This window comes from Talpa europaea (assembly GCF_964194135.1).
Source record: "Talpa europaea genome assembly, chromosome: 11".
Lineage (NCBI taxonomy): Eukaryota > Metazoa > Chordata > Mammalia > Eulipotyphla > Talpidae > Talpa > Talpa europaea.
The window spans coordinates 44178489-44409851 of NC_140078.1; the positions used below are offsets into that span (position 1 = coordinate 44178489).

Sequence of the window (231363 nt, forward strand, 5' to 3'; positions counted from 1 at the left end):
ATTTATGCATGCAAGAACTGGGGTGTAGACCAGAGGTGCGGGGGGTGGGGGGGTGGGAGTGGGGGTGGGGAGAGGGGTCAGAGGATTCACCAGAGACAGACTGGGGAGTAGAACAGGAAGATATACTGAAATATACTGCTGAGGGGAACAGTGGGTAAGGCAGGAGAGGTCTGCTGCACCATGTGGATTGCTCCCTAGCTGGTGGGGATTGAACTCATGCTGCTATGGCTGGTATGATAGCTTGTTTGCGCTGTCTTTAACCCCTGCACCACTGGGGAGGCCCCCTCCAGTGGTTTCTTTTGTGTGTGGCGGGTAGAGTCTAAGTTTTTCTGCATATAAGAATCATATCTTCTATAAGCAAAAATAACTTTAGTTCTTCCTATTTAATTGGATACTTTTTATTTCTTTTACTTGTATGATTACTCTGGCTAATACTTCTAAAGCCACATAGAAGTAATGACAGCAGGCATCGTTTTCTTGTTTTTTTATCTTAGAGGAAAAGTTTCACTCCTTCACTATTATGTTAGCTGTGGGTTTTTATATATGGAAACTTTCTTTGTGACCTAACAAATGATCTATACTGTAAGGTATTCGATGTGCTCTTGAAAAGAATGTGTTTTTGGCTATAGTTCATTGTAGTGTTCTCCATAATCTGTGACGTCCAGTTGATCTGGAGTGCTGTTCAAGTTCCCTGTTTCCTTATTGATATTCTATGTAGTTCTTCTATTCATTATTGAAAGTGGAATATTATAGACTACAACTTTTATTGCACAATTGTCTAGCCTTTCAATTCTGTTAATGTTTGCTGTATCTTTTTGGAGCTCTGGTATTTTATGTACATGTGTTTGTAATTATAATATCTTATTGTTGTATTCACCCTTAATATATAATTCCCTTCTTTACCTTTTGTAAGAGTTTTGACCTAAAGTCTATTTTGACTAATGTCACTATAGATACCCTAGTTTTATTTATTAACATTAGCACAGAATATCATTAGATTTTCACTTTTAACCTGACTCTGTTTTTAGATCTAAAGCGAGCTGACTTATTTTTCTCCTTCATTTCACCAATCTCTGTCTTTTGATTGGAAAGCTTAATCTGTCTTCATTTAAAATAAATACATCCATATGATCCAGCAATTCCACTCCTAGGTATTTACCCAAATGACACAGAAACATTAATTCCAAAGGGCACCTTCCCCCCTCTGTTTATAGCAGCACTATTTACAATAGCTAAGCTATGGAAACAGCCCAAATGCCCCAAAATAGGCGACTGGATCAAGAAGATGTGGTACATCAACACAATGGAATATTACTCAGCAATCAAAAAAGAGAAACACATGCAGTTTGCAGCAACATGGATGGAGCTAGAAGGGATCATGCTCAGCGAAATGTCAGAAAGAAAAAAGAAAAATACTGGATGGTCTCACTCATAGCAGGGATTTAGAAAACCTGAACCTAAATAAGGGACCAGGAAAAAGACTAATTAATACAAAGTAAAAATCAAAATCAACAAGCAACTATAAACCAGAGACACACTACGTGGGGGTGGGGGGGCAGAGGAAGCATTAGGGTCAAAATATGGGGGGTGGGTTGCAATTGTATGGGGAATATAACCAAAATGAAAATGAATACATTGTGCAAAAATGAAAAAAGATGTAAGAATTATATAAAATAAAATATTAAAAAAATAAAATAAGTACAGATCTTTCTTGACTTATGATGGGGTTAATTCCTGATAAGCCCATTGTAAATTGAAGATCTGTAAGTTGGAAATACATATAAAACACCTAACATCACTTCTTGGCCTTTTGGTTAAATCAAGTGTAAAACACCTAACTTACAGACATAACTTGGCCTAGCCTATCTTAAACCTGCTCTGAACACTTATATTAGGCAAAACTTTTAATAAAGTGCTGATAATCTCATGTTATTTATTGAATACTACACTGAAGGTAAAAAACAGAGTTCCCTAGTTTAAAATTCCAGTCATGGTTTCTATTGAAAGTGTATTGTTTTTGCATCATTTTTAAATGATGTAAAGATATTTTAAAGTATCAGAAACTGGAGACTGGACTAATAAAGAGGGATTTCTTCCATTTTATGTTTTTAGTTATGTCACACAGCTTCTCTTTAACCTTTGTTTCTTTAGAATCTTCTCGTTGTAAGTGCCATTATGTCTTAAGAAAAACCACTAGATTGAAGATTCACAGACTAAACTATACCTGGATGACTCTTTTACAAAACCTGAATTGTTAATGACCTCTTGCTATTGTGGTCTTGCCTTTGCTATGGTGTTGCATTTGGACAAAAATTTGACTGGTTGGTGGTAAAGTACATACTCTCCCCTAGCACCTAGTTTAACAGAGTAATATGTGATCTGCAGGGCAATGCTCGGAAGGGAGGTAGAAAGTCTTCTGTGGGTGAGGAAATGGGAGCTTGTTCAGGGACAAGTAGAAATTAGGGGGAGAAATACAAGAGTACTGACAGGAAGGACCTTATTCCAGCATGTGGTTCTTTGCACTCAGGGTTTACAACTGTGAAAGGAAAATGTAAGTACAATGATTTGCACTACCTGGCAAAGGTAGCTGTCCAACTGACATTTAATTCTGTTCCCTTGGGGATTTTTTTTTAGGAAAATTCTATGTCCTTGATAGCCCTAGAATTGTTGGATTCAGAATGGCCTGGAAGCTGTGAAGTTTGGAAACGTAGGTGATGTTCTTTTGTCATACATTATAATAAATATCAACCTACCTTTGTCGATCTGGTGGTCACTTTAAAATTTTGCATGTTGCAGCATAGTCCTTGGGATTTGAGTGGTCTTTTGGAGGCAAGGAACTTATCTTGTGCCATAATTCTCACAGTATTATCTCTTCTTTATTATCAAGATGATTGAAATTCAGGGTGTGACTGTGGCACAGGGGCCCCTTGAAATTGCCTGTATCCCCCTCACAGACTGATTTTGTCTCTCTCATGTCAGTGTTAGGTTTAGGGCTACCTAAATGTGTGCCATTCAAGCTTGTTTGATTTGTTAAAGTGTTCTCGGGGTCAGTTTTGGCTTCCCAGAGGGGAGAGCTATCTGTTCAGGATACTAGTTGCACTTGCCTTGCAACCCACTGACTCCTTCTGTATAGAAATAACAAGTCTTATTAAAGTCTGTGCCCTATTTAGAAAAGAAAATCTCAGGTTCTCAGATCAGAAATAGATCTTTTCTCCTATTAAATATGTGTTGAAGCTCAGGATTGTAATCCTGCAGCAGTGAGAGAGAGAGGGATTGCTGCAAGCCTAGGGGAGGCTCTGTGTCCCCAACTCTGTGCTTGGCACAGCATGTGTAAACAGAAGGCAACAGACATCTAGGATTAACAGTACTTGACATGGTCTAGGGGGGCTGGGGGAAAATCTATCTAACCTCATGCCCTGATATGCACTGCTGAGTTCGGGCCTGTGGGTCTCTTGGGGAGGGCAGGTAGGCTGTCCTTTCTGCAGAATGTTTCCTTAGGCTCTCCCTTGGGGCTTTGGGGGACATGAACTAGAAGTCTGCTGGAAACAGGAAATACTGATGATGTGACATTTTCTTTCTGAGCTGTTTGGTGGCTTATTTAGGAGGCAGGGAAAGACATTCTAAGTGACTGAGATCCCGCTATCTTGCCAAAATTAGCCCATGATAAGCCTTTGGGGTGTAGAAGTTATCTGCTCTTTAAAGGGGATGATCCCCAGATCCCTTACTCAGAGCTGCACTTGGAATGTAATCCCTTCCTCCTTGGCTCGGTCCGGTGCCCTTTATTTATGTGACCCTGTCTTTGGTGAAAGTTCTGAGTTTCATTATCATTTTTAAGAAATTGTTGTCTAAATGAAGAAGTCTCACAGGGTGTTGCTCTGTATGGACAAGCCTTTCTGTGTAGAGCAGGGTGGCCAGCTGCTCAGCAGCCCAGGGGTAGTCCTGGGTGTCCCAGATGCAGGTGCTGGCTTCCAAAACAAGTCCACTTGGGAAAGGAAGGTAGAAAGCCCAGAGCACCCTCATTCTGCTGTGAATCTTGGGAAGTGGGAGTGGGGCAGCGGTTGAGGATGGGTTGTGGAAAAAACACTTTGCAGTCTAAGTCTGGAAGTGCAGCGCCTGGGTATTTATGTGTCTTATCCATGGGGTTTGCTGTGCGTGTCTATGTGACCTGGCCAATGCCAGCTGCCTGTGCTTATATGGAGAAGTTTCTGTCCTCAGGAACTAAAAGCAATTAGGGAACTAAAGGCTCTGTCACAGAGTAACTAGGCATGTCATTTTAAGTGCCACATAGAGCATTTTGGAACCTAAGAGTTTTCTGCAGAGACCAGGGAGATTGGAAAGGTAGTACTTCTAATCTGACACGTGAGAGGGGAGTGAGCAAAAACAGGAGGCTGCCGGAGAGGTGGCCGCAGTGCTCCTCATTCTCTACCTTGCAGGGCAGCTCTGACTGTGCTTCTTTGCCAGAAATCCCAGGGCCCCTGTTGCTTCCAGAAGGTGTGAGGACCTCAGTGTATGCTGGGTCTAGCCAACCAGGGCTGATGGTGCAGAAGGACAGACTAGTGTGGGTGGATCCTCTAAGTGGTTATCCCACAATTCTGTTCAGCACAATTCTCACACTATGTACTGGATTTAATGTCAGGTCCCACAACTTTAAAGGACCCAAGATGGTGGAAATACTGCCCCACTTCAGATGCCAGACATACTTCTGACGGATGGCATAAATTGAAGGTTCTTAAAAGCCCTTTCTCTGGTTTGATAATTTGCTAGAATTCAGAAAGCACTTTAATTATGTTTGCCAACTTATTATAAAAAATACAACCAGGGGGCCTCCCCGATGGCGCAGCGGTTGAGCGCTGGATTGCGAAGCTGCCCACAGCCTCTGCAGCGCCAGTTTGATCCCCGGCTGCTCCCCGGCCACCAGAGGAGGGTCCCACATGGCACGCAGACCTCTCCTGCTGCCCGCTGCTCCCCTCAGCAGTGTACTTCGGTCCTTCTGCCTGTTCTGCTCCCCGCTCTGGCTCTGGTGAATTCTCTCACCCTCCCGCGCTTCTGACTATACCCAGTGCTTGTATAAATAAATAAATAAAGCTTAAAAAAAAAAAAAAGAAAAAAAAAAAAAGAATGCAACCAGGAACAGCCAGAAGGAAGAGATGCATAAAACAAGGTATGGGGCCTTTTTCATCCTTGTAGGACCCCAAAGCATTTATCAACCTGGAAGCTCTCTGAACCCTGTCCTTTCTGGGTTTTTATGGGGTTTCATTATGTAGGCATAGTTGATTAATTCATTGATCACTGGTAATTGATTCAGTTTTCAGCTCTTCTCCCCACCCTGGAGCTTAGGGCGTGGGGCTGTAAGTTCTATTCCAAAGCCCAAACATATGTCATGCTCTCTTACCAAGGGCCCAGTTACCTGTGATTTCATTACCATACAAAAGACTACTCGGGACCTTACAAGGGTTTTAGGAGCTGTGTGTCAAAAACCTGTGACAAAAAACAAATGTTTTTTATGTTACTGCATAAGTGAAGCACCAAGCACATCCATGGTGAGTTACTGTGAACCAGCAAGCAAAGATGGGGGAGGTGTAAGGAACACAGGTAACTCAGGCTCTTTTTCACCTCTGATTGCCACCTGTGGCTTTGTTTTCCTCCCAGGTTTCCTTACCCACACATGATGATTTGTTACTGCAAAAAGTTTAAGAGCATGAGCATGGGTCATGTGTCCCTGTAATTATGGACACCAGAGCTGAGAGACAGGAGATCACTAAGTCAGAGGCTCAGTTGCTACCTGCCTGCCTCCCTGCCTGCTGGTCTACCTGTGTATCAGGTCCCCTGCTTCAGCATTAAAGGCATGTCAGAAATACCTAAGGCTCCAAGATTCTTTTTCTGTTTGCCTGAATCAACCATGAACCTGCCTGGCCTGGGATGGTTGCACAACAGGAGAACATGGGAAGTGAGGAATATGCGCTCTGTATTTGCAAAGAGAAGCTGTTTCAGACACAAAAGCAGGCAAATTTTGGTCAAAATGAAAGATGGATTTCTTCTCAGGTCTCAGAGTGAGCATTGCTTCCCTGTGTGGTGTGATGGCAGTGACGTTTGCTGTGCATTCGCCATCCCAGGTGTGGAAGGCAATAGAATTCTAATAAGATTGTGACTGTGGTAATAGCTTAGTTGCACGGAGGAGGAGAAGTAAAATAATGAAATGCTGTTAGGCTCTTGATGGTTGAACTGAATTAGCTTTGCAATGAAATATCAACCTCATATCCAAGATACCATTCCAATGAGGAACAGTGAATATTTAGAGGTGCACTCACCTAGCATAGAGTGAGCTTCTGAGTGACTTGCTTGGGACACTAGTTGCCCCACTGACCCCTGGCGTGGCTTTCTGCTCATCTGACTAACTTGCTTTGGTTTCTAGTCCTATAGGCAAGCTTGCGCCAGATGGGTGGAGGAACAACTTTTTGGTCAGAGATGTGTGAATAGCTAGGATTCCTAAAGAAGCTGGCAGTTCTTTAGAGTTGCCCCTCTTTTATCCCCCCATGGTTATTAACAGCTGAGGACAACATCTAGCTATCTGAGGACAAGTTCATAGAATGTTTCAACATGTGAATGCAGTACTTGCAGAATTGATAAAAGATGATTGGTCCTGCTGCCACAAGCTGTTTCTCTTTCTGTATTCTCATTATAGCGTCCTGACCAAGATTTGTCCATATTCTGGGCCTCTTGCAGCATTGTGCTGAAAAACAAACAAAACAGGTTAGGAACGATATAGAGAACAGAGTGAACACCCAGTAAATATTGAGTGAATCAATGAAAGGCTGGCTGAATATGTAAAGAAGGGATTATGAAGGAAGGTGAAACAAGTCACTCAACTGTCTGATTCCTGAGTTCATGAGAGCATTAGAATTGTTCCCATCTTCAAAGCAGAAGCCTTTTCTAGTGCATAGAACAAATATTCTCCTCCTTCAGAGTAATCAATTCTGAATTGAGACTCTTTTGGGGATTGCAAGAGTGTAAGTGCAGATCTTTCCATATTTACACAACTTACTAGATCCAGGTAAAACTAGAATTGACTGCATTCTCTGGTATTTAGCTTCCCACATTGGCTTTTTCAGATTATTTGTAACACTGGAGGTTGTTTATGTGGCTTAGTTTAAAGGGCAATAGCTAATGCTGAGCTGGTATGAGGGTGGCAGAGCTGAGAGTATTTGTGATGTGACTGCTAGGTCTGCATTTTTTTTTTTTTTTTAGCATATAAGAACTGGAGTAGAGGCCAGAGGTGTCGGGGGTGAGAGGATTCACCATAGACAGAGTGGGGAACAGAACAGGCAGATCGACTGAAATACACTGCTGTGGGGAGCAGTGGGCAAGCCAGCAGTGGGCAAGTCAGTAGCAGTGGCTGAGTCTTAACCCCTTGCACCACCAGGGAGGCCCTAGGTCTGCATTTTTGGAAAACAGAACACTTTCCCCAGAACACTTGACGGTTCTTACTTTGAATCCTAGTATACGAAATTGGTAAGTGCCTGACAACCTCCCTGCATAATTAAGGCACCAGACCTTCAAAGAGTACACGGGTTTCTGTGTTCACTCAGTTGGCTTGCCCAAGTCCAGGAAGGTAGAAGGAGCGAATGCTGGCCACATCCAGGCTCCTGTAGGACAAGGACTGAGATGGGATTAGGAAAGGACCTACCAGGCCATCCTCAGTTCCCAGGTCCTTCCAATTCTTTTAATTTTCTTTTTTTTTAATAAATTTTATTTTTATATTCCCCATACAATTGCAACCCCCTTATTTTGATCCCAATCCCTCCCCTCCCCGCCCCCCAAAAAGTGTCTCTGGTTCATAGTTTTTTGTTGATTTTGATTTTCACTTTCTTATTCATTTTCCTGGTCCCTTACTTAAGTTTTCTAGATTCCTGGAATGAGTGAGACCATCCGGTATTTTTCTTTTTCTTTCTGGCTTATTTCGCTGAGCATGATCCCTTCCAGCGCCATCCATGTTGCTGCAAATTGCATGTGTTTATCTTTTTTGAATGCTGAGTAATATTCCATGGTATATATGTACCACATCTTCTTGATCCAGTCATCTATTTTTGGGCATTTGGGTTGTTTCCAAAGCTTAGCTATTGTAAACAGTGCTGCTATCAACATAGGGGTGCAGGTGCTCTTTGGAATTGATGTTTCTGTGTCCTTTGGGTAAATACCTAGGAGTGGAATTGCTGGATCATATGGAAGCTCTATGTTTAGTAGGTCCAGAAATCTCCACACAGCTCTCCATAGTGGTTGGACCAGTTTGTACTCCCACAAGCAGTGCAGGAGAGTTCCTTTTTCTCCACATCCTTGCCAGCATTTGTTGTTGCTAGTTTTTTTAATATGTGCCATTCTCACTGGTGTAAGATGGTATCTCACGGTAGTTTTGATTTGCATTTCCCTGATTACAAGTGATGTTGAACATTTTTTCATATGCCTGTTGGCCATTTGCATTTCCTCTTCAGAGAATTCTTTTAATTTTCAACTGTCTGATGGATCAAATACCGGAGTTTATTTGCTGCAGTTATAATGTGTATCTCCCTGACAAAGTCCAACATTTCATGTGTATGTTTTGTGAATTGTTTGCTTCTGCTCTCGCTCTGTTTTTATATTAGGCTGCTTATTCTAAGGTACTTATTAATTGCAGATTTTTGTGTGGCATTGCTCTTTTTTTTTCTCCTGAGGCTTTTTGTTTGACATTTTATTCTGTGTAGATGGTTTTCCTCGTGACTTCCAGGGTTAGAATCATAGGAAGAAAACCTTTATCCAGACTTTGTGACATTATTTTTCAATGTTTTCTCATGGCATGTTTTGTAAATATTAAGTCATTAATCTCCAGGGATGAAGATTTACTCTATCTTAGTAAGCTTAGATATCTTGGATATAAATTTTCATTCTTCTGTTATTCTTCTCTATCCGTCTTCTTATTATATTCCTACTGACTCCTTTGTTTCACTTGCTTGCAGATCATCAGTGAGTCCCTGGGAGGCTGGGCATCCTCTGGGATATATCTTACTGCTCTCACCCAATAACTGGGGAGCATGACATTCTGGCAACATGGAAGCTTCCTGCCAGAAAGTGATGTTTCTTCGTTTCTGTCTTCTTTCAGGTTCCTCACCGAAAGATTTTCCTTTCTACCCAAAGACCTTGTATGTATTGCTTAAGGAGACTATATGTGTTGCTTCTGTGAATAAGCCCACTTAACATTAGACTTACTGTCTTTCTTGGTGCTAATGTGAAGAGAGGCTGACACTTGTGGGTTACTCTGGGATCATGACCCAGTTAAATGCTGATGTCAGTTCTAACAATTTTCAGTTGGTGGTATTGCATTTCATCCCTAAATTTTTATTTGTTCTACTCAGCATACTTCATTTCTGTTCTCCACTGTTTTGCCTAGAGTATTTGTGGTTAATATTATAATCTGAACTTCCTGACTCTGATTTAATAAAGAAGGTATTGGTGCATCTTCACTCTGTGTATCACTTGCCTGCTGGAAGATGCCTTTTTTCTTCTTCTTTTTTTTTTTTATAGAAGCCTGGGTGTGCCCAGCATTTTCTGAGAGAAGCCTTTTATCAGGTTTAGTGGGCTCCTTTTTTTTTTAACTCATCACAAGAATCTTTACTGGCAAGCAGGGGGATTTACCCCCCTTGCTCTCCTTTATGTTTTGAATTTTAGGCTTTTGGCTATTTTTTTTTTCTCTGAAAGAAAATAATAAAACATGCTTCAAGCAATGTGATGGAACAAATGAAAATGAAGAGAAGCCTTCCAAATAAATGCAGAGGTTTTCCATTCTTTTTTCTTATTGAACAAAGGACATTTTATCAACAAAATAAAAAAAAGTAGGTACGGTGGATTCAAATATCAATTTGTTTCTTCTTATTAATGGCTGTGTGACAATGGCAGGACTTGTTCTTTCCCAGTCTTGGCTTCTTCATTTAGAAAATGGGTAATAATTCACTCTTAAAGGATTGATTATATTTATTCTTAATTAAGAGCCATTAATTTTTACATGCCTTGTTATTGACTTGAACACATTTACTCCCTGCATTTAATTATCAAACATCCCTTCCTGAAAGGTTATAGGACATTTGTTAAGATGTCTGAAATATGAAAGGAAGTTCCTAGTTGGTCATTGTGTCATTGCCCTCACTGTAGTCATCAGCGTTGTCACCTTCATCCTGAGTGGCATCACCTGGAGACAGTTAGGCATGAAGCCCTGGGATTCAAGTCCTGCGAGTCCTGTGTGCCAGGCCGAGGAGGCTTCATGATCCATATGTGCTTTCAGATTAGGATTATTTGTGTAGCACATGGAGCTACAATGAAATTACTGATATTCCTGTTTGTAAACTTAGCTGTTTCTGATGTACATAGCATCAACACCACACCTTTTTTAAGTAATCTAGCTTTATATTTTACTATGTGATGAGTAATTCTCCCTTAATTCTCTTTATGATTGATAGTCTGTCATTTATTTTGTCAGTTTTAGTGATTTTGAGTTGGTGCCGAATTGCATTTACAAAATTAATTTTAATTTTCCAATTAATCACTTTTCAGAAACTCAAAATCTTTGTAATGTTTAATCTTCTTAGGAACTTTGCCTGTTATCATCCATCCAGGTCTTTTATATCTCTACTGTGTGGTGACAGTCTATAGTTTATATGGACCTGTTCTCAAGAAAGAATGAAAGGATGTGTATATGTGTATCTGCTGTGGTGAACGGGGTGTTTTCCGTCTGGTTTCTAGTTAGTTCCTGTGTCTGTGTTCATTCTGTCCCTCATTGCTCTGATGCCTTCGGATCAATTTCACGTGTTCGCCCTCTTTCCATTGGGCTGTCCCCTCCTCTCCTTGAATTTCCAGTCTGTTTAGACCTTGACATGCTTTCTTTGGAAAACCCATCTCTGTGCATGTGTGCCTCTTGGAAGCCCTAGGGTAAGGAATGCCAGGATCATGATTCATTTGTACCTTGAAATTGAGAAACAGGTGGGTTCTGGGCCTTTTAAAAGTCTTGGTTAAGTTTCGTCTCTTTCTTTATGGCAACCAGTTGGAAAGCTCTTTCTGGGACTTGAGTGTCCTGTCCTGGGCACAGCACCATCTCTGTCAATCCCCAGATAAGGGGCCAAGTGACCTTTCTGAACTTGGGTCAGAACGTCACTGTTGAACTGTTGTTGCATGGCTTTTTACTGTTGTGGTTTGAGGGTATGATGTTGGCATCCAGGTGGGAATGTTCCTGGGTTTTGCCTTCTTCTGCCCATTTCCTCACCTTTCATCATCTCTACCAGAAAAATAACTATGGCATAGTGGATTCTGTCTGGGGGTGTGTCTGATCAAAGTGATGTGAAGTGTGATTTTAGCTCTAATTGTCACAGATTCTGGCAAGGCATTCTGAAATTTTCTAATTGCTTTTTAAATTTAACAGTAGTTAATTTGCACGTCATGCACATATTTCTCAATTTGTCGTCATATGTGCTGTCATCCTCTGAAAAAATAGTGAATTCTGGTATCAATACAATATTGGATTTCTTTTTTTATTAAAAATATTCAGTACTGAGAGATCAACATGATGGCGGGGAAACGCTGTGATAAGTCCTCTCATTAAGAAAAAGTTAATAGGGAGGAAAAGTGGCAGGTCCCTGCGAGAACTGGGACATGGAAGATAAATGGGGCGACTCTGGCAAACTGCCCAAAGAGGAAAGTTGCCATAAAAGAGGAAGAGAAGAGAGGAAAGCTCAGAACCCTGCTACCCTCCCCCACCCACAAAGTCAGCACACTCAGACCAACAGAAAGAAAAACCAACAACAACAAAAACGAGAACAAACTACAGATCAAGCGGGACTGTGAGTTGAAAGGAACTACTGCACGCACCACATCCCGCGAATGGGAACTGTGGAGAACCCTGCGGAATCGCCACAGAGGTGAGCGAAAGGCTATGGGTGCCATTAGGGGAAAATAAGGACTCCTTGGCGAGACCTACAAATAGCCCAAGGCCAGACAGTAAGCTTGTGCGGAAAAGCAGTGCTCACTCGAAAAGCATACATGGATCGCAGCTGCCCAGGTCCCTGCGCCTGCGACCTAGATTTTTGTGGAGACGAGGGAGCCATCACTGAGGTGAATGTCCCTCACTGAGTAATCAGAAACCAGGCACACGGCATGGGAGTGGGGTGCAAAAGGCGCCATTTCTGCGGACATTGAACTGAACTACTGTCCACTTCCTGTATCTGAGGGTTTTGGAACTGAGTCCTGGGGCACACAATTTGGGGCATGGGATCCCCACGACAGTGGGGCACAGAGCAGACACAGCACCTCCATGCTGTTGAGGCGCTCCACACAACTCCCACTCTGTTCCCTGGCTAGCCACAGAAAAAAAAAAAAAACAACACAGTTCTAGAAGGACACTAGGAAAGAACTCTGGCGCTACCTAGCAACCAGAACAAAATCACAGACATCCTGATAGTTGGAAACCTGTCATCCCCAAAACACCCTCAGGCTCTGAGAGAGAGTGGGCCATGCAAAGGGGGGTAAGAGGGGAAATAAGGCATGGAGCAAGACCCCATTCTGGAACTGAGCCAGGCACAGGATCTGGGGTGTGGGATGCGCCATAGCAGCAGGCACTGCACAGGGTGACAGCCAGTATTTTGGAGCTGAAAGCCCTGAAACTGAGACCTAGAGCACAGAATTCAGGGCACAGGATCCATATAGCTGCAGGCATAGCACCAGATGAATACGGGGCAGACACAGCACCCAGCTTGAATAAGAGGCCCAGTGTGGAGGTGCTCCCCTTCCCCCACTCCCCCATTTCTCAGAGAACCACTGGGAAAAAGCACAGGTTAGCAAGTATGGGTCTCTTGCACCGCCTAGTGAACAGAACAGATTCACCATATAGCTGATTCCCTGTTGGAACCCAGTAAATACAGAGGGAGGGAACTGTAAGGGACAGTGCCCAGCAACACAGCATCAACACCCTGGTGGAGTTTTGGCATAACAGTGCTGGACTCGGTCTGGTAAACAGTTTTTGACACCTCTAAAGGAGCACTCTGAAGAGATGCCCGCCAACAGGAGTGGCACAACATCCCAACACATAGAACTAATTAGAAAGCAACCAACAGGGAGAAGAAAAAATAAAAATAATGAAGCAAGCCCTCAGGAGGACACACCATAAAAAGAAATACAGTTACCAGAGCTCAACAATGACATGGAAGAACTTCTCAGCCTATCAGATAGAGAATTAATGATCATCATGATTAAAAAGCAGAAAGAAAATGAAAAGAAAAAAATTATTTGAGACAATCACTGAAATAAAGAACAAATTGAGACCCTAAGAAAGGAAAGAAAAGAAACTCAGGAGATTAAAAGATTACTAGAGGAGATAAAGAACTCTGGGAAAAGCAATGAAAACAGAATCGATGAAATGGAAGAACGGATCAGTACTATTGAAGATAGAAATAAAAAGAGCCGAAAGAGAAAAGGAGAAAGATGTGCAAATGAAGAAGCATGAGGATACTATTAAACAATTATCAGACTCCATGAAGAGAGGAAATATAAGAGTTATAGGCATTCTGGGAGGTGAGGAGAGAGACAAAAGAACTGAGAAATTATTCGAGGAGATAATTGAAGAAAACTTCCCATGCATGAAAAAGGAGACAAATATAGACATACAAGAAGCGAGAAGAACTCTGCAGCAAGACACATAATAGTAAAGCTTGCAAGAGTCCAAGAGAAGGAAAAAATGATGAAACTGGCAAGGGGGAAGAAACAGATAACTTAGAAGGGAAAACAAATCAGGTTAACTTCTGACTTCTCCTAAGAAACATTACAGGCAAGAAGAGAATGGAGTAACATATTCAGCAAACTTCAACACAGCAAATGCCAACCAAGAATACTTTACTCTGCAAAGCTCTCCTTCCTCAATGAAGAAAAAATATGGACCTTCTCAGACAAACAAACTCCAGAAATTCATCACAACTAAACCCCTGCTCCAAAAAATTCTGCAAAAAGTCCTAAAGCCAAAACCAACAGAGGAATAAACAAGAACAACAGAATAAAGCAAGCAAGGAATAAAATCACCAAAAAAGCAAACAAAATGGCAAATACAGATGCCAGCATATCGATATTAACTCTAAGTGTAAATGGATTAAACTCATCAATAAAAAGACACAGAGTAGCAGGCTGGATTAAAAAACAAAATCCAACCTTCTGCTGTCTCCAGGAAACACATTTAACCACAAAAGATAAACATAAACTGAAAGTAAAAGGTTGGAAAACAATCCTACAAGCAAATGGAGAGAAAAGAAGGCAGGAACAGCCATATTTATATCAAATAAAATAGACTTCAAATTAAAAAAGGTAAAAAGAGACATGGACGGACACTACATGATGATCAAGGGGACAATACATCAGGAAGATATAGCACTCATCAATATATACGCACCAAATGAAGGGGCACCAAAATATATTAGACAATTATTATCAGCTCTGAAAACAGATATTAAAGAAAATATATAGTGGGAGACTTCAACACCCCACTCTCACCAATGGACAGATCAACGAGACAAAAAATAAAGACACTAGAGCCCTAAATAAAGACATAGAACTCATGGACTTAACAGATATCTATAGGACACTGCACCCCCAAAAATCCTAGTACACATTTTTCTCAAGTGCACATGGATCATTCTCTAGAATCGATCACATACGGGGCCACTAGGCTAACATCAACAGATACATGAAGATCAAAATCATTTCAGCTATCTCCTCCGATCATCAAATGAGAAATAAATCATGAAAAGAAAACAAGGAACCCTCCCACTTCATGGAGATTGAAATCCACACTACTGGAAGACCATTGGACTAATGAGGAGATCAAAGAAGAAATTAAAAAATACTTTGAGTTGAACGACAAGGAAGACACCACTTTCCAGAATGTATGGGATGCAGTAAAAGCAGTAATAAGAGGAAAATATATAGCAATACAGGCTCACATCAAGAAACAGGAAAGAACTCAAAGAAACAACCTATTGCACATCTCAAAGAGCTAGAAAAAGAAAACAAAAACCCCTAAAGCCAGTAGAAGGAAGGACATAATAAAAATCAAAGCAGAAATTAATGAAGTAGAAATTTAAAAAAAAATCCAAAAGATCAATGAAACCAAAAGTTGGTTCCTTGAAAAAATAAACAAAATAGACAAACCTTTAGCCAGGCTCACAAAGAAAAAAATGGGAGAAAACACATATAAATAGGATCATAAATGAAAGGAGAAATCATAACAGATTCAGTGGAAATCAAAAGAATAATCAGAGATTACTATGAACACTTATATGCAAACAAATTCAACAACCTAGAAGAGATGGACAAATTCCTAGACCGATACAATCATCCAAAGCTGGACAAAGAAGAAATAGAACAACTAAACAGACCAATTACAAGCAGCGAAATTGAGTGAGTAATCAAAGCACTCCCCTAAAACAAAAGTCCAGGCCCAGATGGCATCACAAATGAATTCTGCCAAACGTCCAGCAGTGAATTAGTGCCTATCCTACACAAACTCTTTGAAAAGATTGAAAAAGAAGGACTACTACCAAGTACATTCTACAAAAGCCAACATTACACTAATACCAAAACCCAACAAAGACAGCACAAAAAAAGAAAATTACAGGCCAATCTCCCTAATGAACACTGATGCAAAAATCCTCAACAAAATACTTGCCAACAGACTCCAACAATGCATAAAAGGGATAGTACACCACGATCAAATGGGATTCATCCCAGGGGCACAAGGATGATTCAACGTACGAAAATCGATCAGTGTAATCAACAAAAAGAAAAATAAAAACCAATCAATAGATGCTGAGAAAGCATTTGACAAAGTCGAACATCCATTTATGATGAAGGCCCTTGAAATTCTTGGGAGAGAAGGAACATACCTTAACATGATAAAAGCCATATACGACAAGCCCACTGCCAACATTATTCTCAATGGCAAAAAGCTGAAGGCCTTTCCTTTAAGACCAGGAACAAGACAAGGATGTCCTCTCTCACCACTGCTCTTCAATATAATACTGGAGAGGGGGCGGAGCAACATGGCGGCTAGGAGACGCTGCGAGTAAGATCTCCCATTAAAAAAAGTTAATAGGGAGGAAAAGCGGCAGGTCCCAGTGAGAACTGGGACACGGAAGATAAACGGGTGACTCCAGCAAACTACCCGAAGAAGAAAGTGGCCATAAAAGAGGACTAGAAGGGAGGGAAGCGCAGAACCCTGCTCCCCTCCCCCGCCCACAGGGGCGGCACTCTCCGACCAGCAGAGAGGAGGAAAACAACAAACTAAAACGACCAACAAGAACAAACGACGCAGCAAGCGGGACTGTGAGTGGAAAGGAACTATTGCAGCCACCATACCCCGTGAACAGGAGCTGTGGAGAACCCTGCAGGATCCACCACGGCGGTGAGCGAACGGCTCCGGGCGCCATTAGAGAAGAACAAAGACCCCGGGAGACGCGCACACAGCCCGGGCTGCCGGTAAGCTTGCGCGGAAAAGCTGCGCGCTTGGCGCGCTTGAAAAGCAAGTGCAGACCGGGATCGCGGCTGCCCAGGTCCCCGCGCCTGCGACCTAGGCTTGCGGGGAGACGCGCGGAGGTCCTCACTGAGGTGAAGGTCGCTCCCTGAGTAAGCAGGAACCAGGTGCCCAGGCACGGGAGCGGTGCAAAAGGCTCCATTCCCGCGCCACTGAACTGGGCTACAGCCCGCGTCCTGGAACTGAGGGCTTTGAACTGAGACCCGGGGCACGAAAATTCGGAGCGTGGATTCTCCACGACGGTGGGGCACAAGGCAGACACAACACCCTAAAGCTGTTGAGGTGTAACCTACCATTCCCACTCTGTTCCCTGTCCCACGGGGTGGGGGGAGGCGAAAAACAGCCCCCCAAGGACAATAGGAGAGATCTCTGGCGCCACCTAGCGACCAGGAAAAAAAAGTCACTAATACCCCATAGAACAGGAAATTTCTTAAGACTGCTTGAAAAGGGCAGAAGGCTTCTGGAGGACCCAGTGGCCAGCCGGGAAGTTAGCCCACGCCAGGCCCCTTCCGACCAGCAGCCTGAGCCCACAGAGGGAGCAGGCACCCACTTCCGGGGCAGACCGGGTGCGCAGAAGAGTGTGCCTGAAACCGGAGGCGCAGGGACTGCATCCCGCTTCGCCATTTTAGAACAGGGACATTTCTTCAGTAAAAACTGCCTAAAACCAGCAGAAAGCTCCCCCAGAAGACAGAGATGGCTCCTGGAAGAGCCAGAGGGGAGCGGAGAAGTCCACCCAAGATGCCAATCAGTCCGAGCAACACAGTGTCCCAACGCATACGACAAATTAGAAAACAGACAGTAGGGAGTAGAAGAACCAAACGCAACCTAACAACTCCTCAGGAAAGAAGCACACCACAAAAAGAAAACCACTCCCCAGATTGCAACGACAGCAACTTGGAAGAACTTCTGAGCCTTCTAGAAAGAGAATTTAAAATTGCCATGATTAAAAGAGTGATAGTTCAGAAGAAGGAAATTGAGTCCCTAAAGAGGGAAGTAAAAGAAATGCAGGAGATCAAAGAATTAATGGAGGAACTAAAGAACTCTGGGAAAAGCAATGAAAGCAGAATAGATGAAATGGAAGAACGAATAAGTACTCTTGAAGACACAGAAATAAAAAGAACCAAAACAGAAAAGGAAAGAGAAGTACGAATGAAAAAGAATGAAGAAAGACTTCGGGAACTATCTGCCTCCATGAGGAAAGGAAATACAAGAGTTATAGGCATTCCAGAAGGAGAGGAGAGAGATGTAGGAACAGAGAAAATATTCATGGATATAATTGAAGAGAACTTCCCAAGTGCGAAGAAGGAGCTGAAAATTGATATACAAGAAGCAAGAAGAACACCAAACTTCCACGACGAAAGAATAAAAACAGCAAGACACATAATAGTAAAGCTCCCAAGAATCCAGGACAAGGAAAAAATAATGAAGCTGACAAGAGGGAAGAAACAGATAACATTCAAAGGAAAACCAATCAGGCTGACATCAGACTTCTCTGAAGAAACACTACGGGCAAGGAGAGAGTGGAGGGACATAGTCAACAGACTCCAAGAAAACAGATGCCAACCAAGAATACTCTATCCCGCAAAGCTCTCTTTCCTCCATGAAGAAAGAATATGGACCTTCCCAGACAAAGAGAAACTCCGGAATTTCATTAAGACTAAACCCCCACTCCAAAAATACTACAAGGAATCCTAAAGCCAGAACCTCAGAGGGACGAATAACAACGAAAGAAGACCAAAAAAAAAAAAAAAGTTATTAAAAGAATAAATAAATAAAATCAAAGGAAAGACAAACATAATGGCAAATATAGATGCTAACATATCAATATTAACTCTAAATGTAAATGGACTAAACTCTTCAATAAAAAGACACAGAGTTGCAGCCTGGATTAAGAAACAAAACCCAACCTTTTGCTGTCTCCAGGCAACACATTTAGCTACAAAAGATAAAAATTGGCTCAAAGTCAAAGGATAGAAAACAATCCTACAAGCAAATGGGCCAAAAAAGAAAGCAGGAACAGCTATACTTATATCAGATAAAACAGACTTCAAACTCAAAAAAATAAAAAGAGACCCCAATGGTCACAACATTATGATCAAGGGGACAATACTTCAAGAAGAAATAACACTCATTAACATATACTCACCAAACGAAAGAGCACCAAAATATATCAGACAACTGTTGTCCTCTCTGAAAACAGACATCAGAGAAAACACATACGTAGTGGGAGACTTCAACACACCACTATCAACAATGGGTAGATCAACAAGACAAAAAATAAGTAAAGAAACTAAAGCTCTAAATAAGGACCTAGAGCATTTGGGCTTAACAGACATCTATAGAACACTAAACCCCCCAAAAAAAACGGAGTACACATTTTTCTCAAGCGCACACGGATCATTCTCCAGGATCGATCACATACTGGGGCACAAGACAAACATCAACAGATACACCAAGATTGAAATCATACCAACCATCTTTTCTGACCACGAAGGCATCAAACTAGAAATAAATCATAAAAAGAAGGCAAGGAACTATCCTACCTCATGGAGATTAAAAGCCACACTACTGGAAGACCACTGGACTAACGAGGAGATCAAAGAAGAAATTAAAAAATTCTTTGAATTGAATGACAAGGAGGACACCAATATCCTAAATGTATGGGATGCAGCAAAAGCAGTAATAAGAGGAAAATATATAGCAATAGAAGCTCACATCAAAAAACAAGAAAGAACTCAAAGAAACAACCTAATCTCGAAGCTCAAAGATCTAGAAAAAGAAGAACAAAAAAACCCCAAAACCAATAGAAGAAAAGAAATAATAAAAACCAAAGCAGAAATAAATGAAAGTGAAACTAAAAAAACAATCCAAAAGATCAATGAAACCAAGAGCTGGTTCTTTGAAAAAATCAATAAAATAGACAAACCCCTAGCCAGGTTCACAAAGGAAAAATGGGAGAAAGCACAAATAAACAGGATCATCAATGAAAGAGGAGAAATCACAATGGACACAGCAGAAATGAAAAGAATAATCAGTATCTATTATGAACAGTTATATGGAAACAAATTTAACAATCTAGAGGAGATGGACAAATTCCTACAACTCTAAAATCACCCAAAGCTAGATAAAGAAGAAATAGAACACCTAAACAGACCAATTACAAGCAGCGAAATTGAAATGGTAATCAAAAACCTCCCCAAAAACAAAAGCCCAGGACCTGATGGATTTACAAATGAATTCTACCAAACATTCAGAGACGAATTAGTGCCTATCCTTCACAAACTCTTCCAAAAAATTGAGAAGGAAGGGACAATACCAAACACGTTCTATGAAGCCAATATTACACTAATACCAAAACCGAATAAGGAAAACACAAAAAAGGAAAACTATAGGCCAATCTCCCTAATGAACACTGATGCAAAAATCCTCAATAAAATTTTAGCTATCAGAATCCAACAATGTATCCATAAGATAATTCACCACGACCAAGTTGGATTCATTCCAGGGGCACAAGGATGGTTTAACATCCGAAAATCAATCAACGTTATACAACACATCAACAAAAATATAAAAACCATATGATAATAGATGCTGAGAAAGCTTTCGACAAAGTGCAACACCCATTCATGATAAAAGCCCTTGAAATTCTTGGGATACAAGGAACATACCTCAACATCATAAAGGCCATCTATGACAAGCCAACAGCCAGTATCATTCTCAATGGTGAAAAGCTGAAAGCAATTCCATTAAGATCTGGAACAAGACAAGGATGTCCACTCTCACCACTGCTTTTCAATATAATACTGGAAGTCCTAGCCAGAGCAATAAGACAAGAGAAAGACATCCAAGGAATCCAAATAGGAAAAGAAGAAGTCAAACTATCACTATTTGCAGATGATATGATAATATACATAGAGAACCCCAAAAACTCCACAGAAAAACTAATTCAACTCATCAATCAGTTCAGTAAAGTGGCAGGATACAAAATCAACACGCAAAAGTCAGTAGCCTTCCTATACACAAACAATAAATCTGAAGAAGAAGAAATCAAAAAAACCATCCCTTTTATTATCGAAACAAAAAAAATCAAATATTTGGGAATAAATCTAACAAAAGAGGTAAAGGACCTATACAAAGAAAACTATAAAACACTGTTAAAAGAAATAGAAGAAGACACAAAGAAATGGAGAGACATCCCCTGCTCATGGATTGGAAGAATAAACATTATTAAAATGGCCATCCTACCAAAAGCAATCTACAGATTCAGTGCTATTCCAATAAAAATCTCAATGGCATTCTTCAAAGAAATAGAACAATTATTGATGAAATTCATATGGAATCACCAAAAACCCTGAATATCCAAAGCTCTACTGAAAAAAAAAGAAGGAAATGGAGGCATCACACACCCAGAGTTCAAACTATACTACAAAGCCATAATCATCAAAACTGCATGGTATTGGAACAAGAACAGACATACAGACCAATGGAATCGAATAGAAAATCCAGAAATAAACCCACAGATTTATGGTCAACTAATCTTTGACAAAGGAGCAAAGACTATTCATTAGAGCAAAGAAAGTTTGTTCAATAAATGGTGCTGGGAAAACTGGGTCGCTACATGCAAAAGAATGAAGCTTGACCACTACCTCACACCATACACAAAAATCAACTCAAAATGGATTAAAGAACTAGACATAAGACCTGAAACCATAAAATACATAGAAGGAAATATAGGCGAAACACTACGTGATCTGCACATCAAAGACATCTTTACAGACACATCACCCAAAGCAGTGATAGTGAAGACAAAGATAAACAGCTGGGACTACATCAAATTAAAGAGCTTCTGCACAGCAAAAGAGACAATAACAAAAACAAAGAGAAACCCTACCAACTGGGAGACCATTTTTGCACCCAACACTAATGATCAAGGACTGGTCACAAAAATCTGCAAAGAGCTGATGAGACTCAGCAACAACAAAGAAAATAATCCAGTCAAAAAATGGGCAGAAGAGCTTAAAAGAAACTTCTCTGAAGAGGAAATGCAAATGGCCAACAGGCATATGAAAAAATGTTCAACATCACTTGTCATCAGGGAAATGCAAATCAAAACTACTATGAGATACCATCTCACACCAGTGAGAATGGCACATATTAAAAAAACTAGCAACAACAAATGTTGGTGAGGGTGTGGAGAAAAAGGAACTCTTCTGCACTGTTGGTGGGAGTGAAAACTGGTCCAACCACTATGGAGAGCTGTGTGGAGATTTCTGGACCTACTAAACATAGAGCTTCCATATGATCCAGCAATTCCACTCCTAGGTATTTATGCAAAGGACACAAAAACATCAATTCCAAAGAGCACCTGCACCCCTATGTTTATAGCAGCACTGTTTACAATAGCTAAGCTTTGGAAACAACCCAAATGCCAAAAAATAGATGACTGGATCAAGAAGATGTGTTACATATATACCATGGAATATTACTCAGCATTCAAAAAAGATAAACACATGCAATTTGCAGCAACATGGATGTCGCTGGAAGGGATCATGCTCAGCGAAATAAGCCAAAAAGAAAAAGAAAAATACCGGATGGTCTCACTCATAGCAGGAATCTAGAGAACTTAAATAAGGGACCAGGAAAATGAATATAAGAAAGTGAAAATCAAAATCAACAGAAAACTATGAACCAGAGACACATTTTGGGTGGTGGGGGGCGGGAGGGGAAGGATTGGGGTCAGAATGGGGCGTTTGCAATTGTATGGGGGAATATAAAAATAAAATTTATTATTTAAAAAAAAAATATATATATATAATACTGGAGGTCCTAGCCAGGGCAATAAAATAAGAGAAAGACATCCAAGGAATCCAAATAGGGAAAGAAGAAGTAAGACTATCATTATTTGCAGACGATATGGTAATATACATAGAGAACCCTAAAAACTCCACAGAAAAACTACTCAAAATAATCAACCAGTTCAGTGAAGTGTGTTGATACAAAATCAACACACAAAAATCAGTAGAATACAAAAAAATCAGCAGGATACAAAATCAATACACAAAAATCAGTAGAAATCAAGAAAACCATCCCTTTATAATTGAAACAAAAAAAAAAATCAAATACTTTGGAATAAACCTAACAAAAGTGGTGAGAAGACGTATACAAAGAAAATTATAAAACACTTTTAAAAGAAATTGAAGCAGATATAAAGAAATGGAAAGACATCCCCTGCTCATGGATTGGAAGAATTAACATTATTAAAATGGCCATCCTCCCAAAAGCTATATACAGATTCATTACTATTCCAATAAAAATCTCAGTGACATTCTTCAAAGAAAAAGAACAAATACTGAACCACAAATACTGGAACCACAAAAAACCATGAATAGCCAAAGCCCTACTGATGAAAACAAAGGAGAAAGGAGGTATCACACTTCCAAACTTCAAGCTATCCTACAAAGCCATAATAATTAAAAGAGTTTGATATTGGAACAAAACAGACACACAGACTAATGAAATCAAATAGAGAGCCCAGAAATAAAGCCACATTTAGATGGACAACTAATCTTCAACAAAGGAGCAATGAATATGCAATGGAACACGGACAGTTTGTTCGATAAATGGTGCTGGGAAAACTGGACCTCCACATGCAAAAAAATGAAACTGGACCACTGACTTTCACCGTGCACCAAAATAAACTCAAAATGGATAAAAGAACTGGACATAAGACCTGAAACCATAAAATATATAGAAGAAAATACAGGTAAAACACTTCAAGACATATATCTCAGAAACATCTTTAAAGACTCATCACCCAAAGCAGTGATAGTGAAGGCAACGATAAACACCTGGGATTACATCAAACTGAAAAGCTTCTGTACAGCCAAAGAGACATTAACCAAAACAGAGAGACGCCCCCCTGATTGGGAAGAAATTTTTGCACTCCATCCAGCTGATAAGGGACTGATCACAAGATATACAAAGAACTCAGAAGGCTCAACAAAAACAAGATAAACAATCCAGTCAAGAAATGGGCAGAACTTAAAAGATGTTTCTCCAAAGAGGAAATGCAAATGGCCAACAGGCATATGAAAAAATGTTTAACATCCTTTATAATCAGGGAAATGCAAATCAAAAACACACTGAGATACCACCTTACACCAATAAGAATGGCACATATCAAAAAAACAGGCAATAACAAATGTTGGTGAGGATGTGGTGAAAAACTCTCCCATATTGCTGGTGGGAGCGCAAACTGGTCTAATCACTATGGAAAGCTATCTGGAGGTTCCTCAGTCTAATAAAAATGAAACTACCATATGACCTGGCAAGTCCACTCCTAGGGATCTATGCAAAGGACACAAAAACATTGATTCAAAAGAACACCTCTACCCCTATGTTTGTTACAGCACTATTTACAATAGGTAAAACCTGGAAACAACCCAAATGCCCAAAATAGAACACTGGCTCAAGAAGATGTGGTATATGTACACAATGGAATATTATTGAGCAATCAAGAAGGATAACCTCATGCCATTCGCAGCAACGTGGATGGAGCTAGAAGGAATTATGCTCAGTGAAATAAGCCAGAAGGAAAAAGAAAAATATCAGATGGTTTCACTTATAACAGGAATATAAGGGAACCAAATAAGACATCAGTGTGAAAAGCTATAATAACAGTACAAAACACAACAAAGGAAAACCAGATAATTATAAATCAGAGACATACTACAGGGGAGGAGGAGGGAGAGGGATCATAGGGAGGGAGGAAAGAGAACAGGGGACTGTGGTGATGGCGCACCGGTGCCTTGGGGAAGGAAATTCTATGGGAACTAAACCTGAGGGGGTGAGGGGAAGCAAATATTGTTTAAAAATGATCAATGATGTAAAAAGAAAATAACATTAAAAATGAAGAAAAAACAATAAACAAACAAACAAATAAATATTCAGTACCCCTTTGAGAAGGTCCAAGCTTCTTTTAGAAGTTTCTTTCCAGAGCTGTCTGGCTAGACAGACTGAATGTCATTATAATGAAAGTTGGGTCTTGCTGAGTGTATAAATAGTCACTGCTATTACTCTAAATATTTAGTGTGAGAAAGAAAGACAGAAGGAAAACTTTGTTAGTCAGGAATTTTTGGAAAATATCAGAGATACTAATCAGAGGCCCTTTGTTTCTGAAATATTTTGAAAATAATTGAAGATACTGTATATTTTTTGCCCAGGTTCATACATTTCTTAAGATTGCAAGTTCATGTCATGTCTGACAACAAAGCTACAGGAAGAGCGCCACTGATGGATGGTAGTGCTGGGAGGGCTCCACTTATTCAGTGGGTGCCTGTAGGTGGGTGCCATGTTGTTATGGGACTGGCACATGGAGCCAGTTGGTCTGTGTTTCAGTGTGTGGGTTGCACTGGCTGTGGGTTCTAGATGGGTCATTGTAAACAACTAGATGTTTATTCTCAGCACCCATTCCCAAGTCAACAGATTGCTGACTGAGGCTATTGAGGAGATACTGCATCTGAATAACTTTCCACTTTATCAAATTATCTTTCTTTTATTGACTAGAAATTCAGTATTTTTTTAAAAGATTTATTTATGCGTACAAGAGCTATGGTATAGGCCAGAGGTGTGGAGGCTGAGCGGATTCACCAGAGACAGAGTGGGAAACAGAACAGTCAGATTGACCGAAGTACACTACTGAGGGGAACAGCAGATGAGGCAGGAGAGGTCTGTTGCACCATGTGGGTTGTTCCCTGGCCGGCTGGAAATCAAACTTGTGCTGCTGAGGCTGTGGATTGCTTCATAGGTTGTGTATTAACCCCTTGCTCCACCAGGGAGGCCCCTCAGTATGTTTTCTAAAACAGTAGACAAAATGGTTTATAGTGATTAAATTGTCATTTTTTTTTCTAATTCTAGGTCGGTTTATTGTGCCCATTATAAAAAGCAAACCTCCCAAGAGTGTGTTGTAAATTTGAAGTCATGTGCATGAAAGGTGCATTTGGAAGCAGTCCTGACACATTTGAGTCAGAATCTAGCAGGTTAGGTTCTCTGGAAGAGAGGTGAAACCTCACAGAATAAAAGGACTAAAGTGATCTGTGTGTATATGCTATTATTATGATGACCCCAAGTCTGTTTCCTATCTACTGGCTCATTGTCATTTCAAAGACCCTCATACTTGTTTGGCTATTCACCTTTTTTTTTTTTAAACTTGCGGTCAACTTAGTTCTTAGAATTCAGAGCTGTTCCACTCAACATAATCAGTATGATACTTTTCAGACACAATCTTCTTGAGAGGGTAGAAGCAGGTACCCTTAATAAATGCACCTATAAATGCATGTACAGGTATGGTTAGATTGGCCAGTCAAATATGTTAACCTCTAACAAAAACAATCACTTATTCTGACAACAAATAGGGTTTATTTGGAAACAAAACAACAGGAGGGAGGGCAGATTGGAGAGTGTGTTCATGGTGATACCTGTGTGCACTTCCCTAGGTCCTAGACTGACAACCCTCTCAATAACCCTGGGACCTCCTCCCTGCTCAGTTCTGCTGCAGGGGATAATGTTAATAGTGTCATGTCTTACGGGAGAAGCAAAGAGCTTGCTGATTTAAGCCTATGTGGACACTCTCAACCTCACTTAAATAGGGTTCTGAATATTAATGTTTATATATGTCACGTAACTCCCCTTTTGACACTGAAAAGATAAGCAAGTCCTCTAAACAGTCGAAGGTTTTACATTTTGGAGATGGTTAATGTATTTGGCATCTGGTAGAATTGTTGGGTCTGTCATAGTTAATGACAGCTAGTATGTTTTCACAGTTACTATATGTTGGGCCCTAAAACTTCAATGCATCAGCTCTTTAATACTCATCAAAGCCCTTGAGGGAGATACTGTTTTCATAGCCATATGGAGCAGGGGAATCTGAGGCTCATTGAGTTCAGGGACTGCCCAGACAGTGTACGGTCAGCAGGGTGGTGTCAGGAGATAGCCAGTTCCTTGCCAGTGGGTATAGCCAGACCTTCTGCAATGGTTTTCTGAGTTTAAGGTTTATGACCGCTTCCATGTCAGATAAGAGATTTTATTTCACTGATGAATCATCAAGAAAAGTTTGTGTATGAGAACTTCATTGAAGGATCTGTTCTCTGTGCAAGAATACCCTTGGGGCAGGTAGCTGAACACGCAGGCCATCAACAGTGATTCAGACCCTCAGGGATTAAACCCTTGCTCTGTGACATTCTCCATAAGAAGTCTCTGTAAGTGTTTCATGCAGATACGTAAGGGTTCTGTGGCATCACCATGAGATATGTTAAAATTCTCAGGGAGGTGGATGTTCTACTCCTGTACCTCAAAGGAGTTAGGGCCAGGAAACACAGGGAGTTTACTAAAAAGTTAACTTAGCAGAATAAGACTTTGTCTTGGTCTCCACTTTCAACTCTATTTAGCCTTGAACCTTCCATAAAAAGTGAGTCGGATAACCAAATCAAAGGAAATAACCAGGATTCAAACTCCAGGCCAGCCTGCCTCTGTCCACCTCCTGTGGAGCACACTTGCTCCATGTTCTGTGCCCAGGGGAACAGTGCCTCTGACCATAGGCTGGTACTTGGTGTGAAATGGAGGAAGCTGTGGACTTTGTGTATCAAAGCATACATTATTGGTAATCTTGGCTTTGCCAGAGGGAAGGTCTGAGCTTTCGTGCCCCTTAGCTGCCTTGGGCCACTTGCTTTCATGATGGAGGAGACTTACAGGCCGTGAACTGGGAACCCAGGTGACTTCTCTTTGCTCCTCTGTTCTCTGTGAACGTTTGTCCTTGCAGTCAGTTGACCTCACAACTAGAAAACTAGACTTTTTATCTTTTCTTTAAAAACTTCTAAATTACCTCCTTGCAAAAGATTTTTGTATGTCTGTTTTAAAATTTTTAGTACTGGCTGTAGAGCATAGTTTGTATACGTTCAGTGAGTTTAGTGATGGCTTCTTCAATTTTTCAGCTTGGGAGTTGGGCACTGAGAATGCTGAGCTGGAGTGGGGACCTGCAGCCCCTTGATCAGCGACCTGTTTTCATCTTGGTTCTCTTGGTCAAACCATCTGGCTGCCTGAGCAAGCCCCTTGCAGGTAAGGTCTGTTGGGTTTTCACCAGTAAGTAGTGCCTTCTCAGGCAGAAGACTCATCTGTTAAGTACTGATTAAGGTAAGATTAATACATGCTTGACATTGCAAACAGAGGCATAACAATAGAGCCTTTATGCCTGTGTTTGTGCATGGAATCCCACCTGCTCTGGAGTCCACATTCCTTCCTCATTCTTTACTCATTGACTTGAGGTATGTGGGGACAAAGACTGAGGCTGGCCTTAATCTGGGTTCTGCATACCACTCTACATGTGGACTGTCCCCCTTTGTTTTCTGTAAATTGTGTTGTGGTGACATTGCCGGCCTCCTGAGTTACTCTGAGAATAGCATAGTGAGCCTCAAAAGTTGGCAGCTATTATTTTGGGAGATGGGCCAAAACAGAGTTGGTGTGGTGGGTCTTGACTTGGGCTTTGCTTTCTAATGTGTGTGTCAGTCTCTTCATGGTAGCACTGAGATTGGGGTGCAAATAGGTAACAAAGGTCCAGGGCAGGTGTTGTTGCTTCCTCCATTTAGCGTTTCATCTAAAGTGAACCTGGCTAGAGATGGACCTTCTCTCATTCTAGTTGACCCTTAGTGTGGGACTCTTACCAGGCTATCTGGAGACATAAGGCCCACATGTTGTTCCAGTACATGTGCCTTCAGGAGCCATTGCCCCTAGGGAGGGTGATGGGTCCTGGAGAGTGTTTAGGTCCCTTTGGCTATATACCAAAGCAGCACAGAATGGGCGACTAGAATAGCAAACATGGATTTCCTCATAGTTCTAGAGAACAGAAGCCTGAGATCAAGGTGTCAGCAGGGATGTTACTTCTGAGGCTTCTCTCCATGGTGTCTGGTTGGCCTTCCTTTTCCTGTGTCCTCAGATAATTCTGTGTGTCTGTGTTCCCATCTTCTCTTCTTAAAATGACACCAGTTGTATGGATTAGGGCCTGCCCTAATACCTCATTGTAACTTCCTATCTCTTTAAATACCATCTCTCCAAGTACTCATGTTCTGAGGTCCTGGGGGTTAGGACTTTAGCATGGAAATATTTGAATTTACCTCTAGTAGAACAGGCACCCAGGCTAACGGGTCGAATGGACTCAAGGTTTGGAATACCCCATCTTTATATCTTTATAATGTAGGTACTGGGCTCTCCCATCTTGCTGCCTCCTTTTCTGTCTTTCTTTTCTTTCTCCTTGCATTATCTTTCACTCTCATAGCTTTTCTTTAACCGTCTAAAAGTACAGCAGATAGATTCTCATCTTTGTTTTAAGTAAGTTCGTTTAGCACATGTTTCCCAGGAGTCAGCCTTATTTAGATGCTGAATAACAGTTTAGATATCCTGTTTTAAATTCAAATAGTGTACATGTGGAAGTTTGGGGGCTTCTTTGTAGATAGTTAATATTAAAGTTGTTTTTTTTTTTTTTTTTCTCTTGGAGTCTGTTGCCCTTTCTAGAGAGATTGTTCTCACTCAGAATTAGGAGTACCTGCAGCTTCTCCTACTGTTGCTCTAGTCCTGCTCAGCAAAGCTCACTTCCCCTGAACAGTAGCCACCTCAGCCTGTCATCACCCTCCTGGGGCACAGACCCTGCAGTCAGGACAGATTGTTTTTTTGGCACACAGGGCACTTTATACTCTTTCTCACAGCTGAGATGAAGGAAGGTAAGAAAATGTTGACTTTTCACAGAAACTGAGAAAAGTCTCATAAGAGAAGGAGTAATAGTGAAAATAAATTCTTTTCTTTTTATAATTTTATTTTTTAAGATTTATTTGTGCATGCAAGAGCTGGGTACAGGCCAGAGATGCGGGGTGGGCGACATGAGAGGATTCACCAGAGACAGAGTGGGGAACAGAACAAGCAGACTGACTGAAATACACAGGAGAGGTCTGCCTCGCCATGTGGGTTGCTCGCTGGCCGGCCGGGGATCAAACTCATGCTGCAGAGGCTGTGTATTGCTCCATAGTGTGGTACTTAACCCCTTGTGCCATCAGGGAGGCCCAAAACTAAACTCTTCATGGCTGATTATAGCCCACCCCTTCAGTGTTTGAGACCAGAGCACAAGTGCCTGGTCATAAGGTGCTTTATCTTGCCTCTACTTTTTTGCTTAGTGTGGACAGTATCGTGTCAAAAACATCAGATAGGTGTGCGTGCTGGAGGAAGATGCCCAGCATGCAGGTCTGGGCTCCTGTGAATACCTTTCCCTGTCAGTCCCAGTGTGCATCCTCCCCGAGGCTATGCTGACATCATTGGGCACTGGTGGGGCTTTTGGCATCTTTGATAAGCCCCTGTTTGAAAGAGAATAAGTTTGACCCAAAGTTGGATTCTGCGAACTCAAATATGTTATATAATGTATTGATTGAAACCCTTAGTGGCTTAGTCTTACATTCCTTTTGTTTTACTCACTGCAAGTTCCTAGCAGGCACTTATTATAGGGGTTGACTTGGGATAGAGCATTGCAACTCCAACCTTGTACCCACTGCAGCAGCCCCTCTATGTGCTCAGCCCTTGGTGGTACACTTTTCACCTGTCGCCACAAGAGACCTGCTTGCTTCCAAGTTGTGTGGTCTGGTTGGACTTTTATTTTCAGCAGGAGGGCGCCTCTTGTTGACCTGCTTACCCTTGAGATACAATCAGTTGTTACCCTTACAGTTTTTTTTTTTTTAACTTAGCCAGAAAGAGCTTTGCTAAGGGTGGAACCCACATCTCTGCTCAATTGCATTTGACTAGCTGTTCTTTTCCAGTTACAGAAGTTGAAATCCATGTATCTCAGGTTCTAAGAATGGTATGAGTTCTACCTTCCTTTCTCCCAGGTTGGAACACTACAATTGTGCATGCAACCATTTCAATCCTCAAGGTCAGCTTGCCAGGGACAGGCTTTTAAGACATTTTTATATGCTTTGGTGCTATATCTTCTTTTCTTCCTCAGCATCCTCTCTTTAGTTTATATAACAGGACACTCCACTGATTCTTCTATTTAATCCCTCCCCTTCTGCTTACTTCCCTCCGTCATTTCCTCCTATTCACTGTGTCTCTGCTGTCTACTCAATACTAAATGCATCCTCACATTCTTTTGGTAGACTTTCTGCATTCTCCTGTAGAGTGCCATATTGCTTTACTTTTGCCACATTTTGGGAACTTAACCCAGCATGCCCCGTTATGGTGATGTCACATGTACTTCTCTTTCTCACCATTTTGTCCCTGAGTTGCTGGTGAGATTCCTTACATATGGCAGGATCTCAATAAATGTCTGATTGCATTTTTCACTATGTTTGGTCTTAGCACATTATGCATTAATGTGAAGAATCTGAAAAGCACTCATCTAAGGTAGAACAAAAAAAAAAAAAATTCACCCTTCTGTGAGTCACTTAGAGATGCAAGTCTTAAGCCCTCATTGTTTCAAGATTTTAGATGAGGGCCTCCCTGGTAGCCTAGGTTAAGTCTCAGCGCTTACCACTTTTACAGCCTGAGTTCCATCCCCACCAGGGAGCTAACCTACATGGCACAGCAGACCTCTCCTGTCTCGTTCACTGCTCTCCTCAGCAAATGTATTTCAGTAGATCTGCCTGTTTTGCTCCCCTCTCTCTCCAGTGAAATCTCTCAACCACTGCACCTCTGGCCTACACCCTGGTTCTTCTATGCAAAATAAATAAAACAAATTTTAAAATAAAGGAGTAATTCTTAAAAAGAGTTTTGATGATTCTCAAAGCATGATTCTGCGCTATGATTCTGCGCTAGCCTTCTTGCCAGATAATTTTGACCCAAGTCGATAATGATTCAAGTTGTGAGTGCCCTTTTTGACATAACAGGTGATTTTTTTCTAGACGTCTTTGGTTTATGTTATGGGACTGAATCCTGCTTAATCTTCTTAGCAGATCATTTCCATGTGAGATGCAGCCAAGGGTTCATATGGGAATGGAGTGCCTTGTTGCAGTCAGTTTGGGTACAAGTTCAGCTTCTCCCTGATCCCAAAGTGCTCTGTAGGCAAATGTAGTTAGTTGAGTCTCCCTGGTTGCATAGAAGTTAAATCTCAGTGCGGTCACTGCTAAGGCCAGAGTTCATTCCCTAGCCAGGGAGCTAACCCACATTGCAAAGCAGACCTCTCCTGTCTCACCTGCTGTTCTCCTCAGCAGTGCATTTTAGTTGATCTGCCTGTTTTGCATCTCAGTCTGTATCTGGTGAATCCTCTCACCCCCCACATCTCTGGCTTACACCCTAGTTCTTCTATATATAATAAATCTTCAAAAAAAATGTAGTTCGCATGTTATTTAAGATAAGTTGTAAGAATCTAATCAGCAGCCTCAGCTCAGGCACAGCCTTGCTGTGATGATGCCCCTAGTGTCACGGAATGTGGTGATGATGTGATGATCACAGCCTTGCTGTGATGATGCCCCTAGTGTCACAGATGGTGGGGCAGGCTGCAGGGAAGTAGAAACAATGTAGAAAGAGCATGCTGTATGGAAAGAGGGGGTACAGAGATCAGATGATAAAAATACAAGTGGCAAAGACAAAAGCTACTGTGTATTGTATTCAAATGTCTGCAGTGCAGTTGTGATTCTTGTTGTCAGTGGTTTGACTCATTTAATCTTCACATCAGCTCTCTAAATAGATATAATCTCTACTTACATCAAATATGAGTACACCAAGGCACAAAGAAGTTAGGATACAGCTTATCCTCATTATATGCTGATCCCATATTTTGAAAATATCTACTTTCAAAAAATTTATTTGTAATTCCCAAATCAATACCTGTGACATTTTTTGTGGTCCTTTATGGACATGAATTGAATGGTAGAAAATTTGAGTTTATGATGAGTATGTTCCTAGATGAGGCTGAATAAGGTGATGCTCTTCCTTTTTGTTTCAGCTCTTGAAATGTAAATACGTGTCCTTTTTGCTGTCTGTTTGGGCCATTGTTTTTCACATTTTCATGCTTTTTGTAGGTGATTTTGCTGTTTGAATAGCCCCAAAGCATATACAAGAAGGCTTACTATGTCTTACAGAGAAACTGCATGTGTTAGGTAAGCTTCGCTGGGACATGACTTACAGTGCTGTTAACCTGGATTTCAATGTTAATGAATCAACAACCAATATTAAGTAAGAGTTTTTAAACAGAAACATGTAAAATACATAATTTATATTTTTAGATTAAAAAACTATTTTTTAATGAAGTATCATTGTTTTGCATCCTTGTTACTTTTATTTATTTATTTATTTTGACAGCACGGAATTTTTCCTATGGGTGTGGACACTATATGTCTCTCACCTCAGAACGTACCCATAGCCCTCCACCATAGTCCCTTGTGTTCTCCCCCGCCCCTCCTGGTTGTTACTCTTCCCCATTTACTCCTTACCCTTCCTGGATGCCTCAGATCTATGGTCAGCTTTCCAGGGTTGGTTGTAAAATTTATTGTTTTCTGACCTTGGTTTGGTTTCTCTATATTACTCATGTAAGTGACAACATCTGGTATTTACCTTTCCCCTTCTGGCTTATTTTGCTTAGCATAGTTCTTTCCAGCTCCATCCGTGTTGCTACAAATAGCATGAGTTTATCTTTTTAATTTTGAGTAGTACTTCATTGTGTATATATACCACGTGTTCTTGATCCACTCATCTGTTGGGGGACACTGAAGTTTTCATAGATTGACAATTGTGAATAGTGCTGCAGTAAACATTGGGATGTAGGTTTCCTTTAAAATTTTTGTGTTCTGGGCCGGCTGAACACTGGTCTGCAAAGCTGCCTGCAGCCTCTGCAGCACAGGTTCAATCCCCAGAGAGGGTCCCACATGGCACTATGGACCACTCCTGCCGCGCCTGCTGCTCCCCTCAGCAGTGTATTTCTTCGTCAGCCTGCCTCTTCTGTTCCCCGCTCCGGCTCTTGTGAATTCTCTCACCCTCTCGTGCTTCTGACTGTACCCAGTGCTTGTATAAATAAATAAATAAATCTTTAAAAAAAATTTTTTTGTGTGTTCTTTGAGTGGATACCTAGAATTGTTGGGTTATGTGACAGATTCAGTCTTAGTCTTTAGAGGAACCACCAAATTGCCTTCCATATTGGCTAGACCAGTCCATTCCCTCCAACAGTATAACAGGACTCCTGTTTCTTCACACCCTCACCAGCAATTAGTGTTTTTGTTTTTGAATTCACACCATTCTCACTGGTGTGAAGTAGCATCTCCTTGTGGTTTTGTTTTGCATTTCCCTGATGATTAGTGATGCTGGACATTTTTTCATATGTCTGTTGGTCATTTGCATGTCTTTGGAGAGGTGACAATTTAGCTGCTCTGTCAATTTTTTGATTGGGTTGTTTTGTTTTTGTTGAGTTGTATGAGCTCTTTGTGACTTTTTGATAACAGTCTTGTCAGATATATGATGTATAAATATTTTCTGGAATTCAATAGGGCATCTCTGTTTCGGTTACTCCTGCTTTTGCTGTACAGAAATGTTTTAGTTAGATAGTCCCAGTTGTTTATATTCTTCTTTGTTGTGTTTGATCCAAGGAACAATCTGCGAAAAAAAAAAATTAAAGATTTATTTATTTATACAAGCACTGGGTATAGTCAGAAGCACGGGAGGGTGAGAGAATTCACCAGAGCCAGAGCGGGGAACAGAATAGGCAGGCTGATGAAGAAATACACTGCTGAGGGGAGCAGTGGGCACGGCAGGAGAGGTCTGTCACGCCATGTGGGACCCTCGCCAGCAGCCAGGTATCGAACCGGCGCTGCAGAGGCTTTGGGCAGCTTTACAGCCCAGTGTTCAGCCTCTGCGCCACCAGGAGAGGCCCTGCGAAGACATTTTTAAAGTTATCCTGTGGAGTATTTTGCTTATTTTTTTTTTTTTTGGTGTATTTTATAGTTTCAGGTCTTACATCCAATTTTTTTTTATCCATTTTGTGTATGGTATGAAACAATGCTCTACTTTCATTCTTTTGCATATGACAGTCCAGTTTTCTCAATACCACTCATTGAAGAGGCTTTCCTTGTTGTAGATTAGTTGTCCATAAATGTGGTGTGGCTTTATTTCTGAACTCACAATTCTATTCGATTGGTCTCTGTTTTTGTTCCAATAACATGCTGTTTTAATTGCTATGACTTTATAGTGTGGTTTCAAGTCTGGAAGTGTAATACCACCATTTCCCCCCTTTTTTAGTCAGGAGAGCTTTGGCTAATAGGGATCACAAAATGTCTGTGCAAATTTCAGTAATATTTTTCTATTTCTTTGAAGAATGCCATTGAGATTTTTATTGGAATTGCACTGAATCTGTAAATTGCTTTGGGTTGGATGGCCGTTTTGACAATGTTTGGTCTTCCAGTTCATGAGCAGGGAGTATCTTGCTATTCTTTGCATCTTATATTTCTTTTAACCATGTCTTATATTGGGTTATGTCAGTAAAGTCTGTATTTTTTCTATGTTTTTTAATGTAAAAATGCATCATGACTTTTCTGATAACTCAGTAGTTTTCTTTGTATAGGATAGGTCCTTCATCTCCTTTGTTATGTTTATTCCTAGCTATTAAATGTTTTTAGTGTGATTGCAAATGGGGTGAAATTCTTAATTTCTTCCTCTTCTAACTTATAGTTTGTGTATAGGAAGGCAATTGATTTTTGTTTACTTTGTATCCTGTCACTTTGCTGACCTGTTTTATTGTTTTAATGACTTTCTGTCAAGCCTTTAGGGTTCTTTATGTATATTATCATATCGTCTACAAATAGTAGTTTTCTTTCCCATTTTGGATTTCTTTTATAGCTTTCTTTTGCCTAATTGCTCTACCTTGGACTCTTAATACTGTGTTGAATAGTAGTGGTGAGATCGGACATCCTAACCTTGTACTGGATCTTAGTGGGAAGACTTTTAGTTTTAGCCAATGAGAATAATACCAGCCCAAAAAAACACAGAAAATACTGACTGATGAAAGTAATAGGAAGTTCAGAGGAACCTACGTCTGTATTTCCTTTAGGGCCAGAGGTCCAGTTTCTACTAATTCAGAGTTTAAGGTACATTTCGAGAACATAGCAACCACAATGAGAATCTACTGTGCTTGCTCTCAGTCATTCCAAATCTCTTGATATCTCTTCTTGTTTTTTTAAAAAGCAGTTTAACTGGTGTGATTAAGATACTATTCAAAATGTACAATTTGGTAAGTTTTGACATATTTATATATCTATGAAATCTTTGTCATGATCAAAATAATGAGGTATCCACCCAAAAGTTTCCTCACGCCTCTTTGCTGGCCTTCTGTCTTACCTTCTCACAATCTGGTTTGTCTCACTGTAGTCTGCATTTTCTAGGGTGTTTTATGCAGCAAGATGATTGTTATTGTCTCACTTCTTTCCTGGCAATATTAATTTTGGGATGCATATGTGCTCAAGTTAGTAGCCAGTGTACTCCTTTTTATGACTGAAAAGGATTCTTTTGTATGGATAGTCACAGTGGGCCTACCCATCTCCCAGTGGGATATATGGGTTATTTCCCAGTCTTTGCTATTTCCTCATGGCCGCTGTAGATTGCTTTCTTTATTGCATCTGTACTTGTTTTCAGACTTGTGGGAATGTGGCATCTTTCCTTCTCTCCTTCTGGATTCCATCCTCTCACTGAGGTCTTAGGCATCTGGCTTGGGGCATGGGTGTGGATCTACCATTCATCTCTCTTCTGATTAGAAGAGAACGGGGTTTAGGATTGGCAGTAAGGCAGTGTCCAAGGCAAGTAGAGGCAGCAGGTGAGACATGGTGACAAACAGTCTAGTCAGTACTGTGTACCTGTGATTTAGCACCTAGGTAATTCTTGGTGAGTATGAGCTGTCATGTTAGGGGCCAAATTGTTGTAGATATCCTGAGTATGTCCTTATATTACTGATGTTTTAAGGGGTAAAGAGAACCCCCTTAAAACAGCGGACTAGCCTTTCTTTTCAGGTAGTCCAGATTGTGGTTAGGAGGGAGCCATTTTCAGGTCAGCAGGGAATTATCTTGGGACCCTGGAGATGTGTGCTGGCTGAATCTGGTGCCTGGAGGGTGATTTGTCATCCATGTGTCTGCTGTCTTTGCCCTGCTGGTAGAGTGGCTAGCACCATTGGATTGGGACTTAGGTGACTTTGTGATGTTAAAATATATGTCTTGTGGCATTGACAGTGGGCATAGCTTGACTTCACAGATGTTCAGGAATAGGTATGGGAAAACTCATCCTATTGATTTAATGAAATAATAATTAGTTGCATATTTCTTTTTGCTGTGGGCTAGTCAGGATTACAGAAAGCATACTCTAGCACTGCTACATGTCTTGCCCTAATAATGACTTGCTGGCTAACATGTTTGTAACAGTAGAAGTATCTATTAAATTGGATTGTACTGAGATGGAGGCTTTAAAGAAGGATGAGAGTGGAAATCTTCATGTGTGCACCTGTTGGGAGAAGACAACAGAAGATACAGTGGGGAACTTTCCTTTTTTTTTTTTTTTTAATCTTTGATCTTTATCCAATGTTGGTGGCTCATTCAACTTTTTCTTTCTTTCTTTTTTTTCTCTTAAAGATTTATTTATTCATGCATACAAGAACCGGGGTATAAGGCAGATGTGCGGGATGGTGAGAGGATTCGCCAGAGATGAGTGGGAAACAACAGGCAGACTGATTGAAATACACTGCTGACGGGAGCAGCGGGTGAGACAGGGGCGGTCTGCCGTGCCATGTGTGTATCACGCCGGCTGGCCTGGATAGAACCCGCCCTACAGGGACTGCAGACAGCTTCACAGCGCTGCGCTCAACCCCTGCGCCATCAGGGGAGGCCCTCATTCAACTTTTCTAATAAATTTTATATATGAATGGTAAAAGCAGCATCTGCTACGATGGTTGTTATGACCTTCTTTGAAACTTTGCTAAGGTCTTTCTGTTTTTGTATGTCCCAAGGGAATTTAGCAACTTTAGTCTCAAGGTTTGAAAGGGATTTTGTTTTACAGTGCTTTCATGTGGAGTGCTGCTGTCCTGGCCTCTGTGGATTTTTGCATATGTAGGGTCAGACATTCCAGCTGCCTTCAAGGAATAAATTTTCCTTTTTACTTTTTGAGAATGGGGTAGCCTGGAAATAATATTACTGAGGTAGTAGCAGAATCAACAGGCTGTTACAATTCACCTTAGGTTGAAAGGATGGTTAATATTTTTAGTTACAGCTTCAAATAAGGGGAGATGGAGGAATGTAATAACATGTGATGTGATGTGTGATAAAAAGTAGACACTGATTGAACTCCAGTTAAAACATTTCATGCTTTCAGATATAACAGGGCTGTATGTAGGCCTGAAGACAGGATGGTGGAGTAAAGTGGGTGATATTTCAAAGGTACCTCTTTTTTTTTTTTTTTTTTTAACTGTCAAGGATTATTTTGATGAATTACTTCATGGACAATCAAGTAGATGTCAGAGAGCCTGGAGTGTGCATGGCGGATATGGATGACTTCATTAGTAGATAAATAATACTCTCTTAATTATTGCAATTTTTAGAACCACTTGGGGAAAATGTTGCTTTGTAAATGACAGATTTTGCAAATTGGCAAACATTAGAAGAAAATCTAGTGGTTATTTATAGTGACTCTGAAAATGTAGGACTAGTATGGCCAGAATAGATAAATTTTTTCCAACAAATCAATTAAAAGAACCATTTTTATAATTATTTACTAACTATAATAAAATGGAAATTTCTTACAAAATAAGATTAATTTGTAAACATCCAGAACTTTGGATTGGTGTAATATTTAGCATCATTTATAATGTAGATTCTTCAACCTTTTTTAGATGAGAAAAGAGCAAGTCATTTTAAATATGCATTTTAATTTAGTACATCTTCCAAAAGAAGGAATTTGAAAGAAATGCCCCTGGTAGCTTTTCTTTTTTTGTTGGTGAGCATTTCCCTGCTCATGAAACCAGAATTGTTTTACCTCCATGTCCATGTCTGTGCAGTAAAGAAGGACATTCTTATGTTTTACTCCAGCCAGCCTCTATTCCCAGGAACCTGGTCCTGAGGCCTTGGTCCCAGCTGTGACGTTAGTTGGCGTTGCTGAGAGCCTGGTGCTTTCTTGTGTGTATCACTGTCTCCTGTCCTGTTAATGGGGAGGAAGAAGATGCTTATGGATGATCAATGAGGAGCCTGGCCTGTCACGAATGTCCCACCAAAGGCTCCTTCCTTATCTTTGGTACCCTGAGAATATTCTCTCACCTCCCAGCTGTGTCCTGGATGTGACCACAGAGTATTTTGTGTTCTCTTCTCTCTGGTTTTGTTACTCTCCAAACCCCTCTAATTTTTACCACTTTCCCAAATTTAACTTGAACTTCATGAAGTCCTCCCTGATTGCTGCAGCCCTTGTGATGTTTATCTACACAACTCTCAGCCCAGTGAGGTAATTCACAGTTGGTTATACTACTTTGGATGCTTCAGATCTATGGTCATCTTTCAAGGGTTGATTTTATGTTTGGCTTTGTCTGAGCCTTTGTTTGGTTTCACTATATTCTACATATAAATGACACCGTCTGGTATTTCTCTTTCTCCTTCTGCTTATTTTGCATAACATAATCCCTTCTTGCTCCAACCATGTTACAGCAAATGGCATGAGTTTATCTTTTTTGATTGCTGAGTGGTATTACATTATGTATATAAATATTGTGTATGTATATATATATAGATAGCATTATGTATATATACTGTATATATATTTTATACTGTATACACACACATGCACACACACCATATCATCTTCATCCCCTCATCATTTGGGGGGGTACTTAAGTTGTTTCCATAGATTATCTACTATAATTCTATAATAAACATAGAGTGCAGGTTTCCTCCAAATAAGAGTTTTTTTCTTTGGTTAGAGTCCTACAAGTGGAATTGCTGGGTCATATAGCAGATCCATATTTAGTCTTTTGAGGAACCTCCACTGTGTTTTCTACAGGGGTGGACCAGGCTGCATTCTCAACAACAGTGTAAAAGGGAGTTCCTTTTTCTCCACACCTGAGCAGTAGTTGGTGTTTTTTTTGTGTTTTTTTTTTTTTAAATATGGGCCATTGCCACTAAGCGTTGGGTGATATTGTGATTTTTTTTTTTTAAAGATTTATTTATTTATACATGCACTGGGTACAGTCAGAAGCGCGGGAGGGTGAGAGAATTCACCAGAGCCAGAGCAGGGAGCAGAGCAGGCAGAGGGACCGAAGTACACTGCTGAGGGGAGCAGCCGGCGGCAGGAGAGGTCTGCGCGCCATGTGGGACCCTCCTCCGGTGGCCGGGGAGCAGCTGGGGATCGAACCGGCGCTGCAGAGGCTGCGGGCAGCTTCGCAACCCAGTGCTCAACCGCTGCGCCACCGGGGAGGCCCGATATTGTGATTTTGATGTCCATTTCCTGATGCTAAGTAAATACGAAATCTTTGCATGTGCCTATTGGTTATTTGCATATTTTCTTTGGAGAAGTGCCTGTTTAGCTTTGCTGTCTGTTTTTTGATTGGGTTGCTTGTTTTGTTTTTGTTGAGTTGTTTGTGCTCTTTGTAGATCTTTAGTATCAGTTCCTTGTAGATGTATGGTGTGCAGATATTTTCTCCAATTTGGTAGGTGTCTCTTTATTTTGGTTATTGTCTGTCACTGTTCAGAAGTTTGTTACTTTGATACAGTCCCAGTTGTTTACATTCTCTTTTGTTTTCCTTACTGCTTGGAAGAAATCTGAGAAGATATTTCTGAAGTTTTATGTCATAGAGTGTTTTGCCTATATTTTTTTCTGTGTATTTTATAGTTTCAGGTTTTTTGGGTTTTTTTTTAAAGATTTATTTATTTATGCAAGAACCAGGGTACAAGCCAGATGTGTGGGAGGGTGAGAGGATTCACCAGAGACAGAGCAGGGAACAGAACAGGCACACTGAAGAAATACACTGCTGAGGGGAGCAGCAGGTGAGACAGGACAGGTCTGCTGCACCATGTGGGTTTCTCCACGCTGCAGAGGCTGTGGACAGCTTCACAGTGCGACGCTCAACCACCTGCGCCACCAGGGAGGCCCTGGTTTCAGGTTTTACATGCAATTTTTTAATTCATTTTGAGTTGAGTTTTGTTAAGATGTGAGAAAATCATCTAGTTTCATTCTTTTGCATGTGGTAGTCCAATTTTTGCAACACCATTTATTGAAGAGACTTTTCCTGTTCTGGTGTATATTCTTTACTTCTTCATCATAGATTAGCTCTCCATAAATGTGTGGTTTAATTTCTAAACTTCATTTTGATTCCATTGGTCTGTGTGTCTGTTTCTATTCCAATACCATGCTATTTTAATTACTATGGCTTTAGAATGTTGTTTCCAGTCTGGAAATGTAATGCCACCATTTACTCCCCTTTTTTTCTAGGGTTTTGTGGTTCCAGTGAATTTTAGTGGCATTTGTTCCATTTATTTGAAAAATGCCATTGAGATTTTTATTGGGATTATATTGAATTTGTAAATTTCTTAGGATAGGATGGTCATTTTGACAAAGCTGATTCTAGCAATCTATAATCAGGGTAAAAAAAAAAGACATATTTTTGTCTTTCTTTTAACAATGTCTTGTAGTTTTCCTTGTATAGATCCTTCACCTCCTTTTTATGTTTATTCTTAGCTATTTAACCTTTTGGTGTGCTTGTATTGGGTTGTCAGAAAAGTCATGATGTATTTTTTTCTATAATGCAAAAATGCACCAAGACTTTTCCGTCAATCCAGTAAATGGGATGGTGGTGTTAGTTTCTTCCTCTTCTTGGTCATTGTTTACATCTAGGAAGGCAACTGACTATTGTGTATTGATTTTGTATCCTACCACTTTTCTGAACGGTTTTAATGACTTCTGTCACATCTAGGGTTCTCAAGGTATATTATCATATCATCTGCAAATTATGATGGTTTTACTTTTTCACAGTTAGCATTCCTCTTGCTGCTTTCTTTTGTTCTACCTAAGACTTCTAATACTATGTTGAATAGTAGTGGTCAGAGTGGACATCCTTGTCTTGTGCTGGATCTTAGTGGTGAGGCTTTCAGTTTTTCACAATTGAAAATAGTGCTAGCTGTATGTTTATCGTGCGGTTTTTATTAAATGAAGATATGTTCCATTTATCCCCAGTGTTTCAAGTGTTTTCATCATAAATGGATGCTTAATTTTCAGATGCTTTTTAGACATCTATTGTTATGGTAATATGGTTTTACCTTACTTTTTGTTGGTATGGTAAATTATATTATTTGATTTTCAGACCTTGAACCATCCTGTGTCCCTCTTTTAAATCCCAATTGGTCATGGTGTATAATCCTTATAATGTACTTTTGATTTGGTTGCTAAGATTTTATTGAGAATTTTTTTTAAAGATTTGTTTTATTTATTTTATATAAGAATTGGGGTACAGGCCAGATGCGCGGGAGGGTGAAAGGATTCACCAGAGACAGAGCAGGGAACAGAACAGGCAGACTGACGAAATACACTGCTGAGGGGAGCAGCGGGCGTGACAGGAGAGGTCTGCCGCGCCATGAGGGACCCTCGCCGGCTGGCCGGGATTGAACTGGCGTTGCAGAGGCTGCGGACAGCTTCACAGCGCAGCGCTTAACCGCCTATGCCACTAGGGGAAGCCCTATTGAGAATTTTTTTAATCTGTATGCATTAGGGAAATTGTAGTTTTCTTTTTGTGTGTTGTCTTTGTTTGGTTTAGTATTTGCGTAATGTTAGCCTCATAAAATGTGTTTGAAGTATTCCTCTCAATTTTTTGCCAGAGATTGAGCAGGGTAGGTATTTGTACATCAGTGAAAAGTTTGGTAGGACTCACTTGTGAAGCCATCTGGTCCTGGGTTTTTATTTTTGTGGAGAGTTTTGGTTACTGTTTCAGTTTCCTTGCTTATGCCTACTTTTATCAGTTTTTTTCTATTTTCCCCCTATTGAGCTTTGTATTAATGTATAATTCCAAGAATTGTCCATCTCTTCTATGTTGAATTTCCTTGCATATAAATGTTCATAGTAATCTGTTATTATCCTCTAAATTGTCTGTTGTAACTTCTTCTCTTTCATTATTAAACCTATTCATTTGAGTTACCTTCCTTTTTTTCCTAGTGAGCCTTGCTAAAGTTTTGTCTGTTTTGCTTGTTTTCATGGACTTTTGGACTGTCATTTTGATTTCCGTTTTACTTATTTGTGCCTCTAATTTTTATTTCCTTTTACTGGATTTTGGGGCTTTTTCTTTTAATTTTTCTAGAGATGAGAGAGAGGGTTGTTTATTTGGGCTCTTTGTCTCTTGATATAAAGATGTCTTTTGTAGTGTTGCGTACTTCTCTCTTCAACTGCGTTTGCTGTGTTCCATACATTCTGGAAGACTGTGTCCTCATCATCATTTTTTTGATGTATTTTTTGGTTTCTTCTTTGACTTCGTCATTGACCCATGGTCTTTACTTAGTGTGTGTTCAGTCTCCGTGTATTAGAGGTTTCCCTGCTTCCATTTTCTAGTTGATTTATAATTCAGTATCTTTATGGTACTAGATGATACTGATAGGATTTCAGTCTTCATGAATTTGTTGATATTTTTTTTTTGACCCAATATGTGGCCTATTCTGGAGAAAGTCCTACCTGCAATTGAGAAAGAATGTATATTCAGTTTTCTGGGGGATGCAGGATCCTATAGATGTCTGTTAGGTCCATATGGTATAATTCTTTGTTTAAAGCTATTATGCCCCTGTTCATTTTTGTCTCATTGTTTTGTCAGTATATGAGGTTAGGTGTTGAACTCTTCTAGAAAGACTTCAAATGTAGTTTTTCCCCAATGTTTGTTTTCTTAATTCATAGTAGTTGCCTGTATATTTACCTATTTGATAAATACATGTTGATAAGTATCATGTCCTCCTGTGATGTATTGTTTGCTTAATCATTATGTAGTGCCCATTCCTTTCTCTTGTTACCTTTTTAAACTGAAAGTCTAATTTGTCTTATGTAAGTATGGCTGTCCCTGCCTTTCTCTAGGTCCCATTTACTTGTAGAATTGTTTTTGAGCCCTTTATCTTGAGCCTATGTTTATCTTTGGAGCTCACATGTGTTTCTTGGAGACAGCAGAAGGTTGGATTCTCTTTCCTAACCCAATCAGATACTCTGTGTCTTTTGGTAATTTTAATTCATTAATATATAAAGTTATTGTTGATATGAGTGTGGTGTTGCATTTATTTTTCTTTTTGTCTGTCTTCCCCTACCCATTATTCTTGTATTGTCTTTCCCCATGGTGTCAGATTGTTCATGAAGCAGTTCTTCTTTTTTTTAATTTTTTACTTCATTTCTCTTCTTCCATCTTCTTTGTAAATTCATAACTTGTACTAATTCCCTCTTCCATTTAGTTTATTCTACTTCTATAGATTCCTGTAGGATTTTCTATCTCCTCTTTTAATCTTTTCTATATCCTGCAGCTCCTTTTATTCTTTCTTTAAAGTATCCTTTATTATCTTCTGTTCTTTGATTTTGTTTCTCAGGACATTTGTTTTTCTGAATTTTCTTGTCTATTCTTGATCTACTTTTCTATGTTTTCTCTGAGTTCTTTGAATTTCTTTATGATGGCAAGCTTGAAATCTGTGTTTGATAGATGAATAGATGTTCCATATCTTTGTGATTGCGTTCTGGAGTTCTCCTTAGTACTCTGGTGGCCATTTGTTGTATTATTCCTTCTTCCCTTTGCTTTCAGTACCTCACTGCTTTATGTTTGGCCTCTGCTAATTTATGTCTCCACCTCTCCCACAGTGGGCCTGGGTGCTCACCAGAGTGCAGCTGGGGTTTACTTCTATATGATTGGCCCTATACAGCACAGACTAGGGCCTGCACCAGTGCTTGAGCAGCTGGTGGGTGGGACTGAGTTTGTGGGGAGCTTTCCCCCAGGGGGTTAGCTGAGGGTTGCTTCTGTCTTTCTGGTTTTCTTTGGTTGAAAAGAAGTCCCTCACCAGTGATCTAGTTTTATTATGTTTTTTATATATAAATATACACACACATACACATATATATATAATTTTATATATATATAAAATTGCTTTACTTTTAATTGTTTATTGGAAGGACTATGGAGTGTTTATATTCTTTAAAATGTTTAAGCCAATGGCTATTTTATAGAGTATCTTTAATTTTTCTAGTTTTGAACTATCTTCCCAACAATTTCAGAATTATGTTTGTAAGACAACTCTGAATGTTATGTTCTTCATTGCTGTTAAATTCACTTATTCCCACAAGAAGACAGTTCTGGTGTGTTGGTGGTATAGTTTATAATGTTGAGTAACATGTAGTAGTTTTTTCTTTCTTGTTTTACTCTTCCACATTTTTTTTTTTTTTGTATGTGCAGAGTTGTCTTTTGGAATGTACCCAAAGGCATTCATCATTTTTAATAACTCATAAAACTGAAATATTAAGGATTATCACAAGTAATAATAGCAATAGTGAAACCAAACTTGAACAAGCTGAAAAAATATATAAGTGAAAATAAATTCTTTTGAAAATGACCCCAATTTTAGATCTGTATGTAGTTAATCCACACTTTAAATTCAAAGTTATAATGAATTTTCTTCTTGCCACTTTTCCCATATTTTCTAGCCACATCAGGATGGGATGCCCAGATCTGGAGAACTCCTGATTCTGCCCTTTGCTTTGGTTCTTAGGCCTGCAGACTGGAACATATCTATGGTTTCCCCTGTCCCTGAGGTCTTGTGTTTGCCACATCACCCTGGGCAACATTTAAGAGTCTGTATCATCATCTATGAAATTGGGACTGTCACCCTCACAGGATTTAGAGTTATTTAGGACTCAGTGCAGAGACATGATTTGTCTGTACACTCTCAGTTTTGTGGACGGGTACCCTTCTTATTCCTGCAGGTGTAGAGATGGAAGGGGCTGCTCGTGACATGATTCCCTGTAGGCCTGAAGGCGAGTGTTGTTTTTCTTGCTAATGAATTTATGATGGAGGACATTTATGATGGAGGACATGAGGCCATTTTCCTGGTCCGCCCTGGCTGTTCTCAGTGACTCTTCTTGCTGTTTTTTTTTTTTTTTTTTTTTTTAGCTTCATCCAGTGAAGTTAGAGGCAAGTTACATTCACTCAGTCTCTCAACCTGTTCTATGAAGATGGTAATAGATGGTAATAGAACAGCCCTGGCTGTTCTCAGTGACTCTTCTTGCTGGTTTTTTGTTTTTTTTTTTTTTTTTTTTTTTAACTTCATCCAGTGAAGTTAGAGGCAAGTTACATTCACTCAGCCTCTCAACCTGTTCTATGAAGATGGTAATAGTTGTCTTATAAGGACTGATGAGAAGATTCAGTCCCTCACACAGATGAATCAGTTGGCTGGAGCTTTGCCACTATGAGGTGGGGTTCTACTTAGTGAGCTGCTCCTCTCACCCCCACCAGACTTTCAGCATCACTGAGGTAGATTTAGAATCATGTGTTATTTTGAAAATCTTTTGTTTACTCTCAGGAGGCCACCAAACTGTTTAGGTGTAAGACACTTTTGATACTTGGCGGACACATCCCTAACAAAATACTGAGAATATAAAATTAAAGCTCACTTTCATACCTATGGTCAAATATAGACCTTCATACCTAAAACATTGCAGTTGGAAACAAGGTCATTCTTGGCTGCAGTTTTAGTTAAAATGTTTGACCGGCTTTCTCCCCTTCCCAACCATGCCTAGTGGAGAAAGACTGAAATTGGTAATTTAAAAAGGATTCTTTTTATTTCCACAGGAAAACATAATAAATTTTAAAATGGCAGAGTACATGCTATGTACAGTTTCCAGTTGGGAATCTGGCCCTTAGAATTCAATTATGACATTGCTTAGTAACTTATTTTTTTTTCCTTATTTTTCTTTTTTTAATACTTTATTTTATATAATTCTTACATAATTTTTCATTTTTGCACAATGTATGCATTTTCATTTTGGTTAGATTCCCCATACAATTGCACCCCCCCCCTATTTTGACCCTAATCCTTCCTCTCCCCGGCCTCCCCCCCCCCCCGCCCCCATAGTGTGTCTCTGGTTTATAGTTGCTTGTTGACTTTGATTTTCACTTTGTATTAATTAGTCTTTTTCCTGGTCCCTTATTTAGGTTTTCAAATTCCTTCTATGAGTGAGACCATCCGGTATTTTTCTTTTTCTTTCTGACTTATTTTGCTGAGCATCTAGCTCCATCCATTTTGCTGCAAACTGCATGTGTGGAGATTTCTGGACCTACTAAACATAGAGCTTCCATATGATCCAGCAATTCCACTTCTAGGTATTTACCCAAAGGACACAGAAACATCAATTCCAAAGAGCACCTGCACCCCTGTGTTTATAGCAGCACTGTTTACAATAGCTAAGCTTTGGAAACAACCCAAATGCCCAAAAACAGATGACTGGATCAAGAAGATGTGGTACATATACACAATGGAATATTACTCAGCAATCAAAAAAGATAAACACATGCAGCTCAGTAACTTATTATTAATATATATTATTTTACTTCAAAAGACTTCGGAGTAGAGGGTTTCCCCTTACCAGCTCCCAGAAAGTGAGTTGTAATTCTTCCAAATCTTACTGCAATTTTCTTCCAAGTTTTTCCCCTGGTAAAGATTTTTTGTAAAGGAGTAGTAATTGTTAAGAGAGATGAGAGCAATGCTTTTCAGCTTTGGAAATAACTGAGGTGCTGAGGAGCTTCAGACAATCTACCCCACCCAGCATGTTCATTGGTCTGGGCCTCCTGGAGTTTAAAAAAAAAGTATCCCATAAGTTTATTGTATGGGAGATGGGTCAGTGTGGAATCTCACTTTTCAGTGCACAGTAGGACTGCCAGAGGAATGGGAAACAAGTTGCAAGGTCCCACTGAAGTTTCTGGTATAAGTAGGTCCGAGTCTGGGACTGTACAATTTGCATTTTTACAAGTGTCCATGTAATACCTGATCCATCCAAGGACTATTAATTGAAAACCATGTGAAGGTGGGTTTGTGGACTTCTGGATTGAGTCACTTTCTTCATGTTTGCACATTACTAGCCCTTGCACCTTGACCACCAGACTTCTTTTTCCTCTTGTAAGCATGGTTATGATGATAATGTATACTGTGTGAGAGTGTGTATGTATGTGCTTGTACACATGCAGATACATAAAGCCACTTAGACCAGCGCCTGGTCTAAACAAGTACTTGGAGGGCCTCCCCAGTGGCACAGCGGGTTGAGTGCAGTGCTGTGGAGCTGTCCACAGCCTCTGCAGCACCAGTTCGATTCTAGGCTGGCCAGGGTGAAACCCACATGGTGTGGCAGACCTCTCCTGCTTTGCCTGCTGCTCCCCTCAGCAGTGTTTTCCATCCATCTGCCTGTTGTGCTCTCCGCTCTGTCTCTGGTGAATTCTCTCACCCTCCTGTGCCTGTGGCCTGCACCCCAGTTCTTATATAAATAAATAAATCTTTAAAAAAAAAGTTTAAAAAAATAAATGAACAAGTACTTGGGATCATTCCTTTTCCTTTTGTACATTTAAATACAAAAAGCATCCAAGTCCATGGGTTTCTTTTTCTCTGTGTGGGTGGAAAGTGGATGGATTTTATTCACAATGCAAGGGTCATGGCATTAGTTTCCTCCTGTTATTTGTCTCGTTTCACTTGACCTGTCTTGACATTTGATGGTGTTCATTGTCCTAATTTTCCATATATTATTGTATTAATAACCTCCTTAGAAACATTATTTAGGCCAGAATGTTTTTAATTTTTAGGCAATTGACTTTTTTTGTTTTTTACTTTAAGTGCATATACACTAACTTCTTGTTGTGCTGCTCAGGCGGTGGCACCGAGCCCATGGACATACGAGCTGTGTCATCATTGAACTTGGAATCTGGTCTGTGTCCTCATGACATTCTGGAAGGGGCCTGGCATACGTGCCTCTTTAGCTCCAGAGATCTTAATGTTTTACCCAAATTCAGTGATATTTTTTGTGGTTTAGTATTTTTAAAATAATAATTTCATAAGTCCTTCTAAATATTTACAAATGCCAGCTTTTATAAATGCATGAATTCTGTCTCATCATGCATAGCATTTTGCATTTTTTTTTTTAATCCTAACTGGATTCCTTCCTTTGCCCTAAGTGAGGAAGCCAAGTGTTTAAAAATAGTTTTTCTCAATTTCTCCTCGGAGGTCTTAGAGTTTTTGTTTTTAATTAATCCTTTGGTTCAAGTGTGAAGTCTGTTTTTATAATTTAAGATTCCTTTATATTTCTGCTTTGTTATTTGAAGGCTGGAGAAGGATAGAGACCTAATGTCTTATTTATGATAAATTATACCTTTTTAATATATTAATGTTTTTCATATTTGGCTTAGTGCTTCTTTGCTTTAAATTATGCTTTACAGTCATTGTCACCACCAGTCTTTGTATTTTGTTGTTATTTATCAGCCTGTTCTGCTTCCCACTTATAGGTCTGTTTGTTAAACTTTTCTGTTTCAATTTGCTTTGGGTAGTTCTTCTCAACATTGGAATATTTTTGAATATTATTTTGAAATGAAGGGAGTTGGATGGTTGACATCTATTGTTATATGTCATCTATCTTTTGAATAAATTGTTTTGAATGCTTCTCCTTTATTTTCTACTTTCCTTTTTATGTTTAAAGTATTATTGACTTTTCTCCTTTTATAATGATTTAGGATGCAAATGTTCTGTTTTCAATTTTGTAAGTGATTATCTTACAATATCATGGACATTGCTTAATTGTATTTTTATTAATGAAGAGCAGAATCTTTTATGAATGTACGTCCTTTAAGAAAATTCTACAGTGATTTAGAACTTTACACTTCTCTTGTAGACTTTAATCTATTGTTTATTTCCTTTAAATCACTTTTTATTATTTTTTTTCAGTTTTATTAAAATATAATTGACCAAAAACACTATTAATTTTAAGGTATATAGCATAATGATTTGACTTACATATATTATGAAATGATTGCCACAATGCTTGATTTATAAACTCCATGGTTTTACAATTCAAAATGAAAAAGACATATGAAATCAATACAGCAGGTTGAACTTGTCAACATTGTCATATGAAATCAATACAGCTGAACTTGTTGACATTGTCAATTATATCAACAATTATATTCTGTAGTCTTGCTAGTCTGTAAATCCTTTTAAAGTCCCTAATATGTGGCAGTAAACAAGAGAGAATTTTGAACTAGAAAGGATTTTTAGTAACTTTCTAAAAAGTAAAATAAGATTAATGACAGGTAACAACTGTAACCATGAAGGGCAATAGAAAGCACTATGCATACGGAATGAGCCAGGAGATGCAGGTGTGTTGCCTGTCACCTGAGTGTTCTGTTAGGGTGTCAGTGTTTGGGGGCCAGAGAAGAAAGCATGAAACACATTCTGGAGAGTTCAAAGTAAATATCCAAAGGAGGTGGTTTGCTCCTACTTTCCCCAACAGTATTCCATGCACATTAGGATTCATGGTTTAAAAAAATAGAGAATGTCTGTTTTGTGCAGTATGTTACTTAGGGCTATGACATGTAGGCATTGTGTTTTCCTGAGAGTAAGTCAGAGGTGGAGATAGCATGTGAGTGCAGTTATTTGCCAGGGAAAGTCCAGAGTGGACAGCTGATCCTATGCCAGGAAGGAGAGGAGTGCAGGCTGGGGGAGAACTGGGGATAGAAATGGTCAGACTAGTGGTGAGTGATCTTCATGCATTGGGGGTGCTGGTGTGCTGAGGAGAGTGTAGAGCATGGAGGCCAGATGCTGACCAGAAACCCAGACCTGGTCGTGCTTTCAAGTGGTTGGATGAAACTCATTGTTTTGCTTTGAAATCAAGTCAGAAGGTCACAAAAAGTATGTTTTAATAAGGAAAATAGAACAGAAGAAGACATATCAGAGCATGTTACACAGATTTTGGTATGCAGTGCACACACTACCAATTGTTTTTAGCCAGGCAAGGCATAGGATGGATGCCAGCACATACACGTGTGCTAGCTAGCATCACATCTGAGTTTCCTACTATGCAAAGTCAGTTTACCAACATCTTGTGGAGGGGTGATGGTGTGCCATTTGAGTTCCCCATATACTTAACCTGTAGGTGGTTTGTGATGTAGCAGGTGTGAGTGTGTATTCTACTCTGCCATAGTCCCAACTTTTAGTTAGGAACGTCTAGTGTATACTTTTCAGAAAAAAGTGTTGTTTGGGTACAGCATTTTTCAGGTTTTGATAATTGTATCATCTTAATGTAACTAGTACAAATTTCCCTTAAAATGAAAAAAAAAAAATAAACACACCATGAAAATAACAAAAGCATGTTCACAGCTGCTGGTTCACAAATGTAGATACTAACACTTGTTAAGAAAAATGTTGACTTTAGAATCAGCAAACTTTTGACTTTGCCTGAATTTTTTTTTTGGAGCTCTAGTTTAATAAAGAAGTTCTAGCTTTATGGTAAAGATTATTTAAATACTTAATCACAACTTGAAAACTGAATTAAAACAGATAGGCTTTTGGGCCTCCCCTGGTGGCACAACGGTTGCGCCCTGGGCTGCGAAGCTGTCCATAGCCTCTGCAGCGCTGGTTTGATCCCCGGCTGCCGGGGAGGGTCCCATGTGGTGAGACAGACCTCTCCTGTCGTGCCTGATGCTCCCCTCAGCAGTATATTTCATCAGTCTGCCTGTTCTGTTCCCTGCTCTGGCTCTGGTGAATTCTCTTACCCTCCCGCACTTCTGACTGTACCCAGTGCTTGTATAAATAAATCTTAAAAAAAAAAAAAAAAAAAAAAGATAGGTTTCAATAACTTATTTGAAATGGCGTTTTTGCAGAGGTTGGTTTACAATTCAAAATGAAAAAGACATATGAAATCAATACAGCAAGTTGAACTTGTCAATAAATCCCTTTAAACAAAGAAGGAAAAAATATCAACAGTTATTGGCATAATTTTCTAGTCATTGTACAACTATTAATGAGAAAACTTTTTATCATTATAGATACAAAGCTACAAATCTATCCAGTTTATGAAGCCATTCCTCAGTATCTGTATGCAGCATGTTATTTTTGATAATCAACTCATGATTTAAAAACAAAACATTAAGGTGGTACAATATGAAATCTATACCATTGTAGAGCATTTAAAAGTGAGGTTTTTGTTTGGGAGTTAATGCATGTTTGGGAGTTAGAGATGTTACGTGTCCTGGTCCCCCTGTTAGCGCAAATGATGACTTTTTTTACTCTTTGTCAGGCATAGGTATTTGTCAGGTATGGGTGCAGGCTTGTTATGTTTTTTCTGTACCTCTCCCCACTCCCAGACCACTGGATAAAGGGCTTTGTGTTTGTGGGGGGGTGATGCAAGATAAATCACAATGACTAAGCTGTAAGCATATTACAAGTAATGGAAGAAGTATGACCAAAACCCATGATATTATTTAAAGAAAAAATTGTTTGAATGTACAAAAACAATATTTGAAGTCTCTGTTTTATATATCTCTGAGCTTTAATATCCTCAATAATTCTGCTGAATCTCATGGCTATATTAATAAAGAAATCAGTGGAAGTTGTTAATTTTAGTAAAGGAAGCTCACTGACTCACTGAATAGCCAACATTTCCTTTCTTTTAAAACCAGGATTAAAATATACAAAACATGAAATTTTAAAACCACTTTTTAATGATTTATTTTTATTTATGTATACAAGAACTGGGGTGTAGGCCAGAGGTATGGGGGGGGTGAGAGGATTCACCAGAGACAGTGGGGAGCAGAACAGGCAGACTGACTGAAATACACTGCTGAGGGGAGCAGCGGGTGAGACAGGAGAGGTCTGCTGCACCATGTGTGTTAGCTCCCTGACTGGGGATCAAACTCATGCTGCAGTGGTAATAACTTGATAGCGCTGAGACTTTAAAAACCCTGTGCTACCAGGAAGACCCCTACTTTTTTTATCCATTTTGAATGCACAGTTGAGTGGAATTAAGTATAGCCACAAAGTTATATAACTGTTACCACTATTTCCAGAAGTTTTTCATCATCCTAGACAGGCCCTAGTAGCCTCTATTTTACGTTTTGTCTATGAATTTGTTCATACTTAGTTTATCTTGTGTAAGCTCGATCATGTAGCATTTGCACTTGTGACTTATTTATGCATGTCTTTAAAGTTCATGCATGTTACAGCATATGTGAAAATTTCAATTCTTTTCAAGACTGAATAATATACCATTATTCCCAAATATAGGGAAACAGATTCCATATATGGGAATACATATTTGAGCTGTATATCCCAAACTGTATATACACTGTACCTTACTTATCCATTCATTTGTTGATGGATGCTTGGTTTGTTTCTGTCTTTTGGCTTTGTAAAATCACTGTGAACACAGTGAACAAGTATTTGTTTGAATCCCTTCTTTTGATTCCTATGGGTATATGCTTATAAAGGGAATTGCTGAAATCTATGTTAATTTTAAGTTTAATGTTTTGAGGAATTGTACTGTTTTCGATAGCAACTGTACTATTTTACATTCTCACCAGCAATGTATAAGGGTTTCAATTTCTCCACATCCATATCAACATTTGTTACTTTCTGTGGTATTTTGTGGTCTGGCTTGCATTTCCCTGTGGCTGTTGACTATCTTTTCAAGTGCATATTGGCCATTTGTTTATCTTCTTAGGCGAAATGTCTAGCCAAGCCCTTTATCGTGATCAATTAATCATGTATGTGAGGATTTGTTTATGAGCCCTTTATGCTATTAGTCAATATGTTTGTCTTCATGTCAATATTACACTGTCTTTATTACCATAGCTTTGTAGTAAGTTGTGAAGTCAGGAAATGGAGTGTTTCAGCTTTGTTCAATCCTTCCAGGATTATTTTTTGCTAATTGGATTCCCATGAGAAGCAATATGTATTTTAAAAAGGTTTTAGCAATTTCTGCAAAAAGTGCCAGTGGGATTTTGGTAGAGGTTGCATTGAATCTGTATTGCTTTATAAAGCGTTATCATCCTAAAAATATTAAATATTAGAATCCATTAACAAGCATGTTTTTCATTATAATCTCTTTGTATTTTATAGCAAGATTTTGTAGTTTTCAGTGCAAAATTCTTTTGCTTCTTTGAATAAAATTATTCCTAATTATTTTATTGTCCTTAATGCTATTTTCTTAATTCCCTTTTCAGATATTTTATTAGTAGTATATAGAAACACAACTGATTTTATCTTCAACTTTGCAGAATTTATTAACTTTATTAATTGGTTGTGTTTGTGTGTAGGTCTTTCTGTAGATTATATTATCTGTGAATAAATACTTTTAATTCTTCAACTTGACTGCTTTTTCTTTTCTTGACTAATTGTTCTCATTAAAACTTCCAAAATGATGTTGAGTAGGAGTGGTGAAAGTGTACATTTTTGTCTTGCTTCTGTTCTTAGAGAAAATAATCTATCTTTGTCAAATATGATTTAATCTTTGGGTCTGATATATTTTATTAGAGACCAGAGTTAATCTAGTCCTTTTCCACTATCTGACCAAAGTTTATGTCCCAAAGGAACTTACTTAACAGGGATTATGGGATATACATTTTTCTGGTTGTGAGGCACTCTCATTTATGAAATAATTTTAGAAATTACATTTAGGTAAAAAATTAATAAATGATAATTTCATCATTCTTAAGACACATTAAGCTTGAAACTTCAGGGGGAAATGTTATATACCTATGTTGAACACTTCTAAGAGTTACAGAGAGCACATGGGAGGAGCAGCATGTGGTAGGTGAATGAGGGAAATGACAACAGGAGAAGGGGGTATGGGGCTTGGGGCACTAGTGGTGTGGGTACATAGGGGCCCTGCTGCAGGAAGGGGCAACAGGAGGACAGTGAACCTCCATAGGCCCTCAGGAATATGGGTGAAGGGAGAAAAGCAGAATCCCCAGGAAATTGATCCTGTAGTTGGGGTAGAAGTTGGAAGGAGTATTGGAGGTGATGCAGATACATGATAGTTTTGGGGGAGGAGGTATGGGAGGCATAATAGTGTGGTCGCAAATGGTTTGGGGCAGAGTAGTCCACATTCTTCTGTGAAACCAGCTATATGTGTATGTATAAAGATATTTATTTGAAGACAATGGCTCATGTGATGGTGAGGTTGGCAAGACTGAATCGACGGGGTAGCCAGCAGACTGGAAACTGAAACAGTTTTCTGTGGCCCTGAGGCTAAGACTTTGCTTCTCCAGGAAAACCTAATCTTTGCTCTTCAAGCCTTCCATGAGTGGATGTGGAGTGAAATTGCCTTTAGTTTAAGTAAGTAAGGTCTGCAGATGTTAACCACTTTTACAAGATTTCTTCAGGCAACACCCAGGTTGGTGTTTAATTACGTGGCAGCATACTACAGTATGGACAAGTATGAGACTTTAAGAAGGTTGACTTTCGGGCCAGAGAGATTGGAAGACCTAGGGTCTGTTGCCCTTGTGGGAGGCTTGAGGGGGGTTACCAGCCATAGCTTGTGTCAGTATAGAGTCTGGTAAGTGGAGGCATGGAGCACTCTCTGCCACTGTATTAGCACTTCCATTTTTTATCACTTGTTCTTTTTAGCCAGTCACCTCTCTGGGTTGTTATTTTATTTCTATGCTGATAATTTAAAAGATTTTAGAGAAACACTTAACGTAGATAACATATTTGGTTGGTTGTCAGTGTTACAGATTTAGGACTCATCTGTTCCTTTTAACTATAATGATCACTCAAGAGTATTTTGGTATTTTGGATCTGTAGTAGTTTTCTACTACAAACAAAACACCACAAACCTAGTGGCTTATACAACAATTTTTTTTTTTTTTCTCACAGTTCTGAGCAGAATTCTGTTCAAGGTGCTGGTTCCCTTAGATGCCTCTCTCCTCTCCTTGTGCCCTCACGTGGTCGTCCTATGTGTATCTTACAACTTTCACTGAATATAGCCACATTATGAGGTTCTGGGTGCTAGAACTTCAAATATGAATTTTGGGGCAAGATACTTTCACTCAAACTGGAACTTACCTAGATTTTCTTCTATTTTGGTGGAATTAATCTCTCTAATTTTATGCTCTACCTGAATCAGTTTTCTTCTGGGAGGCTTCTGAAAGTCTTTTTATTTCTCAGTTCTAAAAGAAAACAGAATATGCCTAATATAGGATATCCCAACTCTGCTAAAGATGTCTGAAAGGTGAGGAGACTTGCCTGCTTCTTGACAAGTCCTGCTCTTTTTCAGGTCAGAAAAATGGTATTCCCTGCAGAGTTGACCTTTGCTCTTGCATCCTGGTTCCATTCTGGCTCCTGGGTTTTTGTCTCACTATGATATTTAGCTCATTTTCTCCATGGATTTTTCTCCCAGGGAGTTAGCGCTCTCCCTCTCTCCCTGTCTCCCTGTCTCCCTCTCTCTTTCTCTCTCTCTCTTTCTGTTTCTTTCTCTCTCTCTCTCTCTCTCTCTCTCTCACACACACACACAGACACACACACACACAAGGACTAGGATACCGGAAGGGGGAAGGGGTGAGAGGATTCACCAGAGAGAGAGAGTGGGGAACAGAACTGGTGGATAGACTGAAATGCACTGCGAGGGGAGCAGCAGGCAAGTCAGGAGAGGTCTGCCTTGCCATGTGGGTGCTGCTCCCTGGCTGGGGATCGAACTCATGCTACAGTGGCTGTGTGATAGCTTCATAGGTTGCGTCTTAACCCTTGCACCACCAGGGAAACCCAGTTTTCTGTTGTATTGGTTCTGATTTGACTGCCTTTAGTGCTTATTTTGTCTTGATCCATTTCTTGCCTGTATTGTTTCTTCCATTCTCCTTTTCTCCTGGTTTGTCTTTTTTTTTTTTTCCATTAAGAGAAGTAAACCACTTTCTAAACTTTTGTCATATTTTCCTCACAGTGAAACTGCTTTGGAGAAATAAGCTGGCCATTCCCCTGAGTATTAAAATGGGTTGAGTTTCTAAGCTCCTTTTCCCTGCTCATTGTGGCTGATTCTGTTAAGTGTCACTGCAGTTGTCCCTCTGAAGCTCAGTCTGGGGAACAGCTGTGTTTTGGGACACCAGGATGGATACCAGTCTGTCCCGGTCGTGGAAAGTGGCAGATTGCCCCTGTCTATGGAGGGGTTGCCCTCTGGATCTTGTTTGTTTTCTCCCCGCTGTTAACGCGATGATGCCAAGGACACCAGCTCCTTTGAAACCTACCCTTCTGGGATCTGGATGTGGAAGGCCCAGAGACAGGTGCCTTAGACCTTTTGGCACTTCCTAGAAGTCAGGGTTGGGCCCAGGGCATAGGGAGAGCCACTGTGAATGCAGTTTATTTGGTTGAAGTGAGAGTAAGGAGAAACATTTACAATTCAGTTTGGCACTTGGAAGGATAGGTATAAGACCAGCTTGTATGAGGAACTCAATCATGCTGGTGTCGTGGTGCTTGTGGGACACTCTGAGGAGGCTTCCTGGAGAAGATCATCCCTGAGCTAATAGTAAGGGTAGATGGTGATGGAACTGGAACAAAACCTAAGGTGCAGAGCTGAGAAAGCCTCACCTAGCCAGGAGTTATGAATTGTTTAGGGTTGGAATTAGCCAGAGCAGAGCCATGACATCTCTGAGATTGATAATGACACAGAATGTGAGCTGCTGTTGCTACAGTTCCTGAAATATTTTTATGTCTGTTGATTTCCAAATGAGAAAAATGATATTGAGGGCTTTGACATTATTACTGTTTCCTCTCCCTTTGTAATCTACCCACCTTGTTCCAAAGTAGTACTCTTAGTAGACACATCTGACCTTATGGGAGAAAAACTTTAATTTTTGTTGATTGAGAAGGAAACATGTATCTTAAAGAAGTTTGCCTCATAGATGGTCTCTTGTCTATGAGTACTTTGGCATAGCATGTGTGGATGTGCACTCTGAGTCCCCTGCCACCTCTCCACCACCATCCCGGTGCTCTGCATCAGCAGGGGGAACTTTGTCAGAGTCAGTTTTAAAACTTGGGGATGTCTTTGAGGACATCAGGTATGTGTTTTGTGCCTCAGTAGACTTAAAAAAGGGAAAAGATAGGACCTCTGCTTTCTGCTTATTAGGAGCTCATTGTAAGAGCTCTATATGCACTTCAGTGTAGCTAATATGAGTGTAGCTCATATGGGGGTGAGAAAGTGCAAATCAAAAGGCCATTTCTGTGAATGTACTTGAGAGTTGTAGTTATAAAGCTGTGGCATTTCAGGAAGAGCATTGAAGTCAGTACATCATAGTTGGTGCCCTCTGAGAACTGTGGTTTGTCTTGACTCTGGCCAGAAGACCAGCATTATATAGGTGTTACTGGGGTGTGGAGATGGGGGACATACATATACCCCTTCAGTATTTCTTTGGAATTGGGTTAACTCCGTATTTACCAAAGTATCATGAAGTCTTCAGGGTGTTAGGAAATGTTATGAGAAAAGAATCAAGTGATTTATGAGCAGATGGGAGTGAAATTCTGGGGGTTGATGTCACCCTCACCTTCTGAGTGCTTCTGCCCTACAGACCCTGGGATCATGTAGGTGACCTCTCAAGGTTTTGTAGTTGGTGTCACTGCTTGCATTAGAAAACAAGCTGGTACCTTGAACAGACAGCCTGACCAAACCTGCAGGTGGTGTCCCAGGGTTACCCATTCACACATGTCACCCTTGAATAAGTTGTCAGTAGTGAGTTTTTCTCTGACTTGGCTTCTCACAGTCTGTCTTTGTTGCAGGTGCTGTGGTGCAGTAAATGTAATTTGAAGACCAGAAGGAACCGATGGCTTTAGCTGGTGGCCCAGATTCCTTTTTGCACCATCTGTACTACCAGGTATGGGTGAGCATGGGCATCTGATTCTGAATGGTGTTGGTTGAGGGCTATTGCACAACTGTAATTAATAACTATGAACTGTTCAGTTACTAGCAAGTTACCAAGGAAATGCCTGAAGTAGGACTACTGACAAGTCCTACGGTAGAAAAGAACTTGGCATATCCTGCAAGGTCTTTGTTTGTGTTCTCTTTGACTGTGGCATCCTTTTCTAAAAGAGTTTCATGTATTATAGACTTGCCTGCTTATACCTGGGATGCAATGATCGGAATGAAATGGCCACTGTGTTCTAACACTCAGGAAGGCAAATTAGAGTGATGGTTAATGCCGAGATGTTCAAGCTTACATGCACTTACAGAGCAAGGCAATAGGGGAGAAAGCATATTTTAGCAGGTGGTTTCCTGACTGAGTGGTGGCTTGACCTTTATAGATGGGGCTCTGTCCTCAGATTGAGGGTGTTTAGCCCCATCCACCCTTCATTTAAGGTCCTTGCACCATCTGTCTCGTGGCCGCTGTCCTTCCAGCAGGAGTCCTGAATTTTGAAGTCCTTTCATGTGCTCTACTCTTGATCCAGTTTTTGCTCTTCCCTCTTGAACTTGTTTTATTTCCTCAATCTATTAAGTCTCTTGTTAACTATGGTGATGAGAACTTGCCAGTGACCCATGGCTTTAGAGAGACATCTTTTTCATTGTTTTGATATTAAAGTAAAGCAAACCTTTGAAGAAAGGTTGAAGATTAGGAATATCATTCATTGCAATCATTTAATTAGAGAAAAAAACCAACGTGCTTTTAAAGCCAGAAAAGAGGGCTAAATCCGTTGCAAAATCATGTTTGCTGGTTACTCTTGGGTCTGTTTACTGATGAGCTCTTCTCAGGACACTGCCCTTTGCTCATGTATGGTTGTTTTCTTGTTCTCAAAGAGGTGTGTCTACACGCTGTCTGAGTAAAGCTCCTGGTTGCATTCACAGTCATGGGTTCACTGCTCGTGTAGCCACTTAGCTTTTCTCGACCCGGCGTGCACCCTGATCCCCATCTGCTGCCTTTATTTGGTACCGTTATTCGCAAGAGAGTAAGGGTCAGGGACCTACAAGGAAAACCTGCCAGCAGCACACCTCTGAGTGTTCCTTTAGTAGTGTCATCTCTAGCTGGTTACAGAAAAGATCTTAAGGGCCAAATATAATGTAGGGAGAGTGACAACACAGAAGCTCTCTTCATTTCCTGTTGCTTCCGACTAACATGTTCTGTTTCCTGCTAGTCTATATGGAAATGATAAAGGCAGCTTCTTACTCTGTGGATTTGATGGCTCTGTTGCCCAAAGCTTTCTTCAGGAGGCAGGAGGTGGTGGGCAGATAGTCCCAGCCATACTGTCAACTTTGAGATCCTGTGCAGTCATGCTACTCTGACTTTCATAGACTCTGTCCTATAGTAAAAATCCAGCAGCCAGACCTGGCAGCATGTAGCCCCTCTTCCTGGAAAACTGGACCACAGTTCCAGAATTTCTCAGAAAATGGGATGCTTTACAGTGAGTTCCAGTCTTGAGTGATCTGCAAGTATAGCTATTAGAACAATCTCCCAAGTTTTTATAGATAAAAGTATCTTCTTAAGATCTTTCCCATACAAATAATTTTCTGCTTTTAGCTATTCACTAATAACTGTGATTTGGGTTAGATTTGGAGTTCAATGAGTCATCAACATGTAGGATTTTCTTATGTACACAGAAATACCAAAATTATTGTGTACATTTAATTATCCATTTACTGCTTTAGTGACAGAGATAGCAGATGGACATGATGGAGGGTGTGGTGGAGCTGGTAGAGTAGTTGATGAACCTTCTTCACCTTAGACTTAAATTGTTCCTTGAAAATGTGATATTGTCAGAATTCTGTAGTCTCAGGAGAATCACATAACTTTGCTGTACCTCACCTTCCCTGTTGGTAAAGACAAGACAAAGGATTAGATGATGTCAGGATTTTGTGGGATTGGAGGAAATGCGTGGAAATTACCCAGTAGGACCCAGCCACCTCTTGACTGCCCTAACCAGGGTTGTTATCTATGTTCCTTGGATAGTGATTGAGTACCAGTGGGGTTCCAGATACAGTGTCAGTGCTCAGGAGGAACCTTTATATGAGGCAGGCAAGTTCCAGGGTCCCATAGTTCCTAGTGGAGGAACTAGACATGGGACAACTGACAAATACGATCATTGTGAATAATGATTAAAGATTCTGAAGCAAATAAAATAGAACTGAGAGTGAGAAATCCAAAAAGCCTGAATTTAGAAGGGAGATGCAGCCCAGGCCTCAATGGCAGGCTGAGCTCTGGTCTTCAGCAGGGAGCTGCTGGGTAGCCCAGAGGGCACCTGCATACCCTCAGACCAGCCTGCACCTCAGGGAAGTAGCAGTAAACTCTCCACCTGGAGCAGTCAGTTCACTCTCCTGCCTCCCTGGCTGCCCTTCTTAGCAGCAGCCTGTTCTTCTTTGTCCAGCTCTTCAGGATCTCTGTAGCAGTAGTGAAGGTTCCAGAAGTGAAGTGACTAGCAACAGGTCTGGACCCAGTGGGAGCAGCAAACTTTAGCACCATTTGATGACCAGTGCTCCTGGCGGATAAGGCACTGACATCAGCCAGGCTTTCGGCTGGCAACAATGGGGAGAGCTGCCAGCAGAAGCTTCTCTGAGGTTCTCATCAATTTTTTGATGTAGATGCCATCGCTTTTCCTTTTGAAGATCAGTGTTGCATTTTGTTGTCAAAGTTGGTGCCACTTGAATGGTTTCCTGCAATAAGGAATTTGAAGACATCCTATTCGTTCATTTATAGTACATCAGGGTCTCTGGTCATTGTGAAAGCTTCCCTTTGGTCATTGTGAAAGCTTCCCTTTAAGTTACTATGGGAACCAAAATGACATTGTATGGAACTCTCTCTGGGAAAGACCACCCTCCATTTCTGGAATAGTTTCGTACCTTTTGACCCAAACCCAGGATACTGCAAATTGCTTCTTTTTGCTCCATTGTACTTCTGTATTCCTGAACATCAGAACCTGACCTTTCAGCACAGGGGATAGAAAACAGTAGCCCTCCTGCCTGCTCTTTAAATAAAGTTTTACTGGCACATGGCCACTTTCATTCCTTTACATCACATCTATGGCTGCTATCAGGCTACATCAGCAGAGTTGGGTAGTGTATTTACAGATAAGTTTGCCAACTGCTTTAAAGTTCCCATTGCTCAAATGAACCTTTTTGCTCAGCAGGTACCAAAAGTGGGCCTCCTATATTAGCATGTCTCCTCCTCATTGTCTGGTCAATGGATGTAAGACTTAACAACCCTTGGATGAAACTCTTGTTGCCCATGACATACATCCCTGCAGAATGGCTCCTTGTCTTCACCCTCCACTTGGACTTTGTGTTTGGTGCTCAGACATCTGGATACCCTACATCTTGGACTCTGGAGTTGCTGAAGGGCAACCTTACCCCTTATAGTCTTTATGTGGAATTAATACCTGGAAATGAATGCCATTTCCAATGTCTCTCACTATTTGTTTTTGTTTTTTTTTTGTTGTTGTTTGTTTGTTTGTTTAAGCCAAGGAGTGATTCTGTACTCTTCAATCTTTAATCTTACACACCTATACTTTGGCAAAGGGAAACTTTCATTGAACTACCTTTTGGGAAGATACAAAGCTCATTTGATGCATCCCTTATTTTTATTTTATGAAACCATTCCAGATGTTAAAACATTTACCCAGCATGGCTTTGCAAATCATTGAGATTATGATTCTGAATTTAATAATTAATATTTAATTGAACAGATACCGCAAACAATTTACAAATGTAGTGACAATATACTATTCAACTGTATGACTATACACACTTCCCTTAAGTCCTCTGCATTATTTCTTTTATTTACAACGTCATAGTGAGGATCTTGTCACATAAAAGACCCTCAGTGAATGGAGCCTATATTTTGATATTGCAACATGAGCTGCTCTCTGATTTTTTTTCCCAAAGTGTATAACATTTGTTTTTTAAAAGTAGAATTTTTAAGTGATTGTTGTGATACCTGTATAAATTTGAGGCTATAATCTTTTCAAGTCTTTGAAATAAGTGCAGTATGTTCACTTAAAAATAGATGTCATTTGTTCTGGGAAAACATTTTCTTACCTGGCAAATTTCCGTTATCTGATTGGTTTTACTTATTGGAATCATAGATAGCTAACGACATTTTATTAAGTAGCATGTTCTTTTACACTTTGTAATTTATAGAATCAAGTGAACACTAAATGTCAGGAGTGATATGTCTAATTTGCGCATCATCTTAACTGTTTCATGAATGATAGGCAGGCTGGATGTTGGGATACAAGGTGAACAAGGTACCAACACTCTTTATAGAGATTCCTAGCCCTTGGGGATAGACAGATAGTGCAACACTAGCTGCATCCCCAACTACTGTGTGTTTTGGGGGAACAGCGGGGCCACTATCTTTTCCCATTGGAGCTGTCAAACTTTGATACTCTACAGCCCTGAGCTCCTGACTCAATGTTTGGGGATGGATGGAGAGGAGAGATGATGGGTGGGCAGAATTCAGTATTTTTGTGTGTATTTACCTTAGATTCTCTCATTTAATCCTTTACAGACTCTGAGGTAGAATCTTCATGATACTTATTTTATAGATGAGAAAACAAAGACACTTACTATGTGCTAGTTGTCATGTCAATGATTTTCCATATAATCCTTCACCAATTCTATGATCTCATAGCACAGCGCTTCCATCAATCATTTTGACCTTTCTGTGGGGGAGGAGAGTTCTTCATGTACTCTTCTGTGTACTGTGTTGCCTCAGGCAGAGCGTTATTACCAGTCTATGATAGAGAAACTGAGAAAACATATTCAGAAATTTCATACAATTTCAATGTTGAGTTTAATAATTTTTAAAATATTAGCATACTTTATCTTTTTTATTTCTTTTTTTTTTAGGAATTTATTATGTTTTATAAGCTGTCCATACTTCACTGATTGGTGACTATATATAGAGTATAGACTTCCCCTTCCCCACAAATGGGAGGACAAGCACTGATCTCAGGCTCTGAGGATGTCATGGCCTTGTGCACCGATGTTCTGCTTGGCATCCTGGTTTGGGCATAGAGTACATTGATGTTTCATGAGGTAACATTAGTCTTCCTGAATTCATTGTTTCCAGTCCTTGGATTGAAGGAGGACACCTCTTTCTTCATCCCGATTGGGGCTCACTCTTTCTAGGAGTCCACTGTGACTTGTGTTTTTGTGCTCTTGAGTCTTTGGCTGGCTGCCAAGGGGCTGATGGTTGGGGCTTCACTAGGAGTGAGGGGGTATGCTTCCTGTGACTGTCAGTGGTCCACCTCCCCCTTCATACGTTGAACTTTTGAGACTCATTCACCCCCACAAGAGTGTGCTGTTGTGAGAGACCCATGGAGAGAGGCAGTGAGGAGCCTGGACCTCAGTCAGACCCAGCGCCAGGCCACACTGACAGTCACAGGAGCAGCATCCTCATCTGAATGAAGCCCCAGCTTCAGCAGCTAGTCAGACACTCAAAGAGCATAAGAGTGCAAGTCATGGTGGACTCCTAGAGGACTCCCAGCCCCTTGAATATTTTTTTGCATTTATTTTATTTTTATTTTATTTTTTAATATTTTTAATTAATTTTTCTTATTTTTTACATCATTGTTCATTTTTAAACAATATTTGCTTCCCCCCATCCCTTCAGGTGTAGTCCCCATAGAGTTTATTTCCCCAGTGCACCTGTGCACCATCACCTCAGTCCCCTGTGCTCCTCTCTCCCTCCCTCTGATCCCTCTCCCTCCTCCTCCCCTGCAGTATGTCTCTGATTTATAATTGTCTGTTTTTGCTTTGTTGTGTTTTGTACTCTTGTTATTTAGCCCCTTTAATTTTTAATTAAAAAAATCAACTATATTTGCAAATATCTGGACTAAACCTTTGGAATCCAAGTGGCAGGAGCACCATGGGAGACCAGCATGTGGTACCTGAAATAGTGCCTTCCCCACAACTGTTGGTTCACCAGGTTCCTGGCAGGCTGACCAAGGACCATGCTTATTAAAGGTTTATTCAACTTTTCCAGACTTCACCTGAAACCCAGCTTAGTTTTTAAATGGAACCAAACTACATTAGAACTTTTTATTTTATTCTTTGAGCATTGAGAATACGATTGGCGTTTTCTTAGCGGTTGTCATTATGGGCTTACAGAAGCACTAAGGTGCAGCCAAGGATGGAATGGAATGTCCCAGCAATAGGAAAAAAAAAATATTCATAACGTCACTGAGCAGGAAGATGCGGGCGGGGCAGAGTGTTTGCCTGTGGGGCCTGTCATCTTATGATGAGCTGGGAAGGTCCACCTTTTCCTGTGGATCCAGAGAGGAAATTCGAGGCCTTTGTTACCCAGGAAGTCACTGTTTCCCTGTAATCTTTGACTCCCTTCAAAGAGGAAAGAACAATTTATTATTGTTAAAAAGTTAAATATTTTGGGCACAGCAGACCTCTCCTGTCTCGCCCACTGCCCCTCAGCAGTGTATTTCAGTTAATCTGCCAGTTCTGTTCCCCACTTTGTCTCTGGTGAATCCTCTCACACCTCTCACACCCCCACACCTCTGGCCTATACCCCAGTTCTTGTGTGCATGAATAAATTCTTTAAAAAACGAAAGTTAAATATTTTGCCCTATTGGTCTCTTCAGAATTTCTCTAAATGGGAAGTAAATTTTATATAAATGCCATCTTTTTTCAAGCCCTGTGGAGTTACCTGTTTTGTTTAAATTGGTTTTAGGGCCTAATGTTTGGTATTTGCAAGGTACTTGGATGTCTTTGGAACCCTCGCAAGAATAAGCACAAGAATGTCTAGTTGCTGGGCCGCCCCTGGTGGTGCAGCGGTTGAGCGCTGGGTTGCGAGGCTGCCCGCAGCCTCTGCAGCGCCGGTTCGATCCCCGGCCACTGGCGAGGGTCCCACACGCAAAAAAATAAATAGATAAAAAATAAAAAAGAATGTCTAGTTGGTGCAATACAAGCATAGGTGGTGAGGGGTCTAGAAAACAGCTGGATCGTGGGAGCCCCCTTACCTGAGGAAGGGACCTGGGGAGTCGGTACTGTCTGCCTGCGGATACCCTAGGCTTCTAAGACTTTAGATGTGGCCGCGACACCACAGTACTCCATGAAAAACACAAGGCTGGCTGTGTTTATGTGGGGCGTAAGTAATGTGGGGGCATGCAGGGGAGTGGTGGTGCCCTGCCCTCACCCCTCTGTCTCCCTCACCCCTGTCATTCCACTCTGTCTCTCCAGCTTCCACCACCCTAAATTACCCTTTCCAGAGTCTTTGTCATAGAACGTTAAATCTGCCGCTCCTATGTGGCTGCCATTAGCCTGTGTGCTCTGTGTGGACAGGATTGTGCTTTTTTTTTACTGTGAATTCATAGTGTGTGAAAGTCTTAAGTATGAATCATTTTGTCTGGCAGCTGGCACCACTGGACTGCTCTGTGTGTGCCTGTCAGGTTCCTTGCCCTTGTATTGCCCGAAGCACTAGCAGGAACAGGGCTGGATCACTTTGGACCTTTAGGAACCTGGCTGTGCTCTCTTTAACTGTCCCTGGCCTTTCACTGACACTGGCAGGAAGACTGGAGCTTCCCTTTTGACACACCAGTCCCTGGCCTCTCCTGAGCCAGTAGGATGCAGGTGGGGAGGGGTGGAGGTTCCCCTTTTGCAGGGTTGGGGAGGGCAGGGCCAGGGCCAGGGCCAGTCTTTGATCCTGCCTGTTTGGCAGGCTCTCCTCCCAAGGCTTATGCTGGACATAAGCCCCCTGCCCTCTCTCCCTCTATCTGTCTTGCCTTCCTGTCTCCACCCCTTTGTTCATGCTGTTTCTTCCCACTGTGGCCCACACGCTTCCAGAGCAGTTTTGTATCCCTCCTTCTTACCTGATCAAGCTGCTCTCGCTTTGCTAGCCTCTTCTTGTGCACCAGTCTGCCTGTCCTCCTCCACACGCCCCTGCTGCTTTTTGAGGGCACAGGAAAACTGTCTACTGGGAGCCTCCGCAGTGGGTCAGGGTTGGCCCAACACATGTGAGGGAGAGCTTGCCTTGGGTCAGAGCCCTGTGTGTGCCTCACAGTGGCTAGAGAATGGGCCCATGAAGGCAGTGTGGTCAGACAAAAAGACTGCAGGATGGGGGGCAGCACAAGAAAAGTGGTATGGTGGGGGTGATGGAGTTCTTTTGTGAGATAGTGAATTGGGGCCTGGGTTCCTGCTAAGCTGCTCAGTATGGGGGCACCTGTCTTTGGATGTCACCCCAATTTCTCACCAACCCTGTACCCAGCCCTCATTATTGCTGGTCCTGTGCTTGCATCTGCCTCATAGCCCCGGGAAGCATCTGCTGGCTTGCACCTCTAGGTGTTTCCCATGTCAATTGTATTACTTACATGGTTGTGGAGTCTTTCAGCCTAGGAACCCCTGCTTGGTCTGGCCCTGTCTCCCTCTCACCTCCTTACAACCTTCCAGCTGCAGGCTGTTGGGTCCTCTCCAGCCATGCTGCACTTGTCCATGTGGCCCTCCTTTAGGAGAGTACACTTAACTCCAGACATCTCCCCAGTCTCAGGCTCACGTCCCTCCGCAGGACAGGTTACTGGACTGTTCAGGGAGGCTCACCTATGCTGTGCCCCTTGCAGATCCAAATTATACCCACTGTTTTGCAGTCGTGAAATATGCCCCCCATGCCCTCATGCTACCCTAGCTCTTTCGCAGGTGAAGGATGGGCTTGCTTACACCACTGGATTTGGGCTTTGGTAGTTTCTGACTGCTATGTGGAGAGCTTTCCTTTCTCCAGTTTCCCCAGAGGTGTCTTTCTCAGTCTAGGGAGCATAAATGTGTGCTTGTCTTCCCATGGCCTGGGCGGCAGAGGTGACTTTGTGTGTGACAGTGATTTCCAGGCACTCTGTGACTAGGGGAGTCTCAGTCTATTCCCTGATAGAGTTGGGGTTAGTTCACTCCTGGGAACTGTGACCATGCCGTAGTGTTTGCATGTGGCAATGTGTGCATGTGGTGTGGATGTTAAGGAGTTGCTGAACTTTTCAGTGAACTTTTCCTTTCCTTCCTGTGGGAGATGACCTAGTATGACCATGCACTTTGCTGGATTTGGGTGCTGTAGCACTTCCATGTTCCCTCAACTTGAAGGATGAACTGTTGCTGTAGGGGTCCTACTGCGTGCATTTCAAACAAGCAGCAAATTGCTGTGACTTTTTACTTATTTTTTTTCTTACATTGCTGTAGTCCCCATAGTTCTCCCACCAGCATATCATCTGTGAACCATCACCATATTCTCTTTTGTTTTTTTCTTTAAGTGGTGTATTTTGGGAAAGAGAGAACTTAAAATTATTCATTTGATTAAAGCATATAGAAGGATTTAATCATTATCTTTCCACTCAATTTAATTTGCTATTAGTGTTTGGTCTTTAAAATAGTAACTATCTTTAAATTATGTTTTTATATTCCTGTACTATAGTTAGCTTATACCGCATCTTATATCCATGTGGTGCACATGGATCCATTTATTGCTGTTGGTTCTCTTTTTCTTGGCGGGCGAGTGATGCCTTCATACCTAACCTCCCTGTGCAAGGCACCAATTGCCCTCTGACCTCTGCACCTCATTTGGCAATTGTTGTAAACAGGTCTTGCCAGTATTAACCTCAAAAGAGCAGTATTCCTATGTTTCTTGATCATATCTTCATGTAATAAATACCTCCTTGACAGATTCCCCAGAACAACTTTCAACTTCATTGGGAATTTCCTACCATTGATATTTAAGGAAAAAATAAATATTTAACACTTGGTTAGCTTTTCCTTTTACTGAGTTTTCTGTCACTTTGCTTACGTTGGTTAGTGCTTTTTGAAAAAAAAATAGAAAGGCCAACATTTCTTTTTTCTGAAGTTGGATTTCCCCTCTCTGCCCACACTGTCCTTGGGTTCTCATGTGCTTGCTGTGATGTACGAAGTTCCGTGAAGGTTTTTAGCACTGCCTAGCCTCTGGGAGGGGCAAAGGGACAGAGAAAGATGTCTCCATCGGATTTTTCCAGATGCTTCAGGAACCTGCTTATGATAATATGACTGGTATTTCATCATGTAATAAAAAAAATATAAAAGGAGCATAAGTTCATAGGAAAAAGACTTTTCATAATTGATGGAAAATTACAAAGTGTGGTAGAATTGTAAGATGCCAGTCCCACATTTATTTCAGAGGGACAAGGGCATCCACTATAATTGTTAAGGTTGGTCTCAGTTAAAAGGTATTGATGCTGCCGTGGTGCCCTGCCCCCACCAGTACTGCTCTCAGAAACCTATCCATCTGTCCCTTCCACTGGCCAGTCTTTAGTTGGGACCCCGTTTCAGTGAGGTCTTCCCTTGAGTTTTATTTAAACTATAGCTTCTTCCTCTACTTACCCTGCTATGTGCATTCCCTTTATTGTTCTATGGCACCACTCTCTGAAATTATAAATAAGTAAATTGCATAGTATATTTCTTGTTTACATTCTGTTTCCTCCAGATAAAACAAACTCTTCAAGGGCAGGATCTTTGCATTAAGCACTGTTATGCTCCCTGTATAATTGGTGCTCAGTAAATATTTGTTGAATGGGTCTCTTTGAAGTTCATCTCTATTTCTTTGTTCTTTAGGAGGCCAAGGGTGGGATAGTCATCTATGAAGCTCTGTGATTGACTACCCTTTAAATGCATCACCCTGTAGGTCCTTAGTGAGCTTAAATACATTGATAACTCATTTCAGATTCCTCATTGGTTCATAAAGTTTTCTTATACCTGCGAGCTGTGGAAAGCACATTCTGCCCTCATGGATTTCCTTAGATGGTTTTGGGCATGAGTTTGGTGTGTTTTGGGATCTCAGTGAACTGGGGGTTGATGTGTTAATGAAACCTGGTTAGAGCAAGAATTTTGGACACAGCCTATTGTGTCCTTGGGCCTGTCCTCTGTTTCTCCTTGTGTGGAATGTGATTTGGGCACAATGTTCCTGTCTCATCTGTTCAGACTCGATGGTTTAGGGCAAGATGTGGGCAGCCTGTGTGGCCATAAGACAGTGTGGATAAATTGGAGGAGATTTAGAAGACCGTGCCAGCTAGACTTGGTGGCCAGCTAAAATGTGGGAAGAGTTTGAGAATGACTCTTCTTTCTTGCTTGGGTTAAAGTGTGCTACAGAAGTGTTTCTGGATACCAGTGCTAGCATTTCAAAATATGGAAACTTAAAGTTGAATTCATTTTCCTATTACCCAAATTAGCCTTGCCACACCCCTGTGTGAGTGCACCATCCTCCTGATCACCCAGATTTCCAGCCTCAGAGCAAGCTTGGCTTTCCCCATTTCCCTGATCATTTATGGCAGTGTTACCCACTCTTCCCTGCACCTCATGAATACTACTACCAGTGCCTCTGAGTTCTCACCTGGGAAGCCCCATCCTGGTCCATCCATTCTTAATCAGAAGGGCTATACCTTTGTGCAGAATGAGGCTCAAGCCTCAGCACTTCCTGTACTTCCTAGACATCTGGATTCCTAGAGTAATACAGGAGCCTGTGCTTGGGTGATCACCGCTGGGCCTGCTTTGTTCTCCATAGCTCTATTTTGAGCAGTTTGGAATAGGGTCTTGTGATGACTGTGCTATGATCTTGATAGTACTCTGCACAGTTCCCAGGATTAAGTGCTCTGGCAAGGATTGCAGACTTATCTATTTGATAGTCACAATTTAAATAGATCTGTTAGCCCATGAACTATACTTTCAGGGACTGTCACCTTGAGTCGGGGTGTGAACAAGTGGTTTTCATCAAACACCTGGCAGACATGCTGTGGACATATGGTGCACAGGGAGACTCTCTCGAGACTTGCTGATAGTGAACAAGGTTCATCACCAGTGTGTGATGTCCTCCCCTTCTTCCATTACACCAGATTGTAACAAAGGGGGGCATCTCTCCTAGGGGACTAAGAAGGAACTGGCATGCTTGTGCCCACTTTTTTTCCTACTTCATTTAAGTCTTTCCAGCAAAAATCCTTGAAATAAATGTTATTGTCCACATTTACCTGTGAGGAAAGGGAGACTCATTTTGGGTGGTCTCTGTTGCTGTGTCTTCACAAGGAGCTTTATAAATCTGGCCTTCCCAGGCTACCTACCACAAAGCAGAGGGCACAAGCGGGGCCTGAGTGTCCCCAGAGAGCTGGCACTGGAATGGAGAGAGAAGAGGGAAGGGGTGAGGTGTGTGATTTGCTGCTAATCTAGTCCAGAGCATTTTTATCACTATAAAGTTGAAGCTGCCCATTTTATGTCTTCCATTTCTTTTCAGGGACACAACTTTATATTCTTGAACAGGCAGAGTATGTGTCCTAGTTGTTTTTGAACACATCTATCTTTTAATTTTTTCGTCTTTGACACTTTTAGTCTGTTTCTCATCATTATGGATCTTCTTTTCATGACAGGTAGTTTCTGATTGGATGCCAAACATTGTGAATTTTACATATTTCAGTGATGACTTTTTTCACTCTGGGTTTTTTTGTTTTTGTTTTTGTTTTGGTATTCCTTTAAATATTTTGAGGATTTGTTGTGGGAACATGTCAGCTTCTTTTGGTCTTTTTGAAGCTTACTTTTAAGCTTCATTAGCTGAACCTGGAATTACTTTCGATGTAGGCCTAGTGTGCACTGGCTGTGGAGGCAGTGTGCCTGTGTGGACGGGATTCAGTGTCCCACACATAGGGAGGTTTCCATTCCAGCTGAAGGGAGCTTAGGCTCTTCCCTGCCTTGTGTAAGCTTTGCAGATTGTTCATTCTGCTTCCTTCTGAGTGTTCTTTCCTAGCCTTGATCATTTTCTTACACACCTGCACTAGGCAGTACTCAAGGCACTCTCTGTGGTCTCCAGAATCATCCTCCTGTCCAGCTTTCTCTGCCCAGCTTCCTTGTGCTCTGAACCAATAGAAGGACCACCAAGCTCTGCATGGGGTCCTCTTCCTCACACTGCAGACAGGACACTCTCCAGGCCATAAAGACCACTGGCAGGGCTTGCTTCTCTTGTTCCCTGTCTGTCCTTTGCTTCCTGTCATCCCATGTATGAAAACTGTTTCAAATTTTAATTTATTTAAGGAGAGAGGGTATATCCTGCTCTTAATATTCCTTCTTAGCTGGAAGCACAAAGTCCCCTATAATTTTGTTTTAGTTATGCTTCTAGGAATAGATTAGCCTCAGAGCATTTTTATGTAGTCTACTGAATCAGCTTTGGAGTAAAAATGAAAATAAAGATCACACTGTCCAAGGCCTCATTTTATTTTTTTTTATTTTTTTTAAGTTTTATTTTTTATTTAAAAATTTACTTATTCTTTATTTTTTATATTAATTTTTTATTTTTTACATCATTGTTCATTTTTTTATAATAAATTTTATTGTTATATTCCCCATACAATTGCAGCCCCCCCCATTCTGACCCCAATCCCTCCCCTCCCGCCCCCGCCCCCCTAAAAGTGTCTCTGGTTCATAGTTTTTTGTTGATTTTGATTTTCACTTTCTTATAGTTATTCATTTTCCTGGTCCCTTATTTAAGTTTTCTAGATTCCTGCTATGAGTGAGACCATCCGGTATTTTTCTTTTTCTTTTTGGCTTATTTCGCTGAGCATGATCCCTTCCAGCGCCATCCATGTTGCTGCAAATTGCATGTGTTTATCTTTTTTGAATGCTGAGTAATATTCCATGGTGTCTATGTACCACATCTTCTTGATCCAGTCATCTATTTTTGGGCATTTGGGTTGTTTCCAAAGCTTAGCTATTGTAAACAGTGCTGCTATAAACATAGGGGTGCAGGTGTTCTTTGGAATTGATGTTTCTGTGTCACCAAGGCCTCATTTTATAGACGAGGAAATAAAGCAGAGAGAGTGAAATTATTTGCTGAGAACCATAGAGTTTGTCACACAGGCAGTTTATAAATATTTGACTGGCATAATAAGGTTTTTCAAATGTGAAGGACAACATAAGCAATTTCGTGTGACCCATGCCAAGGTTTGGACTTAGGAGTCCTCCCTTGGTGGATAGTGATCAGGTCTTATCTTACAGGGACAAGTACTTCTCGAGCAGGGGCTTACTTGTTTTATGCTGTCATCTGTGCTGTTCATTTACTGTTTCATCTTGGCCACTTGGTTTTCACACATTTCCATGGTTGGTGCACTTTAAGGGGGCATTACTGTGACCTTCAGCATGCTTCTGGAACCTTCTCTCTCCCTTTCCTTGCTCTGCCTCACACTTGCCTGCCCTCTAAAGGACTATCACTCTGGTCTAGGGACTGTTGTCCTTGCGCCCAGGCAACTTGCAGCAAAGGCATAGACTGGCATTTGGGCCAGACCTGGCTTACCTCACCTGCCTCCAGATTCTTGGTCAAGGGCTGCCATTCACCCCTGGCCTTCTGCCCTCTGCCTGCCTGAGGAATGTAGAAATGAGGAAGTGCCCCACTGAGGATCACAACATGTTAAACCCTGGGGCCTTTTCCTGGGTACAGGTCAGTGAGAACCCTTCTAGAATCTGAAACTATCATTGAGAAAGTTCACAGAAGAAATGACTCTCCTCATTCTGCTAACTGGGGAGAGAGGGGTGTGTCCTGTGCCCACTATGTGCCAGTGCTATGTCTCAACTGATCCTACAACAGCTTATGGCTAGTGCCCTGGGTTGCATGTAAATGTTGTAGGGATAGTGGTGCCAGGGAAGAAAGGGATGCTTCCAACTGGAGAAGTCGGAATCCCTGACAGTAGTGGATTCATGTGTCTGTTAGTGAGGTCTTGGGTTTGTGAGCCCATTTCAGATAAGGGTGATGCAGCTGGGGAAGCATGAAGGGATTATCCCTTAACTAGTACCCCAGAATGTCAAACCTGATCTCCCAGCTTCAGAGCTGTGCTTGGTTAGCACACCAAACTCCCTTTTTGTCTATTTGTGCTTTTTTACCCTGTCCTTTTCATTTGAGGTCTGCATGTAAATGATCTCCTTTGTCACCAGTTCAGCCCATTGGTGGCAGTTTCACTTGATCCTTTGGGCTCCCAGAACTACAGCACTGGTGAAGGGCCTGGAATAGGAATAGAAATTTCAGGGAGAGAAACCTGTCCCCACTCTCCTTTTTCCCAGACCTTGGAGATAAAGTTGGCCAGGCTTCACTGGGGCCAAAATCAGAACACATTTTATTCTACTTGGAAGTTTGTCGATTATTTGCAAATTATTCTCATGCCTTGTATTCTAATTAATTCTCTGAGAGCATTTTGAAGATGGTGATTGTCAGTGTTATTCACATAGAGGTTCTGGGTCATTTGTAACTAAGTCACTGTAAAGCTTTAAGTTATAAGGTGCTGTGTTTCTTTCTGACTGTTCTAGCAAATTAATGTTATTCATACATTTGAATGTTTTGGTCTCTAATTCATTTTCCTTTTCACAAGTGAGGGAGGGGAGGGTCCCAGAGCACAAACTGAGTGGGTAGTGGAAAATGTGTCCTTATGGACATAAGCAGGATCTTTTTTTTTTTTAATTTATTTTATTTTATTTTTTATTTTTTAAAGATTTATTTACTTATTTAAGCACTGGGTACAGTCAGAAGCGCGGGAGGGTGAGAGAATTCACCAGAGCCAGAGCGGGGAGCAGAGCAGGCAGAAGGACCGAAGTACACTGCTGAGGGGAGCAGTGGGCGGCAGGAGAGGTCTGCACGCCATGTGGGACCCTCCTCTGGTGGCCGGGGAGCAGCCGGGGATTGAACCGGTGCTGCGGAGGCTGCAGGCAGCTTCGCAACCCAGAGCTCAACCGCTGCGCCAACGGGGAGGCCCTTGGATCTTATGTCCTGCTTTATACTGCTTCTGCTGCTGCTGTGCTTGCTTTGTGTCATCTTTTAAATGGCCCACCTTAAATAGTGATGTCTTCCTCCAAGGGTGAATGCAAAGAGAAGCTGATGAATGAGAACCACAGGGCTTGTCATCTACCTGGTGCAAATGTGCTTAATATACCTGGAGGCCATCATTGTTCACATCATGTATCAGGTTGTGTTTGCTCTTCTGTTTTGTTACAGTGAGTATTTGGGCAGCTGTGTGGGGTTAAGTGACTGGTCGTGAGAAAAGTGAGAAGCCTTTGAATCACTGGATTCTTCTAGGGGAAGAAAGAGAAGAGATACTTGGCACTCAGACACCGCTTATGTGGGCACATGGCCTTATGGGTTGGTGAGAACTCGTAACCCCAGGTGTGGGTTCTCTTCTGAGGAAGCTTGAGAAAATCTCAGTGTTCTTTGCTTCCTGCATCTTGACCATTCTCTAGAGTTAAGAAGATTCCATAGGATGGGCAAAATATCTATATTGTTTAAGAGGGCTTTTGGCTTTGATGGAGACCACTAGTTGTGCTTAAAATCAGTAAGTTAATAACTTTGGAAAACCTTCAGCTTTATATGAACAAGAATGGACAGTAAAGTTAGTGGAACAAGAAACACTCATGTCATTGCTGAATCAAGTGTGACATTATATTTCTTATTACTTAGAATTTAATTGACTTGAAATGGTTCCTTTTCTGAGCCACAAAAATTACATCAGTGGGAATTCCTCACCATTTATTAGAGTTCCTAAGATACAGACCTGTTATAAACTTGTGCAAATGATAAATTATTGGTGTTTCCCAACCTCTGACCTCCATACCCACATCTCTGAGTAATAGCTGCCCCTTTCTTGTAGCAAAACTGGGTCTCTGTTATTATTTACACCTAGTTCTGAATTTTAGTCAGATAATGATTTTGCTAACGTTATTTCTGTTTTAAGTTATAGCTATAATGAAAGACCTAGACATAGAAGACCTGATTATTTCCTTTGATCTCTGGTAAGGAGTTGGGTAAGATTTTCTAGATCAGACAGAGTCGGGGAGGCAGAATGCCTGACTGGTATGGATTGAGGAGTTCATAGAGCCATTCCTCATAAAGTTAGGAGACTAACGTCATGCAGAGTTGGCACAAGCAGAGTTTCATGAGAGGCAAGGAGAGTAAGTATAAGCCATCTTCTTGCCACCACCCTTTTCTTGCCTATAGTCCTTGGGTTCCCAAGCACAGACAACTGTGACTGCAGGGATGTTGTGAAGATGGGTAACAAGTTGTTCATAACTTCTTGGGGAAGTTAGGAATTTTAATTTTTGTTTTCTGTAACTAGATTTAAAAATTACAGTGTAAATATTTATTTTACCAAGATTCTAGTAGAGGACGAAGGCCTTGTGGGGTTTGTCTGCCAAGAGTTTTCCACTTTACCAACAGGTGAGTGCAGGTTGAAAAGGCCACTTTTGGAATTTATGCCTCTGAACTCATTGTGAGTTCATTTTGTTCTGTTATTTGCTATTAATTTCCTCATAAACATCCAGTGAGTAAATCCACAAACAAAGGTTCCTCTTGGTGTACAATATGGGATCCCAGCTGCTTTGGAGCACCCTTCTTGGGTGAGCATTCCTGCACCTGCATGCTAGTCTCAGAAACCGTGCTAGCAACTGCTGCTTATGAGTAGAATCACTTCAGAAAAGTAAAACTAGAAGGAAATAAGAAAATATATTCACTAAATCTTCATGTTATACTCACAGTAGTTTGCTCTATTAGAGGTCATCCCAGGTGACCCATTTTTGTATCCTCATGATAATGTTGGTGATGGACAAAATGGAGATGGAGTCATGGAGTGGTTGGGGGAAGTGATGGTGATGGAGAAAGAGATGGAAGAATTAGAAAAAGTGAGGTAGTGGAGGTGATGGTGGAGGAGTTGGATAGAGGAGGCGTTGATGAAGAAGGTAACTTGGTAGAAGGGAGTAGATGATACCAGGAGATCATGATGTAGGAGTTAGGATGATGATATAGGAGATGGAGGTGATGTTGGAGTAGGTGGTAATAGTACAGGAGATTGAGGAAGCAGAGGTGGATGTGGTACAGGAGGAGAAGGTGATGGTATAGAAGGTGGAGGAAGTCATAGATGAAGTGGAGGTAATTCAGGAGGAGGAGGTGACGATAGAGGTGGCAGCAAAAGCAGAAGTAGTGGTGGTAGCAGTAAAGGCACAGTCAATTTTTACTGAGCAATGCTTAACGTAATGACATTCTGTGAGAGACTTCACACTGGGAGATTTAGTGTCTTCCCCAAGATCACTTAGCTATTTACTCATTAAAAAATTCCAGAGCTGGTGCTGGTAACCATTAGGCTGAGCTGCCTTATTGATGTGGGAATACCAAGTCAAAAGAAAGAAGCAAAATTTACTTGGCAAAAGCATTTTGTTTTGGAAAAACCATTCATTTGTCAAGATTGACAGAGACTGGGCATCAGTTTTTTTGTAGGGTGCTTGGTTGGAAACATTCTAAATTTGATTGTGATGGATGTACAGATCTGTAATTATGCTAACTTTTTGGATTGTACACTTCTCAACAGATGAAAATTTGTGTTAATTAGCTGGCATCTCAATAAAACTGCTAGAAAATTTAAAGATAGCCAACTTCCCCTCCCTTTAGAAAACTGAAATGGATGCTTACATTCCTCTGAGTCCCAGGACAGGTAAATAAATTGAAAGTGAGGAATCATCTGCTAGTTAATAATAGAGGCACTAATCATGTTAATAATCATGTTAATAATAGAGGCACTTGGAGGTATTTATGTAGAAGTAAGTATCCAAGTGTTGAGTACAGTGTGTCCTTTTAGATCAATATTGCTGATACAGTAAGATTTTAGTGAAAACTTGATGGTTTTCTATACAGTGGTATTGTCTCTGCCAAACTTAGCACCTTAATGTTTTGGAGAAAAGTATTTTGGTTTCTGATGAGAGGAAGTCTGGGTACTTACATGTTGGAGTCAGCAAATTACATTAATACAACATAAATAAAAGTGGAGCCCTCATTCTTAGATATGGAGGCTGGCATGGGGTGATTTTCCTTTCTTCTCAGGATCTTGGAAGCAGGTGAATCTAAGTTTGTGATTTGTTTTTAGTGTCAGCTTGCTAAAAAAGTCTTTTGCTTCTTTGGTTCTTATGTAGATATAAAGAATTATATTTAAAGAGGCCAGACTCTTTTGGGCAAAAAAGACTCTAGCTCTTTTATCATGAATGTTATTTATGTAAGGGACAATTTGTAGAACTTACATTAACAAAATGTGGGGTGTTGATACTGTAGCTTTGCCAGGTCCTTGATGTTTTGGTGACTTGCATTGGCTAGTAGAGTGACAGATTCTCTGCTGCCTACAGCACAGTGCTGGTTAAAGACTGATCTCCTTGTCAGATCACACATGATATTTATCTATGGTGAGGAACTGTTCTCTTTGTCCCCTTCCTTTGTTTTTGTCATCCGTCAGAATGGGGGTAATGATGACACCTATTAAAGAATTGAAATAAGGGGCCTCCCCTGGTGGCGCAGGCTGTTGAGCTCCACGCTGTGAAGCTCTCCACAGCCTCTGCAGTGCTGGTTCCATCCTGGTTGGCCGGTGAGGGTCCCACATGGCACGGCAGACCTCTCCTGTCATACCCACTGCTCCCCTCAGCAGTGTATTTCGTCAGTCTGCCTGTTCTGTTCCCTGCTCTGTCTCTGGTGAGTCCTCTCACCCTCCCACACATCTGGCCTGTACCCTGGTTCTTGTATAAATTAAAAAAAAAAAAAAAAGAATTGAAATAAGAATTCACCTAATTGTCACCATGCCTAGACTGCAGATATTGCAGTAGAAACCCTACCATATCTGCATTAATACAAGGGAGCCATTATATGTTTCCTCCTTGGGGAGGATAAATGTGAAATCATTATAGCACTTGATTGTCTATGTTTAAAAGTCTAGAGTAAGATCTATATGTAGGTGACAGAAGTAGGTATTGGGCAAATGAGGGAATTTATGAGATCGTAGGATGATATATCCCCCATTTGGAATAGCAGATAGTGTAAAACAGGAGATAATAGGGTAGTTCGTTCTTCACTAAAGTGGCAATTTTATGGGTGTGCATTTCGATTTATTTTATAACTGTATTTTATGTGACAGTTATGTGTCTGGTAAAGTGTGTTTGTGTTTCACATTTTGATCTTCAGAAGCCTTGCCTGTTGTATCTGAGATGGGGCTACAGTGGTTTCCCCAGTGCACCAGGCAGGGTGGGGCACAGATGGAAGCTCCCTGGAGGGAATGGCCTTGAAGAAGACCCTGGGGCTCCTGGGAGCAGGAGGGAAGTGTTGTCTTTTCCCAGCAAGCCCTCCTGGCCTTGTTTTAACTGCACCCTCAGGTGGGCATCCTTGTTACCTCCACATTTGCTCACACACTGTTGTTTGTGATTTATTTGTTTGGGTAGTTCTGCATAAGGATAGAATATTTTCATCTGTCAAAGTCATTTTGAAAACCCTTGTCCAGTTATTTCTGTTAATGACCTTTGTCTGTCTTTTTTTTTTTTAAAAAGATTTATTTATTTATGCACACAAGAGATGGGGACAGGCCATAGATGTGGGGGGTGAGAGGATCCACCAGAGACAGAGTGGAGAACAGAACAGGCAGACTGACTGAAATACACTGCTGAGGGGAGCAGCGGGTGAGACAGGAGAGGTCTGCCTTGCCATGTGGGTTTCTCCCTGGCCGGCCGGGGATCGAACTCATGCTGCAGAGTCTGTGAATTGCTTCATAGTGCGGTGCTTAACCCCTTGCACCACCAGGGAGGCCCGACCTTTGTCTGTCTTAGCAGAGTTATTTTTTATTTTATTTTTTAGTGTAGAAGAATTGGAGTGTAGACCAGAGGTACAGGGGGTGAGAGGATTCACCAGAGACAGAGTGGGGAGTAGGAAAGGTGGATTGACTGAAATACACTGCTGAGGGGAGCAGAGGGCGAGACATGAGAGGTCTGCTGTACCATATGTGGGTTAGCTCCCTGACAGGGGATCAAACTCATGCTTTAGTAGTGAGAGTGCTGAGACTTAACCACTAGGCCACTGGGGAGGCCCTCAGCAGACTTATTAAAGGTACTTTCTGTGCCTTTATTCCTATCTCTTACACTGACTTATATTTAGTACTGGTGTTAGTTCTGCTGCTCACAGAACACTTAGCAGCTTCAGTCACTGGATAAGCCTTTTGTTTATATCATATTGATTTAATCCTTACAATTTACCTATAAAGCCACCATTCTACCACAAGGAAGTGCAAAAATGCAGAAAGTTGCCTAAAGCCATAGGACTAACCAGCAAGTAGAAAACTAGGAAGGGCCCAGAGAGTGCTGTCCAGCCCATGCTCTACTGCTGCCTGGCAGATGCTGTGCTGTGGTTCCTCTGGCTGCTGCCCATGCATGCCTTGTTTCATTTGGGGGATAAGGTAACTGCTCAGACTGCCATAATCCTCTTGCGTATCTCCCTGTGTGGCAGCAGCTTAGGTCAGAATTTATTAGATGCGGGCCTCCCTGGTGGTGCAAGGGGTTAAGTCTCAGCACCATGAAGCTATCACCAGCCACTGCAGCATGAGTTTGATCCCCAGCCAGGGAGCTACCTTCATGGTGCGGCAGACCTCACCTGCCTCGCCTGCTGCTCCCTCGGCAGTGTATTTCAGTCAGTCTGCCTGTTCTGTTCCCCACTCTGTCTCTGGTGAATCCTCTCACCACCACCCCCCCACACTTCTGGCCTGTACCCCAGCTCTTGTACGCATAAGTAAATAAATCTTTAAAAAAAATAATTTATTAGATGCTTTACTTGTCATAGAATGCAAGTACCCCTCACATCTGTGGGAATCACCTGTTGTCTTGTTTTGTACCCAAGCCACATTGGGATGCTTTTCTCTGGCTGTTGGGAGTTTTTTCTGTGCCACTGAAATGCAGCTTGTTTTGCTCTGGGCCACATCAGGTTGGTGGTACACAGTGGTGACACATCCCGTGGCATTTCTTCCTCTTTGGAGCCTTCATCCTCACCCCTCCCTGAGATGCAGAGGCCTCCTGTTCCAAATCCTGGTGAGGCTGCTGGATGGGATGGAGAGAATGATTCTGGGAGGACCTGTGTTGAGGGGAGAAGAGACTTAATGTGGCACAGCTGGGCAAGGGGGTGGTGAGAGGTCTTTTTTTCAATGAAACTGTCAGAGAAAGGCCCCAGAATGCTACTTTGGGACTAGCCTTGAGGACGAGTGGGTCCTCATGAACATTGAAGATAGTGGTGTCAGGACAAAATGGCAGAGTCAGGAGGGGAGCACACAGGCTGTGAGAAGTCTATTTGGAGTAGAGGAAGAACAGTTGGGAAGGTAACCACTGAAACATTCCTACACCAAGGCCCTCAGACCATGCCCCGCCCCTACAGTTGATTTGGCCTGGGAATCTGTGCTTCTGTCAGATCCTCGAGGTGAGTCTGACCGCATGGGGGCTCTGCTGTCCTCACAGGCAGGCCTCAGGCCATAATGCTACATGCACGAAGTTGAGGTGCCAGCCAGTCACCTTCTATGTGTCAATTTTAACACTTTGGTTCTTTGTCAGCAGAACAAGGACAGGAAAGCCACTCCATGGGCAGGGGACTCAGCTGTTTGTAGCAGATGCCCTTCTGCGGCCTAAGGAAGTTTCCTGGAGGACTCAAGGGGACTAAAAACCACCTGGGTTGGTGCCTTAGCCTGGGGCCAGCAAGAAGCATGAAGGACAAGACTGGAAGAGGGGAACATTTAAGGCAACCCCTGAAATGTGGCTCAGAGAAGAAATTTCTATAGGAACAACACTGCCTAGCTAGAGAATCAGCCCTCAGTTTCCCCTCTCCTATCTTTGCCACATCACTGGGCCCCCACCAATTCAGAGGTCTTTGGCAAGCTGAGTGAGCTCTTTAGCACAGGGTCACTTTATGGGTGGTGGAAAGAGGTGTTTTTGCCCCTGAGCCACTGGGTACCTGCTTCTGACTTTGGAATGTATTTGTACAGCCACATGGGTTTGGAAAGGTCCAGCACTAAATAGTGAAGTGACCACAGTTTTAATTGAAGGGCATCAGGGCTTCCCTTTTCCAGGTTCTGCCATTCCCAGAACAGTAAGGGCTATGGTTCAAGAGGCATTGCTGCTGGTAGCACCTTCAGGGAGGCTCACCCCACAGAGGAGGTGGTGGGCTTGGATCGTGCTGGCCCAGAGCCATAGTGCCCTGCTTGTCCTGTCCCTAAAGGGACTCTTCACCAACCTGGAAAAGGAAACCCGTCCAGGCAAACAAAATGAGCTTTGAGAGGAAATCAAGGCAGCAGTGAGGAAACTTTTACTCCCCCAAGTTTTACTGCCCTGAACCTGCAGAGTGCCATTTTTTGCCTATGAAGAGTGGTTGCACATTTGCATCTGACCTCCTAGCACTGTCTGGAATATTTTCTATACCATGGTAGTTAGCTTTTCCCAGCCACCTTGGTATTTTGCCTTTTATTTTACAAACACCATCATTTTTTCCTATTATTACATCTTTCTTGGGTTATTAATAGAATAGAATTTCTGTCTGAAGCTTCTATCTGTTGAGTTTTTGGATAAGCCCTATGCAATATTTGGGACACATACAAAAAGAAAATAATGTTTTATCTGTTATATTTTTACCGGACATCTTGTACTTTTTTATTTATTAAATCTAGTGACAATATTTAGATGAGGTTGCCTTAAATTAGATTTGAAAGTTACTTGTCTTCTGAATAGTATGTTATGGGTCTGCTTTGCTTCTCACTAGTGTACATGGTGTGGATGATGGAACTTAGACTTTTGAGTGTGCACAGAAAACACCCAGTAGTCACCTGCAGGGCCATCCGCAGAGTGCAGGACTATATGGGGCCTGGGTGACTGGAGGCTGGTCCCTCGACCTTTTAAAATATGTGGGGTAACAGCTTCTTTATTTGTACTCCAGATTTGTGTGATCTGATTTCAATCAGATGACCCACTACCAAGATTCATGCCACAGATTTCTTGGATCGGTAGGAGAAGTTGATATCAACCCTTGTTGTTAACCTTTTGTTAATCATCCACTACTAATATTTTGTTAGAAACGTGTATATTCAGGGCCTCTCTGGTGGCGCAGGTGGTTGAGCGCCGCACTGTGAAGCTGTCCGCAGCCTGTGCAGCGCGGGCTCAATCTCCGCCGGCCGGGGAGAATCCCACATGGTGAGGCAGACCTCTCCTGTCTTGTCCGCTGCTCCCCTCAGCAGTGTATTTCAGTAGATCTGCCTGTTCTGCTCCCCACTCTTGTCTCTGGTGAATTCTCTCACCCTCCCGTGCCACTGCCCTGTACCCCGGTTCTTGTATAAATAAAAAAAATAAAAATAAAAATAAAATCTTTAAAAAAAAAAGTTCTGTTTTGTTTTCCCACATCTAATGTACCTTTCAAAGTCTTGTTTCATCCCAGAAAGATGTTGTAGCCTTAATCATAACATTACTGCTTTTAACTTTTGCCTGAAAAGTTTGTCCTAAGCCTGATGTTTAACAAATGCCACTGGGCTCCTTTATACTTTGTGGAGGGAGCCAGTTTCCAAGTGATCAGTAACAACTATCATGTTGCTGAGGGCTTGGGTACCTGTAGTAGTTACAGAAAATGCGTATATTCAGTGGAATGCTAATTATTTACAGTCCTTCCTCCCCTGGAGCAGTTGAAAATAATTCTTTTTGAATTGCTGTTTGAGAAAAACAATTTAAGTCAAAAAAACCAGGAATAACTTTTCTTCTAACTTCCTTGCCAAGCAAGTTGTACCTTTTCATGATTAAGTTGCCTTTTAGAGAATATTTTAAACAGCTGTCATTTAAAACTTAAAAAAAGTACATAAAGTGAAGGGCAATCAAGAATTGAAGGAGAAAGGGGATGACAGGGACAGTGGGTAGGGACGTATGAAAGCTTCTGACCAGAGCCTCTCTGTCCCTGCCTCTCAGGACCAGGTGGAGCAGACCTCGCCCCATAGTGCACGTGAGCTGGCAGGACCTGGCTTCCCAGCACAGTCTGACCGGTTGACAAATCACCAAGGTAAGGAATGACAAAAAATACAGTGATAGGTTCTACCTTTCCTCCCAGCTATGACGCTGCAGTGTGCCAGGACTTTGTAGTCTTAGAAGCTCTGCATACTGATATAATAAGATTCTAAATTTGGCTCTTTTTTGTTTGTTTGTTTTCAAGGAAAATAAATTCTAAGAAAAGAAAAAAAAATACCTGGCTATGATAATTTCATCTATTTTCTTTAAGTTAACCAATATCAGCGAGCAGTATTTCAAAATTCATTTCCTATCAGCTGTCTCAGGAGTCTACTTAAAAACAACTTGACCTCACTATTGAGGGCTCTCTCTTAGACAAAGCCTCCTGATTTGGCGCTTTTATTCTTGCACTTAAGCAAATTTAGATGTATCTGCACTCAGAAATCCTCTGTCTTTCTATAATTCCTTTTATTCTTTCTAGTTATGGGAAGTATAAGGAATTCACAGAAGCAAGGATTATTATATTAGTTCTAATAAATGCAGCTTTTATGTAGGATGAGGACCTTAGCCAGGAGCTAGACTGACTATAAGAATAGGAGACATGCACATGGCTAGCTGTTGGAATTATTAGAGTTTAAGTACAAGAAATTGTAGGCTCTAGAGATTATAGGAATTGGATAATCAGATTTTTTTAAATTGCTTAATGAGAAAAAGGATGAAAATCAACAAAAATGAAAGCAAGGAGCTGACCAGGATGTCAGAGAGAAAATTTCTCAAGATTAGAATATTTGTAAAAGCAGGCAGGATTTTCTTTTTGTTTCTTTCTCTCTTTGTAGTCAGGATTTTCTGGGTCAGGCATAAATTTAGGGTTATCTTACAGAAAATTTTTAAATCAGATGATATAGTGACAGAGGATCAACTTGTTAATATTAGCTTTGAAACTTAGGAAAACTTCAGCTCACTACATTTTATTGCTTATAAATAGTCTCCTTTAAACTAAAATAATTTAGGTTTTTGGTATCACTGTTCACATAAAAATCCATGTTAATACTGCACTGAAAAGTTAGAAAAAATATTACACTAAAAGGCCTTTTTAAAGCATGTCTTATCCTGTGTCTTTAGGTTGTATATTCGGTGTTTTATAGACATCAAACCCATAATATCAATAAAATGACGGGTAGTGTCGTTAGGGGAAATTTGTGATACAGAAGATAGAAGAGGCTTAATGTGGAAGAAAACATTCTCTTTTCTGGTGAGGAGTTCATAGCAAGCAGTTGAAGTGAGTGTTAGAACACTGAAGGAATGAATAAAATACCCTTCCACACTGAACTCAACTTCCCAGATCAGTCATACTTTCAGGTCCACCCATTATATTGACTGTCTTCCGCTCCAGCCCTCAGTAATTCCACACACATAGCAGTAAAGCAGGAACACCATGAGGACTCAGCCTGGTGCAGACACGGGACAAAACAGTGAGCAGTGCTGACCCTTTGTCCACCAGGCTACAGACCTAATGTTCCCAGAGGACTGGCAACTCAGGTCCCAGGCAATAGTAAGGACCATGCTTACTACCTTTGACCTAATAGGTGGGGCTCTCTTGCTCCTGAAAGACCCCAGAAAGCAGGGAGTGTGAGCTCATGGCCAAACAGTGCCTGTCAGTGTAGCCACGGCTAACTCAGACCAACGAGGCCACCCAGGCTCAGCCTCTTAGCCTTCCATAAAGGTACTAGCCCCCACCACACAGGGAGGGGGTAAGGGGAGATGGTGGAAAGGAGAAACAAAGTACAGCCCACCCAAACAAATCTGCCTATAAATCAGCATTCCCAGACACATTAAGCAATTTCCTAAGAAATGAGCTACAAAAATCAACAGATTGCCATTTAGATCACATGCAGTAAAAAAGGGAAAAAAAAAAGCCTGACAAAAGCTTTGAAATGAGTGTAATGCTCAGGGAGATGAATGGTCAAAAAAATGTCTGTAATAGAGGGCAAGGGACTATGAAACAGTGGAGGAAGTGAAGTGGTGGCAACAGGTGGGTATGAAAAAGAGTCTATTAGAAATTGTGGAAATGAAATATATAGTTACTGGCATTTTAAAAATGCTGGATTCAGTTTGAAGAGAATTAAGGACTGGACACCCCTGGCCCTAGCACAAAGACATGGGAGAACGCAGACATGCTGTTAGATACATTCTTACATAATCATGAAGAAAGGAACATGGAAGGAATGGCAGGGATAGTTTTGAAGAGATTCTAGCTGAGATTACGCAGTACTAAAGAAAGACAGTCCCCAAGCTTTATCCAAAAAACTAAAAAGAAGGATGACAATTAGTCCACATCAAAAAGCATTAGCCTATTTAATAAAATGGAGGACAGTGAAAATGTGAAGGGATGAAACAGATTTCCTAACATAGAAACAATCACTGGACTAGGAGCCGACTTGGGCACAGTGAATGGCAGAAGGTAATGCCAGATGTTTTCAAAGTGCTGAGGAAACATAACTATCCATCCAGAACTTTATACCAACATGTCACTAGTGAAATCAAAGTAAAACTTTCAGAGTTTGAGAAAATGTGTTACCAGCTATCCTTACCAAAGGAATTATTGAAAATTATACTTTAGAAAGAAGAAATGTGAATGTGGAGGAAAACATTGAGTTTAAGAGGCAATAGTGTGTAGAGAAATGGATGCAGTGTCTAAAAGTTTAATTCTCTATGAATTGATAACGTAAGGTTAATGTAAAACTTATTATAATAATACATTGGGAATTTGTGTGTGTGCGTGTGTGTGTGTGTGTGTGTGTGTGTGTGTGTGTTTCGAGAGTAGGGTCATTCAGTGAGTGATTAAATCATAAGATGTAGTGCACATCTTCCTATCCCTTTCCCTGGCCCCCAGTTAGGAGAAATAAAATAGAGGATAACTTAGGACCATATTATATTTAATTAGGTATTTAAAATGTTAAGAACAACTGTAATATTGACTGTAGTTATTAAAGGAATATGTATATAATCCATAGCTTCTAAACTAGCAGAAAAAGATATAAATAAATGTATATTTAATTTAAAAAATCAAGAAGGGAGAAAAATTAAGCTGTAAAGAAAAAAAGAATGTAGAATAGAAAATATCAAATCAGATAGTAGAATATCTTTAACAGTATTAAAAGATTAGAATTAATAGGAATACAAAGAATCCTGAACCCAGCAGAGTAGACTCTTGATTGTTTTTTACAATCTGAGTAACTTCTAAAAAGCTGCTCATATATGGGAAGGTCCACTAATTTAAGCACTCTATTTCATGTAAGCCACTTTATTTGGCCTGGTATGATTAAATCAGAAGTCAATAGAAATTCTAAACATGTAAACATATGTGTGAGAACGTAACAATCCTCATTTCACTCATTAGTTAAAGAGGAAAACACAGTTATTTGGAACTGGATGAAAAATGAATATATTCTGGTTAAAGGTTGTATTATTTTTTCTATATGGTTTTCAAGATTTAAGTTTCTAAGTTTTAAAAGGAATAAAAATTGAAATTACAAAAATGAAAATTGAGTAAGAAATGTGAAAGAAAGTAATTATAAAGACTAAGATAATTATTTTTATGATAAAAAATAGACATAAGCAAAATCAAAAGACAGTCTTTTTTTCTTAAGATTTATTTATCCAAGAGCCGGGGTACAGGTCAGATACGTGGGAGGGTGAGAAGATTCACCAGAGACAGAGCGGGGAACAGAACAGGCAGACTGACGAAATACACTGCTGAGGGGAGCAGTGGGCGAGATAGGAGAGGTCTCCTCGCCAGGTGGGTTGCTTCGAGGCCGGCAGGGATCGAACCGACACTGCAGAGGCTGCGGACAACTTCACAGCGCTGTGCTCAACTGCCTGCACCACCAGGGAGGCCCAAGAGCTAGTCTTACATAAAATGTTTCGTTACTGTAAACCTCTATCAAGGATACTCAGGAGAGAAAAGATATACTGGAAAACCACACATACATGTTAAAGCATTAAAAGCAAAACAGGAAAGCTGTGACTCTCTACTAGTAAATGTGAAAATATGAGAAAATAGATAAATTTATGCCAAAATGTAAAAACAAAAAATTACAACACCAAATGCTGGTGAGGATGTGGAGCAACTGAAACCCTCATTCACTGCTGGTAAGGATGCAAAATGGTACAATCATGTTAGAAAACTTTTGGAAGTTTTTTCTAAAACTAAACATTCTGACCATATGATTCACCCTTGCTCTTTTTCTCAGACAAATTGAAACCTTATGTCTGCACAAAAACCTGCCAACAGATCTTAACACAGCTTTATTCACAATTGCATAACTTGGAAACAACCAAAATGTCCTTTATTAGGGAAATGGATAAACTGGGGGATATCCAGACAATGGAATAATATTCAAACCTAAGAAGAAATGGGCTATCAAGCCATGAAATACATATTGTTAGTTGAAGGAAACTAATCTAAAGAAACTACATACCCTGTAAGTCCAAGTGTGGCATTTTGGGACAATAAAGTATGGGGACGGTAGAATAGATCAGTTGTTGTCAGTGTGGTGCTAGGGAAAGATGAATAGGTAGAGCACAGAGGGTGTTTAGAATCGTAAAAAATATTGTAAGTATTTGTGCAAACCCATAGAAAGTACAACACCAAGATCAAACCCTAAAAGAACTGGATGTTGGGTGATTGTGATGTATTAATAAAGGTTCATCCTTTGTAAAAAAGCGCACCACATTGGCAAGTAATTTGATAATGGGAAAAGCCATGCAGATGTTGGGGGAAGAGCATATGGGAAGTCTCTGTACCTTCCCCTCAATTTTGTTATAAACCTAAAACTACTCTAAAAATAAAATCTTATATAAAGCCGGACCCAGTTGAAAAACAAATTACCTAGAGATTGCCTAAGAATACCTGCCCGAACTACCCATGCCTGAGTGCAAGCTACTCATTGGCCCCAGCAGTCCCAGGACACCCACCTAGAAGACCCATACCCCAGGCCAACCTACAAACAAAAAATGGAGGGAAAGAAAAATACAAATGGTTGAGCTAGTCCTTCAGGGAACAGTATACCACAGAAGGAAAATCACTCTCCGGAACCTAATAACACTGGCATGGAAGATTTTTGTTCTCGTTGGATGAAGAATTCAAAATTGCCATAATTAAGAAAGTCAGAGAGGGCCTTCCCTGGTGGCGCAGCAGTTGAGCGCTGGGCTGCAAGGCTGCCCACAGCCTCTGCAGCACCGGTTCCATCCCCAGCTGCTGGGTGAGGGTCCCACATGGTGCGCAGACCTCTCCTGCCGCCTGCTGCTTCCCTTAGCAGTGTGTTCTGCCACTCTGCCTATTCTACTCCCCGCTCTGGCTCTGGTGAATTCTTTCACCCTCCCGGCTTCTGACTGTACCCAGTGCTCGTATAAATGGATAGATGGATCTTTAAAAAAAAAAAAGAGAGAATCTGAACAACACAAGCAAAACTCACAAAAACTGATCAGAGATACACAAGAAGATAGAGAAAAGGAAAGGAATGCTATAAAATCCATAATCAACAAATAGAAAATCAAGATTGAAGCTTTAAATAAGAAAAAAAGAGAACTGTAAGATATAAAAAGATCAATGGAGGAGGTAAATTCTATAGAAAGCCATGGAAAAAGAATAAACAATATGGAAGAACAAACCAGTAATTTTGAGGACATGGGTATGAAAAGAATCAGGAAAGAAAAAGAGATTAAGATAAAGGAAAATGAATGGAGAAACACTTTGAGAATTATCTAACACCATGAGGAAAGGATATATGAAAGTCACAGAAATCCCAGAAGAGGGAGAGAAAGGAGTGAGAAAGCTATTCAATGAAATAATTGAAGAACACTTCCCAAACTTGGAAAAGAAAATGAAAATAGACACACAGGAAGCTAAAAGGATACCAACCTATCTTTTTTTTAAAAAAAATATTTATTTATTTATGCATGTAAGAACTGGGGTATAGGCCAGGGGGTGTGGTGGGCGAGAGGATTCACCAGAGACAGAGTGGGGAATAGAACAGGTAGATTGACTGAAATACACTGCTGACGGGAGCAGCGGGCGAGTTAGGAGAGGTCTGCTGCTCCATGTTGGTTGCTCCCTGGCTGGGGATCGAACTTGTGCTGCAGAGGCTGTGAATGACTTCATAGGTTGCATCTTAACCCCTTGTGCCACTAGGGAGGCCCCCACCAACATATCTTAAGACACATAGTAGTAAAGCTCCCAAGAGTCCAATACAAAGAAAAAATAATGAAGCTGACAAGGGAGAAGAAACAGATAACCTATAAATGAAAACCTATTAGGCTAACATCAGACTTCTGTGAAGAAACACCATGGACAAGAAGAGAATGGAGTGACATAATTAAAAAAAAATAAAGACAAGGCTTCCCTGGTTTCGCAGGGGTTAAAGACAGTGCTATCAAGCTATTGGCAGCCACTGCAGCACGGGTCTGATTCCTGGCTAGCCAGATTGCTAACCAACATGGCATAGCAGACCTCCCCTGTCTTGCCCGCTGTTCCCCTCAGCAGTGTATTTCAGTAGATCTGCCTGTTTTGCTCCCCACTCTCTCTGGTGAATCCTTTCACCCCCACACCTCTGACCTGTATCCCAGTTCTTATATGCATAAATAAATAAATCTTAAAAAAAAATAAAGACAGAAAATGCCAGCCAAGAATATTTCATCCTGTAAAGCTTCCTTTCTATATGAAGAAAGATAAGAACTTTGGAAATTCACTGCAACTAAACCCCCATTCCCAAGTAATGTTACAAGGAGCCTTAGAATCTAATCCAATAAAGGTATGAAAATGAGGATCTGAACAAGAAATTAAATAGAACCACAAAACAGTGAACACAGTGACAGTAGTGTCAATGCTAAGACTCACCAATAAAAAGGCACAGAGCAGCATGTTGACTTAGAAAACAGAATCCAACCTGCTGCTACCTCCAGGAAAACAATCTAAGTTCCAGAGATAAACAGAGATTGAAAGTAAATGGTTGGAAAACAATTTTACAAGGAAATGGCACCCAAAAGATGCCAGGGGCAGCCATACTTATATCAGGTAAAAATAGACATCCAGCTAAAAAAGGTGATAAGAGACATGGATGGACGCTATATAATGATCAAGGGGACAGTACACCAGGAAGACATAACATTCATCAGTGTATACTCATCAAATGAGGAGCACCAAAATACCTTAGACAATTAGGGTTTTCTCCGAAAATAGACATTAGAGAAAATATGTATGTAGTAGACTTCAACACCCTGCTCTCACCAATGGGCTGATCAACAAGGCAGCATATAAATAAGGATACAAAGGCCCTAAACAATACCTAGAACACATTGGCCTAACAGGCCTTTATAGAAAACTGCACCCCCCGAAATAACTGAATATATATTTTCCCCAAATACACACAGACTAGTCTCCATTATTGACCATATTCTGGGTGACAAGACAAATTGTAACAAATACATGAAGAGGAAAGTATACCAAGTATCTTTTCTGATTATAAAGATATCAAAATAGAAATTAACCACAAAAAGAAAGCAAGGAGATCCACCATTTTATGGAGATGAAAAAGACACTACTGAAAAACCACTGGCTTAATAGGGAAAACAAAGAAGAAATAAAAAATTACCTTAAGACAAATGGTAATGAATCCTTCCAGAACATATGGGACACAGCAATAGCAGTATTAAGAGGATAGTATATAGCAATATAGGCACATATCAGGAAACAAGAAAGAATTCAAAGAAACAACCTAATCTCCCATCTGAAGGAATTAGAAAAAGAACAACAACAAAAACCCAAAGCTAGTATAAGCAAGGAAATAAAAAATTTATAGCAGAAATAAATGAAATAGAAATTTAAAAGTCCGAAAGATCAGTGAAACCAGAATCTGGTTCGTCAAACAAACAAAATAGACATACCTCTAGCAAGGTTCTCAAAAAGGGAGAAAACTCAAATAGAATCGTAAATGAAAGAGCAAAAATTATAACAGACACAGCAGAAATCCAGAGAATAGAGATTGCTATGAACATTTATGTACAAACAGGTTCAACAATCTAGATTAGATGGACAAATTCTTAGAATTATAAAATAACCCAAGGCTGAATAAGGAAGAATGGAAAACTTGAACAAACCAATAATAGCAGTGAATTGAAACAGTAATCAAAGCCCTCTCTTGCCACACCCCTGCCAAATGCTCAGAACAGATAGTTTCACAAGTAAGTCCTCCTGAAGGTTCAAAGTTGAACAATGCCTGTCCTGCCAAAACTCTTTCAAAAAATTGAGAAAGATGAAATACTACTAGATAGATACTTTATGAAGCCAATATTACACTAATACCAAAGCCAAAGACAGTATACAAAAAGAAAACTACAGACCATTCTCCATAATGAACATGGAGGCCAAAATCCTCAATAAAATCTTACTGAGGTCCATAATGCATCAACAGGTTAATACACCCTGACCAAGTGGGATTTATTTCAGGAACACAAGGATGATTCTACATCTGAAAATCATCTGAAAATCAATTAATGCAATTCAATACATAAAGAGAAAAATAAAAGCCATATGATCATATCAACAGATGCTGAGAAAGTATTTGATAAAGTCCAACATCCATTTATGATGAAGGCCCTTGAAAAATGTAGAATGAAAGGAACATAACATTCTCAATTATTAAAAACTGAAGGTTTCACATTAAGATCTGAAACTAGATATGGATGGCCACTCTCACCAATGCGTTTCAATATAATACTGGAAGTCCTAGCTAGAACAATTCGGCAAGGATTCCAAACTGGGAAAGAAGAAGTAAAGCTGTCATCATTTACAGATGACAAGATTATATATGTACAGAGAACCCTTAAAAATTCATGTAAAAAAATAAAATAGTAAACAAGTTCAGTAATGTAGCAGGTTACAATATCAATACACAACAGTTACTAGCTTTCCTGTGTGCAAACAGTCAGCCTTAAGAGGAAAAAATTAAGAAAACCATTCCATTTACAGTCATGCCCCAAAATATCAAATACCTGGGAATAAACTTAACAAAGGAGGTGACAGACTTATATAAGGAAAATCATTAAACATTGTTAAAAGAAATAGAAGACACAAAGGAATGAAAAGACATTTACTGCTCATGTATTGGAAGAATCAACATTGTCCAAGTGGCCATAATACCCAAAGCAATTTACAGATTCAGTATAATTCCAATAAAAGTCTTAATGACATTCTTCAAAGAAATTGAACAAATATTGCTGAAATTCATAGGGAATCATAAAATAACCCTGAATAACCAAAGCTTTTCGGACTAAGAAGGGAAAGAACAAAGGTATTATAATTCCAGACTTAAAACTATACTACAAATCCATAATAATAAAGGTAGCATGGTCCTGGAACTAAAACAGACGTAGTAGAGAACAATGGAATTGAATTGAAAGCCAAGAAATAAAACCACACAATTACAGTCATCTAATCTATGACAATGGTGTCAATAATATACACTGGAACAAGGATAGTCTTCAATAAATGGTGCTGGGAAAATTGGACTGCAACATGCAAATGAATGAAAGGATTATGCTAGAAGGAAAATGATAAATATTGGATGATTTCACTTAACATGCTATATTTTGAGTAACCAAAGGGTCAGGAAAAAATGCAAAACCTGAAAGGTGACCATAGCTCTGAGGCATAAGCAGGGGAGGGGTTTGCAGAGTGATCAAAACAGGCAAGGGAAGAGCACAAGGGACTGTAGTAATGGATCATTGGTCTGTGGTGGTGAGAGAACTATGAGGATTATTATTAGAAACAAAGAAAACCAAGAATATTTCTTCTATGCAATGTGAATTTAATATATCATATGATATAATGAAGTATATAGCTCTGTGAATAGTAAAGATAACACTCAAAAGTTTTAGGTAGAGAATTCTAAGGAAATGAAGGATAGTTGGGAAAAAAACAGAGAATCAATTAAAATTGACTCAGAGAAATATAAAACCTCAAGAAATAACTAAAAATAATGGAGTCTGTAATGATTACTATCTCTTCAGAAATGCTCAAGGAATTTTGCAGTGGACGTTATGAAATCTTAAGGAGCAAATCTCTCTTTTTATGTAAATTTCTGGAGAATTAGGCAGGGGACAAAAACCCTCCCACTCATTTTGTAATGTTTGTGTAGCTTTGAAAAAAATCAGAATCATAGTCCTATTTCACATTTTTAATATAGGATCAAAAGGTATGTGCAAAATATTAATAAAATTTAGTTTATCTTAAACATTTAAAAAAAAAATCTTATGACCAAGCTGATTTATATAATAATGCAAGGATGCTTAATCATTAGACTAGGAACACATAAAACATACTAGGAGGTTAAAGTGAGAAAGTAATCATCTTACCAGAATAAAAAGAATAATACAATTCTCCACTCATAATACAAAACAAACTTTACCAATATAATTCTTACTAAATCTGTACTGAAAATCTGCTTGCCTAAAGAGTATTTATTTAAAATGTACATTATCCATCAGACACAATGAGGAAATATTAGTCCTGTCATGGAGATCAAAATCACACAAGAGGGCCTCCCTGGTGGTGCAAGGGTTTGAAGCACAGCACTATGAAGCTATCTGCAGCCACTGTAGCACCAGTTCTATCCCCGCCCAGGGAGCTCCCACAGGGTGCAGCAGACCTCTCTTGTCTCGCCCATTGCTCCCCTCAGCAGTGTATTTCAGTCATTCCGCCTGTTCTGTTTTCCACGCTGTCTGGTAAATCCTCTCACCCCCCACAACTCTGGCCTGTACCCCAGTTCTTGTATGCATAAATAAATCTTTAAAAAAAATCACACAAGAGTGTTATCACTGTGTGATAAAACAAGCACACAGAAAGAGGAATAAAAACATTGAATAAGTGAAATCTATGACTATTAGCAATTGATCTGATTGTCCAGGTAGAAATTCTATACAAATATATAGATTTTTTAAAAAATTAATAGATTTCTCTATACTGGTGGATATAATGTGAGATTAACATATAAAATTTAATATTGTCCTTGTACAATAGGAAACAGAAAATGTAATGCAAACAGAAACTCCACTTAAAAATATAATGAAAATTTGAAGATATCTAGAGGTTAAATTTAGCTCGATTACCTGGCATATAAGAGTTTGCTACAGAACATAAGAAGACCTAAAAAAGTGAAGAGCTGTCCCATGATCATGAATCAGAGCCTTAAATAGCGAAGATAGCACATCTTACCAAATGTATCATTCAATTGAATGTAGGTACACCCATATGTCTAAGTGTTTGGTGTGACTTGGCAGATGGTTCCTAATTTCAATGCAGATGAGCAAAATCCAGGAACTGAAGAACAAGACAAGTGGAGAAGTGGTTTGCTTTACCAAATAGCAGGCATTCTTATGAGGAGCCCCAATTAGAAAAAGCATTTTATTGCTTCAAAGATGGAAAGAAAAATACGAAAGGACTTGCGAGGCATCCCAAAGGAGAGCCAGGTGTTTTTAGAGCTAGATATTGTATCAAGTCCCAGCAGATTGCTGAGGACATTGAGGCCCAAGATTGTTCCTTTGGCGGGGCCTCCCTGCTGGTGCAGGGGTTAAAGTCTCAGCACTATCAAGCTATCCCCAGCCACTGCGACAAGAGTGGTCAGCTCTCCGGCCAGGGAGCTGACCCATATACGCAGCAGCCCTCTCCTGTCTTGCCTGCTGCTCCCCTCAGCATTGTATTTCAGTAGGTCCACCTGTTCTGCTCCCCACTCTGTCTCTGGTGACTTCTCTCCCCCCACCCACTGCACCTCTGGCCTACACCCCAGTTCTTTACACATGAATAAATAAAATAAATCTTAAAAAAAATTATTCCTGTGGGGCTGGGGGCAGAGAGATGGGATCCCTGCTGCATGCTGTACACAGTCACCAATTTCAGGACAACTAAATCACTAACAGTAGAAAACAAAGGTTCTCTTTTTAAATTTATTTAATAAAAATTAATGAATAGTGAGAATCTTTATGACTCTAGGTTAAGAAAGAATATCCTAAGGAAGATAATCACGACCATAAAGGAAATACAACATTTGAGTAATAAAAATACCAATTTTTGCATAAACATGATATAGCATTTAAAACTCTAAAAAACATACTTCAACTTAATAAAAATAATATGCAATTTGCTATATATTATTAGTATCATCTTTTTTTTTAATCATGGAAATAATAGACATAATCAAGTAGATAAACTGCAAAAGTATGAATTGGCAGTTAACCAAACAGGAAAGCTTATGTTTGTATATGACTCTGGACCATGCTCATTTCACTTGAAAAGTGTGTTGGCCAGTGAAACTGGAAATGAAAGGGCTGATGCTGTAAGGTCTGTGATAAGGAACAGAAAGATACAGATCCCTCCTTCTAGTATGTCTAGCTTTCCTTTGGCTTCCTCACAGTCCAGTGCGTCAGTGGTGAGCAAGGTTGGGTTGAAACTGTTGGGCCAGTGCAGTACAAAGGCCTCTGCCACCCTTCCAGGCCAGAGTCTGTGCAATCTGCAGAAATCTGTGACTCAACAAGTGGGCCTTCCCTTACCATCTTTGTGTTGACATGACCTGTTGACACTTGGATTCTTAACAAGGTGCCCTGGTACCCATTATAGAATTTGGCAGAGGTATAATGCTGTTCTTTCTTGCTTCCTTAATTTTACAGGTATTATCAGTTGCTCTGTTTTTATGCCTTAGGTATGCATGGTGTGTTTTATTTAGTCTTCCTGGTTCTTTTCAAGGAATCTGATATTTAGGATAAAAGATTAGGTGTGGGCCTCCCGGTGTGGCGCAGCGGTTGAGCGCTGGGTTGCGAAGCTGCCCGCAGCCTCTGCAGCGCCAGTTCGATCCCCGGCTGCTCCCCGGCCACCAGCGAGGGTCCCACATGGCGCGCAGACCTCTCCTGCCGCCCGCTGCTCCCCTCAGCAGTGTACTTCGGTCCTTCTGCCTGCTCTGCTCCCCACTCTGGCTCTGGTGAATTCTCTCACCCTCCGCGCTTCTGACTACCCAGTGCATGTATAAACAAAATAAATAAACAAATAAATAAATAAAACGTGCCTCTATAAAAAAATAAATAAATAAAAGAGTAGGTGTGACTTTCCTTGACCTGTTAAGTCTTTCTGGCAAAGAGGATTTATTGCTCTCATTTTTATCAACTGGTTCCTTATGTAAGCAGCTTATTTTTTTTTTTTTTTTAAGAATGGTTGCTATAAGTGCCTCACACATTTCACTAGCAGCACACTGCAGGAAGGGTGCATTTGGCTTTCAGAGTGGGTTGTTTTATAATAGCTGGGATTACTTTTGACAGTTTCTTAAAAATATTTTTTATTGTGGTAAGAGACACATAATGTAAAATTCACCATTTTAGCTAATTTATTTATTTGTTTGTTTGTTTGTTTATTTATTTATAAATGATTATTTATGCATACAAGAGCTGGGGTACAGGCCAGAGGTGTGGGAGGTAAGAGGATTCACCAGAGATAGAGTGGGGAGCATAACAGGCGGATCTACTGAAATACACTGCTGAGGGGAGCAGTGGGTGAATCAGGAGAGGTCTGCTGCACCATGTGAGTTGCTCCTTGGTTTAGGTGTACAATTCAGTAACATTTACTACATTCTAATTATTACCATTATCTGGTATTAAAAAAAATGTTTACTACACCAAATAGGAAGTCTTTCCCCACTGAGTGATAGTTCTCACAGCTCCTGGTAGCTTCTAATTCACCTCTGTCTCTGTGAATTCGCCTATTCTAGGAACATTGCATAAGTGGACTCATACAGTATCTGTTCTTTTTTTTTTTTGGTCTGGCTTATTTCACCATTAGTATGTTTTCAAGATCCATCTTGGTTGTATGTATCAGAATTTCATTCCTTTTATGACTGAATAATACTGCATTGTATGTACGTACCACATTTTGTTTATCATTTCATCCATCACTGGACACAGGTTGCTTCCACCTTTTGCTTATGGTGAATAGTGCTGCAGTTAACACTGGTGTACAATTATGGGTGGGTAATTCTTTTGGCTGTATGACTAGGAGTAGAATTGCTTCATTAATGGTAATACTATATTTAGCTTTTTCTTGACAATGTTTTTGAGGTGGGAGTTTTTTGAGAATTTTGAGATTGAGAAATTATGCTGGTTCCCATTTTAAACTAGTTGTTTCTGATGATTTATATTGCTTACCTCTGAAGCCAGCCAGCCTCTCACCAGAGGGCAGTTGAGCAAAGATGTCCCGAGGAACTGAAAGAAGTTTCATGTATTGAAGTCACCAGGGTCCTCTGTACTTTCTTGTCCCATGCAGAGATGAGCCTGTCTGAATACCATTGTGGAGCCTCCTGGCATGTACTCAGCACTCGGCCCACCCTCCCTGGAGCTGAAACCAAGGGACCTACTGGCTCAAACACCCAGCTGATACCCAGTTCTTGACATTTGAATGAATCAAATGATGTCTTCTGGGCCCTGACTTTCAAACCTGCCCTAACTCTTTTTCCAGCTTTAGTTTCTTCCCTTAATTTTCATTAAGCCAAAAGTCTTGGTTGTCAGCCTGAATTATTAATGTGTGGAAACATATTTGGTTTGATGGGATACTGTCCAGTAACAGTGTGAAAGAATGTGAAGTGGAACTATTTCAGTATCTCATCGGATAGTCTGTTGGCCAAAAGAAAAGACCAAAATTAGAAAAGAATGTGAGTTACTAGAGAAGATGAAAAGGATCAAGACAGATTGTTTTGTTGTGGTTCTTCCCCCTGCAGGGGGCCATTACAAATGTCACTAGAGGTTGGGGGCAGCCCAAGTTTGGGTGACTCTTTTGTCTCTCAGCAGTTATTTGAATGTATCTATCTTATATAATAGTGATGGTAGTGATAACTTGAAGCCCTGTTCTGAGACCTGCATGTATCATATTTGCTTATTTAGTCATCAGAGTTACGGATAGGGAAACTGAACCACAGAGGTTTGGTAATTTGCCCAGAAGTCATAGAAAGATCACACAGCAGTGAGACTGGAATCAAAGCCAAGTCTGTCCAGCCTCACAATTTGGGATAATTTAGGGGAAACAGTTAACACATGGCTATACATATACTGTACTTCTGTACTGTATTCCTGCCACCCCATCTTCCTGAGATAGTTTTTCTTGAGGGTGGGAAGTATATCTTGAAGGTTCTGCCATGGTGCCCTGTCCATAGTTGTATTCAATAGATAATTGTTTAACAAATTCCTAAAGTCAGGTGCTATAACTTTTTGTGGTTCCAAAAAGGTTCGGAGTTCCTGCTTATCCCCTCCATTTGGGAGGTTATGATGATTCCAGTTGAGCAGAGATGAAAGTCAGCTAATGATGCCTTCCCTTCCTGTGGTGCCATTTACTAGGTGATACACACTTTTGGGTAGAGGATGATAAACAGGAGGATAGTGTGGCTCCTACTGTTTGTTGGTTATGGACCAAGTTTGCATCATCATTCTCCATGCAAATGTATTCAACATTTACCCATCACACACACACTTTTCTATTTTCTTAGTATCATTTTCTCATAGTGAAATTATTCCAAAAAAATATTCTTTTCTAAAGTTTTCCACAGCAGGGCCTCCCTGCTGGCACAGGGGTTAAAGACAGCTCTATCAAGCTGTCCCCAGCCACTCCCAGCCACTGCAGCCAGAGTTCAATCCCTGGCTGGCCAGAGAGCAGCCCTCATGGCCAGTAGGCCTCTCATGTCTCTCCCGCTGCTTCCCTCAGCAGTGCATTTCAGTAAATCTGCCTGTTCTGCTCCCCTTTCTCTCTGGTGAATACTCTCACCCACTTCCCCCTGCACACACCTCTGGCTTTCACCCCAGTCCTTGTATGCATAAATAAATCTTAAAAAAAAATAAATAAATAAAGCTCTCCACAACATTCTGAATAGTAAGGAATATAATAAGGAACCAACATTCTGGTTAGTTGTTGATCAAAGTTGCCTATAATATTGATTTGTTTTACCCTCCCTTCTATGCCTAAATACCTATTATTAGGGTTGAGATGCAGAAAACCTAGGAAAAAAATAATCTGTAATCCTTTTCCCACAAAATAATATCCACTTTTTTACTGCCTTATAAAGTATACTCTTGTCACAGCTAAGAATGGCATTTGCCTGTGTCATTAGCCATCTTCTGCAGCCTCAGATTACATGATAATATCATAGTCCCTTAGAAAACTATGTTATGATTTCTTTATCCTTTATTTCCTTCATATTTAGGCGACTTCCCTCTTGGAAAAATAGGTTCTTAATGTATTAAATACTTGTGGTTCGTTTTTAACCTAAGGAATTCATCTAACTGTCCTTTGGGTGGCTGCGATTATTATCCCATGATCATAAGAAGAAAATGAGGTACAGAGTTATCTAGGTCGCCCATATCACAGCCCAGATGAGTAGCAGTGCTGGCGTTGAGCTTAATCGGTGAGATCTAGGGCTGTGCTTTCACCATGTGCTGCTGTGCCTCTGGATTGGTTTTCATTTTTGTAGGAGTTCACTCAGATTTTCCCTTTTTGTGACACCTCAAAATGGCAGTGGCCTCAGACAGATTTTGGCCATGGGGACCGAAATTTTCTTGTCTTGAAAGCAACCAAGTAGGTGGGCGCCTGCATTCGCCTTGCCTGTGTGGGCATGGTTTCTTTCCATTATGCTTATTCATTCTTTCCACTTGGAATTCATTTGTGTTCATGAAAATGGAAACAAAATAGGATTTACACTGCCCACTTTCTCTTTGTCTCCCCCATGTTAGGTGAGCTCAGACCTTGCTTTACTGTGTCTTGTTTGAGACAGGGCTGAAACACCCTTGTTCTTCTTTGTAATGTTTCAAGTTGCAGCCTTTCTGGCCCTTCACTCTCCTGGCCTGTGACAGCCCTCATGTCATTCTTGCCTGATTCTTTTCAGTGACTAATTGGACTCCAATTATGTCTCACATTTTCTGGGAATGCCAGAATGCTCACTGTTCAGTAGAGGGCTTTTCCCTATAGTCCTCTTTTGGTGTTTGCTTTTCATCATCTCTATGCTCTATAGTTTTCCCGTTTCTTTCATTCATACTCTCATTTGTTCATTCATTCATTCAACAAATCTCTGATGCTTGTCTCACCCACACTAGGCATGGGACTCAGGCACAGGGAACACTGCAGTGTACAGTGAGTTTTGTCTAATTTATTGGTCATATGACCCATGAATCTTTCTGTTCAAGGAAGTACAAGTAAATCACTTTTAGGAGTTTCAGGGTACAACTGAGGTGTAATTTTTTCATTATTAAGATCAGTGAAGAGAGAATATTTTTTAGATTTCCTTTAGGTTGAAAATAAGAATATCCTGTCACCTAAAATCTATTATTTTTACCTAAATTAAATTTATTTTACCTTTTAAGTCACACTTAACCTAACCTTCCAGGGGTGAGTATTGTTTGGAATAAGTTTTTTCTTATGTATTATATATGAAATATATAATACATAAGAATTATATAGTATATAATATATAGTATAGTGTATATATATATATAGTGTAGTGTGTGTGTATATATGTACACACTTTATTATTTATATAATTTAAAAATTCTGTGCCCAAAGGATGATCTCAAGTTAGAAATTTTCAGTAAAGAAAATCTTAAGGACAGCACATACTGCTGCTTCAGAAATAATTTACCAAGGCAAGGATACAAGTATCAACCTTGCTAACATGGCTGATATTATAGACCCCACTGAGAATTAATTCTGACTCCAAGTAGCTTCTCAGAAATCTTAGTTCTTTACCTGTAGGTGGATACTAGGCAAGTTTCTAGTCAGTCCTCTCCACTGCTCTCAGAGGGGCAGGCATCTCCATGCAGCTAAGCAATTGGAACATCAGCCCTAGAGTGGTTCCTGCTGTCCTCTGGGACATGCCAGAGACCAAAACTGCTGTACTCTGAGTCTGGTTCTGTCCACAAAAGACTTTGGTCCTAGTCCTGTCCCTTTCAAATGCAGAGTTCAGGGACAGAGATGGGGCGTAGACTGATGGCTATCCCTTTTGTGGGTGTACTTTAAATGTACTGCAGAAGGATCTCAGTGGGCTTGTGACTCACTTCTTACCCAATGGCATTTTAGCAGAGGGAATATCTCCTGTTAAAGCACTGGGCCTGATGAATCTTAGTACTGTGGAAAGCAAGCAGGGTTTCTGGCTCATGGCAAAATCATTTTGGTTTGTTTTCAATTTGCATTTTTTTTTTATTGAGGTAACATTGGTTTATGACAGTGTGTATAGTTTAGAGATAGAGGCTCACACCTCTTCAGATATATGTTACCACACCATACACACCACCAAAGTACTCTACCATAGTACTTTGGAACTCCTTACCCTTTTGTTCTACACCCCCCAAACTCCCACTCTGGTAGTCTCGGTTCTAAAGTCAGATTTATAGGGTTGGTTTGGTTTAGTTTTGACTATTCCTGTTTTGCTTCTTTATATTCCCTCTAAAAGTGAAATCATCAGGTATTTGTCTTTCACCTTCTGACTTATTTAACTTACTATTATCCCTTCCATTTCCATCCATGTTGTAAAAATATTTCACTTTTTTCATAGCTGAGAAGTATTCTATTGTGTATACATACCACATCTTAATCTTCTCATCTGTCCTTGACACTTAGGTTTTTCCATACCTTGGCTATTTTAAATAATGCTGCACTAAACAGGAGTGCATATACCCCTTCAAATTAGTGTTTTTGCATTTTCCAGATAGTTACCAAGGAGTGGAATTTCTGAATAATATGATAGGTCTGTTTTTAATATTTTGCTTGGCTAATATCCAAGATCTATAAAGAATTCACACAACTTGACAATAGGAAAATAACCTAATCAAAACATGGGCAGAAGATCTAAAAAGATACTTCCCCAAAGAAGACATAATAGCACATGAAAAAATGTGCATCATCACTTATCATCAGTTAAATACAAATCAAAACCATAATGAGATATAACCTCGTACCCATGAGAGTGGCCCATATCAAAAATACCAGAGATAACCAGTGCTGGTGAGGATGTGGAGGATGCGGAACCCGTGTATTCTTTGGAATGGCAAAGTAGTTTCTCCTATCTTGGAGAATATGGTATGAGTCTAAATAACACTGGCTTTCTGTGATGACTGATTTACTCCTCACTGTGTATCCAGATCAGGCAGTGGGTTCTGATCTCAAGGTAGGTCTCTGTTTTGACACGTCCAGGCATGGGACTTGCTCCCTACAGGGACCTGGTTCCATTCCTGGCCGACTTTCCTTGGCTGAGAGCACTTAGTGTAATAGATCCCTCTTGGTGTCCTCAGTACATTCACTGCTGCTTGTGGTCCACACTGGAACAATGTCCAGTCTCTGTGTTCAGCTTGTTCATGGCTCACAGGTCTCTCAGGCTGGCCAACTGAGTCCCCCAAGATCCCTTCTATTGTTCCACCTGTTGCACTTTCTGGCTATTCTCACTGTGGTGAGAATCAAATGTGTTCTCTTAAAATAGTCTGGGAAAAAAACTCTATTCCTCATATATTTTGTGTTCTTCTATTGCTACAGGATGATGTTCCAACTGCTGCTAGTGGGCTCTGGGTCTCCTGTGCAAGGCCTCTACGTTTAATTTCTTCTACATTCTACATGCACATATCACTTGAGCTCTAGCTGCAGACTATTTGCTTATTTGGAATGTGCTAGTTAATTATGTCCTCATCCTCCTCCCCAGTGTTGCCCTCTAACCTGTCTGTTAAATAAATTATTTCTCTTGGATCTTCTGCAGCTTTTCATTCTAAATATTCACCATACTTCACTTTGTTTCACAGTATGTGACATAACTGCTCGTCTTCCTATTTTTTTTTTCTAGTTTCCTTGAGACTAGAGATTATGTTTTCTCTTTTTAGACTCCTGGAAAAATGAATATTGGATTAGAGACCAAGCTGGGAAGACAAGGCTTCTCTGATAGCTGTGTGATGTTGGGCTGTATTTTTACCTCTCTCTAATCTGTGACCTGTGCATGACAGCATTGAGCTTGTTAATGGGTGTGGTGGAAGGATTGTGTGAGGTAACCCTTCATGAATGTTTGTGGTCATGAGCTGTGCTGGTATGACTCCCCTTGCCGCCATGCTTTTCCCTTTCCAAATTTCTCTCTCTGAGCAATACACAGGGTACTGGACATAGCACAAGGGAAATTTGTTAAATGAAATCCTGAAGCTGAACGAGGCTTTATTGAGCACTCAGTCTCAGTTCTCCTTGGAGACTTGAACAGTGAGTGTATGGCTTATAAACATGCCCTTTCTTTCACCTTTTCAGGGTAGTGCCAGGCACCCAACAAGCTAGTGTTTCCTGTTCTACTGGGGACTCTGTGGCCAGGTTGGTGTTAAAAGGAGGATTATTTTACATCAGCTGTGAAGCTGTTCTTACCTAGAAGGACAGATTTTTTTTTTTTTTTCCCCATAGAAGCCAGGATGGAGTGAAAGAATAAGTATGAAGAAGAAGTGTCTTCATGGAGCATGTGAATGGCACTGCCTGTCTGTGGCTGAGTGGAGAAGTAAATGGTTGGGCTTTATGGGGGAGAGTGGCCATTGGGGGTGGATTTCTGATAGTGGAGATGCTCCATGGGGAGAGCATGGTGGTATCTGTACATTTTGGATATAGACAGATATGGATCATTCTGTTCTGTAGCTTCAGGTAGGCCTGATGTGCTCTCCCATGCTTACAGGTCTAGCCTGCTAGGTAATGCTTCCTGCAGAGAGGTGCAGATGCTTAGGCAGTCCTTTCCAACACTCACCATCCATTTGTGGACTAGACAGTCTGACATTTAATTCACCTGATAGCCATGTTTAACCTGCCTAGTGCACCTTTTTTCTAAGGTAAGAAAGGATTGGGGATCCAACAAACTCCAGAGAATTTGGAAATTCTGCCTGGCTGTCTGATTTTCAGGAATCTTCTACATCTTGTTTATGGAAGCTGGTGTCTCCCTTTCTAAAGTTTATTCAACTAAAATTTACTGAGCATCTACTGCGTGTCGGGTGTGAGACTAGGTGATGAGATTGTAAAAGAATTTGAAGATTATTTAGTGACAAAGAATTATATGCAAATAGTAAATTAAAATAATTAAAGTTTAGTGAGAAAAAAAAGAATATTAAAATTAAAATGAAGAAGGAAGTAGCATTGTCCAACTTAGGAGATGGCTATACTTGAATTTGACTTTCTATTTTATATCTTGGTGACTGAGTATGCCTCACTTTCTTTATCTGAAATCTATAGGAATGCCTACTTGACTGGTTGTACAAGAGTGGAAACATCTTGAGCTATGAGATATGCCTGGCAGGGGATCTGATACTTCGTAGTGCCCAGGAAAGGGCCACTGTTGGTAATAAATGCAATGTTAAAGAGAGAGAGAAAGCATCAAAACTGCATCCTCCCCACTCTCTTGCATATGCTTGTGTGCTTTTCCACTGTGCTTTCTCTGCCAGAACATGTATACATCAAAATCCAGTTATAAAGAAGTATGTTGTGGTGCCTCTTTTCCAGGGCATTATTCAGAAGGCACTATTTACACATATGCTGTTATTTCTCTTAATTGAAAAATAAGAACAAGAGTCATACACACTTAATTAGAAACTCCATTCATTCCCTGACCCAACTCCAGAGATTTGGATTCAGGATGAATTGAGGTGAGTACCTTGAGCCTGTCTCACAAACAAAAGACTCCAAGGTTACCTGTTATTCAGACAGATTGAGAGATAGACCCAGCATACCCTGGCCCCTCATGCACTGTCCCTAACTCTTTCCTGTCAAACCTCATTTCCCTTCACATCCTGAAAAGCCAACTCCTCTCACCTGGGCATCTCAGTTCTGGGAGATGTGCCATTTCTTGGTACTTTCTCCTGGAGTAACTTTTCATATCCTGATGTGTTAGAAATCTGGGCTCTTCTTAGAGTTGAGTGTCCACTACTTGACTGTGTTGCCTGTAAATAGAGATCTTATTTTAAATTTCTGTTTTTCCAGCAAGTAGTGAGCGTAGCCCTTCTAGGAGAGTTTCTGGCCTCTGGAATACTCTGCCAGGATTCTTTTAGTCTGAGGACACAGATAGTGCCCTACATTGTCTTTCACTCCCATGACTCTACATGTTGGGAGCCCCCTTTGACTTGAGGTGCTGCCTCCCAGTGAGGAGCCCACACACTTTTTATTTTAAAGATTCATTTGTTTATGCATACAAACTGGGGTACAGGCCAGCGATGTGGGGGGTGAGAGATTCACCAGAAGAGACAGAGTGGGGAGCAGAACAGGTGCATTGACTGAAATACACTGAGGGGAGCAGTGGGCGAGACAAGAGAGATCTGCTGTGCCATGTGGGCCACGTCCCTGGCCAGGGATTGAACTTGTGCTGCAGTGGCCGCGGATAGCTTCTTAATGCTGTCTCTTAACCCCTTGCGCCACCAGGGAGGCTGGCCCCACACACATTCTTCCTTAAGGGATGTCTGTACCCTAATCCTCCCCAGGAATTGCCGCTAAACTGGAGCAGGTTCTGGTTTTTTTGTAGAGGGAATTCTTTTTCCAGAGGCAGTAAAGGAAGTTTCATGTCCTTCCCTGATACTTTATATTTAGCCCAAAACTTGTTGCCTAAGACTTCTTATGTTTAGGTGACAGGGAATCTTCCTGTTTTGTTAACAACTGTATTTCCAGTACCTGTCACGTCAGATGTGCAGTTGGACTTAGTAAATATTGAATGAAGAAAACATTGTCTACATGATTGGATTTTAAATATATGGCATTAAATTCACAGATACATGAAGTGTTAATGTTGAATGGTATCATAAAGACACTAGTAGATAATTTATCTTTAAAAAATTGCCTATTTGAGAGCACAGTGCTTGTGAGTGACAGATTTTGGACTGTAATCTGGATTTTTCCTTCTTCCAATTTCAGTTTTCTTTTTTTTTTTTTTTTTTCACTGTATGGTTGGTCTTTTGTTCATATTTTTTTATTTATTTATTTGTTTATTTATTTATTTATTTATTTATTTATGCAAGCACTGGGTACAGTCAGAAGCGCGGGAGGGTGAGAGAATCCACCAGAGCCAGAGCGGGGAGCAGAGCAGGCAGAAGGACCGAAGTACACTGCTGAGGGGAGCAGCGGGCGGCAGGAGAGGTCTGCGCGCCATGTGGGACCCTCCTCCAGTGGCCGGGGAGCAGCCAGGGATTGAACCGGTGCTACAGAGGCTGTGGGCAGCTTCGCAACCCAGAGCTCAACCACTGCGCCACCGGGGAGGCCCCCAATTTCAGTTTTCTTGAACTCCTATCTTTAGTGTCGAAGGAAAATAAGAAGGTTCCAAAATGACAGGTTATTTACATAGTTTCTGGCACACAGACCCTTGCCTGATTTATGATGTAATAGAAGAATTAGGATTGAGGGCCTCCCTGGTGGTGCAGGTGGTTGATGCAGAGCTGTGAGGCATCCATGGCTTTTGCGGCATGAGTTCCAGCCCCCACTGGCTTGGGAGCAAACCACATGGCCCAGCATATCTTTCCTGTGTCGCCCGCTGCTCCCCTCAGCAGGGTGTTTTGGTACATCTGCCTGTTCTGCTTCCCACTCTCTCTGGTGAATCTTCACACAACCCGTGACTCTGGCCTGTACTCTACTTAAAAACACACACACACACACACACAATTAGGAATTGAAATGTGAAAGTTGATAGGAAACAAATTATACTGATCAGAAGATTTGAGGGCCTCCCTGGTGGCGCAGTGTGTTGAGCGCAGCGCTGTGAAGCTGTCTGCAGCCTCTGAAGCACAGGTTCGATTCCTGGCTGGCCAGGGAGAAATCCACATGGTGCAGCAAACCTCTCCTGTCTCTCCCACTGCTTCCTTCAGTGGGCCTGTTCTGCTCCTTGCTCTGTCTCTGGTGAATGTTTTTAGCCTCCCATGCTTCTGGTCTGTACCCCAGTTCTTGTATAAAAATAAATAAATCTTGGGCCTCCCCGGTGGCGCAGCGGTTGAGCGCTGGGTTGCGAAGCTGCCTGCAGCCTTTGCAGTGCTGGTTCGATCCCCGGCTGCTCCCCGGCCACCGGAGGAGGGTCCCACATGGCGTGCAGACCTCTCCTGCCGCCCGCTGCTCCCCTCAGCAGTGTACTTCGGTCCTTCTGCCTGTTCTGCTCCCCGCTCTGGCTCTGGTGAATTCTCTCACCCTCCCGCGCTTCTGACTGTACCCAGTGCTTGTATAAATAAATAAAATAAAAATGTTTAAATAAATAAATAAATAAATAAATCTTAAAAAAAAATTTGAGAAAGACACAATTCACAATTTAACTTTTTGTCCTTATTGAGAGTTAATTTGTTGGTATGTATCTCTCCTTTCCGTCTGGTTGACTTCATGTAATGTGTAGCTTATTAAGTTCTTGGTCTTACCTAGCAGACTGTAACTTTGGTAGTGGGAAATCCCTTTCCTGAGCCTTTATGGCTTACAGTGCAGAATAGAAATGGTCTTGAAAGAACAGAAAGAAAGTTAAGTGATATCCAGGTGCTTCTTTGCAACGGTATAGCAGATAAAATCCAGAAATATGGAAAACACACACCTCTATTTTAGATGATGTTCACTGATACCAGGTTTTGAATTTCAGTGAGTGGAATCACTGAATAAAATGAGTATCTTTCCTTATTTTACCCGTTTTTGATAGAATTACTCTGCAGTTCTGAAGTACAGAACAAATAAATTAGTCTTACTGAAATCAAAGTCCAGCATGATTAACCATTTTCTCACTTTGTTTTGCTGGGTGTCTGTGTGGTAGAGGTAGCACTGGCTGCTGCCACGATTTCTGCACTTAATTCTGAGCTCTGCCCTGCACTTTGTGACATGCCTTCCCTCTGAGGGCCACAGACTTCCTGCTTGTCACACACCCTGGTACTAAGAATGAGAAATTTGTTAGCACAGGGACACAGCCCAGCCACCCTCTCTAAGAGGAGGCCTGAGAGTGATTATAGTTAGCATCTGGGCTACCTCTAGCCATGGCCAGTCTGCAGTGGAAAATGGGGGGCATGCCAGAGGCAGCGACTATCTCCATAGGTTTTGTTCACTGAACCTCTGTTGACTTGGTGGTTGTAGTTTGCTTACTTATATCCAAACAACTCTACATACTAAAAATTAGATATGTGTGATTGGAATACATGAAAATAAAAGCTTATTGGCATGCACAGTGGATGTTGAGTTATATTTGCACAATGTTTGAACTTCTTAGAGACAAAAAATAGCTTGTCAAATGAACACAGTCTAGGGTTAAAACCATTGCAGGTTGGTCCTTTAATTCTTGTCACAAATGTGCAAGAATGTTGGCAAGGCCAAAGTTACTGTAAAGAAAACTCTTTCTATTCTCATTGAATACTTCTGTATTCCAGATGGGTGTGTGTGTGGGGGGGAGGGGCAGGTAGGGGATGGGGGATGGAGACTTCTTCCCATTCCAAGAAGTTTTAAAACACTAGTTGGGTGCTCTACAATTTAGTCAATTCTGACCTGACTGATTTGATCATCTGCATGGCAGTCCACAAAACTCAGGAACTGCTTTAACTCAGGTATAACCAAATGGAAGGATATACATAGGACAAAGTATGGAGGCTTCTTGCCCTTTCCAGATGTGCCATTCACTAAGCACCTATAGGTGTTTACCAACCCTGAAGCTCTTCAAACCTGAACTTTAGGGTTTTTTGTATAAGAATTTCATTACATTAGCATGATTGATTAAATGACCTTCTGTCCTTCTCCCCTCCCAGGAGATTGGGAGACTAATTAGAGGGTAGGACTGATTGTTACAGCTCTCTAATCACCTGTTGTTGCCTTGGTAACCATAACCAGCCCCCCCCCCACCTCTGATTTTCTGGGGGCTTTCCAAAAGTCATTTCATTCACATAAACTGTTTGATTGAAAGGGGCTCTCATGAATAACAAAAAAAAAAAAAAAAACCTTTTTCACTGTTGTATTAGCTCTGGAGCTATTTCAGAAACAACAACAAAAAAAACCACCAAATGTTAGACCCCCTTACTTGTACTATATAGGAAATTACAAGAATTTTTAGAGCTCTGTGCAAGGAACTGTAGAGGAAAACCAAAATCTATTTCTTACTCTGTCACAAATACCATCAATTTTTTTTTTTCTCTGAGGCACTGAATCTGTTATTATTTAATAATTTATCACCCTCTGGAGTTACAGCATTGGAAAGAAGTCTGTTCTACTCTGCCTTATAGCCATTGTGCTTAAGAGTGTACCTTATCAACATAGGAAGGTAAACATTGTGGTTACAGATGCTTATTCTGTTTGTGAACAAAGGACAGTAATGATTTATTTTGAATACCCAGTACAAATAACATTTAACATGTCAAAGTATTGAGTTATTTAGTAAAGCAAATTCAGTAACATATTTAATATCCAATTAGAGAAGACGCTAGGTGGTGCTATAGACTAAGCAGGCTGTAGTTAGGAAGTAAGGTGGGTCTGGAGGTTTAATCTACCCAGTTAATTTTCCCTTACTGTTTGCCTCCAGTAGTGTGGGTACTGTTCTTGGCTCAGTTTATAGAAGACAGAAATTCACGCAGAATGATTTATGACCTAAGCAAGAATTTGTTTGATTGAGTTTATATATATTTTAGAAATAAAGTAGCCTTAGTTTGTTCATGGCACTTAGACGAGATGCACATGTGAGTTTGAGATCAGATTAACTACTCAAATATTTGGGATGCCCATGTTTGGGCTGGGTTATTTAAGGAAGGAAATTAACTATTAATAGCTTGATATACAACCATGTTGTTTGACCTATATTTGTGAGATAAATATATCTTTATAAATCTGTGTGAAATGAAATTTTATGTATGAAATAATTTCCCCTTCCTCTGCCAGAAGTGCAGTCTCATGGGAAATATTTTAGCATGAAGTTAGCATTGATTAAATACTTAATCTTAGCGTGAACTTCCAGAAACATCTGTTTTGTTAATGCATTGTTTATTTGATTCTCCCACTGGAGACCCAGCAGAAAGGCTTTCCCAAGTGCATAGTTACTATCACCGTGAATTCATGCAGTCATCTCAGGCATAAAGAAGGCACCAAATCCTCTGCGGGGACTAATTCACAAAATGTGTTTGTAAGAACTGAATGACAGCTTAAGTTATATTTTAGCTCAGTGATATTTTTAAAAACCTGAGTATAGAATATGGAGAAGTGTTGTTTTTTTTGTTTTGTTTTGTTTTGTTTTTTTTAGAATTAACCTCAAAATAGTTATTTGGAGTACAGTAATAAGCCATTACTGTCCTTTGTTCACAAACAAAATAGTTAATAAGATACAATTATTAGTCCTCATTAGAATTTGACAAAGTTTAAAAGCAGATAACCCTAAGCGATTTTACTACCTAAATAGATAACTACTAATTGACCCTATAGGAAATTTTGAAGTTTATTCTAGACTAGGATATTTAGATTCTTTGAACGGTTTTGATTTTGCTCTAAGGACTAGGGAAAATGAACAGGTTTGAAATATGCTGATTCAGTGGTTGGACTAAATTCATGAACATTAAAACCTGCTAAGTGAATATTATTACATTGACCTGGCTTTGTTTAACAAATTCACTATTAAGTGCATTAAGGGGAAAATAGTTTTATAACTAACCCACCACAGAGGAGAGTTGAAGCATTTTGAGGACAGGCCCTGAATTTATGTTTTGGCATTCACTTTATTTTGTATTTACTTTGAATAATATGAGAATCCATTTGTGTTTCCAAAAGCACAGCAGCCTGAATATCCAGGGGTGACCTAGGAATGGACTGGTTGGCAGGACAAAAAGAGTAAAAGGATTGGAGACCCATGACTACCCTCCGTAGGTGGACACAGCCAGGGATAGTGGAAATGAAAATCCACTCAAGGGACTCAAGACATTGTTTTTGGTTGGAAAATATCTATGAATATTTGATCTCTAAGGCAGGAGAAAAGTCATAACAGCAGTGACATTTGGAATAGTTCTGCTAGGTTTTCTCCTGTTTTTATTTATCTTTATTAATTTATTTTTTTTTTAAAGATTTATATATTTATTTATTTATTTATTTATTTATACAAGCACTGGGTACAGTCAGAAGCGTGGGAGGGTGAGAGAATTCACCAGAGCCAGAGCGGGGAGCAGAGCAGGCAGAAGGACCGAAGTACACTGCTGAGGGGAGCAGCGGGCGGCAGGAGAGGTCTGCGTGCCATGTGGGACCCTCCTCCAGTGGCGGGGAGCAGCCGGGGATTGAACCGGCACTGCAGAGGCTGCGGGCAGCTTCGCAACCCAGCGCTCAACCGCTGCGCCACCGGGGAGGCCCTATTAATTTATTTTTTAATTGAGGTAACGTTAGGATCCTGTCCATCAGATATTGCCACGTAGAGTACCCACGACCAGATCACCCATAGTCCACTTCCACAGTCCTCTGTGCTTCCTTTCCTCTTTGTTCTTACCCTCCCCCACTTATTAGTCCTTTTGAATACCTCAGTTTTGTAGTCAGCTTTCAATGGTTACTTTTTAAGTTTCTTTCTCTGATTCTTAGTTTGGTTTCTCTCTGTTCTACATATTGACACCACATGGTAAATATCTTTCTCCTGACTTATTTCACTTAGCATAATCCCTTCCAACTCCATTCATGTTGCTGCAAATGGCATGAGTTTATCTTATTTGATTGCTGACTAATATTCCATTGTGTGTATATACCACATCTTCTTAATGCCCTCATTTATTTTTTGAGAATTCCATTGTTTTCCATATATTTTCTAACTGTGAATAATGCTACTGTGAATATAGGGATACAGTTTTCCTTTTAATTTAGTGTTTTTGTATTTGGGGGGGTAGATACCTAGGAGTGGAGCTGCTGGGTTATATGGCAGATACATTCTTAGTCTTCTGAGCAATTTCCACATTGCTTCCTGTGGAGGTTGAACCAATCTACATTACCACCAACTGTGGAAGAGAGTTCCTTTTTCTCCACACCCTCACAGCACTTGGTTCTAGTCTGTTGTGGGCCATTCTCACAGGTGTGAGGTGGTCTCTCATCATGGTTTTGATTTGCATTTCTCCGATAAGTGATGATAAACATTTTTTTCATGTGCTTATATAACAACTTTATGTCTTCTTTGAAGAAGTAATTGTTTACTTCCTCTGCCCATTTTTTGACTGGGTTATTTGTTTTCTTTTTGTTAAGTTGTATGAGCTCTTGTAAATCTTGTATATCAGTCCCTTGTCAGATATATAGTATGTAAATATTATCTCCCATTCCATAGGGTGTCTCTTTGTTTGAGTTATGTTCTTTTTCATTGTGCAGAGCTTTTTAGTTTGATGTAGTCCCAGTTGTTAATATTCACTTTTGTTTTCCTTGCTGCTGGGAAAGTGTTTCTGAAGTTTATGCCATGGAGTGTTGCCTATGTTCTATGTATTTTATGATTTCAGGCTTTACATCCATGGCTTTTATCTATTTTGAGTTGATTTTCATGTGTAGCATGAAATAGTGGTCTAGTTTCATTCTTTTGCATGTGACAGCTCAATTTTCCCAGCACAATTTATTGAGGAGCCTCTCCTTATTTCAGTGTACATTCTTCATTCATTTGTAGTTGATTAGTTGTCCATAAATGTGTGGGTTTTTTTTCTGGGTTTTCAATTCTGTTCCATTGGTCTGTGTGTCCATTTTGGTTCCAGTGCCATACTGTTTTAATTATCATGGCTTTATAGTATAGTTTGAAGTCTGGAAATGTAATGCCATTTCTCCCCTCTTTTTGTTTAGTATTTCTTTGACTGTTTGGGGTCTTTCAGGGTTCCATATGATCTTCAGTAAGACTTGACACATTTCTTTGAAGAATGCCATTGAAAAATTTATTGGGATTATACTGGGAAGGATGGCCATATTGACAATGTTGACTCTTCCAATCCATGAGCAGGGAATATTTATCTGTTTCATTGTGTCTTCTACTATTTCCTTTAATAATGGCTAATAGTTTTTCTTGTATAGGTCTTTCACCTCCTTTGTTAGGGTTACTCCTAGGTATTTAATTTTTTTTTTATGTGATTGTAAATGGAGCTATTTTCTTACTTTCTCCATCTTCTAGTTCATTGTTTGCATACAGAAAGACAACTGATTATTTTGTGTTGATTTTGTAACTTGCCACTTTGGTGAACAGGTTTATTGTTTTAATTAGGTTTTTTCATGGCATTTTTAGGGTTCTTTCTTTATATACAATCATATCATCTGCAAACAATGATAGCTTTACTTCTTTCTCAATTTTGTTCATTTTATATCTTACCTGATTTCTCCAACTAAGAGTTCCAGTATTATGTTGAATAGTAGTGGTGAGGGTGGACATCTTTGTCTTGTGCCAGATCTTAGTAGAAAGACTTTCAGATTTTCACCATTGAAAATGAAACTATTAGTGCATTTGTTATATATGGCTTTTATTTATTTTGAGGTATGTTACAATTATTCCCATTTTTTCAAATATTTTCATCATAAATGGATTTAGATCTTATCAAATGCTTTCTCCGCATTTGACAATGTGATCATGTGGTTTTTCTCTTTCTTTTTGTTGATGTAGTGAATTAAGTTGATTGTTTTTTTGGCTGTTTAACAATCCTTGTGTCCCTGGTATAAATCCCACTTGGTTACAGTACGTGATCCTTTTAATGCATTGTTGGATTTGTTTGCTAAGATTTACTGAGGCTTTTTTCATCTATGTTCATTAGGGAAGTTGATCTATAGTTTTCTTTTCATACTGTATTTGTTTGGTTGGAATTAGAGTAATGTTGACTCCATAAAATGAGTTTGGATTCTCCTGTTTTAAAACAGTTAAGAATCATCACTGCTCTGTGAAATGCCATTGAAATGTCAAGTATCCCTCATCCATTTGCCCAGGGCATCCAGGCCCTGTGGTGTATGACTGAAGGCCAAGTCAGTAAGGTAACTATAATGAACTTGCTGTTTTAGACTTTAATGATTCTGAAATGGCCGATTAAGATATAAAATATTGAATCTTTAATAGGTTGAGTTAAGGTGGATATGTACTAATTATTATTTTTTGACTTGTTTATTTTACAGAGTTTAAATTAAACATCTATTACAGATCAGTTAAATGAGTATATATGAGTGGTATTTATGATAGATACATTCTGGAGCTCTTATGAAACCCCAGATTTGTCAACACCAGTATAATTTATGCCTTTTCTATATGACAAACCCACAGTGAGCATCATTCTCAATAGTGAAAAACTGAAAGACTTTCCACTAAGATCTGGTGCAAGAAAGGGATGTCTACTCTCACCACTACGATTCAACATAATACTGAAAGTCCTAGCTATGACATTGGGGCAAGAGAAGGACATAATGATGAATATCATGTGGTATTAAATATACAACTGAAGTCTCTTCTTTAGCAGTTTGCTCTTTTGGGTCAGTTTTTAATCCTAGCTAAGTTTTGTGTCCTTAGTGTACAGATGAGGGCTTCCATTAGACCACCCAGCCATACATAGCTGTCCAGGGACAAGGGAACAACAGGCATGCAGGTACCTACTCCTCTGAGAGGTGTTGGTTTTCTGTCAAGCCTCTCTTCCCCACTTCCCCACTCAGCCCCTTGACCCCAAAACCCTGAGCAAGATTTCTGCATGCTGACTTTGGTATTCTCCCTTGTGATGTATTAATTATTCACTACATGGTAATTATTCATCATTGATTCAGCACTTTTACCCTTTTATATGTGGCCTCAGGGTTAATATTTGACTACTGATAACCTGAGCTATAGCAGTATATTTTTTCCCTTCTTTCTCACAAGCCCTAGAAACACGGGACTTTCTTGTTAATTTCCCCAAGTCAGGGTTCTGGGCCTTTCTCCACTTGCCTCTCATCTAACCCAGCTCTTTCACAGCCTGTCACTCCTCAGTTGGCTTTAGCTTATGGTCTCTCTTCTCGGTTCCAGTAGTGACTGTGCATGGCCGAGGAGGCCATGGTGTTTCCTTCCTGTATCTCAGCAGTTCCTGTCTGTTTCCCCTCTTTTCCCTCTGTCAGTCTGTCATCAGGACCTGGGTTTGATCTCTCTGAAGACTACTGCATGCATTCTCACTTACTAGGACTTGCTCTTGCTCCTTCTTCCAGCACTCTTTTAGAGGGTAAAAGAGCCAGAGACCTGAGGCCTTTCTGCTTCTGATTAAATCTCCCCAGAACTTTACCCAACCCTACCCACTAGACAACTTCCCCTGTACTAATCCTTTCTGCTCCACACCTCTGCCCCTTTCTCAGCAGAGTTTTATTTGTCTGATCTTCCTATGCTTTCACCTTATAAGGAGAAAGAAGCTGAAACAAAGGGAGAGAGAAGAGACAAGGAAGGCAAGGTTTATGGAAAGACCTGTGTGCCTGGTGAAGTCAAATCAGTAGCTATAAACTTGTTTTCAAATTTAAGGTTTGCAACTTAGTACTAATGTGATACTGGGCAAGTTTCTTAATTCCTCTAGGTCTAGTTGCTCAGCTATCAAACCCGGTTAATAGGCACTATTTATATTGTTCTATAAGAAAGGGATAAAATATAGGTAATAAGTAGCACTTTCCTGAGTGTTTACTATGTACCAGATACTGTTAGAGAGCAGCCAATAAGTAGCACTTTCCTGAGTGTTTACTATGTACCAGATACTGTTAGAGAGCAGCCGATAACTTACTCCTCATAGCACCCTCGCTCTGGTACCCTTGCTGTTAATAACCATGTGTTAGCGGTAGAAACCAGGAAACAAATTCTAAGCCCTTTGTCTCAGACCCAGAACCAATAGGTGTGGGGGGCATGAGGGGACATCAACAAGTTCTCCAGTGTCTTCTCTGTGTTCCCTTCCTCCTGGCTGGGAATCCAAGAGCTTATAGCCTTGGGAAGGTGAGGGGAGTGCTGTCTAGGGCCCTCAGCCCTAGGTGTCAGTTGGGATGTTATGGAAACAAATGAGACTATGAATTATGTGACTTACGAAGTACTGTATTAGTATTAGTATGCAGTACTGTGAGCCTTAGCTATTTGTGCCAGGTTTTTCAAAAGTCTTAAAACACAGAAAGGACTGTATTATGTGCACATACTGGGCTACATATACAAGGTACTGACTCTAACTTAAGCACAATTATTATAGGGCTGTAGGAATGCTTTACAGAACTCCCTAACAGGAGGGAAGCCAGAACCAAGCCATGCATCAGTACCTAGAGGCTGGGCCACAGCCCATGTTTCAACTCTGCCTCCTTCCTAACGCCACTCCCACATCTCTGAGTGTACTAGATTACATCCGTTCTCATGGATCAGTCAGGTTTTTCCAGAGAAACAGAACCTGTGTGTGTGTGTGTGTGTGTGTGTGTGTGTGATTTATTATTGGCTCACATAATCATGGACACTGGCAAGTCCAAAATCTGCAGGGTAGGCCAACAGGAAGAGCTGCAGTTCAAATCTGAAAACTTGAATTCCTTCTTCTTCATCAAGGAAGACCTACCAGTAATAGCTAAGGCCCACTCAGATTGTAGAAGGTAATCCGCATTACTCCGTGTCCACTGATTTAAATGTTAGTCTCTTCTAAAAACGTGTTCACAGAACCATCTAGAACTGTGTTTCACCAAATATTTCGGTACTATATCCCAGCCAAGTTAACACATAAAGTTGTTCTATATTCTCACGTGTAATATCTCTTTCTGGCATGCTCTGGCATTCTTTGGCACTCTGCCATTGTTACTGCTTTCTACAGCTGACTCAGGTCTTCTTCTGTGAAGAACCAAGAGGCTTCTTCCTCTGATTCTCAGGCTAGTCAAGAACGGGAGCATGGCACCTAGAGCCCCACAAGTATGTGTCTGATCAGTATCTACATGAGTCTGTCTCCAAGGCTTCAGCCACTGTAGAACCTTCGTGGTGACCTTTGTAGACTGGGGCGGGTGTCAGTGTTGGGTTCTGTTTTGCTCCTGTCTCTTTCTTTCACTTCTGGAAGTTCTTAGAAGAAGGGAGTCCTCATTGAACATATTAGGGCTCTGTCTACCTGTGACTTGGCTGCTAAGGCCAAGGCAGTGACCATATTTTTCCCCATGGCTATGTGGCCCACTGTGAAGTCATGTAAGCTGAGCATATGGTCCAGAAGGTATCTCCTGTAAGGACAGGGGAGTGCACTTGGACTGTAATTATTGAATTGTGCCTGCAATATCATACAGCACATATGGCTTCTTATAGAAATTTGTATCATCTCAGTTTTGCTCCTGAACTCTCATATGGGTCAAAATGTTGGGAGTTTGGGAAACTGATCACTAAGATACCCATGCCCATTGGCTGCAAACTCTTGCTGCTGCTAAAGTGTTTTTTTTTTTTTTTTTTCATTTCTGCCTTTCAATACCCAGAGGATGACGTGGACCTGGAGGCCCTGGTGAATGACATGAATGCGTCCTTGGAGAGTTTGTACTCTGCCTGTGGCATGCAGTCGGAGACAGCACCGCGCCTTCAGAATGGCCCGCATACCCGCAGCCAGCCTCCCTCCGGAGACAGGCCCCTCCAACCGCAGGTGTCCCCTCGGCAGAAGGTGCAGCGTTCCCAGCCCATGCACATCCTCGCTGTCAGGTGCGACCTGGAGCCTCCAAGCACAGGAGGAGACTGTTGTAGGGATGGGCTGGGTCAGCTAGGTCAGTGGTGGTGAGGTCTAGTGCTAGCCACTTGAGTGAAGAGGCAGACATGTTCCCTGTCTCTGGCCAGAGGCAGCACTGGGTTGAAATTGTACCTGGTTTAGTTCAGATAGTGTTAATTATGCACTTGTTCCATGACAGGCTATGCCATGCGGAAGGATATATGAGGAAACTATCAAAGGAGAATGTTTGGGAAAGAAAGAATGGTACGACAGTAAATTTAGGGCTCCAAGGTCTTGCTGCCCAGAGACTGTGAACTGTGGCCTTCTCTGGGGCTTAGCAGATATTTGGTCACCTTCCCAAGGAAACTAAGCAGAAGAGATCCAATCTCTTTGGACACGGAGGCTGGAGAGAAAGACTTGCTGTGAAGTAAAGGAGAGTTTCTTGTAGGTGCCACACTCTGAATTGGGTGGGAAAGGATATTTTTGGGGAAGAAGAATTGATACCTGTTGTGATAGTGGCAGGATTGCCTTCCTTTTTATAAGTGAATGAAATTTCATTGTATATTAGAATATACACATTTTCTTTATCCATTCATCCATCAGTGGACAACACACCTAGACAGGGAAGACATTATGCTGAGTAATTAAGCCATACATAGAAGGGCAAATACTATATGATTTCACTTAGACAAGGAATCTAAAACAGACAGATTCACAGAAGCCAAGAGTAGAATATGGTGGTTGCCAGGGGCTGGGGAAGGTGTTAGTCAGTGGTCCAAAGTTTCAGTTATGCAAAATGAAAGAGTCCTAGAGGTAACTGTACAGCATAGAGACTAGTTAACAATAATGTATTATATACTTAATAGCTGTAGGAGGCTAGATCTTATGATAAGTGTTCTTATCATAAAAAAAAAAGTAAGGAGGAAAGGAAAAGGAGGATAGGAAAAAATGATTGGAGGTAGTGAGATTTAAATAGGCAGGTAAGGAGTTTGGATTTAGATTTTGACAAATAATTCTGGCATCCTGGAGTCAAGACAATAGGATGGAGTCTGACAAGGCAGGCAGGCATGGCTGATTTGGAAGCTGTTTGAGGAACCAGCCTGGAGACCAGTGTCCTGGCCTGAGATAGGAGAGAGAGGGTGGGTTTGTTAGCACCTGAATTTAGAAGGGGAGAGGAGACAGTGTTGAGGTGCCTCTCTGACTCTGCCTTAAGAGCCTTGGAGGTATGTGAGGGGTGGGTGGTAAAGAGGTCAGGGAGGCAGGGGTTGTGAGTAAGAACTTTTTTTGTGAAATCGGGTTGAGGATGTGGCAGCTGCAGAGATCCTCCTCGGATCCAATACTGGGGTCCATATTGGCTCTGACAGGTTTTCAGGTGAGGGTGGAGGGGAAAGGACAGGTGGGGAAAAAGATGCCTCCCTGGTTTTCTGTTGCTAGTGTGTATTACCGTGCTCTGTGTCTGGATCTTTGTAAGCTTAGGGTTAGAGCTGCTGCTTTCTTAGCAGTGCATCTTCTGGGAGTCTTTTTTTTTTTTTTTTTTTTTTTGCGGGTGGGGAGTAGGCATCTACTCTGCTTCTGGAAATTTCTATGAGGCTTCTTCTATCCTGACATCCTAGTCTTCTGCAGCCCCCCTTTCCCCCAAAGTATCCTGCTGTCTGCAGGTGGTGTGCAGCAGCCTGGGTGCCCATGGGCAGGTGCTTGTCAGCTTTCAACCTCTTGTCACATCCATCATCCCCATGTCTGTTCCATTTTGTTCTCTGGAACATCTCTCCTATGTTCTTAACTCTTGACATGCTCAGTCTAGTGGGGTACACAATTTTCTCCTGTGAGCTTTTCTATGTCTATTGATTGCTTATCCTGGTGACTCCAGGGAGGCCTTGGGAAGACTGCCACTTGAGAGTGACCCAGGCTGGGCCAGGTCAAAGGATCACAGTGCTGGAAGACTGGCTCCTTGCCAGTTAGTGGATAAGGAACCTTTGGCCTAGAGTTTAGGTTGAAGTTGGCCTTATGTCAGGGGGCAGCCCCTACAAAATCCCACAGAATGGATGGGCAGTCCTGCTCCACAGGCAAGGAGACTCTGTGCAGGAGATCAGACCCTTGTTCCTCAGACCCAGCTCCCCTTACTGATGTCCTCTCGTAGAGATAGTAATGTTGTACCTTCAGGTACATCTAAAAAAGGTGGGGTGACCAATATAGGATAGCCAAAGAGCTATTCCGTGAGTCTATCTACTGGGCTTTTTCTGTGTATGCTGAGTACTTAAATGCTCTGTGCACGTCCTGTGTGTAAGTTTGTCCAGTCAAATATTAGCTTGTGTAATAGTCTCTGCAGTCCTCCAAGGTGGTGGGGTGTGGTGACCATCAATTCCCAGGCTGAGGGCCTCTAGAGCTTAAATATAGCTAGAGCTATAAAATGCTAAGGACTACAATCACTATGGAAAGCTGTGCAGAGGTTCCTCAAACTACTAAAAATGGAGCTACCATATGACTCAGCAATTCCACTCCTAGGAATCTCCCCAAAGGAAGCAAAAACATTAATTCAGAAGGATCTCTGCACTCCTATGTTCAACACTATTTACAATAGTTAAGATATGGAAACACCCCAAATGCTCAAAAATGGATGACTGAATCAAGAAGATGTGGTATATATACACAAAGGAATACTACTCAGCAATCAAAAAAGATAAACTAATGCCATTCACAGCAATTTGGATGGGGCTAGAAGGGATTATGCTCAGTGAAATAAGCCAGAAGGAAAAAGAAAATTATCATGTGGTTTCACTTATAGGAGGAATATAGGGGAACCAAATAAGGGATCAGGAAAAAAAAAAGCAATAAAAATAAAAATAGCAGGCAGTTATAAATCAGAGACATTCTGCAGGGGAGGGGGGGAGATGGATCAAAACAGGGGTGAGAAGAGCACAAGGGACTATGGTCTTGGGTCATGGTTGAATTGGTGGGAATTTTATGGGGAATACACCTGAAAGGAGAAAATATATAAGCATACATTGTACAAAATGAACAATGATGTACTGTATCTATATCTATACCTACATACATACCGATATATATAGATAAAAATAACAATAAAAAATAAAATGCTGAGCATTGGGGCCCACAGAGCAGGGTCTACACAGGGAGAACTCCCTGGAGAGTTCAGATGAAGGCAGGTAGGAGCTGAAGCTGGATTAGGGAGAGAAGACTTTTATGAGGCCACAGTTGAGCACTCAGATCTTGAAGAAGGAGGAGCATATTCTATTTTAATCTGCACAGATGCATGATGATAATTCAGTAAATCTTTTTAAAAGATTTATTTTATTTATGCATATAAGAACTGGGGTGTTAGCCAGAGGTATAGCAGGTGAGAGGACTCACCAGAGACAGAGTGGAAAGCAGAACTGATAAATGTACGGAAATACACTGCTAAGGGGACCAGCAGGCGAGGCAGGAGAGGTCTGCTGTGCCATGTGGGCTGCTCCCTGGCTGGTGATCAAAGCAGTAGCTTTATAGTGCTTTCTTTAACCCCTGCACCACCAGAGAGGCCTCAGTGGTGTTTAATACAGAACCAAGCTGTACTAATATTGCATATAAATTATACATCCATATCTAGCTTCATGTGTCTGACCAGAATTTTTGTAAGCAGTTTTAGGTTCATAGCAAAATTGAGAGAAAGATTTTCCTATGTCTCCTGCCCTCACATATGTGCATTCTCCCCCATTATTGATCTCCCCCACTAGAGGGTGCATTTGTTATAACTGATGAGCATACAATAACATGTATTACCCAGAACCTATAGTTTCCATTAGGATTCACTCTTGGTGTTAAATATTCTATGGATTTGGACAAATGTATAATGACATTTATCCATCATTATAATATCTTTTTTTAAAAAAAAATTATTTATTTATTTATACAAGCACTGGGTATAGTCAGAAGCGCGGGAAGGTGAGAAAATTCACCAGAGCCAGAGCCGGGAGCAGAGCAGGCAGAAGGACTGAAGTACACTGCTGAGGGGAGCAGCAGGCACTACAGGAGAGGTCTGCAGTGCCATGTGGGACCCTCCTCCGGTGGCCAGGGAGCAGCCGGGGATTGAACCGGCGCTGCCGAGGCTGCGGGCAGCTTCGCAACCCAGCACTCAACCACTGCGCCACCAGGGGAGGCCCATCATTATAATATCTTATAGTATTGTCACTGCCCTAGATAACAGCAGGACTTTTTGAAAAGGCTCTGAACAACCTATTTATTAGAGAGGACTTTATGAACAACTAGAAAAATCTTAGGGACATCTGCACCTTGGAAGTGAAAGTAGAATAAAACTTCCTTCTCTGGGTTAGTAAGGGGTTAGAGGTTCTGGAGGAGTCCATTGGCAGTGGGCACGGCTGTACTCTTTGTGCTCTGTAACACAAAGGAGTGCCTTCCTCAGTGGGACACTGCTGGGCAGAAACTCTTATGCAAACAGTGGGATTTTTTAGTAGTGAAAATACACTTTCTGTAGTGCTGTCAGCCTGCCTTTCAGAGCATTGTCCTTTGTCTGTACCCATCAGTGTCCTCAAATGGAAAGAGGGGTTCCTCTTAGGAAAGCCCTGAATGTGTAAACAAGAGGTCACCAGCAAATCCCCAAAAGAGAAAACACACGGCACTTTGAATTATTTTTTCCCTTGACTTTCAACTTGAATTGTGTGCTGTTTGCACAGTTGAATCTGTTTCATCATCCTGTGTCTATTTTGCTTAGCTGTATGGCAGGTGAGTTGGTATTCTTGGGAGGAGGAAGGCAATAACCATAGGGAGATGCCAGTGAGGAGGGCAAGGTTGCAGATTCAGAAATGGCTCCCAGTGGTGTGAGCAGGGAGCTGCAGGGTGTCTCTGAGATGACAACACAAATGCTTTGCTTCAGTGAGGATAGACACACAAAGCATTTATTTCCAATAATAGGGTATCAGCAGCTTTTTGCATAAATAAACATTCATTCCACGAAGCAGATGAGTCTTGAGTGGATTCTCTTCCAGTGTTTCCATGTGGTTGGAGAGGTGTTCATTTCATGGTTATTGGAAAATAGTGGTTCTCAGGAAAATGTTTTTACCCACAAAAGTTCTTCACCTATCAGGTGTTCATTGAACAAAACAGTGAAGTATTTGGAGAAAATGGTGAGCACGTGTCCATTATTTGTGATGTTAGTGCTTACCCTGTGCTTCTTGCCTCCAGATGTTTCATGAAGGAGGGATTCTAGACCCTTCTTTAAAAGTTCTCATTATGGTAAAATACATGACATAACATTTACCATCTCAACTATTTTTCAGTATACAGTTCCCTTGGTCACATATTTTCATGTTGTCATGCAATCAGTCTAGAACATTTTCATGCAAAATCTGAAAATTTATATATCTGAAACTCTGAACCCATTAAAAATAACTTCCCATCCCACCTCCCCCAGCCCCTATCATCCACCATTCTGTTTTCTGTCTCTGTGAAAGCTACTTCGTATAAGTGGAACCATAATACCATTTGTCCTTTTGTGACTGACTTGTTGCATTTAGCATAATGTCCTCAATGTTCATCCATGCTATAGCATGTGTCAAAATTCCCTTTCTTGATAAAAGTGAGTAATACTCCAGTGTATGGCTCGACCACCTTTTGCTTATCCATTCATACTGATGAACACCTGGGTTGCTTCCAACTTGTGACTATCTGGATAGTCCTGCTGTGAACACCGTATACAAGTCTCTACTGAGTCTTTCTCACAGTTTTGTTGGGCATATTCCCAGAAGTGGGCTTGCTGGGTTGTATGGAAGGTGGCAGCTTTTAACAAGGGCTGTCTCTTTCCTCCCAGGTGCCTGCAAGAAGAAGACCAGCAGTTTAGAACCTCATCTCTACCAGCCATCCCCAACCCCTTCCCTGAGCTCTGCGGCACAGGGAGCCCCCATGTGCTCACACACGGCTCCCTACCTCCCAGCCAGGCCGCTGTGAAGCAGGTGAGTGCCCCTGTTTCAGTGCCAGACTTCTTGACTATGGGTTCAGGATAGATAAGATGGTGCAGTACTTTGGGAAGAAGGGAGGATCGTTGTGGGATCTTTGTCTTACATCTTTTCCTTTCACTAGTATTCTTATTGCCTTATGAGTCTTTTTAGTTTATTGGCCAAAATTCTACTAAGTCAGGAATGTATATACTTTAAAAGGAGACTCATAAAAATGATAGGAAACAAAAAATTGAGCTTAAAGATGAATTTTATTAATTATCTGAAAAAAAATTTACCACTTCATCATCTTCATTACCCAATGCGGTATTGTGATTTACAAAAAAATATATTTTGAGTGTTCCAGACTCCTAGCTCCTAAAATCCTTGGGATTTACTAAGTATTGAGAGTGATAAAAAGTCTCCTTTGTTTTGTTAATGTGGTGAGTTTTTGAAAGCTGCTGTGCTGTCTCAGAGAAGGGAAAAGATGGAGGAAGTTGAATCAATCACCAGCAACTAATGATTCGATCAATCATGGCTACATAATGGGATGTTCATAAAAACCTAACAAGGTTGGAGTACAGAGAGCTTTCAGTTGCTGAACACATGGAGATTTAGGGAGAGTAGTGACCTGGAGAGGGCATGGAACCTTTATGCCTTTTCTCCTTATCTCTCCCTATGTCTCTCTTCCATCTGTTATTCCTGAGTTATACTTTTTATAATAAATATTCTAGTAAGTAAAATGTCTCCAAATTCTGTGACCCATTCCAGGAAAATAATGGGAACCTCTGATTTATAGCCACTTGGTCAGAAGCACAGGTGACACCCTGGACTTGCACTTGGCATTTGAAGCTAGTCTAAGGGCATGGGGAGGCAGTTTTCCCAGCCTGACCTCTTAACCTGGTGGTCTGATATGATCTCCAGGTAGGTAGTGTCAGAATAATTGAGTTCAGTGATTGGCCACCCTGCCAGTATCCAAGAATTGCTTGGCAGATGTGGCAGAAGCCTCTTGCTCATATTTAAATTGGTCCCAGAATTTGTTTTACTCATAACTGTGCATAATGAAGTCTTGAACCTGGGCTGTCTCGGACGCCTGAACCTGAGTACCATGTGGAAGAGTGTCCATATTATCTTCCTGACTTTGAATATGATCTGCTAAAGAAGAAGACTGTTCACTTTACCCATTAAAGTAGTTCCTACTTTAAAGTAGGACTTTGTGGTGCATGCATATAGCCTTTGTCCCAAGGGAGGAAACTGAGGCACTTGCCCAAGGTCAAATAGTAATCCGTTTGTTTGAAAAGCACTAGCTCTGGCCAGCTGGTTGTAAGGGGCTGCACCAGGGTGGGTTGTATGACTTCAGAGGGAGACCCAGTGACACCCTCGTGTGTGTGTGTATGTTGGGAGTGGTAGTGTAATTATTATAATAAAAATGGTGACAGCAGCACCTAACATTCACTGAGTTATCTCTGTGTACCAGGTACAAGTCTAAGTGGTTTATTTATTTATTTATATGTTCACTTATTCTTCAAAGCAGTGCTAAGTATTAGGTATAAATGTTAGCTCTTTTGCACTTGAGAAACTGAGACCCAGCTGGGTGTGTAGCTGGGTATCACCAGTATGAGTGATAGGACTGTCTGTAACCATTGTGAGCGGTGGGGCTGAGTGTGACCAGCCTGAGTAATAGAATTGAGGTAGGACCTGAACGCAGGATCCAGAAACTAATTTTAACTTCTTAAAGCTTCCTGGGACCTTGACGTTCTTTCTGTTAAACAGTGTGTTCAGTTTCTCTGCTTTTTTCTGCTAGAATCACTCTTTTCCTTCTTCCTTTACACTTTCTACCTTTACCGTCTTAAAAAAAGTGGATATGTCCACCGCTGCCCCCACCCCACCCCAGGCCAAGCAAGGTCTGCACTGCTAGGAAAGAGACATTCTTCTCTGCAGCTCACCAGCTCCTGAACCCTTTCACTCCAGTTTCCCATTTCTAGAATAGACTGTGTTGTCCACCATTGAAACTTAGAAGGTGTGGTAAGTGTTCCCTGTCTGGGAGCCAGCACTGACTGGGCTGCGACACTTTGTCACATGCCTAAAGTACATCTGGGATGTCTGTGTCCCTGGTGACCTTCTGCTTCACAAAAGTGTCCAGACAAGCCATCTGTGGATTGGTCACTGAGCTGTTTACAAAATTATCCATCCTAAAATAAGACTGCAAAAGTCTTATCTAGTTCTTGTAGTACTTGGCAAGAACACAGGCCTCCGCCCCCATCAACAGTCCTGCTCTCTAAGCTGAATCAGGAAACCCAGGGATTCTGCCTGATGTTTTCCTTGGGATTCAGATATGTTCTCCATGAGAACATTGAATATAGTGTCTGAGTTTCTGTCACCAGAATTCCTCCTGCCAATGGGCTTGGCTGGAGCAGGAAGGACACTTCGTACTTAGCACTACCTGTGCAAAGATGGTGTTCTTTGCTGCCTTTACCTGATTAAGGGACACCTTATTCTCATGGGTTCTGATTTTTGATTTCGTGGGACATGCGGGTTGTTAGTGCTGCAGGTAATGATCTGGAGAATTCAGGGTGCCTGCCTAGTCTCTCAAGTGGGAGCCTCTACTCATAGGCAGAGGGGTCCAGGGGCCTCCTTTATTACTTATCTGAGGAGAGAGAAATTTGATACACTTTTTCCTTTCATAAGAAGTCAGAGGAGGGCCTCCCTTGGTGACGCAGGCAGTTGAGCACAGTGCTGTGAAGCTATCCACAGCCTCTGCAGCGCCAGTTCAGTCCCGGCCAGCCAGCGAGGGTTCCACATGCATGGCACACCTCTCCTGTCATGCCTGCTGCTCCCCTCAGCAGTGTATTTCGTCAGTCTGCCTGTTCTGTTCCCCACTCTGTCTCTGGTGAATCCTCTCACCCTCCCTCATATCTGGTCTGTACAATGGTTCTTGTATAAATAAATTAATTAATTTAAAAAAAAAGTTAGAGGAAACCTTGGGATCAGTGTCCAATCGGAAATTCCCAGGTGGTTATAAAAGTAGGTGACATGCTGGCAACGTGTTGGCCACCTCAGTCATTGGGAAGAACATGACCAACATGGGAAAAAAGAGTGTGTGGTACCTCTCTGGAAGGAAATGGGACAGTAAGGCCATAAGAAGCCTCATTCTTATGAGACGGGAGAAAGAAGTACAAGAGATTTAAATAGCCATGCAAAAGGGAACAAACATGCTTACACAAACCAGTGCTAAAACATTCTGAAACCTCTCTCAGCTCAGTTCAGAGCCTCTCTTCTATCTCTCTCTGGTTTCGTGTTTCCTGTGCCCCCTTGGAGACCATTCTCTGCAACTGGAGTGGTCCTCCGAGAGCAGCCATCATCCAGCTCGGTGCAATGCTGCCTCCTGCGATGCCACCACCTGTGGAACAACCCTGTGGCTGCAGCAGACCCAAGGCTGACCCCCCAGCACAGTTAGGAGGGCCCTGGTAGTGGGATTAGTGACAGGAGAAGAACCAACTGAGCTGGGGGCTTTGCACCGAATGAGGGCACAGTGAGAAGGGGACCGGTTTTGAGCAGGGAAGGGGCCTCTGTGGTACCTGAAGCTGCTGCCACTCTCATTCTCCAGCCTCCAGAGATGTGAGAAGTAAGTGTCTGAACCACCAGCCTGTGGTACTGTGCTATGATTGTCTGAGCCCCTTCAAATAGGGGAGGAGCTGAATTTTATGTCGGCATCCTGAGTCTCCAGTGTAAACTGAGTGAAGGGAGGCAGTCCTCTCAACTAGGGATCACCACATGGAGGAGGAGCCACCGACAACCCAGTTCTTCCACCTGACTGACCTTTGCCCACCTTGGACTTAACCACTTCAGGCCTCCCAGGTTCTGCATCTTCCCACTTGTGTGGGGTCCTGCTCCCACCCCTGGCCCACAGGAAAACTACCCCACCCTCCACCCCATGGTTGATTCTGGCAGCTCTGTCCCGCATGGACATTGCTGGAAGTGTCACACTCATCCAGAGCCCTCGAACCCAGCACAATTCCAAACCCTAATGACTGCCCCCCCACCTTACTTAAGAAGAGTGCTTTCTTGTGGGCTACTGGATGAGGGCAGACCTTGACTTCCAGAGTCTCAGGAAGAAGCCACAAGTGTTTGGGGACAGATAACTGTTCAGGCTTTCCCAAAGGCTTTCTTGAGACCCAAGCACTCCACCCTGCCATCTGCTGTCTTTTTTTTTTTTTTTAAGAGTTATTCATTTACACAAGAACCGGGGTACAGGCCATATGTGCAGGAGGGTGAGAGGATTCACCAGAGACAGAGCAGGGAACAGAACAGGCAGACTGACGAAATACACTGCTGAGGGGAGAGGGGAGACAGGAGAGGTCGCGACGGGAGAGGTCCTCTGCACCATGTGGGACCCTCGCAGGTAGGCCCAGATCAAACTGGCACTGCAGAGGCTGCGGATAGCTTCACAGCGCTGCACTCAGCGGCCTGCGCCACCAGGGGAGGCCCTCCATCTGCTGTCTTAACTGAGACTCAGCTTTGCAGATGTCAGTCAGGAAGCATCCCTGCTTGATGGAGGAGGAGGGGATGGGAGGGAGGTTGTGGGTATTGGTGCTCTAGTAGCCAAGTAGAAGGGGTGGGCTGCTACTACTACCACTAACCTGCTAAACGTAAGTTCTTTTTTGCCAGGTCTTGGGATGGAAGCAGTGTTTGTACTTTTACAAGCTGAACTCTATCTCTCTTTCCATTTTCTGAAACCACCATGAAAGCAGATTTGGACTTGTTGGCACAGGGCCTGGGTTCAGGATGACACATGACTGCAGACTTGTGCCAGATGGACCTGTTGCTGACTTGCTCTCCCAACACCTGGCATGGAGTTGACATGGATTACGGGAACTGAGATCCAAAAAGGGTTGCACAACTAGGAACATCAGCCCAAATCTAGAAAGGGTTACATTAAATAAGATTTAAAAATGGCATTTTGCACATACACTTGGAAAAGCATTGGGGGGAAGGGCAGACTGTCAGCACTGAGAAAAGGGCTGTACTGACTACAAGTTCTGCTGGTCTTAGTGTGACCTTTCCAGAAAAGTGGGTTTGATTTCTCTGCTTTTCAGCTGCTTTGTCATGTTCTGTGTCAGATTTCTGTCCCTCTGAGCAGGACTCTGAACTCATCTCCAGTGGAGATGAAGAAAGAATCCTTTCTTCAGGTAGTGAGGGCTAAGGAAACAATGGAAAGTGGCTGAAGATTATTTGGAACACATGGACTTAGCAGCACACATGGGTAAGGGGCATCTCCTCTCTGGGTGCAGACCTGAAGCAATGACCAGATAGTGCAGGTTTATCTGGGCCCCTTGTGGAGGGTAGTCTGTCCCCGTGCCCCAGGCCCTGTCGCTGAAGCACCTCAACTTGCTCTTTATCCTAGTGCCTCTGTTCTTTCCAGCTGAGCTGGATGTAGTGTTGCATCAGCCCCAGGACAGACCTGCCCCTTCCCTTCCCTCCTTTCCCTTTCATCCTCTCCTTCAGAACCACATAACCAGTAGTCCTTCAAAGAAACTTTTTATTGTAAATGGACAGATTTAATAAGTCAGGAGTGAATATGGATTGGAGGGAGATTTGTGAAGTGATAAAGGTTTGGACTGCATTCCTTTGAGAGTCTGACTTGTTTGTCCATAGGAGAGTCCCCCCAAAGCAACAGAATTAACTTCTGTACTCCCAGATGGGCAAGGAAAAGACTGCCAATGAATGGCATAATCCAGGACTGGTGGTCACTTGCAGGTCTTGGAGATTCCATCATGAAGGTCCTGAGTTTTTTTAACCATCTCTTTCATGGTGGTTACTGCATATTAAATTTTCACAGCATTTCTGTACCACAAGGAAGAGACACTGAGGTCCAGCCCAGAGGCGGAGGCAGGTTATGGCCTGGGTGAGTGCAGCCTCATGCTATCTCTACTGCTGCCCCAGCAGTGCTCAGTGTTGACACCCACTGTGCCTCTAGGAGGTATCTTGACTGCTGCCCATGTGGGCTGAAGCCCCTTGTAAATGCAGCACAGTGTACAACTCTCTGCTGAGAAGGATGCTTTTGTAGAAGTGATAGAAGCTCAGGATACATTTTTGCATCCTCAGTCTAGAGCAAGGCAGAAGGGATAGGACACTCTTCCCCTTATTCCTTTCTTCGGTGCCTACTTCCTCAAGCAAGGCCCTCTGAAAGAAGGTTGCTCACTTCTTCCAAAGAAAGTCTGGTGCTCTCAAGTCTAGCTCCAATGGAAGAAGCTGCTGCTTCTTCGTAGTGTGCCAGCCTGAGGGTGGGGGTATTCAGTGTGCCGAACCAAGGGCTCTCAATGTACCCACTGGGAGGACTGCAGTGCCAGCCACAGGGGACTGCTGCTGTGTTCCTGGGACAACCTGGGACTCACTCTCAAACTGAAGAGCCAACACCACAGCCACTGGAAGAACTGCCCAGTAACAGGGAAACCATAGGGCTGAGCCACATTGGGTACCTCTTATGCAAAGGGGATTCTGTGCTTCACATGCTACATCAGGATACATTTGGCTGCAAGGAACAAAAGACTCGATAAGCTTCCATTGTAAGGAAATTTACTTATATAGTTGAAAGTCTAGAGTAGTGACTCACCTCCATCATGGAACTTGCATCCTTAGCCATTGTGGCCACTGGGCCAGATATACTGCTCACCTGATGCAGCCATCCTATACATGGCCCGTGGGCAAGAAGCCTTTAGCAGTAGAGAGAGAAACTGAGGCAATGTGCAGTGTGTGCTGGCTCCGCAGGACAGTGTAAGTAGTGTCACATGCATGACACCAGAAACAGTCACATTTGGAGGAAGAACCATGAGCAGGCCAAGAAAGCAGACTGTAAAAGTGAAAGTGTGGGGTGCTGAGAGAGGGATGGAGAGTGGGAGAGGTGGTGGTGAGGAAGCGACTTGCGGGGAGAGATGGTTGGGAGAGGTAGGGGGGTAAGAGCCATGGAGAGGAGCACTAGTTCTTGATAAAGTACAGAGGTACTAAGAGACATGCCTTTATTTATGGGTTTAAGGGCGAGCTTTAAAGCCTTAGTGGATTATTTGGGGTGGCTTTGTCATCCACTAAAGATTTTCATGTCACCATATAATAACTTGTTACAACAAGTTTTTCCATTTGTTATTCAAACACAATTAGTCACATACTTTACCCCATTACTAATAGTGCATAAATATCATCTTAGTTCTAATCAGCTTTTCTTCTTTGCTTAATTTTAAAAATTAATTTTCTGGAACTGAAATAATTGCCTTGCATAAGGTTTTGCATACACATTTATTAATGATCAAATTGGGTCTCCTGAGGCTTTAACTCATGAAATGACTGCAGAAACATTAGGCCATCTCTGGCAGTTTACTTCACAGTGGATGCTGTACCAAGTAGCGTGGTCTCTGTACCCAGCATGACTGGGTTGGCCCTCATGTTAACACTAGAGCCTCAGTCATGTCTTGGTGTCAGCCTCCACCCGTTTTGCACCTTCAGCAAGTGATAAGATCATCTTAGCTCTTCTAAAATGTGCCCACGTCATCTTTTCTATGTCTTCAGAGAACATATTAAAACCCAATCCTCAGGAAACTTCACCAGGGACACCTCGAGCACTGTGTGGTGGACTGTAGCCCCCTGCCTGCATCCTGAACACTTAGGGCTGTGACAGGATGGGAACCATGGAGAGCTGTTCAGCTTCCCAGTGGGTGAGGGAGGATGCTGCTCTTTGTTGAAAGTCACTTGTGGATTTACACATTAACTCATCCCCAAATTTCATAAGAAAATTCTCCATGTTCAGCATCCCTTAAACAGAAATCTCTCTCTTTTCTTCCTTCTGCTACCTGTATTCTCATGAGTGATGGGTGGACAGCTGCTCCTTTTCACCACCCTGAAAGGCTCCAGTTAAAGATGGAACCAGAGTTAGCGGCTGTGGGAATGGCACAGTCAGTCCGTGAGCACTGGTGCTATGGCTCCTTCCAGGAGTTCTCTGTCCCAGTCTTTGTCACCCTTTTCTCTGCCATCCCTCTGGGTAGCAATATCTGTGCACATGCCTTCTCCACAGCCTGGGGACTCTCATCCACACAATGGAGATGGCCATGTGGCCTCTACCATGCCAGCCATCTGCAATGCCAACTCAGACTTCTGTCTCCAGGAGTTGCCTGTCTCCATAGTCCAGACTGACCCACTTCTTCCCATTCAGTCCCTGCCCCCTGTCTTTGTTCCTTCTTTTTTAGAATTAGGTGGGGAGGGTCACTCTAATGGCTCCTTCTACTTTGGCAACCCAATAGTTGGTCAGTCATGTGGCTTCCCTGGAAATTTTTCTAGAGAAGATACATAAATTATCTCTTTTGGTTTTTAAAATTATAGTACTATGTAAATGGAATATTTACTTAACATCTCTTGAGGAAGTTAAATCAAAAAACACAGAGGTGCTTCTTGGTGGACTCTGAGGGAAAGGCCCCTGGTGTGGGCAAACCCTAGTTTCTGCAACCCAAATCTCAACTCCACCCATTACACCTGGAGGCTGGTGTTACTACAAATGGTCTTGGGAGCAGTTGTAACAAGTCACATCCAAGCATGAGATTTAAACCTAGGGCCCTAGCATCAAGTCCATTTTCTTTTCAATATGTCACAGTAGTGCTCAAAAAAAAATAAATCTTGATGAACCAAAATGGACTTTCACATAGTATTTTATTACTTAAGCAGGGGACATGTGAATTCAACCAAGACAAGAAAGCAAAACTTAAGAACTACACAAGTCTCGTTGCTGTTTGTCATTTCTGCCATTGTGCCTTTGGCCAAGGACATCCTGTGACCTGGCTGGACTTGGCCCACCCCAGTGGTCCTAGGTGAGGCACTGTACTGGCAGGTGGGGAGAGAGGTGTATGCGTAAATGTAATACTGCATAGCAATACGCTCAGCCTTGGAAATTTGTACAGGAACCTAGATGAGTATAGTACACAAGTGTGTGTGCAGGTATCCAGGCCTGCTGTGGCTGCCCTGGCTGCATCCTTGCATGTCAGTCTACATCTGGATAACATGGCTGCTCTACAGTGTTCTCACTGGGCACCCCCTCAGCCCTACTGGCTCTGAGCTGTGGATAGTGGCTGCTTTTATCAACTGTCTGCACCTTCACTTTTTGCCATACCTTTTAGAACGTCAGCTCTCTAAGCTGTGAGAAGAAACTTGCAGGTACAGGAAATTTAGGGACATTTTCATCCCTGTCACCTTGGAGATTCACACTTTATACTGGTTTTTGGAGAATCTGGAAAATCCACCCAGAAAAGGAATTAGAGTTAGCCTGGTGCTTCTCCAGTATTTTGGATCACACAACATTTTCTGTATATGTTCCCTGGAACCCACTTTGAGAAAGGGCACTAAATGGTTCTAGACTTTAAAGATGGACACTACTAGCCCTTTTCTAGATTTCTCTGGTAATGGTGCTGATGCTGAGGTATCTCAGAGTCCTCTGAGGATTGAGCCTGAAAGCATACCCCTGTGCCATGCCGTGACTCCTGTCTTCATGCTCTGTGTCCGCTCCTAAACCAGAGCTGCAGTGGCTATAGGCAGTGTGGCCCACAGCAGGCCCCTTGATTACTACATTAGAGAAAGGAAGTCATTTCAGGATCCCAACCATTAGTGTTTCCCTGGATTATAAATACATCTTTGAATACAAATTATCTAATTTTGGAAGATGCAAAACTGATCCTTTCTTACAACATCAAGTATTTTTTGCTATCTATAGCCACGAGGAGTGGGTGTGGTGTAAAACCTGAAAGGGGAGATCCTTTATCTCTAAAGTACAAATACCAATGTAGAAATGTTACCTCAATTAAAAAAAAAGAAAGGGAAAAGCAAGTACTTGCATCATTTACACCTCTCAGAAAGACTCACTGTACTTTTACCAGAAATCTAAGTGGGTGTCCTGCCCATGTATGGGTTGGATCACATGGGCATACGGATAGCTTCATAGGTTGCATCTTAACCCCTTGTGCCACCACAGAAACCCCAGAAATGGTATTTTAAACTGGACAATTAAGAACCAACTGGGCAGTATTAGTTAGATAATTGTATGATCGACCCCTCCTGCTAAGCAAAAATGTCCTTGATATAACCAATCTGCTTTTTTGTTTAGTATAACTTGTTCCTTCTCTCTTTTGTATAGTTCTCTGGTATGCCTTTCTGTCTGTTGAATTGCTCCACGCAAATAAATTTTTGCTCAAATAAAGCCTTAAAATTTTTAATTTGCCTCAGTTTGCCTTTTAATGCCAGGGAAGGGAGATGGGAACAGCACTGATACAAGAGGAAGCAGGAAGCAGCAACACTTTATTATCAAATTTGGGATTTTGGGAATAGTTCAAAATACCTAAGTGGAGTGGAATTACCACAACTGTGTTACAGCTCTCATGTCCTAAAGGTACTGTTAAGGTTAGTGTTAGTAGCTTTTGCTTTACAACACAACAAACCCTTAGAGGCTTCTGGACTGCATTCTGATGGTTACAAACTCAAGTAGCACTTGAGCTGAGTGCTCCAGAAGGGTTGAGGGAATTGTGCTTATATAGGAAAAGGAGGGTGGTGTTTATACAAATGAGGTTGCATAACAAATGAGGTTGTTAGTTAGCTGTGAGTGAAGGAATTTCAGTGTTGGACTTGGCTGGTCAGTTCAGTTTAACTTTCTGAACATGGGGGACAAGGATAAAAGGGAGGCCTGGGGATACCTGGGACCACCAGGTTTTTTCAGCTCTGATTTTCTAGCTCTGATGGTTACCCAGGCTGGGGTTGGCTCCATGTTTGTTTTTCTTATTTTGCTTGTCATAGGGTGACCATTGTATTTCACACCAGTAGTAATTTAGTAATTTTAAAAGAAAAACCCATCTATTTTCCTTTGCTCATAATTTATCTTCTCCCACTGTATTTTATATGGTTTCAGTCAAGTAAATATAATTTTGTGTATGTTTTTATTTAATATGCCATGAGTATTTTTTGTGCTTCTGACATAAAAAGAACACTTTAATAGTGTATAGTGATATTGGGGAGTATTTGTGCCAAGCTTAGGTATTGTGCTGTGGCTATACATTTGCATAGATTTCTAGTTACCTGCGCTGCAGATAATGATTCCTTGAGTGACTACAATGTAATTTTTGTCACATTTTGAATTCTTTCTCTCAGGGTACATCACAGGAGGCAAAGACTAGATTCTTTGACTAGGAATCTAGTCAAAGATTGTGTAGCTTTACAACTCCAGATACATGTTGCAAGCGATGATTTGTGATGACCTGTTTGATTACCATGCTCAGGAATACCTGTCAGGGTTTCTGAGCCCTGACTGCACACCAGAGTCATCCTCCACACCAGGCAGTTGCCCCATCCTCTAGTGAGGGGGTGGCTGGAGGCCCCTGGTGGTCGCACAGTATTGCCCTTCTGGGGTGACTCCAGGTGGTTATATGATTCCCTGAATGGTGATATGGTCCTGCCCTGCCTTAGTGGGTTGAACTCACACAGCTACTTGAATCTTTAGAATCCCACAGCCACCTTAGCAACTCTTCTGCTATTCCATGGTGGTTTGTGGGTGCATAGTGATGGCCTAACAAGGTTAGCCTGCAAGGTTACCTTGCAGTCACCACAAAACAGAAATAGGTATTCAATTCTGTCTGCACATAATTTTCCCATGCTCCATGTACAGTTTAGCCATGTCTGTGGTATATCAGGTAGATCTCTATGTAAACAGAGAATAAAACATGACTTAGAGGATGAACTCAAGTTTACTTACCCTGGCTGGCCAGTTCTGCCCCTGCTCAGGCCACTCCAAACAGGTTTGGACTTAGGGCTCAGTATCCTTCTGAAGCCCCTCTATTTTTCAGCTCCCCCCACATACGTATTGTCTCCAGTCTGGGAAGAATACTCAGGAGTAGGTATCAGAGTGAGGAGTGGCTAGCAGGGTCCTGAGACCATGTGTCCAAATCCCATACTTCTAAGCATAAGGATTTACCCTTGATATCCCTATACTGTATCCCACAGACGCAACTCTCGCCCAGGTCACAGTAGGGCAAGAAGATACTGGCCTTGCTTTGCTCCCTCCCATGGACCGATTCACCATTACATTTAGGTAGATCCATATGTGGACACTGGGTGCTGGTACTAGGGCCAGCCAAGCAATAAGGCAGTATTCTTGGAAGCCCATGACCTAGACAGATACTGTCTGGTCCTCAGGGACACCGAATCCCCACTGGTTCTGTAGCTTGGAAATTGTAGTATGCAGGGAAAGCTCTCAGCCAGCATGCTATCAGAGGAACTGAAAGATGAAGAACAAAGAATATTTCAGAATAGGGAGCATGGACAGTTTGGGTAGAGCACTGGCTACCCAGGGATAACTCAGAGAAGAAGGAGGGGTTTACTGTCTGGTAGGAATTTGATCTCAGGGACAGAGGAGACTATACAAAACAGTGTAGTAGAGGACTGCAAAATAGATTTGTGTTTTTATTTAGTTGTTAGTAAGAGCACGATCTTTTTTTTCCATGGCTTATAATCATTGCAATCATTGTCCCCAGAGGTCTGATGGAAGACCTTTCACCTTGGCCTCCAATTCCTGTGACATGGCCCTACCAAATTATTTTCTTTCTTCCTAGCACAAGATTTCTTGGCAGTCAGCATTACTGATATTTGGGACTGCATATTTCTCTCGTCAGACTGCCCTGTGCATTGTAGGATGTCTAATAGCGTCTCTGGTCTCCACCTACTAGATGCCAGAAGTAAACCCACATTTGTACCATCTGTGACAACCAGATACATTTCAGATGTTGCCAAATGCTCCTTGGTGGGCAAGATCCATCCCTCCTTGAGAGGCATGAAGGACTGTTCATTTTTTGATCAAGAGACTTGTCAGTTCAGTTCTTCAAATAACTAGGTATAGATATATGCTCAAGGAATGCAAGGAATATTTTTCTCTATGGTGATATAGAATTTACATATGGGAGTGATGAACCCCCATGTAATGAACCCCCATTTGCCTTTCCTCTAGCCCCCACAGCAATCTGCCGTAACCTGGCTGGCCTGGCCACACCCATCCATTTCTCCCTTACATATTGTTTTGACACCAATCCCAGCCATCACTTTGCTTATCTGTAAAATATTTTAGTATTTTTTATAAAGAATTGTGCATTTCTTTTATGAGAATCATAATACCATTATTACACCCAGTTTCTTAATATCTTAAAAAAATATCCAGGGCAACGCTAATAGGAATTGCATTTAAGCGGCAGGTTTGCAGCCCTAGCACAGTAAGTTGACTTCGGGAATTTGTTCCCACTGAAGGCTCTGAGTTCTGAAGAAAGACCAGCCCATGTGCAGTGCTGACTACACCCTCTTTTCATGCTGCAGGGTTTCCTGCCCAAACAAACAGCAGTACTCGAAATGGAATCCAAGTTATCTAGTAGCCTGGAGACCATCTGATCAACTAGCCTCTGCTCTGGGTCCAGAGCTCACTATAGCCCTCACCCCATCCAGCAGTGGATGAGAACAGATGAAATGTGAGCTCTTCCCTTTCTCCAAACCACCATTGCTTTTCTTATTCTGACCTCAGTTCTTTGAATACAAAATGCTGGTAACCGGGTTTTCATCTATTTAAACCTGAAACCATTTAAAACACCATAGAAGTTGTCTGGCAGAAGTTAGGTTGACTCTCCCTGTCCATGCACTTATCCATGCACTTTCTCTTGTGGGTGTCCTGATATTGGAGCTCATACTGAGTGTAAGAGTTTAGGCATATAGTGCACCCAAGGAGAAGACAAATAAGATAAGTCTGTCAGGTTCGATCATTTGTTGGGTGTTTGCATGACCTGAGCGTCCTCTCATTTTGACATAGAAGACATCAGCAGTACCAGGAGTTGCATATGCAGCGCAGTGGTGAGTGGGAATTTGAATCCAGGATAACTGGTTCTAATGTCTGTGCTTTGCCTTTGACCTAGAATGTCTCTTTATAATTGATGCCTTTAGACAATTTTGGGGGTAGGGAGTGGGCTGTGGAGGGTGGGGAGACTTGGCTAGCCATGGAATGGGGACCGCACAGAGGATATGCTTGATATGTGTCTGTTAAATGGGAAAGCCAAGGATTCAGAGATGGTGTATGGACTTGCCACAGTTCCATGAAGGTCCTTAACAAATTTCCTTTTAAGGAACAGTATTCCACCAAAAATCATGGTCAGTCATCTCCATACTTGAAGTGCTTCCATTCCTGGAGATGAGTTTTAATAGAACTTAATGTCTGGCAATTAATCCTAAGACAATAAATACCCTCCACACACACACACAATTATATACAATGATGTTCCAAGCAACTCTGTTAATAAGAATGAAAAACTTTCTAGAAACCACCTGAGTGGAAAACACTGGGATACATTGTGTTCAATACAACTATTCTCTGGCAGGCATTGAAGCATTAAAGAAATGCAGTGCTCCCAGAGATATTTCTGATGTAACCTGAAGCTACACTTACCAGTTACAAAACTGGGTGCTATATGACCCCAATTTGTGTTTACTTGTATATATTTCCAAAAATATACTCTAGAATTTAGTAGTAAATCTGGAATTATCGATCATCATTTTTTCTTTGTCCCTTATTGTATTTTCCAAATATGTCATCATGAAAAATTATCTTTATAATAAAAAATGTAAGTGTGCATGTGTGTGTGGTCATGTATGCATTCATATGTGTACATATGTATACATGTGTGCATATGTATGTGTGAGGGATTCTCCTTTATATTTTCCTACCCCCTCCCAACCTGGAACACATCCTGGGGGTCGCTATTCATGTGCTTACATCCAGGAAAAGAACAAGTTTCCCCAAATCAACTCCATCTGAATAAAGTTCCTTTCTTTTTTGTTCTGAGTTAACCACCTTTCACAGCTTTCATAAATGTGAACTTGTTATGCTGTGGGTAGGTGGGCAGAATAATCTGATCACACTTTTGGAGCATGCTTGGCAGAGATCTCTATTCGCTCTGTATGTTCCCAACAGCCCAGTCCATTATACTTTGGCCTGGAAACTAGATGTGTATGACTGAAGGAAGGTTTGAAGAGTCACCGGTCAAGTATCCCTGCATTTTGAAAGAAGCTGTGGTTTCCAAAGTAGCAGTGCCAGTTCCTCTAACCCAGATTCATTCACTCAGAAGATGGACAGGTGAGCAGGGCAGGTCCAAGGATGATGAACACACTGATGTGCTTTCCAGGAGAGGAGAGGCCAACAAACATTGCTATGACAGCGGCAGTGGGCCTACTGTTGATTGGCAGGAACTTGCAGGAATGCATGTGTGAACTAGCTGGTGTCACCCCTGTGTCACATATGAGGAAATCGAAGTCCAGAAACCTCTAGTGTCTCCACTCAGCTCCACAGGGTCAGGATCTCTACTCCAGTGCACCCAAGGCAATCTTCTTTAAATAGTTTTTATTTTATGTAAAATGATATACCTTTATAAAAATCACCTGTTCCAAAACAAACTATATATCTCTCCATTCTAGAAAATAAAAAAAAAAATGCAAAAGTGCATCAGAAGTAATTTTTCTAGATGAGTCTGTCTGGTATTAGGCAGGCATAAAGGTAGCTGTAGGTGACTCTACTGGAATCTCATCACCTCCTCTTCAGGCAGTGAGAGCCATTCAATGTGGAGAGTCCTCAGAGGGACTCTAAAGCAACAATGCAACAATTTTGTGAGTAATTTTTAGAATTTAAATTCCTTTAGAAATACTTTTAATATTAAATACTAATATTAAATATTAAATACTTTTAATTCACCTTGAAATCAATAGATTATAAGGCAGACTTTTTTTTCAGTCAGTGTAAATGAACAGGTGATTATATATGTTCTCAGTGTGGGGAAGAGAACCATATATCAGGTGTAGCCACAGAGCAGGTGTAGCATGCCTTTACCTCTCCTGCAACTCTAGGAGGTGACTCTCCCCCAGCCTGTGCCTGGGCACAGCCTCTCTTCTGCCCTCCCTTCCCTCTCTCTCAGCTTACCCTTTCTGGTAAGATCACCCCCTGGATGCCCTTGGACTACAAAGTGGATTCTCCATACAGTGATTGCCTCTATATTTACAAGAGGCCGTGGAAGTTACTGAAGTGCAGTTTAGCAGTTTGAAAAATGCATTCAAACTGGATCTAAGAGAATTTCTTGGTAAGAGATGAGTTGGACAAAGATGAAAGACTAAGACAGGGCTGATTCTGTCTGCATCCTCTAGGTTTTTCTGTAGAGTTTTGGGGTTCCTCTTCTGCTCTGCTCAGTCCCTGCACGCAGGACTGGATGTTCACCCGGGGACACTCCTCTGCACATGGCTCTGAGGACAAAGCTGCTAGTGTCCCACTCTATTTTTACAAGGTGATCAGCCAAAGCCAAGAGATGTGAATTCAGAAGGAGATTCTGAGCCAGTTGTCAGTCAGTCAGCAAGTTGTGTCTTCCACCCCCACCCCGCCCAGCCAATGAAACCAAAGTGGGAAGGACAGCATGGAGATGTCAACTACTGTTTACCTGTAGGAGCTCCAAAACAAGCCAGGCTACAGAGTGCCATTTGGGGTTAGTGGAGATGATGGATCCTCGATCCTGACTGTTCCTAAACTCCTTCCTTCAAGTTTGCTTCCTATTCTATAAGGTGAATGTATAAGTGACATAAGAGCCTTAGGAATGCTGGAACACATTCTACTATACTTCAGGGCTTTTAGAACCCTCTGCAGTGCTGAGCCTATCAGAGGAGGGTAGTCTGGCAAAGCATTCCTGCCTGACTGACTCTGAAAAGGAAGAATTTCCTATTATTGACATGATTATGTCCTCTTTAACATCACTTTTTTTTTTTTTTTTTTTTTTTTTTTTGTGGGACCCTCACAGGTGGCTGGGGATCCAACAGGCTCTGCAGAGGCTGCAGGCAGTCTCGCAACCCAGCGCTCAACCACTGCACCACCAGAGGAGGCCCAACATCACTATTTTCAAAAGCAATTAGCTTCTTAAGTATCTTTAGCTGTGGAGAAAAGAAAATGCAGGAGTGGACTTTTCTGACTGCATCATTCTGCTGCATCTTATCAGTCAGGAGATTTGCTTTTTCAGAATTGCAGACCTGAGCAGAAAGCTGCCTTCAGGTTCCTGGGCTTGCCCTCCTGTGGTGTCTGCAAGCCTTCAGCTGGGGCCTGCTTCATCTGGGCTCAGTGTTCTATACAAACACATCCTGTGACAGCACAGCTTTCCAGTAGAGAGTTCATTCATTTTGGGAGTCTGTGGGTTTGGAGTGCAGGGGTCATTGCATTCACTCTGGAAAAGGTTTCACCAGAGCTCCCGTTTCAGCGACACGTGGCAAGTTTCCCAGGCAAGTTTCTCCACGAGTCAGAGACATTAATTATATTAAAAGGACAGGTTTAATTAGGAAAGGAAAAAAAACAGTTAAAGACACTTGCATAGACACAAGCGGGCAGGAAGAGCTGCCCCAGAAGGGACAGGTTTGCTGAGAAAGGTCTGCATGGTTGTAGGCGGGTGGCCTTGACAGGTCACGGGCAGGCAAGAGGGCTGCTGCCTTGCAGAGGGAGAGAGTTGGTGAAAAGTGGTACCTGCATAGTCATAGGTGAGCAGAGGGAGTGCTGCCCTGAGCCAGTGCAGAGACTGCACTGATACAGTTTTCTGTTTGGAAGGCCTTACTCATTGTGAGCTGTCAGTTGGTTGCTAATTTTGGATAACTATGTAGAATTTGAAAGGGACCAGAGATTCCACAATGGGTTCAATCTCTACATCTTTACCTTTGGGGTCTGTTGGGCTCAATCTCCATATCTTTAGACCATGCCTCCAGACTTGGGATACTAGTGCCAACCACCTCAGGATACTAGTTTCCAATACTGTGCTGATGGTTATGTTAATCCCTTCTGCATGGGTGAGCCGGGTTTCTGGTCTCCTGGCACCTCCTTTAGTTTTTTTTTTTTTTTTTTTAAGATTTATTTATACAAGAACTGGGGTACAGTCAGAGGCGCTGGAGGGTGAGAGGATTTACCAGAGACAGAGTGGGGAGCAGAACAGGCAGACGGACTGAAGACACTGCTGAGGAGACCAGTGGGTGAGACAGGAGAGGTCTGCTGTGCCATGTGGGATTCTCCCTGGCTGGCTGAGAATTAAACCCATGCTGCAGAGGCTGTGGACAGCTTCACGGTGCTGTGCTCAACCCACCGGGGAGGCCCTATATATTCTCTATACATGTTAAATATATCCTGGGAAATAAGTGCCCCAGGTAGAGACCTCCTCCCAACTAAGTGAGTTATTGACTGTCTCAAGAGTACTTCTGCACCCTGCCCTATGCAAGATGCTTAGGTGTCTAGCTAGAGAACTGCTGGTCCCTCCTTACCTCTATCCACCCCCTGGGCTCTGGACTGCTACACCAAAGGTTGACTGTTAACACTGCCCAGGTAGTGACTAAAGGGCAGTTGACATGGTCTAGAAATGCTTTAAGAACTCCTGGCAGTCACTGCTGGTTCATTATCATTCTCCTTTGTGCCTTACTTAGTGTTCGTTACAAGTACTCTCATGTGTGGCTCTAGACTTGTACCCCATTTGAGTTTGCTGGTATGTGCAATGACTTTCTTAATTTTCTGTTAGGGTTTGTTTTGTTTGTGGTCAGCAGACCCTAGTGAGTGTGAGGTGGCAACTGGAGAGTGCTGTCTGGGTGTAGGATTTGATGTCCTTTCACTAGCTTGAGCCTCCCTTTGTGTCTGTTCCTGCCCCAGGGCTGTAGCAGTGCCCACTCTCACACCCCCACCCCCACCTTGCAAGGCCTGCCAGACTGGCTCTGGGAATCTGAAAGCTTGGACATGGCCTTATGACAAAGCACATCATAGCTTTTAATACCCAAACTATATATAGATCTTTGAGGGGATGACCATGAAGCAACAGAAAGGTGAATGAGTTTAAAGAAAAATATGGTAGGACTGAAAATATTTAAAAACTGGTGGCACAGATGATTTGGGGCAGGAAAAGAGACTTATGGACTTGGCAAGATATGAAATGCATTTGAACATGATTTAAGTTTCTTAGAGAAGATAATTGTAAAATTATAATAGCAGATAAACTCATTTAGAATCTTTAGGAAAGCAGGAAAGTTAGGAACACACTGATTTGGGTAGTTGAAAGTATAAAACAATGGTGGGTGAGGAATTAGCATATGTATAAGGAATTGTATGAATTCCTTGTTTTTTTAAAAATTTATTTTTATGTTAATGCATTTGTTTAAAAAGTATTTTCCTGTAGATCAGAGACCCTGTTTTTGTTTAAATTTTATATACTTAGCCCTGTCAGCTATATTAGAATATTTTCTTGGTTTTGTAGTAGTGTTTACATTCATTAAGTGAAATATACCCTCTGGAAAAGAGATGGGGGAATTTCTTTTTTAAAAAATGTGAGTTGAATACAGGTCCTTAGTGTCTTACCAGTCCCTGAGTTGGGGAGTTCTCTGGGTTCAGGGGAACTGTGCCTGAGAGGGCTGTAGGTAAGTATCCTGACCCTGCTCCCAGCCACTTCCTTGTCACACCTCCCTCAGGGAGAATATATCCAGCAAAGTATGTTTTTGGTCAGGCCTGAGCAAAGAGACCAAGACCTAGGAATCAGGTCCTGAGTGTCAGGACCAGTGACATTCACGGCCATGGACACTCCAGCTCCAGAGTCGCCACCGAGGGCTTCAGCTGCGGGGACAGAGATTTCTAAGAGACTTGGCAGCCAGGCAGAATTCAAAGGACACGTACTCAGGCTGCGAGTCCTGAGTGAGACTTCACTGCCACGGGAAAACTTCAGCTGGGGTTTTTCTGATGTGTTGGTCTGCGAGCCATGGTGTTGTTTTGTCATCATTGCTACCTTGAGCAGGTGCTCTCACTGAAGTGGAGAGCAAGTGGGGGAGAAGGGGGTGATTGCATCAGGCCCAGGGAGGGACCTGATTGGTGGCCAGCTTCACTACCTAGAGGACCTGGGAGGCAGCTCACAGCTCTTTCAGACTGCCTGGAGACTGCCTGCCTGCCAGGGCCCTGTCCACACGGGCTGCCAGCCGTGGGTCAGTACGCAAGGGGGTTTGCCAGGAACGTGGGGGAGAGGCCAAGGATAAACCCCCTTTTAAGAGGCACTCTGTATTTAAAATGCCCTCATGTTCTTCTGATTGCTTTTTCCATGCTGTTGAGGTAAGATTTTTAAAAAGCATCTGTGTTTCCCTAAATATTTTATCCCTGTCTATTTTGTGACTGCAACAGAGTTACAGATTTATAATCTCCATTTCTACGCCACTGTCCCTTTGCTGGGAGCTGCTCATTTTTTATGGTTTTGAACAGTACTAGGAATATGCAACTTGCTTGTCATTTTGGAGAGCCCAAAGAATTTATGATGATGTTCTCATTCTCCCCTTCTTCCTGTTAATTTAAATTTTAGAATACTCACATGAATTTTTCTAAACTTCTTAAGCCTACATGCATATGAAGTAGGTGGGTGGGTAGGATAAGCAAGGCAGTGGGTGCCAGCACTGAACCCTGTACCCCTGGAATAAAAGAGCAGGTGAGTCATAAAAGGATCTATCTTTTGTTTTGTTTTTGCACTTGGTTCGTTTATAAAATGTCCAGTCCAAAAGTGGACTAATAGTAGTGTTTCAATGAATTATGTTGCTTCTGAAGATAGGCTGTTGAGAAGCAGCGTGTGCATTCTGGTCTGTCCCTGTGCTGTTCCCTGAGGTGTCCTGGCATTTTGAGACTATCACCATTGCCATCCTGCATCTCTGCCCAATGGAGAGGGGGTATCAGCAGTCATCCTATGTGCCTGCTGCTGCAGTTACTGCTGCTTGGAGGGACAGTTATACATGTATTGGAGCACTGCTGTTTTAACTTTTTCTGTTTCATTCTTTTTTTACTTCTTAAAAACCCCAGAGTCTGTCATCTGTAAGTATCCCCTTTATGTGTTGCAGGATGTTAAAGTCTTCAGTGAAGATGGGACAAGCAAAGTTGTGGAAATCCTAGCAGACATGACAGCCAGGGACCTGTGCCAGTTGCTTGTGTATAGAAGTCACTGTGTGGATGACAACAGCTGGACACTGGTGGAGCACCACCCGCACCTGGGACTAGGTAGGAGACCCAGCTGGGGGTGGTTGGCATGAAATCAGATGAAGCCCACTGCTGCCAAGTACCAAATGTGTGATCTGTGTTTCCCCTGCCACAGTCACTGTGCTGAGCAGGCACTCTCCGTACTGTCTTCCACTTGTCTGCCTCCTCTTGTTCCTCTGAAGCATCACTTTCCTCCCTCCCAGCCCTCTCCCGACATTTGGAATCTTGCTCTTGGATGGTAAAGCATACCATCCCAAGGGCTCAGACACAGTGAGAATATTCTCCCTGTGACTTGGCTGGAAAACCTGGCTGTGAGGGGCGTGTTACCCCCTTGGTCAGGGAGGGGAGCCTGGCAGTGCCTGGGGGAGAGCCTGCCACTTGCAGATTCTGGCCTCACTCTGGAGGGGCAGCTCATCCGGCTGACAGCAGTGAGGGAGCCTGGTGACAGGCTGCATGAGAGCCAGGGAGGCCCCTGGGGATGGAAGTGTACCGTAAAGCGGCTTCATCTAAGTTTGAATCTTATGTTGTGTCACAATGTACTTGATATGCATTAAGTTGGATTATGCTTTATATAAAATCAAATTAAAAGGGAAGCAATGGGCTTCCCCAGGGGTGCAGCGGGTTGAGCACAGCACTCTGAAGCTGTCCACAGCCTCTACAGAACAGGTTCGAGTCCCGACCTGCCAGGGAGATACCCACATGGCGCGGAGAAACCTCTCCTGTTTCACCCGCTGCTCCTCTCAGCAATGCTTTCAGTCAGTCTGCCTGTTCTCTCCCCTCTCTGTCTCTGGTGAATCCTCTCACCCTCCCATGCCTCTGGCCTGTTCCCCAGTTCTTGCATAAATAAATCTTTAAAAAATAAAAATAAATAAAAACAATAAAAGAGAAGCAACAAAGGAGCAAGTAAAATGACAAAAGACAAAAACCATTTGGGTCAAATTTTGGATCCTGTTTGATAATACATTGAAACATAACTAGATTTTCAGATACATGAAAAGGCCTTAGAAAGTTCTTTCTCACTTTTCTTCTCCTCACTCCCACCTCCCTCAACTTTCTGGTTGGCAGCTAGTGAGCACAGTGTCCTAATAACTGGGTTTTTGTCGAGGCTCTTGTAGGATTTTAGAACCACAAAGTCCTGCTATCCTATGAGGTCAATGTCCAGGCAAACTTTCCACTGCTTTGAGCTTCTTGCTCTCCCTGTGTCTTCCCCATGTATTCCTTTGTGATCCTAGCCTGTCATTGAATTTTTTTTTAATCAGTTAAGTTGCTGTTTAGATGGAAATACTGTTCCTTCGATTTTTTTCACTAGCATTTGGTTTTGAGATGCCCCCTGGTGGGGAAACTGAAAGTACAGCCCCGTTGTTCCCATGCCACCAAGAAGGCAGTGTGGGAACGCCTCTCAGGGAAGCCCTGGGTGCTGGGGCACTAGTGCCCTGGAACAGAATGTGAGCACATCAGACTCCTGTGGAATTCTTTGGATTGAGTGATGTTCCAAGGTGTGTTCCTGGGTCCTGGCACACACAGACAGCCATCCCCTATTCTCTGGGTCACTACCCCATCTCCTTTTAGAAAGCCTTTTTCTCTCATGTCATATGTTGGGGAAGCTTCTGGGCCTTCTGGTGGGTGGGGCTCGTGGCTTGGGTGAAAGGTAGAATGTACTTACAGTTCCATCCCTAAGGCAGAGTTACCCCAACTCCTAATAACTGAGGACATAAATGAACCAATCCAGACAGCATTCTTAGTCTATTCAGAGCCCCAGAAATTGAGAATTTCTAAGCATAGTTGTTATACTGAACTTTGCAGCTAAAATATTAGGTTCTTAACAACATGAAACCTATCCATACACAGGAATGAGTAATGATTTGGAAAAGATGGGGCTGTTCGTAAGAGCCATTATGAGGTGGTTTCCTTGCCACCAGGGGAAGACCATGCAGTATGTGAGTGTCCACAATCTCTAACAACTCTCTGGGTGTCAGTTCCCCAGAGTGTACAGAAACAGTGGCAGCCCACTGGCATTCTGCAGGCCACCTTGCTGTTGGTGGGAATTTTCCTGCCCTCTCTCTGAACTGTGCTTGTTGCCAAAGCCAGGTCAAATGACCCTTCTTAATGCCCCATGTCAGCTCCTGAGTTCATATGCCAGCAGTTGGTGCCAAGCTCTTGTAGGCCAAGCCCTTAGTGATCAATGGCCAGTGAGCATGTTTATGTTCTGTGATTTCTAGGTTTCCTGCTCCAGAGAGTATTCTGTGATCTGCTTCTGTGTTAGTGAGTCCCCAGAGTCCTGTCTGTTGGGGATTTTCAGCCTTAGTGTTTGGCGTAGAACCCTCAGATAACGGGAACATGATCCCTGACCAAAGCCACCCACTAACTGCCACGTCCATCTATTGGGAAAGGACTGGGTGGTCATTTTTTGAGGCATTGCCATTTGTCTGCCCCAAGCTCATGATCTGTGTATCTCTGAACAACTTCCCACATAGCAGCCAGAACAACTTCCCACATAGCAGATATAGAGATGGTAAAAAGCCAGTCTGCAGCTGTATCTTGAAAACACTCTGGTTTTTTAAGGGAAATTCAAAAAATAGGAAATGAGTCTGGCTTCAAGATAGATGAGGGAGAAGAGAATGGAATTGATTCACACAGCCCAGTGAAAAGAAATCACAGATGGGCTGGATCCTAAGAATTTCTAGGATTTGAGGAATTCTGTGCCCATATGAATTGGGAAACACCTGAGGAAAAAGCACAAACTCTTGCTTGTGTTGTTTAAGGCTTTGAATTTGTTCCTGGCCAGGTGATAAATTCGGCAGCATTGCCCATTGAATAATTGGCTGGACATGGTTGGGCACTGAGAGCTGGATGCACAGACAAGTCCAAGAGGAACACCTGTGGTCTGCAGCCCTTGGTTGCCAGAGGGGCCTCCTAGGCTAGTTATCTCCCACCTCTCCCTGTCTGTTACATCTGAAAGGTGTCAACATACTATCTTTGCCCCACTGGAATCTATAAATAGAATAAAGCCACCTATTTTGAGTATCCAGGTGTCAAAGTTAAGTTCCCTAAGGGCATTTTATCTTGCGATGATCTTGTTCACAGTTTCTCACAGTCCAGAAGGCCCTGGGCAGCCAGCTCAGCATTCCATGCTCGGTAAGCAGTGCTGGGTGATGAACGGCTGCTGTGGGCAGGACCCACCAGGTAGGATGTCACTGCCCCTCCCACCAGTCTGTGCCACATGGCTTGCTGCTAAGGAGGCATGTGTTTGGTGCATATATTAAGCACAGAAATAAGAGTTGCTATTTTGAGTTGTATGATTTTAAGTATTTTCTACATGGAGTGTGGTGGTTGTATATATGCTGAACTTTAAAGAATTTCAAAAATGTGAAAAATACAAATACCCTTCAAGGAATGTCTGCCTCTTCCATTTGTATAGAAAGTCTTTTGAAAGACCTGTAGTGAAATCTTGCATTCCAATTTTATGTGAGGCCATTGGAACCATACAATGTTTATAGGTAGTAATGTGATTGTTTAATACCATCAACCAGAGTCATTTCAAAATATGTCATTTGCATCATAGAGCACTGGAACAAAGAGTTTTGAACTAATGTTATCTGGGTGCCATTTTGGCAGCTGTGATAACTGGTGCAGGCTGGGACCACACACAGCTCCCAATCTCTGTAAAGGGCCATCGGTTCATCCACACAATCTTCTGGATGCATAGCTGGCCACTGTTTTCTATCTCTACAAATGTGGAAAAGGGACTTGATGTAGCAGCCCTTGTTATCTGCGCCTGTAGGTGTCCTGGATCTCCCTAGTGTCACCAGAGCGAGCAGAGACATGCTCCTGTCAGAGTGCACGGCTTCCTTGTCCCTCTGCCCATGGGCCTGACAGCTGCAGACACTCCATATCTGTTTACACTGTTGAGTGCATCTTCCCGGGATCTCACCAAGGGCTCAGAGAACAAGAAGAGGTCATGGGAGGGGTGTCTAGGTATAGTAGGTCACTGGCCCTTGAGAGCATGTGGTTCCCTCAGCCTTCTTAGTCTCTCCTCAGGACTCTTTAGACACAAAATACTTCTTGGTTTAGAGCTAGACTCTACCTTGTCCTCACTGAGCTAGCTGCCACTTTTCTTTTTTAATGTCTTCTTTTACCTAGGAAATTTTTTTAATTCTACAAACTCTCAGCAGGTTATTGAGTTGTTGGTTTCACCCCTATATTACAGGAATATTTTCTCTGAATAAAAATCTCGAAAATCACTGATTTGTTCTTCATCTGAAAAATCCATTTCAAATGAATGGTATTGAGCTACCCTGCTTTTTTTTAAAAGCAAACTATACCACTTTAAGCACAAGCTCAGGCTGTGTGTGGTTTTCTTTCTTGCTGTGAAAAAAAAAAACGGTGTTTTGGTCTATTTGTTGCTAGTAAATAACCCACCACCAGGGACAAGTGGGTCTGTGGGTAGTACTGGCAGTGTTAGGGCTGAATGTGAACTTTCTGGTAGTCATGGGGAGAAAATTCCTTTCTTTGGCAAATTTAACTTTAAATATATTTTTGCCAGCATATCCTTTTTGATAATGTCCAAGCTGGATGTGCTCTGTGTGCCATGTGGCCCAGGATCGCACAGGAATGGTATCCTTTGCAGGCAGAAATTCTTCCTTATTCTTGGATGACTTTGACTCTGAAACACATTCACACTACACTTGATCTCTTCCTTCAGTGCAGTCCTTTTCTAGGATTTCTACTGCGGGCACATGAAAGCAGTGCTTAGAACAGCACACTGCATTCCCTCTTTTCTGTCAATTTTGTAGCATCTGATTCTCTACCATTTTGGCATCGGTTCATCCATTGAAGTCAGGGTGGGTCTGTTCACATTGTTGATTCCATTATTTCATATGGTTAGTTCCCTCTTGCCCCCCTCAACTCTCAGTCACAATAGTCTTTGAGGAGACATGTGGGAGGAAGTATAACGCCCTAGGATTAAAACAGTACCGAGAACAAGTCTAGTTCTTACTGCTCCTGGTGGAGCCAGAGCCTTCACTGGGTGAGAAAAGTGCCTGTCCAAGGCCATGCCGACACACTGGGAGTGGTGAGCACTGCATTTCCTCCCTGCCCTAACAGTCTCATCTAGTCAGTGAGAATACTATGAGATCCAGTTAAGTGTGCGCTTCAGCCTTAAAGATGAGTGTGGTTGGACAGACTGATTGTGTAGCATGTCCCATCCCATATTCTGCCCCTTAACACCATTTCAAGCAGCTGAGTTCCATGAAAACAGAAGCATCATGCCCTCTGCTGCCATTCTTCTCTGCATGCTACCCATTAGGTCCTCCTTGCTCAGTGCCCTCCCTCTGCTCTTTGTGTGGGTGTTTTCCCAGTTGGTGTAGTCTGCGCTCTTCCTGAAAGGTGGAATACTTCATGTAAAGGCAAGGTCATTTGCTCAGAGGCTTTATTGATTCTCTTTAAGTTTTTTTTGATAGAAAATTGAAAAGAAGTACATGAAAGTAAGGATTGGCCCTCATACTTCTTATCTCTTTAAGTGTTGGGCAGTTTATATTTTGTTTACTTCCTTACCTCCTCTCTCTTCACAGTGTGTAAAGAACAGAAAGTTGAGCCAGGTTTTGTAACTGAATGTATAGCTACCTTGAAAGATTCTCCTATTTGTTCTCACACATGATACATTTCTACAGAAAGGTGCTTGGAAGACCATGAATTAGTGACACAGGTGGAAAGTACCATGGCAAGTGAAAGTAAATTCTTATTCCGGAAGAATTATGCAAAATACGAGTTTTTCAAAAATCCTATGGTGAGTCTTATCTCTGTGGGTTTGGGGTGTAGAGCTCTTGAAATCTTGAAGTTTATTCTTGGGCTTGACAGTAGCAAATTAAGAAGTAACAGATTTCAGGGGTAGCAGATAGGTATGAGAATATGAGTTATTCTCTAACATAGCAACCCTTGCTAAAATCTCATTCTCTGATGTGTAACTAAATGCCTGTGTATTGCTAGCTTCTTCTGTAGTGAGAAAAAGATTCGACCCTAAGTGACGAGAGGAGAAGCCAGATTTTTTTTTAATTATTTTGAAAGTTCTTGATTAAACTGGAGCAAATTGGTCAACTACTCAACTGAACAAAAATTATAAGTAGCAGATATCATATTATGATTATTTGTGGAAGAATAAGAAGGGTTAGGAGCTTGTATATCAGCACAGGGAACCTTATACCTGTGCTTCTGTTCCTAATCATGAAACAGCTGTGGTGACATGGAGATGACCCAATGCCAGCTTCTGGCTCTGATAATTTAGCTGCCTATTTATTTGACAGTAAGAAATTTGATTATAGTACTGGGTAATACAACAGAAAAAAGCTATTTCACATCACTGTGCTCACCTTTTAATTTCAGGGACTTTTTATCTCCAGCCATGCACACATGTCACATCTGTGGGGCCATCTTTGCCTTGGTGTGCACTGTGTTACATGGATTCACATTTAATATAACAAATACACCACTCCTGAACTAAGCATTTCAGGAACATAATATAACATTTTGGAATGGGTGTCTTCACTGCGTAATAGAGGAATAAAAAGGACCACCATTTTAATACAAATGTATATAATCAAACCTTAGGAACTTTTTTGGTAGTGGTACACACTATAAACATGCTTTTCCTTACTTTGAAGCTAACCTTAAACATTTATTTCTCTGTTTCCTTAGAATTTCTTTCCAGAACAGATGGTGACATGGTGCCAGCAGTCCAATGGCAGTCAAACCCAGCTTTTACAGGTACTGGTCAAAAATCAACTTCTGTGAAAGTATCTGGATAGATATGTTGCAATGGTTGTTCTTTTAATCACATATTAGCCTTGGTTTCTAATGGGGCTAAGAATAACCAGAAGTAAGTGCTTACTTGGGCTATCAGTATGCAGTCAGGCTCTTTCAAGATGAAACCAGAGCTTACAAGCAGGACAAACACACCCTGACTTTGGAGCAGTTGTAGCACTGTCATCTGGGCATGGAGGGCATAGTGGAGGAGTTGTTCTATGAAGTTCCCAGCCCATGTCAGGCTTGGGTCCACTGCTGCTGGAAAATCCCTATGGAAATAATGAGTCCAGTTCATAGTAGAAAACAGGGTTGCCATAACATCTTTTTAGAAGAACCTTATTGTGTATTAAAAACCAGGAAATTTGTCTTAGTGAACCACCTTCCTAAAGTATATTCCAAGCCCCCTTTCTATAGAGAGTCAGGAATGTTCCACCTCTGAAAACCTGACTATTTACAACATCTTAAGTGAGAGAATAAGTATTTACCACTTGATGACACCAAGTAGGAAAAAAACTACTAAGTTTAATTCCTACAAGATTCTACCCTTAGCCCTTCTGATCTGCGGATCACGAAGTTTGTTTCTCCCTCCCAAAAGATGGGTGCATGCTGCCATGCTCTTCCCAAGCCTCCGAGCTATAGCATCTATCTGTTCTGGCAAGAGTTCTGGCGAGAGTTATTAACATTTAGTTATTGTGGCTGTGCACAGTGACATTGAAATGGCTAATTGCTTTTTAATTGCCTGCTTGGGGTTGGATGTGAGCACAGTGGGGTGTGCAGGGACTTCTGGGCCTCCAGAAAGCTGGTCAAGTACATCAGAGCTCTGCCCCACTGGTCCATCCACCCCCAGGGAAGGCTGTCCCCTTCTAGACTAGTGGAGATGACCCGTCAACATCACCGCCCTGGCCTCATGCCCGACCTAACTCTTGGCCTCTTTTCCATCGGAAGATGTGCCTGTGGGAGACATGAGCTGGGACGGTGACCAGCTCCAGGGCATCCAAGAGACACCATGTGCTCAGACACTGTTGCACCCCTTCCAGTTGGAGGGCGCATGGGCGATGTGACAGCTGACTGCTTGCTCAGTCCTCAAATCTTCTTGAGTTGCTCCTGGCACTTCCTGTTGTCCTGATTCTGATGACCAGACTAGTTTATTATATGTGAAAATGGAGTAAAGGGCAGGATCCTTAAAAATACTGTCTCTGTATTCATGACTGTGTTTCTTGGTAGTGTTAGAAAGGTCCATTTGTGTGTTTTTTAATATTTAAATACTAATACTAAATACTAATTATGTTCTATGCAGGGATATTTCAGACTGTTAAAAGGGAACAAACCAATTGAAAATGCTCAGCTTGACAAAAGAATATTTTACTAATTCAGAAAATATCAAAATATTAGCAATGCTAAATTATCTGCCTAAATTATTTTATGTTATCATTATCTGACTTAAAACTTGATCTTCAACAGAATTTTCTAAACTCCAGTAGTTGTCCTGAAATTCAAGGGGTTTTGCATGTGAAAGAGCTAGGAAGGAAATCATGGAAAAAGCTGTACGTGTGTTTGCGGAGATCCGGCCTTTATTGTTCCACAAAGGGAGCTTCAAAGGTGAGTTTCAAAGCTCATCACTGCCAGTCACATAGGCTGTGAGTGTTCGGAGTGAGTTGGGCTTCATTTTAAAATGTATCTTAGGTTCCTCCATGCTCATGATAACTTATTAAGTGAATCAAATAACAACAAAACTCGGAGTGACTGGTCTGCTGGCCTATCTCAGAAACCAGGTGTTCACACAAATCTGGCAACCCCCAGGCCGTACCCCTTTGTGCCTTGGACTGTATCCCTCCTGTACCCCCAGACTGCATCTCTCCTGCTCCTTCAGACTGTATCCCTCCCGCACTTCTCCAGCTATATCCTCCAGCTTCCCCAAATTGACCATTTTGTGCCCCTACTGGGCTTAGGAGCAGAGCCTCCTGGCTGCTGATGTCACTGAAAAGATGCTTAGTTTCCCTAATTTAGTGACTGGGATCCAGGCTTTTCATAAGGGTGCTTGACAGTTTATTGTATTCCTAATGCCAGTCTAATATATGTTATTATAGTCATTTTATGGAATAAGTTACAGTTTAGTATTTAACCCCAGTGGAAAGAAGTGTGACTGATGAAAACAGCTGCCGCCTCTAAGGAGAGTGAGGATTGCCTCCGGGTCTCCTTTGGTGGCTTTGCACATTCTTACCTAATCTTTTCTTGTACTGTCCTCAGTAGGGGTCAGGCTTACCCTGCTTTTGTCTCACCTTTACCTTCTAACCCTGAGGGCCTCTTCTGCTCTTGCCAGGAGAGTAGGGGAAAGCAGGGGTGACTCAGGTGAGGGTGCTGAGCATTGGGGCTGACCTAGTGATGCTCTAGGGATTGAGCAGCTGCTGAAGACGTGGGCAGCCAGCTCTTCTACTCTGTAGGTAGATGTCTTCTATCCAGAACAGACCAGGATGGGCAGTTCCCAGCTTAATTTGTGATTTTATTCACTGTCCTTATAGATGCTAAGTCAAGGGACTTTTTGTAGCCTAAAGTAGGAATCAGAACAGGGTAAATATTGAGGACTCCTGGTTTTCATTTGAATATTTATTTGGTTCGGGGGCTTTGATTTGACAAGCGTATCAAATACATTCTAACAGTTCTATGTCTTAGAAATGGGAGGTGGGATTTTGACAGGGGCTGGATAGATGTGGCCTTTTTCTATACACTGATTGTGTTGAACTGTCAGAGGGTACACTTACAGCATGCACGGCTGTCCCTGTAACCAGGACATGAAGACGTTTGCTTTTTGCTGTGTGTGAGTTCTCCCTAGTAAATCCTGCCACCCCGCCACAGGAGCCCCGGCACCTGCAGCTGCTTGCCGATCTGGAGGACAGCAACATCTTTTCCCTGATTGCTGGCAAGAAGCAGTACAGTGCCCCCACTGACTTCGGCTTCTGCATAAAGGTACTCCACTCCAGTCTGTCCTGAGGTGTCAACTATTAGTACTCGCTGGAAACTTTGGAATTGGAACAGTGACTTCCTTGATTATTGTTCTTGATTGTTGCTTTTGTGTTTTTTTTTAAACAGTTTGCCAGAGGATTTTTTTTCATTCATGTTATCTTTCATTCAGATTATTTTTTTCATTTAAATTATTTCTTGTGTGCTTATGATGTGTCGACTTGATGCATTTGAGTAGCTCAGGAGCCCAGGGAAAGCAGAGCAGACGCAGGACAGTGCCTACCAATGGGCTCACAACTTAGTGACCCCCAGTCTGAGCTTTCTGTGTGGCTTTCCAGTCACTGGCAGAGTCAAGAGGAATGGCCACAGCCCTGCCACCCTCTGCTTGTATGTGTGAGGCACATGCTCATACAGGCTGACTCATGCACACACAGGCACACACCTGTGTGAATATAAAAATACACTTAGCTACATGCATATACACATGCATGCATTCACACATGCATACACCTACATAAATAGAAACATGCACAGGCCTACATATATACACAGCCATGCACACATGCACGCATGCACAAATCCTTCCATGTGGCCCTATGGGCAGGGCTCTCCCTTCTCTCCTGATGAGGCTGTCTGATACTGTTCCTCATAATAGTTGATAATATTAACTAATCACTCTCAGACTTGAGCTTCTCTCCTAAGAGTTTTAACAGATGCTCACAGGGTGGGAATGGAGCCAGCCTTGGTCTCCGATAGCCTATGAGTACCTCTCAGAGGTACTTGCCCTATTCAGAGAGGATGGAAAGCAGGCACACATTCCATCTTAATACCCACCTTATATCTAACTCAGTGATGTTTCTTTGGGTAGCTAGTTATAGGAGCTCACTGCAAACCTTCTTAAGGTCTAAGGTCCTGCAAAACCATGGTGGGACTGCAACTTCAGGAGAGGCTGGAGGCGGGAGCCAGGGTCATCGAGGCCAGGTAGCCAGCAGCGCTCCCGGCCCTTGACCCACAATGGCTGTGCCCTTCTTTCTCAGGGCCAGTGGGCTTTGCTTCTCCCATAGTCTTGATTCACAAAAGACAGTCACTCATGTCCTTGATCCCCTCCAGATTTCTGAGGTGTCTGTCTCTTGTATCTGGGTTTGAGATACCCCTGGAGACCCAACTGTATAAGCCTGCACCAGTTCTTCCCCTCCACCAAACATTAAACCCAACTTCTAGGGTATGAGCTATGTCTTCGCCCTGCCTACTAGTTCTGGCATCCCCCCTTTTCTGGGATTATGTTGGTCTTACTGTGGGAGATTCCAGTCAGAGCCACTCAGATAACTCCATAGCCTGGAACCTCCAGGGCTTTTCTCCTGCTAACCTCTTTGAACTGCCTCCACCATCTTCTGGAAATCTTTTCCTCTGTAACTGCAGAGGAACCCAGATTTCCTTCCACAGCCTTGTGCCTTCCACCTTGCTTACATGGTTGTGTCCTCAGAGACCCCCCTAGTCAGAGGACAGCTGTTCAGCCACATAGCAAGTATCACATCATCAGAGCCTGTCTGTGCCAGGTAGATGGTGACAAACTGGTGCCAGAGTGTGGCACTTACATGCATCACCCTGGTGTCTGATCCTCTGGTGTGTGTAAGCTGCAGCCTACCTTAACCTGAGGCATACCTCTGATCTGCTCTGTGACACTAACTTGGCCTTCTCTTAACTCCTTCAGCCAAACAAAGTAAGGAGCGAAACTAAAGAGATGCGAATGCTCTGTGCAGAGGATGAGCAAGGCCGGATGTGCTGGGTGATGGCATTCAGACTCCTCAAGGTACCATGCGCCCTTCCATGTGCTCAGTGCCTCTAGTAAGGAATGCCCATCACTCACTTTCCTTAACAGCCATCTCTTAATCAAGTCACTCACATGTCTTCTCAAATGAGGTCTCAGGAGCCCCTCCTACAGTAAGTCCTTCACACTGGAAGTGACAGAGCCACTTCCAACCTCAACACTGCTGACATTTGGGACTGGCATAAGCTGGTCTGTACATCACAGAGAAGGAACCGGCACCTCTGTGGTCTCCCCAGTAGATGCCCAACCAATGTGGCATCCAGAATTATCCAGAGACATGACCGATGTTCCCTGGGGGTGGAGTGGGGATTACCCCTGGTTGGGAACCACTCACAGGGTTAGAGGAACAAGAAAGAGATGTTGATACCAGGGAGGTGGGGAGGGCAAACAGTTCATCAGTTCATCAGTTCATGATGAGCATTGTACCCCCACTTCCTAAAAAACCTGGGGCATGGGCCTCCCTAGTGGCGCAGCGGTTGAGCGCTGGGTTGCGAGGCTGCCTGCGGCCTCTGCGGCGCCGGTTCGATCCCCGGCTGCTCCCCTGCCACCAGAGGAGGGTCCCACATGGCGCGCAGACCTCTCCTGCCGCCCGCTGCTCCCCTCAGGAGTGTACTTCGGTCCTTCTGCCTGCTCTGCTCCCCGCTCTGGCTCTGGTGAATTCTCTCACCCTCCCGCACTTCTGACTGTACCCAGTGCTTGTATAAATAAATGAATGAACCTTTGAAAAAAAAAAAAACCTGGGTCATGAGGGAAACATGAACTATTGATTTCACAGTTCACAGTAGTGTCCCAAGGTGAGGGGGAGGGGGCGGGCGGGATATATAGAGTCTCCTCCAGTAAGTTCTAAACAAAAATGTATTAAATGGAACCTTGTATGGATAATGCCCTTGACAGTGATTTCAGAGAAATTGCCAAAGTGATTTTATGAAGCTCTTTAGTGAAACCTGAGAGTATAATTTGATTTCCTACAAAATGTCGTTTGCTTTCAATCGTGCCCTTGTGTATAAAGTCCATGTGAGTTGTAAGTTCTAAGACAAAGACAGTCTTGGCTAAAGTTAGGGAGTTGGGAGGAGAAACTTGTTTGGTCAGCTGTGGCTGACATGTCACTGGTACAGGATTCTCTGTGAATATCCTCACCTTCATTAAAGCTTTCAACTGGTCAGAGACTAAAGGTGAGGCCATGTAAATGAAGGAACAAGCAGTAGGAGGCTGAACTCAGCACTTTCCCTTTCCCTCAGAGATATCACAGAACATTAGTTCCAAGGACAGGCATCCTATAGTCCTGTGTCTTAGAACCTTATTTTATTTCTGCGACTGATAAAACAAAAAAGGATTAAAATTAAGATTTTATGATTTAGTATCAGAGAAAAAAATGTTAGTACTGGACTATGATATGTATATCATAGACTACTTTACAAACAAGTTTTAAATCTAAATGTCCATCAATAGGGGGCTGGTTAAATAAATTACAGGGTATCAGGAATATCATAATTGTTAAGCTATTAACAATTAAAAACCAAGTGCAGCACATTTATATAGAATGTATGTTACAGTTATTGTGGAGGGGGATTGAAATACATACATTTGCTGGCATGTGTGTCTGCATTCTCTAGGACTGCAGGAGAAAACAGGTCCCTTATAGGGAAAGTAGATACAGTTGTGCAAATGGAGTATCAGTAGGAGGAAAACCTTTAAAGTTTTATATGTATGTGTGAATTTTTTCATCTGTTAGTATATAATCTCTTTTGGAAATAGCAAAAAGGGAATGAAAAAGGAAAAGTAGTCATATGCTAAATGAAGCTATAAATCTGATTACTTTAGGCAATACACAATAAAATCCTGAGACTGGGGCCCTGTTAAAGGCTGGCCGAAAACCATAGTGGGGCTTGGGGCCAGGGAGTCTGCAGCATCCCCTCGCAGGGCCCAGTTCTTGGATATCAGGGGCTTGCTCACCTGTTAGGTCAAGAAACCTTGGTGGCATCTTTTCATGATTGACTTGAGATCTTGTCTATAATGAGGAGAGGCCCCCACAGCTTTAGCCTGCAGACATCTTTGCCCCCAAAGTAGATCAGATGTGAGAACCCTCATGTAGAGGTAGGAGGGTACATGTAGGATTCCATGTCTCTTATCTGGCATCAGCCTGGAGAACCCAGAACCCTGAAACATAAAACATCATTTCCCATTATGTCTATCCAGCTATAATTTCTGTATAGTAGATAATATTAAAATAACTATTTGCATTGTATTCAAATTGCAGCGTTTGAATTCGAGAGGAGGGTTTGATATTGAATTAACCAAGGCCCTCCTCTGCCTTTAAGTGCCAACACAGTACAGTTTCTTTAAAAAAAAATAAAATCTTGGGCATCCCCTGGTGGCACAGGCAGTTGAGCATCGTGCTGTGAAGCTGTCTGCAGCCTCTGCAGTGTGGTTTCAATCCCGGCCTGCCGAAGAGGGTCCCACATGGCGCGGCAGACCTCTCCTGTCTCGCCCTCTGCTCCCCTCAGCAGTGTATTCCGTCATCTGCCTGTTCTGTTCCCGACTCTGTCTCTGGTGAATCCTCTTACCCTCCCACACATCTGGCCTGTACATCGGTTCTTGTACAAATAAATAAATAAATAAATAAATAAATCTTTTTAAAAATGAAATAAAATCTTAATTTGACCCTATGTAAGAGAAACATAGCTTGGATGTACCCAACATCATAGATATGCTCTCAGAGAATAGAGCCTACAGAAAAATATCTGCTGCTTTCCTCACTCCTCCCAATCACATTATTTGTTAAGTAATTTTGTAGATACCTTGGGGGTTATTTCAGTTATGTCATCTCCTTGCCATATCCCTCCATCTTTTAAAATTTTCTGAAACTGATCTAAAAATTCTTTTCAAAATGAAAGGTATTTCATCAATGCAGGAGTCCATAATTTGCTTTTTTTTTTTTAAGATTTATTTATTTATGCATAGAAGACCTGGGGTATAGGCCAGAGGTGAAAGGGGTGACAGGATTCATCAGAGACAGCATGGGGAATAGAACAGGTGGATCTACTGAAATACACTAAGGAGGGGAGCATCGGGCAAGACAGGAGAGGTCTGCTGTGCCATGTGGGCCAGCTCCCTAGCTGCAGCAGTGATAGTGTGATAGCTCTGAGACTTAACCACTATAACACCAGAGAGGCCCTGCTTTGGTTTTAAATACCTGACATTGAAAAGGCAATTAAAATAGATGTTCAGGAAAACTGGCTCTCCAAGGAGAAACTAGGGCCTCCTCTGAACAAACCCAGTAGAGTATGGAAAAGCACATCTGGAATTAGGATGAGGTTCACACCACCCAGGAAAACAGCACACTATATGAGGAATAGAGGACTTAGTCATGGAGGACTAAGAAGGACAATGGGGGTGTTCGTTGCCTGATTGCCTGATGTCACTCTCTCTGCCTCAATAAGTCTTCATGAGAACCAAGGACACACACAAAGGAAAGGGGACTGGAACATCAAGAGTCTGTGTTCCTGAGCGGGAAGCTTCTTAGAAGTCCCTGGCGCGACTTGCAGAGTGGCTCAGATGTGTGGCAGCCCTGGCCATGGAATGGTGCATAATGCCTGTGTGCCCACAGCCACAGCCATAGCCTTTATTCGTGCCATAAGCACAGACTATGTTCTCTTCTACATTGGTAGGTGGGATAGGCAGAAAATAAAGTAGATCAAGAGTAAAAATCAGGACCTCCCTGGTGACTCAAGGGGTCAAGCACAGCACTATGAAGCTATTTGCAACCACTGCAGCATGAGTTTGAGCCTCAGCCAGGGAGCTACCCACATGGTGCAGCAGACCAGTGTGTTTCAATCTGCCTGTTCTGCTCCCAACTCTGTCTCTGGTGAATCCTCTCACCCCCACACCTCTGACCTGTATCCCAGTTCTTGTATGCATAAATAAATAAATCTTAAAATAAAAAATCTGTATCTTTCTGTGCATAAATCAGAGTACTCAGCTACTTCTAAATGAACTTCTACAAATGATTTAAAAAAAGATCGAGGCACATAAAATTCAGTCATTTTAAAATTGAAAAAGTGAAGATAGGCTATGCATTTCTGTATACCAGAAATGAATTTAAAATCAAGATGAAATAAATATTCTTTGCAAAAACAGAGAAACCTTAAAATTGACTAAAAATCTAGAGGAAGAAATTTAACTATAATTGTTTAAAAAATAGCCTTTCTAAGCCCTGTACTGGGTAGACTGTAACAGAATCTGGAAAAAGCACTGTATGCTAAGGTTCTAGTCACCTTCAACAAGTTTCTAACACTGAGCTGTGGCCTCTTATGTGGGATATTAACCTTCACCATGCAGATAATTGGTGTTACCTTTCCACTAATACCCATACACTATTGCTACTTACTTGTGTGTCTCTTACAAGATTGTAACTCCATTAAATTTATAAGATTATAGCTCCATTAAATTAGAAAGCTGAGCCCAACAATGTGAATCATTCTTTGAGTGACCTTTTGTGCTGTCTTTAGACAAAGAAGTAAACTTACTTTTTTTTAGATCTTTTTTTTTTTAAAGATTTATTTATTGTACAGTCAGAAGCGCAGGAGGGTGAGAGAATTCACCAGAGCCGGAGCGGGGAGCAGAGCAGGCAGAAGGACCGAAGTACACTGCTGAGGGGAGCAGCAGGCGGCAGGAGAGGTCTGCGCGCCATGTGGGACCCTCCTGCGGTGGTCGGGGAGCAGCCGGAGATCGAACCGGCGCCGCAGAGGCTGTGGGCAGCTTCGCAACCCAGCGCTCAACCACTGTGCCACCGGGGAGGCTCTTTTTTTAGATTTTTATTTATGTTTTGTATAGAAGAACTGCAGGGTGCAGGCCAGAGGTGCCGGGCAGGAGAGGGGGGGCGGTGGGTGAGAGGATACACCAGAGACAGATAGGGGAGTAGAATAGTCATATGTGACATACACTGCTAAGGGGAGCAGCGGGTGAGACAGGAGAGGTCTGTTGAACCATGTGGGTTAGCTCCCTAGCCAGGGATAGAACTCAGGCCGCTGCTGTGGGCCTTCACTGTAGACTTAACCCCTAGGACACCAGGGAGCTCCCAAGGAAATAAACTTTATATTCCATCTCACTGAAGAACATGAAACTTAAATGTTAAGTTAAATGTTCAGTTAAGGGGCCTCCCTGGTGGCGCAGGGGGTTAAGCACCACGCTATGAAGCAATCCGCAGCCTCTGCAGCATGAGTTCAATCCCCGGCTGGCCAGGGAGCAACCCACATGGCACAGCAGACCTTTCCTGTCTTGCCTGCTGCTCCCCGCTCTGTCTGTGGTGAATCCTCTCACCCCCCACACCTCTGACCTGTACCCCAGCTCTTTTATACATAAATAAATCTTTAAAAAAATAAACAAATGTTCAGTTAAAATCTAAGATAAAGGAAATGGCATTGTGTTATTTATGTCATTATGCTGTTTACTCTGTTACCATGTGAAGGGGATGTTTCTTAACTTGAACATTGACTTTGCACAGCATAGAACAGCTACTATACTTACTGTGGAGACATTTCTTCAATCCCTTTGCAAATAGAAGCAAAAAAGCAATTGTCACCTTTTTTCATTTCTTTTTTTTCTGGGAATGTCACACTCAATTAGCAGAGAATAAGAAATGAGTTACATTTTACAAAAGAAGGAGAAAGAGTTCTTTGGTTTTATTTGTTCCTCTCAAGACAGATGAAAATATAAAAGGACTATAAACTTTTCTTTAAAAACCATTTAATAAAATAAGAAAGGTTAATGATTTCTGTCATACCTGGTATGCAGAAGGTTAATATATATTTTTTCTTTGATCTATGAGTTTCTTTGAAATGTGTTTTTAAATTTCCAAACATATGAAAACATATTTTTGTTAATGTCATCTGGTTCAGTTACACTGTGGCAAGAACTGTGGTTTCTAAGTCACTCATTCTTTGGAATTTTTGAGAATTACTTCATATGTCCATATGTGCTAATTTTTTTTTTTTTAATATTGCATGTATGCTTGACAAGAATAGCCATTTTCTTGTTGGTTGCCGATTTCCATTAAAGTCCAATAAATCAGTGTATTTTTTCCTCACTTGACGATCCCATTCCGCACCCCCCCCCCATTTTCTAAAAGAAAAGAGAGAGAAGAAAATAAGCACACACCACCATCCATTACACTGCCTTCACCCTTGCTCCCACCCTCAGCCCCTATGCCTCTGGTAGCATCAGTGCTATAGTCAGTGTCCACTGCTTTATTTTTATTTTGCTTTGTTTGTTCATCTGCTTAGTTTCCTTTTTTTGTACATACAGGTGAGATAATCCAATATTTATATTTCTCTTTCTGGCATATTTCACTCAACACCCTTGAGTTCCTTCCGCTTTGCTCCATATGGCAAACTCATCTTTTATTTATAGTTGAAGAATATTCCTTTGTGTATATATAGCACATCTTCTTATTCCAGTCATCTCTCAGTGGGCACTCAGGTTGTTTCCTATTTTAACTATTAGGAATAATGTTGCAGTGAACATCATGGTGCATATAACTCTTTGAATAATGATTTCACAATATTCATATAGATACCCAGAAGTAGAATTGCTGAACTCTATTTTCAGTTTTTTTAGGAATATCTATACTGTTTTCTGAAATGGTTACACCAGTTTACATTCCCACTAATACTGTACAAGAGTTGCTTTTTTTTACACAGGGCTAGAGACTCCAAGGTGGACTAGAGAGGCTAGAATCAACTCTCCCTTAAAAAAAAACAACTAAAAAAAATTGCTCATAGGATGATTCAGGTTCTTCAACTCTGCTATATAATCCCAGAACCATCCCAAAGAGTTTAAGAACTAAGGTTTGTCACCACTGAGAGGAAAGAACAGCAGGAAGCAAAAGGGAATGTGTCTGGTCTGGCAGTCTAATTCCTAAGCCACAACATTGTGAAATTCCTGGAGGACATTTGTTGACACATGAATGCGTGGAGTTCCACCCTGCAGACTCAGACCTAGGAAATTTGGAAACCATGATTGGGATGGCATGGGCATCAAAAGCTCCCTTCCCTCCCCTCTCATGGAAGAGATCAAAGAGAAGCCAGGCTGAGCCAAGACTCAGCAGAAAGAAGAATTTTAGAATGAACTCAGGAAAGATTGTACCTAAGTCCCAGCCCCACAGAAGCAGCAACTAAGGCAAGACCATTGCAGCTCATGGCAGCAGCAGACCTTGTGGGTGGTGATAGTATTAAATCAGCACATATGTACCTACTACACACAGCACTACCTTGGGGGCAAGTGAAAATTAATCCTAGAGTGTGAGCTTGGTCACCTCAACTCTGCTGTTGCCACCTGGGAAGAGCCCTACCCTCAGAAGAGAGGAACAGGGAGGCAAGGTATGAAGTAAGGATCACCAAAGCACAGAATAGAGCTTGCTGTGGAGCGAAAGAAGATATAGAGGTGACTAATGTCACCCCTCAAACAGACCCCCCTCCTGCAGCCACTTTACCCCAAGGTAACTAAGAAGGGAATAAACAAAGCTAAATCTCTAGTGTCCCAGCATTACTTACACATGCACGAATAGTTATAATAAGATAATATACATATCTAGGAAGCAAAGAACAACTGAACATAAGGTAGAAAAGCAAAATGAGAGGGACAGAAGTCTGTGAACAAATATAAAGGAGACAGAAATAGAGAAACTTTCTGATGACTTCAATAATATTAAAAGTGTTAAATGAGATATTGGAAGGTCCTCCAAAGGCAGGTGATAGGCAGGCACAAGATCTCAGAGGGGAGGGACTCCCCGGTGGCGCAGCGGTTGAGCGTTGGGTTGCGAAGCTGCCCACGGCCTCTGCGGCGCAGGTTCGATCCCCGGCTGCTCCCCGGCCGCCAGAGGAGGGTCCCACATGGCGCGCAGACCTCTCCTGCCGCCTGCTGCTCCCCTCAGCAGTGTACTTCGGTCCTTCTGCCTGCTCTGCTCCCCACTCTGGCTCTGGTGAATTCTCTCACCCTCCCACGCTTCTGACTGTACCCAGTGCATGTATAAACACAACAATCAAACAAACAAACAAACTAAATAAATAAATAAATAAAAACAAAAAAGATCTCAGAAAGGAAACCCAAGAACAAGGAGAATTCTTCACCAAGGAGATTGAATTTATAAAGATAACAAAAAAGAGATTCCAAATGAAATGTTAACAAATTTAGAAACTGCTTTAAATAGAATTAAACTGGCAGAAGAAAGAATTTCATTTATAGAAGATTCATACACATTTTGAAGAAGAGAGTCAAGACAAAGGGATAATAAAGAAACTATGAGAAATACTAGACACTGTTAGAAGCAGAACCCTAAGAGTGATAGGGATCCCAGAAAGGGAAGGAAAAGAGACAGAAGCAGAAATCTTACTCAAAAAATTGAGAACTTCCTAAACCTACAAATTGAGTTAAATATGGATGTCCAGGAAGCAGAGAACACTAATTTCATTTTTTTTAAGATTTATTTATTTATGCATACAAGAGCTGGGGTAAAGGCCAGAGATGGGGGTTGGGGGGGTGGGAGAGAGGATCCATCATAGACAGAGTGGGGAACAGAACAGGCACATTGACCGAAATACACTGCTGAGGGGAGCAGCGGGCGAGACAGGAGAGGTCTGCCTTGCCATGTGGGTTTCTCCCTGGGCGGCCGGGGATTGAACTTGTGCTGCAGAGGCTTCGGATTGCTTCATGGTGTGGTTCTTAACCCCTTGCGCCACCAGGGAGGCCCAAGAGAACACTAAAATTTTTAAATACAAAAAAGGACGCATTATTGTCAAACTATCAAAAATCAAAGATAATGAAAAAAAATTGCAGCAAGCAAGAAAAAAAATAAATTATAAGGGCCCCCAAATCAAATTTACCCACATTTCAGCCCAGACATTGTCCAGGCAAGAAAAGAATGAAAGAAAATATTCACAATCCTAAAAGATAACCGGCCAAGAATTTTGTATCTGCCGAATTATCATTTAAGTATGATGGTGTAGTGAAGATTTTCTCAGACAAAGAGAAGCTAATAGATTTTGCCACCACCAGATCCACTCTTTAAGTAATACTAAAAGGAGTTCTAAGGAAAAGAAAAACTGAAACACAAACTCCTGCGCAAAGTGGCAATAATAATACAACACTGGACTCGTGAAGAAGAATCCTATGAGTCAATAGCAAAACATTAAGGGGGAGGAAGAAATGGGAAGAACTTGTGTGGTTAAATGTCGGAGAACAGACACCAGCTCATAAAAGACCTAAAACATACAAATTTAAGTGCACTAACCAAAAACACAGAATAGACATCCACAGTTAAAGAACCAAAAAAATTGATACAAATACTAAGGAAGCCATACAGAAAGAGCAGAGATAAATGGGAAAAGAAACAATAAAAAAATGAACAAAAATCAAAAGCAAAATGATAATAAACAGTTCATATCAATAATCAAACAGAATGTGAATGGTTGGAATTCACTAGTAAAAAGATACAGGCTAACAGTGTGGGTGAAAAAATTCTAACCATCAATACTTTGTCTACAAGAGACCCATTTTAAAACTGAAAGACTAAAAGAAACAAAAAATAATGGGCTGCATATCTGCTCATAATTCAGAGTAAATCAGGAAATGCTATTCTTACATCCAACAAGCTAGACTTTCAACTAAAAAAGGTAACCGGGAATAAAGGTGGACACTGTATAATGTTCTAAGGAACAATTTACCAGGAAGATATAACAGCTATTAATATTTATGTTCCCATAGTGACAAGTACCTAATTATATAAAGCAACTAGTAACAGTTCTGAAACAATACATAAACTAAAACACAATCATTGTTGAAGACTTCAACACACCAGATCAAAACCATTTGAACAAGACAAAAAGACAAAATGCATATGATCATCTCAACAGATGCTGAAAAAGCATTTGACAAGATACAACATCATTTATGATAAAAACTCTCCAAAAAAATGGGACCCACATAAATATTATGAAATGTCTATAGGATAGTCCCACAGCCAACATCATATTCAGTGATAAAATGTTGAAAATATTACCACTAAGATCAAGAACAAGAAAGGGATGCCCACTATCACCACTGTTACTTAACATACTTCTAGAAGTCCTAGCTGAAGCAATTAGGAAAGAAAAAGACATAAAAGGAATCCCACCCCTAGAAATAGTAAATGAATACAATAAAGGGGTAGGATACAAAATCAGTACACAAAAATCAGTGGCATTTCTATATGGAAACTATGTATCAGAAGAAAGGGAAATAAGGAATATAGTTCCATTTACAATCGTGCCAAAAAGAATGAAATCTCTGGGAATAAACTTAATGAAAGAGATGAAGGACCTATGCTATGAAAAGTATAAAACTCTGTTAAAGGAAATAAAAGAAGAAATGGAAAAAGGTCCTTTACACATGAGTTACAAGAATTAACATCATTGAAATGGCCATATTACCCAAAGCATTTTACAGACTTAATACCTATCAGAATACCAATGACATTTTTAAGGAAACACAATTATTAAATTTATATGGAACCACAAAAGGCCCTGAATAGCTCAAAGTCTTGAGAAAAAAGAAAAAAAAAATGGAGGTATCATACTTTGTGACTTCAAATTATATTACACAGCAACAGTAATCAAAACTGTATAGTACTGGTCCTCCCCGGTGGCAAAGGGGGTTGAGCACAGTGCTGTGAAGCTGTCCACAGCCTCTGCAGCATGGGTTCAATTCCCGACCGGCCAGGGAGATAGCCACATGGCACAGCAGACCTCTCCTGTCTCACCCACTGCTCCCCTCAGCAGTGTTTTAGGTCCGTCTGCCTGTTCTGCTCCCTGCTCTGTCTCTGGTGAATTCTCTTACTCTCCCGCACCTCTGGCCTGTACCCCAGTTCTTGTATAAATAAAATAAATATTAAAAAGTAAAACAGTATAGTACTGGGAAAAAAAAATAGAAATTCAGACCAATGGAATAGATTAGGAATCCCAGACATAAATCCATATAAATATGGACAGTCTTTGACAAAGTAGCCTTGGTCATACAATGGAGAAGAGTTAGCCTTTTTAACAAATAGTACTAGGGGCCTCCCCGGTGGCGCAGCGGTTGAGCGCTGGGTTGTGAAGCTGCCCACAGCCTCTGCAGCGCCAGTTCGATCCCCAGCTGCTCCCCGGCCTCCAGAGGAGGGTCCCACATGGCGCACAGACCTCTCCTGCCGCCCGCTGCTCCCCTCAGCAGTGTACTTTGGTCCTTCTGCCTGCTCTGCTCCCCGCTCTGGCTCTGGTGAATTCTCTCACCCTCCCGCACTTCTGACTGTACCCAGTGCTTGTATAAATAATAAATAAATAAATCTAAAAAAAAAAAAAAAACAAATAGTACTGGGAAAAATGGATAGCCACTTGCAAAAAAATAAAGCAAGACCCATGGTGAACATCATACACAGAAATTCAAAGTGGTTTAAAGATTTGGACATAAGAACAGAATCTATAAAGTTCTTGAAATAAAATATAGGGGACAAAAACATAGGACATATACCACAAAGATATATTTGGGAATACAACCCCGACAGCAAGGGAAACAAAAGCAAAAATAAACAAATGGGACTACATCAAACTTAAAAGCTGTTGTACTGCAAAAGAAACTATCACAAAAACAAAAAGGCAACCAGGAGAAATATTTGCATACCACACATGTGACAAGGGGTTAATCTCCAACATTTACAAAGTCCTTACACAATTCAGCAACAAAGAAACTACTCACCCAATTAAAAAAAAAAAAAATGGGAAAAGGACCTCAGTAGACAGAGAAGACTTTCAGATGACCTACAAACGTGAAAAAATGGTAAACCTCACTTATTACAAAGGAAATGGAAATTAAAACCACATTGATAGACCACTTCACCCCTGTGGGAATGTCCCCTGTGAAAAAGAGGCTAATCAGCAAATGTTGGTGAGGTTGTGGTGAAAAAGTAGCTCTCATCCGCTGTTGGTGAGAATGCAGGCTGGTCCAGCCACTGTGGGAAAGGGTATGGAGATTTCTGAAGAAAATAAAATTGGAAATTCCATATAATCCCGAAATACCTGTATTAGGTATTTATCCAAATAATATGAAAACTAATTATTGAAACTAGAATGTAGCAGAGGTGTGAAAGATCTACTAATGTTAAGCTGTCAGCTCTTTCCACGATATAATGTGATGTCTTCATTTTGAGTGTCATTTGAAAACATATTTTCAAATTGCTTCCAAATTTGGTGAAATATAACCATAGTACAATACTCTGAGTTAGAGTAAAAATTTGATTGACCTTATACATTGGAGCAGAAAATGCATTCAGTAAAAAAATTTCATTTTTCTCTACATTCTTACCAACATTTTTTATTGTTCTTTTCGATGTAAGCCATTCTCACAGGTGTGATGCCTTGTTGTGGTTTTGATTTGCATTTATCCAATAATAATTGATGATAAACATTTTTTTCTTATGCCTATTGGTCATCTGTATGTCCTCTCTCAAAAAATATCTATTCAGCTATCTATAGAATCAGAATATCCATTTTTTAAACTGGGTTTATTGCTGTTGAGTTGCCTGAGTTTGGATACCTTGGATATTAACTATTGGGTGTATGATGTGCAAATATCTTCTCCCATTCATGAAATTCTTATTAGGTAAGAATTTAGATAAGTATTTCTGATCTTTCTTTTTTTTTTAAGATTTATTTATTTATTTATACAAGCACTGGGTACAGTCAGAAGTGCAGGAGGGTGAAAGAAATCACCAGATCCAGAGCTGGGAGCAGAACAGGCAGACTGAATGAAGTACACTGCTGAGGGGAGCAGCGGTCGCGGTAGGAGAGGTCTCTGCACCATGTGGGCCCCTTGATGGCTGCTGGGGATTGAACTGGTGCTGCAGAGGCAGCAGGCAGCTTTGCAGCCCAGCGCTCAACTGCTGCGCCACTGGGGAGGCCCAGTATTTCTGACCTTAATAAGAAAAACCTTAAGTTTTTCTCTGTTGAGTATGACATTAGCTGTGGGTTTGTAGAATATGGTCTTTATTATCTTGAGTTACGTTCCTTCTATTTCTGTTTTATTAAGAGTTCTTATTATAAATAGGCACTGATCTTGTCAAATGCTTTCTCTGTATCTGTTGATATGGTCATACATTTTTGTTCTTCCATTTGTTGATAAGGTGTTATAGCACATTAATTGTTTTGCATATATTGAACCATACCTGCATCCCTGGAATAAATCCCTTTTATCATATTTTGATGTTTTCGTTTTAGAAATAAGCATTTCCTTTAGCCACTAGAACTTAAATTAAGGTTACATCACATAAAGGAGAATGGGTGGGGAGATATAGTCCCCTGCATAACTTTTTTTTCTGCTCTCCCTGATCTTTTTTTTTTTTTTTTTGTCCTTTTCCATATGAGGAGTATAGTTGCAGTATTGAAAGAGTACCAGAATTTGCAGAATTTGCAGTGCTTATTGCCAGAGTAAACAAAGCATAAGCCACTGAACTGGGTAGGCAGTCACTCTGGTGGATAGGAAGAGCACTGGTTTTGAAATGGGCTATGTACATTCAAATCCTGAGTCCTAACTTTACTATGACCTTGAGGATATTACTCGACTTTTCTATTTAGTTTTGCTATTTGTAAAAGCTGCATATAAAGTATATATTTCATAACGGATTATATCAAATCTTAACATAAAGCACTTAGAATATAACTGGGCCCATAGAAACATTCAGTAAGGTTCATTGTTATCCTTGATTTTATTATTACATCTGTTAGTGCTCTGATATTCTCCTGCTCACTCAATACCCCCAAAACCATTTTAGCTGTTACCATCTACGAAGAAACAATCCTAGAAAGACAGTGTTGGGTGCTATGTTGGGTCTTTGTAGTTTAGTTCATGGAGGCTTCTAGCAGAGTGTTGGCCATTCTCTACTTAGCAACATCCTTCACTGTCATGGTTGTGCCATGTTCTGAGTCTTTGGGGTCTCAGAGAGCCTGGTCACTGACTCTGCTTTCCCTTTCAGTATGGAATGCTCCTTTACCAGAACTACAGAATCCCTCAGCAGCGGAAAGCCCTGCTCTCTCACTTCTCAACTCCAGTGGTAAGTGAAGCTATGAGCTTCAAAAGTTAAATTCCTTTTTAGCTGCTGCATCAGCACATACTGTGGATGTCCCATTTCAAACAAGATCACCATGAGGAGCGCCGTAGAGAGCACGTACATTTCAGAGAAGTCAGTGACATACCATTTCCATGAAGGATTTTGCCGTCTCTCCAGTGTGACTGCTGGCAGAAAATTCTCCTGCCTTCTATCTCCCCATGCATCCTTCATGGTGGTTAGGTAGATGGCTCCATTTATGTGCTCAGAAGCCACCAACAATAACTGTCAGTTCTACTGCAAAGCTGCCTTCCCCACCTTTGACTTTTGTATCTTTCAACTATGGGATCCATGGGTACTTTATGCTAGAGTACTTCACTGGTGAGAATTTAGAGATTATAATGACTCTTCTTGTCTTCTCATGATACATTTTACTTCCCAAAGGTATAGAAACACTTCCTCCTCTCAAAAATAAGATCTTAAAGATCCTTTACTGTTCTTTCCTACAACTTGTCATGCTAACCACAGAATCTCAATATTTCCCTGAACTGAGCTACTAAGAGAAGGAACAGGCTGCTGGTGAGAACTGGACTCACCTTAACAATCCTGTTTCTGATGTTTTGCTCAGGTTAGGTACCATGTGAAGTATTACAGGATTTATATCCTCTTGGTCCTGGTGGCCTCAGCCCTATGAATATTACAAGAGGATTGAAAGTTTCTTGTTCTCCTTAAGTGAAAGCCATTTTTAACTGAAGGGCTCTTCAGGCACTGAATTTCCAATTGAACCTTAGAGAGTTGGGAGGTGTGGGGAGGGGCAGTCTAGTCCCCTTTCCAGGCCATCTTTATAATTGTTTCATGCAGGATTCCCCTTTGTGCTGCTGTGTCTTATTCCCCTGTATTTAAAAAACATGTGCCCTTTTCTTTTCAGCGCAGTGTCTCGGAGAACTCCCTTGTGGCAATGGATTTTTCTGGGCAAACAGGACGAGTGATTGAGAATCCAGCTGAAGCTCAGAGCGCAGCCCTGGAGGAAGGACATGCCTGGAGGGTAAGCCATGCCCTGGTCACACAGGAACAGGCATCCTCCCAGGTAGCATCCATAACCCTCAGATAAATGGCTGTGTCTTTTAGGGTGACATCTGAACTCTCGACTAGAGGAAGCAGTTGGCATCGTAGGTTCCTCCTAGTTCCTAGTACCCCTGAGCTCTGTGGGGGGAAGCAGGAGGGGCCTACTCTGACCTCTTGGCTCTCACACAGAACTGTTCCTGCTGATGAGCGGGCTGTGGCCATCTGTGAAGCCTATGGCATCCTGCCTGATGAGGCCAAGTCAGAGGCATTCACATCATGGCTCAACCATGGATGAGCTTGTGGCCTTGAACTCTCTATCTCTGACTCTCAATGGAGAGAGTCTTAATCTCCCAATGGATGAATATCACTCAAATTTCCAGTTGTTCTGAGATTTAGAGACAGTGTACCAAACAAGAACCCACAGCTGTAAATTGGAAATGTGTTCCCTGTGTTTCAGGTTTAGAATGACCCACCTGAATTCATTGAAAATCTCATGTTCTTCTTGGATTTATCAGATATTTCATTGTCTATCTTCTATGTGAGGAGCAAGAGCCTCCTCTTCAGTCATGGGGATCATTCAAAATGCACATTTGTTTTTAACCCTTTTAACCCTTATGAGTTTATATGACCCATAAGTTTTTTGACATGTGTGGTCAGAGGCTAAGGTGACTTTTGTCCCCAAGGTCAGGGCCCTATCGTAGGAAGTCTCCCATCCCGGCCTCCCACCCAAAACTATGTGTATGTTGACTTGTAGGTTGTGTCATTCTGTCTGTAGTGCTAACGCTGGGATTTCTTTTGCAGAAGCGAAGCACACGGATGAATATCCTAGGTAGCCAAAGTCCCCTCTACCCTTCAACCCTAAGTACAGGTAAATATGCATGTTAGCCACATATCTTTGTACATATGGAACATAAAAATGGTGTCCAGTCCTCACTGAGCTTCACAAAGTTGGTGGGCCCAGAGTGTACCATGAGAGGTACAGCTGTGGGAGTTAGGACCCCATGCTGATGACAAGTTATCTGTGATTTGGGGGAGCTGCTCTGCAACAGGGACCAAGATGCCACCCTCCTTCTCTTTCCTGCAGTGATTCACAAGACGCAGCACTGGTTCCACGGCAGGATCTCCAGGGAGGAGTCTCACCGGATCATTAAGCAGCAGGGGCTGGTAGACGGGTAAGAAGCACACCAGAAAAGCTGTTGTCTGCTAACGCTTTTTTGTGCTAGGCTTTATCTGTTTCATTTCTTGGTGCTTCTAGTGTGGGAGATTGTCCTTATAAACCCCATCTGAAAGAAGAGGAAATCTCAGAGGTGCCGATTTGTACAGGCTGGCATAGCTAGCAAGCATTCCACCTCTGTCCACACTATAATCATCCTCTGCCTCTTTGACAAGATTCAAACTGCTGAGGAACACAAGACAAGCTAGTTATTTTCAATTAATAAGATAGTGGGGAAAATGGAAACCAATACATATTTTTGCTCATAGCTTTTGATTTATGCATCATATCACTTGGCTTTTGCTACAAATAACCCCAAACTTTAGTGGGTTAAAATAACAAAGCTGTATCATTTCTCGCTTGGAATTGCTTGAGTGGCTCTTCTTACTTGCACCATCTCAGTAACACTGACTAGGAGCACTTCCCTCATAAGTCTGGTGACCTTGGCCTTGGTGAAAGGGTAACTGGGCATGTTTCCAGAAGGCTAGCCTGATGTAGTCATTTTAGGACATCGTGGAGTCCCTGGAGCAGGAGAGGTCAGTCCCAGGGCTGAAGCACATCTACAGTCTCTCTTGCATTACATTTACTAAGTTCCCATTGACCAAAGCAGATGCCACTGACATAGCTCAGCTCAGCATCACTGCGGGAGGGAAGGGGCGGCGCAGGGTGCATATGTTGGACAGGCTGGATGGATTGGTGTAGCTACTGCAGCCTCATGGCCCTCAGCTTGAGTCCTCTCATCTCCAGGCTCCCCACAGGGGTACCCTCTGGTTTTCCTCCCTGATGGACTCAGTCAAATGTCCTGAACATGGGACTGGTCCATTTCCTTGTCTGAGTGGCCCCACACTGGATCTGCTGAAAAACAGCTCCTTGGAAGCTGCTAAACTAAAACTCTGTTCTGTTTTATTATGGAAATTTTTCAAATTTACATCAGAGAAGTATAATGAACCCCCTTTTACTCATTACCCAACTTCAGCAATTTTCTAATCTTTTTTCTATTTCCCACATTTTCACCCCTTCCTCCTCCTTTCCCTCTCCTTCCCTGCTTTTATTTCTTTCCCTTCCTCCCTCACTCCCTCCCTCCTTCCTTCTTTTTTCCATTTGTTTCCTGCCTTCTGGACTATTTTAAGAATTTTTTTTTTAAATATTTATTTATTTATACAAGCACTGGGTACAGTCAGAAGCGCAGGAGGGTGAGAGAATTCACCAGAGCCAGAGCGGGGAACAGAACAGGCAGACTGATGAAACACACTGCTGAGGGGAGCAACGGGCACAGCAGGAGAGGTCTGCGTGCCATGTGGGACCCTCACCTGTGGCCGGGTATTGAACTGGCGCTGCAGAGGCTGTGGGCAGCTTCGCAGCCCAGCACTCAACCACTGCACCACCAGGGGAGGCCCACCTTCTGGACTATTTTGAAGGAAATATCAGACTTCCTAAATTTTTAACTGTAAATATAAGGACTCTTCAACAGACATCCTTTTTGAATCAGAATCTTGATAGGGGATGAGAATTTGCGTATTTATCTACCAATCAGAATTAGAGAACTAGCTAATTAAACTATTATGTTCTTAATTCCAGAAACTGCATATTTTCCTTCTTTTGTATTCACGTCATTTTCAGTCAGAATTTTAGGCAGACAGTTTTATTGAGGAATAAATTCCAAATTGTAGGGCTGTTAATGGAACAATTACCCACACAACTAGAATATCATTATTATACTTAACAAAATAAGAATTCCTTAATATCATCTAAAATCTAATCCATGTTCCAGTTCCCAATTGCTGCAAAAACAAACAAGCAACAAAAAAACAAGTCCTTTAAATTTTGTTAGTTTTAATCAGAATCCATAAGTTGCCTTGGGTTGATAAACCTCATAAGTCTTTCTGAATATAATAGTCTCCCCAGCTAGTCCATTTTTCTTTTCTCTTTTCTTATCTTTTGTTTGTTGAAGAAATAGGTCATTTACTTATCGCCAATCTGTGGTTGCTTTTCATCTCTGTCTCCATTATTTCCTGTAATAGAAACCCGATTAGATTCAGGTTCATTTGTGGAGGTGGGATGGTGGGGCGGGGGGAGGGTCTTCAACAATATTACTGCCTTGCTTCCAGAGTTAAGTGCATGAGGTCTAATTGTGACCTGCTTTGTGATCTGCAGATTGGGAAGCCCTTTGCATGTGGTTGGCCCAGCCTCCCTAACAGAGTTTCCATCCCCACCCATGGACTGGTTGGGCAGCTTTGCTAAATGGACTCACATTCTGTATTTCACTAGGGGTTACAGAAATATTTTCTAATTCTATTATTCTGCCATCATTTAGCTAAAATTCTGTCCCTTCTCATTCGATTTCCTATAAAGGTGCTAAATGCTTGATATTTCCAACACTAATAGTGTTTAATTCCAGTTGTGACAAGATGCATCAGCTCAGTGACATAGTCTCTTGAGAGCTCTTGTTCTCCCTAGTAGAATGTGTAGCTTGTACATCATCTGTAAGTCTTTTCCATCAGCAATGCCTGGACATGTACTTTTTTAAACTGAAAAATAAATTGTGTTCACTAAAATTGAAGATTACAGGGATTTTACTTTTTAAATTTTATTGTATCTCTTTTAATCTGAAAATCTAATGACCTCATCTTAATTATTTTACATCACTAAATACTCATTTGCTTTATCCCACATACATCTTGAAATTACTAATATTTCTTCAGTAAGACTACTGAGTTCACATTCCTCGCAGTCCTCTTAATCCTTAAGGTACATCTCGGACACATCAGGTTAAAATAATTGTTTTCTGTGGTTCTACTACCAAACTACTATATAACCATGTTCAATTGTTTCAGTTTTTTTTTTTTATTTTTGTGAAGAGATTTAATTTATTGTCTCTTTGGGTTAATGCTGCTTTTTAAATTTTGTAAAACATTTCATAGTTCCAAAGTAAAAACTATGAAGCAAAGCACTTTGTTGACTGTACTTTGCCCCAAAGTGAGTTAACCATTTTATCAGTGTTTGTTTATACTATCAGTGTTTCTCTTTTAAAATACAAGCCAAGTATATTTGTTTTCCTGTTCTATCCCTACTTAAAGGGGGTTATATATTGGGTCACAACTTTGGGAGTTTCCTGATGAAAACCGGAACTATCCCCTGTAGTATCAAGGTAAAACTAAAGAAAGAGGCAGGCCACTCTAGGCCATTGGTAGGTGGCAGGTTTAATAAGCAAGAAAATTTATACAGAGGCTTATCTTGCATGGGCACACGACAAACAGATCCAGTCAGAATCTTAAGAATGTATATGGTGGCCTTAACAAGGCTTAGTCATGTGCACCATCCATATGGTCTCAACACCACATTAGTGTTTCAAGGTTGTGTCCTAGGGGCACCTTCTGAAAGCTGGCAAGGCAAGCAGAATTCTCAACCCGAGGACAGTGAAGCAGGGAGCTGTTTGAATGCCTGTGTCCAGCTGGTGGGTCAGCTGGCGATCATGTCCTCTCAGTGACCCACTCCCGCTGCTGCTGTCCCGAGGGCTGCTCCACAGGAGGGTGTGGTTGCCTCCTCTCCTGTCCACTGCATCCAGGCACCATTATTGTAAGTTTTTGCCCATGTATCTTTGCTGGTATATCCTTAGAAATGGTATTGTCAAGTAGAAGGGCAAAGGCTTATCTAATGTTGTAAGATAATATAATATTGACTATTTCCCCTTGTTAGGGCACTCACTACATAATGACCCCAGAAATGTGTGACTTGGCTCTTGTTTTGCCATGTTCCAGGTGACAATTCTACTACTACCTCTTCAAGCTGAGAGGGAAATTGTAATTTACATTCCTATGAAGGGGGCTGAGCCTTTCCATGTCTAAGGACCACTTATATTTCTTTTTGCAACTCTCAGACGTTTTGCCTAATGTTCTGTTGTGGGTTTTTTTTTTTTTTTTTTTTTTTTAAGATTTACTTATTTTTATACAAAAGCTGGGGTACAGGCCAGAGGTGTGGAGGGTGGGAGGATTCACCAGAGACAGAGTGGGGAACAGAACAGGCAGACTGATGAAACACACTGCTGAGGGGAGCAGCGGGCACAACAGGCGAGGTCTGCGGCACCATGTGGGATTCTCCCTGGCTGGGATTGAACCCGCACTGCCAAGGCTGCGGACAGCTTCACAGCACTGTGTTCAACCCGCTGCGCCACCCGGGAGGCTCTGTTCTCTTTGTTTAATTTTTTAAAGATTTATTTGTGCATACAAGAGCTGGAGTACAAGCCAAAGGTATGGGGGGGTGAGAGGATTCACCAGAGACAGAGTGGGGAGCAGAATAGGCAGAATGGCCAAAGTACACTGCTGAGGGGAGCAGCGGGCGAGTCAAGAGAGATCTGCTGCACCATGTGGGTTGCTCCCTGGCCAGCTGGGGATCGAACTTGTGCTGCAGAGGCTGCTGATAGCTTCATAGGTTGCATCTTAACTGGTTGCACCACCAGGGAGGCCCTGTTCTGTTATTTTAAGTTGTAAACATTTTCCCAGTTTTCCATGGCTTACAGTTTTTTTGGCTTATACAAAATTTTGTAATATGAAATTCATATTGTCATGTGTATTTTCATTTGTGTCCCATATCCTTTGGGATTTTTGATTCATAGTCATTTAAGTTTTCCCCACTCTTAAATTGTAAAGGTCCTTATTTGTGTTACCTCTGTAACTTGTATTGTTTCTTCCTCTCTTCCTTTTTTTTCCTTTTCTGTTTGTTTGCTCAATTTTGTTTTTTTAGAACTCGGTTACATATTTGGTGTACTATGTAAAAATGGATCTCATTTTCATTTTATTTTTCCCAGTGTGGCTATGTAATTGTTCTCCCCACATCTTTGACATGCTACCTTTGTCATAGAGTAGCCACTTTTTCACTTTAGGAAGGCCTCCTTTCCCAACTCTAAGAAAGTATATTTCCTCTCTATAAAGTTTCCGGCAAGTCAGACATTTAAAATTCCTTTCAATGACACTGTTTGTGTTTAGGGGTTTGTGTGTATTTTCCAGGGCTTCATTATCCTTTCAAGTCTTGAGCCTTACCAGAAGGAAATCCTAGAATCTTTCAGTAGTGTCACAACCCCACGTTGCCTGGTTCTAAAGAAGCCAGACTGGCTCACCCTCCAGGTGACATCCCACTGCCTGAAAAACCAGGGTTGCAGCAGAGGTGTCACTCAGTGCCTTGGCCGCTGCTGTTTCTCCCAGGACCCAGAGCAGTGAGGATGTCAATGCCTCCCTGAGGAGCCACCTGTCAGCATGGGAGGGCTATGGGGAATGGAGTATGTGTGAAAGTTTCCCTGGTGATTGATTCTGTGAGAAGGTCCAATCCATTTGTTTTGAGGGGGGCTCTCCTTTGATGGGGGCTGTGAATGTGGATGAACACAGTATGTTTACTGAATTGTGTATGATTCCTTTTTTAAGACCATATTTGTCTTTCAGCTTGTGCTAGAGTAGAACCCCAGGTGACACAGTTCCCATCTTTTCAGACTTGGTGAGGATGTGAGGGTTTCCACCTTACACAACCCAGCCCTCCTGATGCTGTCCACCTTGTTTACAGCAGGAGCTTCTTTCTGGGGTCTTACTTGTCTCTAATGTTGTAATTTTCAATCCTGATGTTAGACTGCCAGGGCTATGGCAAAAACAAAAATAAAGATGATGAGACCAATTCAGGTGTCACCATAATGATGCCATATCTTCTACTAATTCCTGTATTTAGGCAGGAAATGTGTTAGAAAACAAGGAAAATTAGATAATCAATTTGTAATCTTTATCGATCCCTACAGAGGAAATGAAGGGAAGCCAATTTAGAGGGAAACAACAAAAAGAAAACAACTTTGAAAGACAATGTGAGAATGACAGATGGCATAAAACAGTACAGGATTCCTGGAACTGTGCTCTCAGGTTATATTTGGAGGGGTCCCTCTGTCAGAGAGTCAGCAACCTGGAGTAAGTAGGGACGTATTTTTGAAGTCCCCAGTATCTAGGCTGCCCACAGTGCAGGTCACCTTGTACGCATGTGTGTGTGTCTGTGTGTGTGTCTGCAAGTGTGTGCAGAGATATATGTGTACATGCACTCACAACCATCTTGTCCTGTTAGGGATTCCTGCCAGTTTCCTTTCCCTCTTGCTCCCCACAGCCCACTCTAGAACCTGGAGAAGAATCATCTCAAGGGGCAAATACAGCTCTGTCATCCCCCTTTGCTAAAAAATCCCCTGTGGTTTGTTTGTGGCTCCATCTCCAGCCCCTGCTATACTTACACTCAGAGATCTGGTCCCAGCAGCCCTCTGACATTCCTTCCTGACCTCTGTGCCTTTCGTGAGTTGTGTCTGGGCCTCTGTCCACGTCCATTAACCTTCCACTGGTAGGCAGGAAAGTCAGAACTTGAGTTCTCTGAAAGTTTCTCTTCTCCTGGACAGAGAGAAGGGTGCTGTTCTGGCACTAACACGACATCACCAAATGAGCCCTAACAGTGCTCCTGAGCATGGAGGAAGCATCTACAGACAGCCCTGACTTACAGTGGTTCAACTTAAAATTTTTCAACTTTACAGTGGTGCAGAAGCAATACACATTCCATAGAAATGGTTTTCCTGGTTTTGAATTTTGATCTTTTCCGTGCTAATGACATGCAGTGCTGTCCTCTTTTGTGATGCTGGACAACAGCACCGAGCTGCAGGGGCATGAGGGGAAAGCACCTGTACTGTACAGTGGGCTGTGTTGCCAGCTTTTTTTTTGGATATTGTTTTGTGTTTCAGTCTCTTGTCATGTCTACAAAATGCCTATTTGTCTGCGATAATAAACACTTTCATATAAAAAGGGCTTGGGTTAGATGACTTGCTCTACAATGGGTGATGTAAGTGTTCTGAGTGTGCTGAAGCTATGATTAGGTTAGGTGTGTTAAATGTTTTTTTGACTTAAGATATTTTTGACTTGTGATGGTTTTAAGTAACCCCAACTTCCTCATAAGTTGAGGAAGATCTGTGCAGATATACTCAAAGTGAAACCATTAGCCCCATCTTTCCTGCTATACCCAGGGCTTCTCCATTGAGTCTGTTGGCTGTGTGACCTTGGGGCATTTACTTCTCTGTGCCCACTTCCCCACTGTAAGACAGGTGGATAGCAAAGGTCATTGTGAGGCACCTCAACTCAGACTGGGTAGTTATTCTGATTGCTGTCAGTCTTGGGCATAGGCTCTTTGCTCTTTCATGAGTCAACTTGTGAACCTCTGAGCACCGCCCCTGCACTTGACTTCAGTCCTTAATGAGGGTGAGTACTTACCTGGCCTGCTGCTCTCCTTTCTGTGTTATGTTCTTGGTTTATCAGCCTGTACGGGACACTCAGGCTCCATGGGCCTCATTTCTTTCTCAGAACCAGAATCTCTGCAATGTGCTGGTTGTGTGTGTTGTCATCTTGTGCTATGGTGGATTGCCTGCTGTGGTCTGTCGGCCACTCCCCCACCCCGTCTCCTAGACAGGTAAATGGCCAAGCCAAGGCTGAGAAAGCAAATCGCCCCCACTCATGACTCTAATTAAGTGCCAAATCCAGGGATCTTGCTACTCCTAAGCCATACCCTTTTCATCTCATATGCCTCTCCATATTAGAAGGCATTTCAGGTAGACACCCTTTAGGCATTACCCAAACCTCTGGGGTAACCTTTGGATTCCCCAAGGCCATAGCCATACTCCCAAACTGAGAGGCAGATGTAGCAATGTCACTGGTCCTATTACCTGCAGTTTCCTCTCTGCAGAATGAAACAGCAGGGAGATAAATAAGGTAACAGGTAACATGAGAAAGAGACACTCACAACTTTTCCCTCTAGGAAAAGGAGTTCTGCCAACTCCTGGGGTTTTACTGGTAATTATAGCTTATTTGCAATGAAACAACATTGCTGAGAAAAAGATTTTTGAGGCGAATGAGGAACCTGATGAAGAAGCTCTGCTCAGGAGACAGGCAGGACCGCCTCACCTGTCTCTCTGCATTGACAACACATCCCGTGCAGCTGTGGTTCCTCACCCTGCAAGTCCTCACTGGTGGCTATCTTCCTAGTGTACCCTGAAGAAGCTGCATCCTTGAAATGCTGTCATAAAGGGGTCATGTATGATTGGCAGACTTTACTAGAGCCCTTTGGAGAGCCAGTATGATTATTCATGTTGCAAAGGCTCTGAGAAGTCCTCCAGTAAAAAATCACCATGATTATTCACATTATAATGACTCTTAGAAAACCTGAGCAAAATTAAACTTCTTTACCTTCCTAACACAGTATTTTCCAACGTTATTTTGTTGCTTTTTATATTAACATTGTAATTTAGAAATTGGTGATTTAGCTGGTTACTATAATTTGGTTCCTAACCCCTTTTAATTATGTTTCCTCTCAGGCCATTTTTCCTTTATGACTTGAATCAGGAACTGAGATTTTTTTCTCTTCCATTCTGGTGTACACCTGTCTGTCTTATCAGCTAAATCAGTAAAAAAAATGGTGTAAGAATAATATAATGAACTCCTGAATACATTTATCTCCTTTCTTTCTCCCTTCCTTCCTCCCTCCTTCTCCCTCTCCCACTTAGCCATTTGGGAATAAGTTGTGACATGATACCCTTTAACCCTAATTATTTTAGCTTAAAATTTCTAACAAGGACTTTTCTTACATAACCACAGCACTGTTATAAAAGTTAGGAAATTAAGATGAATGCATTTCCATCATCTAATATATACATTTATTCAGTTTTTACCAATGGTCTTAATTCCATCCTTTATTCAAAAGAAAAAAATCTTTTTTTTTTTTTTTTATAAATTTTATTGTTATATTCCCCATACAATTGCAGCCCCCCCCATTCTGACCCCAATCCCTCCCCTCCCGCCCCCGCCCCCCTAAAAGTGTCTCTGGTTCATAGTTTTTTGTTGATTTTGATTTTCACTTTCTTATAGTTATTCATTTTCCTGGTCCCTTATTTAAGTTTTCTAGATTCCTGCTATGAGTGAGACCATCCGGTATTTTAAAAGAAAAAATCTTTAATCCTATGTAGTCTCTATGCCAGCGTGTTTCTGTAGTCTTCCTGTCTCTCAACAACACTTATTTTCAGTAGAGGCCAGGCACTGTGGAGTGTGCCTTGTTTGGGCAAGTCTTTTTACTCGTGCTTCAGTTGAGGTTATGAGCTTTTTTTTTTTTTTTTTAAGATTTATTTATTTATGCATACAAGAACTGGGGTACAGGCAAGAAGTGCAGGGGATGAGAGGATTCACCAGAGACTGAGTGGGAATATAACGGGCAGACTGAAATACACTGCTAAGGGGAGCAGCAGGCGAGTCAGGAGAGGTCTGCTGTGCCATGTGGGTAACTCCCTGGATGGCCAGGGATCGAACTAGTGCTGCAGAGGCTGCGGACAGCTTTACAGTGAAGTGGTAACCTCTTTCACCACCAGGAAGGCCCCTCAGGTTATGGGTTTTTGACAGTAGCACCCAGAAGTGATGTTGAGAGGTCACATCTTCTCTGGAAGTATTGAATACCTGGTAAAGGAGGTCTATAACAGGTTTCTCTATTATAGTGTTACTATTTTTCCCATAGTAATAAATATTAGGCAGAAAGTTCTAAGATGATGAAAATATTGTTTCTCATCCAACTTTCATCTGCTGATCTATTGGCATCCTTTGAAGATCTTACAAATGGGAATCTGTGGCGATTGCCAAATGGTGATTTTCTAATTCATCTTTTTTTTCTCCATTAATTTAGCTGGAATTCTACCCTAAGAGCATCTTCTCTTCCTTATTAATTTATCTCATTTTTCTTCCATAACACCAATATAGACTTAAAGCATTCCCATTTTGGCTGAACTGCCTTCAGGGTCATCATTCTTTGAATCAGCCAAATCCCTACAGAGGCTTGACTGTTCTCAGTGGAAATGATGTTCACTAACCATAGTCTGGGTACAAGGGGAAGCTGCCACCACAGGTCACACTGAATCATCTGTCTTTAATCCTGTCTTAGCAGACGGAGCAGGGGTGTGTGTGTATGTATGTGCAAATATATATATATATTAAATCTGGATTTTAAAACTAATAATCAGTTGATTATTTTCCATTCTTCAGACTTTTTCTCCTCCGTGATAGTCAGAGTAATCCAAAGGCATTTGTCCTCACACTCTGTCATCATCAGAAGATTAAAAACTTCCAGATTTTACCTGTAAGTATTGACAGACTCATATGTTTGTTTTCTCTTGTTTCAGTCATTAATACAATTTTCAGGTTACAAATTAGCAAGGCTGACAGTTCCAAGTTCACAGGTGAGATACCTTGAGCCTTTATTTTTTTATTTTTTTAAAGATTTATTTATTTGTTTGTTTGTTTGTTTGTTTGTGCAAGCACTGGATATAGTCAGAAGCGCGGGAGGGTGAGAGAATTCACCAGAGTCAGAGCAGGGAGCAGAGCAGGCAGAAGGACCAAAGTACACTGCTGAGAAGAGCAGCGGGCGGCAGGAGAGGTCTGCACGCCATGTGGGACTCTCCTCCGGTTGCGAGGGAGCAGCCGGGCATCGAACCGGTGCTGCAGCGGCTGCGGGCAGCTTCGCAACCCAGCGCTCAACCTTGAGGCCCCCTTGAGCCTTTATTGAGGGGATTGTTCTTTTAAAACTGAGAACAATGTTTCCCTAGAAATAATATTGAAAATGGTAGTATTTTGTTGAGCCCTACCCACTCACCTGTCTGACTCATAGTTGCAAGTGACATGGCACCTGGTGGGAAAAAACAAGGTTCAGTAAAGGGTCAATACTGCGGGTTGTGAGCCCAGGAGCTGGTGGCCAGGAGTGCAGGTAGTACACAAAGGCAGATGTACAGAGTCCACTGTTGCAACTTTATTCCTGGCTGTTATGAAGAGGCTTTTTTTTTTTTTTTTAAAGATTTATTTATTTATTTTTATACAAGAACCGGGGTACAGGCCAGATGCAGGGAGGGTGAGAGGATTCACCAGAGACAGAGCGGGGAACAGAACAGGCAGACTGATGAAATACACTGCTGAGGGAAGCAGCAGGCGAGACAGGAGAGGTCTGCTTCACCATGTGGGCACCACCGCAGCCGGTAGGGATTGAACGTGCACTGCAGAGGCTGTGGACAGCCTCACAGTGTGGCGCTCAACTGCTTGCGCCACCAGGGAGGCCCTAAAAAGGCATTTTTACAAAGTACTATTATATTATCAAATGTAATTAACTCTCTCTTTAATGTACTGTAGCTCACATCCTAGTACATGATTTGGATATAGTGTGGGAGATGGTTGTCTGTCCCTCCAAGAGTTTACAGTTTTGTTGGGAATAAGATATACAAAATTAATATCAAATGTTTTATATTCCTTTAACCTCCAATTCCATAGATCAGTAATAACTTTCATGAACTATTTCCTGACAAACCTTAACCCAGGAAGTATTGCCAGATATTTTCCTCACTGAGATTCATTCTGTCCATTTACAAAATGAAGCTCTGTGTGTTTTGATGTAACCTGATGTCATCTGTTTCATGTGATTGAACCTTTTTTGAATGTATAAGAGCCCATCTCAGGAATGGTGCAGCAACAACAGATGGAGATGGTGGAGGGCAGTCTTGCTCAATTGGGGTGAAGCAGGCTGCTAAGCACTGTGTGTTAGGCAGCAGCTTCCTGCTGTGTCCCATGGCCCTCACCAGCAGCTCTAAGGGCTTACTGTGGACTGCACCAGACAACATAGCCTGATATGAAGTCAGGATTCCCAGAGTCCATAAAACATAGTATGTAAACTAGAAATTGTTATTCAAGGAAAAGTCCTTCATTCACAACCCTTTTTGTTTTCTGCATTGCCTGTTGACACCACTGTTACCATTCTCTTACCCTAATGAAAAAGCATTTTATGGTAGGTAGAGTATGTAATCCCATTCTCCCCAAATCATCCCCAGTCCTAGGAGTACCCTAGAGACTATAACTTGAGACTTAAAAAAAAATTGCAGCTACAGTGCCTGAAAACTGGCCATGGTAGGTGCCGTAGCTCCAAAAGTTTTTAGAATTAAGAAGAAATTTTACGTTTATTAGTTAAAAATGGTTTAAAACTACTTTCTCTGGTGAACAGCACAATATGAGTTTCCTGTTCTAATCTGTATTGCAGTCATTGAACTTAAAATTCATTGAGTTAAAATAGCTGATAGGAATACATTTCTTTCTGGAGATGATGTGGAATATTTTCATTTTAATACACATAGGTACCAATTATTCCAGAACCTGGGATAATTGCTTTACCTACATTATCTAATACTTTAAGTAATCCAATCCAGCATTTGATTCATAATGGAGCAGAGTACACCTTGGGACCTGAAGAGGAGGTTGCCCACAATCCTACAACTAGTACCCAGGGCTGTATCCCCTTCCAATTTTTTTTTTAAAGATTTATTAATTTATTTATTTATACAAGCACGGGGTACAGTCAGAAGTACGGGAGTGTGAGAGAATTCACCAGAGCCAGAGCGGGGAACATAACAGGCACACTGATGAAATACACTGCTGGGGAGAGCAGCGGGCGCGGCAGGAGAGGTCTGTCACGGCATGTGGGATCCTTTCCCAGCAGCCGGCGATAGAACTGGCACTGCAGAGGCTGCGGGGCAGCTTCTCAGCCCAGCACTCAACCGCTGTGCCACCGGGGAGGCCCTGTATACTCTTTCTTGGGGTGTGCTGTGTGCATAGATACTCATAGTGCCTCTGGTCACCCTCAGCCTCACCAACTGGGTGAGCTATGAGGTGAGCTCTTTCCCAAAGCACCTTAGCAGTAAGGGGACCAGCTATGCCAGGCAGACCACAGTAATTTGGCAGTGCCCAGCACAAACACACCATTCCCCATCTTTTACCTTGCCCCAGCCCCATGTCTTCTGTCTCACATTGCTGACTTTCCATGTCTCTCTTAGGAACCAATTCATTGTTAGCAGGCAGAGCTAATATTGACCATGTACCCTGTTTTACCCCCTGAGATATGACCTCTAACTTGGCAAATGTTCTTGTGTCTCTCTAGTGTGAGGATGATGGGCAGATATTCTTCAGCCTTGATGATGGGAACACCAAATTCTCTGACCTGATACAGCTTGTTGACTTTTACCAGCTAAACAAAGGAATCCTGCCTTGCAAACTCAAGCACCACTGCATCCGAGTGGCCTTATGATCTCAAATTTACTCTTGAATAAAGACTAGAGGAAGTTGACACTGGAATGAAGTAGAGGTCTGTGCATTGGTTAAGAACATACATCTTTTCTGCACTTTGGGATTTGGAGGAGCAAGATGGGTTCAGTTGGTGCCAATCGTTCAAGATTGACTAGTTTGTTGGACTTGACGATTTGCTACTGCAGCTCCAGGAGGATCGCTCCTTCCGCACTAGCCGAATCAGAGAGGGCATGACAGAGCAAGTGCAAATTTGAGAATAAACTGGAATGACCGTCTTGACTGGGCCACATAGGAACAAGAACAGGAGAGAAAGCATTGGAAATGAACTCTTGCCCTGGAATAATCTTGACAATTAAAACTGATATGTTTACTTTTTTGTATTGATTACTTTTTTGCACTCCTTTGTTTTCAAAATTGTATTCAGCCTACATTTGGGGGTGGGGGTGTGGCTTTTCAGTGCATAGAAAACATAAAGACAGTTGGATTGGGCAGCTTCAGGGTCCCCATATATTTCCAGATTATGGTCTCCACCTTCTGAAGGTTACCAGAGGTGGATTCAGTTCCCAAATAACAAAGCACCCCCAGTCCTTCCCAGTATACTTGAAGAGTTTCTTTTAAAATAAAAGGTGTCACCTGTGGTAGGCATTTGGCATGTCTTGTGGACTCATCGGGCTACCACAGTCTGTCGATCACTTTTCTATGCACAAATGTCCTGTACTCTTGGTGTTAGTATGTCTAGTCTTCCACAGTTCAGGAGACTTGATTTCTTTGGAAAACTCACTGTCCTGTAACATGGCAGGGCTGAGTTACCTCACTCCAACTTAATGCAGGCCAGCCTTCTTGAGACACACCTGGTGCCTGCTTTCTGCCAACAGTTATGCCACATTGCCCACCGGGGGTACTTTTAGCCTAGTTCTGGAATGATCACTGCCTTACCCCCTGCAGTAGTGTGAGTCCATTTGTGGCTGTTTTCCCTTAGGGGACTAAAGAATCTAAAAAGAAAATGGTACCTGGTTGGTTGGCTTCTTTTCATGTCCCCCACGTTTCTATGGTGATAAAGATAGAAATATTGAAAAGGGCACATCTGTAGCCCTGTATTAAAAGGTCTTTGCTTGATAACCTCTGTCCTGCTGAAAACCTCCATTAGCCAGTAGATGAGACAGCTAGAGGCTCCTCCTCTGTTGGCTTATGATCATAAGTACCTCACAGCAGTGTGGACATTGAAAAGTTTTATCAACACATCACTGCTTCCCACTCCAGGAATTGAGTCAGATGGGAACTTGAGTTGTTGCCCCAATCCCTTCCTGTCCCTTATCTGAGTTATCAGGTGTGAGAGGGGCCTTGTCTTTACCTATGATCTCTGCAAAGCAGAAAGGACTCCCTTGACAAACAGCAGACTGCTGTGGTAAGAAATTATTTCCTTTCCTGAGATCACAGTTGTCACATTTGGCCCTCACAGAGGTGTGTTAACCACTGGATTGTCTAAATTCCCATGGACTGTAGTGCTCCCCAAGGAACATACACGTAGTTTAGGAGAGTCATAACAGGCTTCAGTCACGTATCTGCTGTAAGTCTATGGTATAGCAACACTGTATTTTAGTTTACAGACCACACTAGCTTTCCATGAAATGTCTACTTTTACAAATGAAGAATTTTTTATAAAATGTGTTTTTAACCATAAATGCTCATTCATTCTTCCTTTCATAGCCAGTTAATCTTTGAAACCATTGACCATTAAGTCATTCTCAAGTTCAAGCCTGGCATTGTGCTTCACTGAACTTCACTTTAGGGACTGACACTTTAGTAGACACAGCTATACCTTTTTTCTCTTCACTGGTTGGAAGCAAAACCTTAAAAAAAAAAAAAAAAAAAAAAAAAAAAAAAAAAACCCTGAATTTTTTTTTCTGTTTACACAGACCAGTCTCCAAAAAGTGAGATGAGACTCTTGTGTCCTCTCTGACAGCTAGTATTGCAGTATTTCATATTTATAAATATGCTTTTTATTTAAAAAGAGAAAAGCTTAACTCTGACTCACAGTTTTTTTATGTAGCTGGTTCAATATAGTCTTTTGTACCTTCCAGCTGAAGTGAATTGTTGGAGCGTATAAACTTCCCACAGCCCCCACAGCCATGCTTATGCAGGGCTGCGGGGCATTCTACCCCAAAACAGCCAGTCCCTCCCGGGTGCAGGCATCAGCCCAGCCAACCAGGGGCTGAAGGACATTGGGCTTTTATTTTTGTATTTAAATGACATGAATGTAAATGGGACAGCTCAGGGTCGTTTTGGAGCCTGTTGACTTTTTATCTCTGCCTGTGATTTTCTTTTCTAAGTAAAACCTCCACATAGCAGTCTGGTTAAGTTGAGAAGGAAAATGCCAAAATCTTTGGGTATTAGAGTTTAATAGGTGAGCTCTGTTACCTTAGGTGTTAGAATTCCAGAACTTTTTTTTTTTCATTTGCTAAATCTTGAACAAATATGTGCCTCAGTCCAGATGTTTTGTCTTCTCTTTTCTGCACTTAACACCTGGCAGTTTGAGCAGGCAGCGCTCAACCAGGGGCGAGGCTGATAATGTCAGTGCAGCTGCAGTGCCCATGTAAATGTTTGCAGGGAATGCAGGGAGGTGTTAATGTCAGAGACAAAACCTTTATTCCATGTGCTTTGCTTTATTGTGTACATATCTCTTTGACTCGTGTACTTAATTGTAAACTTTCAAGTATTTTTGTACAAATAAGGGAATGATGTTCTGTTTCTTGTAATTAGAAATAAACATGAGTACAGTTTTCTTCATTTTCTAGTGCTTATACTGTCTGTTTATATATTTTAAAATACTCTGGTAAAAACCATTAAAAACCTTTGGAAGTGATTTGGAATATTAGCAATGTGCTTCTTTCCACTGGTTATAAACTAAAAAGGAGCTGCTGTGTGATGCCTGAACTTGCTGGCTCCGCCGTTTCTCATTCCAGTGGCTTATGCTGGACAGCCAACTGTGTCGTTGGGACTGGGGCAGCCTCAGCCATCCTCTTCTCCCTGCACCTCCAGCACCAGAATCACAAGCCTCAGTGTTTCAAATGGTCAGATCATCATTCAGGGTAACATCTCAAGAAAGTTATAAAAGTTCTCATTTGGAAATCCAGTGCATTTTTTTCCATTGCGCTGGTACAATTAAAGTGACAAATGAGGAGAGTGTTATAGTCAAACGAAATTGGAAGGAAACTTAAGAAAATAGATGTCCAGTGTCTGTTTCCCAGAACTACACCTGGGAATCCTGATGTACCATTTGCCTACTTGGGCCTGCCTCACCTCCAGCTCCATCCCGGGCAGAGAGTATGAGTATATTGTCACAAGTCAGCTTTGCAGACCAACAGAAGTACGCCTCTGGTATTTTGTTTCCTGTCACTTATTTTCAGATTCTGAAACCTTGGTTTCTGGTAGTTCATTTCTCTGAGGCAGGCCACCCTTCAATGAAGAACAGTAATAAGAATTGACAATGGTCTCATCCTCACGGATGGTATTCATGTACAGTGTTCATGGTGGTGCTGGAGTGTAGTCAGGGCTGTGAGTGCCCATGTCATAGCTGAGGAGAATCAGCTGTCTGGAAAGGGGGGGGGGGGGATGGAGGGGAAATGGCCACAGGCTGCTCTGGGGCATTGACAGGAGCAAAAGGAGACTGGAGCATGTGAGGGTTTTGGTGGCACGTATACCATGACAAGGCAGGACCTACTGCTTCCATCATTCTAGAGCCCGGGGTAGGGAATGAACCAAGGGATCAGGGTCTAAAATGTACTTGGATTCCAACAGCCCTCCTCCCCCAAGAAGATGACACAGTCACATAGACAAACTGTTGGCCCTAAAAGAAAGCACAGTGCAACTTTAAATTTGACCTCGCTGCCTAGATCACATTTTTAATTTGTTTAAAAGCATATTTCAAGTGATTCGTTTAAATCGCAAGGCTACATTTTCACTATGATGATTACACTAGCTTGTTAAATGTAAAAAGTAAAATATGTTAACAACTTTGGTTTTAGAATTAAGAGTAAACTCTGGTGGCACAGCAGGTTGAATGCAGTGCTGTGAAGCTGTCCACAGCCTCTGCAGTGCCAGTTGGATTCCCAGCCGGCCAGGGAGACACCCACATGGCACAGCAGACCTCTCCTGTCTCGCCCACTGCTCCCCTCAGCAGTGTATTTCAGTCAGTCTGCCTGTTCTGTTCCCCGCTCTGTCTCTGGTGAATCCTCTTACCCTCCTGCACCTCTGGCCTGTACCCCAGTCCTTGTATAAAAATAAGTCTTTTTTAAAAAATGAGCAGGGCCTCCCCTGGTGGTGCAGTGGTTGAGCACTGGGCTGTGAAGCTGCCCGCAGCCTCTGCAGTGCCGGTTCGATCCCCGGCTGTCAGCTAGGGTCCCACATGGCGCTCAGACCTCTCCTGCTGCGCCCACTGTTCCCCTCAGCAGTGTACTTTGTCAGTCTGCCTGTTCTGTTCCCCGCTCTGGCTCTGGTGAATTCTCCCACCCTCCCGCGCTTCTGACTGTACCCAGTGCTTGTATAAATCAATCAATCAATCAATCAATCAATCAATCAATCTTAAAAAAAATAAAAAATGAGCAAAGGATTTAAAAAAAAAAGTAAACTAATAGCACCTTCTCAGTTATACGTTAATAAAAATGGAAGGAAACATTAAAATCCATCTTTGGCAAAGTTAGGCTCCATCAGTCACCTCCATTAGTCATAGTACATGTGATAGACAATTTTTCACTGAGGCAGGAAGACCAAGCCTGGGCAGGAAAATGCTGACAGAAGACAACTGTCACTGTAGATCTCAGCAAGTCCAGCAGAGGGCACTCCAAGACACACAGCACTCCCAAAAGGGGGGAGGGAAGGGAGCAGGGGGAGTCAATGATCCTTACAGGGAACAGTGAGAATTGTCACAGGGTTGATGAGGGATTGGTGTCATTCATTTTCCCCTCAGATTTGCTGTGCACTTTCCCTCTGTAGATATAGAAAAGTCTTAACTGATGTCTGGAAATATTTCTTAAATTCTAAATATATTTTTCCATGATTGCAGGTCTGTTTTTTTAAAGACAGAAATTGTGTGTGTTTGATCCCTTTGATACGTGTTTCATAACCTTTACTTTGTGCCCTTCCAACTCTCATTTCCACTGGACTCTACGTCACCATTCAACCCTGTCCTCCAGGTCACTGAAGGTATTTCAGTAGGATTAGTTCTCTGTGCTACATCCAATATGGACTTCAGTCCTAGAAAATTTTCATTTTTCTCTTCCTTTTATCTTCACATCCATGTGGTTTTCCTTGCATATACTGCACATAAGGAGCTCTTGCATTTCTTCTTTGAGATATTGTGAAACAATTGCTTATTTTTTTTAAGTTCATGGTATTACGTTTGGTTGCAATTTTAATCTATTCCATGGCAATATTTTTCTAGTGAGTGCTCTTTACTGCCATTTACTTTTTCCTAATATCTCCCATTTTATATGGGGGATCTTTATAGAAGATTGGTGCTGTTTCTTTGAAGGAGAGGGATTCTTCTTGTGTAGTCATTTATAGTAAGTTTGTGTGGGGAAGAAGACATGTGCTGTGTGATGCTAGCTGGACAAAATTAATTTGTGAATTCCAAGACTGACAACTAAGCTATAAAGATTGAGTGTGTAACGCCTCTCCCTGCTTGTGACCACACCTACCTGCACATTCATTCTTATGTACCTTCCAGACATATCTCCCAAACTGATATCATATTACTATCCAATTCAACAAGGTTTTTTCCCTTGGTTGTTCTGTTGAAAATTCTCACAGTGTCATTTTGGATAAATGACATCTCCACATAGGTGACACCTCTGCCTCATCCCACAGGTAAGACATAGTAACTTCATGTTTGCTAAGACAAAATGCCACTATCCACCATCTTTGTTTTGCTTTGATCCACTTTGCTAGGTAATTATCACTGAAGGGCAGTGATTTTGCATCATATACATATAAAACCCAGCTGTGCTTAGCTACCTTCTCCACAGCATTCCTAAAAGATGCTTCCCAGTTTGATACCAACCTACTGAAAAAGCAAATTTCCTTGAGTGAGCCCAAAAGGAAATATATTTTCCTATTTAGATATAGAAACTTTATATATTCCCAAATTTGTCACTATTACTCCTGGCTTGAGTGTAGCTCAGAATCTAAACACAGTGTGTTTTCACATCAACCCCTAAATGTAAGTAGACTTCATTATTTTCCTGAAGAAAGGACCACCTCTTTTCCTAGTAAGAAAGAGCTGTGCAGGAATTTCTTGGGAGGCACTTCTATCATTGAAAACAGGGATCATTTTGATACTTTTACAGAATTCAAAACCAACCTCGACAAAGAACGCTAGTATTTCTGAGTTAAATGGGCCATCATGATGAGAACACATGTAATTTGATGGAGGGGGGTTGCAATTACTTTATTTCTTGTTTTGTGCAAAAAGCAAAATGGTACTAATATTTTGTGTTTGTACTATTTCAAATTTATGTAAAATACAATTGCACTGAATTTTGCTTTCTGAGAGGATTAATGTATTTTCTAGAGTCATTCTGAATATAGGTGGTTTTCTACTTCACTGTTGACTCTGTAGCTGAGTTCTGACTCCACAGGCTGTGTATCAAGTTGCTTTCTCTTCCCCATGATGCAGTATTTTTGGCCTTATCTCCAGGGGTTCTAATACAGTAGCTTGGGTGGGAATAGAAATGTGCCTTTGTACCAGCCCCCACATGATTAAGTGCAGCTCCCACCTGGAAAGAGAATTCTAGAGGCTGTCCAGATAATTCAGCTTGTGCTTTTTGCCTAGTCTTAGCAGCATGACACAGTGAAACATGTAACACACCTGTCAAAGGGTGCATTTGGGTCACAGCAACGGATTTCCTCATCCATTCATCAGCCACCTGTAGGACTTTGAAACTATACCTCTCCGGGCCCTTCTCCAGGCCAAAGGATTTAAAAATATCTGACCTGACACTATAAGTATTTGCTCCCCATGCAGGACTCATGGACAAGGTGGTCTCTACTGACCTTAAGCTCCCATCATTTATAGTGAATGCATAAGCTGCATTTTCATCTACTCCCACCCCCCAAGCCATCAGGGACATTTAGCTTCTAAATGTACTGGTATTGGGGGGTTGAGGTAGGAAGTGCTGAGGATTAAATTCAAAAATGCTCAAAGAAGCCCCTGAGTGCAAACCAAGGAACACAGAGATGGCACAACCAGGAAGGGGGGCTAACAGCCCTGGTAGGACTCAAGTAGCCTCCATCCTCTTGTAGCCTGCTGGCAGGCTCAATGTAGTCCCTCCGTGTGGTGATAGAAATGGTCTAGAGATGGAAACAGTGCAATCCCTGCTATGTCACTGTCCCTCCCCTGTCCCTGGCACACAAGCCAGCTCACCACTCCCTGAAGGAAAAGAATCTCTCAATTACGCTTGTTGAGGGGAACACAGAATGTTACGTACAGCCAGACTTGAATGCCATTCCCCTGATTCTCTGCCTGGGGTCCTTTCCAATTCCTCTCCATACACTTTTCTTTGCAGCTGGGATCTGCACTGAGCTTCTTACAGAGAGGCCTTCACTACATTATACTTCACCTATGACCTGGTATCTAGGCAAAGACAGATCTTCCCACAAAATCTATGTGCTTTCAACTCTCCCTCTTGCCAATATGAATACCCCTGCATGAGACCCTCTTCTACTGCTATCCACAAACTCTCATTTGCAAAACGGGACCACTAACACCAATTCTATCTCCCCAGGGGAGGCGCAAACAAGATAATACATGTGCAATTGCACTGAAACACATTAGCTTAATTATAATTAGTTTAAAAGTAGATGAGGGCCTCCCTAGTGGCGCAGGTGGTTGAGTGCCACACGGTGAAGCTGTCTGCAGCCTCTGCAGCGTAGGTTCTATCGCGGCCAGCCAGTGAGAATCCCACATGGCAAAGCAGACCTCTCCTGTTTCGCCCGCTACTCCCCTCAGAAGTGTATTTTGTCAGTCTGCCTGTTCTGTTCCCTGCACCATCTCTGGTGAATCTTCTCACCCTCCTGCACAACTGGCCTGTACCCTAGTTCTTGTATGAAAATAAATAAATAAATCTTTAAAAAAATCAAAGTTACTAAATAAATAAAAGTAGATGAGCTGATCACTTTGTCTTTAGTTGGGTATCAAAGCTGACTGAAGAAAGCCTGGGCCAGCAGCACCCACATTGGAGCCCTGCACTGCCTTCAGGACCCAAAGCACCCCAGACAGTCCCCTCACCCAGCCCCTGGCTAAGTCCTGTCACTCTGTGGTTAGAAATAATACAGGAAATGGAAGCAAGAAGTTCGCAGAAGAAAAACTGCAAATAACTAAGGAACACATGAATATCATTTTTTAATTGAAAAATTAAATGTAAGGGTAGTCGATTGCCTTGCCTTCTCTGGCTCTTGGCAGTCATTTTTTATTCCCCACATTTAGATTTTACAAATCTTGATCTATTATATTTCTCTAGAAAGCGTGTCCTTGGTGGCTTTTGAAGCCTATGTTATATTATGACTTGGTATACATATACACAAACAGAACTAAAAACAAAAGTTTCAAAAAAAACCAATATTTATTAGGTACAATGCCTCTCTGTTCTTTTTACTCTGCTCTGTTCTATTTCATTTTTCAAAATGGTCAAGAGAGCCTCCCTGGTGGCCTAGTGGTTAAGTCTCAGTGCTATCACTGCTATGGCCTGAGCCTGATTCCCAGGTAGGGAGCAAACCGACATGGCACAGCAGACCTCTCCTGTCTCGCCCACTGCTCCCCTCAGTCAATCTGCCTGATCTGCTTCCCATTCTGTCTCTGGTGAATTCTCTCACCCCCACCCACACCTTTGGCCAACATGCTAGTTCTTCTAGGTCATGAGACCTCCAAAACTTATTTCATGCCCAACAAAAACCCTGAACTAGAAAATGAAGATGGAGGACTGACTCCACCAGGACATTGTAGTACTGACGAAAGAATGAATGAATAGATCAATGCAACAGAAAGTCCAAAAATAAACCCACACAAATATAATCAGTTGATCTTTGAGAAAGGTGCGAAGCCTGCACAAAGGAAAAAAAGATAGCCTTTTCAGCAAATAGTGCTGGAACAACTAGACATCCCCTTGATAAAACATGAATCTAATCATAGACCTTCCACCCTTCATAAAAATTAACTCAAAGTGTCAATACCTAAATGTGAAAACTGAAACTTCTCAAAGGTACCATAGGAGAAATTCCAATGAATATAGTGTTTGATAATGACTAAGCTGCAACAACAAAGGTAGCTCCAAGTGAGAAAAAGCTATTAAACTGGACTCTACTGAAATGGAAAAAACTTTCTGCTCCACAAAAAGGCACAGAATCAATATTCTCACCAGCTTCTATATAATTTAAAAAATAAAGTTATTCTTGAATAAAACATGTGAAAGTAGCAGGGATTTTTTTTAAGATTATTTATTTATTTATTTATTTATTTATTTATAAGAGAACTGGGGTACAGGCCAGATGCACAGGAGGGTGAGGAGATTCACCAGAGACAGAGTGGGGAACAGAACAGGCAGACTGACGAAATACACTGCTGAGGGGAGCAGTGGGTGAGACAGGAGAGGTCTGCTGTGCCATGTGGGAATCTCGCCGGCTGGCCGGGATCAAACCCGCGCTGCAGAGGCTGCAGACAGCTTCACAGTGCAGCATTCAACCACCTGCGCCACCAGGGAGGCCCAAGTAGCAGGGATTTTTTAAAGAAAAGTTATAAGGGAACTCTTGCCCTTCCCAATATCCAAATGCTCTATAAAGTTTAAGTACTGCAATACTGGCCTGGAATGCGAATTATGTAAGATGGCCAGAAAGACCCCTCTAATTTGCATGGTCCTTGATGGTTGGCCTTCTTTGGGGCCTGGAATACACCATGCTCTCCGTATTCTGAGGGCCTGCACAGATGCTATTACCAGTAGGCTGCCATAACATGGCTATCTCCTTGCTAGGGACAATGACTACTTTAGTCTCACCTGTAAGACTCCATGAAGTGAGACGATACATGGGGCACTTTAGTATATGTCACTGTAGGGACAACTGGCCAGTGCTTCCTCGCTTCCCTCTCTCCTCCAAAGATTCTTGGAAAGGTTTACTTAGGGATTTCTCAATGTCATCCTGCTTTCATCTCCTGTATTCCTGGTTTGCCACTCTTATTCCCAGGGCAGGACACGAGAGAATTCTTCCTTGCATCCAGCCAGAAAAATGCATCTTGGTCACAAACATTCTGTCCTCCCTGTCTAGTGCCCAGTCCTTTGTGGAGCTACCTAGAACTCATCCACATGCCACTCTGCTCTTCCAAGTTCATGCCACCTTCTGAGTTCCATGCTAGGAGCAATTGCAGATACCAGAAGGACCAGCTTCCAGCCTCCTGCAGACTTCCTGCACCCATTCTCAGAACCATGTTTTAAATCATGCTTTAAACTCATATTGACTTTGGTTTTTCTAGAAAGTTGTGAAAAACCTATCCACAGTATTGTTCCATGAATCATTTCAACAGTTTGACAATCATGTTAATAGAACAGAAAGTGCAGGCTGTTTGGGAAGCAGGGCTGAAATTTGTTGAAAGTGATGGCTGATTGGGGAAATTTGGAATTCTGGTGACTGGGTAATAGAGAGGTGAAGTTGCCAAGGTGTGTGATAAAATAAGCAGATTCCCAGAAAGAGATTTCTGGGAACTACAGACATGAGTTGCTCCGACAGGCTTCTCAAGATTTACTTAATCTTTATCACCATCAGAAATTAATGTTTAACCTGCATACAATCATGAAAATGCAGAGATCAGGGAGCATGTGAATCTGAGTGGCAGTCAGAGAGAGTTGCCTGAGTATTAAGGTTCCAGCCACTGAGCCACAATTCCCTCAATCCCAGAGCTGGAGAGACTCCTGAAGGAGAGCAGACCTGTGAGGAATTAGAATTTCCAGCAAGTAAGTCTCCAGTTTTATATTTAATCATATTATTGTTGTTGGAATGGCAATACTTGTACCTTGACACTCTGGCCTCACATACTGAAGGTCTGCACAAAGGTTAACTCACTTTGGGAATGGAGATTACTTATTCTTTGCTCAATGCTTTCTCTTCTGCTGCAACTAGCAGGTTCAGTGCTGGGGTCTGACACTGGGTATTCACATGCCCACGGTCACCTCCCTGTGTGCTGAGGATGATTTTATGACTGCAGCTTAATAGCAAAGGCAGGATGGACATGAACTTGGCTTCTCTCTACCACTTACTACCAGTGCAGTGCACCTGGAACACTTCATTAGCCTGGGCTTCAGTTTCTTCATGTTAAATGGAGATTTCAGTAACACTGACCTTGTTAGGTTACAGAAGGGTGAAATAATATAATGTGTGGAAAATATCAGAACATGGGAGATGATTAATAGATAGTGCTCTCCTTGCCTTTATAATATTAATCTGAACTCTGTGAAGGGTTTTTTTTCTTTGACATATGATGTAGTCTGGTTAGAGGTGAATTAAGAGTCTATCATGTCTTGTGATTGGAAGGAATGAGAAATCTTCCTTGCCAACTTGTCATGCTGGTTATAATCCCACCAGAAGACTAATAAATTTTATTTTTATATTCCCCATACAATTGCAACCCCCCCCCCATTTTGACCCCAATCCCTCCCCTCCCACCCCCAACCTCCCAAAAAGTGTCTCTGGTTCATAGTTTTTTGTTGATTTTGATTTTCACTTTCTTATATTCATTTTCCTGGTCCCTTATTTAAATTTTCTAGATTCCTGCTATGAGTGAGACCATCCGGTATTTTTCTTTTTCTTTTTGGCTTATTTCGCTGAGCATGATCCATTCCAGCACCATCCATGTTGCTGCAAATTGCATGTGTTTATCTTTTCTGAATGCTGAGTAATATTCCATGGTGTATATGTACCACATCTTCTTGATCCAGTCATCTATTTTTGGACATTTGGGCTGTTTCCAAAGCTTAGCTATTGTAAATAGTGCTGCTATAAACATAGGGGTGCAGGTAATTCTCTGGAATTGATGTTTCTGTGTCCTTTGGGTAAATACCTAGGAGTGGAATTGCTGGATCATATGGAAGCTCTATGTTTAGTGGGTCCAGAAATCTCCACACAGCTCTCCATAGTGGTTGGACCAGTTTGCACTCCCACCAACAGTGCAGGAGAGTTCCTTTTTCTCCACACCCTCGCCAACATTTGTTGTTGCTAGTTTTTTTAATATGTGCCATTCTCACTGGTGTAAGATGGTATCTCATGGTAGTTTTGATTTGCATTTCCCTGATTACAAGTGATGTTGAACATTTTTTCATATGCCTGTTGGCCATTTGCATTTCCTCTTCAGAGAAGTTTCTTTTTAGCTCTTCTGCCCATTTTTTGACTGGATTATTTTCTTTGTTGTTGTTGAGTCTCATCAGCTCTTTGCATATTTTTGTGATCAGTCCTTTATCATTAGTGTTGTGTGCAAAAATGTTCTCCCAGTCGGTGGGGTTTCTCTTTGTTTTGGTTATTGTCTCTTTTGCTGTGCAGAAGCTCTTTAATTTGATGTAGTCCCAGCTGTTTATCTTTGCCTTCACTATCACTGCTTTGGGTGATGTGTCTGTAAAGATGGAAGACATCATTCTTAAGAAGACATCATTGCTTCTCCATCAGTGTCGAAGACCAGTTTTCGGCAAAATGTCAGGTCAGTTGTCCCTGAAAGGATGAGACAGTCTAGGCCAAACCTTAGGACTGAAGGGGAGAGGGGTGAGGCAGACACAAACACTCTTATATTGGTGAAAGCATCTCCTGCTGAGGGTCTCAGTGGGTCTTTATTTATACATTAAGGCAAGCGGTGGGATTACATCATGGTATGCATAGAAGCAAAACAAAAACAATCAGTACATTCCTTTCCCATACACATTTTGAGGCCTATGTGTTTTTGAGAAAAGAAACGACCTTAAAAATTAATATAATAAAAAGGAACTCTTCTGCACTGTTGGTGGGAGTGCAAACTGGTCCAACCACTGTGGAGAGCTGTGTGGAGATTTCTGGACCTACTAAACATAGAGCTTCCATATGATCCAGCAATTCCACTCCTAGGGATTTACCCAAAGGACACAGAAACATCAATTCCAAAGAGCACCTGCACCCCTATGTTTATGGCAGCACTGTTTACAATAGCTAAGCTTTGGAAACAACCCAAATGCCCAAAAATAGATGACTGGATCAAGAAGATGTGGTACATATATATACCATGGAATATTACTCAGCATTCAAAAAAGATAAACACATGCAATTTGCAGCAACATGGATGGCGCTGGAAGGGATCATGCTCAGCGAAATAAGCCAAAAAGAAAAAGAAAAATACCGGATGGTCTCACTCATAGCAGGAATCTAGAAAACTTAAATAAGGGACCAGGAAAATGAATAACTATAAGAAAGTGAAAATCAAAATCAACAAAAAACTATGAACCAGAGACACTTTTAGGGGGGCAGGGGCAGGAGGGGAGGGATTGGGGTCAGAATGGGGATGCTGCAATTGTATGGGGAATATAAAAATAAAATTTATTAATTAAAAAAAAAGAAGATTAGAACAGAACGTTTTTCTGCCCTGTGATTTTATGCAAAAATAGGAAAAAATGGTTTAAAAGTAGATTTAGTTTGCAAACTTTTGCTATGCTGTTAAAAGTTTGGGATCAAGGTTTAGAAAATTTGTGTTTTACATCAGTTGAACCATTTTAAGATTTTTTTTCCTGTGATTTTTACATATCTGCTGTCTTGTTTTGGCTAATGCCTCCAGATGTTTTTTTTTTTTTTTTTTTTGGCTTGAACTGATGAACTATTTTTCCTGGAGTAGAGGACTTTTGCTTTCCACAATGGACAAATACCTGGAGAGACTGGTTTTCTTTCACACTGGAACCTGAAAAAAATGTTCATCTGAGACTGCATCCCAACCTCCATATATTCGATCTTCATCACCATGGAAATGGTGGCAAAAAGTGAAAGGGGGGAATTGTTAGGGGGAAAAGGATGTCCCAAAGCTAATTCCATACAGGCTTTGTGGACTCCACCCCCACCCCAGGTCAAAGCCAAAGACACTGGGAACTCCAAATCCCATCACCACCAAAGGGAAGATGGCTGGGACCTGAGGGTGGGGTTAAGCAGCCAGGTGGATATAAAAGGCAGACACGTGGGCTTTGGAGGATCCCCCATTTTTGGCTCTCCGCCAGCTCGCAGCCGTCTGGCCAGCTCTGAGAGTGACTTTGGGTTTCCAGGTCGTCGGATCGGGTAGGACGCATTAAAGACTTTATTTCCCTATTTTCTCCCTGAGTTGTACATTTTCCTTATTTCTTTTTCTCTTGTAAATAAACCTTTTATTAACCCTTTTGTGTGTGTCTGTAGTAGAGTATTCATAAGTCCCTTTAAAGCGCGCGGGTGAGGGCCCACAGCCAGGAACCCGTTTAATATCAGGGTTGCTCTATAACAGCTTGGCGTGTTGCACATGTTTTTTGATGGAGGTTTTTACTCTGGCCATTCTATCTGACATTTTGTTATTAATTAATAACTGTTGATTTGATCGTTGTTAATGAAAAAAAAAGTTAATAGATAATTAAAATTTTGACTCATTATTTCAGCCTAAACAACTACCTAGGTCAGCTAACAGTCCTTGGTACCGCCCTATCGCCAAGGCTACAATATCAGGAGACTCCTCTATCTATATGGCCTGCAGCTAGAAACCAGTAATCAGTTATTAGAACTTTTTTTTTTACCTAGAGACTCCCAGCGTAATCAACTTTATGATTCATTACAAGGCTTCTTTACGGAACTTCCATATGAGGAATATTATTATGACCAGCTCTGAGTTACTTATCGGACATGGCCTTGCACAATAATTATTTCCCATTGTCAAGTGGGCCAAATTATTCAGTGTTTAATTTTTAAGCAAGTAATTTTCCATGCCAAGCATTTACAATATTCTTATACGTATAATTTATTGTCCAATGTATTTACTGAGAAGTTCTTTCTTATTATTGCTCCAAGAACAAAATACAAAGGGATGTTCAATCTTCAGCCCCACGATGTGAAGCACAAGGAATCTTCAGCCCCATGGTGTGAGGCTCTTTAAAAGTCTTCAGCCCCACGATGTGAGGCCCTTTTTCTTCAGCCCCACGGTGTGAGGCTCTTTAAACTTCGGCCCCACAGTTGAGGCCCTTTTCTTAGCTGCTTGCCAGTGTCTTACCTGGCTGGGGCCACAAGGCCCCCTGCAGCACATCAGACCTGTGCTAAAATAGTAACTTCTGAGTATCTAGTGTATGTTAGGATTCACATTTAAGACCTCTAATCACATTCCATTTCTCAAGTGAGAAAACCAAGATGGAAGAGATAAGGAGGTTGGAGTGAGACTTCGCAGCTAGTGACAATGAGCACTTAATATTTTCTTTCTGCAGTCTGCCACTTTCTGCCCTGCCATTCTGGCATTGCATTCTTAAAGCACTTAATGCTGCATATGCAATACTAGGCATCTGACGCTCAGGGTATAGGGTCTGGAGGGACATAACATGAAGAGCAGGATTGTTGACAGCAAAGAAATGGAAGGGGTGGGAGGTGGAAATGGTAGGGGTGGCTTAGGGCATGGCTGGAAAGTGAAGAGTGTAAGGCTGGATGCAGGCAGGCAGACTCTGGGCTGCTGAGGTAGCATAAGGATAGAGTTGGCATGCTTTCCTACATAAGTCACTTCATAAGTGGCTTAGGGTCCCATGCTCCCAGCTCTGAAATTCCCTTATGGGAACCTTCAGGAACTTAGATCACTGTGGGCTAGCTTAGCAATCCAGTGAGTTGGGTCCAGTTGACAAGGGGTGATTGTATTTCTGATGTAAGTCATTCCATAGTTCAGCCTTCCTCTTTGGAATCATTGATGAAGGTGTAGAGTGGAGGCACCCCATAGCAGTTTCACCCTGCATGGCCTCACAGAGGATTTGTGACATTTTGATGCTGGGAAAATATTGGTCCTTCGTAAAACTGAAACCTTGAGAAAAAAGCTGCATTCACATTTTACTGATCATTTCAGTAATCTCTGAGGCAATTCATTACATATAGAGGGATAAAAAAAAGGTTCAGTCCACCAAGAAGATAACACAATTCTAAACATATAGACTCTTAATGGAAGGGTCTTGAGTGTATAGAGTGAATATTGGCTCTACACAGAGTAGAAATCAACCAATTCACAACCATACTGGGACATTTCAACACATCTTCAACAGTTGTAGTAAACTGTATGATAGATCAAGCTAACAAAAATTTTAGTAAAGATTTCTAAAATTTCATCACTGCATGTAATAGTCTTGGTTTATGGGCAATAGATAGATAATTATTATATAATATATATATAATATATATATCAATAATATATATGAGATGCTTGACTCAATAATTATGAAATACACATTTTTCTCAAATGTACATGAAAAGGTTATGAAACTTGAGGTTGCAGCAAGTCATAACACAGGTCTCAAAATCACTCAGAGAATAGTTATCACGTCACCATATTCATTGAACATAAACTAAATTCATTAAATTAGACTTTTTAAAAGAAATAAGCAAAAGTATCTATATATGTCTAGAACTTTTTTTGTAACGCAATACATAAATTTTGCATCAAAGAAAAAGAAACAGAAATTAAATAATCTTAGAAATAAATGAGATAATAAAAATGCTACACTTTAAAAGTTGAAAAAATGTGTTGAGATATAAATTGAAAGCAGCAAAGAGAAGAAAGCATATACTTTTAACTGCTTATACTAGAAAGTTAATTAGGCTATCACTCAACTAAAGATGTTAGGAAAAGAACAGCATAATGAACCTAAAAGCAATGGAATGCAGGTAATAATAGAGAGGAAAATTAATGGAAAAGAAAGTAACTATAGATTTAGAAGAATCAACCAAAACCAAAAATTTTTAAGGATAAATAAAATAGACACAGTTCTAGAAATATTAAACATAGATTAAAAGGAAGGATAAATGAGTAATATTATCATGAAAAAGGGGACATAATTATAGATCCAGCAAAGTATAAAGGTAATGAGAATATCATGAAAAAATAAAAACCTTTCTTAAATTTCTTTTTTCCTCTTGAAAACATTTTTTAATTATTTATATACATTTTACATCATTGTTCACTTTTCATTCCTTTTATTTTTAAAGTGTTTGCTTTATTTTTTCAGGTGTAGTCCCCATAGAATTTCCACCACCAATTCACGCGTACACATCACCATAGTCCCTTGTGCTCCTTCCGCCCCCATCTCAATCCCTCTGCCTCACCCCCCCCGCCCCCGCAGAATGTCTCTGATTTATAGTTGTCTGGTTTTTTTGTTTTGTTTTGTTTTGTTCTGTTGTGCTTTTAATTGTAACTATTTTTTCCCTGATCCTTTATTTGGTCCCCCTATATTCCTCCTATAAGTGAAACAATCTGATATTTTTCTTTCTCCTTCTAACTTATTTCACTGAGCATAATCCCTTCTAGCTCTGTCCTTATTGCTGTGAATGGCTTTAGTTTATCTTTTTTGATTGCTGAATAGTATTCCATTGTGTATATAGACCACATGTTCTTAATCCAGTTATCTATTTTTGGACATTTGTGTTGTTTCAAAGTCTTTCCTACTATAAACGGTGCTACAATAAACATAGGGGTACAGGTATCCTTTTGAATTAAAGTTTTTGTGTCCTTTGAGTAGATCCCCAGGAGTGGAATTGTGGGGTCATATCCATTTTTAGTAGTTTGAGGAAACTCCACACAGCTTTCTATAGTGGTTAGACCAGTTTGCATTCTTACCAGCAGTGTACGAGAGTTCCTTTCTCATCACCAACATTTGTTGTTGCTAATTTTTTGAAAGATTTATTTATTTATTCATACAAGAACTGGGGTACAGTCCAGAGGTGCTGGGTGTGAGAGGATTCACCAGAGACAGAGTGGAGAGCAGAACAGGCGGATTGACTGAAATACACTGCTGGGGGGAGCAGCGAGGGAGACAGCAGCGAGCACACCATGTGGATTGCTCCCTGGCAGGCTGGGGATCTAACTCAAGCTGCAGTGGCTGCAGATAGCTTCATAGTGCAGCATCTTAACCACTTGCACCTCCAAGAAGATCCCTGTTGCTAATATTTTTAATATGTGACATTCTCACTGGTGTAAGGTGGTATCTCATTATGGTTTTGATTTTCATTTCCCTGATTATGAGGAATGTTGAACATTTTTTCATATGCCTGTTGGCCATTTGCATTTCCTCTTGGAGAAGTGTCTTTTAAATTCTTTGGCCCATGTTTGGGCTGGATAACAAGCCAGTGTTCACTTTGTTTTTGTGGAGTGTGAGTTCCTTGTATATCTTTGTGATCTACCTCTTATCAGTTGTGTGGAATGCAAAAAGCTTCTTCCATTCAGTGGGGGTGTGTCTTTGTTTTGGTTAATGTCTCTTTTGCCTCACAAAATCTGTTAAGTCTGATGTAATCCCAGGTGTTTATCTTTTCCTTCACTTTCTTTGCTTTGGGGGATGAGTCTTTAAAGATGTTACTGAGATGTATGTCTTGTAGTGTTTTACCTATGTTTTCTTCTATATATTTTATGGTTTCAGGTCTTATTGTCAGTTATTTTATCCATTTTGAATTGATTTTTGTGCCTGGTGAGAGGTAGTGGTCTAGTTTCATTTTTTTTTGCATGTGGAGGTCCAGTTTTCCCAGCACCATTTATTGAACAAACTGTCCATGTTCCATTGCATATTCTTTGCTCCTTTGTCAAAGATTAGATGTCCATATATGTGTGGTTTTATTTCTGGGCCTTGTATTTGGTTTCAGTGGTTTATGTGTCTGTTTTTGTTCTAGTACCATACTGCTTTCATTATTATGGCTTTGCAGTATAGTTTGAAGTCTGGGAGTGTGATATCTCCATTCTCCTTTGTTTTTTGTCAGGAGAGCTTTGACTATTTGAGGGTTTTTTTGTGGCTCCATATGAATTTCATCAATATGTGTTTTATTTCTTTGAAGAATGTCATTGAGATTTTTGTTGGAATAGCTTTGAATCTGTAAACTGCTTTTGGTAGGATGGCCATTTTGATAATATTAATTCTTCCAATCCATGAGTGAGGGATGTCTTTCCATTTCTTTGTGTCTTCTTCTATTTAACAATAAAAACCCTTGTTAAATTTGATATCTTGATGAAATAACATCAAATTGGGTTGAAGAAGAAAAAGAAATCTTTAAAAATATTCCCTAAAAAATCCAGGAGGGCAATAACAAATTTTATGAATGATTTTAAACACTCTTTTAGTGACTGGACATTTCCAAATTTCAAAACCATAAGAACTATTTCAGAGAATTAAGATAAAAGAAATTATTTTCAAATCTGACTATGAGACCATAGAATCTGACATTGAAACTAGAGAGAATTTTTAGAAAGAAAAAAATGATAATTTTTATGCATGAGATCAATATAAAAATTTCATATAAAATGTTAATAAACCATCATTTTATCCTAACAATAAAAAGATACTTGAAAATTAGAAAATTAAAGTCATTCATCATAGAAACAATTTTTAAAAGGAATAGCATGTGATTTTCTCTTTTGCTGTAGAAATAATTTGATGAATTTAAAACATCTATTTTAATATAGAAATAAAAGAAATCTTCTAATAAAAAATTTCTAATAAAGCTCATTTATTAATAGTGACATGTTAGACATATTTTTTAAAGTCATTAAGATAAGGAGATTTACAGCTACTGCTATTTTTAACAGTGTCCTGGAGGTCCTAAATCAGTGCCAAGCACATATAGAAATTCACGTTATATTTTCTAGTACCCACATTAAAAATAATCATGTATCACAATGAAACTATTTTATGTAATAAAACTAGTGAAATGTTATCTTATGCTAAAATTGAGTAGTGGGGAAATGTTTTACACTGCTTCATTTTTTCAGTTCATATTTTAACAAATTAAATTAAGCACTCATATCCTCAGTAGTACTGGCTGCACTTAAGAACTCAGAGTCCTGCATGGCTTATGACTGTAGTATTGGACAACACAGTTCTAGACATTTGTATAAGGTAAGAAAAAGAAATATAATGCAAATGGATCAAGATGGAAGAGATTATGCTCAGTAAAATAAGCCAGAAGAAAAAAGAAAAATATCGGATGTTTCCACTTATAAGAGGAATATAGGGGAACCAAATAAGGGATCAGGAAAAAAAATAAATAAAAGACCAAAATTAGCAGGCAACTATAAATCAGAAATGTTCTATGGTGGGGGAGGAAGAAGAGGGATCAAAACAAGGGAGGGAAGCACAGAAGGGACTATGGTGATGGTGCACGGGTGAATTGGTGGTGGGAATTTTACGAGGACTACACCTGAGAGGAGAAAGCAAACATTGTGCAAAAATGAACAGTGAAGGCCTCCCTGGTGGTGCAAGGGGTTAAGACCTATGAAGCTATTGGCAGCCTCTGCAGCACCAGTTCGATCCCCAGCCAGGGAGCAACCCACATGGCGCAGCAGATCTCTCCTGACTCACCCTCTGCTTCCCTCAGCAATGTATTTCCATCCATTTGCCTGTTCTGTTCCCCACTCTGTCTCTGGTGAATCCTCTCACCCCCCACACCTCTGGCCTATATCTCAGTTTCTTGTATGCATAAATAAATAAAATCTTTTAAAAAATGAACAATGATGTAAAATATATATAAATAAATTTTAAAAAGACAAAATACAAAAGAACTAGAAGAATCATTTTCACAATTCACAAATGATATCACTGCTTATGCTAAAATCCATGTGAATTAACAAAATTTTAGGCCTTCTAAGGGAACACAGTTATTGTGCCAGAAGAAGAAGAATTAAATACATAAAATCAATAGCAATTCTATACTTCAGCAGTAGTTACCTTTGTTCTTACAGCTTCATCTGTCTTGGCAAGTGTAGAACAAGACTCCTTGCACTATTTCGCTTTCTCTTTTGATGCAGAAATCATTTGCTGAATTGAAACATCTATTTACTTTAAAGTAAAATAAATTCCCATTTAAATTTTAGAGCCAAATGTCTGTGATGGGATTTTAATTAAATGGAATTGAATCTGTTAATCAGTTTGCAGAAAATGGAAGTATTCTAAGTGTCCCTATCCATGAATGGGTATTTATTTCCATTTATTTATTTAATGTCTCTCTGCTGGAGCCCAGCTCCAGTGAACAGGGTTGAGAGAGGAATCCGATTGAACCGAGGAAATAATAAAGAAATGACAGACATAAAATAGAGTTTAAGAGAAGCGTGATCCAGGGTAGCAAGGCCTCTCATTTGTGCTCAAGCGTCCCTAGTGCCTGGTGCAACTCGTTTTTATTTACGCAAGCAGCACCCCCACCACCACCCCCCCACCCCGCCCCACCACCCCACCTCCTCAGGTTAGTTACTAGACAATGAAGTATTCTCTTAGCATTTGGCCTTGTCCGGGCACACATTTACCGCCAAGGTTCAGCACCATCAGGTCATTCTGCTTCTTTTTCTAATCTACTCTGTCCCCTAGACATAGCTTCAGACACAAGAAAGAACATCCTGGTCTGTACACGGGCCAGTCCTCCGACCTGGGCTGGTCACTTTTGTAGCTATGACCTTGATGTTTTCCTTGTCTCAGCACTGCAGGCCTTAGGGGTCTCCAACATCACTCCATAAATTTTATTATAATTTTCTCCCTACAAGTCTTGCACATGTTAACTGGGCATATTTCCTAACTTCTTTGGATCTGTTTCCTCATCTGTAAAGTGGAAATGATCACATTATCTACCTTCTAAGGTAGTTGTGAGAGATTAAGCAATAATATATAAAAATGTCTATAATATGCCTGCCTCTACAAGGAAGTCTGATCGAATTGTAGCAACCTGTTTCTATTTCATGTATTTCAGCAGAAGTGTTATGACTCTCACATTTTAGCAGTTGCATCACAGCAGCTTTACAGTTCAAGTATTTATTTATTTATTTATTTATTTATTTATTTATTTATTTATTTTTAAAGATTTATTTACACAAGAACCAGGGTACCGGCCAGATGTGAGGGAGGGTGAGAAGATTCACCAGATACAGAGCGGGTGCAGAACAGGCAGACTGACTGAAATACATTGCTGAGGGGAGCAGCGGGTGAGACAGGAGAGGTCTGCCACATCATGTGCGTATCTCGCCCACCGGCCAGGATAGAACCCGCACTGCAGACAGCTCCACAGTGCTGCTCCCAACCACCTGCGCCACCAGGGAGGCTCTACAGCTCAAGCATTTACAAGCTGGGGCTTTAAGACTACGAAGTGGAAGATACAGCCTCAAGAAGCACTTGGGTTGAATACCCAAGTCGAACGAAGGGCAGTGTTCTTCCATAAGCATAATGGATGGGACTAGGTTCATTTTAGGCAAATATAGTTCACTTTATGCAATTCTGATTGGTAGAAAGTTTGTGAAGCAGTGATTGGTTGAATTTTCATCCTGGGCATAGCTTGCTGGTGTGGTTTCATCTTTTCTGCTGTGTATGTGTCTGGATATACCTCAGCATGCCTGGGTACCTGGAGTTGCCTGGGGCTTGATCCTCAACAGCCAGTTCTTCCCAGACTCAGAATAACTTCATGTTCATATTTTTCTTTTTTATTTATCAATTAGAAACTTTATAAATGCTAGGACACTCTTCTCTCGACTCCCCTCCCAGAGGCCTATGAGCCACCCCTCCCACACCAGCATCCCCTGTCTGCATTGTCTCCATGTATTCAGTCAGGGTTAATCAAGGGCAGACACTAAGCCAAATTATATGCTGGAAGAGGAGACCCCGAAGTGCAGGTGAATCAGCTCAGACCCCTTGGGAACCTGAACCAAGAACTGCCAAGTTTCCCACAATCTTGTGCGCTGACCCCTGCCCTTCCGCAGTATACCCTTTCCCTGAGCGCAGTGAAGTCAAGGGCCCTGGCTGGCTTGCCTCTCTCTGTGGCAGGCTCATCTCACAGGGCTGGGAGAGGGATTCTCGTTGTCTCAAGTTCCCAGTAAGACTGTGGAGAGGAAGGAAGTTGTGGGAAGGGTCACTGTCCCCAGCAAACTGCTGCCAAAACAGTCCCTCTCGATTCTTTGCCTGACCCTCAGCCAGCTCCATGCCCAGGTTCCATTTCATGTATTTCAGCAAAAGTGTTATGACTCTCACATCTTAGAAGTTGGATTACAGCAGGTTTATAGTTTGCAGCTTTACAGCAGCTTTTTTTTTTTAAAGATTTATTTATTTATGCATATCAGAGCTGGGTACAGGCCAGAGGTGTGGGGGGTGAGAGGATTCACCAGAGACAGAGTGGGGAACAGAACAGGCTGATTGACTGGAATACACTGCTGAGGGGAGCAGTGGGCAAGACAGGAGAGGTCTGCCGCGCCATGTGGATAGCTTCCTGGCTGGGGTGACTGGAATACACTGCTGAAGGGAGCAGCAGGCGAGACCGGGGAGGTCTGCTGTGCCATGTGGGTAGCTCCCTGGCTGGGGATCAAACTTGTGCTGCAGTGGCTGCTGATAGCTTCATAGGTTGCGTCTTAAACACTTGCGCCACCAGGGAGGCCATTTACAGCATCCTTGAAGAGCTGCTACTTAAAGCTAGGGTTTGGGTGGCTCTCTATGGGAAGATCCCAGCTTCTGACTGCACCACAAGCCCTGAAAATGTGTATATGTGTGCATATGCCATGTGTACATTGACTGATTGGCTCTGGGGAATTAGACACTCTGTATGGTCATGTACACATGCATGCATAATTGCTTATGCACACATGCATTGTGTGGTGCATGTATGCCTACATGTATGTCATGGGCAGAACGACCTGCATGCCTTTCCTGGTCTGGATGGTCTCTGGTCTTCCCCTTTCCAGCTTCCTCCTTCCAACCTCCCTTCCCAGGTTCACAGAGCTCTATGCACACTTTAAAGGAAAACCCTAAACCAGCCCCTCCCACAACGATCAGCACAGTTAAGGTCTCTGATTCTCCCTGTTAGGGCCCAGTGGGGTGGAGGGGAGGGGGAGCCTAAACCAAGTTTTAGAAAAATTCATGTTTTGAATACTGGGAGGATTCAGGGTGAAAGCACAGGGATCATGAACCTGGGTGTAGTGCTCATATACCTTTGCTTCTCTTTCTGACCTGGGTTAAGGTCTAGGCACTCTAAACTGACAGGCCATACTGGCACTGGGGTCTCAGTAGTCCCCTCGGTAGGGAGGGAGGGAGGAACCCACACCGACTGGCCAGCAGTAGCTGCTCTTGTTCTATGCTCTTGCTGTTCTCGCTGCATTTTCTCACTCCTTGAATGGAGGATACCCTGGTGTCGCTCAGGGCACCCAGGAGCATTTCCAGAACTGTCCTGAATCTGGATCCCTCATAGTCAGCTGGGGAAGCAGGGCCCCTGCCCTTTGGTCTCTAATTGCCCTGTGCCAGCAAGCTCCTGTGTTGCCTGGTCCTGCTCTGCCACCGCCCAGCCTCAAGTCCTGTTGGGGGATGGGGAGGAGGAGGCAGCTGAGAGGCAGGAGTTGGGGGAGATGCTGCCGGGTGAATAAGGCAGAGCAAGCCATTCTGATTGGCTTTGGGGAGGCAGACACTCTGTCTACATAAATGGCAATCACATCCTCTGTGCCTTTTAACTGTCACCAAGGAGAGCAGAGGAAGGACAGAGAATAAGCAACTCGGGGCTGCCTGTGAGTATCGCTCTTTGTCCTCTTAACCCCGGCGGATCAGACTCCTTGAAGAATCCAGCCAATGAATGATTGTGACCCTTGTTTTGTGAAGTGGGGTGTTGCCTGTTGATTCCAGATATTAATTTCCTCTTGCAAGTGGGACTTGGACCACTTACATCCAGCGGTGTACAGGTGAGGGATGCTATAGGAACTTTTTGAGGAAATCTGTGCCAGTCTAATGCGGCTGCATTTTTGAATGTCATTTCTAAGTAACAGATCAGATACAGAATCCAAAACTTTTGATGATTTTTTTGCCCATGTCCTTTGATCCATGTTGGTAAGTAACATAACAGCATGAATGGAAATGATTTTTCAGGTAGGCTCATGGTGGATCTGGAGTCCACTGAGGCTGTGAATTGGTGTGCGAAAGGAGGAAGCTGTGAGTCAGACACCCTGGTTTGCATGGAGTGCAGTAAGCCCCCTGCCCAGTCTCCGGTCCTCTGCTGTAAAGGAGATTAATGGCGTCCTCCCACACAATTGTAAAAAATCTAGTTTGATGTTTGTAAAAGGCCAGGAGCATAGTAGGTGGCTAATAGTAGAATAAATATTAATAAAAATGTAATCTTTATATCAGAAAGTGGGAGGGAATTTGCAAAGCTGTTGAGTGCTCCACTCTACCCGGGGTTATATTGTTTTCTACAGTTTCCAAGGGAAATTCAAACAGGTGATCTGGGTTTCCCCCTAATCTATTTTTCTCATAAAAGGCTTTGAGAGCTGGGCTTCTTAGAGTTGATTTCTCATTCAAATCAGCAGTTTTTCCCCTCTGAAATAGAACTGAAAGCAAAGGGAATAATTGCAGCATAAAAAAATTGACTTCTTTGGGTTTTCAAGGATACCAGAAACAGACTCTTTGCTTGCGGGCAGCCATAAGGTCACCAAGAGGGCAGGGAACTTTCTGAAGGGGACATTCTGAAGCAACTAAGGCACAAGCGGGAGAAGGTGTCTGTGTGTTTTTGAAAGAGACAGCATCTTACATTTTTTATCGGCTTCTTCTCTTTCTTTCTTCTGGGTACATGGTGTTTTGTGCCTCTGCACACAGTCAGTTGGTTCAAAATTAGTGAAATAAAACCAACCCCTTAAACCTCCACAAATTCAAAGAGAGAGCTGAAGGATCTTGTTGTGTCTGCTTTCACCTCTTCACGGTGTTGAGCATTCTGGAGTTCTCAACCTGGGCTCTTGGAAATTCCATTTGAGTTTGGTGGTAAGTTTGGGTAAGACACCAGGGCAATCAGATATTTTATAACAATGGTATTTCAGTTTGTCTGGTGCTCATGAAATTTCTAGAGGTGGATGTTCAGGGCATATTGGGGTGGTGGGTTTTTACATGGTCTCAGAGGAAAGGCTAAGATCTTACTGTGCTCTCCTTGGTATCTGGGGGTTCAATAAATGGTAGGCTTGGGTATCCAGTCCAAAGGTCTGGTATTCCTACTAGGATAGACCTGCTTATGGAAGGCATGGACCTAGACAAACTATCTGCTTCTCTGAGACTGTTTCCTCATTTCTGCTATGAGTAACTGTGTATGTCACAGAACTGCTATGAAGAATTAAGAGATATGTATAGTCACGGTTCAGCATTTGTTCAGTTTGGGAGGAGATGGGGTGAGCCTCCTCCTTTAATGCAGAAATGAGCAGTTTGTTCAGCTTATGCTTTGTTCTCTTGGGATCAGCCCAGCCCAGGTGGAGTGTGTTCTTCTGCATGTAGTGAACAATGGGCTGGATCCTGGCCACACTCTGATGGCAGGTGCTGCTCCTAGACCAGGTCAGAGTCCTCTCTGGGATCTGTGGGCTCTGATACCTCAGGACACATATGGGCTCAGGTCACAGGTGCGCATGGATACCTGGTCACAGGTGTCAGGAGAGAAGCCTGGCTTCAGAACAGAAATGCTGGGAGCCACTGTTCCTGATACTGTTGTGTGGACTGGATTAAGGCACTAGCTCCTCTTGTACTTCGGGGAAATGGCAAAAATAATACTCATTTGCAGGGCTGTGGAGAGTGTTAAATGAGATAAGGTACACAGCAAGCTTAGGAGCAGGGTGGGTGATATTGATTTGTTTTGTTTCTTGGACAATTGGAAGTGGCAATCAAATGCCAAAGTATTCTCAGAATTTGACTTGGAGGAGCCTCAGATGTCTGCTTCTTAATAACGCAGGGCGATAGGCCAACAATGTGGCCAGGGAGTAATGAAGAATTTACGTTGAATTGAGGAGTCAATATTTACCTCTGAACTGATTGGTGAACAAAATGGAGACTACCCCTAGAGTGTGCCAAAGCATATGAAACAGACTCACAATGGCAGGTGTCATATGTTTACAATAGATCATAAATCAATATGTGACATAGCCACAGGATGTTGGGATAATTCTGAAAAGAAGCAACCAACTAGAACATAATATAATGTCCAACACTAAAGAAAGGCAGATGGTCGTGATCTGTGAAATCCTTTTGTAATTTTGAAAGAATAAGGAGGAGGGGAAGAATTGAGAAAAAAATAAGGGAAACATTTTAAGGAGCTTTCCTTCTAAGAAAATTTTCCTCTAAAGTAAAATGGAAACAGAGGAGGAATGTTAACATTAAAATGATAGGGTGGTCTTACATAAACTCTTTAGAATAACAAACATGAATTAAAATGATAAAATCTGAATGAATAATAATGCCTGATGATAGGTGACATCTTTGAGTCATTTGTGGCTTTTTGCAAAGATTTTTGGCAACGTGCAAGAGAATTGTAAAACATACCTCTTAATTTCATTGCAAAATTAATGTCTTTGGGACACAAATCTGGTAGGGAAAAAAGCAACATGCAGCACAGTTGCATTGTTTCATTTGATTCATGGCCATCTTACCCAGACAGCCAGACAGACCGCTGGGAAGGCGAGCTGAGCCTGTGAAATCCCTGCTAGCAGAAATCAATAAGGGCAAATATACGCTCTGTATTAATGTGATTCTGCATATGTAATTAGGCAGGTGGTAAAAAGAAGTGGGGAATAAAAACAGTAATACACATATCCTGATGTCAACTGTTTGAAATGTGTGAGACTAGGAGTAAACTGAAATCATCTCAACAAGTTTAATGATACTGATTTTTTCTTCTTTTGAAAATACTTAAGTTGTGGATTTTTTGTTAGCTTTGCATTATGTTATAGTACTAGAGAATGTGAGTGGAATTGGTAGTATTTTCCCATAGGAAGAAAATTGAAAATCATGACATACGTTCTTTACAGCCCCTTTCCATAAAAGAATTACCAATCAAGAAAAAACTTAGATGTGGCATTGCTTATTAATCAGGTAATGAATATGAAATAGCAGCACAAAGTTTCTTTCTCTTTCTCATCAGAGGAGCAGGCTCTCCCTAAGTTTTGGGCCTTGTCCATGTGGGAATTTCCTTTTGTTTCTCTCATGGCCCCCTGGTGCTCCTATCAACAGCAGCAGGTCTGGCCAGCTAAGGAGAAGCTCCTGCCTTTCTTTCATAACATCAACAATAATAAACAGTAGACAGACAGCTTTACAGCTCAAAGTGCCTTCTGCCTGCAGTGTCTTGCTGCCCTGTTGACAAGCAAGAAAATGAGACATAGAGAGGCCACCAAGTCCCCAGAGCATCACAACCTCCTGTAGCCAGACTGGACGTCAGTCAAGTCAGTCAAGCCCTGTTACGCTGACCCTGAACCCACTGGTTGCTAAGAAGACAGACCCTGCTTTGTGAAATTGTTGGTTTGATGTACCCATATTACAGAGTGTAACAGGGACCCTGGTCAGAGAGGAAGAAGTAGAACCCCACCACCTGTCTGCTCAGGAGACAGTGCTCTCCTTTGAGATGGTGCATTGGAATATCACCAAAGAGGCATGGAAAGTAGGAAAGGTCATACATGCTAGGAAGACCAACCAAAAATGGGTTTCCTCCTTCGGAAAGGAGAAAAAAACAAAGGAGTTATAAAAAATGAAGATATATGATAATCATATAGTGACACAGAAAAGTGGCTATATATTTAAAATTTGCAAACTATGCACCATTTCTATTGGGTGGCCATTAATTAGGGATCTGTTTACAGAGTTGCAAGAATTCCTATGGCATGCAGAGAAAACCACTCTTCTAGAGTTTCTTAAACTAATTCTTCCTAGAATTTCTAGAATATAATTTCTAGAAATAATAAACATTAAACATTATTTTTTGAAAAATAAAATCAGCACAAGCCCACCATTCTTCATCTCTGCTTGACCAAATTATATCAGGCATTCAGATAGAATCTTGCCAATGTAATAGTAATGTTAATATTAATGATAAATAATATTCTTCAAGATTACAGGTAGAACTTTAGGTCTGAAAACTGAATAATAACATTAATAGAACTTATATTCCTATTGTAACATAAAATTTACAGCATTTTTATATGTTTCGATTTTCTTTGTGGTGCTTGGCAGCATGGCCATTTTGCAGATTGAAGGTGGAGACTTGAAGGGATGGATGACTATCCCAAGGCATTGCAAGCTGGTGATGCAAGCCTTTGCTGCAAGCTGTTGCCTTAGTCTTGAACTTGATCTAAAGCAAGGGAGGCCCCTCAGATATGCTAATTCAGTATGACTCCTGGGATTTTGGGTTATCTTTATAAGAGGCTCAGGGAGAAACTATTCTTTTCAAGTTTCTAAACTTAAGGTTTACTTGTGCCTTTTGTTTGTTTGTTTGTTTTGGTTTTTGTGATTTATCATTCCTCATTCTGACCCAAACTGAACTGTATTTGAGGATGCCTAGTGCCTATATTTGAGTTCAAAGCATTCAGGGGTGAGAGGACAAGGATCAGAGTGCCAGGGTCAGCTGTGACCCCCCAGCCTTGGATTCTCCACTCTCCTTTGTCAAAAGGGGTAATAGACTAGACAAATTTATTACAAAGGTTAAATAAGGGAACATATGCAAAGAACTTGACATATAAGTTAATATAAATGTTAACTTGTTCTCTAAACTAATGAGGGACCCTAGTTTGACAAATTTCAACAATACCCCAATTTATGTAAAAGTAATTGTATAAGTGGAAGAAAGTGGGGTGTGTGTGTGTATGCGCACGCGCGTGTGTGTGTGTGTGTGAAGAAATAAGTTCACGGCTTAATTACATTAATGAACAGCAAGGGTACTTTGGCATAAAGGACAAAGTGCTGCAGAAAATGCAGTGTTCTGCTTCAGCTCTGCCATCAACCAGCTTCATATACAAGAAAGACCTTAACATATCTGGATTTGGGAGGCCTTACCAGTAAAATCAGCGTAGCGATGGCATTAAATGAGTTCAAGTTTCTCCCCTCCTGACCTGCAGGCAGTGTTTCCCTGACTCCCAGGACTTTTTGTTCCTGGTAGGGTTGTGCCAATGGAGCAGAGATGGGAGATGAGAGCAAAGGTGTCCCCCTCCTTTGTGACACTGGCTGCATCTACTGTGTGATGCCAGCTCACTGTGGACAACACTGATAAAGGTGTGGCTCCAAACAAGTGTCCTGGGATCCAAAAACATAGTCTGCTTTTCTGTCCCTCCAGGTTAGGGTGGGGATGGGACATGGAGGCTCAAAGAGGTTTGCAACCCTTTCCTGGATACCTGAGCTGATGAGCCCCAAGACACATGCAAACTCAAAGAGTCTGCATCCAAAGTCTACTTTCTCGTTTGTTACATAGGTTTCATATCCCAAGGATACCTTCTGTTGATATGACTGTGAAAACAACCCTCTTTTGTATAAAGTTGCTCTTTGTAGCTTTTAAAACTTATGGGCTGATGACCTTACTGACATAATTGTGCAGCTACCCTGCTGGAGGACTGTGAGGTGAATCACCCTGCGTACTGGCTGAGGAAGTGTGGTCTGTAAGAAGAGTACTCCGGGGGAGTGCTTCTGTAAGAAGTGTGCTCTAGGTTCATGACTGTGATTTCATTAAAGTACATGAGAAGTTAATTAGCATGATCTAAATCTAATGCCTTTAAAAGAAGCAACAGTTGTAAAACAGTGGGATTTCCATTTGTAAATAGCTGGACTTGAGTGTTTGGAATAGAAATGTGAGTGAAATAGTAGTATTATAAGGAGGGGAAAGGGCAGCTGTTGGTTCTCAAAGGACACAACGGAGATACTTTTGCTCAGTTAGTACATTTATTTTTACTCAACAAATGAATAGACTATTTTTTTGAGTGGTTTTAAGTTCATAGAAAGATTGAGATGAAAATAAACTCCTATTCCTGCCCCCACCTCCCCATTTACCCTATTATTAACAGTTTTAGCTGAACTCCAACTCTTACACATAATCTGGGGTTCATCCTGGCAGCACTGTGAGTAAAGTACTTCTACACAAATGCTTCCCAAGAAAGACTGAGACATTAAAGAATGGACTGTAGTAAGTGACACAATGACAGAAAAGGGGCCTGGTGCCCTTTGTGGTGTTCCCCCATCCTTCTGAGTCTTGTTTTTATTTTCATATGCTTCACAGTCACCAACAAAATTCATACTTAAAAAAGGGAAAGCTCCTAAATAACCCCCTTTTAACTAGAGTATAAGAGTAAAAAAGGGGCCTCCTTGGTGGCTCAAGGGGTTAAGATGCAACCTATGAAACAATCCACAGCCACTGCAGCAAGAGTCTGATCCCCGGCCAGGGAGCTACCCACATGGCGCAGCAGACCTCTCCTGACTCGCCTGCTGCCCCCCTCAGCAGTGTATTTCAGTGATTCCGCCTGTTCTGCTCCCCACTCTGTCTCTGGCGAATCCTCTCACCCCACGCACCTCTGGCCTGTACCCCAGTTCTTGTATGCATAAACAAATAAATCTTTAAAAACAAAGAATAAAAAAGAACTTGAAGGATTTTTTATTTTAGGAAGTTAACAGGTAGCCATTGTCACCGTTAGAACACTCTCATTTTTTGGAAATTTCCTTATGGTGTTGGTTAAAAACATCTCTCCTGTTGGGTTTATGTTCCTGAACCCACTGAGAAAATGTTCATCAGAATTCAGTGAATTCAGAGGATAAACTGCCAAATTAACTTTGTGACTGCATTGATATACTTGAGGGAGAAAAGAGACAAGGTCTTACAGTTCTAGAGGTAGATGCACTTTTTGAGTCATAATGGTTTAATTTTTCCTGGAATAGTACAAAAATATTGTTCTGCAACCATCCCAGGCCCGGTAGGTTCATTGTTGGTTCAGGTACCTTAAAAGAGAAAATTGGATCCTTTAGCATCATCCCCGCAGGTTTTCTAACAATACACAGGGGAAACAAGCCAGCAGGGAGACAGCAACTTGGGTCCCCCTGTGAATTCCTGTATGCTCTTTTCTCTCGTAGCTGTTCTCTGCCACTCTCCACTGTACTCCGTCACAGGGTCCTCTGCGGCACACCTTCCTCTGTGTGACACCCCCCTATATGCTCAGCCTCCAGGCTCAGGTGTGCCCACTTACACACACTCACACCATACTCCAGGTGTCCACCACCAGTCACACCTACCCCGAGCCCACGCTCCCAAGCGCCTCCTGCATCAAGGCTGCAGGTGATAGCCACTGAGGCCAAAAGTGCAAAAGCTTGAACAATCTTCATTTACCCTACAAATATAAATGCTTTTCTTTTTATCAAGATAGAAAGGGTAAGCCAGGAAAGGGTGAGTGAAATCTACAGTACACTAGGGTTTGAAGCAAAACCAGACCATATATGTGAGCAATGGTAAGGACAGGAGCAGACCCTGGGCACCTGTGATCCCTGCCCTGCTGGAGGGACCGACTCACCTACACACTCAAATGGTCTGATGGAGTTAATCCTGTCAGCCTCCCCAAAACTCTACCCCAGGATCCCATGGGTGCTTGGTCCCATCCCACCCCCATATCCATAAAACACCACCTAGAGCCAGGTTTGGGTCTGGTAAAAAGGCTGTGGCAGAGGTTGGATCCCAGTGGTCCAGAGAGGGGGATATTTTCAATTGTGACATCAGAAACAGAGGGCCAGAGGAACGGAGTGAACAACTGAGGCCTAAACTGGGAGACCCATGTTGGTGTTTTGGGGGGCTGAGCTTGAAGGGCCAGAGGCATAGCATGAGTTGAAATGCACAAGAGGTCCGGGGAGGGGTGCATCAGGACTCTGTAGGGGAAGGGTCATTGTTCCTGGAGCATGATTGTCTCCTGTGACTTTTTTGTGGCAGGTGTGTGATGAGTTGCTGGTTTGGGATATCTAAAAGGCTGAAAGTAAGAATTTAATATAGCATATTTCAGTAGTAAAATATTCAGAGGACCAAAAATATTTCCATTTATTCATCCACATTTCTTCATTCAGTAAATATTTATAATACTGTGGGCCTCCCCGGTGGCGCAGCGGTTGAGCGCTGGGTTGTGAAGCTGCCCGCGGACTCTGTCACACCGGTTCGATCCCTGGCTGCTCCCCGGCCACCAGAGGAGGGTCCCACATGGCGCGCAGACCTCTCCTGCCGCCTGCTGCTCCCCTCAGCACTGTACTTCGGTCCTTCTGCCTGCTCTGCTCCCCGCTCTGGCTCTGGTGAATTCTCTCACCCTCCCGCACTTCTGACTGTACCCAGTGCATGTATAAATAAAACAAACAAAACAAAAACAAAAAACAAATAAATAAATAAAAATACATGCCTCTTAAAAATAAATAAATAAATAAATACAATACAATACAATACAATACAATACAATACAATACAATACAATACAATACTTACTGTGACCCAGAGTCAGTGACTTGTCCTGAGCAAATACAAATAAGGAGTTGGAGATACTGCTTGGAGAAACCAGTTAACAAAGAATATCATTGGAATGATAAATGACAAAAACAATCAGGATGTATGAAGGGGTGCTGGGGAGTTCAATCTTCCTGAGCAGGTGATGCTGGCGCTCTTGTTTTCTGTATTTGATGCAATAAGACTTTGAGCCAGAAATCCAGGAATGAGCCAGCTCCCCATACACACACAGTCTACAAGGGATGCAAATACTAGGGTGTATAGCTTCTGGTTGATGCTGGATCAGATTATGTCAACAGAAGCTGTTTCAAGAGCCATGAAAGGTATCAGTCTTAGGTTCTATTATGATCTGCGTTTTTCAGTCAATATTTGCCCAGCTTGGGGCATGAAATATTAAATACCTACAAAATGAATACAAGATTATAGTTTTGCTCTAAGAGACTTTGAGAAAGGTCTTTGTAATAAATAATTACCAAATAAGTGACAGAATGACTTGAAAATATAACCAATAGATCACCCCCAGAAAATGTGATGGAGTAAGCCATGTCAGAAAAACATCTCCTTAAGTGCATCCAGAAAACAGTTTATTATCTCATACATCTACATCAATTTATCACCAGAGGACACCTGTCTACCCAAGCATGGAAGATGAAGCCAATTACTTGTCAGAGTCAGGAGAGTGAAGGTGGAGCTCTAAACACAGCAGCAGCACAGTGCACAGCCACTCCTGCCACCATCTACAGTGGCTGTGCTGAGTGCTCAAAAGGCAGAGGAAGTCTTGAATTTGGGGGGCACAGGTCTCTAAAATTACTGCCCAGAGGTGGAGAGGAATCTTCCTGCCTCCCTTCCAATCTTCCCTGACTTCCCTCCCCCGCACACCCCCCCCCCCCCATATATTTCCTAAAGCTGGAGGCAGTGGTCAGACTTTGAATTCCTGCAGGTTTTACTGCCTGATGATAAGGGCAAGGCCCTCCCCCTATCCCTCGGGAAGCAGGAAAGTCAGTTCCCAGCAGCCAAGTCACAAGAAATACCAGCTACAAAAATACTGCCCTAGCTCCACATACTATAAGGAATACTGGTGACTGGCTAGGTAGGCATGAATTTGACATGCCTGGAGCTGGTGGAAGTCAGCCAGGAATCCCATAAAATACCCACCATTTCCCTGCCTGGACTCCCTCTCTGGGTTCACAGTGCACAGAAGACTGCCCACTGCAAAGAACACTGATCACTGGGCAGGAATTGAGCAACGTATCTTGGGCTGTTAGTGCCTAGTTCAGCAGTCCCCAAAACCTGCTGCCTATCCCCCACAAGGATTTGGGGACTTTTCCTATGCTACAAGCAGACATGAAGTTGATAGCTATAGACAGCTAGCCTGACTGCCCCAAAAGGCAGCATCTCCTTCCCCTACCTAGATTCACTGCACATCACAATCCCATAAGCACCACCTACCATGAGGAACACTGACCACTGGGCAGGTGTAAGCTGACAGAACCTGGGGCTGCTGGTGGGTAGCTTGGTGGCCCCAAGAAACACTCATCCCTCCTGGCTCAAAGTCTTATTGCATCAAATACAGAAAACAATAGTGCCATCTGAGCTTGGCAGGCTTTGGATAGCCTATTTATTATGCAATCTGCAACTTCACCCAGAACCTGCCTGCGGCCCAAGAAACATTGCTCATGTCAGAGCCTTAAAGAAAAGACATCGCCAACAAAAACTGCTGAGATCAGAACTTGGCTATAGTTGATGGGTCAGTTGAAGTTTTGGGCTCCTGAGACAACACAACTGGTGGTCTGCTGCCTCAGTCAATCTTGATCAGACCTTGATTACAGATTCAACCCTAAAGTCAAGCAACTGAAATATTGAGGGAGACGCTTGCCCTTGTCAAACTACTGGAGCAACTTTGACATGCCTCCCCTATCTAACTTACACCCTCCAGATTGGATTATTGAATGACCACCTTTCATTAACTCTTAAGCTCCAGTCATACTGATTGGTTATGAGGTTTCTGCTAATACAACAACAGAACAAAAAACACAACATCCAGGTATGCAATTCTAAAGCAAAACTGTAACAGCAGGACTGAGAAGGAAAGCAGTCTAGCTCAATTCATAGAAATAATCATAGAGCATCAAATGTGATTAAGTAGCAAAAGAATTCACCCCAATTAAGAGATCAGGACAAAACCTTGGGGAAAATCCCCAATGCAACAGAAATAACCAACTAACAGAAGAAGACTTCAGAGCAGTAGTTCTAAGGATGCTGAAATTAGAAGAGTAGTGGATGAACAAAAAAGGAAATATAACAAGGATAGAGAAAATATGAAAAAGCTACAAAAAATGAAAAATGTAAGTTGAAATCAAACACAATAAGGGGGCTCACCAATAGATTCAATGAGGCTGAGGAATCAGTTGAAAAATAAAATACTGGAAATCATCAAAAAAGAATAAGAAAAAAGAGGTAGGACTACAGAAGACAGCATAAGAGACTATGGGCAGCATCAAAAAATAACAACATTGAATAAAAGAGGTTATAGATGGAGAAGAGAGAGAGCAAGAAGTTGAAATCCTATTTTTAGAAATAATAGCTGAGAATTTCCCCAAACACACATGCAGGTCCAGGAAGCTCAAGCAAAATAAACTCAAACAGACATACACCAAGGCACATTATAACTAAAATGGCATAAAATAAAGATAAAGAATCTTTAGAGCATAGAGAAAAACAGAGTCACAAAAAAGGAGCCTTTACAAGACTATCTGCAGATTTCTCAGCAGAAACCATACCAGCCAGGAGGGAATGGCATGACCTTGCCAACATGTTGCAAGGAAAAGCTATCCAAACAAGAATCTTCTACCCAGCCAGGTGAACACTCAAAATTGAAGGAGTGATAAAGAACTTTGCAAACAATAATTGAAGGCATTCATCTCTCTAAAACTGCTTTGCAAAAAATTTTAAAAGGAGGGCCTCCCCCGGTGGCGCAGCTGTTGAGCGCTGGGCTGCTAAGCTGCCTGCAGCCTCTGCAGCGCCGGTTCATCCCTGGCTGGCAGGTGAGGGTCCCACATGGCACGCAGACCTCTGCTGCCAGTCCTGCTGCTCCCCTCAGCAGTGTAATTTCGTCAGTCTGCCTGTTCTGCTCCCTGCTCTGGCTCTGGTGAATTCTCTCACCCTCCCGCACTTCTGACTGTACCCAGTGCTTGTATAAATAAATAAATAAATCTTAAAAAAAAAATTGAAAGGATTGCTATAAAAGAAAGAGAAACTGGGCCTCTCCGGTGACACAGCGGTTGAGCGCTGGGTAGCAAAGCTGCCCGCGCCTCTGCAGCCGCTGGTTCGATCCCCGGCCGCTGGGCGAGGGTCCCACATGGCGCGCAGACCTCTCCTGCCACCCGGTGCTCCCCTCAGTAGTGTACTCTTCGGTTCTTCTGCCTGTTTGGCTCTGGTGAATTCTCTCACCCTCCCGCGCTTCTGACTGTACCCAGTGCTTGTATAAATAAATAAATAAATCTTAAAAAAAAAAAAAGAAAGAGAAACTCATTTGAAAGCAAAAAAGATGCCAAAAATAAGCAATATTGGTGGAGGGTAAAAATGGGGTTTTGTGTAAGATGCACAAGGTTAACTTATTTTCAATCTAAGATAAGTCAGAAGTATAGAGCCCTTTATGTAAACTGCATAGTAACCTCAGGACAAAAGAACAGAAAAACAGCAAACATATCCAGAAAACAAAGGAAAATGGCAAGAAATACGTATATATTGACAATTTACCTAAATTCTAGTGTCCTGAACTCAATAATCAAAAGGCACAGAGTAGCCAGTAGGATAAAACTTGAAACCCAACTTTTTTCTATTTCCAGGAGACCCACTGGAGTTCCAATGATAAACTTAAGCTCAAAGTAAAAGCTTGGAAAACAATCCTACTATTCTGTAAAAAAAAAAAAAAAAGCAGGGACAGCCATGCTTATAGCAGATAAAACAGACTTTCAGCCAAAAAGAGTAATGAGACAGGGATGGATATTTTACAATAATTAAAGGGGAAACACATCAGGAAAACATAACATTCACCAATAATTATGCACCTAACTAAGGAGCATCAAAATATGTAAAGCAATCAGAAAGATAAAGTCATGCCATTCGCAGCAACATGGATGGAGCTAAAAGGGATTATGCTCAGTGAAATAAGCCAGAAGGAAAAAACAATATCGGATGGTTTCACTTATAGGAGGAATATAGGGGAGCAAAATATTCCTTATAGGAGGGATATAGGGGGAAAATATTAACAATAAAAAACAAAACAAAACAAAATTAACAGGCCATTATAAGTCAGAGATATTCTGCAGGGGAGGGGGTCAAAACAAGGGCAGGAAGAGCACAAGGGACTATGGTGATGGTGCACGGGTGAATTGGTGGTGAGAATTGTGTGGGGACTACACCTGAGAAAAGAAAGCAAACATTGTACAAAAATGAATAATGATGTAAAATATATAAATAAATAAATTATATTTTAAAAAAATATGTAAAGCAGCCATTAACAAACCAAAAAAAAAGATATTGACGGAAACACATTAGTAGTAGGGCACTGATACTTCTAATTTCAACAGACATATCAATCATTTGCAGCAATGTGGATGGACATGAAGGGGATTATGCTAAACGCAATAGGTCAGAAGATGAAAGACAAATACAAGATGACTTCACTTGTGTGGAATATTAAAAAAACAAGGCACAGAAACATACAAAAACAAATGCTCAAATTCTGACAGCAACACTGAATTCCAGTAGAAGGGGAGGGGTGAGAGCAAAGGATGGAGGGCCTCAGTGGATTCTGATGGAATATCATTGGTATTTACTGGTGGGTGAGGTATGAGAATATATATTTGTCTTTGTTGGTGAGGTGAATTTCTTATAAACAGTTGGGTTTTGTTTTGAAATCCATTCAGTCACTTAGCATCTTCTGACTGTTGAGTTCAAGCCATTTACATATAAAGTGATTGAGATGTAAGTTTTTATGGCCATTTTTAAAATTTTTGTCTCATCTTTTTAAGTTTTTTGAGAGCACCCATTAGATTTTGTTTGGGTTCCATTTCCATTGTCTTGTGTGTTATTTCTGTTATTTTTTGTTTGGGGCTCTACTGGGGTTATAATGTGCTGGGCCTGAACAGTCTGTTCTCTGAATGGTTCTTACATGCTACATTGCAACTTTCCTCCCCCTTCTCCTCCATGTTAAGTAATTTTGTTATCTTTTGCTTCAATATTAACTATTTTGTTGCTTTATGATAACTCCCCTTTAGGATTTTTTTCACATATGATGACTTGGTGTTGATAAAATCTTTTAGTTTTTGCTTGTTAGTGAAGCTCCTTACTCTTACTTCTATCTTGCTAGTCTTGCTAGGTAGAGGATTCTCAGCTAGAAGTCTTTATAATCTGATTGGTGTTTCCTTATAGGTTATGCTTTTTTCTCTTAATAATTTTAGTATTCTATTATTATCATTGGTTTTCAACAGATTTCTTTTTATATGTCTTAGTGTATGTCAATATGATATTATTTTGTTTGAAACTTTTGTTTCTCTTAGATCATAGCTTCTGGTTTATATTCCAGAGTCTGATGAATTTCAGTGATCATTTCTTTTTTTAAAATTTTATTTATTTTTGCATAGAAAAACTGGTTATATATGTGTATGTGGGGGGGAGGAAGAGGGTTGGGAGAATAAGAGGATTCACCAGAGACAGAGTGGGAAGCAGAACAAGCAAGCAGATTCGCTGAAATACACTGCTAAGGGGAGCAGCGGGAGAGACAGGAGAGGTCTGTCTTCTGCACCATGTGGGTAGCTCCCTGGCGGGGATCAAACTCAGGTCATAGCAGTGATAGCACTGAGACTTAACCCCTAGGCCACTAGGAAGACCCCTCAGTGATTATTTATTTAAATAGATTTTCTAAGACCCTCTCTTTTTCTTCTTTTTGTAATCCCCATGATATGGACATTATTTCTCTTTATGTTGTCCCAGAGAGCACTTACATTTTAAAAATTTGTTTATTTAGTTTTAATATATTTTGATATCATTGTTCATTTTTATTTTATTTGTTTATACATACAAGAATTGGGGTACAGGGTAGAGGTGCGGGGGTGAGATGATTCATCAGAGAAAGAGCTGTGGGGAACCGAATAGGCAGACTGACTGAAATACACTTCTGAGGAGAGCAGCAGGCTAGTTAGGAGAGATCTGCTGCACCATGTGGGTTGCTCCCTGGCTGGGGATAGAACTCATGCAGCAGAGGCTGTGGATAGTTTCAGAGTACTGTGCTTAACCCTTTTCGCCACTAGGGAGGCCCATTGTTCATTTTTAAACAGTGTTTACTTCCCCCACCCTCAGGTTTAGTCCCCATAAGAGTTTCCTTCACCAATGCACCCTTGCGCCATCACCTCAGTCCCCTGTGCTCCTCCCTCCCTCCCTCTGATTCCTCTCCCTCCTCCTCCCTTCAGGATGTCTCTGTTTTATAATTTGTCTTGTGTTTTGTATTATTATCTTTTTTCATTAAAAAATATAGTCAGCTATTAATGATTAGTTTTTTAGCTTGTCTTTATATGACAATTAATTTAGTTAGCTAGTATTCCGCATATTAGTATTAGTGACAACATCTGACATCTTTCCTCTTCTGATGTATTTCACTTAGCATACCTTGAAGCTCCATTCATATTACTGGAAATAGCGTTAGTTTATCTTTTTTGAAAACTGAATAATATTCTATTGTGTATATATATACCACATCTTCTTGATACACTCATCTGTTTTGAGGCACATAGGTTGTTTTCATAACTTAAATACAGTATATAGCACTGCAATAAACATGAGACTGCAAGTTTCCTTTTGAATAAGTTTTCTTTTTTTTTAATTTTTGGGTAAATACCTAAGAGGAATTACTGGTTTGAATAGTATATCCATTTTTAAAGTTTTGAAACACCTCCCTATAGCTTTCCATAAATGCTGGACAAGTCTGCATTCCCACAAGCAGTGTGTGTGGGGGGGTCCCTTTTCTTCACATCCTTGAAAACACTTGTTTCTGATCTTTTTTTTTTTCCTTGAAGATTTATTTTATTTATACAAGAGCCAGGGTACAGGCCAGATGTGCGGGAGGGTGACAGGATTCACCAGAAACAGAGTGGGGAACAGAACAGGCAGACTGACGAAATACACTGCTGAGGGGAGCAGCAGGTGAGACAGGAGAGGTCTGCTGGCCACGTGAGTTGCTCCGAGGCCAACGGGGATCGAACCAGCGCTGCAGAGGCTGCGGACAGCTTAATAGCGCTGCGCTCACCCGCCTGCGCCACCAGGGCGGCCCCTGTTTCTGATCTTTTTGATATATATGGGCCATTCTCACAGATGTGGGGTGATATCTCATTGTGATCTTGATTTGCATTTCTCCAATAATAACTGATTATGAACATTTTTCTGAATTACTAAAAAAAAATTAATTGTACTTGATTCCAACAGAAAAGAAAATGAAATAAAATAAGGGAGTTGTTAAAATTGAATAATTTTCACAAAACTTATTCTAAGGTCATTCTAAACAAAGACCATATGCTGAAAATCAAAAAATGTTAGTTATTTTTGAAAATCACATAAAAATATAAAAATAAATATAAAAATAAAATTTATTATTTAAAAAAATAAATAAAAGCACTTGGAGAGTCAAAAAAAATATAAAAATAACTTGACATCTTACTATAAATAAGGATGGTGGGAATTGTATGGGGACTATAACCAAGATGAAAATGCATACATTGTGCAAAAATGAAAAATGATATCAAAATATATGAAATAAAAAGTCAAAAAAAGAAAGGAAAGTGAATATTTCAAATCTGAACAAAATAAAAATTAAAAAATAAGAAAAGAAAAAGAAAATGTATAGCATGTCATGGGGGAAATATTAAATGCTTCCATCTTTAATAGTATGAATATGAACATTTTTTCATGTGCCTGCTTCCCATTTGAAAGTCTTCTTTGGAAGACTGGTTCTTTGGCCCATTTTTTAATTGGGTTATTCATTTTATTTTGGGAGAATTTTGTAAGTTCCTTAAATATCTACGATATTGGACCTTTGTCAAATGTATGGTGTGCAAATATTTTCTCCCATTCATGAGACTGACTTTTCATTTTGCTTTTTTTTTTTTTAATTGTACAGAAGCTTTTTAGTTTGATCTAGTGCCGACTGTTTATGTCGTTGTTTGTTTTCTTGCTGTTAGGGATGAATCCCTAAATGAATCACTATAACTTACATCATGAAATATTTTGCCTGTGTTTTCTTCTCTGTATTTTATGGTTTCAGTTTTACAACCAAATCTTTGATCCATTTTGAGTTGATTTTGATGTATGGTATGAGATAATGGTCTAGTTTCATTCTTTTGCATAGAGTTGTCCAATTTTTTCAACATCATGTGTTGAAAATTTCCAGTGCATGTTTTGGTTCCTTTGTCATAAACTGTCAAAAATATATGTGGTCTGTGTGTCTGTTTTGTCCCAGTAATAGGCTGTTTTAATTACTATATTTGCAGAGACTATACCTAAGAGGATAAAGCATGCTTACACAAAAGGAAGAATGATGTCAAATATATAAAATTAAATTAAATTTAAAAATAAAATACAGCTTGAGATAATAATATATAATATAACTTGAGATCTGTAAATGTCATACCTCTGTTCTCTTTCTTTTTGTCAAAATTGCTTTTGCCAGTCAGAATCCTTTGTGATTCCATATGAATTTCAGTTGCATTTTCTCCAGTTCCTTGAAATATACCATTGATATTTGAGGGCGGGGGGGGATTGCACTGAATCTGTGTATTGCTTTGGGTGGGATGGCCATTTTGATAATGCTGATTCTTCTTGCAATTAAATAAGAAAATATCTAATACACTAATGAGAAAGAAGGCAGTGAATAAAACAATGTGTAAAAAAAAAAGAAATCCAAATGTCAAATGACCTGGAGAAAGTTGTTCAACTTCATTAATCAAAGTAAATCATGATCATTAATACCTATCAGGCTGGCAAGCTTAAAATGACTATTCAGATCACATGTTGGTGATTTTGTGGCAAAATGCACATCCTTATACCTACCTGTGAGAGAGCAATTTGGAAGAAAAAGTGCTCCAGAAAGTAAGGCCGCACTTTTATTTTTAAAAATTTAATTTAATTTTATATATATTTTACATCATTCTTCCTTTTTGTGCAAGCATGCTTTCTCCTATCAGGTATAGTCTCTGCAAAATTCCCACTACCAATTCACCTGTGCACCATCACCATAGACCCTTGTGCAAGAACACATCACTTGTAATCAGGGAAATGCAAATCAAAACCACACTGAGATGCCACTTTACACCAGCAAGAATGGCACATATTAAAAAAAACAGGAAACAAAAAATGTTGGCGAGGATGTAGAGTAAAAGGAACTCTCCTACACTGCTGATGGGAATGCAAACTTGTCCAAACACTATGGGAAGGCCACATTATTTTGAAACACTGAAAAGTTGGTATCACTACAAGAAATGCTCTTCTTTTAAAATTGTTTAAATGTGCAGAAAGGCAAATATAAGGTACATATCAGAGTTTTATAGAAAAATTAAAAATACCTCTGTTCCAAGCTGTTGCTATGTATTTTTTAAATACATAAATAATTCTTTAAGGTTGTACTGTTATTATCATGTTATTTGCTCTCAGTTAAGGAAAATGAGACTTACCACAGTAGCAATTTATTCCAGGTGATAAAACTAATAAATATCAGAGTTGAGACCTTTGACTCGACCCTGGAGTGTTAATCATCAGGCTATATCAGCTCTTCCTGCAGGTGAAATGCAGATGAAAATTGAAAATGATCCAAATGTTTAGTTATAGTATGCACATTGTGAATACAGCACATTCAAATTGTGAAATACAATCAGGCAATATAAAATATTTATCAACATGGAAAATGTCAAATGTACTTTTAATTGCTAAGTGAATAAAACAAGGTGATAAGAAGACCTACAGTTTTATATAGTTTTGGCTGAATTTGAAAATTAATTTGACATTCTTCTATTGAAATTTCACTCTGTATACAAACTTTGCAATAATCAGAGACACTCCAAATGAAAAATTAATTTTGAAGCCAACAGGCCAGAGAATTTATAAATATAAGGCCTTGTAGCTTTGTACTAAGAGCCTTTGGGAAGTCTGACCATGGTATTTTGGCTGATAAGCAGGACCTTCAGTGGCCTTCAGCTTGTGAATTATAAATGTGTGAGGAAACTTCAGTCATTTTGGTTTCTCTCATGCAATTATTCTAGCATTTACTGTTTGTATAATATAGACTCTTCTCTCTTATCCTAACTACTCTCACCCCTGCATTCTTAGAAGAAAAAAGTACCCACAAATAGGAGGTTTGTGGAACACTGAAAAGGAGGTTTGATCTAATAACTGTACTGTCCATGTAGCAGAGGGTAAGTTGAGAAAGAACACTGGGGAAAATGCCCAGGAAGGAGAAGGAAATGTCAAATTTACTCACCATTGACTAAGACCCCTCATGGTCATGAGCCAGTCAGCCACCTTTGAGACTTTTTCTTGGTTGGCCGCTCATTGGCATGCTGAGTTCAATTTTATTTTATTATTTTTTAAAGATTTATTTTTATACAGGAACCAGGGTACAGGCCAGATGTGCGGGAGGGTGAGAGGATTCACTGGAGACAGAGTGGGGAACAGAACAGGCAGACTTAAGAAATACACTGCTGAGGGGAGCAGCGGGCAAGACAGGAGAGGTCTGCTTCGCCATGTGGGATTCTTGCCGGCCAGCCGGGATTGAACCCATGCTGCAGAGGCAGCGGACAGCTTCACAGTGCAGCACTCAACTGCCTGCACCACCACGGAGGCCCTGAGTCCAATTTTAGCAAATGATTCCTCAAAGCCAATTATCAAGGGTACCTGTACCATTGAAATCCAAATCTATGCTGTTTACAGTGGATGTTCAATCATCTCCTTAGCACTTATTCCTATAAAAAACGTTCTCTTCAATTATGAAGCTTTCAACCATGGTGGGAATTCAGAAATGCAGCCCCTGCTTATCATAGAAATATCTCATATAAACATAGGAAACAGTTTGGAAGAACGTGTACCAAAATTTTGAGTGATGGGAGTGTTATTTGTGTTGTCCAAGTTTCCTGCTTTAAAAATACAGTCAATTCTTATTATTCTTAGATATTCTATGTATAAAATCACCTATTTGCCAAAGTTCATTTGCAATCTCACATCAGTATTCATATAAGTATTGATTTTAATAGTCTCTCATGAACATATACATGTATAGAGAGATGAAAGTTTCAATCATCTAATATGCTTGTTCTCAGCTGAGGTCGAAGAAGGTAACACTGCCTTGTATTTTTTCAACTGTTGGTGTATTTTCTTCACATTTTTGTCTAATTCTTGGTTATTTCAATGGTTACCTCACCCCCAAATATAATGCTGAATTCTGTCTAGGATGCAAGAAGACTGTGATATGCCATAGGGGGAAATATGTGTGTTAAATAAGCTTTGTTCAAACATGAATTATGATGCTGTTGGCCATGAGTACAAATTCTTGAGCCAACATATATTAAATAAGATGTCTTTAAAAAGAGACACATTTCTAAGGTTAGGAATTGACTGGTTAACAAAAATGGGGCCAGAGACTGCCAGTAACCCAACTCTGTATTTCCCCTAGAAGGAACACTTTCATGTTGGCTAATTCAGTCTTCATCTTGGGGGTTGAATCAAGAGGAAGGAAGAAGACTAACACTG

At 41.5% G+C, this 231363-nt stretch overlaps 1 protein-coding gene across 3 annotated transcripts; it reads left to right on the plus strand.

Annotated features, from left to right (window-relative positions):
* Nucleotides 1-58373: 58373 nt before the first annotated feature.
* On the plus strand, nucleotides 58374-186106 carry GRB10 (growth factor receptor bound protein 10; the record flags this gene model as incomplete). Of its 3 annotated transcripts, XM_084248367.1 has the most annotated exons (16): nucleotides 58374-58439; nucleotides 83285-83375; nucleotides 117735-117951; nucleotides 123777-123918; nucleotides 144856-145012; nucleotides 150661-150776; nucleotides 151682-151750; nucleotides 153251-153388; nucleotides 154643-154753; nucleotides 156459-156557; nucleotides 170611-170688; nucleotides 171611-171727; nucleotides 172549-172615; nucleotides 172832-172919; nucleotides 183034-183127; nucleotides 185960-186106. In XM_084248367.1, 16 exons carry the CDS (start codon nucleotides 58389-58391, stop codon nucleotides 186104-186106), a joined length of 1782 nt encoding a protein of 593 aa, XP_084104493.1. The 3 variants fall into 3 exon arrangements, with proteins under 3 accessions (XP_084104493.1, XP_084104492.1, XP_084104491.1); XM_084248366.1 differs by lacking the exon at nucleotides 153251-153388 and having other exon boundaries at nucleotides 58389-58439; XM_084248365.1 differs by lacking the exons at nucleotides 58374-58439; nucleotides 83285-83375 and having other exon boundaries at nucleotides 117466-117951.
* Between the last annotated feature and the right edge of the window lie 45257 nt (nucleotides 186107-231363).